We start from the raw sequence: 226,742 nt of genomic DNA, 5'->3' as shown, positions 1-226,742 counted from the left end.
TTAACTTACGAAGCGCCCTGATTGTTAGTCATAGACAGCAGATTGCTAAGACTGGCAAGATGGCAACTGTTAACTGCACTTTCTAATCAAGGTGCAGAATGACTGGACTGCAGCAGCTCGTGTACACAATAGCTGCTCAAATAGACACTTGAATACAAAAATACACTGTGAGAAAGTCTGGTGTTGAAATACAAGTGCCTGATGATGTCTCCTTCGAATCCTAAAGTTACAGGGAAATTCTAGGTGAAAGTAATAAGGGAAAGGGAACTATGGGACTGTAAAACTCATTTCCTGGTCTGGCAAACAGTGATTGCTGAGAGTGCCTCATTAAACTGGCAGAAGGAACAAACGTGAGTTATTTAATAATTCTCTCATTCGACAAATGGAGAACTTTCTGTATGCTAAGCAGTACGCTGGCCAGCTGGAGCACAGAGATGGGAAAAACAAAAAACAAAAAACTACCAGAAAACTGCTTCAACTTTACTAGGGAAACAAGCAAACAAATACAAGATGATTATAGAAAGTAGGAACATATGAAAGTTTCTCTAGGGCAATCAGGTTTCACAAGGAAGATAGAATGTTTCTCTGATTAGAATGTTTCTCAGAGAAACTTGAAAATCAGGCCCTGGGCAAAAACTTGGAAAATGATCACAGAGCAAAATCAGAGACGACCACTGATAATATGTGGTAAATGTCCTAGTTTTTGTTCCATAAAGTGATTTAAAAAATCATACTAGGGAATTTCCTGGCGGTCCAGTGGTTAGGACTCCGTCCTTTCACTGCCCTGGGTCCAGGTTCAATACCTGTTCGGGGAACTAAGATCCCACAAACCGCAGGGCTGGCCAAAAATACCCCAAAATAAATAAAAATCGCACTAGATTGTTGTGTCATCCTTTTGTGTGTGTGTGTGCGCGCTTTTTTTGTGAAATTATGGAAAGGGTCAAAGGAACCAAATTTTCTTTTTGCCTCCAGTAATACTATGCCCTCACATTATTGTGTTGGTAGAGGTGTAATTAGTTATCGTTTCTCCCAAGATGAAGTTGTATTTTGTGGGCTACTTGGATTTGAGGACCAGCGAATCTTTAGCTATTGAGGACTTTGTTCTAACGCTGATGCAGGAGAATCTTGGTTTCAAGTGTTTCTTCAAGAAGACTGGATTTCATGCAAACCGGATCTATTCTCACGTCTATCTTTATCTTCTTTATCCATCTAGCTGTATTCGTAATATTTTATTTCTACTGTTATTTGCTCTTTCTTTTGCACAATTCCCAATGAAACAATTTAGATACTTGGTGCGCAAAAGTTTCATGTTACTCTCTAGAAAGGCACTTTCCAATATTTATTTCCAATATTTATTTTCCAATGTATCTTCGGAACAGTTTTGTTTGTAGCTTCTAGCCTGGAAATCGATACTTTTGATACCTGAACGTCGTTCATATTAAAACACCATGGAATCAAAGTATTCCATTCGAAGAACTGAATTGCGTAAGTCCTGTCGGGAGGCCATCTTGTGGTTGAGAGAAAGGGGCAGCAGGATGGAAACGGGACGTCTCCGCCACTTTACCCTAAAGGTCCTAGAGAAGGAACGAAACAACAGGACTAGCAGGGTGAGGCAGAGCTGAGCAAGTGTCCCCGGAAGGGGGCGCTATGTTTTCGAGGTTAACAAAGAGTGACCGCTGCGGGGGTCAGCTAAGGTCTCCGCTATAGCTACCATCTACACCGGTCACTTCACCAACGTCCCGTCTCCCTGGAGGCGGAGCCCTCGGAGGCGCTCCATGAGACCCAAGTCGGGAGCATTCCGGAAGTTCGGGCCAGACTCTGGTCGGTGTGAAATACGGCTAAGGGCGCGCCGAGCAACCCGCCGGAGTCGGTTCATTTGACCCTGGGGCCCCTCCGTAGTCTGAAAGGAGTGCCGCGAACTCAAGCCATCTTTTCGGAAGGGAACATACCTCCCCTTGAAGGGGGATCACGTTGCTAAAGTAAAAATTTTGAGCGCGCTCTGTACAGAACACTCAAACTCTTGGCTTTCTGCCCACTGTAAAGATAAAAGTGGGTCGGGCATGGCGCTGGCTACGTTAAAAGGTAACGTACAGGAATGTCCAGACATTTGCATGGTGTTGACTACATAGTCGAGGTGGTTTTGCCCATAACAAAAATGGCGTTGAAACAATGTTAACCGGGTACAGTCACGTGGTAAAAGACCTGGCAGTGGGACAGTATGGCTTCAAATGACAAACGGATGTTATTATTATTCACTTCCGGGTGAGACTAATCGGGCGCCATCTTGTCTTGTTCGCGAAGAAGTAGAAGCATCGAAAGGGTTGGAGAGGTATTATAGGAACGGTGGCGACACGGTGTTCCGGAATCAGAGTGGGTAAGTGGTGGAGAACGATTAGGCGTGGGGACTTTCCGGGTCATTAGAATCTTCTTGGTTTCTGTGGCGAAGGTAGCATAACTTAAACACGTAGGCTGCGTACGCTGCTTGGCGCGACCGCTGGAACCTCATCTTCCTTAAAGCGGTGGCGTCCGCCTGACTTGGTGAATCATGGCGCTGCTCCCGGTTTAAAGGAAATGTTCGTATTAAGGAGAGTGCTCGCGACCTCTCCCTCTAACTGTGAGAGTTCCCTCTAGGAAGAGAAGGGAGTGATTGTTGGGCTCCCGACCGGCCGTTAAGCACTGCGCGTGCGCAGTGGGAACCCCCCCCCCCCCCCCGCTTATGGGGAGGGGGTGCAGGGGAGCAGAGGAGGAAGGGGCCCGGACCTGGACCTTCTCTGCTGTGCACCTCCGATTCCGCAGGCGCAGCGAAGGGCAACTGTGTCCTTTTAACTAACTACAGTTAGGTTCCTTAGTTTGTATTAATGTGTTTTTAAAGTCATAGACACTATGTGTTAAGTAAGCTTCGGGAAAGAAGGAGGTAGCTTCCAACGTTTCAGTTTTATTATCCTGTGATGGATATTATTGTCATCTGAACATCATGGGTACTCGACACATTTTGGTTGTTGGTGGTTAATTCATAGAACAAAATAAACTTGGAATTTCTGGTTTGAGTGCAGCAAGGCAAACGCAACAAAAACCAGAACCTTGAAGGTGTTTTGTAAGGTGTTACGTGGCTGTAGGTAAGGTAACAGTAAATCAGTTCTTTTAAGATGGTGTTGATTGAGACTGTATGTTAAAATTTTGTTGTTGTTGTTAATAGACTTTGCTTTTTTAGGACAGTTTTGATTTACAGAAAAATTGAGCAGATAGTACAGCTTTACCATATGAACTACCCCCCAACCCCCCTCAGAGAGTTTTTCCTATTGTTAACATATATTAGTGTGGTACATGTACATTTGTCACATTGAATGGACCAATATTGACACATTATTGTTATTTAAAGTCCATAGTTTATTCACATTTCCTAAGTTTAAACCTAATGTCCTTTTTCTAGCCCAAGATCCTATTTAGAACACCCTATAACATTTAATTGTCATGTGTCCGTAGTCGTCTTTGGTTGTGACAGTTTTTCAGGCTTGTTTTCTATGACTGTTACAGGCTGAAAATTCTTACAGTGAAGACCTAACTTCAGTGCCTCAGAATATGACTGTATTTGGAGACAGGGTCTTTAAAGAAGTAAAATGGGGTCGTTAGGGTAGGCCCTGTGTGCTATAATGGTGTCCTTATAAAAAGAGCAGTACACAGAGGGAAGACCACATAAAGACAAAGGTAGGAGACAGCCATCTACAAGCCAAGAAGAGAGGCCCCAGAGTGAAACCCACCCTGATGACAGTTTGATCTTGGACTTCTAGCCTCCAGAACCATAAGGAAATAAATTTCTGTCGTATGAGCTACCCAGTCTGTGGTACTTTGTTATGGCAGCCCTAGCAAAGTAATACAGTGACCTTGACAGTTTTGAGGGGTACTGGCTAGGGATATTGTAGGGTGACCTGCTATTGGAATTTGTCTGATGTTTTTCTCATGATAAGACTGGTATTAGGGGTTTTGAGGAAGAAGGTCACAGAGGTAAAATGCCTTTTTCATCACATTCTATCAAGGCTACATACTATGAACATGACTTATCATGTTGATATTGTCCTTGATCACCTGCTTGAGGTAGTGTTTGTCTAATTTCTCCACTGTAAAGTTACTCTCCTCTGTCCACTCCCTCCTTTCCATATTGTACTCTTTGGGAAGGAAGTACCTTTGCACAAAGGACACTTAAGGAGTGGAGAGTTAAGCTCTCCCTCCTTTAGGGTGGAGTATCTACATAATTTATTTGGAATCCCTCCGCATGGAAGATTTGTCTCTTCCCTCCAATTTATTTATGTCAGTAAGGATTCAATAGATATTTATGTCATAATTTGTGTTATAATCCAGTAATACTTTATTTTATTGCCCAGATTGTTCCAGTTTTGGACATTGGTAGCTCCTTCAGTTGTCTACTGTGCACCTTTGACATGCCCCCATCTTCCTCCTCCCCCCTTTTTTCCCCTCCCCCTTTTCCCGAGCATCTTCTTACTTCCTGGCACTACAAGATGCTCCAGGCTCATTTTGTATATTTCTTGCCCTAGTTCTAAGAATCAGCTATTTCTCTAATGATCCCTGATTCCTTTACTTTGTTAGAGAATGGTATTAGAACCAAGACGTGTGCTTTTTGCCACTGAGGGGTTGTTTCCTTTAGGCTTTTTACATTTCTTTTTTTTTCTTCCAAATTTATTTTTCAATTATCACTTTTTTTTCGGTATCTATAACCAAACTATTCAATTCTCCAATATTTTTTGACTACCTTTCTTGAGCTGCAGACTACAAAGTATTTCAATATATACTAAAATGCATGTCACATCAAATATCAAAAAAGGTTACTACATTTCAAATAATTACAAGATTAACTTTGTTAGTGCCATTTCCACCTAATCTGAATTGATCCAAATGATTTCTTTTTGACTTTGAGATCCATTACCTGGAGTGTAAGACTGAAATGGCAGGGGAGAAGAGGATTGTTGCGTTTTGTGGTTTCTAAACTTTGTGTTTGATGTGAGAAACATTTCATTATATGCACCAAAGGATGGGTGTGTTACTGTATTTCTTTGATTTTGAAATTGATGCTTAAGGGCTTTAAAACAAGCACTACAGTTTCATTCTCATTTATCTGTCACACAGTCTAAGGGATGACTTTTGCAAATATTAATGTTTGTCATTTAAGCAAGTAATTTTAAGAACCTCAAAGCAATGAATGTTCTAATATAGAGTCATGTAAGAAATAAGATAAATGACAGTCATTTCTGGCTGTGTTAGTTTCTTAGGGATGCTGTACCAAATTACCACAGACTGGCCTTAAAACAACAGAAATTTGTTCTTTCACAGTTCTCCAGGCTACAGATATGACTGAAATAAAGATTTTGGTAGGCTCATGCATGTGTGCTCCACAGCCCTCTCTCTTTCTCTCTCCCTCCCTCCCTCCCTCTCTCTCTCTCTCTCTCTCTCTCTCTCTCTCTCTCTCCCCCTCTCCCTCTCCCTCTCCTTTTCTTTTCTTTTCTTTTCTCTTCTTCTCTCTTCTGTCTCTCCTCTAGGGGAGGATCCTTCCTTGCCTCCTTCTAGTTTCTGTTGGTTCCCAGCAATCTTTGGCTTTCCTTGGCTGTAGACACTTTATTCCAGTCTCTGCTTCTGTAGTCATGTGGCATTCTCCCTGTCTTGTGTCTTCTCCTAAAAGCACTAATCATTACTGGATCAGGACCTGCTTTAATCCAGTATGACCTCAACTTAACTGGACTACGTTTGCCAAGACCCTATTTCCAAATAAGGTCATGTTCACAGTTAATGGGAGTGGAGGTAGGACTTCAACATATCTTCTAGGGGGACACAAGTCAATCCATAACACTGGTCAAATTCATAAACTAGATTTTTATAGCTCTGTGCGATAATGTGCATAATCTGCAGCAAATCCTGGTTGTTGATCTTTCTGTTCTTCCCAAATCCCAGTTGTTTCCAAGGAAATAGCAATTAATTTAATCCTGTAAAGGGAAAGTCTTGTAGCCTGGCTCATCAATAATCACATTTCTCTAAACTTGAGAAATGGAGCTTAAGAATCTTTAAAATTAAAGCTAAAGGAAGAATGAATAAATTGGAATTGATTTTTGATGTTATAAAGTCAGAGTAGCAGTACTAGAGTTTCATCTTCATTGTTGAATATTAATATATTTACTTGATAATAAATTTCAGTGAATGAGTAAAATGTTTTACCACTTAATATGGGCAAAGCACTTTGGAGAATTCAAATAACTATTAAGACATTTCCACTGCCCTCAAGAAGATTCTCGTTTGAGCCAAGACAAAACACGTGAAGATTTTCATGACCAGCTTCCTGATTCTTCGTATCTTTAAAAATCTGTAGTAGATTTATTTTAAAAAATACACACTCATGGTTAAATAATTCAAAGAATATAGAAAGATAGTGAATAAAAAATTAACGTTAACTCATCTCTGTTTTCCCTCTCCAGAGCTTACCAATTTTAAGAGGTTTTTGGTAATGTAGGAATTTTCTATACTAAATTGTGTTCTTCTTTAAAAAAAAAGGAACTTCAAGTGGCATCATTATTCATCCTGTATCACATGATTTTTTTCACTATACAATTCATAATACAGTTCGTACATCAGTGTATGACAGCATATAAAAGTCTACTTTATTCATTTTAATGGCTGAATAGGAGTCCACTGTATGGTTCACTCTTATCTCACCTACTGCCCTTTGAGTGTCACTGAAAGCAGATGTTCACTGTTACAGACATGCTGCAGGTTTTTGAGTTACATGGTGTGTATGCTCATCCATGGTTTTAAGTCCTTGAAGTGGAGTTGCTGGGTCAGAGGGATGATTATTTACAATTTTGATAAAATACTTTAATGCTAACTTGTCTTCCAAAAAGACTGAACATTTGGTGTTTTACCTACACCCTTGTTCAACACACCCTCTGTAGCCAAATAAAGTTTCTCAATTGCAGATTTAATTGAAGCATTTTATTAAATAGCTTCTAACTTCTTACTTCCTTGACTTTTACTGTTACCTTCTTTGCTGTGTTTTATTCTGCTCTGTTTCTCACAGTTTTACATCCTTTCCATATTTTTCTCAGCCTAAGTGTATCAATCATTGTATTTGAATAATAGCTTCTATAAAAACTTTAGGGGGAAAAGAGCTTTGGAAAGCATAGTAAAACTAGAAGCGGTTGGTTTTAACAAACAAAAATGGCTACAAATAATACAGATCACTCTTGAAAATATGGAAGTAAAAGCTCTTTGTGCGTAGGAAAACATGGAAGTTTTTGTTTTGTTTTAATAAAAGCTGCAACCTATGATGTTGTGAGAAGTAGGGACATTCCAAAGATAAAATGAAATCTGGATAAGTCTTAGATTGCTTTAAGAGAAGAAAATGGAATTGAGTAGAAGTGGATTGGCTTGATCACCTGTCCCCACCCCCAGTTGTAAACTTGAGTGCTATCAAAAACAATACTGAGAAAATCTTAGTGGTGATATTGACCACTACTTATTGAAGCTTTCTGTGCCAAGTTTTTATATGTTTCCCATTTAATCCTCACAGTAACCCTATGAGGTAGACATTTATTACATTCACCACTTTACAGATGAGAAAACCAAGGATTAGAGAGTAGTTAATTTGCGCATATTCACACAGCTATTGAGTGGTATAGGCAGGCATCATGAACCAGGGCTTGTGTTCTTAAGTCTAGGTGACAGGTGGTAATCAGAAAGCTTAAAAGGGGAATTGAAAATGTTGGCCATGATAACCATTAAACAGGAGTAAGTAAAAGAAACTTAGTTTAGAGTGATTTCTAGAAAAGTAAATCTATGTATTGGAAATGATGATAGGGAGTCAATATACATCATTTTCATCATTAAAGTGGTTTTATTGTGTGCACATCTATTTACAACTCCAGTGCGCACTGTGTAGCGCTAGTTATAATGCCTACATTGTATGAGTTTACAACCTGCGACAGAAAAATCTATGCAGTGAACTCTGATGTGCCATTAGAGCTTTGGAAAACATAGCAAGCTCTGCTTACACCAGCTTTTTTGGTTCTCCTGTATATAGGTCAACAGCTTTCTTATCATTAACCTTTAAAAGTAAACAGGGAAAGAAGAACCTGTAGACCATTCGTTTCTTCATTTGTTGCTTAGTGACTGCTGGTCACTTGCTTTAGGGCAGCAAGAAGCTGTCTGGTACCTTTGGAAGATAAAAAGATGAATACATTTGTCTTTCTATCAGCTTTAAAAAGGTATTAATCTGGGTATTAATCTGAGGACTTCCCTGGTGGTCCAGTGGCTAAGACTTTGCCTTCCAGTGCAGGGGGGTGCAGGTTTGATCCCTGTTGGGGAGGTAAGATCCCACATGCCTCATGGCCAAAAAACCAAAACATAAAAACAACAGAAGCAATAATGTAACAAATTCAATAAAGACTTTAAAAATGGTCCACATCAAAAAAAATCTAAAAAAAAAAAAATTAATGGGAAGAAGATGAAACCGTTTGAGGGACAAGTTGTTCTCACCTTGCTGATGTAATTTTTAAACTTAGAATTCCATAGAAAAATCTGAATTTATTACCTTATTTGTACCATTTAAGTTCATATCAGATGGATGAAATCTTTTAAAATGTTTGTTGTTCCTTTTTTTCTCAGCATATATGACAATTCCTAAATTGCTTGACATTATTTTGTATTGTTAATGAATTGTTCAAGTAAATAAAAAAGATATTTTTGAAAGAAAAATGTTTTTAAAGCTTTGCCTTCTCATTTGTGATGTACCTGTTTCCCTTAACTTTATAATGGTAAATCTTTTCTCATTATAAAATTAATGGAAGAGAAAGTTCAAATTAATTTGGAGATGATCACACTTCCGTGTTGCATCTCTAGAATTTATTTTTATTAGTTCAAATAGCTCTTCATAATTTAAGTGCAAACATACACTTTTTTTTTTTTTCAGGGCATAAGTAATCTTGCTGCTATGCTTCCAAGCTGTAGTTCTGAATCAACCTAAATTTTAAACAGAAGGTGAACCTCTGAGGTCAGTCAAAATAGCAGTTGGTATTTCTTCTGGGTGTTCCTCTTTATTTATTTAGTTACTTTTTAATTAAAGTTAATTAAAGTTTTCAAGAGTGCTAATGAGTTATTGGTCTTTAAAGGGCTTTAAAGGTATAGTAAGTATTTTTAGCTTGGAATTGATACCCAGTACAGTTGTTGGCCTCAGGTGTGGTACTATTTAGTGCCTATTTTGCCGTATTCTAATAATCCCATTATAATAGAATATATTAATACAACTAGAAGATAAGTGCACTTGACTCATAAGTAAACAAGGTATAACAAAGGAATGCATCTTTCCTAATGTACAGTGTTCTTCAGTTGAGAGGTCAGGATCTGCCATTGACAGAACTATGTAACATTCTGAGAATGCTGCAAAGACTGTGGTTGCAAGCTCTAAGAGCCTGGATTGTAGTAGCCAATTGTATTAAAGTTGGTGTCTGTTACTTCCTTAATATCTGGCTTTCCCACTTTTTGTGACCCTGCAATAAATACTAAGGCGTAGTTTTGTATTATTTTTAGAATAGAGGAAAGGGTCAGTCTGACAGGATTCATTTAGTAAACATTTATTTAATGCCTGCTACGTGCTAAGTCCTGGGGTACAAAAATGAAGAAGCATACTCTGCTTACTATGTGTGTCATTGGTACTTGAATAGGGTTGTATATCAGTGTTGGATGAAGTACAGAGATAAAATGACTGTAAGCATTTAAAACTTTTTATTATGGACGTTTTCAAACTAGTTTACAGATAAGTAAACTAGTGTGATGAACCCCCCTGCCCCCATACTCATCACCTAGATTTAATAGGTATTAATGTATGTTTTTCCCCTCTACTTTTCCATGTTAATTATATGTTAAGAAACCTGGTCTTGGGTAGTTCCCTGGTGGCCTAGTGGTTAGGATTCTGGGCTTTCACTGCCGTGACCGGGTTCAGTCCCTGGTCGGAGAACTGAGGTCCCACAAGCTGTGCGATGCGGCCCCCCACCAAAAAAAAAAGGAAAGAAAAGATACCTGGTTTTGTGGACTGTCTCACCTTCTAGATTTGTCTGATTGTTTCTTTTGATACTATTTGGCCAGTACCTTTTTCCCCTAATAATTCCTTTACACTGAAAGTGAGAGCTGAAAGCTCAGTTGGATTCAGGTAAACATTTTTGGTGAAAATATTCATAGTGCTTCTGGGGATGTAATTTTGTATCTCGTGAGGAGACACTTAATAATCTGTAGGGATGATATTTCGGCAACCTTTGAATTTTTGATTTCCCATCAGCTTTTCTTCAAAGACTGCCTGAATCAGCTGTTTTTATTAGGTTTGACAATATGGCAATGTTCTAAGTCTTTTCTACCTTATGCATTCATTAACTATAATTTATAAGGAAGAGTTTTCCTTCATTAGCTAGAGCTATCTGGTTACCCTCTTCAGTGAGCCTTGGTTTGAGGGAGGCTAAATCACTTTTTTTTTATAATCTTCAAAATAATTACATTTCCAGAGAGTTATATTGGGAAAAATTATATTTTCCCCCTTTTGAGCTAAATTGAATAGAGCTGTGCTTGCCCCCAAACTCTTGACATCAGCATTAACATGAAATTTTATACTCTTGCTTGCCAACTAAAAAATTCCAATTGTCTTTGGCAACCTTTTGAGCAGAATTTTAGAGCTCTGATCACATAAATGTATCATCATATAATAATTTCTGATGTGTGAGCTTTAACATTAAAGAACACTCATTCTCATTTTTAAGCTATGTTTATTTTGTTGAAGACAGAAAATCAGATACACTTTAAAAGTCAGGATGTGGGATCAAGGAGGACAGCCTTGGCAGCAATGGCCCTTGAATCAACAACAATGGATGCAGTCATTCCAGCACCAGCAGGATCCAAGTAAGGAAACAAATTGAATTTGGGGAACGGGGGAGGGGGTTGTCTAGAGATGAGTGGGACATAGGCACTGGAATTAAGGGAGGTAGAGTTGGGATTGGTTTATTGGATCATTTTATGGTCAGATTTTAATTTTTTCTTGTAAATAATCTTACCTAGCATACATATTAGGGAATGGATTTCCCTTTGGAAGATTTCCTCAAAGAGTAGAAAGCTTTATGTAGATTTTAATACTTTTAAAACTGATTTAGTTCTTGTTTTCTAAAGAAAGAGGAAAGTCTTAAATGTGTTGCTTAATCATACTTTTGTTAATTCGGAATCTTAAAATTCCATGTAGATCATAGTCAACTGATGGTATGCTGTATCATTTTTAAATTTCTCTTTAATATGGAATATTTCAAGCATATACAGATGTAGAAACGAGTATAGGGAGCCCCCATTTATTACTTAGCTCCTGCAGTGGTTAATTCGTAGCCAATTTTAACCTGATATGACCCCTTCCACTGTCCTGCCTTTACTGGGTTAATCTTATCCTATTTCTTTTTTTTAATAGCTACATAGCATTCTGTTATAGGACTGTACTGTAATAAATCCACTTTTAGATGATAGATTGTCTGTGACTTTTTGCTTTTTGAAGTCATTCCCATAATTTTGTATATGTACCATTATTACTTGTCCAATTATTTTCTTAGGAAAAAAAAATCTAAGAGCTAGGTTTGATAGATCACAGTTGTACATTTAAAAGTTTTAGATGTACATTGTCAAGTTTAACTTCATTTTCATCAAAAGGTATGAGAATATATTTATTTAATCTTTGCTAAACTGAGATGTAAAAAACTGTATCTTAATCTACTTTGTTTACTTTATTAATAGAATTAGATCTTAAAATGGTAACTAGATATTTGATGAAAGGAGGAACTTTAAGATAGCAGAAACAATGAATTTTGAATAAAGAATGGCTAAGAAGTTGTTAAGGAGATATATTTTGACTAGAGAAGGGAGTTAAAGATGCTAAAGAAGGGTGACTGAGAAGGAACAAGAATAGCTATCTATATTCACGTGAGGTATCTAGGATCCAGAGTAGACCTGGATGGGACCTGTTAGAGAAAGAGTGAGGTTAATCATTTGTTTTTATAGTGGTTTAAAAAAGGAATAAGAGTTTAAAAAAATTCAGTAAACTTAAGGTGCAGGGAATAAATTTTCTTATGAGTTAATATTAGAAATTGGTTAAGTGTTTTTGTGGATGTCTTAAGTAATTTTCTGAATGTCTTAAGTAATTTTTATTATTTTATAGCCTGAGTATGGGTTAGTTTTATGTATTATTTTCAAGTATAACATTGTGTAATATTTAAAATCTCTAGTAAGGAATAACTGAGAAGCTTGTTTTACATAGAGGCACTGTTTTTTTAGCTCCTACATTCTGAATGCCAAATTCTGCTATGTTAAATTATGTTAGGCCAGATTGACTGGGCTGCATTGGCTCAAGCTTGGATTGCCCAAAGAGAAGCTTCAGGACAGCAAAGCATGGTAGAACAACCACCAGGAATGATGCCAAATGGACAAGATATGTCTACAATGGAGTCTGGTCCAAACAATCATGGGAATTTCCAAGGGGATTCGAACTTTAACAGAATGTGGCAACCAGGTTTGTTGTTTATGTTTTCCAAATTTTAGGACTATTTTTAAAATAAAATGAGGATTAAAATTAAATTGTTTAATTTGCTTAGTTTTATGACTTCTTGAAATTAATGCTTCTTAAAGACTAGGCAGTTTCAATTATATTTGACCTTGAAATTTTGTGGTTAAAATTATTCTATACTCATCTGCTAGCATTGTGGCACTCAGTTTGATTCTTTTCTTGGTTCTTCATTCCTAGGCTGACAGGGGCTGGGAACACTGGAAACCTCACTTGGCATCTAGGGAAGAGAGCATTCTATGTCTCTCTGTTGCAACCTCTGGCCTTTTCAGCAGCAGCACTGGCAGAGCAAAACATGTCTAGTCTCTAATTAAAGAAAAATTGTGTCACTATGTGACAAATTAGTCTGTCAAATATACTCTGCCCCCACCATCCACCCATCTCTCTCTTCCCTTTTTTTCAGATAGTGAAGATCTTCCATAAGTTTTTATGTTTATTTTTTTTGTTTGTTTGCTTTTTTACTTCGCAGTATGACTAGGTTCCTTGATGCTAGTTCAGTTTTCTATGACTTGTGTTATTAATTATTTAACAGTCACTTCACGTTTTTATAGGTGAATCTTATTTTGATTATGCTAATGGTGAAGTCATAGCTCCTTTTCTTTATTAGTACTTACTATTGTTTCTCAATGTAAGAATGGAAAACTCAGGAAGTAATCCTCTAATATCACTTTTAAAAGAATAACGAATATTCTAATCTTTAATACTGAGAAGTAGTTCATTTCTAGTTTTCTGGAGTCTGTGCCAAATTTTCCCACATTTGAAAATGTTTTGGTTCCTAAGTTCATCAGTGATTCACCCTGGCATTCCCACTTCCCCAACCCACTTCCCCAACTTTACTCTGCTGGTGTTCTTTGTGTCCCAGGCAAGTGATTTACCTCTGTGTGCCTCAATTTCCCTTCCTGAAATTGGCAAAAATAGTACCTGATTTCTCCCTACCTCACAGGGATGTTGTGAGGATAAATGTGTTCATGGAAGAAAGGAATTATATAAAAATCTCAAGGTATTATTTTTATGGTATTGTTACTGAACAGAAATAGAAAAATTCAACAGAAGATTGCTTTGGATTTTGTTATGTTCATTAAAAATAATTTTGGGCATTTGGTTTCCATTTGTTTAGGATATGAATTAGAGTGGAAGTTAGCTCATTCGAATTATTTATTAGATTAATTCATTGCTTATTTTTAAGGTATGCAAAAGAAATTGGACCAAGAAGTCATAAATTTTTTAATCTTTCTTTACTGAAAAATGTAGCTTTCTTGAGATCTTAAAGATGTGTGCTGATTTTGTTATAACCCCTGTTGAATGTTTTTATGCCTAAATCCTGAATAGAATGGGGAATGCATCAGCAGCCCCCACACCCCCCTCCAGAGCAGCCATGGATGCCACCAACACCAGGCCCAATGGACATTGTTCCTCCTTCCGAAGACAGCAACAGTCAGGACAGTGGGGAATTTGCCCCTGACAACAGGCATATATTTAACCAGAACAATCACAACTTTGGTGGACCACCCGATAATTTTGCAGTGGGGCCAGTGAACCAGTTTGACTATCAGGTGAAAGATATTTTGTTGCTTTAATATTGTAGATGTGCACGTAATCCATTCTTTGGAGGTGTCTCATCAAGAGTACCTAAGATATGTGTTTCACTTTTCAGTCTTGTACAGATAAGCACATATTATGTCTCAAAAAAAGTTATCAGTTTTTGAGTATTAAAATCATTAGATTTTTATTTTCTGGTTTTTGATTTGCTTAGGAAAATGGTATAAAGGATTGTTAGGGAAAAATTTGGATAAAATGCAAAATGTGTAAGTGCAATAGCTATATGATGTTTTGTTTTCTAATTTCAAGATGGTACCTTTAAACATTAAATAAAGTTTAGAAAATGCACGGTAGTTGAATACATTATTTATCAAAAATTATGGTTAAGACATGAATAAAATACATGAAGAACATAGATCATCTTCCTAAATGCAGTTCCTTCTGCTATGTAGAGTTAAGACATTTTCTAGTGTTGTCGTTTTTTTTCCATTCTGACATGACATGTTAATGGAATTGTACATAATTTTCTTTGTAGCATCTAATTCATTCCTAGGGACATAGAACTCTATGGGGAATAGTGTCATTAAGAGGGGCTATATTTTCTCTAATCACTCTGCCAGGGTCCACCCTTAAATTATAGTGCTAGGTGTCATTTTGAAATAATTGATTGCAATCGTTACCTTTAAACTGAGCTATCATTTAAAATTTTGGGAAAAACCCATGTTATTTCACTAATTGTATGGATAATGGGCATAATCGTAAACAGTATTCACCTTGAGACAGTAATCCTCTTAATCATTCAGATACTTTTTGTATATGAATATTTGGTATACAGATAGGACAGTTTCTCTTTGTTTTGAAAAAATGTAGTAGTGGGGAGCTTCTACTTAGACAACATTTGCTTGGTAGGTCCCCATGCTAACAAGACAAAGAGCTCTGCTGGCATCTGGCTTAGAAAAGCATCTGAAAATGGCAAAATTACAAAAAAAAAATATAATGTTATGATTCAGTAGCTTTTATCTTAGCTTAAAATAGATATTTCTTGCAAGATGATAGAAATAAGTTCATAACTAGGAAGTTGGAATTGATTTAAAACTTTTTTTCCCTGTGGTTTTCTAGTTACAGAAAAACTGGCATTTATTTGATTTCTTGGTAGTGGAAGGATATAAATGGATTCAGAATGAAAAAGCTCATTTATATATCCTTTTTTATACTTCTTGAATATAGTGTATTATCAGCTGGATTTTATATGGCTCTTTGCATTTACGTAGGCAGAAAATCTTTATCTTTCTTAGGAAAAGTAAGCCTAGGTTCTTGGGGCTACAGAAATATCGGTGGATATTAGAACCATGGAATTCTTGGATTTGCTGCACACATGGATTTCTACTGTCCCAGTTCATAACACACGTGTGTCCCAGAGAGTATGTTGTATTAATGTGAAGAAAAATAAACTGCAATACTCTTTCAGCATGGGGCTGCTTTTGGTCCACCGCAAGGTGGATTTCATCCTCCTTATTGGCAACCAGGACCTCCAGGACCTCCAGCACCTCCCCAGAATCGAAGAGAAAGACCATCATCATTCAGGGATCGGCAGCGCTCACCTATTGCACTTCCTGTGAAGCAGGAGCCGCCACAAATTGGTAGCTATTTAAGTTTAGTGAACCACAATTGGCATGATTTTTTGATCATGTAAAAAGGATGTTTTATTTTCTTAAATTGTTCTAATACTCTGATATGTTAGGAAATGATACTTTAAAATCCTATCTTTTTATAGTCATAAACCTTAAAATTACAAAAAAGATGCATGCTATCTAAAATCTTTAATGTTTTGAATATGTTTCTTTAAAATGAATCTTTACCTTAAACTCCAGGTTTTGTGATGAAATTTAAATTTATTGTGACCATAGCATGTTGATATTTCTTCAATGTTGATAGCTACATTATGCCAGTATATGATCAGTTCCCCCTTTAAAATCTCCTGTTCTCTCTCTATGGACTCTTTGCACTCTCAGTTCATCTGATAATACTGCTGTCAGATTAATTTCTTTATTTCACTTTCCATAGTGTTTGGCAGAAAATTTTAATTTTTAAATAACATAATAGAACTAGTTTATTGCAACTGACAAGTTACATATTTATGTTCCTTTTTATCTGGACATCCAAATCTAGCACTTAAGTCTTTCTCTTTTTTTTTTAATCACAAAGTAGACATTTTAGGAAGATTCTAACTTCTGTTTTAACTTAAGGAATAATATTAGTTCAGATGAATTCTTACTGTGAAGGCTTGTGGTTTTGTTTAATTCTGTTCTGTTTTCACATTTTAGGAAGCAGCATAGTATAACAGTTGGCTGTGAATTAGCCCACATCACTACTTATTGTCTTTGTAACCTTGAGCACATCACTTAATCTCTTTGAGCCTCGGTTTCCTCACTTAAAAAGAGATGGAGTAATAGTAGTGCTCTTTTAGGGCTTTTGGGGATTAAGAGAGATGATGGACTTCCCTAGTGCCTTGGCACATTATAAGCATTAAGGCAATGTTCACTCTTGCTATTAAAATTGATGATTTTAAAGAAAATCATTATGTTTAGTGGATTTTTTTTTTTTTTGGCGGTACGCGGGCCTCTCACTGTTGTGGCCTCTCCCGTTGCGGAGCACAGGCTCCGGACGCGCAGGCTCGGCGGCCATGGCTCACGGGCCCAGCCGCTCCGCGGCATGTGGGATCTTCCCGGACCGGGGCACGAACCCGTGTCCCCTGCATCGGCAGGCGGACTCTCAACCACTGCGCCACCAGGGAAGCCCTAGTGGATTGTTTGTATTACCACTGCCTTGCTGGAGAATGATAGTATTTGTCACTAGCACTCAAGTGGCACCAGAATTATTTTTTTTTAAGTTACAAAGATTGTAGAAATTTAAGAATAAGAAACTCATGCATTTACAATTTTTACTTAGCTGACTTATGAATATTTTGTCCCACGTGAAACAGATGCAGTAAAACGCAGGACTCTTCCAGCTTGGATTCGAGAAGGTCTTGAAAAAATGGAACGTGAAAAGCAGAAGAAGTTGGAGAAAGAAAGAATGGAACAACAACGTTCACAGTTGTCCAAAAAAGAAAAGAAGGCTGCAGAAGATGCTGAAGGAGGAGATGGCCCTCGTTTACCTCAGAGAAGTAAATTTGTAAGTAGACACTCCTGACATAAAACTCCTTGTGACATCTGTGTGAAAAGTTAGTTGACTTTTTCTGTCTTATTTGACTTGGTATGATAATCTCTAGGTCCATCCATGTTACTGTAAATGGCATCGTTTCTTTTTTATGGCTGAGTAATATTCCAATGTGTGTATATGGAATATTACACATGCACACCACGTCGTCTTTATTCATTCATCTGTCAGTGGCCATTTAGGGTACTTCCATGTCTTGGCTACTGTAAATAGTGCTACTGTGATCATGAGGGTGCATATATCTTCCTGAATTAGATTTCATCTTTTCTGGATATATGCCCAGGAGTGGGATTGCTGGATCATATGGGAACTCTATTTTTAGTTTTTTAAGGAACTTGCATACTGTTTTCCATAGTGGCTGCACCAATTTACATTTACAAATATCATATGATATCATTTATATGTGGAATCTAAAAAAAAAGATACAAATGAACTTATTTATACAACAGAATAGACTCACAGACATAGAAAAACTTATGGTTACCAAAGGGGAAAGGTGGGGGGAGGGATAATTTGGGAATTTGGGATTAACAGATACACACTACTATAAAATAAACAGCAAGGACCTACTGTAAAGCACAGGGAACTTTGTTCAGTATCTTGTAATAACCTATAATGGAGAAGAATCTGAAAAAAATATATGTATACTGAATCACTTGCTGTACTCCTGAAACATTGTAAATCAACGATACTTTAATTTTAAAAAAGTATTGAAATAAATAGATATTAATTTAGCTTATACAAAAGTATTAATGTCCTTGAGATTACTTTCAGTAAGTATATTGGAGATTGTTTTTATGTATGTATTGTTGAGGGTAGTAAGGAGAAAGGGGACAGCAAATTTATAAAACATTTCATTCCAGAGAGAAATTATTCATTGGGGTGCTAGATAATAGGCTTTACCTTGACAAACAAGTCTGTGTTCTTTTGTTGTAGTACAGCTAACTCCCTAGTGATGGACTATAAAACAAAACTATACTTACACCAACGGATGTAATAGCTTTCATAGTTTTTGACATAGGCACTGAAAGTAACATAAAGTTTTAACTCTTTAATAAATCTCCATCAGTGGGCTTCCCTGGTGGCACAGTGGTTAAGAATCCGCCTGCCAATGCAGGGAACACGGGTTCGAGCCCTGGTCCGGGAAGGTCCCACATGCCGCGGAGCCACTAAGCCCGTGAGCCACAACTACCGAGCCTGCGTTCTAGAGCCCGCGAGCCACAACTACTGAGCCCACGAGCCACAACTACTGAAGCCCGCGCACCTAGAGCCCATGCTCTGCAACAAGAGAAGCCACCGCAATGAGAAGCCCACCTACTGCAGCGAAGAGTAGCCGCTGCTTGCTGCAACTAGAGAAAGCCCGCGTGCAACAGTGAAGACCCAGTGCAGTCAAAATAAATAAATATTAAAAACTAAAGAACTCCATCAGTTAGATGGCATTGAGTGGCTTAGAAATTTTTTTGTTTAGCAGCAGTATGCTCCTAGATGGTATGACAGCCACAGCACTGGCCAGTAATGCAATTCAGGAAATGGTTCTTCCTCCCAAGGCCATTTTCTGCTTCAGCAATAAGTCTCAAAGACAGCAGATTAACTAGACTTAAGCAGATTGGCTTTGCTTAAATTCCATGAATGCCATAAATTACTTTTATTTTTTAACAAAAGAACCGTGCCAAAGATGTGATTTTATTCTGGGTGTTATATCGGTAAGAAACAACAGGCTGCCACTATTAAAGTTTACCTTTAACAAAGAAAAAAAAATTTTTTTCAAAAGACATGAAATAGTGGATTTTCAGGTTTGATGTTTTTTTTTAAGTGTCAAAAAAACTGTTTGGAGATTATCCTCCCTCTTCTCCCTGGTGCTTTTGGACTTGTGTCACATGTATCTTCCCCTGGTTCAAATAGTCTTTCCATAGTTGTATTTAGGTGATCACCTTGTCTTTTACTTAGTAGGATTGTTAGAGTGACTATGGAATACTTCTTTGCCTAAAGAAGTCCCCTTTTTAAGGTATGCTCTCTGGATACTGAAAACCTAAAACCATTCAGAGAGACAAACTGCTGGTATTTCCTCTATCTGAAGTAGACCTCATTTCTTGCTTATCTGTCTGTTACGTAGCTAAAAAAAGCAAATTTCACTAGCTAGCTGATATCTGGAAACTGACTTTAGATTTTTAAGTCACATGATTTTAGGTAAATAGCTTACATTTACAGCTGTAAAAGTTACACTGAGGGCTTCCCTGGTGGTGCAATGGTTGAGAGTCCGCCTGCCGATGCATGGGACATGGGTTCGTGCTCCCGTCCGGGAAGATCCCACATGCTGCGGAGCGGCTAGGCCCGTGAGCCATGGCCGCTGAGCCTGCGCGTCCGGAGCCTGTGCTCCGCAACGGGAGAGGCCACAACAGTGAGAGGCCCGCGTACCGCAAAAAAAAAAAAAAAAAAAAAGTTACACTGAATAATATGACTGTGGTGCATTTATCCAAAATTCTACACGCCACTCATGTCAGGACCATCATATATAATGGATATTAATTAAATCAGTCTCTGGGCCTGATGTGCTTCTAGTTATTTATAAAATAAGGTAAAACTTAGAAAAAAAATTGAAAAATAATTGAAATTGATTCTCATAAGTCATCTTGTAGTCTTAATATTTCCTCTCAGGTAACATTTTAAATTATCAAATGAAATCTATAGCACAAAAATGTAATTTAGAGAAATTTCATTTTTATATATGTTTCATAGACTTTAATTTGGGTTTTAAAATAGAATATATAAGATAATTATTTTATATTATAAGCATGAATTTGGGCTACCCGAAAGTGCTATTACTTTTTTTAGGATAGTGATGAGGAAGATGAAGACACTGAAAATGTGGAGGCCGCAAGCAGTGGAAAAGTCACCAGAAGTCCATCTCCAGTTCCTCAAGAAGATCAAAGTGAACCAGAAATGACCGAAGAAGAGAAAGAGTATCAAATGGTAGAATGTTAAATTTCTTACCTTTACCATGTACAGGCTTAAAAAAATTTTTTTTAATTGAGGTGTAATTGACATGCTACGTTATATTATAGGGTTTATCTTGTTTATAATTTTTAAAATTATTGGTTGGCTATCAAACTTGAGAGAGAACTTGTGAAACAGTTATAAAATGTATATTTGCTGGGTGATAATGTCTGCAAAATCCAAGTAACAATGCAAAATCACAGCTTATAAAGCAGTTATTTAAGCACATTTTTAATTAAACAGTGTTTTACTACATGAGACCCAAGAGAACATTTATTATTTATTATTTTTCTAAAATGTGTGTTTTGAATACTGAAAAAGATTAAAAGGCTGCGTAGAAGTATAAATTTAGGAAGCACTGGATTGAACACAGTTAAACATATTTCTTCATTGCAAGATTTCTCAAAGACTTCAGTGCCTATAATGTGTATTGTCAGTTTCTGAGTTTGGGAATATAATGTGCTGCGTTTCTCATATTGAAAGACCAGTGATATTTGAAATGTCTTTAGATGAAGCTGATTCAGTATACTCTTATTTTAGTAGATGAGTAATCTGAATCCCAGAGAGGCCCACATTTGAAACAGCTGTTGGTAGCCAAACCAGTGCTAGAATCCAGCTCTTATTTCAAGTCTATTGTACGCTGTGCTATAGTAATCAAGAAAAAAAGGACTTCATCTCACAGAATGGAATGACTGCCTTTTTGTTATTTTCCTTGTTTTTTTCCCCTCAGATTTTACTTTGAGCTGAGGGTTAATGTAAGTTCCTAAGTGACATAAGAAACTAGTATTGTGCTGCTTACTAATAATATTATTAAATGAAGGGATATTCCTCTCAAAACACTTGTGGAAACTTTTATTAATAGGGACTTGAAAAAAATACTTTGTCTCTAGAATTAGAATTCAGTTTCTCTACTATACAGATAAATTCATATATATATTTTTTAATCCACATGATTTTAAAATTTTTAAAGTTTTGATAATACAGTAATTTTCAAGATACTCTTTTCCTTGGAATAGCTGGTCTGATCTCTTCTCTAAAAATGTTTTATAAAATGGCTTTGCCTTTTAATTTTTTTGAAAATGTCAAACTATCAGTAGCTAGAATAAATTAGAAAAAAAATATAAAATATCCTTCCTTAGATGTTGCTGACAAAAATGCTTCTGACTGAAATTCTACTGGATGTCACAGATGAAGAAATTTATTATGTAGCCAAAGATGCACACCGGAAAGCAACGAAAGGTATATTGTGGGTGTTCTTGGTTCTCTTTTTCTGGGGGTCTTTTGGTTTTGGTGGCTACTTTGGACTTTTTTTGTTGTCCTTGTTGAATTACTAGCAGATTTTGAATATTCTCTTGCATGTTTTAACTCTTTGGGAAAGGTTAGATTTGTAGACACCATATTAAAAACTATACAGATACTTTTGTTTTATCCAACCTACCTGAGCACAGATTAGCAGTTTTGCTGTTGTTCTATAAAATGTATTGTGGAAAATTCTTGATGTTCAATTTCACCTGATTTTTTTTTATATATATAGATACCATGGTATTGGTATATGATTTCTAATACAACTAGTTTGCCTAATGAATTATGAACCTTCAGAATTTTCACAGTTTACCACTTACAATTTTTACAGAAGCAGCTAATGTCCCCCCCTCCCATATTTTTAGTAACACTTAAAAAGTATATTGAAAGAAAAATTTGAATTATGGGCCATACCTAAAAAAAAAAAAAATACCAGTGTACTGGTCAACATTTTTCCTCATTATCAACCAATTACAGCTCACATCAGAATTATAATTTCAAGGCCAGACATGCTACTGGTTTAAAATGAATGTTATGTTTTTAATGTTTCTTCTCTCCCCAAAAAGCAGCAATAGTAGTAGATTTAACAATACCATAGACTCTCATGACTATGAAATCGTGGCTATTTGTGTTAACATGTTGTTCCTGTTGTTGATGTGATACAAAGCTCCTGCAAAACAGCTGGCACAGTCCAGTGCACTGGCTTCCCTCACTGGACTCGGTAAGTATTCTCCTTATTTGTGAGAGGGCCTTAAAGGGAAAAATGACACTTACCTGTCTCTCTACGTGTTCTGTTTTGAAACTGTACTAGTCCTACACAGTTTATAAAATTTAGGTTTTAGGGTTATAGCCTCTAAAAGGTTTTTTTTCTTTTTTTTTTTTTTACCAAAGCATTCACAATGGGATTATTATAAATGTGGTGGCTAATTCATAGTTTATTAGTACAAGTTATAATAGTTCATAATTTAGCCATGATAGCATTTAAGCTCACTTTCAGAATTATTACATACATGCCGTAGGGAAAAACCTATCCGCTATTGCTCTTAAGGACCTTTATTTAGATTGTGTTGCAGCAAGTCAAGTTTTTACATAGAGGAAAGGGTTTATCTTACAGCATGATAGTAGTGATGTGTTCGTAATTTGCAATTTGCATGATATATTATCAAGTATATAAGAGCTTGAATTTGCCTTTTCCACATCATCATTTCAAATTAATATTTGTGAGGGTCAACAGAAATGGGTAAAACCAAATGCCCATGTGATTTTGTTATGATTACTATTTAGATCACTTCAGGGTGGGGAGCAGTTTTAGCACCAAAGCATTTCTGCATCAGTGAGAATTACAGTATTCCAACTTTGTTAGGAAAAAAATATTTAGCATCCCTTGGATTTCTAAGCTTTGAATAAAGAAAGAGTTAATTTTAGAAATATTTTCAGGATCATCATAAATTTGAGTAAGGTAGTTTGAATTGATTATGCTTTAGTAAGGCTTTGTTACTGCCCTATTAAATGGCTTTGTTGGTTAGCATGGACAGTAAGACAATAATTTTCAAGATTCCCTTATGGTGAGAAATATATGAAATATTCTTGAAAGAATAAGAAACTAAGTATCAGTTTTCTTGAGGATTCTGTGTTCTCCTTAAGCATTGTAATTTATACTCCTCCCCACCCCGAATAAGCATATTCTTCCAAGAAAAAGCAATGAAAAAAGAAATGAGCTTTCTTCTCGGACCTTAAAAAGTTTTTAGTGCCTAGAATAATTTTTACATATGATAGACTGGGCTTTATGCACACAGGTGGACTGGGTGGTTATGGATCAGGAGACAGTGAAGATGAGAGGAGCGACCGAGGTTCTGAGTCATCTGACACTGATGATGAGGAATTACGGCACCGAATCCGGCAAAAACAGGAAGCTTTTTGGAGAAAAGAAAAAGAACAGCAGCTGTTACATGATAAACAGATGGAAGGTATATCTTTTAGACTCAATGTTTGTACAGTTCTGTTCGTATTTCTTTTTTTAAATTTTATTTATTATTTTTTTTTGCGGTACGCGGGCCTCTCACTGTTGTGGCCTGTCCCGTTGCGGAGCACAGGCTCCGGATGCGCAGGCTCAGCGGCCATGGCTCACGGGCCCAGCCGCTCCGCGGCATGTGGGATCTTCCCGGACCAGGGCACGAACCCGTGTCCCCTGCATCGGCAGGCGGACTCTCAACCACTGTGCCACCAGGGAAGCCCCATATTTCTTTTTATTTTATAACCATCTTAGAAATACCAATGATAGAATCAAGGCTAGATTATAAATAATATGTGATGTAACTGAAACTAAGGTGTTTTGGTCATTTGCAGTTTTTATCAAAGTCAGAATTGATTGTAAAAAGTTATAGTTTATAAAAGTTTTTTTGTTTTGTTTTGGGAGACATTAGTTCCATTGGCTGTAAGTTAAGCTATTTAGTGTATTTTTATTTCTTATTAAAGTTCTTAACAGGACTACCCTGGTGGTCCAGTGGTTGAGACTTCATCTTCCAATGCAGGGGGTGCAGGTTTGATTCCTGGTCAGGGAGCTAAGATCCCACATGCCTCAAGACCAAAAACCCAAAACATAAAAACGAAGCAATGTTGTAACAAATTCAATAAAGACTTTAAAAATGGTCCACATCAAAAAATCTTTAAGAAAAAAAAAGTTCTTAAAATGAAAAAACTTTTGAAAGGGGAAATATATTGTAAACTATTGAAAAGTAATTAGTGCTAGCATATTTAAGGATAATAGAGGACTTTTTAGAAGGTTTTTTATGTAAAATGCTGTACATGTATACAGTTCTTAGTTTATATAATGATACTAGGAATAATGAAAGAATATTTATTTAGAATTTCTTTTTTGAAAAATCTTATTTGGACAATTTGAGAAGTAATTATTAAGAGTTAACAGCCAAAAATTTCCTATAAATTACTTACTTACCTTCAAGTTGCCTTACTGTACAAAAGGGAAATCTTTTCTTACTTGCTTTACTGTACCTCTACAATTTGGTACTCTATTGCTGTACTGTCCAGGAAGGCAGCTAACTGCATGTAGCTATTGAGCATTTCAAATGAAGCCAGCCCAAATTGAGATGTGCTGTAGGTATAAAATACACACTGTATTTCAAAGACTTTACATTAAAAAAAAAAAAAAGCAGATTATCTCAATATTCTTTTTAACTGATCACATGTTGAAATGATAATATTTTTTATATGTTGGGTTAATAAAATATGAAAATCAGTTTCACCTGTTTCTTTTTACTTTTTAAATGTAGCTGTTAAAAATCCCTGAATTGCTTATGCATTCTATTTCTGTTGAACAGTGCTGCTGTATTTTTGTAGTCTGATAGCTTGAAATTTGGTAGCATGGGAGTTTTTTCATTGCACGTTTGCCTTTCTTACTGTTTTTGTCTTTTTCTGTTTCAGAAGAAAAGCAACAAACAGAAAGGGTTACAAAAGAGATGAATGAATTTATCCATAAAGAGCAAAATAGTTTATCACTACTAGAAGCAAGAGAAGCAGATGGTGATGTGGTTAATGAAAAGAAAAGGACTCCAAATGAAACTACATCAGTTTTAGAACCAAAAAAAGAGCATAAAGAAAAAGAGAAACAAGGAAGGAGTAGATCAGGAAGTTCCAGTAGTGGTAGTTCCAGTAGCAATAGCAGAAGTAGTAGTACTAGTAGTACTGTCTCTAGCTCTTCGTACAGTTCTAGCTCAGGTAGTAGTCGCACTTCTTCCCGATCTTCTTCTCCTAAAAGAAAAAAGAGACATAGTAGGAGTAGATCGCCAACAATTAAAGCTAGGCGTAGTAGGAGTAGAAGTTACTCTCGCAGAATTAAAATAGAGAGCAATAGGGCTAGAGTAAAGATTAGAGATAGGAGGAGGTCTAATAGAACTAGCATTGAAAGAGAAAGACGAAGAAATCGAAGTCCTTCCCGAGAGAGACGTAGAAGTAGAAGTCGCTCAAGGGATAGGCGAACCAATCGGTCCAGTCGCAGTAGGAGTCGAGATAGGCGTAAAATTGATGATCAACGTGGAAATCTTAGTGGGAGCAGTCATAAGCATAAAGGTGAGGCTAAAGAACAAGAGAGGAAAAAAGAGAGGAGTCGAAGTATAGATAAAGATAGGAAAAAGAAAGACAAAGAAAGGGAGCGTGAACAGGATAAAAGAAAAGAGAAACAAAAAAGGGAAGAAAAAGATTTTAAGTTCAGTAGTCAGGATGATAGGTTAAAAAGGAAACGAGAAAGTGAAAGAACATTCTCTAGGAGTGGTTCTATATCTGTTAAAATCATAAGACATGATTCTAGACAGGATAGTAAGAAAAGTACTACCAAAGACAGTAAAAAACATTCAGGCTCTGATTCTAGTGGAAGGAGCAGTTCTGAATCTCCAGGAAGTAGCAAAGAAAAGAAGGCTAAGAAGCCTAAACATAGTCGATCGCGATCCATGGAGAAATCTCAAAGGTCTGGTAAGAAGGCAAGCCGCAAACACAAGTCTAAGTCCCGATCAAGGTAGTATACTTTTTAAAGTATTTTGTCTGATTTTTAAAAAAAAAAATTTGACTGAATTTATGCAAAGTTGAAAGTGTCCTTTCTCTCTCTCTCTTTAATAAACTCAGTTTGGTACTTGATAAATGATCATAGTCTTAAGTAATTTTAGAAATCCTATATAATATTATTTATTTGAAAATTGCAGATTCTTTAGTATAAAATACATTTTTATTTTTAAATTTTATCTTTTCCCTTTCTTTTTTTCAGATCTACAACCCCTCCCCGTCGTAAACGCTGAGGAATGATGTGGCAAGAATGCCATGATGTTTAAAAAATTCCATGAGTTTTAAGGGCTTGTCTCATTATAGAGGCACATTGTGGCTGTGTAGGTGAAACCAGAATTTTTTTTTTTTTTTAATCTGTAAATAGGTGTACTTTTTCCAAATGCTGCTCCAAGTTACTTAATAGGATTTCTTTGTATTACATTTTTTCAAAAAATAGTGCATAATAAGACTATAAACATGCCATTCTCTTTCAGCTGTAATGTTCTTAAAATTATTCTTGAATGTACTGTGATGTCAATAAAGCTCTTTAGTTCATTTTTGTTAACCTCTTGCACATTAATTTTATGATTTTAATCTAAGGAACGTACTTTTATAAAAAGGCAGCTGGAGTTTTGTATAACAGATTTTAAAGGTACTTCCTCTCATCTCCCCCAAAGAAAATGGTTTTAAATTAATAGTTTGTCAAAATCTGTAAATTGTACCCATGGATTTTTGTCAAATTTTAACTATAAGGGTGTAGAAGAGGGCCAGAAATAGATCTTTACGTTCATTTGGAAGCATTTGACAGCTTTCTAAACTTTTCTTCCTGTTTTGGGGATTTTCAAGTAATATGTTCTCTGTGTGTATAAAGTATGGTTCACTCCTGTAAAATGAAATTGCTGGATTCAATCAGAGCAGTGCACCATTAGAATTATTTATAAGGAATTACTGTGTTTGACAGTAGCAGCAGTGCAAGTCTGGAACTATATTCTGCAGTTTCCCACTTCTGTTTTAAAGCATATTTTAAACACTTTGGGGTTACTATAGAACTAAAACTCACAATTTGATATATTTATTTATATTTTTAAAGTATAATATGACCTCAGCTCAGTGGAGGAATACTGTATTATTCAGGTTTGTGTCAGTTTCATAACATTAAAATTTGGTTTTGTCAGTTTCTTAAAATTATGATCAGTGAGCGGTCTAGCAGTTTAAGGCAGTCATAACTTATGAGTAAAACGAGGCTCTGCAGGCACTGAAATGCTCAACTGAAATGCTTTTAGGGTCCACTTTATATGATTACTCACTTATGCCACAATAGATAAATCTTTGAAAACAAATGCTTTTAAATTTTAAGTTAAAAAGGAAAAAGCAGGTTCAGGTCACAAGAGTTTTAGAGTATGCCTTGTTACCAGCAGTAGTTCATATTAAAGTAAGCCAGGTTTTTGCCAAGGTCAGTGTTTCCTCAAAATGAAGGTAGAAATAGACTTATAATAGTGTGCTCTTGTACCTTTACATAGGTTCTTAAATAATTTTTAGCAGTTACGCATTTATCTAGAGGAAGTCAACTGTGAATAAATGCATGTTTACCAAAATGATTGTTTTACAGTGCATTTAGTTCTGATATTTATTAAGTTGACATTTCACACAATAACTTTTAAATAGTTTGGAATTCTATATAGTTTAGACATCAGTCACATCTGAGATAAGTAAAGGAAAATGTGCAATATTTTTTATGTAGGTGAGCTACCACAGTGTACCTAATTGCGGAATTATCTGATTAATTTGTAATAGATAAGTTGTATAACATTTTCATATCTAAAGATGTTTTTTAGATCAATCTCAAGTGAAATAATATTTTCAGAATAAAATTCTACAGAAAAAGTCTACTGGCTATGATATGCACATTTTTAAGCAAGATATGAACTAGAGCCAAAAGTAGCATTTGACAGTTTGATTTACTCTGCCATAATATGCAAGCTTCTTATCTGTAGATATTTTTTAAAACATAGTCATGATGTATGTGATTATTAGTAAATACATCAGTATTATAATTAGATATTTGGGTTTTCAGTTTAGAGAATTCATCATTTCACTGACATTAATGGAGTATGTTTACCTTGAATGGTAAGATTTTATAAATAGGGCTTCCATGATTTGGGATGTGAATGCTAAAACTTATACGTAAGTTAATTAGCTGTGTAATTTGGTTATGAAGTCTTTTCTAAAATGATACCACCAGAAAATTAATAGATTAATTTTTTGAGACAATCATTGGTCTGGATTGGTTAATAAAAACTGTCTTAAGAGGTTTTCTTTTCAAATATTTCTAGTGTATTAATCATACTTGTTTTTGTGGAATGGGGGTAAACCACACCATTAAAAGAATAAAATGTAATTTGGAAAGAGGTAATTATAAGATTTGTTTCAGGCCCCAAAATATAAATAAAGATTGGTGTGGAATTTCAGTGTATATGTTTCCTGCCCTTGTAAAATGTCTTTTTAAAAAAGCATCTGTTTCTAATGGTATAACACAATAGGTGAATCTTTTTTTTAATGTCTGAGTTATTTTGTTTCTTCAAAGGAAGATATGAAGTATAAATAGTATTTTTAATTTATTGACGTTTCTAAAATGTGCAAAGCATGGTTTAGTGGAAATAGTATTAGATTCATTGGATTGTCCTGCCTCTGCTGTTTGATATATTTTGGGCAAATCACTTAATCACAGTGGAACTCAGTTTCTTCAGCTGTATAACGGTGGAATTAGATTATCTCTAAGGTCTTAAGTTCTTCAGTTTTAAGTAGAATTTGGTTGTAATGTCTAAACCTTATATGAGAAAATGGGCTTAAAATAACTTAATAGCCCTTAAAATAACTCATGTGTGATGAGTTACATTGATACCATGAAGGTTTACTAGGTGTCATCCATAGAGTTTTCCTATAAAAACACATAAATCTGCCACATTCTGATTGTGGTAATGTTAAGATAAAATTATCTTAAGTTACCAATTTATTGAGTATATGGAATTTTGTAAATACAAAAATTTACCAGTTAAACCTAAGTGGATGTAGTAGTGTTATCATTTCAAAGAGGTAAAACTGTGTTAGCTATAAGGGAGCACTTAACCCTTAACTTTAATGAAAAAAGTTTATATAAAATTGAATTTCAAAGTATTAAATAGATATTTAGTTTTATAGCAAAATAAACTGTAGACTCTGTAACACGTTTATGGGTGAGACCATGGGGATGATCTGAGAAATATCTCACAACAGCCATACATCGCATTATAGCTGCTGTTCCTCCAGTACAACTTGGGTTTAAGTGTCATTGGAAGAGCCTTTTATTGATATTTGTAGAGAAAAGTACTGCAAGCTAGTTTTGCTTTTCTGAGCCAAACTAGTGGGTATTTAAGAGGCTTTTGTTTCCTATTGGTATTAAGGCAAATCACTGATTGCCTTTGTTGAACTGAAAATGTAGTGGAGAGGCTCTGAAGCCCAGTGAGGGGAATCATTCAGAGAAAGTACATGTAAATCAAGCTCTTAGAACTTTAATCATACTTGCACTTTGCTTTTTCCTGCGATCTGTCACTCCAGCAGATATAACACATGCTAAATGTTCTTTTGTGCAGAGCTTTCTGCCTTCAGTTGGAGAGATGGTCATGCATCTTGAGGGGCTCTGAAGACAACTTGAAAAATCTGCAACCACTCTTAGGAGGAGGTCAATATTTTACTAAGAAACCATAAGGGAAAGACCATTACTGAGCAGTAAATTTGACTAATTCAAAGAACCCTTTACCAGTCTGATCCTGCCTGTTAAAAATGTATGATTTTGTCTTTGATGTTGGACATTTATCATTGTTTGTACCCAAGGAAAGGCTGTTACACATTTAGGAGTAAAATGTTAGGTTGCCTGTTCTAACCCTTAAGTGAAGTTTGCCTAGCCTGAGTGATTAACAGTTTCCTGCTATGTAATGTGTGCCCTGTCGGGAACATTATCAGGTCACTCACAGAAAACAAACTTTCAATATAGACTTCTGGCCCTCTGACATTTGAGTGCCTTGAAATGGGAAACAATTCTCTTAGGGAAGAAGTGCTTCGGATCTTTTGTAATTATAAGTTTCGGTCAGTGTCTTACAGGAGTGTCCTTGGGAGACATCTGTTTAATATGAAATAATTAGAGCTATACAGGAATAAAAGCTAGATCACATAGCTTGAAGTGGTATCATTACTGATGGCTACTTTGAGGTGGTCATACAGGAATAGGCATAATGGAGGATCTTGAAGTTAGTTTATGACAACAGAAACATTCTATAGTTTAACTGCATGCACAATTTGACATGTTGAGCGTTAAAAGTAACTACAGTCACACATCTGTAACACCCATCACTGCGACCATGATTAGTTTGGCTCTCGGAACCTTTCTGTTGGGGATCTTTTGCGGGAGGGACCGGAAGAGGTGGATCCTTTATGTCACGATGTGGGGAGGCCGCAAGCTGAGCTCCTCCGGGAGTCGATTTTTAGGAGCGCATAGGTCGCCGTTCCGGGGCACACAGGCTGACTGTCCTCGATTAACGACGTCGGCGGGTGAGTGTGTGGGTGGGGGTCACTCGCACGCAGCCCACGGCGCGGGACGGCTGTTCTGCGCAGGCGCAGGCGCGGGCGGCGGGCTGTCTCGGGAATCCGCGCGGGGTCAGCCAAAGACCTGTACGTTAGGTCCTGGGCCTCGCTGTCCGTAGAACGCTCAGCCTGGGCTCTTACCGTCCCTTACCCAGAGGCTGGGAAAAATAGCTGAGGACTAGAGGTCCTGGCCGAGGAGAGCGCAGCCTGCGGGCCGCCGCCATGTATCCAGTGACCTTTGTCTTATTTTCGTTGAGCTCCTGCAGGAGCCGGCCGCCGCTGTGCCGGCTGGATTCTCAAGGTCATGTGCCTTTTTCCTTTGCCCCGGCGGGAAAGGACACCAGCTGTCTCATAGTTATCGCCTTTTGTTTGTGTTTTGTTTGCATGTATCTTGCCATGTTTCAGAATTTAAGGCAGCAATATTATTTTTTGATGAATAGGTTAATTCAACACATTGTATTGGCAAATAAGATCAAGAAAGTAGCACACCGAACCTGATCCTTGTAGAAGACAGTTTGATTATTTAACTCCCAATATTAACCAGAACGTTAAGTTCATTTTTTACATGAAACTCATTTAACAAATACTGCTTGCCAGGCACTGGGAATTTTTAAAGAAGTGATACCTAAGGGCCCCTTTAAAAAAACGTCAGGATGGAACTAAGATCATCTTATAAAGAGCAAAAACTGGGAAACTTAAAGGCCTCCAATAGAATTGACAAGTTGTGGGAGTTCCCTGGTAGCCTAGTGGTTAGGCTCCCGGGATTTCACTGCGGTAGCTGGGGTTCAGTCCCTGGTAGAGGAACTGAGCTTACGCAAGCTGTGTGGCCTGGCCAAAAAAACAAAAACAAAAAAAGAATTGATAAGCTGTTACTCTCAATAGAGTGAAAAATAGTGCAGCCAATAAACATGATTTAAATCAATGTGTAGCCACATGGAAAATGATTAGATGTAGTGTTAAAAAGGTAAGTTACAGAAGACCTAAATAGACATTTCTCTGAGGAAGGCGTACAGATGGCCAACGGGCACAAGAAAAGATGCTCAATATTGCTAATTATTAGAGAAATGCAAATCTACAGTGCGTTATCACCTCACACCAGTCAGAATAGCCACCATTAAAAAGTCTACAAATAATGCTGGAGAGGGTGTGGAGAAAAGGAAGGCTCCTACACTCTTGGTGGGAATGTAAATTGGTGCAGCCACTATGAAGAACGGTATGGAGGTTCCTTAAAAAACTAAAAATAGAGTTACCATATGATCTTGCATTCCCATTCCTGGGTATATACCTGGAGAAAGCTCTAATTTCAAAAGATACATGCACCTCAGTGTTCATAGCAGCACTATTTACAATAGCCAAGACACGGAAGGAAACTAAGAGTCCTTTGACAGATGAATGGATATAGAAGATGTGGTATATATACACAATGGAATATTACTCAGCACAAAAAAGTGAAATAATGCCATTTGCAGCAACATGGATGGACCTAGAGATTATCATACTAAGTAAGTCAGACAGACAAATATCATATCGTTTATATGTGAAATCTAAAAAAATGATATAAACGAACTTATTTACGAAAACAGAAATAGACTCACAGACATAGAAAACAAACTTACGGTTACCAAAGGGGATAGTGGTGGTGGGGGGGAATAAATTATGAGTTTGGTATTAACATATATACACTAATATCTATAAAATAACAAGAACCTACTGTATAGCACAGGGAACTCTATTCAATATCTTGTAATAACCTGTAATGGAAAAGAATCTGTCTGAATCACTTTTCGGTACACCTGAAACTAATGCAACATTGTAAATTAACTATACTTCAATTTTTAAAAAGGTAAAAAAAAACCTTACAAATCAGTTTGTATTATGAACTTGGAGATATATAGTGAGAATAGAGATACATCAAAATTTTAACAGTGATTATCTGAGGTGGAGTTGGTGATCTATCATTTTATCATTCGTTATATACTTTTCATAATTTTTTTCAGTAAATATGTCTTTTATAATCAGAAATTTAGAAAAAATACAGTATAAATATTTCCAAATTTTGGAAGTGAACATAGAAGGAATAAATATTTGGGATGAGGGAAACTTCTTAAACAAGATATTTAGGGAGCTGTCTTGAAGTTGTCCAGTTTTAGAAGAAGTTGGAGTGGCCAAAGGACCAGCTTGAGTATCAATGAGGAGGTTTCTAGGAAACTGCGAGGTGTTCCTTGAAAAGTACAGTGTGGCTGGAGGGCTGGAAAAGAGGGCAGAGAATGGCCAGGGATAAGACAGAGTTTTTAGGCCATGACAACTACACGAAGGACCACGTACACCTCCTGGGATTGACTTTCTCTTCAAGACAGTGGGAAATTACGGAACGAACAACATACTCAGACTCGTTTTTTAGAAATAACACTTGGCAGCTGTGTAGACAGTGGGACGGAGGCAGACAAGACTAGGCTCAGGGAGGCCTTAGAGTAATCCAGACAATAAATGATGAATGCTGGAACCACGCCGTTGGCACGGTAGAGGGCTTGTTCACTGTCAGCGTGGTATCTGATAGGTGCTGATAAATGACTTTTTGAATAAATTAGATGAAAAATTTCCCCATTCCTTTAAAATTTCAAATACCAGAATGATCACAGATTCGAGGTAAAGAAGGAATTGGTAGCATTCTATTAATACAAACTTGATTAGTTTCTCTCTCAGTTATGGTGAGGTAGATTTTAAGGCCCTTAAGAATTCTGGCCATACTGATGACTGAGGGACTAATTTTCCAGAAATAGGGGAGGTGAGAGGGAGATTGGGGTCATCACTGACCAGAGAGCAAGGACTGTGTTGAAATCTTTGTGGCTCAATTTCATGATAATACCTTACACAGTTGACCCTTGAACAACACAAGTTTGAACTGCACCAGTCCTCTTAAATGTGGGGAGTTTTCTCCCAATAAATATGTACTACAGTACTACATTGCCTGAGGTTGGTTGAATCCAAGGACGTGGAGCAGCAGATGTGGAGGGCCGACTGCAAAGTTATACCTGGATTTTTGACTGCATGCGTGCCTTGGCGCTGCTAACCGCCACATTGTTCAAGGGTCAACTGTAAATCCTTATCTGTGTATCACAGTCTACATAATTCTCTGATATCTCATTTACCTACCTAAAGTCATAAGGGAGGTGATATTTGACCTGGGTCTTAAAAAATAACACAGATAGAAATGGTGGAAGAGAGAATAACTTGAGCTAAAGCCTAGAAGCACAAACTTTTTTTCTGAGGATGTTAAAATGAATTTTGGCCAGGCTGTGAGGTCCTATTAAACAAAACAAAATTTTAAAAACATAAAAAGCTCAGGAGAAAAATGTTCAGAGACTATGAAAAGACAAGACATGAAAAATAAATGACCATTTGTCTTAGTCCATTCCTACTGCTACAGCAAAATACCACAGGCTAGGTGGCTTATTAACAAGAAAAATTTATTTCTCACAGTCCTGGAGATTGCAGAGTCCAAGATTCGGTGTCTGGTGAGCGCTCACTCCCTGGTTCATAGGTGGAGCCTTTTGCTCTCTGGGGTCTCTTTTTATAAGGGCACTAAACCCAATCATGAGGGTTCCACCCTCTCAAAGACCCCCGCCTCCTAATACCATCCCCTTGAGGGTCAGGATTTCAACATGTGAATTTGAGGGAGACACAAATATTCAGACCATAGCACCATTAAACTTAAAAAAAGACACTTAACCTCACTCATGATTAATTAAAATTATAGTGAGATACCATTTTCACCTATTGGATTAGCAAAGATAAAAAAAGTTTGATAATACACTGCATAGGTGACTATCAAAGTATTATCAGTGTGGGGAAACCAACACTAGAAACTCATAGTTTCTAGTGAGATTGCAAATTGGTTCAACGTCTAAGAAAGTAATTACAAATTTATAAATGCACATGCCAATTGACACAATTCTTGCGGTTTTACATACAGGTACTCTCAAAAAGAAATTACCTATGTAATTCAAGCTTATGTTTTCAGAATAGCAAAAGATTAGAAATAATTTAAATAAATGTACATTAATAGGGCACTGCTTAAGGCAGAAATAGAGACACATGTAGAGAACAAATGGCATTTACCAAGGGGGAAAATTGGCGGGGGGTGGTGGTGGTGGTGTGATGAATTGGGAGATTGGGATTGGCATGTATACACTGTTGTATATAAAAGGATGACTAATAAGAACCTGCTGTGTAAAAAATAAATAAAATTCAAAAAAAAATAGGGCACTGCTTAAATAAACGATGAGTTACAGCCATACAATGGATTACCTTGCAAACCTAAAAAAAAGGAAGTTCTTTATGCTCTATTATGAAAAAAATCTCCAAGATACATTGATAGGTGGAAAGAGCAAGGTGCAGAACAATGAGTATACTGTGCTACATTTTGTATAAAATAAGAGAGAAATTGATACACAAAAATGAAATATGTATAAAATATCTGGAGGCTTACATGCAAATCTAGTAACATTGGTTGCTTGCAGAGAGGGAAGTTGGATACCTAGAGTCAGGGGGAGGAGAAGCACTTTGTAGTGTCCACTTTTATACTTTTTAACTAAAAATTTTTTATTTTGAAATAGACTCATAAGAAGGTGCAAAAATAATACAGAGAATTTCCATATGCCCTTCACCCAATTCCTCAGTGATAACATCTTACATAACCATAATACATTGTCAGAGTCAGGAAATTGACGTTAGTATGATACCATCAACTAAACTACAGTCCTTTGGATTTCACCACCTTTACATGCACTCATTGTGTGTGTGTGTGTGTGTGTGTTACCACACATAGAGATTTGTGTAATAACCACCACAATCAGGATATGGAACTGTTCCACAATCACAGCGAAACTCCTGGTAATTCTCCTTTATAGTCAAACCTTACCACCAACCTTAAACCTTGATCTATTTTCCATTACATTATATTATTATTTCCATTATAATTTTGCCATTTCACAAGTGTTATGTAAGTGGAATCTTACAGTATATACCTTTTGAAAAAATGTTTCTGCACTCAACATAAATACCCTTGAAATCCATCCAAGTTTTTGCATGTATCAGTAGTTCATTCCTCTTGATTTCTGAGTAGTATTTCATGATATGAATATGCCACAGTTTGTTTAACCATTCATCTATTGTAGGATATTTTGATTGATTCCAGTTTGGGGCTGTTATGGATAAAGTTGCTGTGAACGTTGATGTACAGGTTTTTGTGTGGATGTAAGTTTTCACTTCTCTGGGATAAATGCCCGGGAATGCACTTGCAAAGCTGCATGATAAATATATGTTTAACTTTATTAGAAACTGCTAAACTGCTTTTCATGGTGTCTGTACCATTTTACATTCCCACTAGCAATATATAAGAGATCTAGTTTTTTCATGTCTTGGTCCACACCTGGTAATATCAGGGATGGTTAAATTTTAGCCAATTTGATAGGTATGTAGTGGCTTTCATTTGCATTCCTCTAATGGCTACTGCTATTTAACATCTCTTCATGTGCTTATTTGCATCTGTATATCTTCTTTGATGAAATGTCTGTGTCTTTTTATAATACCCGCAGCCATTTTAAAATTGGATTGCTTATTTTGTTTTTCTGTGGGAGGTTTTTTGTTTTTCTGTTTCGTTTTACTGTTGAGTTTAAAGAGTATCTTTATATATTCCAGATACAAGTTCTTTATGGGATATATGTTTTACAAATATTTCCTCCCATTCTGTGACTTGACTTTTCTTTTTCTTAACAAGGTGTTTTGCCGAGCAAAAGTTTTAAACTTTGATTAAATCCAATTTAATCAATATTTTCTTTTATGGATTGTGATTTTGGTGTCAGATGTGAGAACTCTGTGTGTAACCCTAAATCAGGAAGAGCTTCTCCTATATTTTCTTCTAAAAGTTTTATAGTTTTGCATTTAGATCATTTTGAGTTCAGTTTTGTATAAGATGTGAGATTTCGGACAAAATTTTCTTTTTTGTCTATGACGTCTAATTGTTTTAACACCATTTACTAAAAAGACCATTCTTCCTCCTTTGAACTGCTTTTGCACCATTGTCAAAATATCAGTTGGGTGAATTTTTTTTTTTTTTTCCCTCTTGACACTCTTGTTGCATTGCTATTTCAGTCTGTCTCTCCTCCAGTACCACACTGTCTTGATTACTGTAGCTCTATGATAAGTCTTAGAATTCGGTATTTGATTTCTGCAGTTTTATTCTCCTTTTTAACATTGTTTATTCTGTCTCTTCTGATAGAAATTGTTTCAAACATATAGATCAATTTGGGGAGGATTTATGTTGACTCTTCCAATCCATGAACACAGTATGTTTCATCATTTACTAGGTTGTCTTTGATTTCTTTCATCAGTGTTTTATATAAATTTTCAGCATACAGAATCTGAACATGTTTTGAGGGATTTATACAACAATGGAAGTATTCTTTCTTGGACTGATTTTAAATAATAGAGCATTTTGAATTTTGCTTTCCAGTTGTTCATTGTTAATGTATAGAAATAATTGACTTTTTTGTGTGTTGAATTTGTAGTCTGTTACCTTGCTGAACCGACTTATTCCAGGAGCTTTTTATTTTTATTTTTTAAAGATTTCTTGGGATTTTATACATAGACAATCATATCTGCAAATAGGGACCGTTTAATTTCTTCCTTTCCATTCTGTATGCCTTTTATTTCCTTTTCTTGCCTTATTGTACTGGCTAAGATTTTTAGTAGTACACTGAATAGGAATCATGAGAATGGGCATTCTTGCCTTGTTCTTGATTTTAGGTGTAAAGTACTTAGTCTATCACCATTAAGTACTTTGTGAGCTATAGAATTTTTATGGGTGTTCTATCAGATTGAAGAATTTCTCTTTTATTCTTAGTTTGCTGAGAGTTTTTAGTCATAAGTGGGTGTGGAGTTTGTCAAATGTTTTGTCCACATTAATTAGTAAGCTATGTGTGTTCTTCTCTCAACTATTAATATGGTAGATTACATTGATTGATTTTCTACTCTTGAACTAGTGTTGCATAGCTAGAATAAATCCTACTTGGTTATGCTATATTTTTCCTTTTATATGTTGCTGGATTCTGTTTACTAATTATTGAGAATTTTTGTGTCTTTTCATGAGAGAAATTGGTCTGTGGTTTTCTTTGCTGTACCATCTTTGTCCGGTTTTTGTCTGGTTTTTGCTAGAGTAATTTGTCTTCTTGGTGGATTCTCTCTCTCTCTTTTTTTTTTAATTGAAGTATAGTTGATTTACATCTATATATGTAGACATTTATATATTTATATTTATATATACATTTATATATACATATTTATATATACATTTATATATAGATGTAAATCTATAGATTTACATCTGTATATGTAGGTTATTACATGTATATATAACCTATATATCCTGTATATAACGTATATATCCTTTATAGGTTATTACAAGATATTGAATATAGTTTCCTGTACTATATAGTAAATCCTTGCTGTTTTATCATAATGTAATGTCCCTGGTAGTTTTCTTTGCTCTAAGGTCTACTTTGTTTAAATGTTTATTGAACAACTGAATGTTCTGCAGCAGAGTAACTAGTTCATAAAGCAGATCCCTGTGTAAGTTGGAACATATAAACTGAATGACTGTTTATTTTAGGAGATATATATGTCTATAAGTGCACATTTTTTTTCCTCTGTAAAATGTGTTGAGCATACATATAAATCCATTTCATGTAGCTAACATGAAAGTGACATAATTTGAGCTGGTTTTGATAAATAATCTCAAAATTAATATTACCCTAGCTTGTGGGAATTCCCTGGTGGTCCAGTGGTTAGGACTCTGCGCTGTCACTGCTAAGGGCCCGGGTTTGATCCCTGGTTGGGGAACTAAGATCCCACAAGGTGTGTGGTGTGGCAAAAAAAAAAAAATTACTCTAGTTTAAAAGGTAATGTAGTTTTAATTTGAATATCATTTTTTAATAATTTTGTGCAGCATAATATGTATGTAAAAACAAATGGCATGAAAAACTTTACCATAGGCATTACTTATGTTTGATGATTATTATTTCAGAAATATGTGATTGGAGTTAGATGGCAGAATGCAAGATTTTTATTTTATAATTTAAAGTAAAATCCAAAATTAAGGGGAAAAAACCCTTTTGTTTATCAACTGTAATATAAGATTGCTGTATAAAATAGTTTCTTCAATTACATGCATATCAGGGATTCATACTGTGCAATGCTTTCTCTAGACATTTAATTTTCTTTTTTCAGCTTATTCAAAAAATCAACTCAGTTGGACTCTACAAATTAAACCATCGGTTTTCAGTGAATACAGAAGCATGTGTTTCAAATCCTATAGCATGACTTTTGCCTGCCTGAATAGGATGAAAAGTTACAGGTAAGTTTATTCATTACTGTGGCAAATTTTCACATAATTATGTGCAAGAATAGTTTCGTATTGATTGTGTTTAATAAACTTTGTCAGTATAGCTCATGTGGTTTGATTAAGGTAGCTTTTATTTATTTAAATATTCTTATTTTCCCAACAGCTTTTAAATTTGGGAAATTTCAAACCCAGAGAAAATCTGTAATATAGTATACATCAAGTGCATGCCTTTCATCCATATTTAGCGATAGCTTTTATTTTATTTTTTATATATATATATTTTTGCAGTGCGCGGGCCTCTCACCGCTACGGCCTCTCCCGCTGCGGAGCACAGGCTCCGGACGCGCAGGCCCAGCGGCCATGGCTCACGGGCCCAGCTGCTCCGCGGCGGCACGTGGGATCTTCCCGGACCGGGGCACGAACCCGTGTCCCCTGCATCGGCAGGCGGACTCTCAACCACTGCACCACCAGGGAAGCCCCCGATAGCTTTTATTTTTAATGCAAGGCTATATTACTCAGAGAACTACTTTTTACTTACTCATAATATCCTTATGACAGGACACAAATAACACAGTGCTTAGATCATAAATGATTTGGGTGTAACATAAATATAAGGTGGTTAAGTATACATTCTAGATAGTAAGATTGAATCAAAGTAATATCTTTATGTATTCATATATTAGAAACCAATTTCTAACTTTGTGAAAAATATTGCATTGGGTTAAGGTATAATCTCTGTTTTCCAAGTGCATGCTCTGCTTCTCATAAATGAACTGGCTCTTTTAAGATTGGATGTCTGTAATATCATTCTTACTCAACTGAGCAACCACCTACTGTTAACTATTGTAAGTTAGTCCTTTTTTTGTTTTTTTTTTTTGCGATAAGCAGGCCTCTCACTGTTGTGGCCTCTCCCATTGCGGAACGCAGGCTGCGGACATACAGGCCCAGCGGCCATGGCTCACGGGCCCAGCCGTTCCGCGGCATGTGGGATCCTCCTGGACCGGGGCACGAACCCGTGTCCCCTGCATCGGCAGGCGGACTCTCAACCACTGCGCCACCAGGGAAGCCCAAGTTAGTCCTTTTTAAAAAAAATTTATTTAATTTATTTTTGGCTTCGTTGGGTCTTAGTTGTGCATGTGGGATCTTTTGTTGTGGCACACAGGCTTCTCTCTAGTTGTGGCGTGCAGATTTTTTTTTTTCTCTCTAGTTGTGGCGTGCAGGCTTCAGAGCACGTGGGCTCTCTAGTTGAGGCGCGTGGGCTCAGTAGTTGTGGTGAGGGGGCTTTGTTGCCCCCTGGCATGTGGGATCTTAGTTCCCCAACCAGGGATTGAACCCGCGTCCCCTGTGTTGGAAGGCAGATTCTTTACCACTGGACCACCAGGGAAGTCCCTGTAAGTTAGTCCTTGATTACTGAGGCTTTGCATGAAGCATGAAAAAGAGGGTAATATTCATAAAATAATATTAAAGAAGAGTGATATTGAAATCTTAAAAGGATATTAAGTAATCAATATAGAATGTAGTCTATGTAGCTTAGAAAAACGTAGTAAAAATTTAAATGGCATTACCTATGCTAATGTAACAACCTATTCTCTTTTACCCAAGAACCTCTGAAGGATTTTCCTATCGTGTACTTTGACATGGGACCTGGTGTAGTGTCTGTCTGATCCCCATTTAGTCCCTGTTTGATTCCATTTGATTAAAAAATATATTTACGTGAATTATATGCTTTTCTGGGGCTTTTCCTTCAGATTATTTATTTGACAAATGTTTCCCGAGCACCAACTGTGTTTTAGGAACTATGCTTGTCACTAGGAATAAAATGGTAAGCGAGACAGCTTATGTTCTAATGGAGAGACATGATCAACTAATCACATAGGCTCACAAAGAAGTACAGAGTTGTAGAGGAGTTAAAATAGGACAGTATTAGATGGCATTCCATTTAAACTAAGCTCTAAAGGATGAGAAGAAATTAATTAGGTGTGTAGAGGAGGGAGGGGGGAATGTGAGAACAATGTTCCAGGCAGAGGGAATGACATGTCCAAAGTATCTGGGGAATGAACAAGCATGGCCAATTCAAAGAACTTAAACAAGGCCCATGTGGCTGGAGTGGGGAGGATGAAGAGAGTAGTGGGAAGTGACTTTGGAGAGGGAAGAAACTTGGGACCAACTAATTCAGAATACTGTATGCTATGCTAAAGATTTTGGTCTTTTTCCCAATGTCACTGGAAAGCCATGGAAGCATTTTAAGTGGGAAAATAGCATGATCATATTTATATTTCAGAACAGTCACTCTGGGTGCATTGTGGGGAACAGATTAGAGGGGGATGAAGTCCTAAGCAGGCCAACTAATTAGAAGGCTAGGACAATAGTTCAGGCAAGAGATGACGGGAGCTTGGATTAGTATGTTCAAGCAGTAGAAATGGAGAGAAGGCTGAGGCATCTGAGTTCAAATCCTGGCTCCACCACTTAATCTCTCTGAGCCTTCCTTTTCTTGTCTGTGCACTAGAGATAATAATAGTACCTACCTTATGGAGTTGCTGAGGATTAAATAAGATGACATATGACATATAGGGATTTCTTAAACAAGCAGTACCTGGTATTTAGTAAGTATTCAGTAAATAGTTACTACTACTACTACTACTACGTGACCCAAAAGGCCAAGTTTTATAAAGTTTCATTTTTGTTGTAACTTACTTCGAAAGCAAATTAATTTGTTTCATCTGTGACTATATATATATACATATATATATATACACACACACATATACATATATATATATATATTTATAAGCAATGTGATTATAAGAAAACTTGTTTTGAAGCATCAAAAATGAGCGATACATGTATTTAGAATCTAGTAAATTGCAAATTAGAATATCTTTCTACTTAATATATCCTATGTTACATTTTTTTAAATGGCAGTTTTTGCCTGCCTCTTCCTTCTGATCTCTTAGCCTCCCTTGGACAAGACCGTACAGTACTTCCCGGACCACTGTAGACAGCAGTGAGGTGAAGACCTTCCTGGCCTTGGCGCACAGGTGGTGGGACGAGCAAGGAGTATATGCACCTCTTCACTCTATGAATGACCTGAGGGTGCCGTTCATTAGGTAACATTACAGAAATTCTAGATCTTTTAAAATACAACTCTTTTCAATAATTCATTTTCTTTCGAGTTCATTTTTCTCTCGGTTTATGCCTAGGTTCAAAATGCTGCACTTTAACTTTGCTTTAGAAATTAGGGAGATTCTCTTCAATATCCATTGTTTGACACTATTAATTTTTTTTTTTTTTTTTTTGCGGTACGCGGGCCTCTCACTGTCGCGGCCTCTCCCGTTGTGGAGCACAGGCTCCGGACGCGCAGGCTCAGCGGCCGTGGCTCACGGGCCCAGCCGCTCCACGGCATGTGGGATCTTCCCGGACCGGGGCACGAATCCGTGTCCCCTGCATCGGCAGGCGGACTTTCAACCACTGTGTCACCAGGGAAGCCCTAAATATTTTTTTTAATTTATTTTATTTACTTATTTTTGGCTGCGTTGGGTCTTCGTTGCAGCACACGGGATTTCTCCAGGTGTGACGAGCAGGGGCTACTCTTCATTGCAGTGCACAGGCTTCTCATTGCGGTGGCCTCTCTTGTTGCGGAGCACAGGCTCTAGGCGCGTGGGCTCAGTAGTTGTGGCTCACTGGCTCTAGAGCTCAGGCTTAGTAGTTGTGGCACACAGGCTTAGTTGCTCCGCGGCATGTGAGATCTTCCCGGACCAGGGCTTGAACCCATGTCCCCTGCACTGGCAGGTGGATTCTTAACCACTGTCCCACCAGGGAAGTCCCGAAACTATTTATTTTTTAATAGCATCACTCGAGTTCTACACTGTTTCATAAATTAACTTGAAGTATTTTTGGATATTATCGAGTTAATTAGAATTAAATCCATATGAAAAGGAATTAGGGTCCTATGGCATCAAGGTCATCTTATAGCATCTTTGGCCTTTAGGCAGTTCTGATAAAGGGAATAGTACTGAGAAAGTTCAATTCAACAGATATTTTTTTGAGAACTTACCTTGTACAGAGCCTGGGGGCTGGAATCTGTAAAAGCTACTGAGATATTCAGCATTCAAAACACAGTCTGTGTGCTTCAGGAACTTAGAGTTTGCCATGGGAGATAAAGGCAAGGGTTCATCAGACTCCACTTATCAAGACTCCACTTATCAATTGTTCATTCGTTCTTCTGTCCATTTATTTATTTATTTATTAAACATTTTTGAGGAGCTGACATGGGCAAGGCACTGTGATAGACACAGAATATCAGATTCAGACTGCCCTCAAGGAACTTCCTGATTGGTTTTTGCTGGTTTTATCAGTGCAGCAAAAAGGAAAACATTGGCACATTCTTATTACCACTGAATTAGTGGATCATTGAAACACTAAGGCAGAGAAAAGCAGAAATGTCATTCTGTTAGGCTAGATCAGTGGTTCTCAAGGTTAGCCCTGGACTAGCAACATCAGTATCACCTGTGATCTTGATAGAAATACAAAATTCTCAGGTATCACACTGGACCTACTGCTTTGGGGAGTCAGCAGTCTGTGTTTTCCTTCCAGGTGATTCTGATGCACGCTCAGGTTGAGAACTACTCTGTTCCAACTAATGTGACACTACTAGTTAGACATCACACTAGAAAAGACCATCCAGGGCAGTACAAATTATGGTTAGAAGCTTAGATTTTATTCTGATCATAATGAAAACCATTGAAAGGGAGCAATGTGATCTAAACTATGATATAAAGAGGTCATTTTGGCCAATGTGTGAGGAATGGATTGGATTTCATTTGAAATGGGTCCTTCCTGTATATTATAACGTTCTGAAATTATCTACTTAACCACTGTCTAGGTTTTTCTTAGAAGTCAATTAATTTGAATAGCAATAAAAGATTTCCTAAGATGTCCTTATTATATATGACGTTTATTTTAATATAAGTATAATTAGAATTTGTATGTAGTCCAACTTAAAAGTTTAGTTTACGATACTGTTAGCTGTATATATCTGTGTGTGTATATGGGTGTGTATGTGTGTGTGCTTACATTTGTATATGTGGGAAAATATTGCTATAATTATCTTAGAATTAAGTTTACTTGATTTGGGTGCCTGTTTACATGATCATGAAAACACCACTAAGAAGATGAAAAGTGACTCAATTTAGAAGGGAATGTAGGCAAATTCTGCAAATATAGATCTCCAGTCTGCTTCTACTAAACCCTGTAAAATAACCTATTTGTTGCTGATATGAAATGGGTCTAGCAAGTACTAGCAACATAGCTAATAATACCTCAGGTGACATGATATCTCAAGTGAATAAAATTAGGTTAATCTAAATTAGATTGTTTTTAAAGTTTTTCTTTAGATTATTACTAAAGTAATAGTTAAGTCATAATTATTACTAGGTTATTTCAAGAACTTTAAACCTCCTGCTTCTGATTAATAAAAATATCTTATAAATTAAGCATAATGGCATTTTATGCTGAAAATAAGTTTTTTTACCCCCAAAATCAATAGTCTATTTAAAAAGAGAGTTTAATATGTCTTTGAAAATTATGCACTTTTAAGACTTTATTGATAAAATTAATGATTTGTTTTTATATATTTTGAATTTTTTTAAAAGAGACAATCTTTTAAAAACAGTTGCTGATCACCAGCCAGGAAAACCTTTGTCTGGGATGAAGATTCTTGATGTTGGCTGTGGTGGTGGATTGTTAACGGAGGTAAGTGATTTACAACTTTCCTGCATTTTTCTTTTTTTTTTTTAAAGGGAACTTTATATTTATTTATTTATTTATTTATGGCTGTGTTGGGTCTTCGTTGCTGTGTGGGCTTTCTCTAGTTGCGGCGAGCGGGGGCTACTCTTCATTGCGGTGCGCGGGCTTCTCATTGCAGTGGATTCTCTTGTTGAGGAGCATGGCCTCTAGGTGTGCAGGCTTCAGTAGTTGTGGCACGCGGACTCAGTAGTTGTGGCTCTCGGGCTCTAGAGCCCAGCCTCCGTAGTTGTGGCGCACGGGTTTAGTTGCTCCGCGACATGTGGGATCTTCCCGGACCCGGGCTCAAACCTGTGTCCCCTGCATTGGCAGGTGGATTCTTAACCACTGTGCCAGCAGGAAAGCCCAACTTTCCTGGCATTTTTAACCGGGGAAAAAAAAAAATTGAGAAAATGTGGGCTTATGCCTCTTTTATCCTTTTAACAAATAATATTGTTCATTTTTAAAACAGGAAGTGTATAATGTTGTTTTTAATATTTTTATGATTATAAACTAGTACATGCTTTTTACTTTCTTAAAAATATATAAGTATTTCAGAAAATTATAGTGAGGATTTTTTTTTTTACACAAAAATGGGGCACTGGTAAAAATAAATAAATGGGACTAATTAAACTTAAAAGCTTTTTCACAACAAAGGAAGCCATCATCAGAACAAAAAGATAACCTACTAAATGGGAGAAAGTATTTGCAAATGATATGATTGATAAGGGGTTAATATCCAAAATATATAAACAGCTCATACAACTCAACATCAAAAAACAAACAACCAGGTCAAAAAACAAACAACCAGGTTAAAAAACGAGCAGAAGACCTGAGTAGACATTCTTCCAAAGAAGATATACGGATGGCCAATAGGCACATGAAAAGATGCTCAACATTGCTAATCATCAGAGAAAGGCATGTCAAAACCACGATTAGATATCACCTCACACCAGTCAGAATGGCTATCATTAAAAATTCTACAAATAACAAATGCTGATGACGATGTGGAGAAAACAGAACCGTAGTACACTGTTGGTGGGAATGTAAATTGGTGCAGCCACTACAGGAAACAGTATGGAGGTTCCTCAAAAAACTAAAGATAGAACTACCATATGACCGAGCAGTTCCACTCCTGGGTATACATCTGAAGAAAACAAAAAAACTAATTCAAAAAGATACACGCACCCCAATGTTCATAGCAGCACTATTTACAAGAGCCAAGATATGGAAGCAACCTAAGTGTCCATCAACAGATAAATGGATAAAGAAGATGTCTCTCTGTCTCTCTGTCTGTCTCTCTCTGTCTCTCTCTCTGTCTCTGTCTCTCTCTCTCTCTCTCTCTCTCACACACACACACACACACACACACACACACACACACACACAGGAATAATAGCCATAAAAAAGAATGAAAATTTTGCCATTTGCAACAATGTGGGTGGACCTAGAGGGTATTACACTTAGTAAAATAAGTCAGACAAAGACAAATACTGTATGTTACCGCTTATGTATGGAATCTTAAAAATAAAGCAAACAGGGCTTCCCTGGTGGCGCAGTGGTTGAGAGTCCGCCTGCCGATGCAGGGGACACGGGTTCTTGCCCTGGTCCGGGAGGATCCCACATGCCGCAGAGCGGCTGGGCCCGTGAGCCATGGCCGCTGGGCCTGTGCGTCCGGAGCCTGTGCTCCGCAACGGGAGAGGCCACAGCAGTGAGAGGCCCGCGTACCGCAGGAAAAAAAAAAAAAAAAAAATCAAACAAATGAATATAACAAAACAGAAACAGATTCACAGATACAGAGAACAAACCAGTGGTTGCCAGTGGGGAGAAGGAAGGGGACAGGTGCAAGACATGGGTAGGAGGATTAAGAAGTACAAACTACTATGCATAAAATAAATAAGCAACAAGGATATATTGTACAGCACAGGGAAATATAGCCATTATTTTATAATAACTTTAAATGGAGTATAATCTATAAAAGTATTGAATTACTATGTTGTACACCTGAAACTAATATAATATTGTAAATCAACTATACTTCAATTAAAAAAAAAGCACTGGTCATTTGAATAGCTTTGGAAATTTTGTTGTCTCTTCTCTCCCAAGATATTAGGCAATTTCCACTGGTTTAAATGCACTGATAAGCTGTCCTTTTGCACTTGCTTCAGTATCAAAACGTAACAGAATTTTGCCTGCTTTGGGGGCTCTCCCCTTCTTAGGTGCTCTAGAGTACTTCTACCTGTGAACAATACTCGCTTTAGCTGACAGATTTATGCCCTACAGTTCTATTTTGTAATATCCTATCAACACAATAACTTTTTGTTTAAATGCTGCATCATAATCTTTGCTTGAAAGATATTTTAAGCAAACAGTACAGGATACAAATGTAAGTGAAGATACAATGGTGTGTGTTACTGTCAAGGTCATAACAGCCAAGTTGACAGTGAGGTTAACAGAGGCCTTTGATACATAGCTAAGTTTCCATATGCACAGAAAATGTGTTCTTCATATGGCAGTGCGCTGGTTTCTCTTGCCATCAATTATAAAATTTCAGGAAATGTAAAATATGTGAAAATACATCCCTTAGAATCAAGAATATAAGGTGTATCAAATTGTAAATTAGTACACTTTTACTCTATGTGTTCTATGATCTTCTCCGTGTATTATTACAGATCTGTGTCTCTAAAGTTAAAATAATTTGATTTATACTTTTAACTTATTAACTAAAGAGTTATAAAATAAATGCTATGCAGTTTTGATCAAAATAAAGGCTATGTTTAAAAATTGGGCATGTCATGGGAAGTGACTGACTATAAAGGCTGAAAGAAGAATTAGCTACGAAGAATCGTTTTTAGTCAGTCACAAGAGAAACTATGGAGAAAAAAATGTGCTTCAGAGAATTTGAGTATTAGAAAATTTTGCTCTTTTTACAATGACATGTTACATTTATTGCACTTTAAATATGTTAATACTGTACTGTGTGCCTGCAAATATATCTAGAGAATGTAGACAAAAATTTCCTCACTATGCTTAAGCAGTTCCTGATAAGTTTTGTTGTTGTTGTGATTATTGTTCTCACTTTTAAGCTTTTTATTATGGAAATTATCAAACATGTACAAACTAGAGAAAATGGTATATTGAACTTTCGTGTACCCATAAATGATCTCCAGCAATTAACACCTCGTGCCTAATCTTGTCTCCTTTTTGAGAAGCTTTTTATTGCTAACGTGTGTTCTATTTTCTTCCTGAGGGTAATGATTTCTTATGCCATTAGCCTCTAGGGCGGCTTGGGGCTTCAGTTATTGGAATTGATCCTGTGGATGAGAACATTAAAACAGCACAGCACCATAAATCATTTGACCCAGTCCTGGATAAGAGGATAGAGTACAGAGCATGTTCCCTGGAAAAGATTGTGGAAGAAACTGCAGAAACATTTGATGCTGTCGTAGCTTCTGAAGTTGTAGAACATGTGATTGATCTAGAAATGTTTATACAGTGCTGCTGTCAAGTGTTAAAAGTAAGACTTACAGAGTTTACTTATTTGTTTTTTCTTTTGAGTTTGTGTATGTATCCATAGCAATAAATGTTTTATAATACTTGAAACCAGGAAGACAGGTTGAGGGGACAGCATCTCTGCTGGAGATTACTTCTGCCTCTCAGCCTGCCCTCGATATCTGGGGTTTTCCAGATCTAGTATCTTGATGTCCAGGGATCTTGAAAAATGTTGGTGCTGAACACTGCAATACAAACAATAGATTTATAGTGGTGTTTTTCTTTGGTGTAGTCTGGATTAATTACCTAATAGGCATTGAATGACAATTACTAAGAAATTGACTTGGATTAATACTTAAAAATAAAAAACCATTATTAGCATAAATTGGTTAGCCAGCATTTGTTAAGTCACTCTGTATATGTGATATGTGTGACAGTTATCAGCTTATAAAAGAATACTTCATACAAATGATCTCATCAGATCTTACCTACAACCAGGTGAGGAAGGTAAGGCAGGCATTATGACCTCCTTTGACCCAATGAAGATCAGAATCTGAGGTGTCAGAGGTCACATGGTCTTTAAGTCAAAGGTCACTAGGCACTTAAGTAGGGCTTAAGGCTACATCTTTTTATCTGCTCAGCGGCATGTGGGATCTTTCTGGACCAGGGCTCGAACGTGTGTCCCCTGCATTGGCAGGCGGATTCTTAACCACTGCGCCACCAGGGAAGTCCCTACATTATTATGCTTATATAATTTGACACAGTCCTCTGAAGGTGGTTCCAAATTTTCTTTTAATAAATATTTCCAAAGTATTATTATTACTATATCAACTCTGTTGTTTATGTATTCAAGAGGTAACTCCCTAAGGTCAAGAGCTAAAAGAATTAAATGCTTAGCCTTTATCTAAATAGAGCTTTTAAAAAATACTTTTAAAATAATTTTAGATTTATAGAAGAGTTGGAAAGATAGTACACAGTGTTCCCACTGTGAAGGGTGGGGAAGGGTGCCCTTCACCCAGTATCCCCTACTGTTAACATTCTACATAATAAGGGTAGGAACTGGGGTGAGGCAGGTGTGGCAGAAAGTCAAAGGCGGCACTCGCTATTCTGTGCCAGTCCTGCATTTGCATGCCCCAGAGAGTGAGTGCCTCCTTGGATTCTGTGCCCTCAGTACCTCACTTGCCTCACCGTACTCCTAGCCCTGTATGTAGCCCATGGTATATTTCTCAAAACTACAAAATTAGTTGACATTATACTATTAACTACACTACAGACCCTGTTAAATTTCATTAGTGTTTCCACTAATGTCATTTTTCTGTTGTAGGATCCAATCCAGTATTCCATATTGCATTTAGTTGCCATATCTCCGTAGTCTTCTTCAATGTGTATAGTTTCTTGGTGGTGTTTCCTCTTAAAAACAAATTTTATTAGGTATACCTCCTATTTTCCAAGGAAAATTCCCTAATTATTTCTTTTTGAGTAGTGTCTCAGTCAGTGTGTATGGATGGAAGTTCTCACATATATTAGGGATACCGGCATCATGGAATTTAAAACTAATTTTTGCTTTAATGGAAAGACTATTTAAAAAAAAATGACCAATGCTCATCACTATTTCCTTAGAGTAAGATTTTATGAAACACAGATTAGATATTTATAAGTAATTTTTCCCTTAGCTCTACTGAGATATAATTGACACATAAGTGATTTTTTTTTTTTTTCCGCGGTACGCGGACCTCTCACTGCTGTGGCCTCACCCGTTGCGGAGCACAGGCTCCGGACGCGCAGGCTCAGCGGGCATGGCTCATGGGCCCAGCCGCTCCGCGGCATGTGGGATCTTCCCGAACCGGGGCACGAACCCGTGTTCCCTGCATCAGCAGGCGGACTCTCAACCACTGCGCCACCAGGAAGCCCACACATAAGTGATTTTTAATGAGATATTTTAGAATACTAGAGTTTTACAGAGAAAAGTTATAATGTGTAATGAAGTAGTGTCTGATATTTTAGTCTTAAGGGCACATCCCAATATTTCAGGGCCTTCTCTTATCATTTTTATTTTTGGTTTAGAGTGTTATTTGAGATATTTTCATACATATATATCTTAATATGATTATTTTGGAAGGGGTCTTAGGCATTTTATCTCCATCAGGTGCTAATGAGAATGTGTGGAAGAGACATTAATGTTCTTGCCATTTGTGGGAGTACATACAGGAAACACTATAAATATAGTCACTAAAAAGTGGCAGACTAAACAATCCCGTAAGTGGTTTGCATTCACTGAAGTTCTTATCTTGATCTCTTTATATTCTTTATACTAATGAAATCAAAACAAAACAAAACACTTTCATACCTTAATCATTAAGGCTTTTGTCAGAGAACACTTATTGGCCTTGCCAGCCTGCACAAACCATGGGGCAGTGTGCACTGTACCAAACAAGTTAGGCAGACTTGGCACCCAAAAAGAAAGCAGTGTTGACACATTAAGACATCAGTGTGGACATGTAACAAGGAAGAGCAGCCGGATCTCATTTCTATATTTTTATTACAAATTATTTGATATGTACAAAAGAATGTATAAATATAAACATAAATCATAGTAATGTATGATTTTAGGAGTTAGTTGTAAGCACTGTTGCATAAACTCAGTACACGCATCTGTAGTGGACTGCCCATAACAATGAACTTCCCGAGAGAAAAAAAACCTCTATTTTGGTAGATTATATTTTATTCACACTTGTGGGTTTGTGTTTTGTTTTTTTTTTGACCACGCGGTGTGGGATCTCAGTTCCCTGACCAGGGATCGAACCTGTGCCCCCTGCACTGGGAGCACAGAGTCTTAACCACTGGACCCCCAGGGAAGTCCCCATACTTGTGTATCTTAACTGCACTTAAATTGTTTGGAAGGAAGGAGGAGGGTGGAGGAAGCCAAGCCTTTATCTAACTGTTACTCCTAACATTTAAAATTTTACTTCTACACATATTTTTTTTTAGCCTGGTGGTTCTTTATTCATTACTACAATCAACAAAACACAGCTGTCCTATGCCTTGGGAATTGTATTTTCAGAGCAGATTGCAGGTATTGTACCAAAAGGTACTCATACATGGGAGAAGTTTGTTTCACCTGAAAAGCTAGAGAGCATTCTGGAATCAAGTAAGTATTAAAATTTTTTCCAATTTCCAAGGCCTAACTGAACTTTTAATGTGCCTATAATTATTAATCACATTAACCTAGCACTTAATGAAATAGGCCACTATTCTTTGGATGTTGGTTTTCTCTCCTCAACTAGATCATAAACGCCTTGAAGTTAGGATTAAGTATTACATCCACTTTTCTCTCACCTATGGCACCTAACCCAGGGCCAAGCAAATCATAGATGATCAATGAATACTTTTTGGCTGTTTAGTCCTCACCTGTTTAAGGATGAGGTACAAATGTCTTTTAGTTACACATCCTCAGTTTGTCCTATTGAGGCCGTGCTTGAATCAGCTTATTTTACGTATTACTTCCTTCATAGTCAGATATATTTTGAACTTCCTTGTCATTTTTTTTTTTTTTTTTTTTTTTTTGCCGTATGCGGGTCTCTCACTGTTGCGGCCTCTCCCGTTGCGGAGCACAGGCTCCGGGCGTGCAGGCTCAGTAGTTGTGGCTCACGGGCCTAGCCCCTCCACAGCATGTGGGATCTTCCCGGACCGGGGCATGAACCCGTGTCCCCTGCATCGGCAGGCGGACTCTCAACCACTGCGCCACCAGGGGAGCCCGTCACTTTTTATGTAGTGTTTTATGCTAGTTATAGCATGCCTTATAGTACGGTTATTTTAGTGTTCTTAACCTCTTTCTGGCTTGAAGGCAAGACTGTCTCCTTTTTGTGCTCCCCACAGTGCCTAGCTCTGCTTTACACCTTGTGAGCACTTGATTTACCTGTTGAATTCCTGTCAAGTAATAACACTTGTCAGTTCATTTATTTGGCATTTGGTATTCCTCTTAGGCTCATGTGTGTCTCATGCTTTTTGTTCATGTAATAGTATATCAATAAACTTGATTTTACTTGGAATATTATCTGTCCAATGAAATGTGGTAATTTCTTCTCTGCAAGTAACTTTTTTGAAAATAGAGTAGAAAAAATATTTTAAAGATGATTGGAACAGTCAGTTGTTGGCCGGTATTTTCTAAAAACAGCTAACATTTATTGAGTATTTACCAAATCCCAAATACCGTGCTAGAGTTTATGTTCTGCTGCAGTAAAGAATGAGCTGTACATGGCTACAAAGTATTTGTGCCTATTGAGTTAGGAATCCTTTTTTAATTTGGAGAGTTGCATGAGACTCTGGGCATGTGGAAGGTAAATATTTATTAAATATGCTCTGTCTGATATTTTTTTTTCTCAGACGGTCTGTCAGTTCAAACTGTGGCAGGAATGCTCTACAACCCCTTCTCAGGTTACTGGCATTGGAGTAAAAACACCAGCCTTAATTATGCAGCTCATGCCGTGAAATCCAGCATACAGGAACACCCAGCTCCTGCCGAGTTTGCTTTAAAGGAGGAAACAGAAGAGGTCCGAATTGAAACCTCCACCAACTCAGGTGTGCATGAAGAGCTGAAGAAATGAATTGTTTCTAAGGACTGTAGTAAAATGGCTTGAAAGTCTGATGTTTACAAATACACAAAATATACCATTTGTCTTTTTTTTTTTTTTTTTTTTTTGGTACGCGGGCCTCTCACCGCTGTGGCCTCTCCCGTTGCGGAGCACAGGCTCCGGACGCGCAGGCTCAGCGGCCATGGCTCACGGGCCCAGCCGCCCCGTGGCATGTGGGATCCTCCCAGACCGGGGCACAAACCTGTGTCCCCTGCCTTGGCAGGTGGACTCTCTACCACTGCGCCACCAGGGAAGCCCACCATCTGTCTTTTGAGACGGGAATCATAAAGAAAAGAAAGTCAATAGAAAGGGCTAAAACCTTAGAAAAAAGCTTCTGTTGTTTCATCTAATAGCTACCTTCAAGGGATTAGTCTATGGATTAAAAAAAGTTTTGATGAGGTATTATGTGATCTAGGAGTTTAAGTTTCTCAGCCTTTGTTATATAAATAGGGTATACATATTTCACTTCATCTTACAGATTATATGATATTTTTCCCGCATGTATGCACATACATATATACTGTAATGTTTTAATTTAAGTAAATTTGTATCATCTAGGTTCTTCTTTATTTGGTTTTAGTTAAAGGCAGTTATGCTTCTGACTGGTTTTATTTTATACCACTTATATTTAGGAAGATAAAATGTCTTTTTTCCTTTAAATTTTGGTTTTTGGAAAGCAAATTGATTGTTAAATATATACTGGGTTTGGTCAAACATTAGAATCAAGAAATTCAGATTATGTTGGACATTTTTCTCTGTACAGTTCTATAAATGTTTTGTGGTGCCTTTTTTAAGTAGAAAAGATTTTTGAACTCAATTTAAGAGTTTAGTTACGGAAATTTTCTTTTTCGGCTAACATTTTGTAATTAGAGGGACTGACTTGAAATATACTTTCACGCCTCTTGAAGTATGTGATTTTTTTGGCTTTTTCTGAAAGTCCAGAATGTATAAGGACTTTGATAGAGGGTGTTGACCAAATATGAGAAATATAGGTTGAACACCTGTGACTCATATAGAAAGGCAGCTTTTACTTTCTAGCCTTTCTCACCATTTTTTTTTTTTTTGGCTGCACCCCACTGGACCGCCGGGAATTCCCTAGCCTTTCTCACTTTTAAGCTCATAAGCTTTCAGTATTTCTTTGTCAATGCCTGTTGGATTGGGCTCACCACGCAAACAATTCCCAACCATCTTAGCTTATCATTTGCATTCCAGGGAGGAAACTGAAATTTAAAGGGTTAAAAGAAATTTTAACTTCAGTTGCTAATGTCTAATTAGGACACTAAAAATCAGGAGTTCCCACTGGGTTTCATTTAAAAGTTTGATTCTTAGTCTGAATTCTAGTAGTTTTGTTACTAAAGCAAAGCTTCTTCATTCTATCTGTTGGGAAAAAAGAAAAGTGTTGATATTAATCTAAATGGAAAACCAGAAACTGTAAAACTCTTAGAAGAAAACATAGGTGGAATACTCTGACATAAATTGTAGCAATGTATTTTTGTTTTTTTTTTTTTTGGTCTCCTCAAGCAAAGGAAACAAAAGCAAAAATAAATGAATGGAACCCAATTAAACTTAAAAACTTTTGCACAGCAAAGAAAACCAACAACAAAACAAAAAGACAACGTACTGAATGGGAAAAAGTATTTGCAAATGATATGATTGATAAGGGGTTAATATCCAAAATATATAAACAGCTCATACAACTCAACATCAAAAAAACAACCAGATTAAAAGATAGACAAGGCTTCCCTGGTGGCACAGTGGTTGAAAGTCCGCCTGCCAATGCAGGGGAAACGGGTTCGTGCCCCGGTCTGGGAAGATTCCACATGCCGCAGAGCGGCTGGGCCCGTGAGCCATGGCCGCTGAGCCTGTGCATCCAGAGCCTGTGCTCTGCAACGGGAGAGGCCACAACAGTGAGAGGCCCGTGTACTGCAAAAAAAAAAAAATGATAGATGACCTGAATAGACATTTTTCCAAAGAAGATATACAGATGGCCAACAGGCACATGAAAAGATGCTCAACATCGCTAATCACCAGGGAAATGCAAATCAAAACCACAATGAGGTATCAACTCTCATCTGTCAGAATTGCTATCATCAAAAAGTCTACAAATAACAAGTGTTGGCAAGAATGTGGACAAAAGAGAACCCTTGTACACTGTTGGTGGGCATGTGAATTGGTGCAGCCCCTACAGAAAACAGTATGGAGATTCCTCAAAAAACTAAAAATAGAACTACCATATGACCCAGCAAGTCCACTCCTGAGTATTTATCCAAACAAAACAAAAACAAAAATACTAATTCAAAAAGATATGTGCACCCCAACGTTCATAGCAGCACTATTTACAATTGCCAAGATATGGAGGCAACCTAACTGTCCATCAACAGATGAATGGATAAAGAAGATGTTATTTATATATATGTATTGGGTTGGGCAAAAAGTTCGTTCAGGTTTTTCCACCCGAACAGTTTTTTTTTGCCACCCTAATACACACACACACACATACACACACACACACACACAATGGAATACTACTCAGCCACAAAAAAGAATGAAATTTTGCCATTTGCAACAACATGGATATTGTTGGAGGGTCTTAGATGCTAAGTGAAATAAGACAGAAAGATAAGGTGAAGGGGCAAGATACAAGAGATACAAACTACTATGAATAAAATAAACTACAAGGATATATTGTACAGGGACTTTCCTGGTGGCACAGTGGTTAAGAATCCGCCTGCCAATGCAGGGGAGGTGGGTTCGATTCCTGGTCCAGAAAGATCCCACAGGCCGTGGAACAGTTAAGCCCGTGCACCACACCTACTGAGCCTGCGCTCTAGAGCCCGTGCACCGCAACTACAAAAGCTGGTAAACCTGGAGCCCATGCTCTGCAACAAGAGAAGCCATTGAAATGAGAAGCGCGCGCACCGAAACGAAGAGTAGCCCTTCCTCACCACAACTAGAGAAAGCCCGTGCACAGCAGCGAAAACCCAATGCAGCCAAAAATAAATTAAAAAGTTAAAAAAAAAACGATTAATCTAAGGACTGTGTAATGAAATTGATTAAAAAGCAGCCCCCAAAGGGCATTTATTTTAGAAAGAACACTCTTTCAATTATTAAAAATATACATTGTTAAGTGATGGAAATTCAGTATGATTCAGTAATAGCCCCATTAGGTAGGGACTACCGTCCACTCCATTTCACAGAGATGTTAAATGTATTCAGCCTCTCACAAGTAGTAAGATGCAGACCCAGGCAGTCTGATTGCTGAGCTTGTGCACGTCACCACTTTGATACTTGTACCTAGTATCTGTACCATCATATGGTCATCGTGGTAGAATAACCACACACAACTGGATTATTATCACGTATGTGAATTGTCTGTATGCAAGGTAGCACCTTCAAAAGCATTTAAATCAAACAGCATCACAAAATCTAGAGTCTGGGCTATTTGCCTCAGTTCTCTTAGAGCTTCATTGCCTTTCTATGACTGTAACAATTACATGCTACTGATGGCAACTTAATAAAATGCTTTAAAGACCCCAAATAAAATTATAGCCTTACTTTCTATTATAGTTACAGGTTTTACTATTGTATTAATTATAAATTGAAGAGAAGTATTGAATTCAAGTACTACACAACAAAAATATCTCAGTCAAGCAAAAAAGTAAAAAATTTTGACATCATTTGAAATGTCTTTTTGACGTGTGCTAGGGACACTCAACGAGGGCTTCTGTGCTACCGTTGACCTGGAATACACAATATTGAGAGGCATCAAGTAAAGATTTAGAGAGACTGCTCGGTAACGAGGCATAGGAGTAAGTCATGCTTACTGGAAATATTTTTTAAACCTGGATTGGCAAGGTCCCTGCAATTCTGTAAAACATATTTGTATAATTACAGGCTTACAGACATTGATCCAAAAATCTACGAATCCTAAGAAAATGTCAGTGGAGAAATAAAGACGGAAACGAAACCAAATGAAAGTGTTAGAACAGTCAACACATAATTGCTTTTATTAACTTACAATGCGACTCTATTAGAAGGGAGATTCTTACTTGACTATTACTAATGAGACGCAAATGACATGCAAGTCTTCTCTGTATCAAAAAAAAAAAAAAAAAAAGCCAAAAATCCTGACACTGATGGTTTGCATGAAAATCAAGCAAAAGAATTTATTGTGAGATCAATAAACCTCTTGTATCCCAGCAAGAAAAGGATGCAGCACATATAAACGAGCCACTGTCTAGGAACTAAAAGCCACCAGTTGGAGCGAAAGGAAGAAAATATGTTCTCAAGATGATGTGAACAGAACTGAGAATGGGGGTGGAGAGTTACAAAGTAAATATGGACACGAGATGTTTCCACTCTGATAGATTTGATTTTGTTTCCCGTTGATAGATGGGACCCAACAGACATAAAGTCACTGACATCATGTAAGATCTGCACATGTCTTTCTGACTCTAAAACAGGCTCTGTATCTGGGGTCCTGATATAGGCTTCTGAGGTTCTAGGAGGCCCCTGAAATAGGGAACAAAGTTTTGCGTGTGTGTGTATTTTTCTGCCGAGAATGTCCCATAGCTTTCATCAGAGTCTCAAAAGTTTCATGACCCCCAAAAAAGGTTAAAGGAGACTATAGTTAAAGTACTGCAGTAGGGAAATATAGTCTTTACTTGACAGAATATGTCAGGAAAAGAAAAATACGGTCACTCTGTCTTCTGCTTATATTTTGTAAAAGTGAACATGAAGGGTGTCACTAGCTGTGAAAGGTGAAAACTGGATCATGATTTAAATTGCCTCTTTTTGGTCATTCTTTTGATATTAAATTGAAGAGACATTCTGGGATTCCGTTTTTAGACTTAGTTTTGTCAGGATGGGATGGTAGAAGTCTAGATTAATTAACAATCAGATTTATGCAACGTTTAAAGAATTTCAACTCATTAAAAAAAAGGATTGATTTTATTATTTATGTATTTATTTTTTGGTCGCGCCCTTGGCAGTGAAAGCACAGAGTCCTAACCACTGGACCGCCAGGGAATTCCCAAAAGATTTATTTTAAATAGAGATAAATAGTTGGATTAGCCACCTAGGTAGCAGGCTAGGTGGGTGGATGGATGAGAAATACGCAACCCAATGTTATCAAAGAGCCTAAGGGAACTGCCTTGTGCGGTGGGATGTCCCAGCAGCTCTCCTCATCTTCATCTGCCCCCATCCTCACACACACCACCAGGTAGCACCCAGACTCACCGCATAGTAACGAGGGCTCTGCGCTCTCAGGCCTCTGGTTGTTTACCTGAGCACCCACAGACCTGGCAGTTTTGCTCTCGTTTTTCCCTGAGAACCAATCAATGGATGCTGAACCTTAACTCTTCCAGAGGCAAATCTCTCCGTGCTCTTGAGATGACATCTTCCTCTGAGATCAATCAGTTCAGGCCCAGGTGACTGGCACTCTACAGACCTGCTGGGGCCAAATGTTTTTGACACTTTTGTAGCCTTATAAGGATCCCTGCAATCCCTAGTCGTTGCCCAAGATTCAGACACCCACACTGATTCTTTTCTATAATCTCTCCCTAAGACTGTTTCTTGAATTTGTCTTCCCTGACTCAACCTCCCACTTCTCCCTTCTACACTTTTCTGCTGTGACCTCTATAAGCACCAGTTCATGATTTATCAACTACCCTACTTCTCAAGTCTGCCTTGAAGTTTCCTTTACTTTCTACCTTAACTGAAACCTGGCTTTCCTCTGAGGATTTGATTTCACCTGCAGCCATTCTGAGAGGAAGTTTCATATTGTCTATGAACCTCAGAGTTGCGAGATGGGATTTGAGTTCTTTTCACTCACTGCCATTACTCTTTTTTCTTTTTTTCTGCTTTTTAAAAATTCTTTTACAGAGGTGGGCTCATACTACATATGAGGTTTTATAAATGTACTGTTTCAAATTTATTTATTTATTTTAGGCCCCGCCATGTGGCATGTGGCACCTGGTTCCCTGACCATTGATTAAACCCGCACACCCTGCATTGGGAGTGCAGAGTCTTAACCGCTGGACCATCAGGAAAGTCCCATTACTCTTTTTTTTAATATTTATTCATTTATTTGGCTGTGCCAGGTCTTAGTTGCGGCATGTGGGATCTTTAGTTGCAGCATGCGAACTCTTAGTTGTGCATGTGGGGTGTAGTTCCTTGACCAGGGATCAAACATGGGCCCCCTGCATTGGGAGCGAGGAGTCTTAGCCACTGGACCACTGCCATTACTGCCATTACTCTTGAATAAAAGCTCTCATGTCTCCAAGCCTCAAGTCTGGCTCTCCTAACCTTTACTCCCTGTTTATTGCCAAACTCCACTTCTGGCCACAACCCTCAATCACAGTGTCTTTGTTCTTACCTAAGTCCTCCCAGCTTCCTGAGTAACTCCAACGTCTATGTGGATGGTTTGTGCATTACCTCATCAGCAACAGAACCTTGTCTCTAGAGACTTCTACCATACCTTTATGGTCAACACCTGAGGTTACCTAAGAACATCTGAAGCCATAGATTGGAACATCCCACTCAGAGGAGAAGGCCTCTTTGAAACTATGATAGAAAACCAAGAAGCCATAGAAGAAAAAATTGAAAAATAGCAAGCTGGGGAAAATGTTTGCAAACTAATTTACAGAAAAAGAATTCTCTTTCTCAATTAGGACCTCATATAAATCAATGAAAAATACTAATAACCCAGTGAAGAAAATGAACAGTTCATAGAAAAGTCAATACAAATGCATCTTTCAAAAAAAATGTACTCAACCTCACACATAATAAGAAACACAAATTTAAAACTACGAGACTGCTTTCTCATTGACAATTAGGAAGGATCAAAATATTTAAGAATATGTGTGGTTAGGCTATGTATGAGAAAAGAGACACTTTCAAAACACTGTCAAAACTAAGAGTGTGTATTGCTCTTTCTGGAGAACAATATGGCAACATCTATCACAATTACAATGCATGGCTCTTTTGACCCAGAAATTCCATATATATATATATATATATATGTATCTGTGGTATTCTATGAAGAAAGAAAGAAAGAAAGAAAGGAAGGAAGGAAGAAAGAAAAACGAAGAAAGAAAAAGAGAATGAGAAAGAAAGAAAGAAAGAGAAAGAGAAAGAAAAAGAAGCTTGGAAGTTCTATGTTTACGATAAAAAAGAAAGTAAGGTGCAGGACAGGCAGTTAAATGATACAATTTGTGTAAAAATAAATAGGAAATGCTTTTATAATGCATAGAATATCTCTGGGAATAAACACAGAAGCTGATGGTTGTATTTGTCTCTGGGGAGGGGTCTGGGGAACAGTTAGGAGGAGACTGTATCCTTTAGCGTCCCAGCAGGAAACTGAAGGCACATGCAAACTGGATATTTTGAGGACCATTTAATAAAAGGACTGTTTACAAAAATGCAGAACCCCAGCTCTAGCAACAGCAGGAAGCCATTGCCAGCCCTCTGGCTGAAGGAGAAACGTGTGGACTTAGTTCCTGAAACCCACAGAGGGAGCCACGTGAAGAGAGACACAGCATGGGGCAACTCTGCAGGAAAAGATACTAAGGATTTGTCATCCCTTCCTTACTCCCCTCCGGTCCTCTGATCTCCATCACAGGCAAGCTCCACGACGGCAGCTTGGGTACCCACAACCGCTGCTGTCCTTCATGAAGGTCAGCATCTGGGGCAAGGAGCAGGGTGCATCCGGAGGCGACATTGGTGTGTGTGTGGGGATATCTGGGTAGAAATTGACTTTTCATTGCATTCTTCTCTGTAGCTTTTGAATTTTGTACTGTGTTTATGTATTAATATCAAAAATAATGCATGTGATCCCTTTTTAAAAAGAATGGAGAAATATTTATTCCCCTCTCTGACGATCAACCTTTGCTTCCTCCTTTCACAGCCAAATTCATTGTGGGTGTTTTCTGCACTTACTATCCCACCTTCATTTTTCAAGCCTGGCTTCTGACCCCCTGACACTTGAAAGTGCTCGCCTGCCAAGGTCAGTAATGTCTACGCTGCTGGGCTAAATTATTTTACTTGACTTGTTAGGAGCATATGATGCAATTGATCCCATCTCACACTTTCTTGAGACGCCCTCTTCCCTTGGCTTCTGCGGCCCTACACCTGTCCGGCTTCCCTCCTGGCCTCTCTTTTCTTCTCAGTTTCCTGGTTGGTCCTATCTTCCTCTGGCCATCCTCTAACTGTGGCATTCTCAGGGCTCTGTCCTTGGCCCCTGTCTCTTCTCACTTAGCATTCACCCTCACATTCTCATGTCTACCCTTTAATGACCCCCACCTGTCTCATTCCCAGGCCCAAAGCTCTTTTCTAAACCCACACATTCTGTTGCCATCGGGCATCTCCATTTAGGCATTCAATAGGCTGTTAGGGGTTGAACTGTGTCCCCCTAAAATCCATATGTTGAAGTCCTAATCGTCCAGTACCTAAAAATGTGACTGTATTTGGAGGTAGTGCCTTCAAAGGGATAATTAAGGTAAAATGAGGTCATTAGGGTGGTTGTAATCCAATATGACTGATGCCCTTAGATAAAGAGGAGATTAGGACACAAACGTACAGAGAAAAGACCATGTAAAGACACAGGGAGAAGATGGCCATTAACAAGCTAAGGAGAGAGGCCTTAGAAGAAATCAACCCTGACAACAGCTTGATCTCAGACATCTAGCCTCCAGAACTGTGAGGAAATAAATTTCTGTTATTTAAGCCATCCAGTCTGTCGTACTTTGTTAGAGCAGCCCTAGCACACTAATGCACTGCCCAAGCTAAAAATCTTCCAAACCCTTTCATGACCCACCTTCTTAATTGCCCCTCACTTATCTGAGCCTGGTTATTATTTGAATATCTTTTCTTAGCATCAAGTCAATCTTCAGGAAATGTTTTCTGAGTGTTGCATACTGATTAATAAAATGCCCAAGTCCAGTGGATCAGAAAGTAGATAGGCAAAGTCACCTTATGGTGACAACAAGCTTCCAGCTATAATGTTGGATATCTGGGTAGGGGAGTATTAGATCTCTTCTCCACAAATCAAGCCAAGAAAGCAGAAGCTTTACAGTAAAATTCAGGGTAACATTTTCAAGTAAACTTTATTTTTTGAATAATACAGAGATATTTTAATAAAATAACATTAAATTTCATTATATAAAACCAGCAATAATGCTAACATCACATCCACCTTTTTAAAAAATATTTATTTGGTTGCTCTGGGTCTTAGTTATGGGAGGCAGGCTTCTTATTTGCGGCAGGCAGGCTCCTTAGTTGTGGCTCCAGGGCTCCTTAGTTGTGGCATGTATGTGGGATCTAGTTCCCTGACCAGGGATCGAACCTGGGCCCTCTGCATGGGGAGCATGGAGTCTTATCCACTGCGCCACCAGTGAACCCCACATCCACTTATTACTACAAGAGCAGGATCTTAAATCTCTTAAGCTATATTTTGAAGCATGAAGTATAACATTCTTGTGAAAATGTTGTCCAGGATAAAAGAAACTTATAAAATATTTTATTCACTTGTTTATGCTCTTTGTGTTGGTTCCTGAAAAAAGGTGCCATGATGTCACTACTCCCCCAGGATACTCCGTCTTCTCCCTCTTCTCCATCTAAGGCCCTACCCCACCTCTCCTGCCCCATGGCTTCCGCCCTCAGCTCCTAGAACTTGAGCATCAGATCAGCTTCTCATAAGGCATATGCATTATTCTCTGTTCTAATTGCTTTTCTTGAGTCTTGATTCATTTTCTTTCCATTTCTGATTCTACTGCTGCCCCAACCCTTTTATCTGTGTGTCTAGTGTCCAGACTCAGCAAGAATGGTGACTTAATTGGGTTGGTTAGGAACCATCCAACATGGGGTTCTGTCTCTTTGGGGCAGAGTTTTTGTTTTCTTTTTTCTTGTGTGCTTCATTTTTTTCTTTTTTTTTCTTTTTAAAACATCTTTATTGGAGTATAATTGCTTTAAAATGGTGTGTTAGTTTCTGCTTTATAACAAAGTGAATCAGCTATATGTATACATATATCCCCATATCTCCTCCCTCCTGCATCTCCCTCCCACCCTCCCTATCCCACCCCTCTGGGTGGACACAAAGCACCGAGCTGAACTCCCTGTGCTATGCAGCTGCTTCCCATTAACGAGCTGTTTTACACTGGGTAGTGTATATATGTACATGCCACTCTGGGGCAGAGTTTTTTTTGTTTTGTTTTGTTTTGTTTTGTGGTACGCAGGCCTCTCACTGTTGTGGCCTCTCCCGTGTGGAGCACAGGCTCCGGATGCACAGGCTCAGTGGCCATGGCTCACACGCCCAGCCGCTCCACGGCATGTGGGATCTTCCCGGACCAGGGCACGAACCCGTGTCTCCTGCATCGGCGGGCGGACTCTCAACCACTGCACCACCAGGGAAGCCCTGGGGCAGAGTTTTTGATGCCCCTCATAAGCTAGTGTTCTAGACCACTGATAATCAAAGTGTGGTGTGGCTTCACCTGGAAGCTTGTTAGAAATGCAGAATCTCAGACCTCACCCCAGAACTCCTGAGTCAGAATTTGCATGTGAACAAGATCCCCAGTGATTTGTATACACAGTAATGTTCGAGAAACACTGATCTAATTGTCCCTTTTGATCATTGTGGCAGATTCTCAGATGATACGTATACAAAGTTTAGGAAGCACTGATTTATTTGTCCCTTGTCATATCATTATGGCCAGGCTGCAGAGTGACATGACACAGGCATAGCAATATCTGCGTAAAGGAACGGCCTAAATCTACCTTTCTCAAAAGGTGATAGCATAACAGGCAGGCGTTTGAGGCTTTGTAGTCATTGGATTTAGACGTGGTTCAGAAGACTGAGCCACAGACCGATGGCCTAAAGAAGAAATACCATAGACAGCACTCCAGCACTGGTACCTGGGATGAGAGCCATTGTAGGTGGTGGAAAGCCCAAAGGGCTGCTGGTGTGGGACACATGGGGTTTGAATCCTGGCTCTATCATTACCTAGCTCTGGGACTTGAGCTTGTTAACTTACCTCTCTGAGCCTCAGTTTTCTCATTTGTAAAATAGGGATGCCAATAGTTATTTAACACAGATTGTTTTGGCGAGTTACTGAAAAATGTATCATCACTAGACAGACAGGTGTTCAATAAATATTAGCCCCTTCCTTTTTTTTTTTTTCTCTTGTAATACCTCAATAGTTAGTAAAACAAGGTTCTTGAAAAAATAAAAATAACAAGATGCCTCTAGCTTGGAGCTAATGTCATGGTTATGACGCCAAGGCTTTCAGAATTGGCTGTGGTGGTGGTAGGGGTGGAGTAAAGACGCTCACTCTGGCTCCCCAGGTCTTCATACAATCTCACTAGGTCCTCATGGCTGGACCTAGACACTCAGGCCAATAATTAGGTACAAACGGATATTCTTTAAATACTGGCTCAACATTTAAATGGAGCATAGGCGGATGCCATGGGGGAAGAACAATGGAGGATCCCTGGTGCCAGTGCTTCTTGCCCCCTCCCTGTACAGAGCCTTTAGTTCGGATCCCAAACCTGTCCACTCTGCTTCCTATGCGGCCTCCTGCTCTCTCTCCCCGGAAGACAGTCTGGTGACCACCTCTGTCTCTCCAGCAGGCCCTTGGGTTCCACTCCTTGCAACCTGCCCGTGGAAGTTTCACTTCCAACCGCATGCTCTGCTTCTTGCTGAGAGGTCTGCAGGGGTGTTTGAGACCCCTCATGTGCTGGTGCTTGGGCGCCAGCCTGGCTGCCCTTATCTGGTGGGGGCTGGCACCGCGCCCCACGTTATTAGCTGTATGACCGCCCTCATTGCCTGTTCTAAGGAGCTGGGGCGGCAGGGGAAGTAGAAGGGCGTGTCCCCCTTCACTCCAATGTCGGCTGTCTCACGCAAACGCGTGGAGGCTTCCTATATCCATCCTTTAACCTTACGAGTAATAACCGCCGCCCCCCCCCACCCCGCCACTTGAATTTTTTTTCCGTTCCTTCAAACGATTTTAAACTATCCATGCTCTTGCTAAAATTTGTGTGTACGTCATACACTTGTATGAAGCACATAGGAACTATTAAAAATGATGTTAAAGGGAAGAAAATTGATCACACAAACACACACATCCACGTTTGACAGATTTTCTGCACCGAAAAGGAAAGGAAAAACAACAGCAACACCCCACATTCCCTGAGTTCCCTGGTAATGATTTCCAAGGGGAAAGACTAGGACTTGGGCTGCGTCTGTCGGAGGGGAAATCGCTCTAGAGTACATTTTTGTTGTTATTTATCAAACCAGACATCCCTCCGTGGGCACGCTGCCGAGACTTAGGTAACTGTGTAATGTGATAAGTGTTTTTATGAGTTATGCAAAGACACAGCGCTTTCCTGACGGCCGGAGCAACGTAATTCGCGACCTTGTCCGGGCCCCGGTTCCCGGCTCGCGCTGGGCGGTGTCTCTGCCCGAGCTCCGCGCGGCCGCAGGTGAGTCCTGCGCGCGCCCAGCTCTCGCGCCTGCGGGAGGGGCTGGAGCGGAGGCGGAGGACTGGCCGGGGGTGGCGGTGGGGGACGGAGATCCGGGCCCGACTGCAGCTTCCTCCGGGGGGAGCCGCATTTCCAGCCACGTCCGCAGCCCTGCCCTCGCGCGCCGAGCCGTTCCCGGCCGTGCCGCCTGGAGGCGCGGAGCCCGCCCGGCTCGCCCAGCCCTGCAGCTCCGGCCGGGGCGGAGGCCGCCGGACCGCGGAGATGCGGGGCGGGGGCAGGGCGCGGGGTAGGTGACTTTATCCCGCCTCTGTTTCCCTGCCCCAGGGAGCAATGACATCACGCGGCCTTCTCCCGGCGCCGACACAAAGAGCGGCGCGGAGAGGCCGCTGCGGGGGGAGCCGGCGGCCGCCGCTGCCGCCCCGGGCCCCGGGGCCCCGCCGGCCAGGCCCGCCGCCCGCGGCCCGCGCCCTCCCTCTTCCTCCGCCGCCGCCTCGGTCGCTGCCGCCCGCGCCGCCCGCACCGCCAGTGCGCCGCTGAGCCAGCGCCCGGCCGCGCCGGCCCCTTCCCATGCGGGCGGCGCGGGCCCTGGGAGGGGCGCCCGCAGCCAGCCGCGCAGCATGCACTGGGGGGTTGGCTTTGCCTCGTCCAGGCCGTGCGTGGTGGATCTGAGCTGGAACCAGAGCGTCTCCTTCTTCGGCTGGTGGGCCGGGTCCGAGGAGCCCTTCTCCTTTTATGGGGACATCATCGCTTTCCCTTTGCAGGATTACGGTGGGATCATGGCAGGGCTGGGCTCCGATCCCTGGTGGAAGAAAACCCTTTACTTGACCGGGGGAGCTTTGCTGGCCGCAGCTGCGTATCTGCTCCACGAACTCCTGGTCATTAGGTGAGCCGGAGAGAGGGCCCCGCGCAGGGGCGCAGAGAGGGACACCTGGCCAGGGCAGGGTTGGCGCGAGAGGGGACCCGTGCCAGCCCCTCGGTCACAACGCCCAAACGCCCGAGTCCTGTCCTTCCCTTTCGCCAGAGGCAGTCCGTGGTCACCTGGCCGTGAGGGGCAGTTTGGAGTTGACAGGAGAATTAAACTGGTACTGGGAGGGAAAAACACTTGTCTCCCTATCATTCGGTGCTAAACGCAAACATTCTCCGGGCTGTTATGGAGCATAATAGTCTGATCTTAACTGCAGTGTGTTTGCAACAATAGAATTAGGTCCTGCAGAAATACTAAGTTACATTTTTATGCAATGCCCTATTTGTTTATAGATGATAATGCTGGGATATTAACCACTAACCTTATCTTTTACTTAAAGGTTAGTTCTCCACTGTCCGTCCCCAAGTGTCAGCATCATCAAAAGGCTGAAATTGCAAAAGCTTCAGAGACCTCCGGGTCCCTTTTAGGGATGCACAGCGGAGTGTGCAATTTTGATGCAGCCTTAACCCGGTTATGTGCTAATCTGGTATCTAAAGCTAAGCACCAGCTTCAGGTTTAAATACCATTGTTGTGCGAACAGGAGGAGATCCAGAGGACTGAACTAGCACATGGGCCTGCATGGGAGTTGCCCCAGGCCCTAAACAGTTGCCTCTGCCGCCTGCCGCAGAATGTTTACAGGATTGACTTGGAAATACCAGAAAATGGAGGCCCCTGCTGTTGGTACATCCAGCCGGACACGAGATCTTTGTTTGAGTAGAATAACGCCATAGGCTGCCAGGACCAGTGGTTTGGCTAATTGATATGCCAGTTTACGGTTAAAATTTTCATGTGTTTGAGCCCTCTGTCACTGGGGGGAGGACCAGCAAAGAGCAGTTTTCAATAGCTCAGAATGTCCCTCTTGGCCAATATTTTCTAAAGAGTGAGAAAATGTGTCTTCATGTCTTCTTCCCATGGGGGAATCCTACACAATAGGTTTATAAACAAAGACAGTGGTAGGTGACCTTTAACAGGCCTGCAGGGATCCCAAGAGGACACTGTAGCAGCCTAACAGGTATTTTGAATATTTTTAGTCTCCGAGAGAGTGGAAATCATTTAGGTCTGGGGAAATGTATTGTCTTTCATAATTGGGAAGTTTTATTTTAGGCTTATCATTGAATTCTCTCACTTACCACAGTGTCTTGAATCTAGTTGAACCAAATTAAAAAAATTAAGGGAATTATTTCTCTAGATTATTTTATATATTTTCCAGTTTTAGAACTCTATTTCAAGCTAGGTTTCAAGCCATATGGAAAACGAAAACATTTGTGCAGTGCTTGAAATGGTAACCCAGTTGTTCTGAAATTCATATTCCAGTCCAAAGCCTTTGGAGGATTCCGAACCATGTGGCTTCTCACCAGTCTTCCACTTTGAGGAGGGAGTGAGGCACAGCTTTACAGGACTGAGTCTCAAACTTGCTTAAATGACCTTGCAGAAATGGGGAGGTGGGTGGGGGAGCTCAGAGTTGACCTTGGGAGCAGGCCACGCCCTGGTGGGTGTGGTCTCTGCGCCCAGAAGAGCCCCTTGCCCACTTGGACACTTACTTGAAAAAGTGTTTTTAATCCTTGGTTTATTCACTTTTGTTTCTTGACAGATGTTTACACTGAGTTGGGAAACCCTGTTGTAATGCAAATAATAAACAAATGGCTGCCTGTTTTTGAGCCCTTAATAGGTGGCTCTGCTTAGAAGTGCTTTACCTATGTGATTGCATTTAACCTTCGCAACTGCCAACTGCCTTTGAATGCTTGATCTCCATTTCTTAGTTGAGGAAATTCAGGCTGAGAGAGGTTAAGCAATTCACCCAAGATCCCTTAGTAAGAGTAGTAGGATCCAGATTCAAATCTGAGAATGTGTGTCTGCGGAGCCCACACTTCTACTACTTTCTCCTAACAAGTACCAATTCTGGAATAAGTTTTGATGGCGGAGAGGAAGCGAACTGGGGCATTGCTCAGGGAAGACAAGTCTGTAGCACAGACCTGAGTTTTTGACAACCGCTAGGGGCACAGAGGGAATAGGGGAAGAAGACCAAGGAAAATGTGGCGCTGGGATTTGCAGCTACACGATAGAGACCTTCACTTGATGGGACATCTAAGTTTCAATTGTTTGTGTAGTTTAGGCAAAGCACAAAACAATCTGAAATACGTGGGATGGAAAATCCATCTTGAAATGGCTGAGTTCACTGGCAATCATATTCTTCACCACAGTACTTGGATTTCCTGCTGCGTAGACTTAACCTTAATCTATGGGTACATCTCCAGAGTGGAAAGTAAAGTTGCCAGGTAAGAATTATTTAGGAAGTTTAATTAATGAGTATAATAACCAAAGTAGGTATTTTGGATTTTACTCATATTTTTCCCATCACAGTATTTTTAAAGAAATAGAGTCCCAGCCCTTTACTTTATCCTCCCCTAGTGGAGAGAGCCTTGCAGATCTCTTTAATTCAGTCCAGCATTTGGAAATCTGTTGTTGTTTGTAAATTGAATGACCCAGGAATGACTTGTTACCCATAGCTTGTTTGTACTTTAGGCACATGGGCTCAGCCTGCCCTAGAAAACTTAGGGAATCAGAGCAGCCCATGGGTCATGTGATCTCTATAAACTAACAGCCCATCGGCCGTACACAGAGGCATGGTCATCTGTGATATCCTTCACCATGGGCGTAGGGGTTAGTCTTGCTGCTTGACAGGTGTTCTCTTAGACAGTCCTCACTATAAGGGCACTTTATAAAATGTAGCTGTCCAGATGACCTGCTCCTCTGGTCTTAAATTACAGAGAGAGCTTCCTGACCTGGAGGGAGGGCTCTAGAGCCAGATTGGGTTCAAATTCACTCTGCCTTTAACCAACCATGTAACCTTGGACCTGAGAGTAAGCTTGGTTACTCAGTTTTCTCATCTGTGAAATGGAAATAATAATAGTAGCCTTCCTCACAGAGGTGATTGCATGAGTTAACACATGTGAAATGCTTAGCCAGAGTTCGACGTTATAGTAAGCATTCAATAAAAGATGGCCATCATTAATTATTACAGACTTTCATCAGAAAGTTCCAGGCTTGCGTGGTCTGAGTCAAGCCAGCTACTTTAATAAAATTAACTGAGGTATTGCCCACTTTCGTTGTAGTCGAAGTGCTTAAGAGCTTGGGAACTAGTGTTATTAACAACTTGATCTTAAATTGGTATTCCTTGGGCAAATTATTTAACCTCTCTGAGCTTCAGTTTCCTTGTCTACTGTAAAATATAAGTATGATATAATATTCTAAATTTAAACTGTAGCAATATCCGCTCTGTAGTGGTACTATCAGAATGAAATAATTTAATATGTATGATGTACACAAAGTCATTGGCATATGCTGGTCACATCCATTCTTATTATGACATGGCCCAAGTTAACCATCAGAATTAGATTGTTCTGGCCAGTGGAGCAGGGGATTTTACATTTATCTCCTCTCTTTCATTTCTTAAATTTTTTGCCTGGCTAATTTACATGAAATTACCACTCTGAGTTGAATTACTTGACTGGACAAAGTCAGTTAATTGTCAAAGCTACAGTTTGCACTTTTTAGAAACATAGTCTAAGTGGCATCTTAATTTTAGTATCTGACCTCCCAAACATTTCATCTAAGTGAAAACCTTTGTTTTATAACAAGTATTGTCAGAAGGCAGCAAATATTTTTATTCTTTTGACTAGTATTTTCAAACTTAGTCATTCTTAACTCTGTAAGTGGAAAGGGCGCTCCGGTGGTAAACTTCTCCAAAAGAGTGTGTTTTACTGAATGGAGTTTCTGCAGGAAGTGGGCATCGTTGTGATGATGATATGAAGAGCTTGCCCTTGCTTGCTTGGGTAGAAGGAAGTGTGGGATTACGCTAGGAACAGTGTGAAGGAACCAGAGGCTTAGGGAAGGCCAAGGGGGAAGAGTGAGGTTTATCTGACTGGGAAATGGTTGGGTAGAGTGAAAGATGGAAGTTGCAAAAGGTTCCCGAATGTGGTGTATGAGTGCCACTGTGTGGAATGAGATTTTTTAGTTTAAGGGGATAAGACCATGTCTCTTTGAATGAGAATAAAGTCCACCACTTAATGCTTGATAACTCACCAAATGTTTACAGAAATTATCTTATTTAGTTCTCGCGATAATTGAGGCAGAATTGGTACTGTCCTCACTTTCCAAATGAGAGAGGAGGAGAGGTCTTGGGTGACGTGGCCAATAGGAAGTAGGGCTTGCACTTGACCCCAGGTATCCATAAGTGGTATCCAGCGTTTGATCTCCTATGTGGTGGCTATTGAAAAACTCTACCAGGGAAGTCCTCACCACCCAGAAAAGTAGCCAAAGGAAAAGATAGATGTGTGGCTGAGACAGAAGAAAGGGAAAAGGCAGGGGTACTGGGATATATGCTGTGTGGTGAAAGGGGGGAACCTGTGAAGGTAGAGGGGAAGAGAGCACCAGAAGCCAGGTTCCTCGGCACCACAGGTGAAAGGTCAGGTGAGGGCATGGAGAGTTTGGAAGAGGGACCAGAATATACAGAGCCTCAGATTCCCTGCAGACTTGAGTCGTGGCAGAGCAAATCTGCACTGTTATTCCGAGGTCCTGTGGATGAATGGACTGTTTCATGGTACAGCCTCGTGGTCAAGAACATAGGCTCTGACTACCTGGTTTAGACCAAGTTCTGCTGTTTACTAGTAATGGCACTTTGGGCAAGTTTATTCTCTGTGCCTCAGTTTCCTTATCTGCAAAACATGGATAACGGTAGTACCTACCTCAAAAGGTTATTGTGAAGATTAAATGAGATAATACCCGTGAAGCCCTCAGAACAATGCCTGATGCACAGTAAGCACAGAATATCTCTTTTTAGCCATCCAACTTGTCCCTGGCAGGTAGACATAGCCAGCTGGAGAAGAGGTGGACCTATACCAGAAAGTACACATCCTGCCCATAGGCCACAGGTGCCAGAAAGAGGTTGACATGTTATTCTCCTGAGCCCTTGCAGTTATGGTAATAGCAGAGTTTGTGAGGTTCTCTTGTGTGTTGACCAAGCTTTCCCCCTCTAAGTGCTTGTTGGAGAGTTAAGCCCCTGTGACAAACAGACCTGCTTGTCCATTGAGGAGCTACAGCCCAGCAGGGGCCTCTAAGGAACTAAGGGAACTGCATGTGTAACACGTGGATTGTTCTTTTTTTTCTGTTTTGGTTTTGACAGGAAACAGCAAGAGATTGACTCCAAAGATGCTATTATTTTGCATCAGTTTGCAAGACCTAACAATGGTGTCCCCAGTTTATCTCCTTTCTGTTTGAAAATGGAAACTTATTTAAGGATGGCTGACTTACCCTATCAGGTACTTTTGTGCAAATATATTTTATCCTCGTGGCAGCAATATTGACTAGGGGGGGAAGTACTTAATCTCACAGGGTGGGAAGGGCTCGCTCTTGGTGCCAGAGGGGTGGGTATGAAAGCAGTGGTGCCCAGTCCTTAGTAGATACTTAGGAGACTTGATCCCAGTCTGTTGATTTTTTACATCCGATTTAACGAGTGATCACAAGGGTCTGGGCTTTCGTAGTGTTCAAGGCCATGTTATTTTTTCCTGACATAGAGTATTCTTTGGTTAATAGTTTGGCCTACTGGGAACCTATAAATAAAGGTGAGCCTGACATGGTTCTTTCCTTTAGGTTTCTATTTGTTGGAAGCATTATATTTATCTCTAATGAATCCTGGGGACAAACGTCCAGCAGGCCACCAAAGAGATATTTGTAGATTTTGTGAGAGTTTTTCCTACTGCTTCGTTGTTCTGTTTGGGTGACTTTCAGGGAAGCACTTGCTCATTTCAGCCTTAGAGAGGGAACAGAGGAATGAATGCATTTAAAATATAAATTTTTCTCTGAGTAATGCTTGAGCTGTGTCTCACAAATTTGACAGGTTGTGTTTTCATTGTCATTCAATTATATTTTAAAAAATATTCCCTTATGTTTTTCTTTTTCACCTAAGTTCTAGTCATAGGCATTAAAAAAAACTTTGATTTTTGTTATTGTTTTTGAATTTTGTGGTCAAAGCAGGTAGTCTTTGTGATATTAATTCCTTGGAATTCACTGACATTTTAGCCTAGTGTATGGTTACTTGTTTATAAATGTTGGAAATAGAATCATATTCCCTGGGAGTAGAGCTCTCGCTTTATCTACTTGTTTGAGCATGTTTAGTGTATTGTTTAGACCTGTTATATCTCTGTTTTTTTTTTTTATTTAGTTTTTTAAATTAAAAAAATTATTTTATTTTATTTATTTATTTTTGGCTGCATTGGGTCTTCATTGCTGCACGCGGGCTTTCTCTAGTTGTGGCGAGCGGGGGCTACTCTTCGTTGCAGTGTGTGGGCTTCTTATTGCGGTGGCTTCTCTTGTTGTGGAGCACGGGCTCTAGGCGTGCAGGCTCAGTAGTTGTGGCGCACAGGCTTAGTTGCTCCACAGCATGTGGGACCTTCCTGAACCAGGGCTTGAACCCGTGTCCCCTGCATTGGCAGGCGGATTCTTAACCACTACGCCACCAGGGAAGCTCCTCTCTTTATTTTTTGTCTGCCTCTTCTAACAGTTTCTGGAATGATTGGGTTGAAATATTCAAGTGTATTTGTTGATTTCTCTTTTTTCCTGTCATTCTGTCAGTTCTTGCTTTAGGTAAGAGTATGTATCTATTCGAGGTTATATTGTTAGGTCCACATACTATGAAAGATCACATCTTTTACTGCTTTATTTCTTTTTCTGGTATATATACCCATCTCTGTCCCTTATGATTTTTTTAACCTTGAATTCTATATTATCAGATATTCAGATCGATTCTCTAGCTTTCTTTTGGTTCATATTTGTTTGGGATATCTTTCTTCATCCTCTTTCTCTATTATTATTACTTTTTTTTTGTATTTGTCTCTTGTAGGCAATGTATTAGTTATAACCAATCAGAGAGTCCTTAATTGGTGAGTTTAATCCATTTCACTTGCAATGATTATTTTATTAGGACATATTTCTAACATGTTATTTAATATTTTTCTCCTTACTATACTTTGTTTTTTATTTTATCTCATTTCCTGCTTTGTAATAGGTAAAAATGTTTTCTTGTTATTTAAAAACAAATTCTATTTTTGTTGTTATGGCGGTTGCTCTTAAGATCCAAATTTGTGTTTATTTATCCCCACTCACTTCTTATATGGGTCAAAATCTGTGCTTTCCCTCTAATACTACAAGTCTGTTAGTAGATTTGCGTGAACCTTGGGTCTCTTTCTTCCCAGGGCTTATCCCAGGTGTGTTGCTGTTATCTGATATTTTAATTCTGGAATTTTGGAAATCCTTTCTCTTTTTATGGTCCTTTTTTTAGGCCAGAAAACTTACCAAGTTATTTGACTAGCTTTATTTCCCATATATCTTATCCTACAGGATTTATTTATCTTTTTTATACGAGTACTTCCTTGATGAATATTTTGAATGAGCCTTTATGGGGCAAACTTGCAGTGGCTTTGCATGCCCAAGAACATCTTTATTATGCGCACATTTGATACTTCTGTGTCAAGAGTTCGTTTCCTTCAGTGCTTTGAAAATATTACTCCATTGTCATTTTGGTTTGCTGTTGCTATTGAAAAGTCTGATGTTAATCTGGATCTTTTTCTTTCTCTCTGGAAGCTTTTAGAATTCACATTGAATCTCAACATTCTTTTCTTTTTTTTTTAATCTCAACATTCTTAAGTGTCATCATAACTGGCTTGGTGTGGGTCTTCATGTATCTTGTTTGGTCCTTTATAAACTCTTTTCACCTGAAGTCTTTAATCTCTTTTTGATTCTAAGAAATTATCAATGTTCTTCACGTTTCATTTTTTTAAAAAAATTATTTTTTATTTTTTTAATTAATTTATTTTTGGCTGCATGGGGCCTTTGTTGCTGCTCACGGGCTTTCTCTAGTTGCAGTGAGCAGGGGCTTCTCATTGCGGTGGCTTCTCTTGTCGCAGAGCATGGGCTCTAGGTGCGCGGGCTTCAGAAGTTGTGGCACGCGGGCTCAGTCGTTGTGGCTCGCGGGCTCTAGAGTGCAGGCTCAGTAGTTGTGGCGCATGGGCTTAGTTGCTCCGCGGCATGTGGGATCTTCCCGGACCAGGGCTTGAACCCGTGTCCCCTGCATTGGCAGGTGGACTCTTAACCACTGCGCCACCAGGGAAGCCCTCCTTTTCTTTTTTGTTTGTTTGTTTCTCCTTCTTCTTTTCTATTCCTGATTATCTGGATCCTGGAATCTCTGCTATTATTTTATGTGTTTCTGAACCTATCTCTTTATTCTTTTCTTCTTCCTTCTTGGAGAATTCGTCTTTCTGAGCTTCCATTGCATCCCTCTGTTCTCTTCTTGTATCCATCCTATTATTTATCTCATCCATTGTGTTTAACTTCTACATTTTTCTTCTTAACATTTTCCCTTGGTTTGTATTACAATCTCTTCCTTTATCCCTTGGAGGATATTTCTTATGCTAATTAAATTTTTCGGTCTGTCCCAATCATTCTGCCTCATGTTGTATATATTATCTGTTGCCCTTCTCTTACAGTAACTGTACCCCTCAGGTGTCTAGTTATTTTGGTTTGAGGTCTCCTTTTACTAGGGATGTCAGCTTCCCTGCCCAGGAATTTGCACTGGGCAAAGGCTAAAGCTTAGGACACAGGTTGTGTACCTCTGAAGGAGTTTAAGAAAAGTAAGGAGGTGAGCCCCAGGCATCCCCACACCACTGTGGTTCCTCCAGTCTGCTGCCACTCCTCCAAATGGCTCCCACTGGTCAGAGGTTCACCTTTAAGCTCTTACAAAGAAACAGCATAGGGAGGGGTGGTCTTCTTAGCAGGAAGCAGAGAAGCTGGGAGGTTGGAGGGGGAAGGTTCCTCACCCAGCCAGGGTTTTGGCACCCTGCTAATGATATTACCCCCCAAGTCCTGCCTCCCCATGGCCTGTGCTTTCTGAGCTGGTTTCTGTACAGAAGAGGGCATGGGTGTGGCAGTGATGCTCCTAAGGCAGTGCTGGTACAGTTGAATGACATGCTTAGCTTGGTAAGTTGTCCTCTGGGAATATGACACTGAATCTGGACTTCAGTTAAGGGATCTGACAGGCATGAGGTGTTTGGAGAACAGAAAAAGGGTCTTTATGACGGGGAACTGGAATGCAAGGGGTCAGTCTGGACAGAGAAGCAGGGAGATTATTCAGGACTTTCTAAGCCAGCAATGGAGGAGAAAATAGCAAAAGACCAGACAAGGCTTGAATCATCTACATACATTGGATCGGATTTGAGAGATCCTTGTTCAGCTCGGTGTTGGCTGTCAGCACTTGAAGATGTGTGTCACTGAGGGACTCACGTTGAGGGAAGAGACTGCTTCCTGCGGCTGCCTGTCTCTGGGCCGTTGTCACTCCCCACCAGATCGCTGCATTTAGCTAGGACAGCTTTGGGGCAGTTAGGGCCCCAAACCTGAGTTTCGTGCTCTGCAGCCTCTGGTGGCTTTCTGGATCTCCTGTGCCTCCCACCCTTGCTGAAGTCCTCTTGCAGTTGGCAGCGGCTGCAGCAGCTGCCAGGCTGTGGTGCCCTTTCCTTTCTTGCCTTCAAGCCATCAAGCACTGATTGCCCCAGCCTTGTCTCTGCCAGCAGCCTGACACCTCTGGTCATGTTTCAGAGCATGTTGCTGCACGGTTACGCAGTAACGGTTACGCAGTAACGGTTACGCAGTAACGGTTACGCAGTAACGGTTACGCAGTAACGGTTACGCAGTAACGGTTACGCAGTCGGTGCATATACTGCTTTTAGTTAGTATAACTGGAACAACTGGATACATGCCTTGCTATGAAGCCTGGAGAGGCTTTCGAGAAGGGGACTGCTTACCCCCTTCCAAAATTAGTATTTCTTGTTAAGTATATTTTTTAGGAAAGGAGTGTTTTTTCTTCTGTGAGGTCTCTATGGAAAATAGACGAAGGGAGTGTTCAGCGGGGTAGGTAACAGGAAAATGGTTCTGTGGCTTAGAAAGGGATGCCCTGAGTCCCCGGGGAGGGCAGCGGGGGGGGGGGGGGGGGGGAGGGACGATGCCTTGAGACCCGTGTGCCGTCAGCGAGGGTTTGTGTGCATGTAGGTGGTTCCTGGGAAGTGCTGGTGGGGCTCATTGCTTGGAGGATCAGTAGAGAGGTATTCTGTCATAGACCCAGGGAGCTCTACCCTCTTCCCCTCCTGTGTCCTGTACCTTTTAAAAAAAAGATTAAAATATCATCTTCCTAAGAGCACGACTTTAAGTACCGTTGTTTTTTTTTGTTTTTTGTTTTTGTGGTACGCGGGCCTCTCCCTGTTGTGGCCTCTCCCGTTGGGGAGCACAGGCTCCGGACGCGCAGGCTCAGCGGCCATGGCTCACGGGCCCAGCCGCTCCGCGGCATGTGGGATCCTCCCGGACCGGGGCACGAACCCGTGTCCCCTGCATCGGCAGGCGGACTCTCAACCACTGCGCCACCAGGGAAGCTCAAGAGCACGACTTTATATTTGAAGCTTTTTTATTTTTTAACATAAATGAGATGGATATGAGTATTTGATGACCATTACTGGGAACTCACAAGGGTTTTCTTAAAAAGCCTGTTGTGTTGGTTACAGTTATTATCTTTTTAAAATCAGAATATAAATATTGGTGGGTCAATTTTTAGAACTTTTCATTTTGTTATAATTATAGATTCATAGGAAGTTGCGAAAAGTGTACAAGGAGTCCTGCAGATATGGCTAATTTTTTTTCAAACTAAAAATGGATTTACTGTTTCTTTGTTTTTTTCCTGATTACATATAGATGACATAAGGTCCTTATAAGAATTTCAAACACTACAGAAAAGTGTAAGGGGAAAATGAAAATCGCCTGACATTCTACTAGCAGGAGATTATCATCACTAACTCTTCCGACCATCTTTCCATACTTGTCTTTAGACATACATACATAAAGACATGGTTTGCCATAACTGGTTGTAAAAGAAGCATGTATTTGACACAGTCATTCTTTTTAAATACGAGAAATAGAAAAGAAGGAAAATGGCTCCTTTGGAACTCTCTGCTTTGGCTCTTAGCCCTAACTTCTTTTTTTAAAAAATTTATTTATTTATTTAATGTTTGAATTTTATTTTATTTATTTTTTTATACAGCAGGTTCTTATTAGTCATCCATTTTATACACATCAGTGTATACATGTCAATCCCAATCGCCCAATTCAACACACCACCATCCCCACCCCCCCGCGGTTCTCCCCTCTTGGTGTCCATACATTTGTTCTCTACATCTGTGTCTCAATTTCTGCCCTGCAAACCTGTTCATCTGTACCATTTTTCTAGGTTCCACATATATGCGTTAATATACGATATTTGTTTTTCTTTTTCTGACTTACTTTACTCTGTATGACAGTCTCTAGATCCATCCACGTCTCAACAAATGACCCAGTAACGTTCCTTTTTAAGGATGAGTAATATTCCATTGTATATATGTATCACATCTTCTTTATCCATTTGTTGATGGGCATTTAGATTGCTTCCATGACCTGGCTATTGTAAATAGTGCTGCAGTGAACATTGGGGTGCATGTGTCTTTTTGAATTATGGTTTTCTCAGGGTATATGCCCAGTAGTGGGATTACTGGGTCATATGGTAGTTCTATTTTTGTTTTTTAAGGAACTTCCATACTGTTCTCCATAGTGGCTGTGTCAATTTACATTCCCACCAACAGTGCAAGAGGGTTCCCTTTTCTCCACACCCTCTCCAGCGTTTGTTGTTTGTAGATTTTCTGATGATACCCATTCTAATTGGTGTGAGGTGATACCTCATAGTAGTTTTGATTTGCATTTCTCTAATGATTAGTGATGTTGAGCAGCTTTTCATGTGCTTTTTGGCCATCTGTATGTCTTCTTTGGAGAAATGTCTATTTAGGTCTTCTGCCCATGTTTGGATTAGGTTGTTTGTTCTTTTAATATTGAGCTGCATGAGCTGTTTATATATTTTGGAGATTAATCCTTTGTCTGTTGATTGGTTTGCAAATATTTTCTCCCATTCTGAGGGTTGTCTTTTCATCTTGTTTATGGTTTCCTTTGCTGTGCAAAAGCTTTGAAGTTTCATTAGGTCCCATTTGTTTATTTTTGTTTTTATTTCCATTACTCTAGGAGGTGGATCAAAAAAGATCTTGCTATGGTTTATGTCAAAGAGTGTTCTTCCTATGTTTTCCTTTAAGAGTTTTATTGTGTCCGGTCTTACATTTAGGTCTCTAATCCATTTTGAGTTTATTTTTGTGTATGGTGTTAGGGAGTGTTCTAATTTCATGCTTTTACATGTAGTTGTCCAGTTTTCCCAGCACCACTTATTGAAGAGACTGTCTTCTCCATTGTATATCCTTGCCTCCTTTGTCACAGATTAGTTGACCATAGGTGCATGGGTTTATCTCTGGGCTTTCTAACTTGTTCCATTGATCTATGTTTTTGTTTTTGTGCCAGTACTATATTGTCTTGATTACTGTAGCTTTATAGTATAGTCTGAAGTCAGGGCGTCTGATTTCTCCAGCTCTGTTTTCTTCCCTCAAGACTGCTTCGGCTATTCGGGGTCTTTTATGTCTCCATACAAATTTTAAGATTTTTTGTTCTAGTTCTGTAAAAAATGCCATTGGTAATTTGATAGGGATTGCATTGAATCTGTAGATTGCTTTGGGTAGTATAGTCATTTTCACAATATTGATTTTTCCAATCCAAGAACATGGTATATCTCTCCATCTGTTGGTATCATCTTTAATTTCTTTCATCAGTGTCTTACAGTTTTCTGCATACAGGTCTTTTGTCTCCCGAGGTAGGTTTATTCCAAGGTATTTTATTGTTTTTGTTGCAATGGTAAATGGGAGTGTTTCCTTAATTTCTCTTTTAGGTTTTTCATCATTAGTGTAAAGGAATGCAAGAGATTTCTGTGCATGAATTTTTTTTTTTTTTTGCAGTACGCAGGCCTCTTACTGTTGTGGCTTCTCCCGTTGCGGAGCACAGGCTCCGGACGCGCAGGCTCAGCGGCCATGGCTCACAGGCCTAGCCGCTCTGCGGCATGTGGGATCTTCCCGGACCGGGGCACGAACCCGTGTCCCCTGCATCGGCAGGCGGACTCTCAGCAACTGAGCCACCAGGGAAGCCCCTGTGCATTAATTTTGTATCCTGAAACTTTACCAGAGTCATTGATTAGCTCTAGTAGTTTTCTGGTGGCATCTTTAGGATGCTCTATATATAGTATCATGTCAAATGCAAACAGTGACAGTTTTACTTCTTCTTTTCCAATTTGTATTCCTTTTATTTCTTTTTCTTCTCTGATTGCCGTGGCTAGGACTTCCAAAACTATGTTGAATAATAGTGGCAAGAGTGGACATCCTTGTCTTGTTCCTGATCTTAGAGGAAATGCTTTCAGTTTTTCACCATTGAGAATGATGTTTGCTGTGGGTTTGTCGTATATGGCCTTTAATATGTTGAGGTAGGTTCCCTCTATGCCCACTTTCTGGAGAGTTTTTATCATAAATGGGTGTTGAATTTTGTCAAAAACTTTTTCTGCATCTATTGAGATGATCATATGGTTTTTATTCTTCAATTTGTTAATATGGTGTATCACATTGATTGATTTGCATATATTGGAGAATCCTTGCATCCCTGGGATAAATCCCAGTTGATCATGGTGTATGATGCTTTTAATGTGTTGTTGGATTTTGTTTTCTAGTATTTTGTTGAGGATTTTTGCATCTGTATTCATCAGTGATATTGGTCTGTAATTTTCTTTTTTTGTAGTATCTTTGTCTGGTTTTGGTATCAGGGTGATGGTGGCCTCATAGAATGCGTTTGGAAGTCTTCTTTCCTCTGTAAGTTTTTGGAAGAGTTTGAGAAGGATGGTTGTTAGATCTTCTTTAAATGTTTGATAGAATTCCCCTGTGAAGCCATCTGGTCCTGGACTTTTGTTTGTTGGAAGATTTTTAATCACCATTTCAATTTCATTCCTTGTGATTGTTCTGTTCATATTTTATGTTTCTTCCTGGTTCACTCTTGGAAAGTTATACCTTTCTAAGAATTTGTCCATTTCTTCCAGCTTGTCCATTTTATTGGCATAGAGTTGGCTGTAGTAGTCTCTTAGGATGCTTTGTATTTCTGTGGTGTCTGTTGTAACTTCTCCTTTTTCATTTCTAATTTTGTTAATTTGAGTCCTCTCCCTCTTTTTCTTGATGAGTCCAGCTAATGGTTTATGAATTTTGTTTATCTTCTCAAAGAACCAGCTTTTAGTTTTATTGATCTTTGCTATTGTTTTCTTTGTTTCTATTTCATTTATTTCTGCTCTGATCTTTATGATTTCTTTCCTTCTGCTAACTTTGGGTTTTGTTTGTTCTTCTTTCTCTAGTTCCCTTAGGTGTAAGGTTAGATTCTTTAGTTGAGATTTTTCTTGTTTCTTGAGCTAGGCTTGTATAGCTATAAACTTCCCTCTTAGAACTGCTTTTGCTGCATCCCATAGGTTTTGGATCATGGTGTTTTCATTGTCATTTGTCTCTAGGTATTTTTTGATTTCCACTTTGATTTCTTCAGTGATCTCTTGGTTATTTAGTAACATATTGTTTAACCTCCATGTGTTTGTGTTTTTTATGTTTTTTTCCCTGTAATTCATTTCTAATTTCATAGTGTTGTGGTCAGAAAAGATGCTTGATATGATTTCAATTTTCTTAAATTTACTGAGGCTTGACTTGTGACCCAATATGTGATCTATCCTGGAGAATGTTCCGTGCACACTTGAGAAGAAAGTGTAATCTGCTGTTTTTGGATGGAATGTCCCATAAATATCAATTAAATCTATCTGGTCTATTGTGTCATTTAAAGCTTCTGTTTCCTTATTTATTTTCATTTTGGATGATCTGTCCATTGGTATAAGTGAGGTGTTAAAGTCCCCCACTATTATTGTGTTACTGTCAATTTCCTGTTTTATAGCTGTTAGCAGTTGCTTTATGTTTTGAGGTGCTCCTATGTTGGGTGCATATATATTTATAATTGTTATATCTTCTTCTTGGATTGATCCCTTGATCATTATGTAGTGTCCTTCCTTGTCTCTTATAACATTCTTTATTTTAAAGTCTATTTTATCTGATATGAGTATTGCTACTCCAGCTTTGTTTTGGTTTCCATTTGCATGGAATCTCTTTTTCCATCCCCTCACTTTCAGTCTGAATGTGTCCCTAGGTCTGAAGTGGGTCTCTTGTAGACAGCATATATATGGGTCTTGTTTTTGTATCCATTCAGCAAGCCTGTGTCTTTTGGTTGGAGCGTTTAATCCATTAACGTTTAAGGTAATTATCGATATTTATGTTCCTGTGACCATTTTCTGATTTGTTTTGGGTTTGTTTTTGTAGGTCCTTTTCTTCTCTTGTGTTTCCCACTTAGAGAAGTTCCTTTAGCATTTGTTGTAGAGCTGGTTTGGTGGTGCTGAATTCTCTTAGCTTTTGCTTGTCTGTAAAGCTTTTGATTTCTCCATCAAATCTGAATGAGATCCTTGCCAGTAGAGCAATCTTGGTTGTAGGTTCTTCCCTTTCATCACTTTAAGTATATCATGCCACTCCCTTCTGGCTTGTAGAGTTTCTGCTGAGAAATCAGCTGTTAACCTTATGGGAGTTCCGTTGTATGTTTTTTGTCATTTCTCCCTCGCTGCTTTCAATAATTTTTCTTTCTCTTTAATTTTTGCCAATTTGATTACTATGTGTCTCGGCGTGTTTCTCCTTGGGTGTATCCTGTATGTGTCTCGCTGTGCTTCCTGGACTTGGGTGGCTGTTTCCTTTCCCATGTTAGGAAAGTTTTCGATTATAATCTCTTCAAATATTTTCTCGGGTCCTTTCTCTCTCTCTTCTCCTTCTGGGACCCCTGTAATGCGAATGTTGTTGTGTTTCATGTTGTCCCAGAGGTCTCTTAGGCTGTCTTCATTCCTTTTCATTCTTTTTTCTTTATTCTGTTCTGCAGCAGTGAATTCCACCATTGTGTCTTCCAGTGCACTTATCTGTTCTTCTGCCTCAGTTATTCTGCTATTGATTCCTTCTAGTGTCGTTTTCATTTCAGTTATTGTATTGTTCATCTCTGTTTGTTTGTTCTTTAATTCTTCTAGGTCTTTGTTAAACATTTCTTGCATCTTCTCGATTTTTGCCTCCATTGTTTTTCCGAGGTCCTGGATCATCTTCACTATCATTATTCTGAATTCTTTTTCTGGAAGGTTGCCTACCTCCACTTTATTTAGTTGTTTTTCTAGGGTTTTACCTTGTTCTTTCATCTGGTACATAGCCCTCTGCCTTTTCATCTTGTCTATCTTTCTGTGAATGTGGTTTTTTTTCCACAGGCTGCAGGATTGTAGTTCTTCTTGCTTCTGCCGTCTGCCCTCTGGTGGCTGAGGCTACCTAAGAGGCTTGTGCAAGTTTCCTGATGGGAGGGACTGGTGGTGGGTAGAGCTGACTGTTGCTCTGGTGGGCAGAGCTCAGTAAAACTTTAATCCGCTTGACTGCTGATGCTGGGACTGGGTTCCCTCCCTGTTGGTTGTTTGGCCTGAGGCAACCCAACAGTGGAGCCTACCTGGGCTCTTTGGTGGGGCTAATGGCAGACTCTGGGAGGGCTCACGCCAAGGAGTACTTCCCAGAACTTCTGCTGCCAGTGTTCTTGTCCCCATGGTGAGCCACAGCCACCCCGCCTCTGCAGGACACCCTCCAACACTAGTAGGTGGGTCTGGTTCAGTCTCCCCTGGGTTCACTTCTCCTTCCCCTGGGTCCCGATGTGCACACTACTTTGTGTGTGCCCTCCAAGAGTGGAGTCTCTGTTTCCCCCAGTCCTGTCGAAGTCTTCCAACAAATCCCACTAGCCTTTAAAGTCTGATTCTCTAGGAATTCCTCCTCCCCTTGCAGGAACCCCAGGTTGGGAATCCTGACGTGGGGCTCAGAACCTTCACTCCAGTGGGTGGACTTCTGTGGTATAAGTGTTCTCCAGTCTGTGAGTCACCCACCCAACAGTTATGGGATTTGATTTTGCTGTGATTACACCCCTCCTACCGTCTCATTGAGGCTTCTCCTTTGTCTTTGGATGTGGGGTATCTTTTTTGTTGAGTTCTAGTGTCTTCCTGTTGATGATTGTCCAGCAGCTAGTTGTGATTCTGGTGTTCTTGCAAGCGGGAGTGAGAGCATGTCCTTCTACTCTGCCATCTTGGTTCCAATCTTGCAGTCCTCCCTTTCTTGAGCAAGGATTAAATTAGCCTTTTACATGTTAAGATTGAACAATCGTGATTTAACATTTTGAATATAGAAGCTAAAAATAGGTATTGTGAGGTTACGAGGTTAGGAAACAGAAGCTGGTCTTTCCCCTAACTTCTGATGTTCTATTTATTTGCTGTTTTTGTCTGTACACCACCTCCACCATCTTTTTATTTCAGAATTTTTCTATTTTCAAAATTTTTCTAATTTTTTTTAACAGACAAGTTAAAAGAATAATACAATGAACATCCATATACTCTTCACCTAGATTCGCCAATTGGTAGCATGTTGCCTTCTTTATTTCTCTTTGTATATACCTTTATGAATAATTTTTTTGATGCAACATTTGAACATAATCTGTAAGAATCATGACAGTTCGCCCCTCAATTCTTCAGCATGCATCTCCAAAAAAGAAGGACATTCTTCTACAAAACTACTTGTAAAGGGAAGTACTCAGATTCTTCCTTCCTGTGTAGGGAAAACCAGTTCCTCCCTCCGGTGTGTTTCTCCCCATGAGTATCGTTTACTACTCACATGAAACACGTCATTTCTGACATTTATGGTCAGATGTGTGGAGTCTTTTCCCCGCACCAAGTGATTCACTGACACCAGCTGGACATCCTACAATTTAATTCAATTCTGACACTACCCAGAGATAGTATCAGATCTCACAGGTTAAGGACTCAGTCCCACAAGACTGCACCCCTACCCCAACCCCCAGATGCCAGTTGCAAGCCCTGATTGTCACCTGTGCTTCTGACCAACCGACTGTAGATCAGAGGTTTTAATGACCCCTCCTTAGGTCTGATTAATTTGCTAGAGCAGCTCACAGAACTCAGGGAAACAATTACTTACATTTACCAGTTTATTAGAGGATATGATAAGAGGTACAGATGAACAGCCAGATGAAGAGTGAGGTTTGGGAGGGTCCTGAGTGTAGCAGCTTCTGTCCCCGTGGAGTTGAGGGTGTCACCCTCCCAGTGTGGTGGTGTTCACCAACCTGGAAGCCCTCCAAACCCGATACTTTGGGGATTTTGTGGAGACTTCCTCATGTAGAGACGATCAGTTGATAACTCCATGTCCAAGACCTCTCTGGAGGACGGGGGAGGGGTTTGAAAGCGCTAAGCTTCTAATTGCGACTTGGTCTTTCTGGTGACCAGCTCACCCAGGCGCCTCCGCAGACTCACCTCCTTAGAACAAGCGGTGCTCCTATTGCTCCTGTCACTTAGGAATGTGTAAGGGCTTTAGGAGCTCTGTGCTGGGAACCAGGGGCAGGGACTAATGCCTGTATTTCTTATTCACAATAGTGGTTGCGTGAATTTATTATTATTATTATTATTTTTGCGGTACGCGGGCCTCTCACTGTTGTGGCCTCTCCCGTTGCGGAGCACAGGCTCCGGACGCGCAGGCTCAGCGGCCATGGCTCATGGGCCCATCCGCTCCGCGGCATGTGGGATCTTTCCGGACCGGGGCACGAACCCGTGTCCCCTGCATCGGCAGGCGGACTCTCAACCACTGCGCCACCAGGGAAGCCCGCGTGAATTTTTTTCATCGTGTTATAATCCACAAAAGTTGCTCAAATTATCTCAAATTTAGCCAGTGGGAGACCTTTCAAGATGGTTCCAGAGGTGCAGTGAATGTAATGGATATAAATTAAGCTGAAAAGTTGGGGGCGCTGTGGCCAGTGTAGCATGTCAGTTTCCCAAGACTCTGGGATTTTCTTTTAAGGCCTCAAGTTCTCCATTTTGAAATGGTGATAGTGATGTTAATACTTCTGACGAAGGCACTCTGTCAAACACTTGGTGTGCATTTTCTCATTTAATTCAAGCAACTGTTATTATCCCCATTATATAGATGAGCCCAGGGGGGATTAAGGGAGACCAGGGAGGTCCAAGGTCACAGAGTGACTAAATGAGGGAGCCAGATTTTTAAACCCAAAGCCTATTGTTTTCACTGCTGTGCTAATAATGTAGTGTAAGTGTAGATGCATTCAACTCATCTAGGACAGACTTGCAGGGGGAAACATCAGCTTGGAAAAGAGGTAAAGAGGATTTACCTCTTCATCTTTCTTCTCCAAATTACTTTCAGAAACTACTCTTGGTGGGCCAGTCAGACCCCAATTGCTTAGATAAAAATAGACCAGGAGTTCTTTAGTATATTTAAGGAAGTTAAGGAAAATTAAGTATTATTTAAAAATTATATCTATTTATTTAAAAAGTAATATAACCACATTCAGAAAAATTGAAATTCATGGAAAAAGATCACCTGGCTCTCACACATAGTTTTGACAATTACTTTGGACATTTTTATGTTTCTTTTTAAAAATATTTTTTGAATTCATCTAATTTTTAGATATACTCATAGTATCTCTAAAATGTTGTCTCCTGCTTTTTTTATCCAGTAAGGAAAAAAAAAATTTTGATGATGAAAACCTAGTAGAACTTTCATTCCCATAAGAGTTCATCACTGATTTTTATTACCCCAATTAAAAAAAATGGTCTAGATAAAAATGTACCAAGTCCTCAGGGAAGGAATGGACTAGAGGGAAGGGCAGATGTATAAACAGCAATTCTGAAAGGGGAGGGGAATATACACTGCACAGTGGAAGCATGGAGGAAAGGCAGATAATGGTTGTGCCTTGAGGAAGTGGTTCACCAACAGGTGAAATTTGAACTGAATTTTTTAGGATTGATAGGACTTGCAGAGGATGGGCAAAGAGATTCCTGTACAAGGTACAGGAGTATACAAAGTCAGAGAGATGGCAGGACTTTGACTTGGTTAGGGGTGGGCAGTTGGAATTCAGGAAATCAGAGGCACTGGCAGCAGGGAGGCTGGGCAGGTGGGTGGCGATTAGATGGTATGGGCCTAGACTGCTTTGTGAAGGGGGTTAGACTAGACCCATTAAAGCCGTTGGGTAATTTTGAGCAACAGAGGTCCTGCACCTTACTTGCACTACAGACAGCTCCCTCTGATGTTGGTGTGCAGGATAGAATCCATCTGTGAACGACAAGAGTCTAGAGGTGATGTGGAAGGAGGATATGGGTGGTATCAAGAGCAGTCTGAAACAGATACTATGTTATATGGTAAATTCACATCTTTAGTGTACAAATTATAAAAATGTCAGATGTACTAGCAACTTTTAAAACTTGACATTTCTCAACTTCAGGAGTAATGTGTAGGGCTGCCATGTATAGTTGTGCAGGTTGTTCACTGCACAACAGTGCCTGGCCAAGGAGTGGGGGCAAAATCTGGACCCACCTCTTGCCAAGCTGTGAATCCTGGCATGGACTGTATCCACCCAGAGGAAGCTCCATTTTCCAAATTGCACAAAAACAATGTGGCTAGCAGCAGCCCCAATAACTCCCTTTTCCAGGCTTAGGCCTAGAATGAATTTCTTTAGAATAATCAACGAGATAAGAAATCAAGACACCAAGAGTCAGAGAACAGTTAAAGTCCCCATTGTTCTCTACCAAATTCATTGTGTGTGTATCGATAGTTCATTCCTCTTTATTGCTGAGTAGTATTCCATGGTAAGGTTACACCAGAATTTGTTTATTCATTTACCTCTTGATGAGCGTTTGATTTTTTTTTCCTGGTTTTGACAATTGAAAATAAAGCTTCTATGAACATTTGTGTACAAGTCTTTGCATGAACATATGCTTTCTTTTCTCTTGGGTAAATACCTAGGAGTGAAATGGCTGGATTGAGTGGCAGGTGTGTACTTCACTTTTTAAGAAACTGTCACATGGTTTCAAAGTGGTTGTGCTGTTTTACTTTCCCACCAGCAATATTTGAGAGTTCAGATTCCTCCACAGGAACCAACACTTGCTATTAGCCCACAGTGTCTGAACTATCGACTTGTATGAAGTATGAGGAAGAGTTTGTAATAATCTGATTAATTTAGTCTGTGTAGACCACCCAAAAATGGATTCAGATTTAAAAATCAACTTTGGGTTCTACACAATCCAAATTTACTGAGAAAAAGGGTTGAGTAAATGCAATCATTACCACAGAATCCCCTCCATCAGTGTGGTTAAGATCTTTTAATATAGTGAGAAGATGTTACTCTGTCATTCTCAGTGTCTATGAAGTGTGTGACTCCACCTCCACCTCGCCACCCAACCCCATTCTGGGATCAGAATCCCCTCTGAGACACTGTAAGCTTCTAGTGTGGGTGTGAATCAAAGGGAGCTTGTCAAAAACACAGATTTCTGGGCACTTTTCCCTGGATTCTGACCCAGTGATCCGGGCAGGGGCCCAGGAATCTGCATTTTCACAGACACTGGAGTTAAGTCTGTTGGACACACTTTGGTACAGCTAACTTATAATTTCTGGGACCACTTGTGTGCAGTGTAGTGGTATTAAGCATTTTCAAGTGTAAGCTACTGGGTTTCAAGTGAGGTTTTTGGTCAGTAGCCTGGTCAGTACAAGCCTCCTCATGGTTTATGTTTACTTTTTGCATTTTTGGGTTGTTCATATATTGTAACTAGACTGACTCTTACCAGGATCGGGATCATTTCAACACTTCCCTTCCTCCCTGCTCTTTTTTTTTTTTTTTTTTTTTAAACAGTAAGCCAGAACCCATGATAAAATCTATGGGAGTAAAATAATATTTTCATGTGAGACAAATCTTTTTTTTTAAGAGTAACTACTTATTCCCTTAAGAGTTTATATGCTGAGTTCATTCACTTGAATAGTGCAGTCACCATCAAATATGCCGTTGGAATATTTGTTTCTGTTAATCATACAGTGAAGTTTAAATAAAACATTGCTTTTCTCTTTTTAAAATTTACTTTGCTTAGAACTATTTTGGTGGAAAGCTCTCTGCTCAAGGGAAAATGCCTTGGATTGAATATAATCATGAAAAAGTTTCTGGGACAGAATTCATAATTGACTTTCTGGAAGAGAAACTTGGAGTGAATTTAAACAAAAACCTTGGTCCTCATGAAAGAGCCATCTCCAGGGCAGTGACTAAGATGGTGGAGGAGCATTTCTATTGGTGAGTCCCCACGGGCGCCTGGGTGGGTGTCCAGGGCCTGTCCCTATCGTTTGGAGTAAGCTAAGTTGTTTCACTTTTCAGACACTACCCCCCGCCTTTTCCAAAGTGTTCTACATTCTGACTGACTTAGGGGTCAAAGTTACGACTGTTAAGTTTCTAGGTATCTAGAGCAGGGTTGACATTTTCTGTGGAGGCCCAGCTAGTGCATATTTTAGGCTTTTCGAGCCATATGTGTCGGTGGCAACTACTTAACTCTGCAGTTTTAGTGCAAAAGCAGCCGCAGATTGTACACACATGAATAAGTATGACTGTGTTTCAATAATACAACAAAAGCACTGAAATTTGAATTTCATTTAATACGAAATACTATTCTTTTGATTTTTTTTTCCTCAACCATTTACAAATATGAAAACTTCTTAGCCCATGGGCTGTATAGTTGGCTGACCCCTGATCTAAGTCACTGAGGTGAGGGAGATATTTCAGTAGACTGGGCTTTTTACCAGTACAAACTGCTGAATTAAAGTGATAGTACATCAGATACTCAGAAGGAACAGAAGACTAAGGCAGGACAGAAGTCTCAGGTGACATGAATTAAGCAAGCTTTGGCAGAGTATCCTCAGTTTTCCTTGGATGACAAGAGCTTCTCTATGATCCAAAAGTAAAGCATACTACTATTTTCTGAGCAACTTTGCCCTGATTGGCTGACTGCTAGCCTGTACTTTGCTCTGATTGGCTGACTCCTATCCTGTACCTTGCCTTGATTGGCTGACTCCTATCCTGTACCTTGCCTTGATTGGCTGACTCCTAGCCCGTATTCCCTGAGTACGAAGCCTAACACACACTGTGTGGATGAGGTAGGTACCCCTGTGCTGCACCTGGCGTGCTGGCTGTGACATCACCTGAGTTAAGCAGACTTGGTTCTTCTTGCTTTACAAGCTCATTGATATGTGGGTTTCTTCTTTTTCTTTCATCCGTCTTCTGGAGTTTTAGCATCTTTCTGTACACTCCAATAGATAAGAGACGTTTTCTTCCTGATTTCTGCACTTTATCTTGTTCCAAAGATTTAATAAAGAATTGCTGATCCCACTTTTTTTGGCATTAATTGTTACTCCTGGGTTATTGCTCACCGAGTAGCTTTTACCTCTTCCACCAAGGGATTCACTCGCTGTGGGGTTGATTGTAGAAGGTTTTTTGCCATCACATTCCTATTTCCTCCATTCAGCTCTCTTTCTAAATGGAAAACTTGTCTCTTGGATTCTGTGACCGTCTGTTTTTCGTTTTCTTTTTCCACTTTCAGTTCTTGCTCACTTTATTCCAGGGCTGACCTGAAGCACCACTTTCTTCCCCTTCTCACTGCAGAGGGTGGGAGGAAGGAGGGAACCAGACAGAGTGGAGTCAGGGGTGCAGATCAGCCTGGGAGTGATCACAGACTCCGTGTGCCCAGAATGAACTCGGGTCTGTTCCTTATAGTACCTGTGGAGAACTGCTGGCCCTCCCCTCTCAAAGAGTGCAGGGGTTGCAGTGTGGACCAAAATGCATGAGTGCAGGTGACATGCTTAGTCTCAGGGAAAAACCTTTGAGGGACAGAGTCGTCTCACCTGCTTGCCAGGTTCCAGTCCCCGCTTTGCAGCGATCAGGGGAATGAAGAACCAGCACAGGCACCCAAAAACCCTCGGTGTCTTCCCTTGCTGAGGCCCCCGTCAAAGTGCTATATCGTTTAGTGGATGGGCCCATTAATGTGGAGAGCTAGCACTTTGTCAGCTGCCTGAAAAGCCGGAAGCCTTACATTTAAGTTGGTATTTTTTTACACTCTTTGTTTTCTGTAGTGGTTCATAAAATTTATATTCAAGTTAGAAAGATTTTGATCCAGCTAGATTCCCAAGTACCACCCATCACTGCTTCTTGCTCTGGGTATTAGTGACATTTTATATATGTTTACTCTCTGGTAGAGGTTCATCTCCTGCTCTTCCCTTCCGTTCTCTTCCTAATGAGAGGGTCCCTGCTAACGAGATGGGGTGTGGTGGGGAGGGGTGGGAGAGAGAGGTGGGAGGTGGTACCCTGGTGGGGAAGAATCTTAATTTTACAGACTACAAACCCCCAAGTGCTTGGGAAGTTGCTTAGGTCATTTGTAGATTCTTCTTCTTTTAATTAAAAAAATACTTTTTTTGGGTTAGCTACTGTTTCTCATTTGTGTCTCAAGGGTTAATTTGAGGAACAGGTAGTGAAGGTGGGAGGTCAGGTCTTGACTGAGATATAAATATCCAGTGAACTTTCAAAAAAAAAAATCCGAATTCCTCCAATTTCTTTTAGTCTCTAGTAGTGGAAGGAAAAACAAACTTTCTCTGTTTCATAAACTTTCCAAACCTTTAGCCAACTTCCTGCTTTAGGGAGATCCCGAACAGGCTTTCCAGAGAGCTCTAAATCCCAGGGGAGAAAAGACACCCCCCCCCCCCACCCCCCCCACGCCCGCCTCCCAGCCCCACACTGCCTGTGCAACCCATGGTAAGAAAATGTGTACCTGTGGAAACCGGGGGCCAGCATAGGGAACTGACCACAATATGTAAGAAAATATTACAAGTATGAGCTTTCCATGAGAGCTTGTTAAATTCTGACCATCAGTGTGCTCTAAGGTTGTGTTTGTACTTACAGAAGTGGAAGAAGTGGAATCAGTTGTTTGACTCAGTTGATTCAATTATCTGGAGTTTTCAGATATGTTTATTTTGGTCTGAAACTTTAAAAATACTCCACTTCACATATGATTTTCTGAAAAGCAAAGACATTGGAAGGCTGTCATTATATAACATCACATAATTCTGAAGCTCTGAGTTAGGTCTGTTCAAATAAGCACACTCAGCTATAAAGTGGTTTTTCCTGAACTTGAAATCCATACACTTGCATTATACAGCTATTATTGAAGATGAGGGAGATGGGTTTTCATTCCCTTTGTTCCACTGGATGCTCAAGTTAGATCTAATGCAGGGAAGCCGGTGTAAAAGCGAAGTCTGATTACTGGAACGAAATTGAGTTTTGGTAACAGAAGCTATAGCTGCTTCTGTGTGACATACTGCCCCCTTGTGGACACTACTGAGTGTCTTGAGCGCCTTACAACCCCATAGGGACGTGTGCAGGGCACCGTTGTCAAACTATCTATAGCCATAACAGTTTTACCCATAAAAATATAGGGGTTAGAATAGAGGATTCAAATTCATTTTTAGGTTGGCCATAATCTTTAAATTTTGATTTTGGCTTTTGGTGAATGGGAGAGTTGGGATGCTTTAATAAAATGACTTACCCAAGATCTCCTTCTCTAAAAGCCAGGAGACACTCTCTCCCTGATTACAGCTCAATTGATGTGGTCCCTTCTCCTTTCTTTTTTTGTCCCCCTCCACCCTTACTTTTAGATGTAGTGAGGACCCCTGTTTGGAGAGGCTAATCTAATGCCTGTGAAACGTGGTGAAATTACAGAAGCATATCACATGCTCTCGCACCCTTGAGCATTTAGAGTACAAGTGAAAGATGGCAAGGATGTAGCATGACCCAGAAAAAGGCGTTCTCGTGGTTGGGAAGGCTATATGCTAAGACTCATTTGTCAAACAGTAGTTTGCCATGGTTTGCAGTTTCTCACATGTGTACTAATAGTCACTTCTGCTATGGGCCAGGCCTCATGTTAGGTTATAATGAGGGATATTGTCATTAAAACATCAGAGGTCTGCTTTTCTTTCCTGCCTTCCTAATCTGCTTTAAAAAGGTTTGAGCAGGGTTTACTCTTCTGTTCTAAGATAATCAATATTGAAGAAAGAAAAAACCTCTCTGACTTCATTTTGTAGGAGAGACCAGATACATCAGTTGCGATAACGAAAATGAGTATCAACTTCCTGAGAGAGGCTCTCAGAATGAGAAATTATTTTAATTGCTCCACCTGGTCTAGTTCCCAAATTGGCCTTCCCCGTCCTCTCCAGTTAATAATTCATGATTCCTTGTGCAGTGGGCCTCTTCCCAGTGGAGAGTGAAGAGGCAGATCCCAGAAGAGAATGGTGGCAGCCCCTTCTTCATTCTCCATAGACATCTCTCTTTCCATTTCTCTGTGTAAATATTATCGGCCCTTAGAAGCACTACTTAGCAGAGGCTGGCTCAGAAGTGAAGGCTTTTCATTCAATCGATAATTCATTCTTTCAGCAAACTTAGTGAATGGATGACTACCCGTAGCTGGCACTGTGCTGGATGGGGGCGGGGAAGCAAGGTGACGAGATGCCGTCCCTGTCCTCAGGTGGCTCACAGGGGAGGCGGGCACCCAGCTTGCATAGTGGCCAGCGCCGGGGGAGCGTTTGAAGAACCGAGGCCAGGCAACCAGCACCTGCCGGAGCGATGAGGGGAAAGCTTCCTGAGGAGATGGTGCCACAGCAGAATCTAGGGCCGATCAGGGTGGCAGGCGAAGGGGCCAGGTGCGAGGGGAAGATGAGACACCCCAAGAAAGGGGTGTCTGGGGGGCATGTGTAATTCTGTGTGGTGGGTGCACGGGAGGTGATGCAAGTGTTGGGGTCCGGCTGTGGGAGGGGTGGGAGGCTGGCGTGCCAAGCTAAGCAGCTATGGGGAGTTAATGGATGACTCTGAGAGGCAACAAGGTACCATTCGATTTGTGTTTTAGGAGGTTTTTTGTGGCTGCCTCGGGGGAAATGGATTTCTGGAGGGCCTTGAGGGGCTGTCAGGAGACCTGCAAGGAGGCCACTGCCCTCAGGGTTGAGCAGTGGTGCAGCCTGCATTGCAGTGTTAACTGAGTTGGAGAAAAGGGCAAAGCCACAGGGTGACTGGCTCTCAGGAGTGAGGCGTGGGGAGCGGTGAACAGGAACTCCTGGGGTTCTTTCTGGTTTGGGTGAAGAGTAGCAGAACTGGAGGAAAGCAAGAGGGTGAATCCAACTTTGGAAATGTTGGTTTGAGCTCCCGAGGCTCCTTCACACGGATCCGTGGACCTCAGGGCAGAGGTCTCATGGGCAGTCCTCACCCTATGAGTGACGTGTAAGAAGGTGGAAGGAATAAAGAGAAAAATCTTGGCAACATGGAAGAGGTGAGAGGAGAAGCAGTAGAGATGTAAGCTAAGGGAGAATTCTAAGAGGATGATAGTGTTGGCTGCTGCAGAGAGTTCAAGAAAGATAAAGATGGAAAGAAAATGTATTTGAACTTTGCAGTAAGAAGGGATTGTTGACTTGGACGAGAGTGGTTTCGGTGGAGTGGTGGGGATGGAAGACCCACCACGTGGAGAGTTTTCAGGAAGCTTGGGTGTGGGAGGACATGGATTAGTGGTTGTTATGATATGGAAGCATGCATGAGTGATGTCTTTGACCTGTAGAAGTTGACCTGACATTGTCGTTTATACACACTTTATGGGACTTGACCCTGGAAGAGCCTGCCTGGCCCTCATTTGCTTCTCTTCCCTGATACTGGTCTGTAATTTGGGGCACAGGGAGTAAAAGAGAGGAAAGAAATAGAGAGCAGGGTGGGAAAGAGAAAGGAAGAAGGCCAGACAGTTTCTGAGGTTACTTTTAGCTGCAAAATTCTGAATCAACCCAGTGTTTCTTCTCTGCCCTGCATCTGGCCTGCTAACGCAGGTGGAGAACCTTACACCATTGCATCGGGGCCGGGAGGCGTTTCTCGTCCCTGCTTAGCTGTGTGGCCCGGACAGCAGCTGCCTCCTCCCTTCCCGCCTGCTCCTCTAACCTGTTGGTCTTCTCAGACTCTCTTCTCAGTGCTCCGTCCTCGTCTTCTGCCTGCACCCTCATTTCCTGCTCTCAGAGGAGACCAAGTTCATCAGGCGGGAACCTGGAACCTCTCTGCAGCCCCTCACATCTCCATCTCACAGAGAGCGGTGTCCCTACTTCTCTCCAAGCTGGCCCTTCCAGCCTGGCCTTCTGGTCTTCTCACTTACCCTTGAACTAGGTTTCTCCCAAACCACTCCTTACCCTAGAAACTTTCTTAGGCGACCTCAGCTCCTCTTACAGCCTTGAAACTGCCACCGCCATGCCCCTGCCCATAAATTCTTTCTCTTGAGTCTAAACCTATCTTGTGAATTCGCAACCTTCGGGACATCCTCCCTTGGAGGTTCCATGGAACCTTCAGATGCAACAGGTTAATTCATCTTTGGTCACCTAAATCTGTCCCACCTCGTGTATGCTGGTACTGGTTACCATCCACTCCAACCATCAGCCTGGGAGGTGACTTCCTCTGTGGTTTCTCCACTTCCGGTCCTTTCTTCACCTTGCCACACATCTGATTATGTTTCTCGTCTGCTTAAAACCTTTTGGTGGTTAAATTTTGCTTTCTGAATAAATCTTAGCACCCTTTGCATCAGACCCCTCCTGACCCAATTCTTGCCCACCCTTCTAGCTTCAACTCTTACAAGCTCCCTCAGGCATCCCGGACCCCGCCCGCCCGTCCTGAAGTTCTTGCAGTTCATAGAGCAGCCAGGGCTCTTCGTGCACATGCCTCTGCCTCTGCTTCATGCTGGTGAACTTCTGCTCATTCTTCAAGATCAGTTGTGCTTGTGATAAAGCCCGTGCAATTTGTCTACAAAGAATGTAATCTTTTTCACATCAACCTGTCCGTTTAGAGCCACCATATTCCTCATTTTTATGCTTTAGATGCTTCCTGGATGCTATCATTACCTGGTCATACTTAACTTAGGATAATTTAGTTTTATTCTCAGATCACTGACTTCCAAAATAATCAAGGATGGTAGAGGCCTTTTATTGTGAATTTAGATCTAGTACAGTTAGAATCAAAGTGCTGATTATTCCGAAGAAATTTGAAAATTGACACCCTCATGACTGCAGGTATAAAAAGAAGAGGAAATAGAAAAGTGTTTTGTTTGCATGTGTATAAAGAATCTATTAGAATAAATGAAATCTTTTATATATTAATTAATATATAAAATATACACATTAATATTAACATATAAAATATACATATTAATATACACACATAAAATATATACATTAATATTAATTAATATCAACATATAAAATATACATACTAATATTAATTAATATTAATACACACATTAATATTAATTAATATTAATATATAAGATACATATTAATATTAATTACACATTAATTAACATATTAATTAATCACCATTGCAATATACTTTTTCTACATATTAATTAATCTACATATTAATCACCATTGCAATGTACTTTTTCCTCTTTTCAGTCAAAATTTCTTTCCTCCTCAATACTTTATTTTGAGATCCTTAGAAAAAGAGGTACACAAATATTTCTAACAAGATTTGTAAGCATCTTTTAAAAAGCTAATAAAGAAGAGTTGTGGTAGTAGTACAGAGTATGTTGGAATTGGTTGTGGGACTTTTCAGTAAAAATCAGGAAGGCTTCAAAAGATGAGAGAAATCTTTTTTTTTTTTTCTTATTTTCATACTCAGGAAAGAGCACTGAAAAGAATAGAACTATATAAAATGATCAACATTTCAGGGCCTTATTTTCCGCTTTTGTTTCTTTTTCTTGAGGTGGAAAGTAGCTACAGTTGGCTATCAACCCTTGCGTTCTCTCTGTAAAAAATATTTTCATTCCTCTGATGTTTTCCAAGTGACCATTACTGCTGTATCAACCAACAGTGGGAGTAGGGATGACTCCAGTACAGCTTTTATTGCTCACTGTGAGGAAAAGCTAAAACATCTTCTGCCTGTACGCCTACAGCTACGTTTTTCTTAGCCTTCAGTAGGAAAACCTTTTAATTTCTATCTACCAACACTATGAACCATAAAAACATTCCTACGATTGCCCAGGTTCAGAGAACAAACTCAGCAAAGGCCTGGGTATTGCAACCAGCATAGCACGTGAGCAGTGAATAGCTGCTTAGCTGTACACACATACTACGCAGGAGCCCCTGGACGGGTGGGTGTTTGCCATGAGCACCACCCAGATGGGAAGACTGATCCAACCAAGTTCCTTTGGTGTTCATGCGCACTCGAGGGTCCTGGAGAGCAAACCGAAGCAGAGAGCTGCCTTTCTGGAGAATGAATCATTTATGTACTATTTATAATTTATATGGTTATAGTAAACATAGACAGCTATACCTATTCCCTGATCCTGTCAAAAAGGCAAAAAGATTTCTCTTTAAAAAATCCTTTCATATCAGGAAATATAAAATGCATACACAAAGTGTATAAGATAAAAATGTGCAGCTTAATTAATTAACACAGAGCATAAAAAAGAATAATGCCATTTGCAGTAACATGGATGGACCTAGAGATTATCACACCAAGTGAACTACACCAGACAGAGAAAGACAAGTATCATATGATATCGCTTATATGTGAAATCTAAAAAAAATGATACAAATGAACTTATTTACGAAACAGAAATAGACTCACAGACATAGAAGACAAATTTATGATTATCAAAGGGGAGGAGGGATAAATTAGGAGTTTGGGATTAAAATACACACACTACTATATATAAAATAGATAACCAACAAGGACCCACTGTATAGCACAGGGAACTAAATTCAATATCTTGTAATAACCTATAATGGAAGAGAATGTAAAAAAAGAATACATGTATATAAGTATATATATATATATATGTATAAAACTGAATCACTTTGCTGTACACCTGAAACTAACACAACATTGTAAATCACTGTAAAAATTAAAAAAAAAAACCCCACAGAGCACAGACCTTTGTAACCATTACTTTGATCAAGAAAGAATGAAGCCAGCACCCCAGTCCTTGCTGCCTCCTTCCCAATGCCCCCCACCCCGCCACGTAGGTACTCACTGTCTTGTCTAAAAGCCTTTTAAAGTGGGTGTCTACTTGTTTTCTGTGGGGCTGGCTGAGAGAAAGCAGAAGCATGGCCTTGGGGGCTGGGGGGTCTGTGGGCAGCTGCAGTTTGGTGGGATGGTAGCATGGCAAGCTATCTGCGTTTGTCACTGTTTCTCCCTCAGGCCCTAAGTCCAGGCATGGACTAGAGTCTGTTGTAATATCTGCCGTGCAGACTGCTCTTTGGAAAAGCTGCAATGATTCAGTCCTCCAGAGTGTGCTAAATTCCCAACCCCTCACTGGAACTTGACTCTGTGGACCTGCTATATATCTAACGCACAGTAGTAACTTGTTTCCACGCAATTGCAGGACCTTAGCTTATTGCCAGTGGGTGGACAATCTCAATGAGACCCGGAAGATGCTCTCTCTTAGTGGTGGCGGTCCCTTCAGTAACCTGCTGAGGTGGGTCGTGTGCCACATAACGAAAGGAATCGTGAAACGCGAGATGCACGGCCACGGCATTGGCCGCTTCTCAGAGGAAGAGATTTACATGCTGATGGAGAAGGACATGCGGTCTTTAGCAGGGCTTCTGGGTAACGTACCATGTCTTCTATTCTATATTTTCTATCCTTACTTTTTGCATGATTAGTAAAGCACTGTTAGTTTACTGACTTAAAGTTTTATTTTTGTTCGTTTCTTTGCTTCCACATGTAGGTTGCAGTCACACCATTTAATCAAGTCCCCTAATTTTCAGGAGCACATGTCTCTCTCTTTTTTTTTTTTTTTTTTTTGTGGTACGCGGTCCTCTCACTGTTGTGGCCTCTCCCATTGAGGAGCAGAGGCTCCGGACGCGCAGGCTCAGCGGCCATGGCTCACGGGCCCAGCCGCTCTGCGGCATGTGGGATCCTCCCGGACCGGGGCACGAACCCGTGTCCCCTGCATCGGCAGGCGGACTCTCAACCACTGCGCCACCAGGGAAGCCCACTTGTCTCTCTTTTTAATCACTAGAGCATGACTGTTTCTAGTGTGGCGTGGCCTCGTGTAAAGAGAACGTGGAACATGGTGTAGCCTTACTAACTAGCTGTAAGTGATGCTGGCATTTCTGAATGTGTCGTGAGCCAAGGGGGATTTTGAGCAAGGAAGCTCTTCTGTTTATAAACAGGTCAGGGTAAAAGGCTGTTTATAAACACATCTGCTCAGAAGATGCGACTGGGTACTGTCAACATCAAGCTAAGAGAGATGCTGACCCAGCCCGAGTACACGTGCAACATTTGACATTTTCTCACCTCTTTCATTTCCCTTTGTAATCCGAGTCCTCCTCTTATTAGCATGTTTTAACTCTTCTGATTTTGTATTTACTGCACCCAGTGGGTTTAGCTGTGTTGGGAGGCCTCTCAGAGAGAAGCACAGAGCGGCCTCTGTTCGTGGGTGGGTGAGGGTGCTTAGCCGCTGACACTCCCTTGCTCACCTGGTCGGCTGGAGGTGGCTGGGCTGATGTGACTTTGTACTGGACAGAGTTTGCGTCTCAGCTCTGACAGGTCACAAGCAGATCATTCGAATTCAGGAGCTTCAGTGTGTGGAATGACGGCCTCTCCTGGGAACAACTAACATATACGGAGCCAAGGTCATAGGACCTAGTCTTTCGGGGCTGCTGGTTTTGTCTGGGGACAGTGGGTTTTCACTGACCCCCTCTCAGTACCCTCATTATCCATTCTGGAGCACACTGGGTACTTCACCTCCTCCAGGAAGTGGGGTTTGGGATTTGTTTTGTTGAAACCTACCTGGTGCCGAGGAACGGGGGGCTGTGCTGGGTGTAACGACCCCTGTGCAGGGTGGCCCACTCTCATGGGCTTCTTCATGCTCTTCGCTCCACTTACTGGACCTGGAGTCCTCCCCTGAACATGGCCTGCAGGGGGAGAGCCCAACAGGGCATCCAGCTCTTGGCCAGCCTTGTCATGTGGGGGGTTTGACACCGCTGGGCTCCTGCTCAAAATAGACACTCAGGAGCCCTGCCTGGCTTGGAGGTTGATGCTGTCTGGACCTCCTGGTGCTTTGCCTCCCTGGGCCCAAGTGGGCCTGCCTGATGTAGGTATGAATGGAATTTGCCTCGAGTTTGCCTCGTTCCTTTGGAAACTTAGTATCAGACTCTCGACCTCACACAGAGCAGGTACACAGAGGGCCATTTCCTCCTAGCAGCGGCTCTATCTGCTCCTGGCTTCCTTCCCAACTCACGCTGTTGGGAGCCCCAGAAAGCCAGGAGTGGAGACCCTGAAGTGATGACAGCTCATCTCTAACAACAGCGTTCGTTCCTTAACTAGAGTGGGGTGATCGTCTCCCTTCTATAGAGCATTTTTGGTTGGGAGAACCTGGGGCCAGGGCGATAGCAATAATAACGATAACGCCAGTGTCCCTCTGGTATTTAAGGACTCAGAAGAATGCTTCCACCCCAGTGATGGTGAGATGGGAGACAAGTGAATCACTGATAGCTAGGCTGTCAGTGACAAGTATTCACAACAGCATCCCAAGTCCAGGTGATTTTCTAGGATGAGAAACTGAGTGGGTTACTTGCAAAGCTGGATTTTACTAGAGTTATATTCTGTACGGGGGCCCAGGGAGCAGTCTAGCTTTGAACTCTATCACAGGAGAAGCACTTTTTCTGCATTTGGGGAGGGAGAGGCTCTGGGGCTGAACATCATAGTTTTTCTTACTAAATGAGGCAGAAAGCAGCTATTTCTCCCTTCACGCAGGGTTATAGCTTACTTTTTTTTTTTTTTTTTTTTTTTGCGGTACGCGGGCCTCTCATTGCTGTGGCCTCTCCCGTTGTGGAGCACAGGCTCCGGACGCGCAGGCTCAGCGGCCATGGCTCACGGGCCAAGCCGCTCCGCGGCATGTGGGATCTTCCCGGACCGGGGCACGAACCCGTGTCCCCTGAATCGGCAGGCGGACTCTCAACCACTGCGCCACCAGGGAAGCCCTGTATAGCTTACTTTTAATGTCCAGCTGCCTAAGAGACTCAAAATGCAAAATGACTTTGTATTGAATTATTTCAAGATTTGGGGAAATTGTCCAGGGATGTATTTGACTCATTAGGATAAATTAGTTATTGCTGTTTCAGTTCAACTGACTTCAGTGATTTGACACCTTTTATGTTCCAGGAGCTGGGAGATTGATTACAAAGATGAGTTAGAGCTTGTTCCCACTCTCAAGTGCCTATAGTCGAGTGGGAGGGATGAACCTATAAGCCAGGAGCAGGCAAATTACAGCCCATAGCTGGTGACCTATTGTTGTTTTGTTTTTTTAAATGGCCTGTGAGCTAAGAATCATTTTTACATTATTACAATGTAAGGAAAAAATCCAACAGAGATCAAATGTGGCCTGGATAGTATCTACAGTTTTTACGATCTGACCCTCCATTGAAGAAGTGGTTACCACGCACAAGTGCACGAGTCGGGCTGCGGTAGGGCCCGTGATAGAGGTCTGTGCTCCCAGGGGCAAAGAGGCAGGAGGACCGTGCAGGGCTCTAGGAGAGGTGGCAGCAACTGTGTTGGCTCAAGAAAGTAAACAGTTGTCCCCATGCAGAAAATAAGGAAGGGTCTCCCAGGCAAATCACGAGAAAAGGAGTCCTGGGTGAGGGGCATTTTGGGATCATGATTGAAATGAAGATCAAAAGGTAGTTGGGGCCATATTATAAAGGGTAATAATTATCATGCTCAGAGATGTATACTTTATCATACAGGAAACACGGAGGTGGGAGAGCCTGACAACATAGTTGGACAACATGAAAAAATGATATCTTCATGTCGGAAAGGAGGAGTCAGAATTATTATTTACTGAAATTAAGAGATTAAGTAGCTAAAATAATGGAGAATCAACTAAAGTTATAACAGCTAATGGGAGTGTCCAGTAAGTCTGCAAAGGTTACAAGCATGCAGACATCTATAGTTTTCTTGAGTACGCCAAATAAGCAATTAGAAAATATAATTTAAAAAATCCATTTACAATGGCAATAAAAATTTCAAATATTAGAAATAGAATTTGTCAGAAATATTTAGTATCTAGAGAAATAAAAATAAACAATCCTAATAAGAGAGAGAAGGATTTTTAGAAAATGGAGGGTGTACCTTGATTGATTGATTGATTGACTCATTCGAGAGTGATGACCCGAGAGCCAGAGGCAAACCCCAGCTTCCTCACTAACTAGCTCTGAGACCCGGGGCACATTTCTTAACTTCTCTAGGCCTCAGTTTCCTTATGTTTGAAATGGGGACAATCACCACGAGAAGAAAAGTAATACATGTAAAGTGCTCAGAACGGTGCGTGGCATGTTGGAAGCAATTAAACAGCAAGCAAGTTAAAGTACAAGGAGGAGAGGAAATTCAGGAAGGAGAGGTTCAAGGTGCTGTGAGAGCTGATAAGGGGGTTGCCTAGTGGTCAGTGCCAGTCCCTGTTTAGTTCTGTGTGGTCCCCTGACCCCTCTTTTTTTTTTTTTAATAAATTTATTTATTTATTTATTTATGGCTGAGTTGGGTCTTTGTTGCTGCGTGTGGGCTACTCTTCCTTGCGGTGTGCAGGCTTCTCATTGCGGTGGCTTCTCTTGATTCGGAGCACGGGCTCTAGGTGCATGGGCTTCAGTAGTTGTAGCATGTGCGCTCAGTAGTTGTAGCTCACGGGCTCTAGAGCACAGGCTCAGTAGTTGTGGCCCATGGGCTTAGTTGCTCCGCAGCATGTGGGATCTTCCTGGACCAGGGCTTGAACCCGTGTCCCCTGCATTGGCAGGCAGAGTCTTAACCACTGCGCCACCAGGGAAGCCCGACCCCTCTGTTTAAAGCAGAGATACCCTCCACGTAGTAGGTGCTTGATTGTCACCTCAGGCAAGAAGGACACACATTGTCTATTTCCATCCTCCGCCCCAAAGGGTAAGAGTCTGAAGAGAATGAAAGATGGAAAAATTAAAAACAAATGTTAGGTTTTGGGAAGCAGTGTGGGTGGAGGCAGGCAGCCTTGTGGCCGCACAGGAGGGAGTTCTGGAGTCAGATCCCTGGGCTCAGACCTTGGGCTCCACCACTTGCCAGCTGTGCAACTTCACGTGAATAACTTGTTTTTCTCACCTGTAAAATGGGGGTCGGAAGCTAGAGAGTGTGAGGACTAAAGGTGCTAATTTATGCAATATACCTACTACGGTGTCTGGCACATAATAAATGCCAAATAAGTATTAGCTATGACCATTATCACTTTTACAGATTTTGTATGTAATACAAGTTCACTAGGAACATTGTTTTCTGGGGAAAAAAATGTTTGTGAAGAAAACCTTTTTTCTGATTTTTAAATTTATTAGTTAATTATAGAAATTTGAGGGACTTCCCTGGTGGTGCAGTGGTTAAGAATCTGCCTGCCAGTGCAGGGGACACAGGTTCAAGCCCTGGTCCAGGAAGATCCCACATGCCGCAGAGCAACGAAGTCCGTGTGCCACAACTACTGAGCCTGCACTCTAGAGCCCACGAGCCACAACTACTGAAGCCCACGTGATACAACTACTGAAGCCCGCATGCCTAGAGCCTGTGCTCCACAAGAGAAGCCACCGCAGTGAGAAGCCCGCACACCGCAATGAAGAGGAGCCCATGTTCACGGCAACTAGAGAAAGCCCGCGCGTAGCAACGAAGACCCAACGCAGCCAAAAATAAATAATAAATTTTTAACAAAAAAGTTTTAAAAAATAAAAATATCAGAAAAGTATTTAAAAAAAAGAAATTTGGTAAGGTTCAGAAAAGCATAGAGAAGGAAGATTAAGTCCTTAATCTTATAATGTACTGCTAACCACAGTTACCATTTTGGTGTGTATCTTTCCAATATTTTTATGCATAATTTTGAATCTTATATATGATTACCTGTATTATATATGTGTGTACACACACATATATAATCTTCCAACCTGTCTTTTCTCTGTTTAATATATTGCACATATTTTCCTCTATTATTAAGTATTCTATACCATGCAATTCTGTGTGACTGGTATCACATTTGATGCCATAAAAGCTGACTAAGATTCATCAGTAAAACTCTGTTTTGCGCTCTGCCTCGCTCATATTTCTGTCCTATTATTAATCCTGAGTCTACAGGTATGCACATGAAGTGGAAGGAAAATAAGACAGAATGAACATAAGAAATATGTAGCTGTATCCCTCATTAGCATAGAGATCCCCAGCTGTGGCCATTAGAGGTGAGATTAAAGTAAGAATAGAGGATGGAATGTGGTATAAAGGAACAGCACCCCTTTGGCTGATGAGGAAACCGAGGCACAGGAAGGCTGAGTGACTTGTCCACAGCTGCGCCAGTCGTAGAAAGTGGAGGCAGGAATCAAATCCAGACTGTCGGACTCTAGTCCCCTGCTATTTCCTGGCCCAGCAGCTGCCCTGCAGTTCCTTGGGAGCTGAGACTTAAAGTGGAGTGTGTGTTATGTTATGTCAGGATGACTCCTTTAGAGCATTGTCTGAAGTTGCCAGAACTTTAACTGGCAAGTTAAAATGTCATCTCCAAGGTACAGGCTGTTTTATGATGCTGATCTTGGAGGCTGAGAGCAGCACAAACTATGGAGTCTCATCATTGATGTCTACTTCCTGGGCTTTGTGAGTTGAAGTCACCCCCATCCTGAGGAGGCTGGCTCCCAACAGAGATGTGTTAAAACTCCAGGCTGAAGTGTACAAGTACTTGAGGAGAAAAGGTCTCTTTTTTAGGAGCTGTTATTGAAAGAGTCAAGTAATAAGGTGGAATTTGTAAATGAAAGTGAGAAAAACAAGCTGATTTCCAGCCAACTATACTTGATTAATATAAAGTGAAATGCACTTTCCCCTCCTGGTCTGAAGCCTTTTGTTGAGTCATGAAAATGGCTTGGGGCGTCTTTATTTTTCAGAGTCTTTGTTGCCATTGGGTTGGCACATGTCAAAGAGCCAAATCTGGGCTTCCCTGGGGGCGCAGTGGTTGAGAGTCCGCCTGCTGATGCAGGGGGCGTGGTTTCGTGCCCTGGTCCGGGAGGATCCCGCGTGCCGCGTAGCGGCTGGGCCCGTGAGCCATGGCCGCTGGACCTGCGCGTCTGGAGCCTGTGCTCCGTGGAGGGAGAGGCCACAGCGGTGAGAGGCCGTGTACTGAAAAAAAAAAAAAAAAAGAGCCAAATTTATTGGTTATTTTAATAAACACCAATGTGTGATCTTGGCTATTTATTAAAGAGGAAAGGGATGCAATGTAGTGCTTCCTTTCAAAGGCAGCAAAGTGAGTCACTTGCCACATGTGCTTCATGTCACCCTTTTCAGCCTGTATAGTTACAATGTGGTATAATTTTTCAGAATGATTGTATTTTGCTATTGAACTGAAAAATAAAATCATTTAAAATTTATTTATTTGTTTATTTTTCAGGTTGTAAATAATTTCATTTTTTAAATGCATAGATATTCAACTGATCACTTAGTTCTTTAGTTAAATAATATATAGAAGATTAAAACTGGCTTTGTGATTAGTAATAGAAAATCTCTAGCCCATTTTTAATCAGAAATGCCTTTGGGGTTCCATCCCTCCAGATTGAAAAACCTTGCTATGGAGCAGAAGTGGTGATGCGGTATATTAACTTTGTATCCTGCAACTTTACCGAATTCACTGGTGAACTCTAGTAGTTTTCTGGTGGCATCTTTAGGATTTTCCATGTATAATATCATGTCATCTGCAGACAGTGACAGTTTTACTTCTTCCTTTCCAATTTGGATTTCTTTTCTTTTTCTTCTCTGATTGCTGTGGCTAGGACTTCCAATGCTTTGTTGAATAAAAGTGGTAAGAGTGGTTATCCTTGCCTTGTTCCTGATCTTAGGGGAAATGCTTTCAGCTTTTTCACTGTTGAGTATGATGTTAGCAGTGGGTTTGTCACATATGGACTTTATTATAAGAGAGCTGGTCTCAGAGAGCTGGGACTCCAGCGCAGGAAGCCGGGCTCGATAAGAAATAGATTAGGGGTCTTGTAGCTGCAGCACGGGAGCTGCTATCTTTGGGGAGTGTGGCTTAGTTTGTTGCCAAACTTCTTCTGCATTAAAAAAAAAATATTATTTATCTATTTACTTTTGGCTGTGTTGGGTCTTCGTTGCTGCACGCGGGCTTTCTCTAGTTGCAGCGAGCGGGGGCTACTCTTCATTGCAGTGCATGGGCTTCTCATTGCAGTGGCTTCTCTTGTTGTGGAGCACGGGCTCTAGGCACGCAGGCTTCAGTAGTTGTGGCATGCGGGCTCAGTAGTTGTGGCTTGCGGGCTCTAGAGTGCAGGCTCAGTAGTTGCGGCACACGGGCTTATTAGTTACTCCACGGTATGTAGGATCTTCTGGGACCAGGGCTTGAACCCGTGTCCCCTGCATTGGCAGGGATTCTTAACCACTGTGCCACCAGGGAAGTCATTTTTCTGCAGTTTTATGCTCCATGTCTTGTGGTTCTCAAGCTTCTCCTAGTCACAACGTAAGATCGCAGTATGATGCTTTTGGAAAGCAGCTTTTGTCAGGTGGACCGGAACTAAGGGTTATTAAGGAAAGTTGAGGTGGCAGCTCCTTGTGTGTGGGCATTGGGGGTGGGTTGAGGCTGGATCTGAATTTCTTCTCTTGTCTCTAACTCACCCTCGGGCTCAGGCTGGGGAAACAGGCCGCAGGATGGGGGTGTCGGTGGTATTGATAGTTCAGACTATTACAAAGGGGTCTTAAAGAAGCTGTCCATTTACCTGATTGTGACGAAGCAGCACAGAGGACTGAACTCTAACGTTTGTTTGCTTTTGACTGGACTTTTGTAGACCCTGCATGGTGACATAGCACTTACGTCATGGGAAAAGCAAATGAATAACTGGCAGCTAGAGTTGATCTGGGAGACAATCATATGGGGGAGCATAATAAAGGTACAGTTTCAGTTATGAGGCTCAGCCGGGCACTGTTGGTGGGCAATAAATAACTGCTGGATGAATGAAGGAAAGCATGAATGAGCGTCAGGACACGTTCAGCAGGCAGCCAATGTGGCAGTCCAGGATCTGTGGATCTGAGAGTACTTTCTGAGTGAAAAATTGAAATTTGTGAATGCTTTTAAGAGCGTTCATTGTTTGCGCCCAGAAATAGTGCTGGGCTCTCTAGGTGGAAACTGCAATTTCCTATCAAAGAATGTTCTTTTCAGCCATGGCCAGAGACCTTAGGAGGGAGAGTATACTTGTAATAATTAGAATGCAGACTGAAAGGTAATGCCTTTGACTTAGGACTGTATGAGTCTGACTGTACGGGCACACATGCCTTCAGCTCTTTGAGAGGGGCTGTGAGCCAGGGACAGCCCTGGCTACTAGAACTGCCACCTGAGGGAGATCTTGTAATATTTATAATAGCAACACTCGTGAGAAGTGCCACCCTGGAGAAGTACCAGGTGCAATGAGGGCATTTTTGGCAGGGGAAACTGATATGGTCAAGACTACTTTGAGGGGATGACATTTAAGCTGGGCTCTGAAGTTAAACGGGGGTTAGGCAGGCATGTGTGTGGGGAAGAGGAATTGGATGCGGCAGGGAGGAGATGAGCATGGAACGTGGAAGGAACTTCGCCCGTGAAGGCTCTGAGTGGAAGAGCAGCTGGGAGCCCTCAAGGAATGAAAAGATGGCCAGTGTATCTGGAAACTGTGTGAGAGCAGAGGTGTGGCATGAGGTGGAGGTAGGCAGGGGCTAGATCATACAGGCCTTCCACGTCACGTAAAGAACGCAGGCTTTGTTCGAAGAGCAGTGAAAGCCATAGGAGGTTGAAAGTAGGGAAGAGGCGGGACCTTATTTATGTGTAACCCGCTGGAGGGGCCGAGGTTGGGTTCGGGGCCCAGTGAGGATGCTGGTGCAGTCCAGGAAAGGTAAGGTGGCGTTTGGACTACGACCATGGCCATAGAGTTGGGCATAAAATTTAGTGATTTTAAATGTGTGTGTGGGGGTGGGAGGTGGTGATGGAGAGGGCAGGGGTGAGGAATAACCAAGTTCTCAACACGAAAATTGAGTAATAAGCAAAGTAGCCATTCCCAGAGCTGGGGATCACTGGAGAGAAGGGGGCGATCACAAATTTCAGTTGTGGATATGCCGAGTTTGAGGTCCTGGGAGACAGGTGCATGAGTGGAGACGAAGTATATGAAAATGGCAGCCTTTTGAATCGGTGGAGAAAAGATAAATTAATTCAGTGAAATGGTGTTGGGACAGCTGGCTAACCATCTGGAACAACATAAGTACAATCCAGACTTTGTCATATACCTGAATAAATTCCAAATGGATTAAGCACTTCAGTGTAAAAAATAAAACTGTAAAGATGCCAGGATAAAATACGGGAAACATTTATATAATGTTAACTTGGGAATATTTTTCTAATAATGTCACCAAAGGGAGAAACTATAAAAAGAAAGGTTGGATTGGTGGATTACGTGAGAAAAAGAAAGCAAACATCACCATAAATAAAGTTAAAATTGAAATGGTAAGTTGGAAAATGTTTGTGACATGTGACAAAGCAATATTACTGAACTTGTGAAGAACTTCTGCAAGTCAGTAAGAAAAGTGAGTGCCTGAAAGGGAAAATTGGGCAAAAGACATAAAAAGGTAATTTGCAAAAATAATACAAATAATAAACACATGAAAAGTGTTCAATTTCTTTAGTAATCAAAGCAGTGCAAGTTAAAAAACCAGGCACCACTCTGTCAATCAAACTGGCAAAGTTTTTTGTTTTTTTTTTTAATAGTGTGAAGTAGCTGCAGGGGTGTGGAAGAGGCACTAACCTCTGTTGGTAGGAATAAAAACGAATACTTCGGGCTTCCCTGGTGGCACAGTGGTTGAGAGTCCGCCTGCCGATGCAGGGGACACGGGTTCGTGCCCCGGTCCGGGAAGATCCCACATGCCGCAGAGCGGCTAGGCCCGTGAGCCATGGCCGCTGAGCCTGCGCGTCCGGAGCCTGTGCTCCGCAATGGGAGAGGCCACAACAGTGAGAGGCCCGCGTACCGCAAAAAAAAACAAAAAACAAAAAACTAATACTTTCTGAAGTTGAGTCTCACAGTTTCGAAAGTCATAAAATTGTACATATTTATCAATACAGCCGGCTGTCTTTATCCACCTGGGTTCCGCATCTGCAATTCAACCAAACGTGGCTCCTGTACTATGTTTAGGATCCGAGATTGGCTGAATCTGTGGATGCGGAACCTGCGGATATGGAGCGTCGAGTAATGGACTTGAGCGTCCGCGGATTTTGATATCTGCGGGAGTCCTGGAACCGATACCCCGAGGTACGACTATTTACTAAATAATTAAGCCTGTTGGGGTTTTTCCTAAGAAAAATATTACAAAGATTTTTATCTATAAAGAAGATTATAATACTGAAACATTGAAATCTTATGGTTATTAATAGTATGGATTTTTTTTTTTTTTTTTTTTTTTTTTGTCCAGAGTGCTCGGTTTTTGTTTGAGATGGTAACAGGAAACTTAAGTTACTAGGCACTCACAACTCTCTCTTTCCCCACCCTCCTCTGCCCCCCTTATATTGTCAACTTTCCCTTCTTTTAGGGCAGCTCAAGGTTTAACCATGGCAGAGCACATAAAAATTGGTATATCCTTAGGTGCCCACTTATGGATCGTTTGTGAGTAATTTGCATTTTTCTCTAGAAAGAGTGATGCATTTCATCAGTTCTCTTTGGTCACAGGCATACCCAAAGAAATTATTATTACTGCCAAGGGTGCTCTATAGAGCTGAGCAGAAAGCTGTAATGTCAGGAGACTGAGGTTTGTGGTTTGTAAGAGAGCTCAGGACATTTAAAAGTTTTTTTAAGGATACGAAGTTAAGTGACAGCAAGGATAAAGTCTTAACACTCAACTCATAATTTGCTTCTATATAGAATGTTGAATTGAAATCTAAACTAGGTGAGAAGGTCCAAAGAGCATTTCAGTATTTTTTAACAACTAAAGACTAACAAGCAAACTATTTGAACATTATTTTTGTATCAGTTATGCACCGGGTGCTATGCTAGACTCTTGGGAAACAAAGACGAATAAAAATGGTGTTTACTTTTAGGAAGCTTATAATATAGCAGAGCTCACGTTTCTAGGCTCAAACAATATCCTTGTATGTGAAGAATTTCCCATGTGATCTTGGAACTCTGATTGTAATCTTTCAGAAATGAGGAGGCCAGGAAAGATGTCAGAAGATGGAGATAGGAAATCATCCCTGTTTCCGAAAGGGGATGGAGAAAGTAGATTCTCATAATTAAATAAAACACTAGAATGAATTATTGAATAGATGGCTGGTTTTCTTGAAGGACTATTATTGGTTCATTGTGAATAAATCATACCAAAAAGGACTGTAGTCATCCCTCGGTATCCACTGGGAATTGGTTCCAGGACCTGCCGCTGATACCAAAATGCTCAGATGCTCAAGTCCCATAGTTGGCCCTTTGTATCTGCGGGTTCCACGTCATTGAATTCAACCAACCTCGGGTCACGTATGTATATAGTGTATTTATTGAAAAAAATCCGTGTATAAGTGGACCTGCAGCAGTTAAAACTCAGTGTTGTTCAAGGATCAACTGTACTGTGTTTTCGTGACTTGCTGGTCCTACTAACTGGATAGACGATCCCTTGATTTCTTCAAATCACTGGAGACTCTCTCTCTCTCATGATATGCTTGTGCAAGATGGCTGGTTTTTACAGGGGGCTTCGTGGATGCATATGGTGTCACCAAGGTTTCTTGAGAGGTCTGGTTGGGGGGTGGGGAGAGCGAGCCCTTGATGGCTGGATCTTTCTACCCTTTCTTCACCTAGAGCAGCTCCTCTGTTATCTGTTTATGTATTGGGACTCTCTTTCATTTTGTTTGATAGAGAACTTCTCCTACCAAAGAAAAAAGTTTGAAAGCCCCTGGATTAATTGGTGGTGGGTGCATGCTTGGTTGAGTATCTGTAACCTCCACAGTACGCATTAATGGACTGATATCACCTGAATCTCCAGGGACACTACTCTTGACTTTTCTCAAAGACCTGTTGACAACTTCAAAGACAAGCTTAATGGTTTTTGAATGACTCCACGTGGAAGGATAGCTAAAAATTGGACAGAAAAATCGGGACTCAAAGCTGTCAACCTTAAGAAGAAACCTAATAGGGATAAATGTCAAATTCTGTACTTAGGTCCCCAAATTGAATTGCACAGGGTGGGGAGAGGCATATGAAAAAAGATTTAAGGATTTTAGTTGACTTCGATCTCAGTATGTCACCAGCCTGATGGGCTTCCAGAGGTGCTAATAAAAACCTAGCCTGTTTAAACAAAGCATAATGTCTCGGCTTAAAAGTTGTTTCCGGGGCTTCCCTGGTGGCGCAGTGGTTGAGAGTCCACCTGCTGATGCAGGGGACGTGGGTTCGTGCCCCGGTCTGGGAGGATCCCACGTGCCGCGGAGCGGCTGGGCCCGTGAGCCATGGCCACTGAGGCTGTGCTCCGCAACGGGAGAGGCCACAGCAGTTAGAGGCCCGCGTACTGCAAAAAAAAAAAAAAAAAAGTTGTTTCCTCAAGGAAGCCTTTCTGGAACTTTCTCCCAGAGTGTGTCAGGCAAACCTGTTCCATGCTCCCAGGCCCCTGGTACTTTCTTCCCCAGAGCACTTCCTGTACCTTCTCTGCATGGTAGGCTTGACTGTCTCCTCAGCTGGACTGGGTACCAGGCCTGGTGGGTTGGTTTCTGCCTCTAGGGCCTGAACAAACGCCTGGCACACGTTAGGCTTTCAGCAAGTGTTTGTTGAACAAAGGATGCAATTGTCAGTTCTGGGAGCCATCTTTTAAATGGAATGTGGCCAAACTAGGGTGTATTCAGAGAAGGGTAGTTAAGAAGGTGGTTAGTCTCAAAAAATTTTCCTATGAGGAATTTGAATATACTGGGCATGGATAATGTGGAAAATTGCAGATATAAGGGTCATAAACTAGCTTTTTTCAAGTGTTGAAAGTGGGTAGTGACTTAGGCATTGTTGCAGGTGATGGGCGTGTTTGGGCAGAGGAACGGAGGACAGAGGGGGACTGGGGTGTGTATGAGGTTAAATAACAGATTGCAACTCAGGGTAAGACAGCACTGTAGAGCAGACCCATCTAAAGTTGGGAGGGCTTGTCTTATGATGTGGTCGGAGCTGCCGTTTTTTGGAGTCACCCCCTGAGGGTGAGAACCACTATCAGAATAGCTGAGGAGTCTTTTTACAGGCAATAAGATGTTTAAGTAGAAATGGTCTCTGGGGGTCCTTTCAGTTCTGATGATTTGGTGATTTTATATTCATTCTCTAGAGAGAAGAGCAGAGACAGTTTTCCAAGTTATAAAACATATAAAATATGTTTGTCATTTACTATAGGGCGGGTGTGGGTGCTGGAAGGAGGACAGGTGGGTAAAGAGCCGTGGAAGGGGCCACATGAGGGAACTGTCTTGGTTAGGGTGACCCCGGGTGGGTCTGTCTTCATGGTTCTTAGCCCAGTCCTTCCTTCTTTCCGTGTCACAAACCTATTACGCAGACTGCAGGGGTTTTTTGTGTGTGTGGATAAATTTTAGACACTGTTTTTAACAGCGTCCTGAAGATGTTGTAGTCTTACAGCACCCCTGAGAGATAGTTATTTCACAGAAGGGAAAGCCAAATGAGGGTCAGAGAGACGAGGGAACCGGTCTCGGGCTGTGCAGCTAATGACAACGCGTTTCTTTTACTGCAGGACAACTTCTGTATATTTGCATTGGTGGTTTGTTAAAATCACCTGCAAGAATAGTAATAATTTGGCCTGGAAACCATAAATTCTATTTTTACCTGTATTGATTGGGTCCCCGTGAGTGCTTAAGCTTTTTACAACTTCATATCGGAATCCGATGCTAACTGAAGTGAACTGATCTACTCTGAAAGATCCTTACATATTATTCAGTAACTCTAAATTGCTTGCAGTTGCTAATGGAGAGGACCATTAGATCAGATGCTCAGAGAGCAGCAGCTCTTCTCTTCAGGCATCGCATCCATTCCAGACTTCCAGAAAGAGGGAGCAATGGAGGCCTGGGGCCCTGGCCATCTTAAAGAACCAGGGATTGGGAGGGGGGTCAAGCCCTGCTCATCCTAAAGTGTTTGCAGGACTTCCCTGGCGGTCCAGTAGTTATGGCTCCGCGCTTCCATTGCAGGGGGCACGGGTTCCATCCCTGGTCTGGGAGCTAAGATCCCACATGCCCTGCGGTGCAGCCAAAAATAAATAAATAAATAAAGTGTTTGCATCGTTATGGGGAAGAGGCAGTTGTGGCTCATTTCTTTTCCAGGTTCACTGTTGCTATCTCAGTTGGTAAAAATATGTTGATTATTCACGAAAACAAAAAGAAGTTACTTTTAGCAGATTAAAATGAAATGCTAATCAGTGCTGAGTTCTTGGAAATCTTTGTGGCTTATTTAGCAACACAAATTGGTTGATGTAATTCTGACAGAAGCAGTCTGTTTTTTGCTTTATCCTGGGGGTGTTCCAGCTGTTTCTTCCCTGAGAAAAGTGACTTTGTGTTTAAATTTTCAGGGTTCCAATTCCTGAATGATTAAAATAAAAGAAAAAAAGAGGAAAAAGATTCACAAGATAGTGCCATGTAGACAATAGATTCTTAAATCTTATGTAGGTATGTATGTGTTAGGGATGAGCACAGAATGAGAAGGCTCAGTGCTTTTCCTGGGTCACCAGATATGGAAACCCTCCGCATTTCTGTCGTGGGATTGGGGAACTTTCCCTTTCCACTCCTCTCTAGTTCTTGTGGCTGGACTAACACACAAGACAGATTAACAGGAGAAAAAGAAATTTTCATTTGCGAACATGCAGGTCTCATAGAAATGGTACCTAAGAAGTGGCCAAGGAAGGGAGCTTTTATATTTTTTAGACAAAGAAACAATATGCGAGAAATTGACAGGACAAAGAAACTTGGGTTTTGGGTGCTCAATTAGTGAAGAATCTAAGCAGGGTTTGGGCTTGGGGTAGTCAATTAAAGACATAATGAGGTTTGTTTATACAGGCTTCTCAGCCCTGAATTCCCTGTCTCTGAGTGGTAAGGGTGTCCTTCTACTTCCAGAGGCAAGGAGTGCACCTTCCACATGGGAGATTGGTCTCCTGTTTTCAGGAAGACAGAGAGGAGGGTCAGAGTGTCCATCTTGCATTGGCCATTTCTTAAGTGACTTTAATTCAAAATAATCAATATGCCACTGTGACATATTTTGAGTGGCCTGCCCTGAGTCCCAACAGTGTTCTTTTGGGCTGATTTGACTGAATTTGACAAAATTCATTGACTAGACTGCCTAACTCGGGAGGAATTATAATTAAATGGTGACTTGATGTATCCTAGTACAGTAAGTCAGTTGCTTGGTCCTTGGTGAACCAATCAACATATCTTAGCCCACCTCACTCCCACACTTCAGCATTGATGCCTCCAGACCTCAGGCTGCTTCCTTCTTCCCCTTCCCCCCACCCTATTATTTCATTTGCTCCTTCCCAAATTTACTTCCCTCCCACTCAGCCTAGCCTGAGATCCGTCAGGGAAGCTGCTATCTCCCCAGTGTCCTCCATCCCTCAGCCCAGCCCTCGTGGTCTGCATCCGGCAGTGCTCCGGGCAGCTGGGAGGCCTCCCTCTCCTCGCTGCACTCAGTTCCATCCCCTCCACCCCTTCCCCTCAAGTTATCTCTTCCCTCTTTCAACCCTGCTTTCTTTTTTTTTTTAATAATATGTTTTATTTTTAATTTTTTTTACAGCTTTATTGGAGTATAATTGCTTTACAGTGGTGTGTTAGTTTCTGCTTTATAACAAAGTGAATCAGTTATACATATACATATGTTCCCATATGTCTTCCCTCTTGCGTCTCCCTCCCTCCCACCCTCCCTATCCCACCCTTCCAGGCGGTCACAAAGCACCGATCTGATCTCCCTCAACCCTTATTTCTTTACAGCCTCCTTCTACTGACCATATAAGTCTTCCCTGTCTAAAAAAGATACCACTCCATACCTCATTATTTTGTAATAACCTATAAGGGAAAAGAATCTGAAAAAGAATATATATAACTGAATCACTTTGCTGTACACCTGAAACTAACACAACATTGTAAGTCAATTATACTTCAATTTAAAAAAAGTTAAAAAAAATACCACTCCACTTCTGTCCTGTCTCTTGCCTTCCCTTCACACAGAAGTTTTTTATGAAATGAATCAGTAGTCATTCTCTTCACTTATCTCCCATTTACATCATGAACCACTGTATCCTGACCCCTGGCCCCCAACCCACCTGTCTGCAGAGCGCTCTTGAAAGGGTAAATAACACCCTGCCTTTTTGCCAGATCTTATTAAAGCCAGATCTTATTGCCTGCCTTCTTAAAAGACTTATTTTTCTTTTGGCCTTTTAGTTATTAATTATTATTATTTTTCAAGAGCCAAGTTTTTTTATTTGTTCATTTTTTTTTTTTTTTTTTGGCAGTACGCGGGCCTCTCACTGTTGTGGCCTCTCCCGTTGCGGAGCACAGGCTCCGGACGCGCAGGCTCAGCGGTCATGGCTCATGGGCCCAGCCACTCTGCGGCATGTGGGATACTCCCGGACCGGGGCACGAACCCACGTCCCCTGCATCGGCAGGCAGACTCTCAACGACTGCGCCACCAGGGAAGCCCTATTCGTTCATTTCTTGCATTTGAAGTAGTTCTCAGTGACATCCTCGGCCTGACTGAGACTCTTTGCCTTAGTCCTTGGCCACCACGCAACTGCAGCAACCACTTTACGGAGCTTCCCTCTCTTGTCAGTTTTACAGAGGCCCCCTCAGTCCCCTAGTTTCTTGTTGTCATCCACTTGAATTAGGTTGATTTGGTGTTCAGCAAAAACAGCCTCCACTGGCTTGACCCACACAAGCTCATCACACGAAGATGGACGCGAGCACACAACGATGGGCTTGGCGCTGGTCTAAGGCTTTGGCAGCTTCCCGAATTCCACGTGCGAGGCCATCGGTCGGTGAGGGTGGTCTTCGGTACCTCCTGTAAAGTGTTCTTAATGTCTGTTACGCCTTCCAGCAGCAAATCAATGCCTTCCTCAGCCATGGCTGTGGGTTACGGGTGGAGCTGAAACTGGAATACACCCGCCAGCTTGGTGGCAACAGGGAAAGAGAAACTTTTCTTTATTTTAGTTTTTAATTTTGGATTTTTAGAAGTAGGAAACTTTTACCTGAAGGAGAGGCTTTGAGGAGTCTCTTCCCTGCTGTAAGGCTGATGGAAATGACATTTCTTGGGTGTGTTGAAGTACAGAGGATTCAGGCTTCCTCTTCCCCCGGAGGCTTCATCCTCCATTTCAACTCTACAGATTTCTGGGCATGAGATGAGGAGGCATTAGTCTCCTGCTGTTTCAGGTGTCGCCGGATTGTTGGCTGGGGGGTGTGTGTGTGTGTGACCTTCTAACACATGCAGGTGCATACTTTTCATGTATTAAGTCATTTACTACTCACAGTGATCCTGTCCGTGGGGAAACTTAGGCACAAAGAGGAAACTTGTCTGGGAACACCCAGCTATCATGGATTTGAACGGAAGTAGTCTAGGAGAAGCCAGAAATCATTGCCGAACACTTTTTAGCCTTTATCTTCCTCATTGGCTCTCTCTGACCCTTTTTCCCTGCTCCCCTTTTTAGGTTCCTTAAATGTTGATTGGTCTCAGAAGTCAAGCCCCCCACCCTCTATTCATCTCCTGAATCCAGCTGTTTTCTGTATCTTCACTTAGACGTCCCACAACCACGTGAGATTCAGCACATCCCCAAACAGAAAACCCCTCACCCTCCCACCGAACCAGCATCCCCTCCTGTGGCCTCTCTCTGTGAATGGCACTGTCCTCCATTCAGTTATTCAAGTTGGGTGCCAAAAGTCCTTCTAGATTGCTCCTTCTCTGTTGTCTTCCACCTGGCTTTCAAAGCCCTAGACTGCCTGGGCCCTGCCTTCTTTCCAATCTCATTTCTTAACCCTCACCCCTTGCCCACTGTGTGCCAGCCATCCTTGTCTTCTCTCCGCTTCACAAACACAAGCTTATGCTGACCCTGGGGCACTTGTCTTAGCTGTTTCCCTTGCCTGGAATTCCCAGTCTCCAGATCTGTGCGTCGGTAGATCCTTCTCGACATTCATGTCTCTGGGTAAATTTCAGCTCCACAGAGAGGCCTTCCCTGACCACCCAGTCTAACACAGCTGTCAGTCACCCTCTATCACATCACCTTACTTTAATTCTCTACATTGCACTTATCACTGGCTGATGCTTTCTTATTTATTGATTGATTTGTTTATCATCTCTCCATGGGATGTAAACTCCGTGAGAGCAGTGACCTTGTCTGTTCTGTTAGTCCCAGGATCCCAGTACCCAGAGCTGTGTCTTGCATATAGTCAAAATAATATTGATAAGAGCTGACATTTGTGAGCATTTCCAGTGTGCTTAGGCAGATAGTAGTACAATATATAATACCCTCATGTGGTAATATGTACTTTCATAATAATATACAGTGTGTATATTAATTATATAACATACAATATAATACATATATATTACACATATGATATATGTATACTATGTAATATAAAATACCTACTATATACAATATATATCATATGTACATTATATGTGTGTGTGTATGTATATCCTCATGGTAATATAATAACAATACCTATCCTCATATGGTTTGGTGAGAATTAAATGAGGCAGTATTAGTAACATCTTATTATGATTATGCTTGTCATTAGTATTATTATGCCTGGTTTGTAAATGAGCAAACTGCGGTACATAGTGGTTAACTACCTTCACAAGATCGCGTGGCCGAGACATGGTGGGGTCAGGCTTGGACCCAGGAGTCTGGCTGTAGAGCCAGATGCTCAGTAAGCTCGCTGGGACCTCACCGAACACCTTAACCTCTTAGCTCCTTTCTGCCCCACAGCCATAGGAGGAGCGCCCAATGCCTGTTGCCTGGATTTTGCCACAGATTCTTAGCTGATGTCCCAACCTCCAGGTCTGCTTTTGAATTCTACTAGCGTGGTCAATCTAAAATGTAAATCAGAACTGTTAGGCTCCCAGGTCTCTTAGACTAAAATCCAAACTCCTTTTCTTCATAAGCTGAATTCTCTTCACATCTCTGCCCGTATTTCCTACTTCTTCCCATGTGCATCTTTATTCCTAATGCACCAAATTACCCTTGGGTCCCTGAACACACTGTGCTGTTCTGCAGCTTCCTGCAAAACAGAGGCTGTTTCCTTTGCCTTGCTTAATTTGACAGATTCTCAAAGCTTGTTTCTATTAGAAACTTTCTTAGTGTTCTCCCTAACCTCCTCCAACCCCATGGGGCTGCCTGCATTGGGTGTTCTCTTCTCTCCTGTTTCACTTTGTGCACAGTTCGATCATGGAAGTACTATATTGTACTCTTCTGGGCTCCTGCTATGCTCCCCTACCCCCCAACCTCCAGCCTTCCCTCAACCTTTCCTGTGGACGTTATCATTTTGACTGGCTTCCCTCCACCCCTGGCACCTAAGAGAAGGCCTGGTAAATATTAGGCACTCAGTAACTATTTGCTGAATGAATACTAACTTCCTAAAGGAATTTGAGGCAATCCTATATAAGACAGAGCATTATAATATATTCAACATTAATACAAACATTTCAGAAACCAACTAGAAAAAAATTATGTTCTTGGAATGAGTTTATTCCTGGAATTGGGCACAATTTAACTTTGAGGTTTTTGGCTACCAAGATAAAAAGGGAGGTGTGGGGGGGCAGTTTCATCTTCATTTTCTAGGGAGAGGAAAAGGTTCTTCCACTGAGACAAGTTTTTTCGTGGTCCTGAATTCTAGGAAGAGATTCTTCCACGGAAAGGAGATTGGATTTCCTTAAGGACAGTATTTTTGAACGTAAACATTTGTAAAAAATTTTTCTTAATAAAAGCTCAAGGTTTAACGTTGAATTGCAGCTCCAAAGGCATTTGTTTGGGGTCCTACTTTAATACAGTGCCTGTATTTTTTTTTATTTTTATTTTTTTTGCGGTATGCGGGCCTCTCACTGCTCCGGACATGCAGGCCCAGCGGCCATGGCTCACGGGCCCAGCCGCTCCGCGGCATGTGGGATCTTCCTGAACCGGGGCACGAACCCGCATCCCCTGAATCGGCAGGCGGACTCTCAACCACTGCGCTACCCAGAAAGCCCAACAGTGCCTGTATTTTTTATTTGGATATATTTATTATAGGGGTGGAGCTTAGAGAGCCTAGAGATTTTGGTAACTTACCCAACAACCATAGCCCAGGTACCTCTTATCAATAGATCCACTTTCCAATGTAAGTTATTTTTTGGGAGGGGAAGTGTGTGGGTTTAGGGCAAGCTTTGGCAAGTCCTGAATCAGCTATTTTACATTTAGGTCTTTGGTGACTACCAGGGGTTTAACTTTTCCATGTTGTTCATTGAAGAGATTTCTTGCATTAGACACCAGGTGGTCGGTCCACCTTTGGAGGATCTCTCGTCAGAACTTAAGGGCCTGCACAACTACTGAGCCCACGTGCCACAACTACTGAAGCCCGCGTGCTTAGAGCCCGTGCTCTGCAACAAGAGAAGCCACCACAGTGAGGAGCCCATGCACCACAACAAAGAGTAGCCCCTGCTCGCCACAACTAGAGAAAGCCCGCATGCAGCAACGAGGACCCAACACAGCCAAAAAAAAAAAGAAAAAAAATTAATTAAAAAATGAAAAAGAAAAAGAACTTAAGGGCCTGGCTTGTGCTGCCTGGTTCGAAGGCCATGTTGCCTTCATGAAACAGTGAGCTCCAGCAGTGTGGGGCAGGGCCACTGTAGTTCTTCACAAACTATTAGCTCAAGCACCTATATAAGCCCCGGCTGGGCCTCAGAGTTGTACATCCTAGAGTTCTGTGCCATCAAGTATTGGGAGGGATAATTTTGTTCTAAAAGATTTAAGGACAAAGTATTATAAAATAGTCTGCATTCACTGAAAAATATATTTACTGAGCACCTGTTGGGCGCCGGGCACTGGTGGGTACCGGGGGATAGTCTTAGTGCCCAGGTAGAGCTCACCGTCTAGTATGATTTCTGTCTTCACTGATTTTACAATCTAGACAGAATCATAAGAGAACCATTCTGATGAGACTGTCAGGGCATCCGTGTACCAAATAAACTCCTAGGTAGCTGAGTTCATTCACCTCTTAGATGAGGATGATTTAGGATTGTCCATTTAAACATTGGAGGGTGTCTGCCAAATGTTATCATTTGAGATTTAGCATAGTCGATACAGTCTCTTCCCTTGGCCCCTTGTCAGTGAACAAGATCAGGTATTTTTTTGTTTTGTTTTTTCATTATGAAAATTTTCAAACACACAGAAAAGTAGAATAGTAGTCCAATGAACAGCTTTATAACCATCACCTCTGTTCAATAGTTGTTAACATTTTGTCATATTTGCCTCAACTATTTTTTTTCTTGATGTGGATGTGTTTTAAAATTAGTTACAGATATCATGACATTTAACCTCCAAACACTTTTGAATGTAGCGCTGATATTTTTGTCATGTGGTCAGCAGCCTCCAAGGTGGCCCCCAGTGATCCCTGCCTCCTGGGATTCATGCTCTTGGGTAATCCCCTTCCATTGAGTGTAGGCTGGACTTATTGATTTGCTTCTAAGAAATAGAATATGGCAGAAGCAATGCGATGTCCCTTCCAAGATTAGGTTATAAAAAGATTATAGCTTATATCTTGGGCATCCCCTCTCTCCTGTTCTTGATCTTTCACTTGCTCTGATGCAAACCAGCACGGTTGTGAGCTGCTCTATGGAGAGGTCCACGTGGCAAGGAACTCATCTCTGGCCAGGAGCCAGCAAGGACCTGAGGCCTGTTAACCATGTGAATGAGTTTGGAAACATCCTCCCCTAGTCAAGGCTTGAGATAACTGCAACCTGGCTGACATCTTTTTTTTTTTTAATATTTGGGATTTTATTTTATTTTTTTAATTAAAAAAAATTGAAGTGGGCTTCCCTGGTGGCTTAGTGGTTGAGAGTCCGCCTGCCGATGCAGGGGACACGGGTTCGTGCCCTGGTCCGGGAAGATCCCATATGCTGCGGAGCAGCTAGGCCCGTGAGCCATGGCCGCTGAGCCTGCGTGTCCGGAGCCTGTGCTCTGCAACAGGAGAGGCCACAACAGTGAGAGGCCCGCGTACCGCAAAAAAAAAAAAAAAAATTGAAGTATAGTTTATTTACAATGTGTTTATTTCTGCTGTACAGCAAAGTGACTCAGTTATACACATATACAAATTCTTTTTTTATATTCTTTTCCATTATAATTTATCCCAGGATATTAAATATAATTCCCTGTACTATGTAGTAGGACCTTGTTGTTTATCCATTCTATATGTAATAGTTTGCATCTACTAACCCCAAACTCCCAGTCTATCCCTCTCCCTCCCCCCTCCCCCTTGGCAACCACAAGTCTGTTCTCTATGTGTGTGAATCTGTTTCTGTTTCATAGGTGAGTTCATTGGTGCTGTATTTTAGATTCCACATATAAGTGATATCATATGGTAGTTGTCTTTCTCTTTCTGACTTACTTCACTTAGTATGATAATCTCTAGTTGCATCCCTGGCTGACATCTTCATTGCAGCCTGTGAGAGACCCTGAGCCAGAGGCACCCAGCTAAAGCTGCCTGGATTCTTGACTCACAGAAACTGTGAAGTAATAAATATTTGGCCTTTTAAGCTGCTAAATTTTTGAGGAAATTTATTATGCAGCTATCAATAACAAACACACCTACATAGCTCCAATCCCATTAATCCTAGTAGGAGCCTCTTTGAGCAGCTGCTGAGCTGTGAAGGGTACAGCCAAGTTGTCAAGAGGGAAGAGTGCTTATCCTGCTATGATGGGCGGCAGGCATCGAATTTCAGTTGCCTCAAGTTACATAGATAAAAGGTGTTACATCTTTTAGAAGTAGAATCTTATCTTTTAGTCTCTCAGGAGACTATTATTACTACCCATTCTGATTTTAGCAGTGTTCTTGTCTTGGCTCCGAAGAAACCTGGATCTATTCCGCGATTGTAGAGCTTGGCACACAGGAGCTTTCTGTCTCTGGATTCAATGATCTTTGAGAAAGTAGTGTGCAATGGGGAGAGAGTTATGTGGGACATTCTTAACCATCTAATGGTCAGGATACATGGACAAGAATGTTCAGTAGGGGAGTAATAAGGCCTCCCACAGAGTAGGAGCTAAAGACTCAGTCCTATACTCGGAAAGAAGCGTCACACAGAATTGTATGTGATATCCAGCATACTCATGCGTATATCATTTGAGAAGGTGTTAGATTCCCTTTTTTTTTTTTTTTTTGGCCATTCTCAGACCAGGGATCGAACCCAGGGCCCGGCAGTGAAAGCGCTGAGTCCTAACCACTGGACCACCAGGGAATTCCCCAGATTCCCATTTTTAAAGATGAGGTCAATAGCAGTTTGGTTTCATCCAAAGGGACCTATGCCTATTGTGTGAATCTGAGTAAGGTCCACCACTCTGGGCAGGTGCTAAACAGTTCTGGTGGTTAAAGGTTTGCACCGGTTTTTGGTGATTGCTCAGATCTTTGAAAATGGTTGCAGATCCTGGATTCCAGGTAAGGTGAAACCTGGAGTCCATAAAATGATGACAGATCCTCCAGAAATGTGGAGTCTGCTTGCAGGGTCCTGATGGCCAGACACAAAACCTGCCATTAGAATCTGCTACTATTCGTCGTTCTTAAAAGAAGGATAAGTTCCTTATAAAAGGATTTGAATTTAAATTTCAGCATGACATTGAATTCAGTCTGATGTGTTGTTTCATTAATTAAACCATATTTAGGGGCTACCAGATAGTCTTTATTGAATAAAGAGACAGAACAGCTGGTGCCTCTGATTACCCAAATACAGAATAGCCAGGGCAGAAATGAAATTAAGGGGAAAGCCTCTCGTGGGATGTAGTTTGAGTTGGGTGCTCTATATTCTTTACCCTCAGAAGGTGTACTTGGGAAAGTGAAACAGGGGAGACCCATAGAACTTTTACACCCCTCAAATCTCACTGTTTCAGTTGAATGTCTAGTCAGATTCAAAAGCAGCAATATTTCAGCAACTTCAAGAAGAGAGATAAATAAGAAGGCCGATCATCAGTGAGTCAGTAACGCTGCGTCATCATTAGAGATGTTAGCTTTGGTTCTTGAAGACTTCCAGAAGCTGCTGTTTAATGTGATTAAATTATAGTAATAAGTGAATCTGAGCAGGCGTTTGCCTCCTCCTGAGAAATATTTTCCTAAACTGGATTTCCTGTGTGTGAAATTTTTCCACAACTGGTACAAATCCTTTATCCAAATTTCCTAAAATTACAGTATATGTGCATGAATGCTTTGAGTGCATGGAGTTCAGAAGGTGCTCAGAAACATTAATAGGAGGACTGAAGTACAGAAGAGCAAGTGCAATCCCAAGTGCAAGTGTATGTTCATCCTTGTCTCATCCATAGGGAACTTTAAGAGCTGGGACATCAACAAAGAGAAGATTGGGAGAAAGAGGTGAGATGATTGGTATTGGTGGTCATTGGGGAAGGGGTCAAGATAGTTCATACTCTCTGGAAAGAATTTTCTTGTATGTTCTTCTAGAGAGTTTTGTAGAAGATTGGAGGAGTATCTAGTTGCCTTCCAGAATGAAATCTGAGGAGGGATTAAATTTAGGGGCTCCTTCTGGTATCCCCCCACCCACCTTTATTTTTTTCCAGAGTGTGAGCCAGTTGGTGCAACTAGTAAATGTCAGAAAGTTGTCAAAGTTAATGGTTTTAATTCTGATATTTACTCATAAGGACCATTAATAACCTCATATATAAGATAGCACCACGCCCCTCATAGTTGAAAGAATCACATATTCAGTGATTTTAGAGTATGCTGGGAATATGAACAAGAGCTCTTTAAAGGGAGTGGCCTGCCATGTGATTTCTGACAAAGAGAGGTCTGACCAGGAGTGTAAGAGAGACTAGAACATAGATTTCCTTCAGCTTTGCCCTCTGGGAGAGTCACATGCAGGAAAAAGAGCTTCAAGGATGTGTTCTTTGAAGGTTGGCTGGTAAGATTACTGTGACCTGTGCTATCCTTGGGGAAAGCACTCAAAGTCTTTGTCTCTCAAGTGTTCTTAAAGTCCCAGTTAATTAAAGGTTGAGAGGGACAATTAGAAATAGGAATGATATCAACATTGACTTCACTGGAGTTATCTGCTTATAAACCCATCAGTGCTCAAGTGTAGGGAACGCTAAGTAGGTGAAACTCGTAATTACTCTTAATTCTTAGATTAATAGAAAAATGAGTGCTTGAAAATCTTTTGACTATTAATCTTTAATTTCTCTCTAGAACGATATTCTCTCCACAGCCAGTCTTTTATCTTCTGCCACTTATAGCATTTGGAAATTTAGCTAAATGGCAGGAATGGAGCTGACAGTGGCCAGTAAAAGCTGGGAGCAGAATTAGTAAGGGAATAGTGGATATAATTCAGAGGTTCATTTCTACTTCCAGTGCTCTGGAACAAACATTCTGCCCACTATCCCACAGTGATATATGTGAACACAAGTCATCGGTTTTTACTTAGAAGTATGTTAGTGGAGGCTTACTTTCCTAGGGTATTGTGCAAAATAAATATGGCCGTAAATTCTTTGTGTGATTCCAGAGGAAAGAACTGGGATCAATGGTAGATGTACCAAGGGGACATATTTTGTCTCAGTGTAAGGAACTATCTAACCAGAGAATTGCCTGCCTTGCCCAGGAAATGAGGGAGAAGTCCCTAGAGGGGCTGCAGTTGGGGACTATCTGGTAGGGAAATGGGAGAAGGGATTTCTACACCGCATGGGAGGTTAGACTGTTCTGCCCACAGCTGTAGTACTTGTTCTATTATTGTTGACGAGTGTAAAATAATTCCTTATGTTAGAATAGCACCTTCTAGTTTGCAAAATGCTTTCACATTATTACATTTTTCAATCCTTATAGTAGTTCTCTAATCTAAGAAAAGACAGATCAAACATACTTAAGGCTATCAACATCTTGACTGATGATTTCTACTGTGATAGGCACCAGATGGACAGAAAAGTAAAACAGAGGGTTACCTGCCCTCAAGGAGATTAAAAACTACTTGAGGAGATAGGACACACACATAAATAAGACTGTGAGATGACGTGTGGATTACCTAATGAGTGATCTAGACCAGTGGTTCTTAAAGTGTCGTCCCTCAGCAGCATCAACATTACCTGAGATCTTGTTAGCAAGGCAGATTCTTGGGTGCCACTCCCTACCTACTGAATCAGAAACTCCTGGCTTGGGGTTGCATGGGGGATAAATCAGTAGTTTTAAAAAGCCCGCTAGGTGTTGCTGATGCATGCTCGAGTTTAAGACCACTGACATACTCTAGTCTGGACCAGTGGTTCTCAAACTTCAGCGTGCATAAGAATCATCTGGAACAGCTCTATTCAGAGTGTGGTCTAAGAACTGCAGGCTCTCCAGGGAATTTTTATGCCTCTAAAGTTTAAGAAACACTGACCTGGAAGCTTGTTGAAACACATACTTTCTCCCAGTCATTCTGATTCAGTAGATGGGACCTGAGCATGTGTGATGCTGATGCTGGCATCAGGTTATCCTTTGAGCAGCCCTGCTCTAAGCAGTTGTCCCTCTGGGGTTTGGCAGGGGAGTGGGCAATGAGAGGTGCTAGGGGAGTGGACAGTGCAGGTAGCCTTCCTGGACTGGAGGAGGGAGAACTTGATCTGAGTCATAAGGGAAGGGTTGGGTTAGACAAGTGGAGGTTATTTGAGACAGGAAGGATGGGATGAAGGATGGTGGTGGGATGAGCTCCCGGCATATTTGACTGAAGTAGAGCATTCGCATGAGGTAGACCTTGACTTGTCCTGCCGGGGCCTGGAGAGACCTATCTGCTGGCAGCTCTCATGCATCCTCCCCGAGGAAGAGGCTGAGAGGCAGGCAGGAGGCAAACAGCCTTGCTCTGTTTTGCGGTCCCTCCCTCTGGTGGGACTTTTAAGATCCATGTTCCTCTCTATTTGTCCTCTCCTCGTCCCTTGGCCCTTAGGGAGTCCCATGTGCCCTGGGTTCCTCACCTCCCAGTGTTTCTGATATTTTCAATCTTTATTTGCTCTCACCAATGGTTCATGGTCCACACACCAAATCTGGGGGCTGGCAGGGAGTTACAGGTGCTCAGATATCCCTCAGCTCCCTCTGTCCATCTCTACAGAAACTGGGGGGGCTGGTTTACCTACTGAAAATGAGGCTTGAGTTGCCTCATCACCCAAGCCTGCTCCTTCAGTGCCCTTCGGAAGTGCCCGTAGTGTTTGTTTTTGCTAACACCCTCCACTAATGAAAAATGGGCTCACTTGGTGAAGCCTGGGCGTGCTGCAGACTTGAGACTTGGGCTTGTCCTCTTCATCTCTAAGCAGAGTCTAATCTAAACTCAGTCTCCCTCTTAAAAATACTTCCTGCCAAGCTCAAAAGGCCAAATCTGGAACAATTTGAACAGCAAAAAGAATAATGAGAGTACTGGATTATAGGCCATAGAATAAAATATATATCGACAAGTGCACACTTAAATAAATAATGGAATACGTCAGTAAATGGGGGATGAAGGGAGCAGTAGCATTTGGATCAATACATGTAGAAGGATTGAGAGAAATAGAAAATCCTGATTAGGCAAACACCACAGTAATAATTGTTTCAGATGACATCTACTGATGGATACTAAAATTAGTGGGCCAAAGTTTGAGGAGAAACAGGGTATTTATACAGTCTCAAAGTTTCTCTCCCAAGGCTATTAACTGCAAAAGGAAAAATAGTGACATTACAGTGAAGAAAACTTATAGACACCACCTTCACCGCATGGTCAAGGTTAACATCCCCAGTGATATGGACATATGGACATTGTGGACCCCCTGATATGATGCCCCGAGAAGGGGTATTAGGGTTCTCCAGAGAAACAAGCCAATAGGAGATCTAGATATAGATATCTAGATCTATCCATGTCTATTTCTCTTCTACAATAAAGTCATATTGACTCATACAACTGTGGAGGCTGACAAGTCCCAAGATCTGCAGGGTGGGTTGGCAGGTGGAGACTTGGGAGGGCTGATGGTGTAGTTCCAGTATGAACTGGCTCAAGACCAAGAAAGAGCCAATGTTTCCATTTAAGTCTGAAGGCAAGAAAAAGCCCATGTCCCAGTGCAGAGGCAGTCAGGCAGGAGGAATTCTCTCTTACTCCAGGGAGTCAGCCCTATCGTCCAATAAGGCCTTCATCTAATGGGACGAGGCCCACCCACATTAGGGAGAGCATTCTGCTTTACTCACTCTACCACTTAAATGTTAATCTCATCCAAAACACCCTCACAGAAACACCCAGAATAATGTTTGACCACATAACTTAGCACCCATAGTCCAGTCAGGTTGGCACATAAAATAACCATCACAGAAGGGTTCATAAAAATGCATGACTACTCTAATTATTAACCACCTTAGACAAACCCAAGTTGATGAAAATTTTACAAAATCACTGACCAGTATTCTTTAATAAGAGTGTCAAGGCTATGAAAGACAATGCAAGCCTGAGGAGATTGGAGGAGACTAAGGCAACCTGATAACTAAATGCAGTGTGGGATCCTAGCTGGTACCCTGGAACAGAAAAGGATACTAGTTGAAAAACTAATAAAATTTGAATGAAGCCTATAGTGCAGTTAATTGTATTATATTGATGTTAATTTTTTAGTTTTGGTAAACGTACTATGGTTAGCTAAGATGTTAATCTTAGCAGAAGCTGCTTGAAGGGTATACAGAAAGACCGGAGGATTTCTTAGTAACAGAGGGTATTTTTATATTCTTTAAATTTATAACTGTCTTGTGTGTATATATACATATAATTGTGTATCTACCATGAAGGCTAAATTCTATCCTTTTTTTCTTTTTGGCAAGTTCCTTTAAAAACCCTTAGACTTTTGTTCTTTTTTTCCTTCTGTATTCTGTGTTCCCTCCTGACTAAAGCATCCTTTTGTAAACGTCCACAGCTCAACCCTCTTGCTGTTGCATGGAGGGTCTTTATCTCTGAGGTGGTTCTGCTCACGGCATATTGTACAGAGCAGAGAGCATCAGGCTGGGAGTCAGGAGGCCCAGGTGCCAGCATTTTTAGTCTGGTTCTGTTACTGACTCAGTACCCTTCCGGTTTTAACATTCTGAGTCAAGTGGCAAATTTGGGCTGAACACTATATGCGGTAGTTGATGTACGGATCCAAATGATTATGTTTAGTATTTTTTCCCTTTTATCAAGGTCTTAAGTGCTCAGATTTCCTAAGTTTTTATAAACTCATGTACGTTTTTTCCTCTTGCCCCCCAAAGTCTTTGGAGTCTACAACAGAATTCACAATTTACTCTGGCATTTCCCTTAGACTCTTTCCTTTTAGCCATTTAAGGAAATCAGCATTTTGGGGGGCCAGGAAGCCAGTGTAGCTCTCCTTTAACTTGTTTTCTCCTCTCTGAAACTGGGTCATATGTGTAAAAGTGAGATTTGAAACAGGGCTGTCTGAACTGAAAGCTTCTATTGCCCTGAGATGGCTTTGAAAGGAGGCTTCTGGTGGAAAGATGGATAGAATCTACCAGATGGAGAGAAGTGGGGGGCACAGATGGGTTTTGGGGGGCAGAGGTGTGGCAGTGGGAAGCATGAAGTGTGCTGGGAGTGGAGCTGTTCTGGGTCTGCTGGGGTAAAGGAGGATGAGGGATGAAGCTGGAACATGGGTGGGAACAGAGTGCGATGAGCCTTGGATTCCAGGTTGAGTTTGGACTGTATTTCATAGCCCATAAACCATTGAAGGTCTTTGTGAAAGGGAGTGCCACAGTGAAAAGAGTGTCTTACAGATTTAAGTATGGGTGGGATATGGAATGGACCGGAGAAACAGAGGTCTCTCCTCATGAGTGCTGGTGTTTGATGAGTTAACCAGATACGGTGCTAAGTGCTTTACATGTGTTATGTCATTTAATTCTCACAGTAGCCCTAAGAAATACCCTTAATAGCATCCCCATTTTCCAGATGGGAAAGCTGAAGCTTTGCGAGGTTAGTTAATGACCAGGCTTTCCGTAGTGAATAACAGTGGTGACAGGATGTGACGTAGGATGGATCCGTTTCCACCTGGGCTGCCTCTTTATCCTGCAACACAGTGGCCTGGGGACGACCTGGGGCAATTGTAGTGGGTAAGATGTGATAAGTCCAGGTGATAAGGCCTGAACTAGGTCAGCCGTGGTAGAAAAGGAGAGCTGGGAGCGGCAAAGTGAGACATCCCTGTATGGGAGCCTGATCCCAGGGCTGGGTCTGCAATTTTAAAGCTTCTCTTTATGTTTGTTTCCTGCTGGTGCTCAGTGGTGAGAACTTTGCCAAGACCATGGAGACATCATGGGAAGCCTTGCCTCCAAACTTCCTAAGTAGCTTAGGCTTCTTGTTTCTCCCGAGGAAATGAATTAATTTAATAAAGTAAGTGCTGAGGCTGGGTGTGCTTGGCTGGGGTTACTAGAGATGGTTTAAGCAAACTTCCAGGTGTTCTCAAGCACCTCAGACTTTAATGGCTAGAGTTGGAGACAAGGAGGTGCCTCTGGAGGTCTGGGGGTGATCAATTCTTCCTTTTTCCCAGGAACCCCCTCTCTCATCCACGTATCTTGATATGTTTCCAGTTACTTCCCTGCTTTGCTGTTGTATGGGTTGATATATCACAGAATTGTTTAACTTGCTTTACTTTTGTTTCTAGTTATAAGTCAAAGGGGGTACATGCATTTGGTTTTGCAAAGCTTTTTTTTTTTTTTTTTTTTTTTTTTTTTTTTTTTGCGGTACGCGGGCCTCTCACTGCTGCGGCCCCTCCCGCCGCGGAGCACAGGCTCTGGACGCGCAGGCCCAGGGGCCATGGCTCACGGGCCCAGCCGCTCCGCGGCATGTGGGATCTTCCCGGACCGGGGCACGAACCCGCGGCCCCCGCATCGGCAGGCGGACTCCCATCCACTGCACCACCAGGGAAGCCCTGGTTTTGCAAAGCTTTGGATGCACACTTAAACGGGCATATAATGGGTGCGTGCTGAATGCTGTTGTGACGTAGTGGGACGGTGAGGGCTGGCCCAGTGACCTCTCTCTGCTCTCTCTGCTGCAGGTGATAAGAAGTACATCATGGGGCCCAAACTTTCCACTCTAGACGCCACCGTCTTTGGACACTTGGCACAGGCAATGTGGACCTTACCCGGGACGAGACCTGAGCGGCTGATAAAAGGCAAGCCCTACAAAGCTCTTCAGGTTTGGGGAGTCGCGGGGGGCGTGGAGGATGGGAGCAGCACAATGGAGAATCCCAGGCCAATGCCCCTGAGCTTGGCTGTGCTTCATGGAGGCGCCAGGCCGTGGTGTGTGGGGCCAGGGTTGGTTTCCTGTGCTCAGGACACGTAGAGGCCGAGGAGAGACCCGGCTTCTCACCTGCCATCTCGCTCGGACCATGTTCTTTGCAAAGCTGACACAAATCCTGCCGCGTTCTACACCAGGGCTCTTCTTCCAGCTCCTTACGTAGTGGACTTAATACTTGTCACTGAAACAGGGCTTGCATTCCCCCTAGTGCCCTTGTTTTGTTGGTCTCCCTTACTTTCCTTTGGACTGTAGTGGCTCACCAGTTTCTGGTTTATCCAGCACTGCGGCAGCCGTGGTCGGGTGGGGCTGATGAGCTCACTGCCCATCTCACATGCTCCTTTTGAATCTGAACTGGTCTCAGATATTTCACACGTGCGTATAGGTACGTATGATTCTGCGTCATTTGAGTTCAAAGCACTCCCTTCTCCTTTTCCAGCGGGGTGTCTGTGGATCATACGCGGAGAGTAGTAGAGCTGGAAAGTTCAAGATAGTGGGAAAATGGGGAAAGTGTCAACAAATGCTTTGTAAGTCTAGTGCTATGTGAGGTGTTATTATTGATATTATTATACATGCATTTTGACTAAAGAAATGGTATCTTTGTTGTGTGATCTTGATGTAAGGCCCATGAAAATTACAATTCTAAACTGGAGGGGTCGAAGTGGGATGAGTGGGACCGGAGCTAGAGGATGCACATATGTGTGGGGTGGGGATGGGAGTGGTTGCCAGAAGTAAAATTGGCAGTGGGGCAGGGAAAGTCAGCTCAACCTGGGTTGATGTCAAGGGACCAGATCTTCATGTGTGTATGTGTGTGTGTGTGCGTGCGTGCATGTGCGTTGGAGTGGGGTGGTGGGATGTACATGGCAGCTGGGGCCTCTGGGAGAGGCTTCCTCTGCCTTGATGAATGGGAACCATTTTGAGTCGTCTCTGGTTTTAAACAGTACCTAAGCAAGTGCCCAGGGCCTAGGAATGTGGGCATCAAGGTTCCATATTTCGATTTGGGGAAGGGGATTGACAAGAGTTAGTCAGGATTTTTATACCCCAGCTGAGAGACTGGAGGTGTACCTGAGATCACCAGTGAGTAACATATAGAGTACTCTTAATTAATGTTGGATGGACTGATGGATGGATGGATGAATGGATGGATTGAGGGATGGATGGATGGATGGAACCAAGCAAGACAGAATCATACAAGAAACTGAGGCAGGTGAGCAAGTCATGTGTGGTAGTCGTGGGTGGGTGGGTGGGGAGGTTGGTGAAGTCTATAGGTGTGTGTGTGTGTGTGTATACTCATGTGCATGCCCAGAGATTCAGAACAGGCTAAAGGCAGCAGGAGTAACTCTCCAGATTGGTGGGGATGGGGCTCTAGATACGTTACCAGACTTGGTTGGAATGGATCAGGCATTGGCTGAAGGTCTTTTAGAACAATAGCTAGGTGGGGACAGGGATAGTATGGACTTATATTTAATTTCCTAAGTGATCAGTATGGAGGTGTTCCTTGTCTTGTGATGTGTTGGAAGTTATCTAAATTGAATATGTTATCATATTGGTGATGTTTGTAGCACTTAAAGTAGTTTCCCTTTATTTTAGTCAGGTTTTCCATGGTGGTCTAAAAGATAGTGATTCCTTTTTGTTCATCTAGGGGTGTGTTTTGTATTTACTCTTGCTTCCTGTTTCTTTGTACTCCCTCCTTCCCTACCACACCACCTTTACACACTTATGAGTACACACACACTCACATCTACTCATATGCTTCTATACCCACATGCCGTGTACACACTCACTCGTACACATACATTTACATTTCTACCCAAGCACATACACACACACCCTATGCATACACACTCACACACACACCTTATGTGCACACACACACACACACACACACTACAGTTGACACTCAAACAACACAGGTTTGTACTGCATGAATCACTTATACGTGGTTATTTTTCAGTAGTAATGACTACAGTACCACACAGTCCATCTTGGTTGAATCCACGAATGCGGAGGAACCTTGGATACAGGGGACAAACTCTAAGTTCTTTGCGAATTAACCCCCATGTTGGTTAAGGGTCAAGTGTATTGAGGTCATCTGTTATTTAGTCAGAAAGATTTAGGTATCCAGTATCAGTAGAAATCTCAGATTGTACAGAAACCCTTCTCGAAGAAATGAAGCATCTTTTGTGAATTTATTTATGACTTGGCCCTTTCCTCTATTATTTCCTGGAGGGACTTGAGGCATTTAGTGTTCTTTTTAAATAAATGATCAGTGTTTTTGGAGAATTGATTTTGAGTCCCATGCGGAGACGCACACATTTGGGGGAATCTGATGCTGTCACCTGCAGGGCACTTTGGCACGTAGATGCAGATTCTTAAAATAAGCCGGTAGCTTCCAGCTCTCCATGGGGACTGGAGGAGGACAAATCATTCAAGTGCACAGCAAGCCTCTAAAGCTCATTTCAGTCATTATTCTATGCCCCTTTCTAACCTTTTGATCGGAGCTGCTAATGCAGGCAAACTACTAATTTGATCTCAACTTCTTTCTCTGCCTTTGCTCTTTTTGTGGTGGAGACCTTCAAAGGAGAAGTAGAAACAAACAACCAAGAGTCTGGGTAATTTAGAACTGGCTCACATCCAGGAGTGGAAGTGGCTTGGATCTGACAGTTTTCTGCCTTAGCTTTGGAACAGCCAAGACACTATTGTCCTTGCCATCTGTGTGAGTGTGTGTGTATCAATATTAGCTTTTTGGTCCTAGATATTATTTAAAATAATCTAGCCACACAGGCTACTCTGGGAAACATCCAGAATCATGAGAACTTTTCCTTAATTTAGGTGAGTAGGAGGACAGACTTTGAATACTCAGCAGTTCTTAAAATATACATAATATGTTTGTGTATGATATGAAATGTCATTTCCTTACTAGAGAAAATTTAGAAAAGATAGAAAAGTTTAAAAAAAATAAAATTAACTTGTGACCCCATCACCCGCAGAGAATATCCGTTAATATTGTGGCATGTTTCCTTATCTTTTATCAAGTACATGTATATATGTATGTTTAAAAGTTGGGATCATTATGTTGATATAGTTATAACCTGCAGTTTTTTTTCAAAAAATTATTTATATTTGGCTGCGTTGGGTCTTCATTGCTGCGCTCAGGCTTTCTCTAGATGTGGCGAGCGGGGGCTGCTCTTCCTTGCGGTGCATGGGCTTCTCACTGCGGAGGCTTGTCTTGTTGCGGAGCACGGGTGCTAGGTGTGCGGGCTTCAGTAGTTGTGGCACGCAGGCTCAGTAGTTGTGGCTCACGGGCTCTAGAGCACAGGCTCAGTAGTTGTGGTGCACAGCCTTAGTTGTTTCGCGGCAGGTGGGATCCTCCCAGACCAGGGCTCGAACCCGTGTCCCCTGCATTGGCAGGCGGATTCTTAACCACTGTGCCACCAGGGAAGTCTGTAACCTGCAGTTTTTAATTAACTGTGTATTATGGCCATTTCCCTTGTCATTAAATATTCTTCAAAACAGTGTATTTAGTAGTTGCATAATATCCTATCCCATGGCTACATTGTAATTTGTGTGATTAATCTTTTTCTGGACTTGTGGGTTGTTTCAAATAATTTTTACTAACATTCTGTATTAACCACGGTGCCACCAGGGAAGTCCCGAATCTCAGTTTTATTATCAGCAAGTTTTTTTTATTAAAATATAATTGACATACAGTGTTATATTAATTTCAGGTGTACCACATTCAATGTCTATGTCCATTTTGAAATGATCACCACAATAAGTCTAGTTACTGTCATCATACAAAGTTAATACAATATTATTGACTATATTTCCCCATGGTGTACATTACATCCCCATGACCTATTCTCTTTATAACTGCAGGTTTGTACCTCTCAACCTCCCCCATTCATGTCCCCACCCCCCGACCTCCCCTCTCCTCTGACAACCACCAGTCTGTTCTCTGTATCTGTGAGTCTGGTTTTGTTTTGATTTTTTTGTTTGTTTTTAATTAAAAATTTTCTTTTTTTTAAATTAATTTTTAAAATTATAGTTGATATACAATGCTGTTTTTCTAGTTTTTTTATTATAGTTTTTTTTATTATAGTTGATTTACAATGCTGTGTTTCTGCTGTACAGCAGAGTGAGTCAGTTATACATACACTGCTTGTTTGTTTTTTTAGATTCCACATATAAGTGAAATCTTATGATATTTGTCTTTCTCTGTCTGACTTATTTCACCTAGCATAATACCCTCAAGTTACATCCATGTTGTCACAAATGGCAAGATTTCATTTTTTATGGCTGCATAATATTTCATACTATGTATGTATGTGTGTGTGTGTGTGTGTGTGTGTGTATCTTCTTTATCCATTCATCTATCAATGGACACTTTGGTTCCTTCCATATCCTGGCTATTATGCTGCAGTGAACACAGGGATGCATGTATCTTTTTGAATTAGTGTTATTGTCTTCTTTAGTAAATACTCAGGAGTGGAATTGCTGGACCATATGGTAATTTTATTTTTAGTTTTTTGAGTAACCTCCATACTGTTTTCCATAGTGGCTGTACCAATTTACAGTCCCACCAGCAGTGCACGAGGGTTCCCTTTTCTCCACACCCTCACCAACACTTGTTATTTCTTGTCTTTTTTAGCAACCCTCTTAATGTGGAGTCACATTTGATTTTTTTTTTTTTGCGGTGCGCGGGCCTCTCACTGTTGTGGCCTCTCCCGTTGCGGAGCACAGGCTCCGGACGCGCAGGCTCAGCGGCCATGGCTCACGGGCCCAGCCGCTCCGCAGCATGTGGGATCTTCCCGGACCGGGGCACGAACCCATGTCCCCTGCATCGGCAGGTGGACTCTCAATCACTGTGCCACCAGGGAAGCCCATGTTTGATATTTTGATCAAAGTATCCTTATTAGAGAATTGCATGTGGATTTGGCACTCTTTAAAATAGACATGGAGAGTTGGAGAGCCTAGAAAAGTGAAAGTAAAGCACAAAAGGGAACGGGTTCTGTCGCACAGCTGCTTGCCCTGGAGAGCCGTACCAAACCCAGAGAACCTAACACTGCTTTTCTGAATTTGTAAGGAACACAACCTTGTGTGTTTTAAGAAAAACAAACACTGTTCAGCAGCTCTTTTACCATCAGTTATTTATTGTATGTGGATTATTATTTTTTGGCTTATTATTTGATAGAGTAAAAGGTGGAAAAAATGCTGGATATCTTTGAAAAACATACACATATATGCCCACCCCATACTCTTACTGTTCTCCATTCAAAGTGTTTAGGAAGAGGTTGTGGGGGAATTCAGGTCTCAGGGAAGGGCTGGCTCAAATGATCTTTGCTGGTCTTTGTATCCTGAGATCTGTGAACTAGCTTCAGTGAGACTGGGGAAGGTGGGAGTGTCCTCATTACCGCATTCAAGTTTGCTAAGAACTTTTTTTAAAATATTTTTAAAAAATTTTATTTACGTATTTATTTTTGGCTGCGTTGGGTCTTCATTGCTGCACGTGGGCTTTCTCTAGTTGTGGCAAGTGGGGGCTGCTCTTCGTTGCGGAGCACAGGCGCTAGGTTGGTGGGCTTCAGTAGTTGTGGCACATGGGCTCAGTAGTTGTGGCTCGCGGGCTCTAGAGCGCAGGCTCAGTATTTGTGGCGCATGGGCTTAGTTGCTCCACGGCATGTGGGATCTTCCCGGATCAGGGCTCAAACCTGCGTCCCCTGAATTGGCAGGCGGATTCTTAACCACTGCGCCACCAGGGAAGCCCTGCTAAGAACTTTTCTGAAGAGGAAATGTTCAACGTCCTTGCTGCCTGTGTGACACAGCGTTATAGGGAGCAACGAAAGACACAGCCAGCACCTACCACAGGCGTGGAGCCAGGAGGTGCTGAGTAAATACTTGGAAACCAAAAGAATGTGAAGAATGTGTGTGAGCGCCAGCCCTAGGTTTTCCAGATATTGGTTGGTTAAGAACCCAGGGCTGACAGTGGTGCTGGGAAGAATTGGAGAAATATAGGAAAATAAAAGGAGTCACTTTTTTCAAAGAGCCATGGGGAATATTTCCATTTGAGAAACTCCAAGAGAAAAGCTCTTTATTCTGTCTGGGAGTGTCCTTGGGGTAGAGGGCCATTTGACTTTCTGATAAATATCCTTTCAAGTTGTCTGAGAATATCAGTAATCACTCATTAGTCATTTTACTAATTTATTTTATTGGATTTTTAAATTAAAAAGGTAATACATATTGTCACAATAAGTTGAATTAAACAGGTGTATTTTAAAAGATTTATTACCTTCCCCTCACCCATGTCCAGTGTCACTCCCATAGAAAACAAATATTAAGGATTTGGAGTGAACCCTCTGTGCCTTTTTTTTTTTTATATACAAATTTACATACATGTATATAGCTGTTTTGGTTTATTTTTATTGATTTAAAACTAAACAGTGGAATTGCATTATACACATTACTTTATAACTTGTTTTTTTCACTTAATAGAATATTATGTCTTTTTAACAGTTGCCCAATAGTCTATAGAATTGATATACCAGAATTTATTCAATCAATCCCTACTGATGGACATTCAGGTGTTTCCATCTTTCTTTTCTTTCTCTTTGTTTTTATTGACATAATACTGCATTCGGCATCCATGCTCATCTATCTTTACACACTGATGATTTTATTTTAGTAGAATAGAGTACTAAAAGTGGAGTCCTGAGCCAACAGATAACTGAATTTAAAATTTCACTAGATAACATCAGATTACTTTCCTAAAAAGCTTATAGCAATTTATACTTCCACTAGCCATGTAGTATAATGCCTGACCCTCCACACTGGATGGTATTAGACTTTTTTACCAGTCTGATAGGTGACATTATCTGATTGTTGAGTACACTTTGAAAGAAACCCTGCAGTTTTAAAAAAATTATTTCACAAAGTTTACATCTTCAGTATAGGCATTTATGTTAACATGGGCATCTCTCTCTCTCTCTCTCTCTCTCTCTCTCTCTCTCTCACACACACACACACACACACACACACACACACATTACACATAGCCTGTTTCTACTGCTGACTTTTTTCATTCTTTTTGGCTGGTAGCACATTGAGTGGGTCAGCTGGTGGAGAATCTCGGAACAAGCAAGGATTGGCAAAACCAGATAAATGGAGAACTCAACTGTAAATTTTCCCTCTTCGTTTCACTCTTTTTATCAGGGGCAGGATATGAGGATGGGCATGTGAGCTCGCAGCCCTTGCTTATCAAAAAGCACACCCTTTCTTCACTGTGTGATGGAGGGATCTCTTCTTCGTGACAACCCATTATCTTTGAGTGACAACACCTGTCTCCTCAAAATTCTTGAGACTCCAGAAAGAATTACAGAAAAATATTCTGTAACAGGTAGTGGGAAGCTATTAATTCCCAGGCCAGGCTGTCAGCTCATCAGGAGAGAGGCAGAGTCCAGTCATGGTGAAGGGAATGGAGTCTGGAGACTGCTTGTGTCTGAATCCTGGCTCAGCCACTATATAGTTACGTGACCTTAGGCAAGTTAATTAACCTCTCTGTTGCTTCAGTTTTCCTATTACAGATGGAGATATTAATAGCTCCTGCCTCATAGGATTGTTGCCAGGACTAGGGATGGGAATTAATATAATTCAACAATAAATAAAGCACTTCAAGTAGTGCCTGGTACATAGTAAGGCCTATATACATGTGTGCTATTATTAATTTTTATTATTGCAGACTGAAGGGGTTCTAATGTCACACAGTCATGAAGGGGGCAGCTCTCCTGGAAGAAAGGTAAAGAAACAGGCTGTAGAGAGAATGGCTACAAAAGAAGTAGAGACAGTCATATATTGTGTAGATCCCATGGACATTGTGACTAGATTCTTACTTTCTGGGAATGGACCTGATTGAAGCAAACAGGGTTGTCCCCAGGGCCTGCTGTGAAGTGACCACAATTCATCTTTGATATTCCCTGCCCCCAATAGCCCCTTGCTGCTGCTTCTGCGTCTTTATCTAATTTTTGGTTACCAGCAATACCTGGTGAGGCGTTTTGTAACTGCTTCCCTGAGGGAGAAAATAAGGGAAAGTTTTGCGTGCATCTGCCCAAAAAGGAGCAATGATATTGGCTTCTTAGCTTCCGAGCGCGTACAGAAAGTCTTCGAGTTGGGGGCAATCAGAATGGACTCATATAAATGTGAGTTGAACTGTTTTGATCTGAGAAGACTGAAAATGGTGACCTGGAACCAATACAAATCCACTGGTTTACAGGATCCATGAAGCGGGGGGATTTGCCTTATTATGTTTTGTAATGGATGTATTTAAGCAGAACAGCAATCAAGTTTTGAAAAATTTTAGTGGGAAAATGCTTATAATGTTACAGGAAGTGACAGGTAATGATAATAATGACAATAAATAAATAGAAAAAAATACTGAAAGAAATCACACCAAAATGTTAATTGTGATTACCTTGGATTGGTGAGATTATAGGTGCTTTTGTTTTCTTCTTTATATATATATATATGTATTATGTATATTTATACCATTTCTATATACAGACTTCTAATTTTCCAAAATGAGCATATATTATTTTCTCTGGTAGAAAATAAAATAGAGTAGTTACAGGCTATAACCACTAGAGCTGTTGATATAGAAACAGCCTAAATGGCTATAATAGGGGATTGGAAAAAACAAAATGAAACTGTGGTACATCTGTATAATGAAGTACTATGCAATTATCAAGGTGGTCATGGAGTGAAATTAAAAGGTTTACATTATATGTTGCTAAGTGAAGAAAGTAGCATAGGAAACAGAATATATAGTAAATGCTATATAGCAAATGTAAATATATGTAAATGCACATATAAATATGTAAATTTCAGGAAGAGTTTAAATGAAAATGTTATGGCAAATGGGATTATTGGTAATTCTTTTATTTTTTGCTTATCTGTATTTTCTCTTTTCTTTTTTTTTTTTTTTTTTTGTATTTTCTAATTTCCTGCAATAAAACATGGACTACCTACACAACAAGTGAATGTTTATATAACTTTAAAAAAAATAAACATCCAGAGAATATTCTTAGGGCAATAAAGTCCTATAAGAGACAGTGACAAATTATATACTTATGAGGAGTGTTGCCATCTGGTGGATCAAAAGCAAAAACTCACCGTCTTTCTACATTTTTCATTTGGAATTAGGAAATGAAAGCCACATACCGTGCCGTATTTCAGATGAATGCCTGGACAATTTTAGCAACTTAACGAAAATGTTCCTTTGATTCACAGGAAAAAGAAGTAGACCAACGACCAAGCCCAACGAACCCAATCGTGGGTGCACTGTTGAATTTTATTTAAAAAATAAAAAAATCTCTGTTTTACGAAATATGTTTACAGGCATGCTCGTCCATAAAGACAATTCTGAGTTACCTGTTTTATGGATGATTCAGGGCAAAATTTCCATCCTAACCTAATTTTTTTCAACTAGTTGGCGTACTGACCAGCCCATAATGACACTACAAATATTTGTGGAATGAAGGATCACTTCTGGCTGACTTAATCCAACTAACAGTTGGTGTGTTTTCATGGGCTATAAATTAATTTAGATATGAACCAGTCGAAGCACTAGTTCTCTTGATATGCAAACATAAAATGATAAAATACTTCACAAAGCCAAATGATGGCAGTTTAGCCACCATTCTGGATAAGCTACCTCCTCTCTTCTCACCACCATCAGACTCACTCGGAAATTTCATTCAGCCCATTCACTGAATTTAACCTTCCCACTCACCTTTCTCCTTCTGTGTATAAAAATCTAAACATTTTGACAGTGCCTCTGTGGAAAAACATGGTTAATGCCTACTCTACCCCATCCTTCTAAGTTTCCCAGAAAGCCAAGTGGCTGGTAGATTGTTGCCTTTGAGAACTAACCCTCGCTTTCCTCACCACCCTGCAGGTGAGCTGATCAATCTTGCCATGTACTGTGAGAGGATAAGGAGGAAATTCTGGCCTGAGTGGCACCATGATGATGACAACACCATCTATGAGTCCGAGGAGAGCTGTGAAGGCAGCAAAACGCATACGCCCCTGCTGGATTTCAGCTCTTACTCAAGGACAGAGACCTTTGAAGATGAGGGAGCAGAGAACAGTTTTTCCAGAACCCCAGACACGGATTTCACTGGACACTCGCTCTTTGATTCTGATGTGGACTTGGATGACTACACAGACCATGAACAGTGCAAGTGACATTCAGCCCTGCTGACCCTCCTCTGTTGGAGCTGCCATTCCCTGGGGTCAGTCCAGTTTCCCAGGTAGAAGTCCATCCGAGCTGGGAGGAGATCTTCGTGCTTGACACAGTTCTCACAAGCTAACTGGACTAGAGCAGCCTTATTTCTTTTTTGTACAAACAAGACACAGAACCATTCCGATGGCTCCATTTAAAACAAACAGGCAGAAGAAAAAGTCAGCATGGTTCCTGAAACCCACTTTTGTTTTCATTAGAAAACTAAGATGGTGTGGTAGAGCAGGTGCAAGAGCAGGTTGTCCACAGATGGTGTGTACATCAATCCCCTGCAACCCGAGGGCTTAGGTGCAAGATGGATTCTTGAACATCCTTCATCCAGCAGGGTTCAAAGTCAGGAGAGATGTCGTCAGAAGGAATGTAGGAGATAAATGTTCTATGGTGGCTGCTTGTTATTTCCTGTGTGTATATTGTATGTTGAGATATAAGTCAAATAAAATCCATAGATATTCAGTGAACACCTACTACGTGCAAAGCACTGTGCTAGGTGCTAGCCAGTATGAGTTTTGTCCTACGCCCTGCCAGTGGCTAGCTGTGTGATTCTGGGCAAGTCCCTTAATTCTTGTGTGCCTCATTTCCCTCACCTGTAAAGTGGGGGTAACAATAGTCCCCACCTACCTACCTCACAGGGGTGTTGTGAGGATTCATGTGGTAACATACGGCGCTTTAAACCTCTCGGAAGAGGTGTGACATAAACACATTTTATTCTTTAACGTGCTTCGTGTGTGTGGAGATTGGAGGGCAAAGGAATTCCACATCTAGGCAACAGTGGCCACAGTCACTCGCCCAAGCGGAGCCAATGGAACACACACCAAGGCACAGTTAGGACTCTGTCATCATCCTCTTTGTGACCTTGCTTGAATCGAAATCTTTTGTTCAAAGAACCTTGGAAATGTTTCTACAGATCATCAACAGCTACAAACAGTCTTCAATTCTACTGTACGTTTGCAGAGAAGCCTTTCTTTCGTTGCCTGAACGCACACTGGAACCTTGTCCTTTGTTGATTCTGGAGTGTTAAGTTGCCTACGTTTGGTTTACTTGGGGGAATAAAGCTCAGGAATAGGATGGATTTAATAGTGGTGAAAGGGAAAGGATTTGACTGATTTTTGTAAGCAGAAGCTCGCCAACTTGTAATGTCTTTTTTGAAAACAAACCTTGCAAGATGTATTGGAAAGATGAAGTAGGAAGAGGATCATTGTAACGGGTAGCAGAGCACTTTGTGCAGTGTGGACCCTATGCAGTTTTATTAACGCAACTTTTCTGGTGTTCTCAGCCATTGTCCGGCGAGGGGAAGGCAACGCTGAGGAAAATCTTAATGTTTCTTAAGGATTTTTCCTCCCCTCCCCGTCCTCTCTCTCCCTCCCCATAGAGCCCCTGAACTCTTGCGGTTACTGTGTTGACTGAGGCACTCCATCTCTGAAGACATAGTTTTGGTTGACTTAGAACATTTTCTAGTGAAATATGGGTTGAAGATCCTAGGGTGATGGCTGTGGATTTGGGCTTCTGACCACAACTGACTGGGGAAGGGTTATTCCTTATGGGGTTAAAGAGGAACTTCTTAAAAAACAGCGTCTTCTGGTAAGTTCACGTACTTTACTTGAAAAAGACTCTCTTTGAATATGGTTTTGACAAAATAGTCCTAAAATGCTGTGGATTCACAAAGAAGTAAAAGGGGGAGAGTTTTTGAGGTTATTTACCATTTAAGCAACAGGGTAGGGCATATGTAACTGGGAAGAAATGCTGAAATACCCTAAGCTAGACACTTTTATGCCACAGAAAACTCAGTTGTTAATATCTTATTAAAGCCCTTCATCTTTTGAGAGGACTGTTCGATGACTAATAAGAATGTGTTGGAGGATGTATGAATGGTTAAGCCTGTTTTGTTTCCAGCATCATTTGGACTGTTCACCTCTCCTCTCTCTAGCTTAGTGTGTTGCAAGGCCAGCTGGTGGTAGTTCTGTGTGACAGGGAAGCTCCTGGCCTGAAAATGTGAATGTAGCGAACAGGTAAACTGTGGACCAATCTCCACAAAGACTGAGTTCCCCTTTCTCCACCCTCAGCTGGAAAGAGTTGTGTTTGAAATTTTGTCTACAGTTTATTCTTCCTGTATAGCACCAAGTGTGCTGTATCTTCAAGCCATGAATGATTAAGTTATGAGTGTGCAGAAGTCACAGATACTTTTTATTGTGTGTTACTTGGAGGGCAAGTCCATGGAGAGCCAACATTCAAAGTGAAGTTGTAAGACCTTCATTCCTTCTTTTCAGGAGCCTCCCGCAGGGACTTGAATGGACGTTGCTGGAGTCCTGGGTACTCCCTGACAGCTCATGACCGGGTATTCAGCATTTTGTATGGGTAACTTGATTAGGAACCCTAGAGTAGACCCAGGTTTTACTTTCCCAAAGTTGGTTATGGAAACAAAATGACCAAGACAAAACCCACTGTGGAGTGGGTGACTGATGCACTCTTGATTGGGAGGCTTTAATGTTCTGTGCTTCATTCTAAAGCTCTCCAGGTTTGAAGTGTTCTCCAAGTTGATGAACAGGTGCTACTTATAAGAAAAATAAGAAATTAGGGGATATTTTGGTCATCTGGCTTACTTGTTCAAGTTGTGTATTTCTTTTTTACTGGAAGGTAACTTAAGGAAATGTGATCTTTAATGGTAATAGATGCTTTGGGATGGACAGAAGACCCATGGGCTACCTGTTCTTTTTCTTACCTCTCACTGTAAAATTAAATTCTGCCCTTCTCTCCGCTTCCCTTTGCCTCACCCCACCCCGTCTCCACTCATCAGGATGAAGGAGCGGCATCACGCTTTGCCCTGCATAAGCCAGAGTAGATACAAGGATGATCTAAATGTACACAGAAGTAAACGATATTGTCAGAGGTTCCCATTTCTTGTTGTAACACTCATGAGTTGTGAATAGTGACACTACCAAGGCCACATGCTACGCAGATGACTGATCACAGACTTAGAGCAACTGGACTTGAATCAGAACTGCAGTCTGGTCCTCACGTGAGCCCTGCCTGTGTGCACTGAGGTATGAGGATATGTGTTTGTGAAACAACTAGGGTTCAAGGAAAGGAAGCGTTAAGAGTTATAGCCGTGGGGGTCTTGCCTAGGTTATTTGAGAGAAAGTATAGACTCATAGAAATGGATAGCTGGGCCGTGGATTCACTCTAGAAAGCCATATTTATTTGGAGGACAGGCCCGGAACGGAGGTCTTTCACCTTGCCTTTTACAGGGTTCTTCCCATTACATCACCTTGACTTGGGTTCTTTTTAAAACCCACCTCCCCAAGAGGTCACTCCATGTTCATAGAACCAGCACATCCCTAGTCTCTCTCTGACAGTGCTTGGAATTCTCCACTCTTGTCCCCTGTATCTCTTCAGCCTGGTCTAGGCCAATTCAAAGGATCTTTCTTCGGTATCTACTCTGTGCAAGGCGCTGCTGGGCTCAGTGAATGATACCCAGAGGATGTCCAAGTCACCAAGACTCTTCATTCTCGGATTATATCTTTTAAGGAATCCATGCCCATATGGTCTCTCACTGGGTATTTAGTTACTCACTGGTGAGTTGATAGCCACCTACCCTGTGCCTGGCCCCAGGATCCACACTGGATATAGATACAGTGGTGAACAGAACAGACGTGGCACCCTGGTTTTAGGGTATTCTCTTTTACCTAAGCTTCTGTGTTAGCCTCTTTTACGTGCTTAGCCACTTCCCTGATCCATTCCACTCATCACCACTAGATTAATGTTTCTAAAAAGCTCTAATAGGGCACCGTATTGCTCCAGGCTGAAGTATTCCTTAGAACCTGGTGTTCTCACCTCTTTCTTCACCTTGTTTCCTGGGGCTCCTCCACGTGGTCCGTCCAGTGCATCCAAGCTGGTCCATTTGCCATTGCCTAGACATGCCTCATGTACCTGTGCTCATGCCAGCCCTCTCCTGAAATGCCTGCTCTTCCTCTCCACTGGCGCAAGTCGTATGCACCTCACAAGGCCCAACTTGGTCAGTTCTGCAAGAAGAGGTCTCAGCTCATTATAATCTCCCCTTCCTCTAGAAACACAGCTCCCATCATTTCCTTCCCTGAAGGCTGCATGGGAAAGGTATGCCCAGAAAGTGGGCTGTACACTAGAAAGTAATGGTTTTTAATTCTTTTGTCTCCATTGATAATCTGATTCAAGTCCTATGCCCTAGTCCAAGAAAAATATGTATATGCAGATATATGAAATTTTACATGTAAGTTCAGGAGATTTAGAGACATCTTGACATTATCCGTGGATTCCTTAGGGGGTTCATGGACTGCAGGTGAAGAAGCCTTCTTCTAAAGAGTCTTTAAAAGTCACTGTTGGGGCTTCCCTGGTGGCGCAGTGGTTGAGAGTCCGCCTGCCGATGCAGGGGACACGAGTTTGTGCCCCGGTCCGGGAAGATCCCACATGCCGCGGAGCGGCTGGGCCCGTGAGCCATGACCGCTGAGCCTGCGCGTCCGGAGCCTGTGCTCCGCAACGGGAGAGGCCACAACAGTGAGAGGCCTGCGTTCTGCAAAAAAAAAAAAAAAAAAAGTCACTGTTGTTTAGTGTTTGTTCTTGCTTGCTTTTATCACAGCCAGACAGGAGACAAATTGGAATGGGATGTGCAAGCAAAAGTGATCTCTGTCATTATCCCCGCGGAGAGTGTGCTGAGTGACAGGGGAGGAGGATAAGGCCTCTCACATTAGTTGAGAAAATATCTTTGTTTTGACAAGTGTGGCATTTTGAAAGTGACAGGGTTTCATTGTCATCGTCATTGTCATCTCCCTTCCGACCACCCAAAAAGTTGATTTCGCAAAATCAATTCAGGGCCAGGGGAGCTTCCCTTCAGCCCTGAAACCCACCACTTCTGCTGACCGACCTGGGCTTAAGGTGGGAGAGAAGATGCTGGATTTTTCCTTACAGGAAAAAGTTCTACACAATCAGGTTGTTCTGCATTAATTAAGCAATTAATTAATTCTTAGAACAGTTGAGTGTATTTTCAATAAAAGGATGGTGCCTTTTGTTGATAGGGAACAACTCAGGTTCTTCCTCTTGTTCTTTTCCTTCCTCTTCTCCTTTCTCCTGACCCGCGCCCCCCCCCCCCTTCTTCCTTTTTGTTTTCAGGGCGAAGCTCCTTTCGTATGACCCAGGATCCTTTGTTCTCCTTTATATGTAGTGCTGTTTAAGATGAACACAGACTGATGAAGGTACATCAATGACAAATACTTCTTGAGTCTAAATGCTGAACTCTGGCAACCCGTTTCTAACAGGTCCGGGATCGACGGCTTGACCTTCCTTCACTTGCTTCTGGTGGCCTGGATGCAACTTGCAAAGTTCAAAAGGACCCCTTGGTGGATGGGACCCCTCCTCTGGCCGGCAAAACCCTTGCTAGTGCCAGGAGTAAATGCAAATGGATGTGAGGCTTTCCTCATTTCAATTTCTTACCAGAAATTTAGGTTTTTAGTCCCTGACTTTAAAGAATATCTTGAAGATATTTAATATTCTTTAGTCTTTAAGGTAACTGGAACCAGCAGCACATTGACCTTGCACCTTTGAGAAGGTTACAGAGAATATGAAAAATAGCGTAAAAGGAAGCAACTCACTGTTCTGGGGCTAACAGTGTGACCTTCTCAACCATTCTGGCTCTTGCCAAAGCAGGGAACTTGCCCCCAGACCAAAGCTTCTCTGAAGCTTCTGCTGCTGGCTAGACCATTAGGATGGTCTCAGCGTTCAAGAGGATTATTGCCCCTAATTGTCAAATTTGTAGACAGTAAAGGGGACCATTGCAATAATAAGACAACTTAGGAATGTGGTCCAGCCAGCACCAGCACTCTTGATTATTTCCGTGGGGAAACAAGTTATCTAGAGCAAAAGATTGGTACAGTACTTCTGGTGTTCAGTACCAAATAATTTCAGCAATTAACTTGATGGCCTTCTTGAATATTTTTCAATTGCTGTTGTTCCTAATTACAGCTTTAAATATTTTGAAACAATTCACTAACTATAGAGCAATATATATTTATGATGATATTTCATTTTATGAAAAGTAGTATTACTAAATATGACCAATTCACCTCCTTCCCCCCATCCATTGGCAAGCATCCTTCCCTCCCCACCCCCCCCACCCCACCCCCCTGCTTTTTTTTCTGTTTTACTTTTAGCTCTAGAATAGAGTAACTTTTATTTATCAGTAAAATTTAAACCTTCTTTAGCATTAAAAAAAAAAAAAGTTACCCCGTGGCTTTAAAAACAATAGGATTTAGCTCCTGAATTGTCAAGTTAATCAGCAGTGGCTAAACAGATAGCAGAGGGAATGTGATATAATTGGAGGCTAGAAAAGAGTAATGCTTTGGGTATTTACTACCTCCCTCCCTTAAAGAAATACGACAATCTATGGACTTTTCTCTTTAATAGTTGTTCAGAATTGGAAGTGTTCTCTCATATTTGCTTCTAGCCCCCAACAAGAGATCACATTTGGCTTATTAAAACATCAACGATGTCCAAATGATTGTATTTTTACCTTTAACAAATTATATCTGAAATTTTTTGCAGCAATAAGACTAAAGATAACGCTCAACTTTTGGAGGGATCTCTGCTTCAGTAGGGGCAACATGTTTGTGTTACTTCTGTCAAAATGATTTTACCTCGGGCTTCCCTGGTGGCACAGTGGTTGAGAGTCCGCCTGCCGATGCAGGGGACACGGGTTCGTGCCCCGGTCCGGGAAGATCCCACATGCTGCGGAGCGGCTGGGCCTGTGAGCCATGGCCGCTGGGCCTGCGTGTCCGGAGCCTGTGCTCTGCAACGGGAGGGGCCGCAATAGTGAGAGGCCCGCGTACGGGGTGGGGGAGGGGGGGAATTTTACCTCAAGTGATCAGTCTCACAGGATCATGCTTATTGTAAACATGTTTTTTTCCCAGCGATCTGTACCCTGCTGAGTGTCTGACAACTCCACCGTTGATGAGGGTGACGGTTCCTCGATGGTGGTGATTGAAAAGATGAGGGTCCGAGTCCTTCATCTGGTGGTATTTGAATTTCACTGAGTGGGAGGAGAGAAGGAATGATGAACAGATACTGGGGCTTCAAGCAACCACGAGGTGTGGCTGTGTTAGAGATGTGTCAGGCACACTGAACGTTTTCTGGGTGGTGGCATCTTACTAAAACCATACAAGGGATTACGGGTTTAAATCAGAAACAAATGCAGTCTGTAGGGAAGGATTGTCTGTGAATATCCTGTTCATCTTTGTCCTGGTTTCTGGCTTGTTCTCCCGGTTTGCCCCGCCTGAGGCTGGGCCTGGGAACTGGAGGAGTGGTCCCAGGGTGTTCACTCCTTTGATTCCGGAACTTCCTTCTAGTCTCTCAGAAGTGTTTGTGGCATATAGTTGCCATTTTATGATAGAAAATGTACAGAGTATATTTGTATATTCGTTTTATAGAAGACCTTTAAATGTTTAGAGACACCCCAAAGGATCCCTGTATAGGCAGTGCGCTCCAAACCTTTGTGCCACTGACCTCATCAGTAAAACTATCTGAGCATGCCCTGCAGCTTATTTATTTATAAACACACACACTGCTCTACTGATATGTTATATACATTAAAAACCATAGCAAACATAGAAATTTACAAAGAATAATCTCTACTCAATAGAGTTTAGAGTATGGGGCCAGGAAGGCTTAGGCGTAGCACCCAGAATGTGGCAGTTGGTAACGTTGGTGGGAAAATGGATGTAAAATAGGCATGGACGCATGATTTTAGGTCAAGGTTATTCATTTATTCATTCAATCTTTTTTTTTTTTTTTTTTTTTGGCCATGCCGCACAGCATGCGGGATCTTAGTTCCCTGACCAGGGATGGAACCCGTGGCCCCTGCAGTGGAAGCGTGGAGTCCTAACCACTGGACCTCCAGGGAATTCCCCATTCATTCATTCTTAAAACAGGCATTTTTGGTTAGGAGAAGAAAAGAGTGAATAATTAGATATGACGTTTACAAGAGCTCTTTTAAATTCTGTTTTTGGGACCACTTGATCTAGAACGTCTTGTCAATTCCTGCAAGATTTCCCAGGACACTGATTTAAGCAAAACAAGAAAAGAAAGGAGGGGGAAAATCCCCATTAATGCAGATGCTGGCTCTAATGCCTGAGAATTTCTGAATCTGAAAAGCAAGTTTTGATAATTCCTGGTAATCATCATCTCACTGATTATGTGTCTTTTTTCTTTCCTTCTTTCTTTTAATAGATCTTTATTGGAGTATAATTGCTTCACAATACTTAGTTTCTGCTGTACAACAAAGTGAATCAGCCATATGCATACGTATATCCCCATATCCCCTCCCTCTTGCGTCTCCCTCCCACCCTCCCTATCCCACCCCTCTAGGTGGTCACAAAGCACCGAGCTGACCTCTCTGTGCTATGCAGCTGCTTCCCACTAGCTATCTATTTTACATCTGGTAGTGTTCATATGTCCATGCCACTCTCTCACTTCGTCCCAGCTTCCCCTCCCCCCACCCCGCGCCCTTTCTTCTATTTGTTTATTACCCTGTGTCTCCAAACGTGTGGAAGATGTACGGATTTATTTTCAGATATCTGAGATAGGAAGGACCAATGTTGGTGTGATTCAAACCCACATTTCAGCTGCTAGGGGGCTGATGGGTGGACACTGCCTGGAAAACATTTACCTGCCCCATCTGTTTTGCGAACACAATGAATAGCATCTTGCTGAACGAAGGCCTCGCCGTGGAGGTGTTTATTTCTGGACCTATGAGTTACGTTAGCAGTTATTGTTAGTAGTTTATAAAGCCATATTTAAACTTGTACACTTGACTGTAAGATAGATTGGAATTGTGCACTATGTTGATTACTGTATATAAACGTGGAAATTCTGTATATTTGGTCTTAATGCTGTATGTATTTGATGTGTAAATGATAACTAATGGATATGAAATAGCTGGCTGTGAATGTCTTTATTCCAATTCACTTCTCTTTTGCAAATTTGAATGTTTAAACTTTACACCCATGGGGAAAATCTGAGATTTTTGCATCTAATATACTGTTAAGTGGTGGTCTCAGATGATTGGGAGAATATTTTAGTCGTAAGGCTCTTGTATAATTAGAACAGAGGTAATGAATTTTTTAGGCATTATGACTTTCTGATAGAATTTTAAATGAATGTTTTTTAAGTAGAAAAACAGGTCTGTGGATGACGTTGTCTTTACTCTCCTGCCTTTGTTTCATGTCCAGTGTTCCCGTCGGAGCCCTGTAAGGACTGATGTCCACTGGCAGAGAGAATAAAAATAGGTAGAGAGACTGGAACACGTGTGAACCTCTACTGTGGCGTCTGGGCCTGATGATAGACCAATTTTCCTTCTATATAAATATGTCTCAATTAGTTTTCCCAACTGTTCAGTGAAGTAATTCTGATTCCCATTTTGCAGATGAGGAAAGAGGCTTGGGGAGGTAAATTAGGACAACGTGGCTGAGATGCTCAAGTTATATATATTGGGATCAGAGATTCACAGCGAGGTTTTAGAAACACAAATCTTATTACCGTTTCACACACACGTGCCTGGCAAGGAACCGCGAAGGATAGCTGGGCCTGTGGGCATTTCAGGATGGGTAGAGACATCCGGGATGTTTGAAATCTGATCTACAAATTTGACCAACTATTATTCAAATGTTAGCTTCTTACCATGTAGAGCAAATTACATTAAAATCCCCAAATCCCAAACTCCCCCAAATATGGGGATATCTATTAAGTAACAAATGAGAGAACCCCCTAATCCCACATTCTAGAGATAATGGTTTGGTTTTTATCCTTTTAGAACTCCTTTCTCTCTTGACCTATAAATCCTAACTATTCAGCTCTGCTTGTTAATAACACAGATGCCGACTGGAAATGCTTTGGGGCAAATCTATTATATATCTACTTCTAGAACATGTGTGAGGTCTTACCCTCAAGCTTGGTGTCTGTACCTTTATGGAAGCTTTATTCTCCTTGCTTTCAGGAGGAAGGGGGTTGTTTGCCCTTCCAACGCGCAGTGCTCTCAGAAGTGTTAAGAGAAATACTTTGTGAACAGTTGTACCGAATATTGCATGAAGCCATTTTTCACATTTTTGTCCTTCTTTCCTTTTAGGGCAGAGACAGCATGGTCGGCCTCCTGTTCTCTCAGGGGCTACCTGTGTTTTTTGTAGATGGTGCCACTGTCAGCACCCATGAAACGCTGCCCAGCTGGGCTGGTACTCATTAGCAACAGACTTTTAAACTCTGCCAAGGTTAAAGTAGCTTATCCTCCGGATGAAAGGGGACTTTGGAAAACAAAGAGGAAAGAGAACCAGATTCCTTCCTCACGGGAATGACTGCATTGCTGCCCTGTGTGGCTAAGAGGTACCTGGTCGGTTTCAGTGATGGTGTTCTTATTGTGAAGACATGGGGGTCATCTCCGGGTGAGGGACCATCAGGGCTGGAGTTTACCTCCCTGGGTGTTTGGCCTGGGGGAGCACACTGGGTAACTCGTGCTCCGCACGTATCCAGGAAAACCCTGGTTAAAACAGCATCCCAGGCAGCCTTGAAAGGGAGGAGACTTGAGGAAAGGTCTGAGTGTGGGAGACAGCAGCCCCGGGCCTCCTCCCAACCCTACTGTGGCCTCGGATTTATTGTGTGGAAGCCCGGCTGCTGCTTCCCCACCCTCACAAGGCTCCTCCAGCTTTAGCTGGTGCATTCCAAGGAAAATAGCAGAAATTTTATGGGCTGCTCAGGGGTGTCAATAGTCCCGATTCACCGGTGGCACAAAAATGGGAAGGGGGGTAAGTGGGGAGGAAGGACTCGGGGCCAGACTGTTTGGAAAGTCATCCCGGCGGTAAGGAGGGTTTCTGAGCAGGGGACTAATGTGAGGAAAGAATATTTAAATAAGATTCACTAATGACAGCCTGGATGCAGGACCAGTCAGAGAAGAGGCTGCAGCAGAGCAGCTGGACCTGATCTCAGTGGCTCAGAAAGAAGTTATGGGTGGGAAATGAGGACAGGGAGGGGAAATGTGGGTGTGGGGAGAGCAGCCACCATGCACAAGGACACACCGAGAGCCCCGGATGTGGGGAGCCCCGGGGGAAGGTAACGCTGGGAGATTGGGTTCGTGATGCTGCTGCTGCCAGATATGGGAAAGATGGAGGAGGGGGAACTGATTTGAGGGAAAAGCAGCGTTTGGTGTGAGCCACCTTGAATTTGAGGAACCAGTAGGAGATGCAGGACGGGAACTTGTGAAGGGGTAAAAGTGAAAACACAGCCCCCGAAGGGATGGCTGAAGCAAACGGGCTGGAGAGAGAATCAAAATTATTGGCACCTTGCATTTGCATAATGTATATCTTTGAGATACTGTTAGAGTCAGTAACACCCGGACGGCATCACTTACCATCTTCGTTTACAAAATGAGGATCTTACAGGTTGATCTTTAAGAGAGCTTCTGGCTCAAATCTCCTTTTATCCTTCCCTGAGGCAAAAAACCACTTCTCTGCCAACACTGATTCCACCTCCTGCTTTGCTGATTCTCAAGCGCTAGAGGAGTTTTTTTTTACCAAATCAAATAGTAATAGCGAATTAATTAATATTGATAATGTTCATATCAACTCTAACAATATAATTATAATGTAATATATAATTATTATACTATATTAATATTAATAATAACTAATTAATTAGCACCATATTAATTCCTGTGTACCAAGAGCTGTGTTCTTAGCAGCCTACTTCTACTTACTCATTTGCTGTTCACCACAACCCTGTGAGGTTCTGTCATTCATCATTATCCTCATCACCACACCTTCATCCTCGTCATCACCATCATCACCATCTCTAGTTTACAGATGAGGAAACCAAGGCAGAGAGAGGTTAAGTAACTTTCTCTAGTCTCTGCCAGGTGATCGGCAGAGCTGTGGTTTAAATGAAGAGAGTCTGAGTTTGAGTCCAGCTTTAACCTAAGTGTCCATCGACAGATGAATGGATAAAGAAGATGTGGCACATATATGCAATGGAATATTACTCAGCCATAAAAAGAAGGGAAATTGAGTTATTTGTAGTGAGGTGGATGCACCTAGAGTCTGTCATACAGAGTGAAGTAAGTCAGAAAGAGAAAAACAAATACCGTATGCTAACACATATATATGGAATTTAAGAAAAAAAATGCTTCTGAAGAACCTAGGGGCAGGACAGGAATAAAGATGCAGACGTGGAGAATGGACTTGAGGACACAGGGAGGGGGAAGGGGAAGCTGGGACGAAGTGAGAGAGTGGCATGGACATATATCCACTACCAAACGTAAAATAGATAGCTAGTGGGAAGCAGCCGCATAGCACAGGGAGATCAGCTCGGTGCTTTGTGTCCACCTAGAGGGGTGGGATAGGGAGGGTAGGAGGGAGATGCAAGAGGGAGGAGACATGGGGATATATGTATATGTATAGCTGATTCACTTTGTTATACAGCAGAAACTGACACAACACTGTAAAGCAATTATACTCCAATAAAGATGTTAAAAAAAAATCCACACTACAAAAAAAAAAAAAAAGAGCCCAGCTTTAGGGACTTCCCTGGTGGTCCAGTAGTTAAGACTTCGCCTTCCAATACAGGGGATGTGGGTTCGATCCCTGGTCGGGGAGCGAGGATCCCACATGCCTTGCAGCCAAAAACACAAAACATAAAACGGGAGCAATATTGTAACAAATTCAATAAAGACAAAAAAAGAAAGTGTAAGAAAAATAAAAAAAGAGCCCAGCTTTTATACTACCGTCTACCACTAGCTCTACAGCACTGAGGAGGAAAAGGAGGCAGAGGTACGGAACCTGGGCTAAAATGGACACAAGTGCCTCTGGTGGCAGCGACAAGGTGTTGCTCAAGAGACACCATGCCAGTTGCTTGGAGGCAGGTGGTGTGGGCAGATTGGGTGTCTGTGCCGTATGTCTTAGCATCAGTGAAGTCAACCCCTTCTCCTTAAAAGCAGCCTCCCCAAGTCACTGGGCAGCTTTTCTCTGTGAGCGGAGCCCGGGAAACTACTTAGACAGAGCCCCAAGGATTGAGCACTCGGGGAGCCCCACTGCCAAACACCTGTGGTCGTAGCTTCCTTAAACATTTGTTTTACTTCTTTGTTGCTGTTGATGGGTATTTACTCCCCAGGCAGGGCTCTGTAGCTGGCTGTAGGATGTCTTATTTCAGGTGTTGGATAACTTTAAGGGTTTAAGGCCTGCAGCAGCTGGAGGCCCTCAGGGGAGAGGCACACTGCAGCTCTCCCCATAGCTCAGTGCGTGTAGTAAATGATCAGTAGAGGCTGGTTACAGGAACAGACAGGTTCTCAGGTAAAAGACAAATCAAACTGCAAAGAAGTATCCAAAGTTTGAGGTTTGACAAGACAGACTGTGCAAAGGCGGCCTGTAAATTACTCATAGAACGAACCGCAGGTGACTGAAATATGGAGTAGTGATTTCTGGAGGCTCAAGTGGTTTATGCAGTCCTCAGGATCCCTAGATGGAATTATAGCCCCATAATTCAAACGGCTCCCATTTCCTTGACACACAGATACCACGCATCTGAATCCCAAATCCTGCCCATGGTTGGCACTGTCTTCTTCTGCACCCCCGCACTCTTATGTTGCCCAATAAATTCTTTTGTTAGAGTCTCTGGTGTTAGGTACATTCACCTGCTCTTTGTCTTACATTGTTTCTATGTATTATAGGATATTTAACTTATTAATGAGACTGCATACATTAAAACTCCGTGTATAGCTTTATTTTGGGGTTTTGGAAGCTTATGCCGTTTAGCTCGCAGTGTTTGCATCCTGTAGGAAGCAGAGCGAGGTTAGTGATGCATTCTTTGGATTTAGCTTGAACTCTGCACATAAAGATAGAGGGAGAAGTTCCTGGTAGGTAGGAGATGAGTCTTCTTCTTTTACGCTTTTCTCCTCCTGCTCTAACTTTTTCTTTACATTAGGAATTTGAATTTATAGTAATATGCCATTGTTCTTAGCGCTATTTCCTATACTGTCTCATGAATATGTAACTAGTACCTTAAAAGCAGACATGTCAGGTACAATTATAAACTATTATTATTATTATTATTTTTTTTTTTTGCGGTACGCTTGCCTTTCACTGTTGTGGCCTCTCCCGTTGCGGAGCACAGGCTCCGGACGCGCTGGCTCAGTGGCCATGGCTCACGGGCCCAGCCGCTCCGCGGCACGTTGGATCCTCCCGGACTGGGGCACGAACCCGTGTCCCCTGCATCGGCAGGCGGACTCTCAACCACTGCGCCACCAGGGAAGCCCCTAAATTATTATTATTTTTAATAACGGCCCCTGCAAAGCCACTCCACGGTGCTAGTATTTCCCCTAATGTTGGATGAAATTTTAGGCAAGTCTCATTGTCTCTCTGTTCACTGTTAGACAATTGAAAGCTGGGGATCCCTCCAGTCCCTCAAAACAGTTGCAGTTGTATTGTTAATATGTATAGTCAAGGGCAATAATACAAATTCTGAATAGCATTTAACGCTGAAGCTACTCCTCTGCTTAGCCTGAGTGTCCATTAGAAGAGGGGCATGGTCCTTTTTTTTTTAAATAGTTGCTATTTTACACAGGGTCACCTGGGAAAGTCTTTTTATTTTATTTATTTATTTATTTATTTTTGGCTGCATTGGGTCTTTGTTGCTGCGCATGGGCTTTCTCTAGTTGCAGCGAGTGGGGGCTACTCTTCGTTGCTGTGCACGGACTCTAGGCACGGGGGCTTTGCGGGCTTAGTAGTTGTGGCTTGCGGGCTCTAGAGCGCAGGCTCAGTAGTTGTGGCGCAGGGGCTTAGTTGCTCCGCGGCATGTGGGATCTTCCCAGACCAGGGCGTGAACCCATGTCCCCTGCATTGGCAGGCGGATTCTTAACCACTGTACCACCAGGGAAGTCCAGGCATGGTTCTTTTATCTTCTTTATTCTATCAACTTCTCCCTCTCTCTTCCTTTCCCACCCCGTACATGCATTGGCCAGCTGCAGCTTCCGACCCTTCTAGGGATAGACCAGAGAAAGGCAGAGGAGTTTAGAGAGTAGAGGTCTAACTCGGCTGCCGCCAAAATGGTTGTAGATATTTGCAGGTGTTTAAAGATGACTCTCTTGTGGGCACTTTCATGGGCCCTTTGGAGGCCCCCCTAGTATCAGGAAATCTTTCACCTGGATGTTCCCATGATACAGGCAAATGCCTCTCCTCTGCTGAGCCCTTATGACTCTGCCGTTGCCCCACGGCTGGGGTTGGAATTCTAGCACTCTTCCGGAAGGCCTCGTAAGCAAAGTCTCTCTTAGATGGTTCCATCATCTCTGTCTCTCTCTGTGCTAAAATGTAGACCTCTCCACCAAAATGTAGAGCTCTCCACCAAGCCCCACTCACAAAGCCTGAGGTAACTGGAAACTTCCCCTACCCCCTTGCCCACCTCTGCTTATGTGTCTAAGACCCCACTGCAGAGTGGGATTAGTTGATGCCTACTGTCTTGGGGCCTCAGTGGAAGGTGAGGGTGCAGTCCTGGAAAATGTAGCATGTACGTGTGAATGAGAACCAGATAATTATTTTATTTTATTTTATTTTTGCGGTATGCAGGCTTCTCACTGTTGTGGACTCTCCCGTTGCGGAGCACAGGCTCCAGACACGCAGGCTCAGTGGCCATGGCTCACGGGCCCAGCCACTCCACGGCATGTGGGATCTTCCCAGACCGGGGCACGAACCCATGTCCCCTGCATCGGCAGGCGGACTCTCAACCACTGCGCCACCAGGGAAGCCCCAGATAATTATTTTTAGGTGAGTTTAATGGTCATGAGTCTGTGAATGTCCTCCACTGATGTCCTCACCTAAATGGGCGGCATTCTGGTGTCTCTTCTCAGGCTGGTTACGGGAGGCTCTTATCACAAGGACTCAGGGAAGTTATAATGATTTGTGTTTTTATTATGCCTGTGTATAAGATTAGGGTTAATCTAAGACTTGTCAAAAATAGTAGAAATCCATGCTTTTAAAGTCTGGGTGTTACGTGCCGTCGTGCCCCTGGTGACAGCAGGTACAACCAGGAACAAAAACCCACATAAAGTGCTGAATTTGTTAAAAAAAAAAAAAGTTAAAACTTTTTGACATCTTAAAATTATAAATGATGAATTATAATAACAAGATGAGTGGAAAAATTATAAGTGCAGATGAGTTCCTAGTAAGTGAAGCCAGCATGGGCAAGAGATATCAGTGGTGACCGTGGGGAAGATGTGGACTCGAGCTTCTTCTGGATGAATGGGTAGGATTCAGGCAAAAAACAGTGGAATGGGTGTTCCATTGGACTGTGGGTCTTCCAGAGTAGCACTCTATTTTATGACCCTTTCATTTTCACATCTAGCACAGAGCTGGGCACAAAATGTGTGACCATATATGTTTGTTCATAATGAACTGTGCATATGTTGGAAATAGAGAGCAGCAGGTTGACAGTGGAAAGGTCTTGTTTTAAGTAAGTGGCAAATGAGTCTGTAGTAGATCTGTGCAAGGCCATAGAGCCTGGCAGGTACCAAGAGGAGGACTTTGGACTTTGTGTGGGATGCAGTGAGGACTTTCCGGTGGAAGATTCGTAAGATGATGCAGGAGGATTAATCCAGCAGTAGCGTGCATTAGAAGGAAAGAGCAGGGCATCCTGTATATTTGTTCCTTCCTGTCTGTTCACATTGCTGCTCTCAACTTGAGTCCTTCTTGCTTCTTGTCAGAACTTCTTGCTCAGACACCTTTGGTGGCTCTTCCCCTTCTACAGAGTAGTCTCATCTCTTTAGCCTGCTTGTCAAGGACTTCCTGTACAGAGTTCCCCCACTATCAGAAAGTATGAAAACTTACATGAGCTGAAATGTTATAAAACAAAGAAGCAATTACCTTAGAACTCATCTTGCCAATGGATGCAAAAAATAAAATGAGATAAAGCCCAGATGCTCAAAGACACAGTTCAAAGTTATGGCAGCTTGATGCTGTGATGCCAAGTGTACTTCCCAGGGAGCAACTTGGGGGAACCACCCCCCCCCCCCCCGCCTCTGTAACAGCTCACTGCAAAACAACCACTGGACGCTATTTTCTCTTTTCTCCTTTTTTTTTTTTGTAAAAGTGAAAATCCTTTTTGGATTTCTTTTGGTTAGTGGAGATAAGTAGGTCTTTCTTAAAAGTGAAGTCACGCAAAGCAAACTTTCAAAAAAGGGAGGATTCCTATATTTTGGTCCTAATGATTTCATTTTCCTACTCTTCAATGTGAACGCCGTCTTTTACCCAGAGAGCTGATTGACTCAAAATTGTGTCAAACTCGTGGCCACTTTCATGCCTTGGCTCATGGGATTTCCATCCTGTCTGCTCATCTGTGCCCTGAAACCCATGTATTATGGCCATGTCAAACTCATCCTTCTCTGCAAGTCTTCCTGCTTTGAGAAATGGCCCTTTCTTCTTAATTTCTGAAGCAATCCTTGTTCGTCTGTTCACTGATCACCTAGCATATGCTTACATGCTCTCCTAGTCACCTCTTGCTGTATACCATGTCCCACTTTCTAGATTATAAACTTCCAGAAATGATACCTGAGTTCTCGTGTTTTGTAAAATTTCCATTGAGGCTTCGTGTTGTCCAAAGTGGGGACAGTGGAAATACAGGGGAAGAGATAGAAGCGTGAATGATTTCAAAGGAAGAATTCACAGAATTTTGTGATTACTGCCTTATCTAAATCCTTCTTGGGGACTTATTTTTATTTGTATGCTGTTCAGACTCTTGAGATAATAGGCTCCATATACATCCACACTCCTGTGTAAAGAAATTCTTCCTTTTATTTGTCCTAAATTGCCCTTTATACTGATGATCCTATTTAAAGCATAAGGTCTATATGCCTTTTAAAGGTTAGGGCACTGTTTAGCCAGACGCCCAAATATTTATATACTGAGACCTACAGGAGTGTTGTCTGATTAATACCTGTCTTCTTGGGAAAGCTGTGAATAATGTCAACATGAACTACATTATTCCTGCTCAAAATTCATCCATTTAGTTTAACTTGCATGTAACTGACACCTGAAAGTCAGGAGCTGTTTGCTGAGCGCATTTGCAATACTGTTGTAGCTCATTCATAACAAATGGTGATGAAGTACCTTCAGCATATGAAATGGGAGCCTCAGCATAAATTGGAAATTTAGGGGCTCCTGGAAACCTTTAATATGTAATGAACGTAAAGGGAAAATGCAATGGGTCTCAGAGAAATCCTTGTTTTGGGAAAAAAAGACGCCTTTAGTAATAAAATTGAATTGGGTATTAAGACGATGGTATTAACCACATGCTTTATGTTAATGCCAGTGGAAATTTATCAAGACAGCTGAACAATAAAGAAGGTGGAGATGGGGGTATTAAATAGAGCTAGGAAGGGATGGGGAAGGCAGAACCTCTCTGTCTTCTCATCTTTCTCTTTCCTCTTTTTTGATTTCTTCTTTTCTCTCCTGTTACATGGTTCTGTTTATGCTTTTTCTTCCCTCTTGAAAGCTTTTACTTCCCTCGGTCTTTCATCAGCTGCACCTCTTTCCTCTAACTGCAGATTCCTTTCTCCCCTCCCACTTCTTTCCTAATCTCTGTGAATCTGCCCTCCCCCCACTTCAGATGATCTGTTCCCCCTCTGTTGTAAATTATGGAGGCTTGCAATGAGAGGGACCTTGAGACCATGTAGTTTAGTTTTGTCTTCTTACAGATGAGCCTGAAAAGCCCAAGAGAAATTAACTTGCTTGCTCAAGTCACCTAGATAGTGAGTGACAGGATCTACACAAGCGGTACCACATCTTCGTATTGAAAGGGACTGGAATGTCATCTATGCCATTCTTCCATCCGATGCAGAAGCACTTTCTAAACTGTGTGGAAATATTTAGCTTGTTTGTGAATATTTCCAGCAGGACTGAGAGCCCATCCCTAGGTAGATTGACCCTTGACTTCGCTATAAGAATCTGGTGGCTTGACTGAGGTAATAGGCCTTGGAGTCATCCAGCTTGGTATGAGTGAGGGGAGAATAAGGAGAGGTTTAGACTTAGTTTCCAGAAGCTTCATGATGGAGAGTGGGGTGTTCTGATCTCCCATTTTCATCACCCTGTGTTTCCACCATTCTCCCATTGGCTGCCTGCTTAGATGTAGGCCCTGGAAGAACTCAGACAGTCCTTAGGGATAATCAGACCCAAAGCTTCATTTGATAAATGAGAAAACAGAGGGGTTTTAACCTCTCCCACAGCTAGTTAGGGCAGAGCCAAGCATTTGACTCCAGGTTTCCTGTTTCCCAGTTCGATTCTTTTTCTCCAGATCACCCTGACCCTGAAGCTAGAGGAGGTGTTTTTTTTTTTTGAGAACTGTATTTCAAACTAGGGTGGGATCAAAGCTCAATTTATTTAAAAAAATAATTATTTAATGAAATTTCCAAAGATACAATTACTGTTATTAAATAAGAAAATATTTTATAATCAAATATATCATGTATTAGTAAAAGATATTATTAAGAATAATTAATAAGTTACAAATATTTTATAAAAAATAAACAGCTATGGAATGACTCACAAGAGGCCAATTAACTGTCTAGTTGTGGGGTGGGGTAAAGTAGATCATGGAAAGCTGCAGGGAGGAGGTGACATTTACCCTGGGTTTTGAAGGATGAATAGTAATTCACCAGGTAGTGGGGGTGGGAAGGACAGGGGAGACATCCCAGGGAGATCAGCATAAGTGATGAGTTAGGGGACCATGTAGTGGGATGTTTGGAGGAGTGGCCAGAGAGGAGAGTAAGAAGGTGGTGGGACCAGGCTGTAAATTTAGGCCTTGTTTGCCTTGCCAAAAATTTTCAACAATACCTTATAGAAAAGTTCTGTTCAAGAGCCCCTTCTGATGGACAGGGCCATGTCAGGGGGTGTGTTTTGGGGTGTGTGTGAGCTTAGTATGACTTTAGACAGCCTGTCTGCAGGTGGGCGGGGCTGTGTTTCTGTCTTGCTCATTGTTTGGCCTGAGGCATCTAGCACTGGAGCTTGCAGGCAGTTGGGTGGAGCTGGGTCTTGGTGCAGAGATGGGGACCTGCAGAGCTCAAGCTGATTAATATTCCCTGGGGCCGGGAATTCTCTGGTGGTCCAGCATCCTGGAACTGGCGCTCCAACCCCAGGGCCCCAGGCCCGACACCCCGCTGGGGGACCAAGACCCTGCAAGCCAAAAAAAAAAAAAGGAAAAGAAAACACACAGTCAAATAAAACCCAAGACAAATAACAAAAACTAACAAGCAAATAAACAAATAAGAAGGCCCCTTCTGTGATCTTGCAAATGTTTGTCATTTGTATTGTCCAATATGGTAGCCACGTGTGGTTACTGAGCCCTTGAAATGTGGGTGATACAATGGAGGGGCTTCAATTTTAATGAATTAAAATGTAAATTTAAATAGACACACGTGGCCAGTGGCTACCATATTGTACAGTGCAGCTCTACAATATGTGGGACCATAGGAGATGCTAGGTAGGTGAGATGTATGTTTAGGGCTTCCTCCATCTGAGGAATCATGACTATGAAGCTAAATTTATGCGATGCTAGGACAGTCCATGAAGTAGGAAAAAAAGAAATTCATTGATCAATTTCTGCACAGACCAGCCTCGGAATGAAAACAACAGTGATCTTGGGATGGAGGATGCTCATAAAACAGGCATGGATCAGAACGAATGCTGCTTTAAAACCACAACTCCAGCAATGATATCAGTAGCCTTTGCATTGTGATATACCAGTAAGGAGCTAATAGCAAATAAAACACTGTTTTATTAAGGTTCCCCTCTTTCCTTAGATTATTAGACTCTGCGGCTGCATTTCTATAAGATTTCTGAAATTTCATGTATACATTAAGAATATAATAATTAAAAAAGATTCATTCCGGTTCATTTATCCATCACTAGTTAAGTTGCAAGCAATGAGTCGGCAAACAAGGGAATCTTCAATGTTTCATTAGCACAGGTAGTCTCCAGAGAGACAGCAACTTCAACACACATTCTGGGTATATTCTAAGCTAGGGAGTATATCTTTCAACAATCCTAAAAACAAAAACAATTTTCTGAGCTCCTGATGGGCTAAGGTCTTGTCTGGCCCAGTGGGGATAAGACTGGGGCTGCAGTGAGTGTATAGCACCCGCTTCCCGCCCAGGCTGCCTTCTGCGTGGATTCACCTCCCCTCCAGTTCCCTGGAGCCTGGTTTGGTTTCATAGTTGATCTAGTCCAGGATTTCATAATGGGCCTAAGCCCCTGACTTTAGTTCCACCCCATCCCCCCATTACCCTTGGCTGGACCAAGGTTGGGCCAAGAGCCCAAATCCAGATTGTAGCACAGGAAAATTATAAACACTGTAAGTCAGACATTTTATTGTTTCTCCTCCTTCACCTTTCCCTCCAAGGCTAAAGGTATACCCAGACTTCCCTTGAGTACACTGAGCCTTGGCTAGAACTAGACCGATTTCCAGACACACATGGGATGGTTGGGAGCAAGCAAAGGTACAGTTTTTCCAGGTGCTTTGCAGAGGTGAGCAGAGCTTTGGACACCAAGTCTGCGTCCCTCCTTTTTGCCTGTGTCTCATCTTGGAAACTGGAGGGACAGGATACCAAGTCACCCACAAGAGGGCAGCAAATGATTTCCATTCTAGTTTTGTTTCCCTTCCACAGAGCTTCTGTTTAATCAAGAAATAAAAATTTGATGCTGTTGGGAGGAGCGGGACCTGGGGCTCATTTCCCTGCTCAGCTTTTGCACATTTTCCTGGGTATCCTTGTTAGTACAGCTTATTGCTGGAGTGTGGCAAGTCCTGGCTGGAGGTCCCCCGGGGCCAGGCACACAGGATGGGAGGCCTGTGGGGATGGGGCCTTGTCTCCACTCAGTTTTCGAGGTCAGGGTTTATCCCTGAGGAAAGGAACATCACAGCCCTGCATTTAGTAGAGTATTTACACATTACCTCATTTCACCTTCCCTTGTTCTGAAAGATCCCTCAGATTGTGATAATTTGTGGACCAAGTTATCAGATGCTGCTCAGTTGCCAATTTACCTACACAGGAGACTGAACTCGGAGGGGGAGTCTGGAGGGCAGAGGTCTCTGCCTTGGTGGTCATCGTCAGGAAGCCACCCTGCTGGTGATGAGGTGGGATAATTACTGTGTTCCCACCACGTGAGGCGCAGACAAGCCTATGCTGAACTGTGAGAGTGGCCCCAACCTGTCATCATTTGATTACCTCCTTCTCTATGCCCCTGTCTTGTGGGCGGGGTTTTCTATAGTCTCCAAATTCAAATCGAGGAAAATTTATTAAGCACCTCCACTGGCAAGTCACTAGGTAGATGCTGAAATGGCCATCAAATGACACTAATAATAACTTAATTATTCAGTGTGTATGCTTAGCTCATTTCATGACTGCCCTAAACAAACCTAGCAGGTAGGTATTGTTCCCAGTTTGCAGATGAAGAAATTGAGGCTGGGAGAAGTGAAGCAGTTTGTCACTTAGCTGGTCAAGGGGAGGAACAGGAATTGGAACCCAGGCTTGGCCAACTCCAGGACCCTAACTGCACTGCTATATTGGTTTTCTTCCTAGAAAGGCCTTTAGTCTCAAAGACCTTGTAATTTACTGCAATGGGTTTTTAAACTGGGGTCTACCTCAGAATCACTTAGGGAGCTTTTAAAAATCCCAATGCCAGGGTCTTATCCCAGGCCAGTTAAAGCAGAGTGTGTGTGTATGTGTGTGTGTGTGTGTGTGTATGTCTTGGGTGGGGGGATGTACTAGGCATCAGCCTTTAGAAAATCTCCCCCAAGTGTCTCCCTGAGCAACCAGATTTGAGGAGCCCTAAACGGAGGGGGAGGGATGGGTGATATAAAGTCCAGGCACCAAAATAACGAGCAGAATATATTTGTTTTCGCTGGGATTGCCTGTCTGTGTTCCTGCAAAGATGGGTACCTGTGTCCAGAAGGAACTCCCAGTTAATAATGGTTATAACGAATATTGGTTTGAGTGCTTGCCCCTTGTGAGGCACCTATATTAACTCTTTTAATCCTCACAAAAACCTAATGCAGGAAGTCCTACATTTTCAGCGAGTCTAAGAGGCCAGGGTTCCAAGATGCATCATCATCAGATGTACACTAAGAAATAAAGAAAAAAACCCACCAATTCATTGTGTCACCAAAAATGATGATTTTTTTTTCAGAGATGTTAAAATGTGGGAAAACATGCATCCTAAAATTAATGGAATAAAAAGAAACGAAATTGAGTTATTTGTAGTGAGGTGGATGGACGTAGAGTCTGTCATACAGAGTGAAGTAAGTCAGAAAGAGAAAAACAAATACCGTATGCTAACACATATATATGGAATCCAAAAAAAAAAAAAAGATCATGAAGAACTTAGGGGCAAGATGGGAATAAAGACGCAGACCTACTAGAGAATGGACTTGAGGATATGGGGCAGGAGAAGGGTAAGCTGGGACAAAGTGAGAAGTGGCACTGACATATATACACTACCAAATGTAAAATAGATAGCTAGTGGGAAGCAGCTGCGTAGCACAGGGAGATCAGCTCGGTGCTTTGTGACCACCTAGAGGGGTGGGATAGGGAGGGAGACGCAAGAGGGAAGAGTTATGGAAACATATGTATATGTATAACTGATTCACTTTGTTATAAAGCAGGAACTAACACACCATTGTAAAGCAATTATACTCCAATAAAGATGTAAAAAAATTAATGGAATGTGGTTGTATTTCCACTTATATATGAGGAAACAGAGGCGCAGAAAACTTCAGTAAGGTGTCCAAGGTTGCTCGGCTAGGAAGCATTGTAAGCATTTACCGTGTCATTAGTATTCTTCCTAGACATTTTTTTTTTTTGGCCACACGGTGGGGCATGAGGGATCCTAGTTCCCCTACCAGGGATGGAACCCGTGCCCCCCTGCAGTGGAAGCGTGGAGTCCTAACCATTGGACTGCCAGGGAATTCCCTTCCTAGACATAATTTTTAATGGCAACAGTAAGTTTCATATAAATAAACCCTAATTACTCCCCTAATTTTAGTTGATTGTATCTCAGTGTAGGTTTTTATATGTGTCTTTTCCCAGGGCATTGCCAACCATGCACTGGGTGCTATTTTATAGCTGACAGTTCAGTTAAGTCGTCCCCACTGGTGTGAGATAGATGCTGGGACAGTGCAAGCCTCCCGCAGAGCTTTCTCTTTTTCACCCGACTGAGCTGCTGATTGGCTACGCACTGGCTGGTCTCATTATGCAGCATCTCTAGTCCTCTAGCTTCTGATTGGTCCTCCCCTCTGGACTGAGCCAGTTAGTCGCTCTTTGAGACTGACTGATAATGATTATACGGTAAAGCAGGTCTTGGGTGCATTGCTTTTCCTGCAGTTTTGGGGAGTGAGTGGATGATCTCCACTTGAGGGTTGAGCAGCACTTGATGATCAGGAAAAAGTGTCTGGGGCTTTCTGACTCCGGGAGATCCAACCCTCTTTACTGCAAACCCCTGTAGACATTCCTCCTGTGTGATTCCTTCTTCTACCAGAAGCCTGACCCGTCTTTTGTAGAGTCTATCCTTTCCTCCAGCAGTGTGCTGCGGTTTGGAGTTCAGGCATTGATGAAAGCGACATAGTTCGTAGCTTATGGGAGAAGGTGGCAGGTTACCTCAGCTGGTTGAGGGATTGGTTGGTGACACCTGAAAGCAGGTGTCTCACTATGAAGAAAATCAGCCAGACGCCCACTTCCCTGTCCTTTCTCAGTCGCCCTCTTTTAGCCAAGTGTTACAGTGTTTGTTCCCCACGCACTGGGATGCAGGTGATGTATCACCTGACCGCTGGTCGGTCATCTGGAAGTGTTGGTTATTTTCTTTCACCCAGGGTAGATTTCTGGTAGGTAGGGCTAACTTCTTGAGATCCCAAGACTATTTCTGATTTACCAGAACTGTGTGGTATCAGTTATTTATTATTGTGTAACAAACTTCCCCAAAATTTAGGGGCTTTTAAAACAACCACCATTTTATTATTTCTCATTTGGTTCTGTAGGTTGACTGGGCTCTGGGCTCAGTGGAGCAGCTCTGCTTGCGTCACTTGGAGTCTCTTTCAAGGAAGCGCAGTCCGATGGTGCATAGACCTCGAGTCATGGGGAGGGCTACCCTAGCTACCCTCAGTGGGAGGGCTGAGCCTCCGTCCCTCTCCACAGTCTAAGGACCTCTTCTGTCCATGGGGTCTCTCCATCAGATTACCTGCATGCTGACTCAGGGATCTCCAAAGAGCAAAGGTGGAAGTTGCCAGGCTTTCTTAAGGCTTAGGCCTGGAACTGGTATGGTACCACTTCAGTTCTTTGGGGAGTCACATGCCAGTCTAGATGCAAGGGGAGCGGTTCATAAATGACTTTTTAAATTTTTAATTTTTTTAATTAAAGTATAGTTGATTTACAATGTTGTGGTAGTTTCAGGGCAGCAAAGTTATATATATATGTAATTTTTTCAGATCCTTGTCCCTTAAAGGTTGTTACAAAATATTCAGTAGAGTTCCCTGTGTTATACAGTAGGTCTTTGTTGGTCATCTCTTTTATATATAGTAGTGTGTGTATGTTAATCCCAAACTCCTAATTTACCCCTCCCCCTCTTTCCACTTTGGTAACCATAATAAATGACATTTTTATGGAGGGAGTTACAAAGAATTTGAGGCCATTGTTACTCTGCCACTTATGTTCACATTTGGTGGTGATACCGGCAAAAGTAGGCTAAGAGAGGGATCTGACCCCAAGGGTTTTAGGGTGTGCAACTGCTTCCCTACTGTTGCTTTGATGAAGTTGCCAGATGGGTCTTGTGTGCATTGGCAAATGTCTTAGGAAGAAACAGGAAAGTGTAGTGAACAGTTAGGGTGCCTGGTGGTCTTTCTGCGTTGGGCGTTGGCCGTCTCATCCAAGTACAGAAAGGAGAGTTGGGCACTTTTCCTAATTAAAACTGAATTCTTACCTCCAATTTTAGCTATAATTTGTTTGTTGTCATGTTTGCTCTGTTTTGGCCGGTGAAGCTCTTCTCTCAGTTGTTCGTGGCCTTGGAGAGCTCCCAGCAGAGCTGAGGTGATGCAAAGGGCCCTGCTAAAGGAGTCCTTTCCTCTGGATGGCTTAGAAATTTTCTCTAGCAGGACTGTGAAAGGACATGTCCTTTCAGAAGGCAGGTGTGTAGGAGGCAATGGGGGAAACCATGTCAGGTTTTTTTCTATTTATTCTGTGCCAAATAGACCTCAGATATTTTCTTAAACATTCCTCACCTCACACTCCCCTCCCTCAGGTGTGCTGGGATTCCATCTTTCCAGGTTACCTGTAAAATGGTCTCAGAGATTCCTTCTGGGGGAGATAGGGAATGTGCTAATTTTGAAACTGCTTTGAGATATGGACAGATGCCATGATAGCCCACAACACATTTGAAGATCAAAGTGATGTTTGAAAAACCTCAGACGGTCAACAAAGATGAGAAATACTTGAAAAATCTATATCTAAAGACTCTTTGCCACTTAAGGATATTATTTATTTTCATTCTTACCCGGCAAGACTTTCATTTTCCCAGTTCAATATGGTAAACATTTTAAGTAGTGTGGGGTTACTTCTAATTCTAAGAATATGCTTCTAGGTTCCCAGTAAAATCCTGTTCATCCTAGGAGCACTCAGTACTGACTGACTAAAGGGGGAGATTATACCCAGGAAATCTCTGGCTTCTGCTGTAGCTGCATAGAGTTCAGTGTCTCCATTCCATCCGAGACACGTGGGCCCAGGACCACCATGCCCTCCACGGTGAGAGCTGTTACGGACTGTAATGGAAAGTGAACACCTCTGCAGGTTTACGACCTCCAACCACCCCCCGTGACTATCCAGATAGACAATATCTCCTCTTATCACATCCCTTCTGTCATAACCTGGGAGATAGTGGTCAGGGTCCAAATAAATGATACCACTGGAGTTCACCTGGTGATTTTTGTATCACAGTAGCGATTTCAGGTATATATGAAATGCAGCCTCATGTCTTTCCTGTAGAGGAACTGTTGATTCTTAACACTAGTTTTCCAAATGATTGTTTTCCTTGGTCTTGTATTGCTGCAAACCACTCCCTAGAAAGCTAATATTATATCTTCTTCTTCTTTTAAAGTGGTCCAGTTTAGATAAGGAAACATGCTTTCAGATTCTTATCCAAAGCCTATGCAAACCACTTAGGTTTAGAAAATTGGTCTGTAAATCTTACAGGGTCTGGGATATTCTTGGGCACTTACGTGGTTTCAGGTGGGTCAGAAATTGATGCAGTGTGTCCTTGGAACGACAGCATTACTCTCTGAAGCCAGCCCGTAACTGCAAATACTGGGCAGTGTTACGAAAGGGAAGGGAGAGGTACCTGGATGCTTTGAACTCTGAAAAGGACTTCTGTTTCATTTCCATTTCAGCTTAAAGGTCAGTCCTCTGGGGCTCAGCTTGCCTCGATAAGAACAGGTTGCCTGCTTTCCAGGGGTGCCAGCTGAAGGCAGCCAGATGGGAGTGACGCTGCCTCTGCCCTGTCTGCTGAGGTTGAGCTGTGGGTGGTACTTGTGGTAGCCAGTGACAGAGACAGTAACAACGATATGCAGGTTGCTGGTGTGCATGGCTTGTCTGGGGAGAAAACAATGATACCTGCTACCGTTTATTGTATGCTTACTGCCTGCTGGGCTCTGCGCGTTCATTATATCATTAATTCCCTCAACAGCCCCGCGGGGTAGGCATTGTCATTCTCCAGTTTTCTGCCAGGATGACACGGAAGGGCCTGTCAATACAGCTAGCTTGCAGTATCTTAGTTCCCTGACCAGGGATTGAACCCCCTGCAGTGGAAGCGTGGAGTCTTAACCACTGGACTGCCAGGGAAGTCCCCAATAGTGGTGAAAATTAATTGGGTTGGTCTCCACTTCCAGCTTTATCCATCCCTTTAGTTTCTTTGTCCTGCCTCCCTAACCCTGCTTTACTCCTTAGGGGATCCAAGAAGGGCGAGAGGGGAGGAGGAGGGAGCAGAACAAGAGGATGGTGTTAGTGGTTCAAGCTAGGACAAGCTCTCAAGGAAGTGGAAGTGAATGGAATAAAGTTGCTCTGTCTTGAGTTCCAGGCCCTGACACACATGAGAATTTTTTTCACGGGAAGGAGACATGAGTGGCCCAGCCAAATTCTTCTTTGAAAGAGCATGGAGGGCAGGGCTGGAGGAGTGGTTCCGTGGGGTAGGATCTCCTTGGCATCATTGCCAGCACCAAGGGTGCTGTGGTGTGGAAGATACAGGCATCTTCCATTAGCACGTGGGGGTACTCTCCTATTCTCTAACGACAGACCAGTGACTGCCAGCTTATTAACATTCAGAATCCAGGCAGTTTTTTTCACTTTTCTCAGTGCAGGGAGCCAGACTTTAGGGGAGCACTTCCTTTCCTTTGTTACCGACGCTCTGCTCCAGGGGTAAGGATGCTGCCGGATGGTGCTTCACAGAGCTGTGGGATGAGGTCCCACAGACCCTGGTTCTGGAAAGTCGAGTCTTCCTTCTGGAATCCTCCATGGCGGCTCTGGGTTTACAAGGCAGCTTGTCTCTCTTCTTTGAAACCAGGGTTATTTGCTAAGCAAAGGCAGCAGTATCACATCTCAAGGACGCTCCCAGCAAACGATCCTCTTAAGCAGGTGCGAGGGGCTGGAGGCAATGCTGCGGGCGAAATATATGGAATGAAAACCCAAACAGCTGCTCAGCCTATGCCACTGCACATCAGAGGACACCTTCAGAATGCCGATGCGGAGAAGGCTCCTCAGAACTGCAGGTGGGAGGATGGGAGAAGGGGCTTCCCTCCATAAGAGCGAGCTGCCTCCACCCCGGGGCACTGAGTCAGTGACCTCAGCTCTTCAGCTTTGCCTTTTTGGCTGGAGAGAGGCTCAGCCATGGAGGCCAACTTGGATGAGGGCATAAGAGGACTGGACCTGGGCTGGAAAGGGAAGTGCCTTCTGCACACAGTGGCGCTTTGGTTGCAGCAAGTGGTATATCCGTGAGTCCAAATGGACCATTCCCATCAATTTTATTTTTATTTTTTATTTTTGCGGTACGCGGGCCTCTCACTGTTGTGGCCTCTCCCGTTGCGGAGCACAGGCTCCGGACGCGCAGGCTCAGCGGCCATGGCTCACGGGCCCAGCCGCTCCGCGGCATGTGGGATCTTCCCGGACCGGGGCACGAACCCGTGTCCCCTGCATCGGCAGGCGGACTCTCAACCATTGCGCCACTAGGGAAGCCCTATTTTTATTTTTTAATTAAAAAAATTATTTTTTGGCTGAGCGGCATGCAGAATCTCAGTTCCCCAACCCCAGGGATCGAACTCGTGCCCCCTGCAGTGGAAGCACAGAGTCCTAACCACTGGACCGCCAGGGAGGTCCCTCCCATCAATTTTAATAGGTGGCAGAAGTCCCTGCTGCTCGAATGTATGGTCTCTGTTTTGATTTTGGAAAAAAAAATCCTTGGCTATTTTTCACATCATCTTTGCTCAGTCTTACCATTCCTGTCATCAGTTTATTCTAAATCAAAGGAATTCCCTTTCCTGATAGAAACCTGGGACAGGGCTCTTTGCACAGAAGAGAAGTCAAGGAATATTAGTGGCTGGTGGCGCTGGTGTTGCCAGGTTACTAGAGTAATGGCGGCACATAGAAGTGGGACCACATGAGGATTCAAGCTCTCAACCACAACACTGTTGGTCTGCTTTCAGATGACTGTTGGAAAGGTCCGTGGAATTTGATGTTTGCATTTTTCTGGAACTTCATCTCAGTTCTCCTTTCTCTTCAGTGGAGTTATTAGGGTCCTCTTGGCTTCCCAGGTTGTCTGATTTCCAGTCACAGTTGTCTCTTCTCCCCAAGGCTGGGTCTTCCTGAACACACCTGTAGTCTCAGCTCTGCCCTGGGCTCAAGGACTAATCCCACTTGCAAGCAAGAGGGATTTAAGGAGTTTCAGGTTTGAGCATCCAGTGGCCTTTGGTGCTGGTACAGCTTTGACCTCACGCGCTGATTCTGATAACTGAAGTTGTGTGCCAGTCCTGAGACATCCGTCTTACTCTGTGCCTTACGTCTGATACCTGAGCTTCTGTCTAGCACTCAAGACCCAATTGTTGGCATTTTCATTGGAGAGTTTAGTTTTTGTATTATTTGCCTCTTATAAATTATTGTTTCAACAATCTCCCATTTATTTTTCTTTCTTCAGGGTGAGGATTCTCTTCATTCTCTCTCCCTGAATACCTTCTATCTGCTGATGGATATCTCTGATGCTGCCTGCCTGTCAAGGCTGCTGGGTTTCTCCTGTGTCCCTTTTATCCCCTGATTAGCTGCCTTTTTAGGTAGCATGCTGCCTCTTTTTGGACTCTGAATCTGAGTGCCCATTCGTCCATGCATTCATCCACCCATCAACCTCCTATCCACCCTTTCATTCACCCATCTACCCATCCACCCATCTACCCATCCTCCCACCCACTCATCCATCCATCCACCCATCCATCCATGCATGCATGCATCCATCCAAGCGTACCTACTGTGTGTCAGGCATCATCTTCTCTGACTATACCCTTTAGAGACGATATCGCACCTGTCAGGCTGTTTCCTCCCAGCGCTTATAACTAGGTCTCTCTTTCAACTCCATTGAGTGGATGTAGGTGTGGGGCATTCTTCCCTGATGTCAGACCCTTCCAGCCGCTCTGTCTAGTTGTACTTTACTGAGATTTCTCATTTGCCCACATAAGCCAGAGGCTTCAATTCAGTTTTTTATTCTTTCTTTTATGATTCTGATCACCATTATGAAAATATATAGTTTCACATTTTTAATCCAATTATTATTAACTCCATAGTATTCTTTGAACTTTATTAAGACTCTGGATCTGGTCAATGTAAACATAATTTTATTGTTTCAGATATGTTCAGATTCCTTCGAAGTTGTACAATTGGTTCATATTAATTCTACTCCTACTTTGGTCTTGATAAATTTTAATGTTGTATTCTTCTGAGAAATTTTGTATCATTCTATCAAAATCTCTCATATTTTCAATACACTTATGGAAAACACTTATGGAAAAAACAAGGTGCAAAAGAATAAATGTCTTGCCCAACTCAGGCAACCTCGGAGAGCGGCAAGCCTAGAGAGAAAGCCCTTCCGTGTTCTCTCTTCAGACTCGTCCATGGGTGATTATTGCTCAGCTTTGCAAATGACTCGTTTAAAATGATTTCCTTTGAAGTGGCAGATTTGCCAAACAGTAAAGTGGCTGAAAGAGTTAACTTAAGAAGACATAATAAAATGATTAGGTTTAAAGGAGTATGAAAAGACATTTAATAATTTGAAAATATGGTGCGGGAAAAATTGTTCTAACTTAGAAATTAGTGGCCTACACAGATGTAGACAACAAATGTATGGGCACCAAGGAGGGAAGTGGGGTGGTGGGATGAATTGGGAGATTGGGATTGACTTATATACACTAATATGTATAAAATAGATAACTAATGAGAACCTGCTGTATAGCACAGGGAACTCCACTGTGCTGTACAGTAGAAACTAACACAACATTATAAAACAACTATGCCTCAATTAAAAAATAATTAGTGACATAGGTAATAAGTGAGTTCAAAAGCAAGTGCTAAATGCAAATTAAGTGCTAAACTCAGCGAGTGGGTGGAATACATAAATCTCTCAAGGAGAGGAGATTGGTCCTTTTTGAGGAAGATTGTTGGAATCTGGGTGACATACTCAGGAAGGTCAGAGGTTCCAGGACTGGGGTGGAGACATTTAAAGACAAGCAGACCCCACCGGAATCCTGGACACTTCCATTTATGCTTCCAGACAGTGTGTTCTGAACGAGCACTTGAATAGTTCCTCTGGGCAAAGTCCTTAGATGTGGTGGCTGAAAGCCAGTCCTATTATCTCCACAGTCGTCCTTCTCGCTCTTAACTTTATAACAATTCACTCGATTCCCAAATGAAATGTTTCTCACTGTCAGAGTCTTTGATCTGGCCTGTCAGCGTCACATCAGATTGCGTCACCTGCTCCCTTCTCTCCTTGCTATATCATCTTACTCTGTTTCTTCTGAACTGCATGTCCCTTCACATTTGGATGATTATGTTTGAAAATGCTGCCTCGACATTTTCCCTACTGTATCATGTGTCTCGTGCTCCTACTCTGTTGGAAATGAGAATGCACAGTTAAAAGAAACCCAAACATTTTAGTTAACAAGATAGGATGGAAACCTCCCTATGTGTACTACGCACTGGAATACGTCTGAAGAGACACCCTTGAAAAAAAGCACTCTTCTTTAAAGCATTGCATATAATTCATTTAGAGGAGTTAAAGTTTAGCAACCTCTAAATTCTGCATAGACTCTGATTGGTCCATTCTCTTCTGCATTTTGGCAAGTTAAGACCTACCTGCTGAGTTACTCGGTTCTCTCTGCTCTTTATACAGCATAGTATACATTATTTATTATAGAATAGTATTGCAGTATGTTATATTGTTACTTAAGCATGATCACGGTCATCTGTATCCTCATCAAATTTATAATAGGTCCTACTTATTAAGCACATTATTAAGCACTGTATGGAGTAGCGGTTTTCAAGCGTGGGTGCACCGCAGAATCACCTAGGAAGCTTTTAAAAATCCCAAGGCTGGGACTTCCCTGGCGGTCCAGTGGTTAAGACTCTGTGCTTCCACTGCAGGGGGCGTGGGTTCGGTCCCTGGTCAGGGAACTAAGATCCTGCTAAGATCCTGCGTGCCATGCAGCATGGCCAAAAAAAAAGAAAAAAAAAGAAAAATCTCAAGGCTCAGGCCACACCTTCAGATCAACTAAATAAGAATCTTGGGGCTGGGACCCAGTCATCAGTATTTTCAAAATTTCCTTGACAAGGTGTAGCCAGGTTTGAGAAGCAGTGATATACAACCTTGCTCCTCAAAGCTTTGTCTGTGTACCAGCAGCACTGGTGTCACCTGGGAGCTTGTCGGAAACCTCATCCCAGACTTAATGAATCAGAATCTGCATTTTGTCAGGATCCCAAGAGGCTTCCTTATGCACTTTAACGCTTGGGAAAAACTGATGGACACGGAAGGGCACTCTGCTAAGCATTTTAAGGCCATTCATTCACAAACAATTTATTATGCTTCCATAATGTGCTGGACACTGGACAAGGCTTAAATTCATCGCTACCTGACAAAGTAGTCCTTGAGCATTATTTTATGAGGAAATTGAGGCTTAGCCAGGCTAAATATCTCAAAAGACACTCAGCCAGGATTTGAATCCAGGCCTCTGTTACTCTAAAACACAATTTCTGCCCACAACACCAAGCAGCTTCTTAGTTCTTGGATATTTTCTACAGTAAATCAAATAAACAACACTCCCTAAATCTTTACGCTATTAATAACGTCTTTAATCTATTTATCAAGAACAGAATTAAAGGCAATTTCACCTGGCGAAATATATATTTCCTCGCAGGGAAACAGGAAGGTGATGAGCCGTTTGTTAGTCACTGATGCAGAAGCACGGGGCAGGACAAACATATTCCCTTTTGGTTATGAGGGCGTCCCAGTGGACACACTGAATATTCATTTTAAAGATGAAATATCCTCAATTTAGTTACGTGGGGGCTCTAGTGTGCCAGACTTCGGGTAACAGGTCTGGAAGAACCAAAATTGCCTGTGGGGTAGCTTCGAGGAACTCGACATACATTCTTGTCATCTCACTCAGTTGCTTGCCTCAAGGGGATCATTCTGGGGTTAGCTGTTCGAAGATTTTGTGTAAGCAGTTCGCGGGGACTCTGGTAGCTAGGATGTGAGGGATATTTGATATGACTGAAAATGTGCTCAGCGATGTATATTGTATGTATGGGTATTATTTCAGCTAAATAATAATAATGATGATCTGCCATTCTCTTCCACAAGTCTAATTCTTGGCTATCTCGTATCAGTTTCCTTCCCAAATTAGAGACGGTTTTAGTGGGACATTTCTAAGTTATATTAGATGTAATAAAATGGAATAGGTAAAATAAACCCTACCTTTTCACTTAAACCCTACCTTTTCACTTAATCACGCTATCATTAAAAACCATAAACATGCAATAGCTTTTCAAAATTACTGTTTAATATTCTAATCTATGGATACATCTTAATTTACTTCACCATCATCATACTTTGGCTATCTCACTTTTTTCTGTTTTATATGAACATTTTTCTCCACAGACTTTTCTTCACCATTTAGATCTTTTCCTTAGGATGTGTTTCCTAAGTGGAGATGGTGGGTTAGAGAGCATAAACATTAAACTCAGAAAGGGAAGGTGTTCATTTACAATGAAAAAGATAATTATCAGAAAGACCACTCATCGACACATTCTTTCCTTGTCCTAGGAAAGTACAGATATTTTAAAGGCTCATGATCCGTATTGTAAAGTTCCTTTCCAGAAGCTTATACAAGTGTGCATCTGCACCGAAGAGGCGGCATTTGAATACCAGCTGCCCCTGCAGGGCTCGTGATGGTGATCAGGCTGGTGGAACAGTCGTCAGAACGGGAGCCGGTACAACAGGGAGCTAAGCCAAGCTCTGCCACTGGAGAGGCACTGGAGACTTAAAATGGGGGGTCAGACTTTGTCTAGAGAATTAATGAAGCTTCTCCAGGAAAGTGATAGTTGTACTGAAACCCAGAGGAGGAGCTGCCTAGAGGAATGATGGTAGAGACTCTTTCAGGCAGAGGGAATAGCTTATGGGAGACATAGGAAGAGCTGGGGTTGAGAAGGATCACAGTCCATATAAAGAAGTCCAGGGCTTCCCTGGTGGTGCAGTGGTTGAGAGTCCACCTGCCGATGCAGGGGACGCGGGTTTGTGCCCCGGTCCAGGAAGATCCCACATGCCGCGGAGTGGCTGGGCCTGTGAGCCATGGCCGCTGAGTCTGCGCGTCCGGAGCCTGTGCTCCGCAATGGGAGAGGCCACAACAGTGAGAGGCCCGCGTACCGCAAAAAAAAAAAAAAAAAGAAGTCCAAAGTGGCTGGAACAGAGAAAACAAGGGTGGTGCAGGCCGTGGCTGGACAGGTGGGTAAGGGCCAGATCATGTGGGTCTTGGAGGCCACGGTAGAGAGTTTGTGTCTTGTTCTAAGGACAGTGGGGAACCACCTTAAGGTTTAAGCAGCAGAGGGACATGATTATATTTGCATCTAAAAAGATCACTCTAGCTGAAGTGTAACTAAGAGACATGAGCAAGACTGGGGAGTGTGGAGTCCATCAGGAGGCTGCGGCAGTGGTCCAGGAAGGACAGGGCAGTGTCTGAACCAGGTGAGGATGGTGGAGGTAGAAGAAGGGGGAGAGGTATCAGAGACGTGGGAGACAGAATCAATAGGATTTGGATGCAGGGGAGGGGGAGGAGGAAAGGGTGCATTCGCTAGAGTGTCCGCCTAGATGACGGGCAGAGTCCTTTGTACCTCTGAGGTGATATTCCATGAGCCGGGGGCATATGCAGGGTCACATGAATTTGAAATTTTGTTTTTGTTAAGAGACACACTTGAGGCTTCCCTGGTGGCGCAGTGGTTAAGAATCCGCCTGCCAGTGCAGGGAACATGGGTTTGAGCCCTGGTCCGGGAAGATCCCACATGCCGCGGAGCAACTAAGCCCACACGCCATGACTACTGAGCCTGCACTCTAGAGCCCGTGCACCACAACTACTGAAGCCCGTGTGCCTCGAGCCCGTGCTCCGCAACAAGAGAAGCCACCTCAAGGAGAAGCCCATGCACCGCAATGAAGAGTAGCCTTGGCTCACCGCAACTAGAGAAAGCCCGTGTGCAGCAACGAAGACCCAATGCAGCCATAAATTAAAAAAAAAAAAAAAAGGACAACAATTTCATAAGTTTTGACATATGTACACGACCATAACACCGTCACTGCAATCAAGATAGCGAACATACCCATCACCCCAAAACATCTCCTGGTGCCCCTGGTGGTCCCTCCCTGCCACCCCATCCCCAGTCAAACACTGATCTCCTTTGGTTACTATAGATTAGTTTGCATTTTTTAGAGTTTCATATAAATGGAATCATATAATGTTGTACTCTTTTGGGGGGAAGTTCTGGCTTCTTTTATTCATGAAACTCTTCTATATACCTTATCTGATTATTTTAAAAATGACCCTTTATCAAAGAATGGATCTTCAGAGAGGCTAAGTCCCACGTTCTCCCAGCTGAACAGCGGCAGCGTTGGTCTCGGAGGCCATGCTTTCCCTGTTGCCACACACAGCCTGGCTGGTGCACCCCTGCCCCCGTAGCATGCATAGTCTCTGAGGTGCTTCATCTTCATGGCATGAGTCTAGGAGGAGGGGCCTAGCCCACATCTCATGGATTTGGAGGTTGGAATCAGGACCTGGTGAATCTGAAGATGAGCCCCTTACCTCCACGACAGTGTACCTGTGAAGAATTCCAGTGGCAGAGAAACAGACATGGGTGACCTGAAGTTTTGTAGGATCTTCATTTGTGAAGGACACCAGAAGCCTGGGCTGGTGGAGACAGAAGGGATTAGAAGGGTGGGACAGATTGTCTGCTCCCTTGGTTTTGAAACAGAACCCAGTGCAGACCTGGGTTCAGCAAAAGGTAGGGGGAGGGCTCTGGCTGCCCACCTCTGCCTCAACCATAGCAGCTCTGTTCTACCTATTCCATACATGTGCTTCTGGGAAAGTTTTTTTTTTTTTTTTTTTTTTTCCCGGCCATGCCATGCAGCATGCGGGATCTTCGTTCCCTGACCAGGGATCGAACCTGTGCCCCCTGCAGTGGAAGCACGGAGTCTTAACCACTGGACTGCCAGGGAAGGCCCCAAGACTTTTTTTTTTTTTTGACAGGAGACCTTCGTTCTTTAAAAAGTCTGAAAATCACTGATCTAGTTTAATATTCCATCTAGAGATGAGGAAACTGAGGTCTCAATAGAGCTGCCAGATAAACAGCAGGATGCTCATCAAATCTAAATTTCAAATGTACAAAGAAAAAGATTTTAGTCTATCAAAAATATTGCACGGGAATACATATTAAAAATTAGTCATTTTTGCTAACTCTGACGACCCTAAGCCTAGAGAGCGTAACTGCCCTGCCCAGGAGAAGGTCAGGGCTGGAGCGTAGGAGGGGCGTATGTGGCTGATACAAATGAGTAGCCTCCTGTCCGGATGTGGACCTTGGTCAGAACATGTTGTTGTAGGAGTTCAGATCTTCCCAGGCTGGAGGCCTGGAAGTTGTTTTCAGCAGAGCCACACCCCTTTCCAGGCTGGAGTGAGGGAGGTTAGTAGAGACAGAGCCCTGGGGACAGAGCAGCCCACGACACTTGGGGCGGTGGAGAGCCATGAACGGCTCCAGCACTGGCGCCTGCGGAAGGGGGCGCGCTGAATCCTCGGCCTGAGAGCGCCCAGCTTTCTCTGGAGCGGGGAGAGAGGAGAGGAGTGCTGGGGGAGAGAAGGGGCTGAAAGTTAACAAGCAAAGTCACTCAAATGATCTCCTGTCTTACTCTTCCCTGACTCGGCCTCATTAACACAAGGAGGCTAATATTTGGCTCCGGAGCGGAGGCAGGACCGAAGCTCTCTCCAGTGGCTCTGTTAAATGTCATAAATTGCGAGAGCGCAGCTTGAGGAGTTTGTAAATGGCATCTGAGCCCGAGGCCATCTAGTAATATTTATACTGTGGAAGTTCAGCCTTTTCCCCCTTTAGAAAAAGTTTCCGATTTGTTTCAGAGGATGTCCATCTTAATCACTGTTTCGGGCGCTCTAATGGGCAGGCTTCTCAGTTCCCGGCTGCCAGGGGAAGGGCGCGGAAGACGCGAGACTCCGCACTGCGGCTGGCTGCTCGGTGGCGCTCAGATTGCAGACCTTTATTCCGCCCGATGCCGTCTTTCTCTTTGGGGTACAGTTAGGAAACAGATGTCTAGCTGTCGTGGGCCAAGAGAATCATACTTATTTTGTCTATAAAATCCAAAGAATGAATTAAATATGCCTGTTTAGCCATGTCCAAAGAGCGTGAAACTCCTCAGGTGGGTTGATGAATCTCACCAAAGATAAGAAAATAATAACATACCTAAAACGTATTACTTGCCAGGCCCCCTGTTCTAAGCTATATAATATATCATAGTATATTATATTAGCAGTATATATACATATATACTGTATATATTAGCTTAGATATATAAGCTATATAAATGTATGTATTTTGATATACATATAATATATATTGTATATACATACATGTATATATATTACCATGAGTTAGGCACTGTTATTATGCCCATTTTAAAGGGTGAGAAACTGAGGCTGAGGTCTTAACTGCTAATCTCTATTACACATCCAAGTAGAGGGTCATGCTAGCTTCTCACACTTAGGCTGGCTTCTGAACCCCATAGTCTGGCATTCTAGGCCCCTCACAGTTTGTCCCTAACCTGTCTTTTCAGTCTTATTTTGCACAACTCATCTCTGGGTACAACTCAGCTGTGGCCCTACTGTCCCTGAGGTCACCAGGCACACTCCTCCTCTGAGACTCTGGGTCTACTGGGCATGTTGTGAATGTTGGCTGCCCATCTCTTCATAAAGAAAAAAATTCCATCCACCCTTGGATCAGGTCCTACCTTCTACCCAGACATCCTCATGGCCACTCCAGACCATCGAGATTTCTCTCTTGCTCTGAATTATTGGAGAACTGCTCCTCGGTCGGTTAAGCCTGGACAGCCTTGAAGTTGCTTTGTGCTGCCGCCCAAGTCTGATGCTGTTTCTTAATGACTCATCTCTTTGTCTTGTTCCCAAACTAGATTATAAGCTTCAGGAGGGAAGAGGCTTTGAATGAACATAATGGTCCCTTGGTCAGAGATACTGAAGGATAAGGGGCTGAGTGCTTTGTTTTACACTTGCTGACTCTTAAAAGAACCACAAAAGAGGTAAGTGGTTCTCTTCATGGGCAGTTGGGATGCTGCTGGTGTCTCTTGTAATAGGCAAGTTCTGAGACTTAATACTGAATATAAGCAGACACTTATGCATTTCTGGTCTTACCCAAATTCTATTTTCCTCAAATAATTCTATAAAGCCATAGTAAGATTTTAGAGTCACGGAGAGTTAGGGTTCTTTCAGGAACAAAGAGTCAACAGTCACAAGCAGCAGCCACTCTGAGCAGGGCTTTCCCTTCCTTTCTGGGATGATGTGGGTGACCACGGGAGAGTTAGCCTGGAGTATGTCAGTGTTATCCGTGTCATTGTCCTGTCAGCTGCCATGAGTTCCCGTTGATCGCCTCACTAAGTGCAGAGCACCAACTCTGGAAAGGCTTGAGCTCTGACTGCAGACGTAAGGGTGAAATCCAGCAATGCGAGCGCCCACTTTGTGCCTAGTCACTGATGGTTCAGTAGATTCAGCTCATGCTTATTTTTATAATGTGAAAGTGAGCTCTGATGGATTGAAAGGAAGAAAAAATTATGCTGAAGTGTTTTTGACTTTCACAAAATTTGAGTTTTGCAGGACTTTTGCTAACTGAGCATTTGGGTGTCTTAGGGAGCATTTGTCATTTGTGCATCTGGGTGAGATAAACCAAAGGTGAACTCTTTTTTTTTTTAAATTTATTTATTTTATTTTTGACTCTGTTGGGTCTTCATTGTTGCACACGGGCTTTCTCTAGTTGTGGCGAGCGGGGGCTACTCTTCGTTGCAGTGTGCGGGCTTCTCACCGCGGTGGCTTCACTTGTTGCGGAGCACAGGCTCTAGGCACGCAGGCCTCAGTAGTTGTGGCTCATGGGCTCTAGAGCGCAGGCTCAGTAGTTGTGGCTCACAGGCTTAGAAGGTGAACTCTTTCTGGAAATGTGTAAGCATTTTGTGCCTGTGCCCTTTGCGACGTCTCCAAGCTCACACTCCTGGTTCTTCGGGCCTCCAGGCTTTTCCTCAACTTTGCTTATTGCCCAGAGAGAGCTGTTTGTCCTCATGATAAGGGGAGGAGACCTGCTGGGGACAGAGAGTGATGACTGCTTTTCTTTTGTGTTCATCCTAAAGATCGATAATCTGCATATAATTTCCACATTGGGCATAAGGAGGAGTAATTATGAAATAATTAAATGTGCTAAGGGTGGCCAGGACTGTTAAAAGAGCAATTATGGGGCTTCCCTGGTGGCACAGTGGTTGAGAGTCTGCCTGCCGATGCAGGGGACACGGGTCCGTGCCCTGGTCTGGGAAGATCCCACATGCCGTGGAGCGGCTGGGCCCGTGAGCCGTGGCCGCTGAGCCTGCGCGTCCGGAGCCTGTGCTCCGCAACGGGAGAGGCCACAACAGTGAGAGGCCCGCGTACCGCAAAAAGAAAAAAAAAAGAAAAAAAGAGCAATTATGTAGCTAACTCCTCTGGGCTGCCTTCACTCCGAGTCAAAATGAAATAATTTGAAACATAACATCAGGTTGCAGAGTGAACATTTCAGAGTCCTCTTCTGTTACACACTGTTTACCTGTGTGTTTATCTGTTCATTTACTTAATGAACAGATACCAGTCTTAGGACGTCAAACCAGGGCAGAGACAAAGGGAATTCAAGACTGTGCCAGGATAGGGTCATCCCTACTGCATTTGTTCATGCTGCTACTAGCAGCCTGCCAGTCTTTCAACATCTAGTTCAAATACCACTTTGTCTCGAAAAAATTCCGTGATTTGAATTATCTTGAATCCCTCCCTGGCCATAGCACCTCCACTTCTATAGTAGAACTCTGTAAAATCTATCTTATTTTATGGCCTTTTGATAATAAACATAATAAAAACCTTTCTAAAGTGCTTTGTAATTTATAAAGCATTTTCACATATCTTATCTCATTTTTATCCTCATAATAACCTGTTAACTGTACAGAGTATTGCAAATTTATAGCTGAAGAAACTAAAGCTGACATGACTTAAAACTTTTAAATTCAAATGCCCATAGGAGCTACACAAATACAAACACAAAATAATCTCTTCAGGTATGTATCAGTCAGCATAAGCTAAAATATGGGCAGTAACAAAGTGATCCCCCAATCTTGGTGGCTTTTATCAACAAAGGGTTATTTCTCAATCAGGTTTTATGTTCATCGCAGGTTGACTGTGGTCCTGCTCCATATATCTTCACTCTGGGATCCAGGCTGAGCTGCAGGGGCATTGCTGGGAGTGAGACAAGAGGTAATATGGTGCAGCCGTGTGATGGTGTCTAACGATCCTACGTGGAAGTGGTACACATCTCTTCTGCTCACTAATTAAAACGTGTCCTTTTCCTCAGACTTCTCTTGTAGATCTGTATGAACCAGACATTCATCCTGCATTGGGGTTGGCCAACTGATTACTGCTCATGGGCCGGATCTGGCCCACTACTTGTTTTTGTATGGCTTGTGAGAGAAGAATGGTGTTTAGATTTGTAAAAGGTTGAAAAAAATCAAAAGAAGAATAATATTTTGTGAGATGTGAAACTTACATGAAATTGAGATTGTAGTGTTTTTGTAAATAAAGCTTTACTTAGACAAAACTACTCATTTGTGTATTGTATATGGCTGCTGTCACACTGCAATGGCAGAGATGAGTAGTGGTGGCAGACTATATGGCTCACAAAGCCTAAACTATTTGCTGTCTGGTCCTTTACAGGAAAAGTTTGTTGCATCCTGTCCTGTATCATTGGTCAGAAATCAACTTGGCCAGGTAGGAGCTCAGACTAAGTCTCAGCTGCTTTTTTTTCTTTACAATCTCTATGGACAGTGTGTTTGGAATCCAAGACTACTGCATACCTGGTGGGTGCTGTTCAAATCACTTCCAACCTAACTAGAGCCCCTGAACTTGTGTGATGTGGTGCCTTGCTCCCATCAGTGGATGTTAGGGTCTATATGTAGAAAGTTTCTTACTTCTTACTTGGAGCACTTTCAAAATAGCATATAAATTATAACTAAGTAAATATCCTAAGTGATATTAAAAAGCAAATGTTAGCCTGTGGGAAATCCTGGCAACAAGTATGGTAGACCAAAGATGGATATTTTTAATGCATAAAGAGCTCTTAAAAATAAATAGGAAAAGATAAATACCATAATATAAACAATGAATAAAAGTTATAAATATTTAAGCAAATATCCAAACAGCATATGATAAAATGTTCAAGCTCACTAATAAACAAAGAAATGCCAATTAAAACAGTGTGCTCTCAATTTCACCTATTGAGTTGGCAAAAAAATTGAAATGCCCCCTATTGGCAAAGATGCAAGGAATAGAGCATGGACTACAAATATGTACAAATTTTTTTTTTTTTTTTTTTTTTTTTTTGCTGTACGCGGGCCTCTCACTGTTGTGGCCTCTCCCGTTGCGGAGCACAGGCTCCGGACGCGCAGGCTCAGCGGCCATGGCTCACGGACCCAGCCACTCCGCGGCATGTGGGATCTTCCTGGACCGGGGCACAAACCCGTATCCCCTGCATCGGCAGGCGGACTCTCAACCACTGCGCCACCAGGGAAGCCCAAATATGTACAATTTTTGACGGGCAACCTGTTAATATAAACCAAAATCTTAAAAAATTCATACTCTCTGACTTTGTCTACTTCAAGGGATTTATCATAAGGAACTAATAAGTAGAGATGCACAGAGAGGTTTGTGCACGAGAACTTTTACTACTGATGTTATTTCTAATAGAGAAAATTAGAAACTACTTAAATATCCAACAGCAAATATTATACAACCATTAAAATTATGTTGTAGAAGAAAAATTAATGTCATGGGAAATTGAGATATTAAGTAAAATAAACAGAATACACATAGTCTATACAAAATGTTTCCATTTTTGTAAAAAACAAAAAACTAGGTGAGACAAATGTACATGCACAGAAAAAACACTGGGATGTATTCACTAAAATGTTAATAGCAGTGATCTCTGAGTTAGTGGATAACGATTGATTTAAAGTTTTACCTTTGTGCTTTTCTGTACTTTTCTAATTTTCTACCATAAATATATACTTGGTAATCAGAAAAAAGTTAAGCATGTTGGGACTGAGGAAACCTTGTGCTTACAGGTTCTCATGACTATATTGAGGACCATATAATCCTCTTCATTATTTCCTTCAACTGGGAAGAAATCATTTTGGAACCACCTTTTAGGTGAACCATGAGCTCTGTCTTCCTTGAAACTAGAAAATGTGTGAGTCCTGATCACACCGGAAAAGGAACATCCTGATTCAGTCTCTCCACCTGGGTATTAAGATGTATTAAAGAGGAAATATTTTGTTTGGATGCTCTGAGGTATTTAGAGAATTGCCTCAGCTCAACAGACTACTTTATTAAAACAGCTATGGCTTAAGACAGTTGGAAGCCAGGGTGCTTTCTGAGATGCAGTGATCCAGCTTTGAACAGAAATGCTCTTCTAAATTGGGGTAGGACCTTGCAGCCTGTGGTTCTCATTGAGAGTCAGCATGCTTCCCCACCTCCCGAGATGAGTGGGTGCCTGCTTGCCCAGCCCAGGCACGCCTGAGCATCAGGGGGAGCGGCCTGATGGGGCCTCCCTTTGGAAAGGTTGCCGACTATTACTCAAGAAAATTGCTTTTGTTCTCCAGCTCTTGTTACTGCTAGTCTGGCCCTGGGTGTCTGCGGTAAATGAAATTCTGCGTAAAGTTTGGAGAAAGTTGAATACTTTTCTTGGGTCTGAGGCTAGAAATCTAGAAGGTTCTGGGCAAAAGCCTGTTCATTTTTAGTTTGGAAGTCAGCTTTTGCTCGACCTCTTGCACGTGGTACCCTCACAGAGTCGATTACCTGCCGTCTCTGGTGTCCTGATGTTTCCTGTCCTTTTTGGGGACTTCACACTGCCCTGGATCAGGGGCTCACAGGCAGATGGGGCAGATTGAGGGAAACTGGGAAGAGGCCAGGAATGGCTCTTGGTCTGCTTGCAGCAGCCGAGGGAGGTTTGGTTTGGCCAGAGCAGGAGAGATTCCAAGGAGCAGGGAAATAGCCTGGCAGAGTCAGCCATGCAGCCAGCGATGGGAATCCAAGACAAGGTAGCTGGGGGCCCCAGCAGAGAGACAAATCCCAGCAGAAGGAGTTAGTCAGTGATCTGAATACCCAGTAAGCAGCCGGTCAGTGGGTAGCAGGGCACCAGACACCAGGTGAGGGCTCAGAGATGCTGGACCCTTAGCGCAAGAGAGTGGTATGGTCCAGCATTGGCCATGTGGTATGGCTGAAGGGGCATGGGCTTTGGGGTCAGACAGACCTGGATTTAATCCCGGCTTCACCACTGACTTACCATTGGTAAAGACCTCAGGTGTCTTAGCTTTGAGCTAATGCCAACCTAGCTCTGGGGGGTGTTGGGAGAATTAAGTAAGTTGGTATATATTGTATAATGCATTCAGAGCAGACACACAAAGGGACCTTCTTAAGTTCTATTGCCCCAGCTCAGGATTAGAATTGGGAGGGTCCCTGAGCTTGCAAGTGGAGAACCAGTTGTCCCAGGCAGGAGACCTGTTGTGCTGACGCTGAAAGCCAGCCTGAGTCTCACACTTTTGTTGGAAATTTTAGGAAAATATTCCCACTGGATTTTTCTACTTTCTTTTCTAACGGCTTCTCTTTGGAAAGCCAAGGACTTTGATTTTATTTGATCATCATCTGAGATGATTAGAAGAAATGGGGGTGGTCTGAACAGCAACTGAAGCTGAACTTGTGGAGAGAATTTCAAGACGCAGCGAGAAATTCCTGCAAAGAAATAAAATTATGAACGTCTGTGGAAAGGGACAATAAAAATGTAAAGATTATTGTTTATCTGACACATTGCTTTCCAATTTCAGTGAAAGAAAATGAGTATGGACCTATTCTTATGGTTTTAAACTCTTTGCAAATAATCTAAGAAGAGTTATTGAGGTCAATATTTTTTTTATTAGTTTGTAAAATTACTACCACTGTCACCCTTTCAGCACTGCATTAAGAAACTCCAGCTTTTCTATAGTCATGACATAATGCCCACTATGACATTCAGTGAAAATAAAATAAGGATGTTAACTCCTTGAACCTACAGGAATGTGCCACATTCACCTCTGCCTCACTGACTCATTAGCATAGCGCTTCTCGCTTCCTTGCAGGCTCTCAATAAAGGGTTGAGCTGAAATGAATGAAAAACAACATTTTAGGGCTTCTCTGGTGGCGCAGTGGTTGGGAGTCCGCCTGCCAATGTAGGGGACACGGGTTCGTGCCCTGGTCTGGGAGGATTCCACGTGCCGCGGAGCGGCTGGGCCCGTGAGCCATGGCCGCTGGGCCTGCGCGTCCGGAGCCTGTGCTCTGCAGCGGGAGAGGCCACAACAGTGGGAGGCCCGCGTACCGCAAAAAGACATTTTATTTTATAGCTTTATTGAGGTATAATTGATTTACAAGAAGCTGCATCTATGTAATGTATACAGTTTGATGAGTTTGGACATATGTATACACCTGTGATGCCTTTACCACAATCAAGGTAATACACATACTCCTCACCTTCAAAAGTTTCCCAATAAACATCATTTTTAATTGAATGCTCCATTCTAAGAAAACCCAAAGAACATTGAGATTACCAAACAGATACATAAGATGATGGTGGTTTGGATGTGAGGAAAGTTAAAATTCATACTACAAATGGTTTCTTATTTTACACAGTAAAAACAACTTTAAAGAGAAGGTTCCTGTGTTGAGTTAAAAATAAGATTCAGCTTTGGGAAATTCATCTTTGCATCCCATTTTGGGGACGTGTTTAGTTTCATGAACTAAGGAACATAGATATTTATTTTTCTATTAAAGTCATTTTTTAAAAAAGCTTGATTTGGACTTCCCTGGTGGTCCAGTGGTTAGGACTCCACACTTCCACTGCACGGGGCATGGGTTCGATCCCTGGCTGGGGAACTAAGATCCTGCATGCTGCATGGCCAGAAAAAAAAAAAAAAAGAAAGAAAAAGCTTGAGACTTCCCTGGTGGCGCAGTGGTTAAGAATCTGCCTGCCAATGCGGGGGACATGGGTTCGAGTCCTAGTCCAGGAAGATCCCACATGCCGCAGAGCAACTAAGCCCGTGTGCCACAGCTACTGAGCCTGCGCTCTAGAGCCCATGAGCCGCAACCACTGAGCCCGTGTGCCACAGCTACTGAAGCCCACACACCTAGAGCCCGTGCTCTGCAACAAGAGAAGCCACGACAATGAGAAGCCCGTGCACCGCAATGGAGAGTAGCCCCCGCTCGCCACAACTAGAGAAAGCCCACCACGCGCATCAACAAAGACCCAACGCAGCCCAAAAAAAATGGTTGATTTCCCTTGAGGTGTCAGAGAATATGTAGTCTCTGACCGTGATGAGAAAAGGAACTTTCCCAATTCTGCTATGGGCCTAAAACCTGAATTCCTAAGACTGAGGTTCTAAACCCTTCTCTAATTCACCCACTGAAGCCTCCACCCCAAATCTGTGTCCTTATACATGTGGTGGAACAACAATCCTGGGGACAGAAAGTCCCTGGACAGGAGGTGTCGGTGTGTCAGAGTCTCTTGGCCTCCCAGCACTGGTCATTCTTGGCGTGGGAATTCTCTGCAGAGAGCTGAATGACCCTGTGGGTGCTGGGCTGTGGGGAGAGATTCTAGTTCCAGAGTAGCCAAGGGGCAGAGGCAAGACCTCGGTATAATGGTGATACACTCAGAGAAGACGATTCCCAAACTATAAGGGAGGCAGTGGGTTATTTATGGTTCGGCTGGAAGATTCAGCCTTGTTTACGTTGCCCTGAAGTATCTGTTTAGCAGTGCTGAGAGCCACGCCCCTGACATATTTTGAAGCGTCTTCTGTGGGGCATAAAGATTAACTGTAGTTCACCAGCAAGAGCACTTCATAATCAATATTGGAGGCCACTCAAAAACGCAATTTTAGCCACAAAGACAAGGCATATTCAATCTGAGCCTGCCTCTTGGTCAAGTCAAATAGTTTGCCATTGAGGCACAGTGAGATTCTTTATGCAGGGATTGAATTTTTTAAATGTCATCTATATTTCTAAAATGATTTCCAACTATCCACATTACATATTGATCCTATAACACGCTGATGTATAATCCAGCTCTCTCATACCTACCCTACTGCATTTCTCCCAGCCCCACTCTGTGTTATCCCGGGGTCCAGATTTGCTGAATTATTCACTGTTCCCTTCGTACAGCCTGTGGTTATTTGCCTCTGTGTCTTTGTTGAGGCTGTTCCTTCACCTGAAATATCCCTGCCCTCCGCAAGCCAAACACTGTCTTTCCTTTAAGACCCTGCAATGGGACTGAATATTTGTGTCTCCCCAAAATTTGTATGTTGAAACCTAATGCCCAACGTGACGGCATTAAGAGGTGGGGCCTTTGGGAGGTGATTAGGTCATAGGGGTGGAGCCCTCATGGATGGAATTAGTGCCCTTATAAAAGAGGTCTGACAGAGCTCCCTAGTCATTCCCATGTGTGGTTGCAGTGAGAAGATGGCTGTTGAGAACCAGCCTTGACCTTGGACTTGCCAGCCTCCAGATCTGTGAGAAAAAATGTTTGTTGTTCATAAGCCACCCAGTTTATGGTATTTTTGTTACAGCAGCTGAAACGGACTAAGACAGACCCTGCTCAAGTACTGATTCTCCATGAAGACCTTTGGAGCGCAGGCTAGGTGCCCCACCCCATTCCCTTACCCCATCCAGAGGACCCGCAGACGGGTCCTGTAAACACCGGAACTTCCTCTGGGGAGTATTCTCCGGCCACAGGCTGGGGTTTGAGCTGCCAGGCAAAGAGAGTGAATGTCCTAGGAGCTACCTTCAACCCTGAGCCATGAGAGTTGAGGGAAAAACACTCCAGCTTCTTCCTCCCTCACTGTGATGATTCTCAGGTGTGTTCAGGGCTCTTCCAGTGGCTCCCCAAGGAGGTGAGCCCCAGCTGCTCATAATGGTAACCTACTCATTACAATATCTTGTTTTGATCTTCCTCATTTTGCTGCCTTCTACTCCCTGTGCTTCCTGAGATCCTCTCCCCCACCAATAAACTACCTGCACTCAGATCTTTGTCTCAGGGTCTGCTTTTGGGGAAATAAACTCCCAGACAACTTCCCCGATATTCCAAATGCCAGTAATGTCTTTCCATTCCCAGGACACATGCCACTCTACTTCTTCTTTTATCATTGCAACAATTATACTTTACCTTATCTTCGAGAAATTATATCTGTGACTTATCTCCTCTATTAACTTTGTGAGGGCGGGATCCTCTGGTGAGCTCTCCTTTCATTTTCCACATTGCCTAACACAGTACTTTTCATGGAATAGATATTCAATATCTATCTGTGGAATAAGTGAATAAGTGACTGATGAATGGATGAACGAATGAATGACAAAGCTCCTTGTGCTTTGTCCTCATCGGTGGAGACAGAACACCTTCCAGAGGCTCTGCCTCCCCACTCTTTGCACATGGGAAGAACTCAAAAGGTGTTAGTGGCAGGAAAGAAAAGCATATTTGGCGGAAACAAAGCGATCCTCGGGAGGGGCCGGAGTCTTTTACCAGGCCCGTGCCCAGCTCGTGGCAACTTGATCCAGTGGGATTCGAGAAGCCTGCATGTTCTGCAGACTCTAGAGGCCATTGGCAGCCAAACCCAGTTTGCTGGGGCCTCACAGAAACAGCCAGAACGGTCTGTCTGGGCTCTGTCCCTGTCTCTGTGAAGGAGCCTCAGGACTGGCCGTTGGCGAGAGGGAGGCTTGCCTCCCTGACAGCTGTCAGCTGCCCATGGATGGTAGGAAACCAACTCAAGTGGCAGCCTATAAAATTCAGAGTACTCTGAACCCCTGAAGGGAAGCCTTAAAACCCCTCATAGTGCCCTGGGGCCTGATCTCAGCCTGAAGAAACCCCTGTGGGGCCGGAGCTTGGCTGGACTCCCCTGGGATGCATGGGAGAGGGAGCCCAGAAAATTCTTTGGCTTTTGGCAGTGTTGAGGAGACACTGAGGCCCCAATTCAGACTCTCAGCTGCTGAAGTTTTTCATGCTGGTGGACTGTGTTGATACCCAGGGTCCAGGGTGGTAGAAAGGTGACACCTACTTCCAGTGTGAAGGGAATTGCTTAGTGTGTTAGGACAAGACCTCACCAAGGGCACTGAGTGACCGCCCAACGTCACCTCTTGGCAAGGAGTGGACTTTGGGAGTTGAAATCACGGAGGGATGGTAGAAAAAGACCTAGCTCTGCTGCTCGTAGGCCCCGGGCCACGTGCAAGTCACATAAACACACTCGGCCACAGTTGCCTTCCCTGTTACTGGGAACAGTAATGATGACCTAGGACAATTAGGAGGATTGTGAAGGACAGGTATGTAAAGCACCTGGTCCACAGTAGCTGCTCAAAGCCTATGTCCTTTCTTTTCAAGCTCTCCTCTCCTCTCCCCTTTCCCCCATTTCTTTCTCATTTCTGTTGCACCTTGAAAGAATAATAAACTAGAAAGTATTCTTGAAGTATCTAGTATTTTATCCTTATCACTAACAAACTGTCAGTTGACTTGTGTGTTTTTTGAACACTGCAGAGACTCATGCAGGAACACGTACATTCCAGTCACTTGTCAAGAGCAGCCCCAGGCAGGGAGCCCCTTGTTTGAATTCTTCTCCCGGCCAGTCTAGATCCAGGGCTTTGGGTGCCACCCTCTCCTCCCACCCCCTGTGCCTTGGCTGGGCCGGTTCTGACCTGAGACCCCAAGCATCTACCTGAGAGATCTCCCGGGAAGCTGATGCTCCCAGGTACATCTGAGTCACCTGAGGCAGGAAGCTTCTGAAAGTGGAAGAATTCAGAAGCAATCTGGTTGATGGAGATGGTCTTGCATATTCCTGCCTTCTGAAAGGAAGCAGAGAGATATACTTAGTTTAAAAAAAAAAGAGAGAGAGAGAGAGAGAGAGAGAGAGAGAGAGAGAGAGAGACAGAATCCCCTGGGAGCATCCCACACAACTTAGAAAAGACCTTAAAGGCGTCACAATTTCCCATGTTAAAAAAGCTTATAATTTAAATACCTACTTGATAACAGAGAAACAGAAATGTCACATTGATAATGAACTTTAACACTTTTATTTTTGTTGGGAGATTGGGAACAATGAGGGGAAAGTGAAAACTTGTAAGCCAAATCTGCTTTGTTAAGGAGAGAAAACAAGTTTTTAAAAATCTCTTGTTACAGTACTTCCCTGGTGGCGTAGTGGTTAAGAATCCACCTGCCAATGCAGGGCACACGGGTTCGAGCCCTGGTCCGGGAAGATCCCACATGCCGCAGAGCAGCTAAGCCCGTGTGCCACAACTACTGAGCCTGCGCTCTAGAGCCCGTGAGCCACAGCTACTGAGCCTGTGTGCCACAGCTACTGAAGCCCGCGCGCCTGGAGCCCGTGCTCCACAACAGAAGCCACCACAATGAGAAGCACGGCGGTGCAACGAGGAGTAGCCCCCGCTCGCCGCGATTAGAGAAAGCCTGCGTGCAGCAACAAAGATCCAACGCAGCCAAAAATAATAAATAAATTAAAAAATAAAAAACTCTTATTACAGGTAAGTGAGAACTCTCTTCTGTCACAGCTTTGTTTTTAATGTTGGTAGCTATACTTTCTATTACTTTATTAATTTCTCTATCTTTTTTAAAGGATTCATATTTCAGTAGAGCAGCAAAAAGCTTTGTGTGTTTCTATAGATCTCTGTCAATTATGCTGAGGTAAAATACATTTTGATATAAAGATTATGTTATAGCTCTATCTTGTTATACGCATCTACTAATCAAATGTTATGGGTTAGATCTGTGCATTTTACTGTCATAAAGTTCCAACGAAAATAATTATGTTGACATTCCAAATACTCTTTCTTACTTTGGACAGTGAGATGATCTTAAAATGTTTATGTATTTCTCATGTATCTGTGGGGAGGAAGGTGATCTCCGCGTCTTACTCTTCCACCATCTTCCCCCTCTCCCCAAAACGTTTATGTAAAAGAAAGTGAGATGTCCAGAAAAAAATTATTCAATCTCTTCCAGTGTCATACATGTGAATTTAGTGGTTGCTTAAAGCTATCTACCATCTTGAATGGGAGGTGGATGTCTGTACCTGTGGTTGCCAAAGGGGCTTCGGTTGGTCTTGCGGGGAGGGCAGGAGGGGCTGGAGTGGGGATGCAGATAGATGGGCAGGGGCAGGGGGGACGTGTCCATGAAGGTCATTAGAAGGTCAAGCCAAGATGAGGGAAGCTTATGTCTCCACTGTTGTACAGAACAAAAGATAAGTGCAGCCTCATGCAGGAGGAGCTGTAGGGGGACCAGGTTGGTCCAGTCTAATCACATGGATTCTTAAGAGTAGAGAATCTTTCCTGGCCAAGGTCAGAGGGCAATGTGACTACAGAGAGATGCAGCATTGCTGGTTTTGAAAGATGAAGGAAGGAAGGGGCCACAAGTTAAGGAATGCAGGTGGCCTCTAGAAGCTGGAAAAGGCAAGGAAATGGATTCTCCTCTAGAGTCTCCAAAAGGAATGCAACCTTGCTGATACCTTGATTTTAACCCAGTGAGACCTGTGTCAGACTTCTGACCTACAGCACTGTAAGAGAATAAATTGTGTTGTTTTAAGCCTCCCAGTTTGCAGTAGTTTGTTACAGTAGCAATAGGAAACGAATACAGTAGTAGAGAACTAATAACTACAGATCTCTCAGAGTGAGTCCAGTTCTGGAATTCCTTAATCCAAACTCCTATATTATTAGACAGTTCCTCCTATATGAATAATTTCCCCATTAGCCTCCCATATTTCCAGACAATGTGACAGCATAAAATATTTAAGTCAAAACAAATAGACAATGAGTTGACTTATCTTGATTTCATAAACATTTTCTCATTGATCAAAGATAGTCTTATTTTTTTTGGCTGCGTTGCATCTTCGTTGCTGTGCGCAGGCTTTCTCTAGTTGTGGCGAGAGGGGCTTACTCTTCATTTGGGTGCATGGGCTTCTCATTGCGTTGGCTTCTCTTGTTGCGGAGCACGGGCCCTAGTCGTGCAGGCTCAGTAGTTGTGGCGCACAGGCTTAGTTGCTATGCGGTATGTGGGATCTTTCCGGACCAGGGCTCGAACTTGTGTCCCTGCATTGGCAGGAGGATGCTTAATTACTGTGCCACCAGGGAAGTCCCCTTTTTTTTCCAATTCCATTCACTCAGAATAGTCCCATCCAAATACACTTCTTCTGAAATGAGTTCACATGCATATCCCCTGCACATTCCCAGGGTTTTGTGCTCTAGGACCTTAGGAGATTAACTTTTACGTGTTACTTTTTAGATGCCAAGATGGGTCACTGACACCTTAACAGACAAGATTTAATTAAAGCTTAAATGAAAATGTACCAGTGTGCCACTGAGAGCAAACCAGTCTTGGCTGAAGATGGCTCAGGACAGCTCTGATTCTGAAAGTCAATTAGGGAGAGGAAAGAACTTGGGTATTGCAGAGCAAGGGGTCATATTGACCCCAGTCTCACTGTGCTGCAGACACCACAGGATTGCTCTAGGAAGGGATCTCCCTTTAAAAGCAGCCATTAGGCAAAACATCCTAAAATAATTTTTAATCGAAGTGTAGTTGATTTACAATGATGTGTTAATTCTAGGTGTACAGCAAAGTGATTCAGATTATATATATATATATATATATTCTTTTTCAGATTCTTTTCTATTGTAGGTTATTACAAGATATTGAATATAGTTCCTTGTGCTATACAGTAGGTCCTTGTTTTTTATCTATATAATTATTGGTTTTTAGGATTAAAATGAACATTTATATTCAAAAGACTAAAAGATTTTGAAAAGGTCATTGGGGTCTGTCTTATCCCTTCCTAGAGTGTTCTTGCTGCACCATCTTGCAGCTCAGGAAGGAAGAGAAGGAGCAGCCATGCAGAGGCATCCACTTTCCAAAGAGAAAAACAAATTAAATTTCCACTTTCCTACAGGTGAGAGGATCACAGCCACTGAATCACAAACCTTTTCAAACCGCTGTTCCTTAGACCCTTTTCTACCTCAAGCTTTCTGGAATCTCTAGACAAGAAGCTACACGGAGCGCATACCATTCCATTCTGTTTTATTCCATTTCACTGAATTAAATTCATGTTTATTGAGCGCCTGTCATCAGTCAAGCATTGTATCAAGAGTTGAGAAAACAAATCAATAAGATACAATGTTTACCCTCAAAGGACTCACTCTTGAGTGGGGAAAACAGCAAACAGATTTCAGTTGAGAGGTTAGTGCTACAATAGGGGTAAATACAAAGGGTAGAGGAAGCAGAGGAGGTGCCAAGCTGGGCTGGTTTCGTGGGCGTGGGACCTATGTAGCCGCACAGGGGCCCACGCTTGGTTTCTGCTGTCCAGTCTTGACATTCTTAATAGTTTTTAAACAGAGGCTGCTGCATTTTCATTTTGCATGAAACACTGCAATTTACGTAGTTGGTCTTGGTGGTGGGGTTGTCTTGGGGGCAGCCTGTCCCTTCTATGCCGTACTCCCCTCTTGCCCAAGGACTATGGGATCACACCCCTTCTTGAGGCCCTTTCTGGGGGAAGGGCCAAGGCAGCACTTCCTATGTGTCCCCAAGGTTCCTGGTACAGTGCCGGCCAAAATCCCCTCAGCCACCAGCTCATCTGACCCTACTCTGGGGTGTTCACAAAGGTGGCTTTGGCATAGCCTCTGCCTCAGGGGAAGCTCACATGCTAGAAGTTGGAGACCAGTGTATATACATAATCAACTACAGACTGATATGGCCAGTGCTAGAAGCAGGGATGTAGATGTTCTGGGAGCCCAGGGAAGGATGAGCAGGGATCACAGTGTGTATTGAACATTTATGACCTTTGTGTGTGGTTTCCTTCTCCTGCTTCTCTTGGGAGAAAGAGTAATTTTTTTTCTCATGATTTTATTTCCATGAATGAGGGTCCAGAGAAGGGAAGATTTGGTAGTGCAATTCTTAAAACTCAGAAAGGCACAAAACTTGGACTTGTTTGAGCAGAGGCCTTCTGCCCCTGAGATTGCACAGCGGGTCCTGGAAGCCCTACTCCACCAGACTGTGTGAATGGCTGTAGGTAACTCTATAGTCTGACAAACAGTCCTCTGTAGCCAACAGGGCCTTCATCATAAGGTCCTTCAACATATTTTCTAATAACTTGTCCCTGGGTAATCTTATCTTTTCCATAATATCTCCCTCCTCATTTGGAAATGTCTTGAGTGGTACCTTTGCTAGAGGTGGAAGGATTTTAAAGAGGAATCTTCATCCAGTGCTCTCAGTTATAAAATGTTTTCGTTGGCCATCCAAAGAAACAAGCTAGGGGAGATTTAGGGTTTTTTTCTCCCTCTCTGACAGAAGAATTGTAAACAAATGTCTAGATTAAAAGGTGGCTCCCAATAGAAAAACTGCACTCTCTTGGTACTGAGCTCAGTAGAGGCAGGGCTCCTGTCCCATTGATCTTTGCTGTGCCTAGCACAGTGCCAGACACCTGGTCAGGGGCTCAGTCAACAGCTGGTGAAATGAAACAATAATAACGGAGTGAGAGTGAATGCTCTCTGGAACATGAATATCCAAACGCATTTTTTTTTTTTTTTTTTTTTTTTTGCAGTACGCGGGCCTCTCACTGCTGTGGCCTCTCCCGCCGCAGAGCACAGGCTCCGGACGCGCAGGCTCAGCGGCCATGGCTCACGGGCCCAGCCGCTCCGCGGCATGTGGGATCCTCCCGGACCGGGGCACGAACCCGTGTCCCCCGCATCGGCAGGCGGACTCTCAACCACTGCGCCACCAGGGAAGCCCTCCAAAAGCAATTTTTAAAAGTATAACGGAGCTTCCACAGCTTAAGTTGCTGAAAAGTAGCCAACTATATGGCAAGATCCTGGTCCACTCAGGATTCTGGACTGTATCTACCTTTAAATACCACGGTTATGCCTCCTCGATGCCGAGCAATTAGAGCTCCTTTTTCTCTTCAGTGACAGTGTACCCGAGCAGGACCCTATGGGGGCCTTCAGGGACAGACCCCCCCCATATCCTCTGTTGTAGCTCCTCTCTGAAGTACCCAGATAACAGTATCTCATGTATATTTCCTGAGTTTTTCAGGTGCTGAAAACCACCACCAAATGGAAGAAATTAACTGCTTGATGATTGCGACTGTGTAGCCCCCAGACCTTCTGGCGCCTAAGGGTTGATCGTGTTAACCTCCCTGTTACCTCACCATCAGCCAATCAGAGATTTGCGCACGAGCTGATCGCATATCCTGCGACGCCCCTCCCTCACCTGGCCTTTACAAATGCTTTGCTGAAACCCTGTGGGGGAGTTCGGGGTTTTGAGGGCAGGAGCCCCCCGTTCTCCTGGCATGGCCCTGCAGTAAACCTTTCTCTGCTCCAAACTCTGACATTTCGGTATTGTTTGGCCTCACTGTGTGTCGGGCACACAAGCTTGCATTTGGTAACAACAGAAATGGAGGCCTGAGCCGCTTTCCAGAAGAGTTCCCGGCTGAGTTGCTTCACCACATCGCATGAGCGTATTTAACCAAGTGCCCTTTCCACGCAGAAGCACCAAACCTGGAGTCACTTACAGTCAAGGCATGGACATGCACGTCTTTAACGGAGCGCCGAGCTCTCTCAGAGCCAAATCCCACCTCCGGAGACTGACGACGCTCCGAAGTGACCGGGAGCTGGAGCCCATCTGCACGCACGTCAGTCTGCGTTTTGATTCCAGTCGTGTTCTCCACCAGCCGAGGGAAGCGTTCAAGGTGAACAGACGCTCTGGGGAGCTGAACTGCTCCTTATTTCCTTACGAGAAGACCTAGGGTTTCTCATAAAATAACACCTAGCATTTGTTTTACTGGACGAGGAGGGAGAAAGAAAGCAAAACCAAGTAAAACAGAATATATTTAAAATAGAATATCTCTGTAGTTGACAATCTGAGATCAGACTCCTGCCCTGGGTGTCTTTCTCCTCCTTTGTGTGAGAAATAGCAACTCACTGTTGATCAGATGACCACCGTAGCCATTATTAGTATGTGGCAGTCACACAGCTCCAGAAACGTGGAAAGTGACTTACTCTCATGCTTTACAATTTATTAAAGAGAAAATAATTCTTTGAAGCGAATTGACTTTTCATCTGGGAAGTGTCTGCTGATCTCTGGTTCACTTAACTCAAGCAGCCAAAATACGTGGCTCATTTTCACTCCGGAATCTGAGCACCTTTGTACACAACCTCCAAGTTTCAGAATTTAACACTTTGGTGAAAAGTAAAAGCCAGATACAGTTTTTGTGAAAAATTTTTAGCCTTTTATAAAGACATCCCTTTGGCAGGACTTGTAATATTGGTAGTTAGAGTGAATTAAAATTAAAAAGAGAGAAAATAGGTTAGAAGGAAGAAGAGAATGACTTGAGTTGGAAGCAAATGTCGTCACCTGCACTACCGCGATCCTAATGCGGCATTTAGATTACCTTGTGCTGTCTCCCCTCCGCCTGTCCATCCTCTACAGCGACGGGCTCATAGAGGTGAGCATGTCTTCTCCTGCTTGAACTTGTTGATGGCTTTGCATTGCTACCCAGTGTCTGACACACAGTAGACAGAAAGCAAACACAAGTTGAATTTGTTTGTTGAGATTCCCATTTATGATACCCCTAGGCCTTAGGGAAGGAGGAGGGAAATAGATATTTTTGACTGATTACTAATAAGGTGGGATGTTTTCCCTGTGCTTGTTGAATTTTTGTATGTGTGTGTTTGTGTGTGTGTGTGTGAATTTCCTGTACATTCCCTCATCTACTTTTCTGATGTGGTGCGTATACTTTTCTTTCTTTCTTTCTTTCTTTTTTTTTTGTGGTGCGCGGGCCTCTCACTGTTGTGGCCTCTCCCGTTGCGGAGCACAGGCTCCGGATGCACAGGCTCAGCGGCCATGGCTCACGGACCCAGCCACTCCGCGGCATGTGGGATCTTCCCGGACTGGGGCACGAACCCGTGTCCCCTGCATCGGCAGGCGGACTCTCAACCACTGTGCCACCAGGGAAGCCCTACTTTTCTTTCTTGATCTCAACATATACTGTTTAAACAGTTTCTGGTAAAAATGTGATAGGCCAGCTCTTAGCTCTCTTGGCAATGAATGTCCACTCGTGAGCACACACACACACACACACACACGCACACACACACACATACACAGCTGTTCTGTGACCTCTGCTTTGCACCATCATTTGGTAAATTGTGCTTAAACTACTTCACTAAACAAGTCCTAGACTCATATTCTTTTCTTTAAAACCTTGCCTTTTCTCCCTGTCTCAGACCTAAAGCACACATTAGCAGTACTAATATTGTCTAGGTGTTTAAGTCTCACCAACGTAGTCTTTTTTATTTTATTTTTAAAATTTATTTTATTGAAGTATAGTTGATTTACAATGTGTTAATTTCTGCTGTACAGCAAAGTGATTCAATTATACATATATATGCATTCTCTTTCATATTATTTTCCATTATGGTTTATCACAGGATATTGAATATAGCTCTCTGTTCTAGACAGTAGGATCTTATTGTTTATCCATCCTATATATAACAGTTTGCCTCTGCTAATTTAAACTCCCAATCCATCCTTCTCTCACTCCACCTTCCTCTTGGCAACCACAAGTCTGTTCTCTGATAGAGAACGTAGTCTTAAGTACAGCGTTTAAATAAATTCCTTCACTAGGGAGGCCTAAGCTGTGTTCTGGAGTGAGCACTCTCCCCTTTGCTGGGAACCCTTTCCCAGGTCCCCACTCTGCCCATTGGCCCTATCTGCAGTCTGTTCCTTTTCCCATAGCCCTGAATGCAGCTGGGAATGAAGGATTAGGAAAGGAATTGATGTTCAATGAATGCACTAAGGAGCACTTCCTGCACTCTCATCATTGGGCAACTGGTGCAGAAAACGCGTTCCCTTCCCATGCCCCCACCTCCACCCCTGAACTTGACCAAGTTGGGTGGTTGCACCATAGAGACAACATACACTTCAGTTGTGAAAAAATATGAAGTGGTTAAGAATTTGAGGAACTGGTTTAGATAATAAGTGCCATAGGAATCAGAGAAAGGTGAGATCCGTGGGAACTAAAAGGATGGGGAAATTTTGCTAGAGAAAATGGGACTTGACTTGGAATTTGAAGAGTGGCTAGTTTGGATTGCAAAGATGCTCCAGGTGAGAAGAGAGAGTCTGAAATGGGGTTTCTATTGCAGAGAATGGGGAGGTAGGTGGGTTCATTGGGTGGGTCTGGTTATCATGTGGCCTGGGGGACAGGTAAAGCCTGAGCTCTGGGCTGAGGACCTGCTGGGGACTTCCAAGCAGGGCCGGTGGAATCAGAGTTTCAGGAAGATGACTGCTGGCAACAGTGGGTTAGCAACGAAGAGGAGAGAGCCTGGACAGTGGAAAACCTTCTCCTGGGCCCAGTAGTCCAGCCATGCTGTTGGAGGAGGGTTTCATCTGAGGAGGGCAGCCAGAGCGGACAGGCTTGACCAGATATGGGGTCTGAGAACTGATTGCACATAGGTCAGAAGTTTAAAATGTGACTGTGTGGTGGGGTCCCTGACAATGGCATGCAGAATAGGAGGGAACTCTGTGTCTGGTCTTTGGTGAAAGAACCAAAGAGCTGGTTCAATTGTAAAGCTTTGAGGGAGAGTGTGCACTGGTCCTCCGAGGGCCAGGGCCTCTGTCTCTCAGTCGCTTCCCTGCTTTCACGATCACCCAGGATTGCTTCGCTGTTTTGGTGCCACCCTGGGCTGGAGGAGATTTCATGAGGCCATCAAAGAGCCTGTGACTTCCATGCCAATCCTGACATTGGTTTGTCCTGCTGCTCCCATGCTTTCTTGGGAACTGGGTATGTGTGATGAGGTGCTTATCAGCCTAGACACAGCATGTGGCTCTTTCCTCCTTGGGCATAGGGAACTCTGCATCACTCTGCTGTTTCCCAGAGCTCTGTTCAGGAAGAGCCTAGGTTCCCTTTGCTCTCCATTTTTTCCAACCTATCATCATACTACATGCTCTTCCCCAGCACACACACACTCACACACACACACACGATATGAATACACTCTTTACTTTTCTGCATCTCCTTCAGCTCTTCCTTGATCCAGGCAAGAAGGTATTTATCTAACCCTGGGCTAGGGTATGTGGGCGGCTTTGCTCTTCTTCACATCGCATCTTTCCAATTATTTTGCCTAAGCCAGGGCAGAGCATTTGAATCAAGAACTCACTCCTGTGTTTTCCACTTTTTGCTGTGTCATCTCTTCCCTGTGGTAATTAATAACACATCAGGAAGAGTAGGAGCAATAAGAAATATTACGGAAAAATCCTGACGAATAATTCAATATATGAAGCAAATTTTGGGATGGGAGTGTATCTTGTGATTTTACTTAAAATTGTATTTTCATTATTATCCTGTCTTATCAAATATTTTTCTAAGACATAATTTTTTTTCATTCATAATTTGTTTTTAATTTGGCTTTTCAGCATTTACCCAACCCCCCCATGCCATTGTTTTCTTTTTTCTCTATTTTTTTAACGTCTTTTTTTTTTATACAGCAGGTTCTTATTAGTCATCAATTTTATACACATCAGTGTGTACATGTCAATCCCAATCGCCCAGTTCATCACACCACCAACCCCACCCGCCCGCCGATTTCCCCCCTTGGTGTCCATACGTTTGTTCTCTACATCTGTGTCTCAATTTCTGCCCTGCAAACCTGTTCATCTGTACAATTTTTCTAGATTCCACATACATGCATTAATATACAATAGTTTTTCTCTTTCTGACCTACTTCACTCTGTATGACATTCTCTAGATCCATCCAAATCTCAACAAATGACCCAATTTCTTTCCTTTTTATGGCTAATATTCCATTGTATAGATGTACCACATCTTCTTTATCCATTCGTCTGTTGACGTGCATTTAGGTTGCTTCCATGACCTGGCTACTGTAAATAGTGCTGCAATGAATATTGGGGTGCATGTGTCTTTTTGAATTGTGGTTTTCTCTGGGTATATGCCCAGTAGTGGGATTGCTGGATCATATGCTAATTCTATTTTTAGTTTTTTAAGGAAGCTCCATACTGTTCTCTGTAGTGGCTGTATCAGTTTACATTCCCACCAACAGGGCAAGAGGGTTCCCTTTTCTCCACACCCTCTCCAGCATTTGTTGTTTGTAGATTTTCTGATGAAGCCCATTCTAACTGGTGTGAGGTGATACCTCATTGTAGTTTTGATTTGCATTTCTCTAATAATTAGTGATGTTGAGCAGCTTTTCATGTGCTTCTTGGCAATCTGTATGTCTTCTTTGGAGAAATGTCTATTTAGGTCTTCTGCCCATTTTTGGATTGGGCTGTTTGTTCTTTTAATATTGAGCTGCATGAGCTGTTTATATATTTTGGAGATTAGTCCTTTGTCTGTTGATTTGTTTGCAAATATGTTCTCCCATTTTGAGGGTTGTCTTTTCATTTTGTTTAGGGTTTCCTTTGCTGTGCAAAAGCTTTGAAGTTTCCTTAGGTCCCATTTGTTTATTTTTGTTTTTATTTCCATTTCTCTAGGAGGTGGATCAAAAAAGATCTTGCTGTGATTTATGTCAAAGAGTGTTCTTCCTATGTTTTCCTCTAAGAGTTTTATAGTGTCCAGTCTTACATTTAGGTCTCTAATCCATTTTGAGTTTATTTTTGTGTATGGTGTTAGGGAGTGTTCTAATTTCATTCTTTTACATGTAGCTGTCCAGTTTCCCAGCACCACTTATTGAAGAGACTGTCTTTTCTCCATTGTATATCCTTGCCTCCTTTGTCACAGATTAGTTGGCAATAGGTGCATGGGTTTACCTCTGGGCTTTCTATCTTGTTTCATTGATCTATATTTTTGTTTTTGTGCCAGTACCATATTGTCTTGATTACTGTAGCTTTGTAGTATAGTCTGAAGTCAGGGAGCCTGATTCCTCCAGCTCCGTTTTCTTCCCTCAAGACTGCTTTGGCTATTCGGGGTCTTTTGTGTCTCCATACAAATTTTAAGATTTTTTGCTCTAGTTCTGTAAAAAATGTCATTGGTAATTTGATAGGGATTGCATTGAATCTGTAGATTTTTTTGGGTAGTATAGTCATTTTCACAATATTGATTCTTCCAATCCAAGAACATGATATATCTCTCTATCTGTTGGTATCATCTTTAATTCCTTTCATCAGTATCTTATAGTTTTCTGCATACAGATCTTTTGTCTCCCTAGGTAGGTTTATTCCTAGGTATTTTATTCTTTTTGTTGCAGTGGTAAATGGGAGTGTTTCCTTAATTTCTCTTTCAGGTTTTTCATCATTAGTGTATAGGAATGCAAGAGATTTCTGTGCATTAATTTTGTATCCTGCAACTTTACCAAATTCATTGATTAGCTCTATTAGTTTTCTGGTGGCATCTTTGGGATTCTCCGTGTATTGTATAATGTCATCTGCAAACAGTGACAGTTTTACTTCTTCTTTTCCAATTTGTATTCCTTTTATTTCTTTTTCTTCTCTGATTGCCGAGGCTAGGACTTCCAACACTATGTTGAATAATAGCGGTGAGAGTGGACATCCTTATCTTGTTCCTGATCTTAGAGGAAATGCTTTCAGTTTTTCACCATTGAGAATGATGTTTGCTGGGGGTTTGTCGTATATGGCCTTTGTTATGTTGAGGTAGGTTCCCTCTATGCCTACTTTCTGGAGAGCTTTTATCATAAATGGTGTTGAATTTTGTCAAAAACTTTTTTGGCATCTATTGAGATGATCATATGGTTTTTATTCTTCAATTTGTTAATATGGTGTATCACATTGATTGATTGGCATATATTGAAGAATCCTTGCATCCCTGGGATAAATCCCACTTGATCATGGTGTATGATCCTTTTAATGTGTTGTTGGATTTTGTTTTCTAGTATTTTGCTGAGGAATTTTGCATCTATATTCATCAGTGATATTGATCTGTAATTTTCTTTTTTTGTAGTATCTTTGTCTGGTTTTGGTATCAGGGTGATTGTGGCCTCATAGAATGAGTTTAGGAGTGTTCCTTCCTCTGTAATTTTTTGGAAGGGTTTCAGAAGGATGGGTGTTAGCTCTTCTCTAAATGTTTGATAGAATTCCCCTGTGAAGCCATCTGGTCCTGGACTTTTGTTTGTTGGAAGATTTTTAATCACAGTTTCAACTTCTTTACTTGTGATTGGTCTGTTCATATTTTATGTTTCTTCCTGGTTCACTCTTGGAAGGTTATACCTTTCTAAGAATTTGTCCATTTCTTCCAGGTTATCCATTTGATTGGCATACAATTGCTTGTAGTAGTCTCTTAGGATGCTTTGTATTTCTGTGGTGTCTGTTGTAACTTCTCCTTTTTCATTTCTCGTTTTATTGATTTGAGTCCTCTCCCTCTTTTTCTTGATGAGTCTGGCTAATGGTTCATCAATTCTGTTTATCTTCTCAAAGAACAGCTTTTAGTTTTATTGATCTTTGCTATTGTTTTCTTTGTTTCTATTTCATTTGTTTCTGCTCTGATCTTTATGATTTCTTTCCTTCTGCTAACTTTAGGTTTTGTTTGTTCTTCTTTCTCTAGTTCCCTTAGGTGTAAGGTTAGATTCTTTATTTGAGATTTTTCTTGCTTCTTGAACTAGGCTTGTATAGCTATAAACTTCCCTCTTAGAACTGCTTTTGCTGCATCCCATAGGTTTTGGATCATGGTGTTTTCATTGTCATTTGTCTCTAGGTATTTTTTGATTTCCACTTTGATTTCTTCAGTGATCTCTTGGTTATTTAGTAATGTATTGTTTCACCTCCATGTATTTGTGTTTCTTACTTTATTTTTCCCTGTAATTGATTTCTAATCTCATAGCATTGTGGTCAGAAAAGATGCTTGATATGATTTCAATTTTCTTAAATTTACTGAGGCTTGATTTGTGACCCAAGATGTGATCTGTCCTGAAGAATGGTCTGTGCGCACTTGTGAAGAAAGTGTAATCTGCTGTTTTTGGATGGAATGTCCTATAAATATCAATTAAACCTATCTGGTCTATTGTATCATTTGAAGCTTCTGTTTCCTTATTTATTTTCATTTTGGATGATCTGTCCATTGGTGTAAGTGAGGTGTTAAAGTCCCCCACTATTATTGTGTTACCGTCGATTTCCTGTTTTATACCTGTTAGCAGTTGCCTCATGCATTGAGGTGCTCCTATGTTGGGTGCATAAAAATGTATAATTGTTATATCTTCTTCCTGGATTGATCCCTTGATCATTATGTAGTGTCCTTCCTTGTCTCTTGTAACATTCTTTATTTTAAAGTCTATTTTATCTGATATGAGTATTGCTACTCCAGCTTTGTTTTGGTTTCCATTTGCATGGAATCTCTTTTTCCATCCCCTCACTTTCAGTCTGTATGTGTCCCTAGGTCTGAAGTGGGTCTCTTGTAGACAGCATATATATGGGTCTTGTTTTTGTATCCATTCAGCAAGCCTGTGTCTTTTGGTTGGAGCATTTAATCCATTCACGTTTAAGGTAATTATCTATATGTATGCTTCTATGACCATTTTCTGATTTGTTTTGGGTTTGTTTTTGTAGGTCCTTTTCTTCTCTTGTGTTTCCCACTTAGAGAAGTTCCTTTAGCATTTGTTGTAGAGATGGTTTGGTGGTGCTGAATTCTCTTAGCTTTTGCTTGTCTGTAAAGCTTTTGATTTCTCCATCGAATCTGAATGAGATCCTTGCCGGGTAGAGTAATCTTGGTTGTAGGTTCTTCCCTTTCATCACTTTAAGTATATCATGCTACTCCTTTCTGGCTTGTAGAGTTTCTGCTGAGAAATCAGCTGTTAACCTTGTGGGAGTTCCCTTCTATGTTATGTGTCATTTTTCCCTTGCTGCTTTCAATAATTTTTCTTTGTCTTTAATTTTTGCCAGTTTAATTACTATGTGTCTCGGCGTGTTTCTCCTTGGGTTTCTCCTGTATGGGACCCGCTGTGCTTCCTGAACTTGGGTGGCTATTTCCTTTCCCATTTTAGGGAAGTTTTTGACTATAATCTCTTCAAATATTTTCTTTGGTCCTTTCTCTCTCTCTTCTCCTTCTGGGACCCCTATAATGTGAATGTTGTTGCATTTAATGTTGTCCCAGAAGTCTCTTAGGCTGTCTTCATTTCTTTTCATTCTTTTTTCTTTTTTTTTTTTTTTTTGTGGTACATGGACCTCTCACTGTTGTGGCCTCACCCGTAGTGGAGCACAGGCTCTGGACGCGCAGGCTCAGTGGCCATGGCTCACGGGCCTAGCCGCTCTGTGCATGTGGGATCTTCCCAGACCAGGGGAAGATCTTCCCAGACCAGGGCACGAACCCCTGCATTGGCAGGTGGACTCTCAACCACTGTGCCACCAGGGAAGCCCCCTCATTCTTTTTTCTTTATTCTGTTCTGCAGCAGTGAATTCCACCATTCTATCTTCCAGGTCACTTATCCGTTCTTCTGCCTCAGTTATTCTGCTGTTGATTCCTTCTAGTGTCGTTTTCATTTCAGTTATTGTATTGTTCATCTCTGTTTGTTTGTTCTTTAATTCTTCTAGCTCTTCGTTAAACATTTCTTGCACCTTCTCGATCTTTGCCTCCATTGTTTTTCCGAGGTCCTGGATCATCTTCACTATCATTATTGTGAATTCTTTTTTCTGGAAGGTTGCCTATCTCCACTACATTTAGTTATTTTTCTGGGGTTTTATCTTCTTCCTTCATCTGGTACGTAGCCCTCTGCCTTTTCATCTTGTCTATCTTTCTGTGAATATGGTTTTTGTTCCACAGGCTGCAGGATTGCAGTTCTTCTTGCTTCTGCTGTCTGCCCTCTGGTGGCTGAGGCTACCTAAGAGGCTTGTGCAGGTTTCCTGATGGGAGGGACTGGTGGTGGGTAGAGCTGACTGTTGCTCTGGTGGGCAGAGCTCAGTAAAACTTTAATCCGCTTGACTGCTGATGCTGGGGCTGGGTTCCCTCCCTGTTGGTTGTTTGGCCTGAGGCAACCCAACAGTGGAGCCTACCTGGGCTCTTTGGTGGGGCTAATGGCAGACTCTGGGAGGGCTCATGCCAAGGAGTACTTCCCAGAACTTCTGCTGCCAGTGTCCTTGTTCCCACAGTGAGCCACAGCCATCCCCGCCTCTGCAGGAGACCCTCCAACACTAGCAGGTGGGTCTGGTTCAGTCTCCCTTGGGTTCACTGCTCTTTCCCCTGGGTCCTGATGTGCACACTACTTTGTGTGTGCCCTCCAAGAGTGGAGTCTCTGTTTCCCCCAGTCCTGTCCAAGTCCTGCAATCAAATTCCACTAGCCTTCAAAGTCTGATTCTCTAGGAATTCCTCCTCTCATTGCCACGCCCCCAGGTTGGGAATCCTGATGTGGGGCTCAGAACCTGCACTCCAGTGGGTGGGCTTCTGTGGTATAAGTGTTCTCCAGTCTGTGAGTCACCCACCCAGCAGTTACGGGATTTGATTTTGCTGTGATTGTGCCCCTCCTACCGTCTCAATGTGGCTTCTCCTTTGTCTTTGGATGTGGGGTATCTTTTTTGGTGAGTTCTGGTGTCTTCCTGTCGATGATTGTCCAGCAGCTAGTTGTGATTCTGGTGTTCTCACAAGAGGGAATGAGAGCACGTCCTTCTACTCTCCCATCTTAGTTCCAATCCTTTTTAAGGTCTTTATTGGAGTATAATTGCTTTACAGTGGTGTGTTAGCTTCTGCTTTATAACAAAGTGAATGAGCTACACATATACATATATCCCTATGTCTCCTCCCTCTTGCGTCTCCCTCCCTCCCTCCCTATCCCCCCCCTCTAGGTGGTCACAAAGCACTGAGCTGATCTCCCTGTGCTATGTGGCTGCTTCCCACTAGCTATCTATTTTACATTTGGTAGTGTATATATGTCCATGCCACTCTCTCACTTTGTCCCAGCTTCCCCTTCCCCGTGTCCTCAAGTCCATTCTCTACGTCTGCGTCTTTATTCCTGTAAGACATAATTTTTAATGGCTGCATTATTTATTTAACTACCTTTCTGTTGTTAGGATTCATTGTGTCTTAGTCTGTTAAGGCTCCTGTAACAAAATACCACGGAATGGATGCCTTATATAGCAGAAATTTATTGTTCACAGTTCTGGAGGCTGGAGGTCTGAGGTCATGGTGCCAGCATGGTCAAGGAAGAGCCCTCTTCCAGATTGCAAACTTCTCTTTGTATCCTGACCTGGTGGAAGGAGGCTAGGGATCTCTCTGGGGCCTCTTTTATAAGAGCACTAATCCCATTCATGAGGGCTCCACCCTCATGACCTAATTACTTCCCAGAGGCCCCACCTGCTAATACCATCACTTTTAGGGGTTAGGATTTCAGCATATGAATTTTAGGGAGACACAACCATTCAGATGATAGTACTTTTGTTTCCAAGGTTTTTTTCTTTATTTCAATTTCAAGTAAGTGAGTGATGAAAAGCATTGCACGTTAAGTCTTTGACTACATTTCTCTTTGTTTTCTTAACATGGATTCCTACAGAGGAATTGCAGAGTCAGAGCACATAAACATTTGAAGGACTCTTGATAATTGTGTCTAAATTGCCTTCCAGTTAAGTGGTTCCAAGCCCTCCAAACCACAGCACCTATTTATTCGCACCGTCAGCAGCCTTATTATACTGAGTGTCATCAGTTCTTAGAATCTTCTCTATTTTGAGATTCCATCTCTCTGTGTAGTTTTAAGTGGAATGTCTTTATTTGTAGTCAGGTTGGATATTCAAAAAGTATTGGGAAGCTCTCTGGAGAAGTGTGGGTTTGGGTTTGTAGGGGAAGAGGGCAAGCGCCTTGATAGACTCAGGAAGGGATTACCGTGGGTACCCAGGAGGGCAGGTGAGAATGTGGGGTGAGAAATGGGAAAATGAGAGCTTGGCCATGGTGGTAGGGTGGGAGGTCTTCCTGGGATGAGGGGATGGAGTCAGGGTACCCAGGTGCCACCCAAACCTTCAATTACTTGGGAATCTCAGCGTAGTCACACTCACTTTTATTTTGCAGCCACCGTATTAAAAAAAAGAAACCTCCCTGTTTTTTTCTAAGTAAACGAGAAGACAGGAAAACTGTGAGGCTGACATACAGCACATTCCAAGCGGGACCCATTTGCTGGATTAGCAGTAGATCAGCACAAATTATGGGCATTTAGACGTGTTAACCTCCCTAGATGCCCTTGATCTTCCCCCTCCTGATTCCTGAAACACCACTTAACACTCTCAGTCAATACCAGAAAACATATGGTGAGGATAAACACTACCCCATAAAGAATCTCACCCCTGCTCTTCACAGGACATTAACTGACCCATACTGGCACCCCTAGGGGGAGGCAACAGCAAATTGTAATGGAAAAGTTACTATCTTCTTATTTAACTTTCTATATGAGAAAAAGATCCTTTGGATGTCTAAGAACAATAAGAAAGTGTGTGTGTGTGTGTTTGTGTGTGTGTGTGTGTTGGGTCTTTGTGTTCTATCCCTTTCTCATTCTCATGCACACGTGATGCTCTGACTGTTGTTGCTTTGGTATAAGGGCAGCCTAATTGCAAAGGTGGGGAGAGGAGTGAGTACCTGGTGTATTTTGAGAATCATCCGAATAATTTCCCAAATGAAGCCTGAAATTTCACCATTGGTCAATCATCTCCCTGTGTCAAGTGGTACCCTTCCTCAGGGAGTGCCTGTGTCACAGTAAGACTTGGGGAGTCTCTTAGCATGGATTAGTTCATCACTTCCCACTCTTTCCTCAAAGAAGAAGCCACCTTAGAAGCAGGGGTGCTCTGGTCACCTCCTGGGGATGGATGGCAGCACTGGCCCTTTGGCCGAGGGCTCTGTGCAGACAGTGTTCTCTAGTGCAGGCCTTCCATTCTCCATCCTGAGCCAGTGGTTCCCAGGACTCGGGGACTTTGCTTTCCTGTTCTGCCTACCTGTGGTGGGCAGAATGATGGCTGCAAATCTGTCCATGTCCTGAGCCCTGGAACCCATGAGTGTGTTAGATTACATGGTAAAGAGAATTAAGGTTGCAGATGGAATTAAGTTTGCTAATTAGCTGACCTTGAGTTGGGAAGAGTACACTCGATGATCCAGGCTCAATATAATCATAAGAGCTCTTACTAGTGGAAGAGGGAGACAGAAGAGAGAGGACCAGAGAGAAGACTGAGTGGGAAGGGGTTGGCCTGATGTTGTTGGCTTTGAAGTTGCAGAAATGGGACCATGAGTCAAGGGATGCAGGTGGCCTCTGGGAACTGGGAAAATCAAGGAAGTGAATTCTCCCTTAGAATCTCCAGAAGGAATGTACCCCATGACGATACCTTGATTTTAGCCTAGTAAGACACATCTTAAACCTCTGAGATCCAAAACTTTAAGACAATAAACTTGTGATAATTTGTTACAGCAGCAAAAGGAAATGAATACAATGCCCAAGATATCTGTTCTCAGCCTGGGACCCCAGTCGGGACATTGACTGAGTTCCCAATGTCACAACCCATCTAAGGTTGTCCTTAGTCTCTTGGCTGGTATATGCTGGTTATTTGGTAGAAGCTTATAATTGCCAGGAATGGGACACCTGGGAAGATGCTGCAGAATATCTCTAAACTGGACAAGCTGGGTTAGTGAGGAGATGGGAAAGATACAGGATGATACTTTGAGACCCGATGCATTTTTAAACTCATAAATAGTCTTTTTGTGGTCCCTGTTTAAATCATTCAGATCTGCTGTCCCCTTGAAATCCTCCTTGTGTTCTGCTCAGCCTAGGCAGTTACTCCAGGAGGTCTGTGCTATTCAGAATGTGGAGAATCATGAAAAGAAGATTTTTGTCTTCAAAGCATTGGGCTGACTGGAAACATGTATTCATTTATTTATTCAATGCAAATTAACTTAAAGTTTTTGGTGTTTAAGCTGGCATGAGAATACATACATCTTGCTCAGGAAAGGCAAACTCGTGGGAAGGTTCAGCTTAAGGACATTGGATCTGCCCTTGAAGTACTTACCCTCTAGTTGAGGAACTGAGACAGATTAAAAAAAAAAAAACAACCCTGATGCCGTTATAAGGAAGATTGTGACAACTCCCCAAGAAAGGTATTAGCAGGGGGCAATGTGAGTTCAGGCGATCAAAGACAAATGGATATGTTGGGACGTTGGAACCAGTCTTTAAAATGGGACATCATTTATTGCAAAGGTTCATCTTTCTTTGAAAGGAATTTAGTATTCAGGGCAAGTTCGGTTTGAGAGAAGAAAGTCTCAGTGCAGCCACACGAGCACACCAGCATTTACCCTGGGGGCTAGAAGAGCTAAACACATTTTTAAAATGGGTTTACATTTTTCAGGTTTCCTGATAATGATGCAATGTACAATGGCAGCGTACCGTTCTTGAACAAAGGATCGGGCTCTAAATACAAATGGTCAGAGTGTAACAGTGTCCTAAGGATGTGGCTCATAGGAGGGCAATTCCAGAGCACTTACAACTGAGTTGCTTTGTTGTCTAAGCTCAAGTAATGAGCCAAGCAAGTATCTGTGAGTCATCCTACTTCTGTTTCCAAAACAGACTCACTGACCTAATTTAAGAGGCATTAAAAGGGACGAAGTTGACATTTGCAAATATATTTAACTTATTTGTCTTGCAGGCAGAGAACATGTTGGGACAACTTTCAACTGCATTATGTGTGGTCCAGGAGCTTTGATCTCTTTATGCTTGCTTTATGTTGAAAAAAAGCTTTGAACTATTCTGCAATAATGAATATAATAGACGCTTGTTGTAATGGGTTGGTATGAAATTGATTTGACTCTACCGAGGGTCAACTCTTGTCTCCTGATGAATCCCTCACGTGCTGTAAAAGCCTTTTGCCTCCCAGTAACCTAAGAGAAGAGTGTTAGTCATTCTTCCTATTTTCAGCTCACGGAGGGATATTTTCCATTTGTTTCTCCTTCAAGTCTTTGATTAGATAGGGTATCTGTGCCAGAATGGCTGTTGCATTGGCCAATGCAAGTGGAGGTGATGTGATTCCCATGCATCTTCCTCTACGTGATGTTTTTGAGTTGTAAATGAGCTTTTTGAGCAACGCTGGTGATTTTGACATGATGCTTTTGCTTATGACTGTTCCATTGATCAGGGAAACTAAAGCGAAACCTAAAAATAACAGTCTCTTGGATTTGTATTATCCATGGATCACAGATAGGTTTAGTTTGATTTTCCTTGCCACTTCAGAGCACATAAAAAGTAAATCTTGTGTTTGATCAGCTGAGCATCGCTTTCTGAGCTCTTTGCCCAGGCTTTCCAAATTGGCTCAAAGAACTGGGAGCTCTACAGCCCCTGAGATCCCACCTTTGCTGGGCCTTGGGACTCAGAGCCAAGAGTTCCTGAAGTGGGGTGGCATGCACCAGGGGTCACTGTGACCCCTTGCCATTCTTCAGGAGACGGAACAAGCCTGGAGAGCATATGTGTGCTTCCACTAAGCAGGGAGAACTTTCCTTTTCCTCCTTCTTCCTTTCCTGCCTCCCTCCTCATCCTGGTCCTTTCATATTCCCAGGCTTCTGGCCATGTGGCATCACCCTCTCAGAAGTAGAGTGCTCGTGGCTCCAGGTTTCTGTCCCCGTCTACACTGAGACGGCCCTGTGTGGCATACAGGACTCTGCCTTGGTTTTGCCAAACACTTGTCTCTCTTTTGAGAAACGCTTATCCCATGGGATGGGTCATGCGCACCCACTGGATTTTTCCATCTTCTGAGTGAGGCTAACCCTCTACAGTCGGTGCTGTGTTGAGAAGGGGGTGAGGGCGAAGTGATGCGCCTAGGTAATAAGTGTCTCCCCTGTGCTGGGTGGGTGGGTGGGAATGTGTTTTTATGATTTAGGGAGTGTGGCTGTAGACATAAATGGTGAAGACTGGAATTCCAACAATGAGACACTGGTCTTCAATAAACTCTAAACAATCTCCTCTCACTGGATTGACTTTCACATCAGGAAGATCGGTTTGGGGCCTGAAATCCATTCACAGTGCTCCTTTAATGAGAAAAATAGGGACCTGGGATGAGGGAGGCCTGTTTCGAGCACAAATAGCTATTATTACAATTTTAGATAGCCCAGTCTAACAGAAGGCCATGTGATTGAAAGGAAAGATGATAGAATCTCAGTATGAGCAGAGCCTGAGAATGCCCTCTTTCTTCTGGTGCTGACTGTCTAGTTGTGCTCGTTATCTAACCCTGTAATTAGGATGGCATTCAGAAAATATGAGGAAAGTTGGTATTCTTTTCATAACCCCCAAATCTTTGCATTGCTGCATGAAACTTTTGGCTTCAGTCTTTCCCTGTTCATTAACCATGCCAAAATTTTTAATCTAACACCACTGTTAAAGAGTGGCAGGCTTCCAGGGAAATATATCAGCCAGGCTTATTAATTTCATGCCAAGTGCTGGAGGCGTGAATGTAGAGAACGCTGTTTGACTTTGGATAATAGGAATCAGGCAGCTTAAAGGCAAGGGATAAAGATCAGGAGCCCTGGTCTCAAGAGGAGAAGCAGGTGCAGGCTTCAAGCAAGGCCTTCAGGCCCAAAGGGGCAGCCCATGCTTAAAACAATCTGCAGTGCATTTTTTTTTTTTAATTTGGCGTGTGTCTCTCACAGCTTAACAGACCGCTGCTCCACAAAGAGGGGTAAACAGAGAAAGGGAAATTAAAAAGGGAAGTCCCAAGGTAGACAAAAACAAATTAGGGCAAACAAATTACACAGAGTCAACAAATAAACAAGGGAACATCTGTGAATATATTTCTTGGATTTTCTGATTCTGAACGCAACCTGAGAGATGGTAGCGGGAGGTGAGGATTTTAAACTGGAGCAAAGTCCTTTTTTGGAGGGAACGAGCGAGCTGATCACAAAAAGAGGGAGAGGTACCTGATTCTTGGCAGGATGCTGCTGGGGGAGATCAGAGATTCCCCAGGGGCGCCGAGCAGCCTAGAGCAGTGACCCCAGGTGAGCTGGTATCCTATCTCCCTGCTGACCCTCTCTCTCCCTTGGAGGACTGTCGATGCTGTAGTTTCTGCTGAGCTTCACATAGGAAAGGGCTGTAGAAGTAGAAAGAGGTTGCAGTCCACTCACATCAGCAAGACAAAGTAAAGCAAGCCACATTCCAATAGTGGATGTGTGCTCGCCTAATCCATTTTCCACCTCTATTCCACAGTTACCTCTACCAGCCACTAGACACTTGCCGGGTGTTGGCTGGATAGTGGGACATATTTGAGTTGCTCCTTCTGGCAGTTTGGTTGCTACCGACACAATTTCCCTTTTATCCCAAAGCTGGTGAGATGGGCTCAAGGTTATAAAGGAAGTTCAGCATATTGCATGCTGTTAACCGAAAGTGGAAACAGCGTTACTGAATTTAGAGACTATGTCTTTATCTAAAAAGTGGAAATTGGTTTACAGCATTGACCATGGATCTTCTCACTGTGGAGAGCAGGCAATTATAATACAGGAGTCAAGAAGTGATAAATATTTAATTTATTCCTTGCATAAACTCAAATGATACTCATGTAATTTCTAAAACTTCTCCATTTAGATTTTTTAAGCTTCGTGAAGTTTGAGGTTGCATAGGATCTGAACTACTGTTTTTTTTTTGTTTGTTTGTTTGTTTTTGTTTTTTTTTGCTACGCGGGACTCTCACTGTTGCAGCCTCTCCTGCTGCGGAGCACAGGCTCCGGATGCGCAGGCTCAGCGGCCATGGCTCACGGGCCCAGCCGCTCCGCGGCATGTGGGATCTTCCCAGACCAGGGCACGAACCTGTGTCCCCTGCATCGGCAGGCGGACTCTCAACCACTGCGCCACCAGGGAAGCCCTGAACTACTCTTTTTTAATCTTACTGTTCTAAAACCTAATTTACCTATCCCATCTTTTATCTTCATCATGCAGGTGATAGTAACCTACTAGAAACGTTCAACAAGATGGAAACTTTTTTCGGTAAATGCAAGAAGGAAATGAGAGCCCAATTAATTCTCTCACTATTCCTCACCTATATAATTTTGCTATATTGCTTTTTCATAAATGGGACAAAATGGGTGTGAGCTGTGCATTAGAAGAATTATACCAGACGTTGTTAATTTGCAGACATAAGAACCGTACCACTATATTAGAAACAGTCTAGCAGTTAGGATTTTGTCTATGAAGTAAGCAGTGTAGGGAGTAACAGTAAGCAGAAAATCAATAACTCATTCGATGGGTAGTGGGGACACCCAGGCACTTGACCTAGCTGAGGTGGGCATGTGATGTGACCTTTGTTGAAATATTTGATTTCTGTGCTGTAAAATGGGCAGAGGCATATTTGTTTCTTCCTAGTCTTTCAAGAAAAGGTAAGAAGTCCAGCCAGTCTCTATGAGACACTTTCAATTCTGGTCAGAAATTGGCTATAAAAATGCCAGCCTCCATTTATTATTAATTCTCAAGTCACAGGGCTGCAGGGGGCCTTATGAGGGCAACCTATTCTCACCCAGCTTGTGGTGCTCGTTATTTAGAATCTTGGAGAAGCGTGATGATGGATTATTCCAAATTCCTTTGTGTCAAGGAATTAAGATGAGGTACCCAATTACTATCAAAGCCCCACTAAAAACTCATCCTAGGATACAAGAAATCAATATCATCAAATATTTATTGTGCGTCTATTGAGTGCTTTGTGTTTCATTTGTAACTATTTACTATGATTTAGAGCTCAGGTCTACAAGCTCTTACTAGCTTATTTAGTAACTTTTCTCCCCATTCAGGTTTCTGGTTATTTTTAACCTTTAGATTTTTCTATAAGCTGAATATGCTTCTCTTGAAAGAATTTGTAAGAAATCCAGGTTTAATGCCAATTCTGGAGAGAAGGCATGGAAAAAACTGCAACTTCATAGGAAAAAATATCACTTCAAAGGCTACTGCTACAGTAAACCTGAAAGGATAAACAGAATATGGTTTGTAATATTGTCATGGCATCACTTACATGAGAAACCTGATTCTGAATTAAACTGCAGTATTTGTTGTCCTATAAATCTTATAGAAAATTATTTCACTGTAATAGACATACCTCGTTTCCTTATGCTTTGCTTTATCGTGCTTCACTGATATTGCGTTTTTTAGATTAGAGATTTGTGGCCACCCTACATTGTAAGAGGGTGGTTAGAATTTTTTAATAATAAGTACTTTTTAAATTAAGCTGTGTACATTTTTAAAAGACATAATGCTATTGCACACAATAGACTACAGTGTATTGTAAACACAACTTTTATATGCACTGGGAAACCAACAGAAATCGTGTGATTCACTTTATTGTGATATTCCCTTTATTGTGATGGTCTGAAACCAAACCAGCAATATCTCTCAGGTTTGCCTGTAATTATATTTTTAAAAACATAATTTGAGTAGCCTTGATGCAACCTATATTTACTCTGCTTGATGAAGTACCCAAACCAGCACTTAGTACATGCTACATAAATTCCATATCCCTTTAGGTCACTAGAGGTTATGGGGAGTGACGTGCTTAATATGAACCATGGTGTACCTGACGGGAATCTATTTCCTAGGATTTCAAAGCACTTCAATGATTTTGCCAATCAGCATGTTAGTACTGTTTTTTTATCTAATTTCTCTGAATGGCTATGTACCTGGGAACTTGTTATTTTATCCATTATTCCATTTTAAAATTATAAATTAGAGCTGGAGGGAACTAGTAATGGTCCTTTTTTTAATGTGTAGAAGGGCTTTGAAATCCTTGGAAGAATGGTGCTGTGGAAATTCAAGATGGTTATTAGTCTAATTAGCCAAATAATTGAATGAATCCAATTAGTTCTTAACTTTGTATTGCTTATAGCCTATTAAAAAGTAATTACCACTCCTGCTTTCGATTAAGATTGAGTAGCTAGTATCAGACTAACCTTCCTGCTAAGAGCAACTATAAAACAGATGTTTGAAGGCAACAAAGGGAAATCGAGGCAGCCAGGACTTGACAGGTCAAAGTTCCAAAGAGAAGGAAAACTCACTGAAGTGAGTCCTACATTCACTATCAATTTTTCCTTATAGAGCAATTGCCAATTGTAGGGCAGGGCACAGAGTCTGGACAGAAACTTTGCAGCAAGTGTGCTCATTAGGCTGGGAGTCAAATATTAGAGTTCAAGATTCCCGGGGCAGCCAGGGCTTGAGGATCTTAGAGATCTTAGAGGAAAGAGTGCTGTAGGATACTGAGCCCAGTATCCTGCCTGTAATTTCTCCTTGGGTCATTTGTCACATCCTAAGAAGTACACGCTTGGAATGGGATGCTGATAAACTAAGTAGAAAGTAGATGCAAGAGGCTAAAAAGCTAAGCAGAGAGGGTGGTGTCACAGTGCTAAGGAGACTGAAACTGGAATTCAGTAAGAGGGGGGCTGGGAATGAGCTGTAGCTTTCAGTTGGGACTCCAGGAGGGTCAAGCCCTGGGACAAGGGGAAATCAGAAATAGACTCACCTAACCTGGATCAGGATGATCTCCCAGTTCTCTGTCTTCCAGGAAAAAAAAAATTAAATCCTCTCTGTGGAGTTATACACAGACAGGATTTCTCACACATTAAAATAAGAGATTACCAGGCATAATAGGAAACAGGACCCAAGGACCGAAAAAAAACCCCAAAAGCCAAAAAAAAACAAGGAAAAACTATAAAAGAAACAGACCCACAGGTGATTCAGATATTGGGGCTCTCAGACACAGGCATAGTTTAAAATAACTATGACTAATGTGCTCAACAAAATGGAGGAAACAATGGAAAATTTCACCAGAGAACAGGAACCTATACAAATGAATCAAATAGAAATTCTATAACTGCAATTACAATGAACTGAATTTAATAATTCAAAGGTGGGTTTAATAGCAGATTAGAACACATGTAAAAGAGGATTATTGAACTGAAAGATAGGTCAGTAGAAAATATCCAGATTGGTGCACAGAGGGAGAAAAAGGATGAAAAATATGCAATATGAGATATATATGGAAATGATGAAAAACTCTAAATGTATGTAATTGGAGTCCTAGAAAGCAAAAAGAGGGAAAATGGGTCTGAAGTAATATTTGAAAATATATTGGCTGACAATTTTCATAAATCCATGGGACATCAAACCACAGAAGTTCTATGTATTATAATTAGGATAAATGCAAAGAAAACCGTATTTAGACATACCACAATAAACTGAAGAAAAGACAAAATCAGAAACAAAAATTTAAAAGGAGTCAGAAAGAAAAGAAACATGCCCACGAGCAAAAATACGACTAACACCTGACTTCTATGAGAACTAATGGAAGCTAGATAAAAATAGAATGGCGTCTGTTAAGTGGCAAAAGAAAGTAACTGTCAGCCTAGAATTTTCTACCAAGGAAACATTCTTTAAAATGAAGGTAAAATAAAAATGACATTTTGAGATAAACAAAAGCTGATGAAATTCATCTCTAGCATTTGAACATCGAAAGAAATGATAACAGTTCTTCAAGCAGAAGAAAAATGATCCCATGTGAATATTAATGAAATTAATATTAGATAAAGTAGATTTTAGGGCGAGAAGTGTTACTATAGAACAGGGCTACTCAATTCAGCACTACTGGAATTTTGGACTGGATAACACTTTGTTGGTGGTGAGGGGTGGTGGGAGGACTGTCCTGTGCACTGTAGGACACTTACCAGCATCCCTGGTTCCTACTCAGTAGACACAATAGCACCTGCCACCGCAAATTGTGACAACCAAAGTTGTCTCCAGACATTACCAAATGTCCCCAGCTGAGAAGCACTGTTACAGATAAAAAGAGACACTTCCTAATGGGAAAAGAGTCAACTTACAAGGAAGATAAAACAGTCATAAATTTAAGCTGTACTCTTCTTCCAACATAAGCATTAAGGTTATACATTTTTCTTTAAGCACAGTTTTACTTAAGTTTTATAGTGAATATTTCTTTGATTTGTGGATTAATTAGTATTATATTGCTTAATTTCCAAATGTTTGGTGATTTTCTAATTATTTTTCTGCTATGGATTTTCAGACAACAAAATTTAGTCAGCACATAAAAAATGGAGACAGCATGATCCACAAAATTTACCTAATTGCATACAGGGACTATTGTATTGAACGACTGCAGATATACACTTTCTTTTCAAGTGAATGTGCAACATTTACCAAAATAGAGTATATGCGGGGTCTTGACAGATTTGAAAAAATAAAAATCATACAGAGTATATTCTCTGACCATAGTGGAATTAAGCAGAAATTTTAACAGAGTGAAGGAGAAAAAAAATGAACACCTCAATGAATTAAGAAACTACATTTGATAAAATTTAATACCAACTTATGAAAAATCCTCAGCAAGCTAGGAATAGAAAGTAACCTTCTTTTTTTTTTGTGGTACGCGGGCCTCTCACTATTGTGGCCTCTCCCGTTGTGGAGCACAGGCTCCAGACGCGCAGGCTCAGTGGCCATGGCTCACGGGCGTAGCCGCTCCGCGGCATGTGGGATCCTCCCGGACCGGGGCACGAACCCGTGTCCCCTGCATTGGCAGGCGGACTCTCAACCACTGTGCCACCAGGGAAGCCCAAAGTAACCTTCTTAATTATAAAAGGAATCAAACTCCCCTCCCTGCCAAATCAACAGCAAACATCACTCTTAATGATTAAAGAGTGAAAATATTTCCCCAGATATCAGGAATGAGGCAAGGATGTCTACTACCACCACTTTTATTCATTATTGTACTGGAATTCCTAGCCAATGCAATAAGACAAAACAAAATATGTAAGTATTATATAGGAAGAAATAAAACTTTTTGTTTGCAGATGACAGAATTGTGTACACAGAGGTTTCAAAAGATCTACAAATGAACTATTAGAATCAATAATAGTTAATTTAGTAAGGCCACTGTATACAGTAAAGTCAACATATAGATATTAATTATATTTACATATATCAGCCACACCAAATTGGAAAGTAAAGTTTTAAAAAGATGCCATTTATACGAACATGAAAAAATATTAAGTAGTCAGGGAATATGTAATAAATGCAAGGCCTCTACACAGAAAACTATAAAATATTATTGACAGAAATGAAAGAACTAAATAAATGGAAGACTATAACATGCTCATGGATCTGAGGCTCAGTGTGGAAAATATGTCTGTTCTCCCCAGATTGATGTATAAATCTAATGACATGTTAATAAAAATTCCAGCAGTTTTTAAAAAATGGAAAATGACAAATTGATTCTAAAATGTATATGTAAATGCAAGGGTTAAGAATAGTGGAGACAATCCTGGAGAACAAAGTTGGAGGCTGTAGACTTTCAGATACCAAGACTTCTTATAAAGACACAGTAATTAACACTGTTGGACCAAGGACAGACAAATTGACTAAAGGAATAGAATAGAAAGTCCAAAAACAGACCCACATATATCCCTGGCCACTGGATTTATGACAAATGTGCCACAGCTGTACAGGGCCAAAGGCTGTCTTCTTTCTTAAATAAATGGTGCTAGATCAATTGCATATAAATATGGAAAAAAAATAACTTTGGCCCCTATCTCAGACTGTACACAAATATCGGTTCTTGGTGGATCATAGACCTTAATGTGAAATAAATATTCTAGAAGACAACATTGGAGAATGTATTTAAGACCTGGGAATATGCAAAGATTCCTTAAATAGGACACAAAAAGAACTAACTATAAAGTGAAAGTTTGATAAACTGACTTCATTAAAATCAAAAATCTCTTTTCTTACCATTAAGGAGAGTGAAATGAGAAGCCACAGAAGAAGATATTTACATTAGACAGGAGAAGATATTTACATCACAAATATTAAGGATTAGCACCTAGAATTTATTTAAAAAATTCTACAAATCAATAAGAAAAGAAGAAAATCCAATTAAAAATGGACAAAAGGCTCAAATCAGCCCTCTTCAAAAGGGAATATCTCACTAGCCAATATGCATACAAAAAGGTCCTCATCATCAATAGCCATTAGAGAAATGCAAAATAATACCCTAATGAGTTATTCCCAACCACCATGAGAATGTTTAAAATTTTACAAACTAACAATACAAAGTGTTGTAGAGAATGTGGAGGACTGGAACTCATATATATTGTTGGTGGGAGTATGAATTGTTAAAATCAGTTTGGGAAACTGTTTGGCAATATCTTCTAAAGCTGAACATATGCATACCCTATGTTGCAGCAGTTCTACTCTTAGGTATAAACCCAATAGAAATTCATAAATGTGTGTACCAAAAGGCATGTACAAGAATTTTTATAGCAGCATTATTCATAATTGCCCAAACTAGAAACAAACCATATGTCCATCAACAGTGGAATGGATAAATAAACTGTGGTATATTCATAAAAGGGAATAGTATACAGCAACGAAAAAGAATGACTTAACGACATCCACCACAACATAGATTCACCTCATGGACATAATATCGGAGCAAAAGAAGCCAGACATAAAAGAGCACATGTGGTATGATTGCATTTATATAAAGTTCAAAACCAGGCAAAGCTCATCTATGGTGATAGAAGTCAGAATTGCAGTCACACTTGAATGAGTTAATGTCTGGGAGGAGCTACGTGGGAGGCCTCTGGGACACTAGTAACATATTTTGCTCTGGGTGCTAGTAACACAGGCTGTTCAGTTTGTAGAACTTCACTAGCTGTACCCTTAAAATTTCTGCATGCTGATGTATATCAATTGAAAATTTACAAAAATAATTACTATCCAATAATCTGGATAGACCATGGGCTGCTTCTCCAGGGTAGTGGAAAAGTACCTTCAGAAGACTGAATCATGTCAGGTTTTTGACTGCAGCCTTCTAAGAGGGAAGATTGTCCTCAAGTCCCTCTGATCCCTTGTTTACTGAAATTTACCTGGTGATTAGATAGTCATGCTAAATACAAGGGAAGATTTTTTTTCTTTTAACTGTTCAGACTCATCAGTTGAGTCTGGTTGTTCAAAGTGTTGTTTAAAGCTTCTTGAGACAAAAAACACACTTGGAAATAACAAACTCTTTTTACTGCCTTCTCTCTAGAACTGGATGCTGAGACTGAATTGATAAAGCTTTTCTCATGCTTGGATTTTAAATCAAAGGAAAATTACTTCCAGTCTGGCATCTTTCAGGGCAAACAAAAGGAGACATGTGGGCAAGGCTAAGGGTGGTAAGCGTGGGACTGTGGATTGGGGATTGAGAAGGTCCAAGAGAGCAGGATTCAGAGCAGGTAGGAGAGAGAGAAAGGGAATGTCAGAGGCTGAGAGTTAAGAGGCAGTGAAGGAGCCTGGAGTGAATTGGCATTTGTTCATTTGGATATGTAAAGCACCTAAGGGAGAGGAAAACAGGTGCAATATGAATGCATTAATGAAATGAAAAATGAGGCTTGACCTATGAATAAATATTCAGAATAAAAGCATTTAAAAATGTATCTTAGTTTTAGGGCACTTGCTCTGTCTGGCAGCTAATTCAGTTTTCATGGTCACACACACATACATGGTTTGTTAGCTTCCTGTCTGCCTGAGACAAACTCACTGCAGTTCCCGGTGTCTGTGTGCCTCCTTCTTCCCGCTTTGCTGCTCAGTGTTGTTTCTCTTATGAACAGAGTCTGTCTAAATTGTATAAAACAAGATTCCTTATTATATAGACTCAGGTGGTCAAATTATGTCACCAAAAATCATGAGCTAGACCTAAAGCCCAACAGCAATCCTAACGGCTGGTTGGTTGGTCCATTTTCTCCGGAAGAGCCTTCAATGTCAGCTGCATCAAAATCTCACCAGAAACCAATGAAAGGAAAGGATATTATAAGTTATTTCCCCCTTAGAAATGTGGCTGGTGGCAGGTTGGGTGGAGACTCCCATAGTTCATATCTGTGGGAAGTATCTCTGAAACACAAGGAAATAGGCTTTCAAAATGCTTTCCTCATCCTGGAGATGTGCAGGGACACCAGGAAATTGAATTCCACCCACAGCTGTCCCTCTGGCCTGAGACGTGAGCACAGAAATGGGCCCTTCCACAGTTTAAAGGGCTCTACCCCTCAGCCCAAACATTGAAAAGTTTTCTTCTGACTCAGCGGGGACCCTTCTGTTAGGGACAAACTAAAATCCCTTAGGGCATCCAGGCTTCCATCTTCCCACCTGGAGGCAGTACTCAGCCTTCTCCATCTACAGGGATGCCCACAGCTGCCTCCCCTGTGCTTTGTCCCGTCTTATCCTACCTTCTCTGTGCTGGCCTTGAAGATACTAGCCAGCCTCAGTCTCTTTAGAAGTTCAATATCCTGAAGATTGTAATAATTTTGATTTTTTTCCTGCTGTTATTAGATAATATCTTTTTTTTTCTTTCTGCACCACATGGCTTACAGGATCTCAGTTCCCCACCAGGGATTGAACCTGGGCCACGGCAGTGAAAGCCTGGAATCCTAACCACTAGGCCACCAGGGAACTCACTCTTTTCTTAATAACAGTAATAGTGATAGCCAACACATGTATTAAGTCATTTATATTTACAACAGCTCTATGAAGTAGGAACTGTTATTAGCCCCATCTCATAAAAGAGGAAGCTGAATTACAGAGGTAAGTGACCTGCGCAGGGTCACCAGCTGGAAAGTGATGGAGCTGACATTTGAACCGTTGCTCTTAACCACTATACTGCTTCTTTAAGAAGAGTCCTGAGCTTATCTTGATAAACTACAGGCCATGGAATCAGATAGGGCATAGATAATCTAGCCATAGAATTTGGAAAGCTTAACTGTCTCACTCCTATGTTGTTTGGTTGATTAATTAATTCATTCATTTAAATAATGAGAGTCCACTATGTGCCAGACATTGTGCTGGGTGTGGGGAATTCAGAGATGAATGAAACAGGCAACCCATCTTGTAGGAGACGATTATGTTTACAATTATTTACTGAATAATAGTACACATGTGAATGTGGAGAAAAGTACAGCAGGCTTTTGAATCATCCAGGAAAAGGCAAAGGAAATCAGGGGAAGGTTACAGAGTTGACATTTGAGTAATGCGTAGTAAGAAAACAAAATAGAACAAAGACAATTATTCAAGAGATACATTTGCTGTGTAAGAATGCAAACTGTGTATAGAGTGTATAGAATAAGAAGGGAAAAACTACCCCCCTTCCAGAGGGATCTATTAAAAGTTTAATATGACATTTTTCTATATATTTACATACATGTACACATGCTAATACAATTAGGACTAAAACAAAATGGGTGCATATTATACATACTGTCTGTATATTTTCCCCCCACCCCAACTTGATAATATCTTAGAGATTTTTCCATGTCATATCACATAGGTTCATCTCATTCTTTTCATTGTTGGCTAATAATTGATTAAATGGGTTATAGCACAATTTATTTCCCATCGTACTGCATTTAGATTACAGTAGTACCCCCTTATCCGTGGTTTCACTTTCTGCAGTTTCAGTTACCTGTGGGCAACTGTGGTCCAAAAATATTAAATGTGAAATTCCAGAAATATACAATCGTGTAAGTTCTGAATTGTGTGCTGTTCTAAGTAGCGTGATGAAATCTCATTCCGTCTCATTGGGTCCTGCCTGGCATCCCCAGCCATTGACGTTGTCTGCTCCTAACATCAACCATTGACATCATCATGACTCAGGGATTCAGGATCACTGGAGCCAGACGATCTTCCTTCTGACATATGGTCAGAAGATCGATAGTAGCTTAACGCTACATCATTCACCTCACTTCATCGCATCAGGTAGGAATTTTATCATCTCATATTATCACAGGAAGAAGGGTGAGTACAGTACAAGATGTTTAGAGAGAGAGACCATATTCACATCACTTTTATTACAGTATATTGTTACAATTGTTCTACTTTATTCTTAGTTCTTGTTGTTAATCTTTTACCATGCCTAATTTATAAGTTAAACTTTATCGTAGGTGTGTATGTATAGAAAGAAACACATAGTATATATAGGGTTCTGTACTATCTGTGGTTTCAGGCATCCACTGGAGGTCTTGGAATGTATCCCCTGCAAATAAGGGGGGACTACTGTAGTATTTGAGACATCTACCTGCCACACAGATCTCGGCAGTAAGCTATCTGTAAGTTAAGTGATGGATGTCATTATGTGTTTTGTCCTCTCCTCTCCTCTCTCCTCCCTTCCTCTCATCTCCTCTTCCATTCCCCTTCCCTCCCCTCTAGTTCTCTTTCTTTCTCTCCCTGTCTTTGTCACTTTCATGTTAGCTAATTTAATGGTAGCTTAAGAAGGGATAGTTAGCCAGACCCCATTTTAACAAATATATTTTGACTGCTTCAACTGTGAGACACCTTAGCTGTTTCCTTTGTGCCTTGGCATTTGGATCAAACAATTTTTTGGTTTATTTTTATTTATTTATTTATTTGCTGGGAAAGCCTCATGGCCCCAAATAAGCACTGATCCCAGTGTTACTGGACTCTCAGTGTTGGCTGGACACTCTTGAGCCTCTCAGTTTCTCTTGCCTCCCAGTTTAGATGACCATTGAACTAGGTACTTAGAGTAGCAGCGTGAGAAGGGTGGAGTGATGTGGTACTGGGGTCAGTGGTGATGTGGCATTTTAAATAGAGGGAAAAAAAGTGCAATGGGGTAAAGACAGGAGGAACACAGTGCCTGTGGAGAGTGTTGAATTGACGAGACTATTTTAGTCCTAAGGGTCCGGGTTTTCCTATTAGACCAGCTCCATTACTTATGCTATGTGTGAACTTTTACAGGTCACTGAGACACACTTCATTTTCCTCATCTGTGAAATGGGGAGGCTAAGAGTAGCTAGTTCATATGATTGTTGTACAGATTAAGTGATGTAATACATGCATGCTAAGGACCTAGCACGGAGTAAATGTCCATACTGAAACTGTTAGGTTCTGTTACTGCTGTTATTACCATTCATGTTTAATTGTGAACTAAAATGCAGTTGGAACCATAGGTGTGGTCAGAGGATGACCCATGGTCAGAGCCGTAGGTATGAGAAACCACCAAAAAGAGCAGGGACAGTGACATGACTGGATTTGTGTTGAAATGTCTGTCTGCTGTGCTTTGAAGAACAACTTGAGTGCAAGAGACAAGGGACACGGCTGTGGTGTGTTGGAGAGGGTATGTATCAGATGTGAGAGCCAATTGTTAGGTTTTCAGGAATTTTCTGAGTGGGTTATTGAACATGGATGTTATTAAATATTAAATTATGTAAAGTTACTATTAAGTTATATTGAAAACAAAGACAATACACACGCAAAGCGTATCACTTCCTAATTATCTTGCTGCATTTTACCATTACCTATGCTCTTGAGGTTATCTATGTGCACTGTATCTGTATGGTGGAAACACTATATAATGATGTGCTGCTGGGCTTCTCTCCCCAGCACTGTCATTGTGGTGTCACACTTGTAGCTAGAAATGAGCCAGGGTGGGAGTATTTATACTACAGAAATCGGCAAATTCTACATATCAGGGCCCTTACTAACCTCCCACTGGGCCAGAGAGACCCATTTGAAAGCTATGGAGACAGTTCTGTAGAGAGATGTTGAGTGTTTGAATCTTAGCATTTGGAGTGGAGAGGAGACAGATTTGAGAGACACTTCAGTGTTAGAATGAGCAGGACGTACTGACTGACTTACTGAATGTGTGGGAAAAGAAGATGAAGACTGAAGCCTGCGTGTGTGGCTTGAGTGACTCTTCCTTGCAGTCTGATGGATCGAGCTGCCCTATTGTGATCAGACTTATGGAAAGGCCCACATGGAACTGAAGGAGGCTCCTGGCAGATAAGCCAGCAAGGAACTGAGGCTCTCAGTCCAACAGCCTGCAAGGTGCTAAATCTTGCCAGCAACCATGTGAGCTTGGAAGTGGATCCTTCCCCAGTTGAGCCTTCAGATAAGCTTTGGCTGACATGTGATTGCAGCCTCTTGAGGTAGAGGACCCAGCCAAGTTGTGCCCAAATTCCTGACACATCAAAACTATGTGATAATAGATGTGCGGTGCTTTGAGCTGCTAGGTTTGTGGTAATTTTGTTCTGCGGTGGTAGGTAACAAATCCAAGGTCTTTAACTACTTACCTCTGGGGAGCACCTTTCTGCCCTGGGAGTTGAATTGGCTGGAGCCTGACCTTCAAGTCCACTGAGCAGAGTTCCACAGTGGAACCTGCGGTGGGCTTTGTTCTGGGTGACAGGTGACTTGGCTCAGAGCTCGTCACGCTGGACTCTGCTTTTCCTGTGTGCACCGAGTGAAGGCTTCAGGCTCTGGAAAGTGGTCAGCGGTGCCCTATTGGGCAAATCTGGGTAAGAGCGATAGCTGACGTGAGTCCTGCATTGGCAGGCAGAGCCACTCACCGATCCAGCATCGGCCGTGAAGAATTCCTCTCTGGTGATGAAGCCATAATCCTCCCTTTGTGGATGACCTCTGGGCTGGCCAGAATTCATGCTGGAAGATCTGCTCAATTTCCAGAGGTGGGAAGGGCCCTTAAGAGAAACATGGGTAATATTTAACATTAATTGTTTGACATGAGAAAGACATGCTACCAGACACTCTTTTTTTTTTTTGCTTTTCAGCAGAGAGGACTTAAAAAACTTTCATGAAGATTTTGTTTATTTAAATTGTGCAGCATAGAGGAAAACAGAGGGTATACATTTTGAGATGACACTAGTCATAAAGGCATCTTTGAATGGGATTCGGAAACTAACTGGCAAAAGTGTGGGTCAGCATCTTGCTTCTGATTCCTGAGGCTGAAGAGAAGGTATGTTTTGACTTTGTGCCCCAGACATGAGGTTTAAGAAGGACCATGGTCAAAACAGGAGTCTACCAAAGAGACATCTTCCCGGACTCTCATTTTTAAAACAGCAGTCTAATTGCCTGTGGGAATTTAAATAGCAAAAAATGTAATTTATTTTAAAAACTAATTACCGTCATTTCAAAGGCTCCTTCTGTAGGATGTCAAGCTGAACCCCTCATTTAAACGGACCCCTTAATAACACACCCATTGATTTTTTTTTTGCCTGAAACAGACTAATTTTAAATAGGTATTTTTGTTTTTTAATTTTTATTTATTTTTTTTGTGGTACGCGGGCCTCTCACTGCTGTGGCCTCTCCCGTTGCGGAGCACAGGCTCCGGACGCGCAGGCTCAGCGGCCATGGCTTACGGGGCCAGCCGCTCCGCGGCATGTGGGATCTTCCTGGACCGGGGCACGAACCCGTGTCCCCTGCATCGGCAGGCGGACTCTCAACCGCTGCGCCACCAGGGAAGCCCTAAATAAGTATTTTTTAAAGTAAGATTCATTTATTTATTAACGAAATATTTACTCTATGGCTACTTGGTGCCAGGCACTATTCTAGGCACTGTCTTTTTTCAGTGAGAAAGAAAAACAATAAGTAGACAACATATTATATAGTATGATAATATAATGATATATTATCAATAAAATGTAACATATACAATATGATATTA

The 226,742-nt window shown here is 41.8% G+C and overlaps 3 protein-coding genes and 1 pseudogene across 25 annotated transcripts; 3 read left to right on the top strand and 1 right to left on the bottom strand.

Moving 5' to 3' along the window:
- The first annotated feature begins 2,237 nt into the window (after positions 1-2,237).
- PNISR (PNN interacting serine and arginine rich protein) lies at positions 2,238-26,801 on the top strand. Of its 8 annotated transcripts, none has more exons than XM_019929462.2 (13): positions 2,267-2,374; positions 8,966-9,046; positions 10,824-10,938; positions 12,392-12,580; positions 13,961-14,184; positions 15,639-15,810; positions 17,154-17,344; positions 20,222-20,359; positions 21,523-21,622; positions 22,353-22,406; positions 23,482-23,652; positions 25,127-26,213; positions 26,460-26,801. In XM_019929462.2, the coding sequence occupies exons 3-13, from the start codon at positions 10,851-10,853 to the stop codon at positions 26,488-26,490; spliced, it is 2,445 nt and encodes an 814-aa protein (XP_019785021.1). In that variant the 5' UTR covers positions 2,267-2,374; positions 8,966-9,046; positions 10,824-10,850; the 3' UTR covers positions 26,491-26,801. The 8 variants fall into 8 exon arrangements, with proteins under 8 accessions (XP_019785023.1, XP_019785024.1, XP_019785025.1 ...); XM_019929461.2 differs by having other exon boundaries at positions 10,820-10,938; XM_019929463.2 differs by having other exon boundaries at positions 10,800-10,938.
- A 3,877-nt stretch (positions 26,802-30,678) lies between these two features.
- Positions 30,679-58,111, top strand: COQ3 (coenzyme Q3, methyltransferase). The gene is made up of 7 exons (XM_004313628.4): positions 30,679-30,820; positions 39,140-39,266; positions 42,209-42,361; positions 44,906-45,005; positions 48,310-48,552; positions 51,516-51,675; positions 52,911-58,111. The coding sequence occupies exons 1-7, from the start codon at positions 30,712-30,714 to the stop codon at positions 53,129-53,131; spliced, it is 1,113 nt and encodes a 370-aa protein (XP_004313676.2). The 5' UTR covers positions 30,679-30,711; the 3' UTR covers positions 53,132-58,111.
- Positions 58,112-61,070: 2,959 nt separating this feature from the next.
- FAXC (failed axon connections homolog, metaxin like GST domain containing) lies at positions 61,071-181,865 on the top strand. Of its 16 annotated transcripts, none has more exons than XR_012324761.1 (9): positions 65,939-66,515; positions 68,705-68,872; positions 71,779-71,914; positions 88,645-88,841; positions 97,981-98,204; positions 129,810-129,926; positions 139,992-141,914; positions 181,436-181,517; positions 181,615-181,865. XR_012324761.1 is itself a non-coding variant. In XM_073789456.1 (8 exons), exons 2-8 carry the CDS (start codon positions 66,409-66,411, stop codon positions 140,279-140,281), a joined length of 1,239 nt encoding a protein of 412 aa, XP_073645557.1. In that variant the 5' UTR covers positions 61,098-61,163; positions 66,394-66,408; the 3' UTR covers positions 140,282-148,687. The 16 variants fall into 16 exon arrangements, 7 of the variants coding, with proteins under 7 accessions (XP_033723469.1, XP_073645557.1, XP_073645554.1 ...); XR_012324763.1 differs by lacking the exons at positions 181,436-181,517; positions 181,615-181,865 and adding exons at positions 145,473-145,555; positions 147,266-148,687; XR_012324759.1 differs by lacking the exons at positions 181,436-181,517; positions 181,615-181,865 and adding exons at positions 142,601-142,668; positions 145,473-148,687.
- On the bottom strand, positions 115,090-115,696 carry LOC117314475 (small ribosomal subunit protein eS12 pseudogene; annotated as a pseudogene).
- Positions 181,866-226,742: the final 44,877 nt, after the last annotated feature.

This window comes from Tursiops truncatus, chromosome 12, assembly GCF_011762595.2.
Source record: "Tursiops truncatus isolate mTurTru1 chromosome 12, mTurTru1.mat.Y, whole genome shotgun sequence".
Taxonomy (NCBI): Eukaryota; Metazoa; Chordata; class Mammalia; order Artiodactyla; family Delphinidae; genus Tursiops; species Tursiops truncatus.
This window is presented reverse-complemented; position numbering and strand designations above follow the sequence as displayed.

What these genes read in the sequence shown, in the direction of transcription:
- PNISR (XM_019929464.3), top strand. Translation starts at nt 10,851, where the DNA reads ATGTGGGATCAAGGAGGACAGCCTTGGCAGCAATGGCCCTTGAATCAA. An exon ending in TACCTCAGAGAAGTAAATTT is followed by an intron (nt 17,345 to 20,221) that starts GTAAGTAGACAC and finishes TACTTTTTTTAG; the next exon opens with GATAGTGATGAGGAAGATGA. An exon ending in AAGAGAAAGAGTATCAAATG is followed by an intron (nt 20,360 to 21,522) that starts GTAGAATGTTAA and finishes ATCCTTCCTTAG; the next exon opens with ATGTTGCTGACAAAAATGCT.
- COQ3 (XM_004313628.4), top strand. Translation starts at nt 30,712, where the DNA reads ATGTGGGGAGGCCGCAAGCTGAGCTCCTCCGGGAGTCGATTTTTAGGA. An exon ending in AATAGGATGAAAAGTTACAG is followed by an intron (nt 39,267 to 42,208) that starts GTAAGTTTATTC and finishes CTGATCTCTTAG; the next exon opens with CCTCCCTTGGACAAGACCGT. An exon ending in GTGGTGGATTGTTAACGGAG is followed by an intron (nt 45,006 to 48,309) that starts GTAAGTGATTTA and finishes TTATGCCATTAG; the next exon opens with CCTCTAGGGCGGCTTGGGGC.
- FAXC (XM_073789452.1), top strand. Translation starts at nt 66,250, where the DNA reads ATGCACTGGGGGGTTGGCTTTGCCTCGTCCAGGCCGTGCGTGGTGGAT. An exon ending in GTGGAGGAGCATTTCTATTG is followed by an intron (nt 88,842 to 97,980) that starts GTGAGTCCCCAC and finishes ACGCAATTGCAG; the next exon opens with GACCTTAGCTTATTGCCAGT. An exon ending in ACCTGAGCGGCTGATAAAAG is followed by an intron (nt 129,927 to 139,991) that starts GCAAGCCCTACA and finishes ACCACCCTGCAG; the next exon opens with GTGAGCTGATCAATCTTGCC.